The sequence below is a fragment of the Saimiri boliviensis genome, chromosome 14, assembly GCF_048565385.1.
Source record: "Saimiri boliviensis isolate mSaiBol1 chromosome 14, mSaiBol1.pri, whole genome shotgun sequence".
In the NCBI taxonomy this organism is placed as follows: Eukaryota; Metazoa; Chordata; class Mammalia; order Primates; family Cebidae; genus Saimiri; species Saimiri boliviensis.
In genome coordinates this window covers 62,176,260-62,464,617 of record NC_133462.1, presented here as the reverse complement: position 1 = coordinate 62,464,617, position 288,358 = coordinate 62,176,260, and the positions used below count along the sequence as shown (strand labels likewise).

At 37.8% G+C, this 288,358-nt stretch overlaps 3 protein-coding genes and 1 pseudogene across 10 annotated transcripts; 1 reads left to right on the top strand and 3 right to left on the bottom strand.

Moving 5' to 3' along the window:
* Positions 1–9,818: 9,818 nt before the first annotated feature.
* Positions 9,819–23,310, bottom strand: SERTAD4 (SERTA domain containing 4). Of its 2 annotated transcripts, none has more exons than XM_039463483.2 (4): positions 22,896–23,310; positions 17,806–17,997; positions 16,345–16,460; positions 9,819–14,412 (listed from the first exon to the last, which is right to left on the bottom strand). In XM_039463483.2, exons 2-4 carry the CDS (start codon positions 17,978–17,980, stop codon positions 13,633–13,635), a joined length of 1,071 nt encoding a protein of 356 aa, XP_039319417.1. In that variant the 5' UTR covers positions 17,981–17,997; positions 22,896–23,310; the 3' UTR covers positions 9,819–13,632. The 2 variants fall into 2 exon arrangements, with proteins under 2 accessions (XP_039319417.1, XP_074241232.1); XM_074385131.1 differs by lacking the exon at positions 22,896–23,310 and adding an exon at positions 18,465–18,721.
* On the top strand, positions 21,443–24,456 carry LOC101037063 (uncharacterized). The gene is made up of 3 exons (XM_074385715.1): positions 21,443–21,529; positions 21,971–22,282; positions 24,142–24,456. Exons 1-3 carry the CDS (start codon positions 21,443–21,445, stop codon positions 24,142–24,144), a joined length of 402 nt encoding a protein of 133 aa, XP_074241816.1. The 3' UTR covers positions 24,145–24,456.
* A 30,907-nt stretch (positions 24,457–55,363) lies between these two features.
* Positions 55,364–55,968, bottom strand: LOC101037389 (large ribosomal subunit protein eL18 pseudogene; annotated as a pseudogene).
* Positions 55,969–76,489: 20,521 nt separating this feature from the next.
* SYT14 (synaptotagmin 14) lies at positions 76,490–254,194 on the bottom strand. 7 transcript variants are annotated; one of them, XM_039463485.2, is made up of 9 exons: positions 254,010–254,194; positions 239,869–239,916; positions 197,718–197,882; positions 190,901–191,116; positions 128,684–128,955; positions 122,605–123,054; positions 86,243–86,432; positions 83,223–83,279; positions 76,490–81,976 (listed from the first exon to the last, which is right to left on the bottom strand). In XM_039463485.2, exons 1-9 carry the CDS (start codon positions 254,020–254,022, stop codon positions 81,663–81,665), a joined length of 1,725 nt encoding a protein of 574 aa, XP_039319419.2. In that variant the 5' UTR covers positions 254,023–254,194; the 3' UTR covers positions 76,490–81,662. The 7 variants fall into 7 exon arrangements, with proteins under 7 accessions (XP_039319419.2, XP_039319420.2, XP_074241229.1 ...); XM_039463486.2 differs by lacking the exon at positions 83,223–83,279 and having other exon boundaries at positions 254,010–254,073; XM_074385128.1 differs by lacking the exons at positions 239,869–239,916; positions 254,010–254,194 and adding an exon at positions 239,369–239,803.
* Positions 254,195–288,358: the final 34,164 nt, after the last annotated feature.

Genomic DNA, 288,358 nt, shown 5'->3' with positions numbered 1-288,358 from the left:
AGGCTGGTCTCAAACTCCCAACCTCAGGTGATCCCCCTGCTTCAGCCTCCTAAAGTGCTGGGATTACAGGCATGAGCCACTGCGCCCGGCCTACCAAGCTGCATTTTTAAGGACAGGCAAGAATTCTTGGTGTTATGGTAGGATTTACTGGAAAGCCCTTATAAACTGTTAGATTCCTGCCAGAATGGGTTATTTATAGGGAGGCCTACTGAGGATGGAGATCGGGAAACTTAAAAGAAGAAGGCAAGGATCTAACTCCTGTCCACTGTCTTTCTTGTGTAGAATTCTGACACTAGACACTTACAGTAAGTATGTGCCCATAAAACACTATCCCATGGACCCAAGGGAAGAGTCCCTTCCTAGGATTTGGAAGGGGCCCTGGAGAGAAGAAATAGGGGTGGGAACTGAGGCACTAGAACACCTATCGATAAGTGTGATGGAAGTTCAGATAGCCAGAGAATCCCTTTGACTGGGTGCTCTCTTTTTCAGGAGGACTTGTTCATACATCAACAAATTGTCCCCCTAAACTATTCTCCAGATCAACAAAGACAAGGATCCCAGAGGTATTTGTATTGTGTGCTTGGCATTATGTAAAGTGACTTACATACACCATCCCAATAACTTAGGTATGGGTATTGTCAGACTCATTTTGCTCATGAAGAAACCAGAGCTTAGAGAAGTCTTAATCAAGGTCAAAGAGTTATAGGAAGCCAGGATTATAACTAAGCTCTCTGATTCCAAAGCCCATGTTTAATTTCTACTTTATAGTGCCTTCAAACAACAACAACAACAACAACAAAACTCCCCCAAAACTATGATTCTGGTTGAAAAGTAATTCTAGAGACGAAGGATATAAATTACATTTTATGTGTCACAAAACAGACCTGTAGTAGCCCTGAGAGGCTTCACACAAAATGTAAACCTTGGATTGGCCTTGAGGGCAAGTTAGTCTTTGTATAAGTGGGGGCATGGAGAGGTTATCCCGGGTTAAGGGAAAAGCAGGAGTGAAGGCTGGGAGGTGGAAAGCTGCAGGTCAGCAGGAGAGGACATTGAGAGGAGAGACGCTGCTGGAGCAGAAGTTTCCCCCCAGGGAGCAGAAGGTGGGGCTGGGCATGTAGCCTGGGCTGAGGTCTGGAGGGTATTGAAAGTCAAACCTGGGAGGTTAAGTGCCTGTTTGCCTGGTGATTTTGGATGCTCAGCTACAGAATGGACAGAGAGGAAACGCTTGGGAATTTAGGGAGAGCTCTGGGCAGGGCTGAGGTTGTGGACTTCATCTCCATGGACCTTTATCTCCCCAGCTGCAAGAAGGGTAGGTGAGCCTGGGTGCTCAGAAGCCTGGGCCCCTCTGGACCTTGGCGATACTAAGGCACCTGGTTGATCTAGGTTATGGCTGTCAGGTGCAATGATAGCACCTTCTTTTTCAATGTAAAGATAACTAGAGGGAGGGAATTGACTCATTGTGTGAAAGCAGCAGGAGGAGTGCAGGTGACTCTGAGACTCCAGTTGGAGGATGTGGACAGAGTATCCCTCCCTGCAGTTGGTCCCCAGCACTGCCGGAGGCCACACCCAAATCTAGGAGCTCCAGTCCACCCACTAGGCACTGGCATTCGGCACACCTGGCTTGGAGACAGGGTCTCCCCAGCTGCTCCCTGCCCCCTCTGCAGAAAAGCTGAGACTTTCCCCATTTCTCCTGCCTCTTGTTTCTCTAATTTTATGATTGTATGAAAATAAGCTTCCCAAATTGCTTTTAATTAGCTTTAATAAGACAGCCTTTTGCTAATTAAAACGATTATTAAGAAACCATTTATTGAGAATGAACAGTTGTTAGAACCTAAGAATTCTGAACTCTTGGTAATAACAGCAGCCACCACCAGCCCCGTCAGGCCGCAGAAACTCAGACTGATAGTGCTTAGGCTAGGGGCCCAGGGTTTGCAACTTCTCCCTCTGTCCAGGGCACCTTGTGGGCAGATGCTGCCTGAAAGCCCATAGTTGTTCCTTTCCCCGGCACTGAGGTTCTCACCGTAGAAAGTGTCCCCGGTAAGTAAGCGCTGACGGGTTTGCCTGTTAAAGGGTCTCGTGCAGCCAGAGTAAAGCTGGGCAGGCAGTCAGGAGGCTGTGAAACTTCCAGTCACTTCACCTCCCTGGACCTTTATCTCCCGGGCTGTGAGAAGAGTGGGTGGGCCTGGATGGCCTCAGAAGCTCGGTGATGCTAAGGCTCCGGATGGAGCCTGCACTCGTGGAAATGCACACCTCTGGGTAATGGGGGAGTCTGGGGCTAGCAGAGCCCGGAGCTCATTTCATCCTCCTCTCCTCCCTCTCCGGGAGGGCTGCTCAGGCAGCTGAGGCAAGAGACTCCTGTCGCGAAGCCGTCGAGGAGACTCAGAGACTCTGGGCTCTCACTAGGAGCAAGCAGGAGCGGTGCAGCTAGGCGAAGCCCAGGCGCGGGGCCCGGAGCGCGGAGGTGCAGCTCCCAGGTTCCCAGATCCCTGGGTCCCCCGGTCTCCAACCGCAGCTCTCTCTCCCGCCCCGCTCCACCCTGCCCCGGGCTGCGCAGCTGCTGACAGCTCCTGGGTGACGGCGAACGGCTTGTGCTGTCACATTTCCTTCCTGTAGGGAGAGGGTGGGGAGCTGGAGTCTAGAGGGGCCCGGGTGGGGCGGGAGACGACCCAGGTGGAAGGCAGTGCAGAAGGTTGCTGCAGTGAAGATGCCCAAGATGCCCCCGGCGTTTTCTAGCGACGTCGTCTAGGCCGTATCTGCCTTCTGGAGTCGGGGATCCCGCGGCACCCTGTCCCCGCCTCCCCCGCAGTCCTCCCAGAGTTTTTCCAGGGACCCGGTCAGCTCGAGGTCTTGGCAGCACTTGAAAAGCAGCGGTGGTTTTTGATTTAGTTGTTTAGCTGTTTAATTTTTACTTTTCAATGTTACAGTTGAAAGAACGTGGACTTTGCAGTCCCGCAGCCCTGGACTCCAATTCGGTGGGCCGAACATTTAGCTTTGTGACCTTTTGTGACGCTCAACCGAGCTTCGTTTCCCGACAGCTTTTTTCCCACGGGGCTGCTGTGAGGCTTAGATGCAATAATGGAGGTGAAGTTGCCCAGTCGGAAGCCTAAGACCCAGTGTTAGTTTCGAGGGAATGTGCACTTGACCTCAACCAGGGAAGGCGAAGGATAAGCTTCGAGGCCCTAAACCCAAGGCACAGCCGGCCCCGGTCTCCTTGGTGCTCGCTGGGGTCCAGGGTCGGCGGCAAGGGCTGGGGATGGTGGGGGTGGGGGTGGCGTGCCCGGCGGTTCCCAGCCCTGCAGCAGATCGGAATCCACGCGGACGTTTGAAGAAACATCCGCTAGGGGCCTCAGCAGAGTCCGATTCTTCGTGAGCCTCTGGGGTAGGGCTCAGGCCTAAGGGTTTTGTAAAAGCTCCCTAAGGGGGCTCCGAGGTGCAGTCAGGATTGAAAACTGGTGATTGAAAAAGGACTGCGGTCTCGGGAAAGAAAGAGGCCTTCCTGGGGTGGGGGGGAGGGAGGGAAGAGGGCTGGCGGGTCCCCACCCGTGTGCCGGCGACCCCTTCACACCCGCATTCTCACGCCCAGGGACACGGCTGCACGCACGCCCGGACACTCTCACGGGCACCCACACTCAGCCGAACACACCCACCCACGCCCATTCACGCGGTCCCGGACACACCCACACCCACTGCATTCTCCCGGCGAGTCCTGCGGCCGGAACCCGGGCAGAGCGCGCCTGCTGGGGACCGGACCCCGCGGCTCCGAGGGTCTCAGGCCAGACGGCCCGAGCACGCTGCAGCCGCTAACAGCTCCGCTCCGAGCCCCGGGCTCTCGGCAGAGCCCCCGCCGGGCCGCGCCGCGCTCGCTCCGGCTCTTTGTTATGCTAATTCCCCTTCCCAGCTGGTGCCAGCTGCCTGCACAATGAGCGCCCGGAGCCCTTGCCAGCCCTCGCCAGCCAGGGAGTGGGGGCAGGGAGGGGGGGGCACCTCACCCTGCGGCCGCCCCCCTCCCCATCCCCTCGCTGTCCCAGCTTGGCCCAGCCTGGCCGGGTGCTGAGCTGCCCAATAAGCAGCCTTCCCCCGTCCTCCCCTCCCCCACGCTTGCAGGGCCGCGCCCCCTGGGGCCTGCAGGGCATCCTCTGATTCATTCCAGTCGCCCGGGCTGCCCGCCCTCCAGGTGCCAGGGCTTGATGAAAAGTAAAAGGCTCCTCGGCGGCTCGAGAGCTGTGAGGATGAAAGGGGAGCAGCCGCCTCCCAGACCACACAGCTAATCCTCCCATAAACCTCGAGCAAATAAGGGGAGAGGAAGAACAGGCCGGCTACAGATGTGGAGTGCAGCCTCCGGGGATCCCCAAATTAAAACTCGTGCAGGGGAAACCCTTGGACCACAACCAAATGACACTAATTAGGTTATGGGACCAAAATCTTGGCTGATATTTAAAACAAACAAACAAACAAAAAAAAAAAAACAGTTGTCACAGCTTCAAGAACTGTCTTCATAAAAAGAAGGGGGAAAGTCCGTTATTTTATTACGCATAAGCATGAGAGAAGAGGCTTCGCGGGTCTCCTGCCTGCATGGTGTAGGCAGGCTGGTTTCTTGAAGAAGAGGACAGTCGTGTGCCAGGGGAAGCCGCGTTGTGCCTGGCTGGCTCCGGGTATGTGGAGCTAATCGGCTAACGGAGGCGGGGCGGGAGCACTCCAGGGGGAGGGGCAGAGGAACTGCAGTGAGGATGGAGGAGCATGGCCTATCTGGAGGAATGCATATTTCAGAAGACAATAGATTAGCCGCCATATGCAGAAAACAGTCATTCCGGACAGGAAAACTCAGAGATGTATTCTTAAAGAAAGATTTTCAGAAGCAGTTTCTCAGTTTCACTGGGAGAGAAAAAAGGCATTCTGGGGAAGGAAAGGAAAGGGTGACATGCAGAAAACTCAAGTGAAAATATTCAGAAAGATTCCTATTGTTAGAATCAGGAATTGTTAGACTCAGAAGAGAGGGCCAGACAGGAACAATCTTTTAGATTGTTTGAGTCCAGGCTCATCATTTGACAAATGGAAAATCAAGATCCAGAGAAGTGAAGGGGCTTGTTCATGGTTAGACAGCTAGTGGGTGGCAGACTTGGGCAAGAATCTGTCTCCTAACTTCTAATCTAGTTCTCACCACTAAGTTGGTTATAATCTTGCAGTGAAGAAACAGCAGTCATTTGACTAGAAATCAATACAATAGACTGACTCTAAGCAAATAAAGAATTAGGATTACTTTTCCTCTTCTTCTTCTTTTTTTTTTTTTTTTTTTTTTTTGAGACAGTCTTGCTCTGTCACCCAGGCTATAGTGCAGTGGCGCAGTCTCAGCTCACTGCAATCTCCACCTCCGGAGTTCAAGCGATTCTTGTGCCTCAGCCTCCAGAGTGGCTGGGACTGCAAGTTCACTGCAATCTCCACCTCCCAGGTTCAAGTGATCCTCCCTCCTCAGCTTCCTAAAGTGCTGAGATTAAGGTGTGATCCATCATGCCTGGCCTAACAGGAAATTTTAGAAAGATTGAGTCAAGCTTTGTTGGATCTATAATAAGAATAAAAGTTAGAAGTCAACTAATTCTTACAAATCCATCCCAGGATTCTTCCTAGTATATATTTCTTTATTCATCCCTTAAAACACCCACATGGATAAATGGTCCCAGGTTTTCTTTAAGAGTTCTTTCTTTTCAGGGACCAATATCATCTCCAGATAGAGATGTCTCTTGTGCATTAAGTCATCTTGTCTAAAACCAGCTAGGTCAAGATTGTGCTGGTTGACAATTATAGTTGATCATCCTCACTGGTTAAAATCCTACTAATTGGAAAATTAAAATATCTACTCCAGCTGCTGGGTTTCCAAACTCTGAGAAGACAAAGGTTTAGAGACGGCCAGCCTACACCTCCCTGGGCAGGCTGAGGTGTCCTGGCTTCCCACTGCCTCTCTCAGCTGGCTCAAATGGCAACTATTGTTGCCAATCATGAGATCCTAGCCCAGTCAGATAGGTGGGGAGCCTTTTGCAAAGAAGTCCTGGGACCCCCATGATACAACACTGCATTTGCTCTCATTACACTCTGGTGCCCATTTCTCATTCTCAAGCCATATGGTTCAGTTCTGTTCTCATTTCAGAACCTACCCGTCAGCGAGTCTCACTGCAAGTGAGCCTCATGTATGGAAAAATATAAACTCTTCAAAAATTGAGAGATGGAATGTAATTTTGTAAATGGAATTCTGTTTTGAAATTGTCAGTTGCTTTCTGAGTTTAATGGCAAAACAGAAGGGATAAGAGTTTGAAATAGGGGTAACCGGCCGGGCGCGGTGGCTCAAGCTTGTAATCCCAGCACTTTGGGAGGCCGAGGCGGGTGGATCACAAGGTCGAGAGATCGAGACCATCCTGGTCAACATGGTGAAACCCTGTCTCTACTAAAAATACAAAAAATTAGCTGGGCATGGTGGCACGTGCCTGTAATCCCAGCTACTCAGGAGGCTGAGGCAGGAGAATTGCCTGAACCCAGGAGGCGGAGGTTGTGGTGAGCCGAGATCGCGCCATTGCACTCCAGCCTGGGTAACAAGAGCGACTCCGTCTCAAAAAAAAAAAAAAAAAAAATAGGGGTAACCAACCTCTAGTTGTCCTTTTAAGTGGAAACTGTATCTCAGTTCTTTTATAAGAGGCCCTGTTCTTGGTTATGGTTATCCAGAAAATTCTGCTTTGGTCTCCAAAATTATCAGGAGCACAAGGAATAGCATTTAGTCTAAATTATCTCCCGTGCCCCACCCCACCCCCTTGTTTTTGGAGATGGAGTCTCACTTCCTCATCCAGGCTGGAGTGTAGTGGCTCAATCTCAGCTGACTGCAACCTCTGCCTCCCAGGTTCAAGCAATTCTCCTGCCTTGGCCTCCCAAATAGCTGGGATTAAAGGCACCTCCCACCACACCTGGCTACCTTTTGTATTTTTAGTGGACAAGGAGTTTTACCATGTTGACCAGGCCAGTCTTGAACTCTTGACCTCAAGTGATCTATCCACCTCAGCCTCCCAAGGGGCTGGGATTACCGGCAGGCATGAGCCACCCAGCCCGTCCCCACTTTTTTTTCCCTAAATCAATACTGTACTTTCTCTAAGTAAACTCTTTTCTTAAACTAAGTTTAAGAAAAGCATTCGATACAGTAACTAAATAAACTTGAACTCTGGCAAATCCTGAAGATGAGTCAGAGGTTAGCGGTTTTTAATCTTTCCATTTGTAAGGGACACCTCTTATTCCTTTCACATAGCCAATGTTCTGAAAGATTCTGTCTGAGAAACAAATCGCATGTATTAAGGATAATGGCTTCGTTTTCCCTATCAGAGTTTCTTCTCCATTTCTGATAGCCTGGAGCTGATTTAATTCCAGCCAAAGGTAAGGAAATTTGATGTGGGGTTGGCCTGTGCAACCACTTTCAGAAAATTTTATGATTTGCAATAAGGTATTTTAAATACTAAACATACCTCAAGGACACCAATGACTACTTTCATAGCTAATGGCTCTGGGACCCCAGGTTTCATACCTGTTTAACTTCAAGCTTGCTGTACAGAACCAAAGAGGCTGAATCCTTTCCACCAAAAGGAGGATCTGGCACTGTTGGGTTCTACCTGCAGGGCATTCAAGGACGTCTTGGAGGCTCAATCATTGCAAACCCATAATGTACACCCAGGCAATACTGAGTCATTTCTCTGATATTAAAACCTTTCATCCTGACAAACTTATGAGGTGAATAATGTGTGCTACTCTATTCTACAGACGAGTAAACCAAGGAACTAGGCGGTAAAGTGGCTTGTTGGCCGAGGCCAAGGTTGCACAGCTACCCTGGCAGAGCTGAGATTTTCATCCGGGCAGTCTAACTCCAAACCCCCTACTCTTAACCCTCTGCTGTACTCTGGTCTTGTGAGAAACCCACAACCTCTGTGCCTAAACTGAACAGGAGAGAGATTCCTTGAGCTAATGACTATCCCCATTCACAAAGACAGTTTGGTGGTTTTATTGAAAAACATAGCATCTAAGGACGTGGAAAACAAGGAAAACCCCTCCCAGTTCCAGAAAAGGCAGACAAGCCATTTCTCTCTTCCTGCAAAAAAAGTTAAAAAAAAATCCTTCAGTCCCTGAAATGTTTTTTCCTAAAGAGGTTTGACAAAGAAACAAAAAAGTCTGTCTTCTTTCCTCTGCAGTCTTTAGACTTTTCCTTAAAGAGAGTGGATTCACTCCACAGTGTACAGGGGCACCGTATTTCTCAGACTGCCTTCACTGGACTCGATCAGAGATCAACCCCCCAACCTTTTGCCAAAATCACTGGCATAGCCTGTCATTCTCTCTTTTCCTTATTGTGCACACAGGGGTGTTGTGAGTTTTGAAAATGGTATAGATGTCTGAGTGCTATGCCAAGTGTATTTCAGAGAGATCTACTCATCCCTTGATTGAGAAGACACCAGGGTCTTACCACGTCTGAGCTTAGTTCATTGCAGGCATCTTAGAAGGTATCTGAAGAAAACCACTGTGTCTAGAAGCATCAAACACGGGTTCATGTGTGTGCTGACCAGAGGAGGCAGTGGAGAATCACATGCTTGATGCCTGGACTCAGCTGCTTCCACTGAAAGATCTGGATAGAGGCAATGCCTGCCGAAGACCAGGCTGCTCTGGGCAGCATGAGACTGTAGGGTTAGGACTGTAGGGTGCCTAAGGTACTTTCCCCGAAAGTTCTGATATTTGTCTATTGTTCTGGAGACCTTGGCAGAAACCAAGATCATAACTTATATCTCTGCAAGTTCTTTCATAGGCAGGTCCTCCCCAAAGGGGTTGAGAAATATGAGAAATTTCTATCTGTGGCCAGGTGCAGCTCCCAGCACTTTGAGAGGCAGAGGTAGGGGGATCACGAGGTCAGGAGTTTGAGATCAGCCTGGCCAACATAGTGAAACCTCATCTCTACTAAAAATACAAATAATTACCAGGTGTGGTGGCAGGCACCTGTGCTCCCAGCTACTTGGGAGGCTGAGGCAGGAGACTTGCTTGAACCCAGAAGGCAGAGGTTGCAGCGAGCCAAGAATTCACCACTGCACTCCAGCCTGGGTGACACAGCAAGACTCCATCTCAAAAAAAAAAAAGAAATTTCATGAGAACAACTTATACATCTCCATACCTTCTATCAGTTTTATTATGGTCAAAAACAGGTGTTTCCACACTATGAATAAGTAGTTTGCATTTTCAAAATTAACAAATTGTATCAACAACAAGGAAAAAAAAACCAACCACAGACAGCCCACCAGAGGATTGTTTACCAAAGAAGATGAAGCTCACGGTGATGGTTTGCAAACACCACCAGACTAGCTTGTGTAAATTCCCTTCGTTTAGTCATCGTTCTTCAGCCTGTCACAGATACTGAAGGGAAATGCAGAAACAGGAAATTACAGACTATTTTAAACAGCATGTTTTATTAAACTCACTTGCTGATGCACTTTATGGCAGGATACGAGATTCAAGTGTTCATAACTTGCATCTTTGCAAGTGCTTTTCCTAAGTGAGTTCTCACAGCTAAAATATGGCATGTACCCAGGGCTGGGAAATAATCTCCAAGCTAGTAACTGTTTCACCCCAGGCCACGTAGCTATAGCACATACAACTGAAACGTTTTACCCATGTCAAGAGAATATACCTTGCTTAGGCACTATAGCTAAGAAACCAACATAGGCATCTTGTAGTAACTTAAAAGATCCTTAACGCATTTATTTTAAACCACAGAATCAAAACACAGCAATCTTAAAGATGAATCACTACAAACCATACATTGTCTCTTCTTTTATTATTTAAATACTGGTATCATTCTTCCCTTCATGGGACAGTTCTGCATCTAGTTTAAACCATCATTACTAATGCCATGCTGAATCCTTGTCTCTGAAAAGATCTGGTAAAATTGGCAGGGATGTGGTAAACTTAACTACAAATGAAATGACTTCAAATTTAAGGGGCTGTCAGAAAGATGAAATTTAACAACTAATTATTTCCAAAAACGTTTCCTGCTCACAATTTGTTAGAAGGATATAAAAGCCTAGCTGCATCACAGAAGAATCCTTATATCCTTGTCTTATACTTGTTTCGAAGTTGATGTCTCTTAGTGACCATGTCTTCTGCAAGTTGTCCTCTGCTCTCCTCCTGATACACAGAAAGGAAGTCACTAAGTGGAGCTGTAATACAAGTTCATAATTGGAGGGATGGGTAGCCATGTCTTGATGGAGTTAACTATGAGCTCTAAAAAGAAATACTTCCATTCACCTCCTGCACCGTTTAACAAAGTAGCATGTGAAATATTCTAAATTTCTGTTGTCTTAATAAAAGATCATGCCAAAGATGTTTTATCCCAAATTTCAATTCATTGCCAGATAGTGGCGTCTGCTGGTTTTGAATTTTTCTCTCTTCCTCCATGTCCTGTCCCTGCAATCCTGTCCCTAGGACCCCTAGAAAGTGAGGTTTAGAATAATAGGATTTGGAGTGGAAAGATGATGTTGAGACTTTTGCCCCTTGAAAATTTCTTTGCCAGACCACCTTCTATAATCTGCCATTTTTAGAAAGGCAGGATCAGAGACAAAGGTTAATGATTTCATTAATGATACGCACCCAGATGCCTAGGGGAATAGCAATTAAAGGCACTCTTGGGGAGCAAGACCACTTTCTTAAATGAAGACTTCCCTTCAATTTATCTTTTAATAGTCTTGATTCTGTCATATCAGGTTTTCCTTAAAGCAGAGCACAGCAATGAGAGAAGGTGCTGCTTCCAGGCGGGTAGACAGTAGTGTGGGTGGAGGATGTCTTAGCTTTTCCAGGTTGCTCAAGATAAAACTATAAAATCCGGTTAAGAGATTTAACTTACTATGAAGGGTGTCCTGGCCACTCTAGGAAAATCTAATGGAATATCTCATGCATAGAAGACAATGTTGGGTACATAAGAGGTGAACACAGGAAGTCCTGGCACTCTCACCTGCTAACAAGAGAATTTTTGTATTTTGGATGGGTGTTTACAAATGATTTTTTGGTGAACATTTTTTTGCCATGGTAGAAATATCCTGGTAACAAAAACTTGACAACTAAAAAGAACAGATTTTTATGCTGCTGAATTCAAAGGTACCAACCACCTATCCTGCAGAGAAGTGATTCTCGTGGGTTCTACTGAGCAGGTGCAGGCGCTCACAGCTCAGGTGAATGCCGCTGAGAATCACCAACTTTGTCATTTTACGGTTTTGGCCCTCAAGAAAAACACTATCTAGTAATGCTGGGGGCTTTTAAAAAGCGGAAGGATAAGTCCTTTCATTCATATTTAAATCTCCATGAGATATTACACTTGCAATAAGAATGCTATATTTGACAAATTAATTATCTTTCAACTAGCTTTCCCCTTAATCAAGTATTAGCTTTTAAGAATATTAATACAGAATTGTATAGAATGCTACTAGGAATAATCTGTAGCTATTATAACCATTTACATATGGGTCATCCTTACAATTTGACATTTCATAATGGAGTCAGCTAAGATTCAATATTTACGGCTTCATGTTTTACATTTTTTTTCAGAGACACTTCAGAAAGAAAATTTTCACATTTTTAAAGATATAACCTTATTTATCACCACAGCATCTATTAACATTGTGCTTCTGAATCAACAGAAACTTAAACTTACAAACTGGGATCATTCTAAAACACCTCTCAGATTGGCATTTTAAAATACTCTTTTAGAAAACTCCTGTGTGGCCACTATCCACTAGCGTTTCTAGATGTTTTGAGTTTTTTAAAGGAGAGAGAATAATGGAAAAGAGAAACATAGCCAATAGCCATTAAACTTTAAAAAAACTTAATGAATTTTTATCATTTTAATAAATATATATCAAGAAAACGTCACTTTATTACAACACATTCATATACAAGCATCTATTATCTAAGTTTTGAACATCAAATGTTTATCAAATATTGAAAATAAAGGACAAAACATTACTAGACTATTAGCTATGACGCAAGAAAATGTTTTAAAAATTGGTCCTTGTGGACAATTGTCCAAATGATCCGACTCATACACTGTATGAATGAGACCTATATTTAATATTAATAGCAATAATAAAAAAAAAAGCTTTATCTTGGAGAAACTGGGAGGGCTCACTTATTTCCTCCATTTGGCATTTGGTTTCTGTGAAGTATTGTTTAAAGAGGCCCAAGTCAATTAGTAAACTTGGAAAGTGGAATACAGTTTAGCAGGAAGAGTTGGCTGGAGTGGAAGGAAGGATGGCAGGAGGGCCACTCTGAACACTTTTCAAATGTACAAATTAAAGATATTATTTGGAACATGTAGACCAAATACATAGTAATGATTATAGATTAAATCCCATTTCTCCAAAATAACTTTCCAAAAACTAAAGTCTTTACATTCTTTAAGATAAACCTTATTGATCACCACGTCATTTATTAACATTGTGCTTCTTAATCAACAGCAAAGTTCATACATAAAAACCCACATGCTTTTATAATCTAAACGAGTGAAATGATGCAAAACAGAGAAAAGTATAATGCATGCCACTGGTTCGTGAACTTCATTGGACAAGAAAATAAAACACAACAACCCAAAACCCAGAAAACCCAAACCCCAGCAACAGACAGTTGCCAGAGAAAAGCTGGAGCAGCCAGTGCTGCTTGCTAACAGCTTTCTCATTTCCTCCATCCCTACTGAAAAAAATGCCAAATCCAAAAGCAATTGGGCATCAAAAATAAAGGAAGAATAGAGATGTCGAATCAAAAGTTGAACACAATAGTTCAAAGTTAAGTTTCCAAACCATATTGATCCACCCTGTGTTGTTGTTTTTTTTCTCCTGTTTGTTAAATCCCTGCTGTAACTCTGATTTATCCTTAATTTTCACATTGGCAAAAATTAAGATAAGGTAAGGCACCAAAATTCGCCCTGTATAACACCTCTCTAAAAGCCTCATCGCCCATCACAGGCAAGCTAGGAACTTGCAGGGACTTCCCTCTCTGTGTAAGACTGCTGATTGCCGCCCCTAGACAGGTGTGTTTCGTTATGTTACATCCTATTTTCATCTGTCACACAAGACTGTTAGGTACAAATACTTAACAGCACCATGAAGCCATTTCATCTAGCTCCCTGTCTTCAGTCTTTTATTTTAAAAAAATATTGTATCATATAGAAGCAGTTAACTTTGCTGGTTATATTGATTTGCTTACCAAGTAACCCCCTAATTAATTGGCAAACATGTTGAAATTTCTTAGCTAGTGACAGGCTCCTTGGGGGGCAATGGAAATATTGCAAGGGCACGTTGTCCCCTAATATAATCTACTGATCTTCTCTGTAAGAAAACTATGATATACTTTTAAGCATTAAGTTCAACTGTTTTCTTGGTAAAAATCGCCACATTTATCAGGAAGCTCGTTGTTGCCTACTATACAGATGTTTTATGCAATCCGCTCTCCAGGCATTAAAACGACATGGCATGTTCATGGCATAATTTTATCAGTTGTACAAAACTACAAAATCCATTCAAAATAAAATTCATGAGCGCTAACTGATCATGCTGTGCATGCTTCAAAGTTCGGTGAGAAGATGGCTCATATTTTACTTCCTTTGCTGCAGCACAGTTTGTTACTTGGTGGTGAAGCCTCCTTTTTCCTTAAGGACTTCTTCCAAGATTCATTTACATTGTTTCTTTCATTATATCCGGTCTCAAAATAATCGTAAAATTGGCCCTTGCACTCAAAAGCAAGGTCATTTCCCACAGGTTCATGGCTGAGGGGGCCACCATCTCTGTTGGTGTCATTATTTGCTTTCTCATCATTTAATTTGGCCTTTTCCTGAACGCCAAGTGATCTGACATTAGTGACAAAGATTTCGTTGGCAGGTATCTGGCCATCACTCTTGTAAACAGATGCACTGCCTACATCAAAATCCACCTGGTGGGAGCAACTTGGTAAAGGCAAAGAGGGAGAGGAAGAGGAGGAGGAGGAGGAGGAAGAGGTGCAGGGAGAGGAGGCAGCAGTGGAGGCACTTCCAACATTAGCATTGACAGAAAGGGGTAAATTTAGGTAGTGGCCACCACATTCTTGGTAAAAGCAGCAGGCATGAAACTTTTCACATTCCTCTTTGGCCATCCGTGGTCGTTTTCGGTAAGGGCAGTCTTGAGCCATAAACCACTCTTGGGCAGAGGTGCCATTGAAAGAGCAGGCAGGGAAGCACCAGTTATTCTGCATGATAATCTCTCCATGGATCCTTTTCATCAAATTGTTTATAAGGACAGATCTTCGGAGATACACTTCAGGATCATCGATAAACTTTAGCTTTTCTAAGGACATATAAAGGATGTGGGCTCGTTCCTCAAAAACTGAGATGGTCTACAAACCAAAGGGAAAAAAAAAGAAAGAAAAGGAAGAGAGACAGTTCAGAAAATGGACTATATAAAAATATCATCACAGCACACTTCTTTCTTGGCACTGTCTGGGCCTGGGCATGTTGCCATCTTGTTCCCCAGGGTTCATTTAGAGAGCCTGTCCCCAGTTCTGCCGATGTTCCCTTTCCTCACTTGGCTGGAGCACCTACCCACTTCCTGACTCGATGGGGTGGTCAAGCACTAGCGAGTCAAATCACAGTGCAGACCTCAGGAGGGACAGGTCAGGTGGTTGATCTATTATGTCCCAGTAAGGAAGATGCTAAAACACAAAACTAATCTAAGCTATTAGAAATCAGGAGAGCAGGCACTTTCGGAGTTGGGGTGAGTAGGGTGAGGGGCAGCGCTAGAAGCAGGCACAAGGAGGATTCTGGTTGCTGGTTATGTTTTGGTTCTTGACCTGGATGTAAGTTACATGAGCATGTTCACCTCATGAAATTCATCAAGCTGTACTATGATACTTGTACTTTTTTATGTGTGTGTACACAAATACACACACACACACAGGACATCAATACATGTTTCTAAAATGATGCCAAGATGCAAGTCATAACGAATATACTTCAAACCCAGGTCTAGCCATCAAGAAGCATGATATTTGGCTTTTAATGCTGTCCCCCTTTTAATTCTTTGGGTTTCATATTTGCAATTATCCTTGCCTGATACAAGGACAACAATAATTAATGAGGCTCAGACCCTGACAGAATCTGTCAGTTGAAGGACCAAAGTGGCTTCCTTGTGGAGCTGAGCGGGAGACAAGATGGGGAGAGGAAATGAGAGGACTCGCTCCTGAGCTGCGCGACACTATCACTATGTGATGGTTGGTGCAAATCCAGTAGCAACTGGGAAACTGCTATAAGCACAACACAGAAACTAAAAATGAAATAAACGGCGTGTGTCCTGAGGACCAGTTATTCCAGGTCGCCAAAAATATAAACTGGCAGCGTAACCTGAGGAGCTGTGGACTGAACCAGCTCAGACTGACCAAAGGCAGGGACTCCACCTGCAGGGAAAAGCCCAGTGCCTACCAATGCATTCTGCCGTCATTCTAGGAGCAAGGTAAAAGCAATCTAAAGGATGAGGTGACAGAGGGGGACGGCAAGAGGAGACAGAGAGGAAGATGAATTGAAAATTCTCTCTGCATTTCAGACAACTATGGTCTGGGGTTATACCCGCCTCAATTAAATCAGCAGATAGTTATTGAAGGAAAGTAGTTACTTAAAGAGAAAAGAAGTGATATTTCAAAAGTTTAGTGCCCAATTTCATAATTCTATGGAATATCTTCATTTGTTATTATTATTTTTTACTCTACCTACAGAAAAGTTAGCTTTGGTCTTTTCTTGGAATCAAGTCTGTGTTTCAACAAACTTATATGTAACCAACGTCCAATGTCGTGCATATTTCTACTTGTATGCACACATTCAAGGATGGTGAGTCTACCCATAAGAAGTCGGGAAAAGCCCTGCGTAACCACCCCTACGTGGACACACATGGATGTAGCATTGGCTGCAGGAGCCAGAACTCAGACTGGGGAGAACACGACAGGAAAGAACAAGTGCATTCCCAGACACAAAAGTGCGGAAGAACCATAACCCGAAATGCAACCTGAGAAATATTAAAGCATACGTTAAAAAAAAATTTCTTGGATTACATAATTTTGATATTTCTGGGTAGGAGAGCTCTTGCCAGCTTTTTCTTCAAGTACTTGTGAAAAATAACACAGGACCCAAAAAAGTGACAACAATTAATGAGGCTCCACTGAGAAGTGGCTCATTTTCATTGCTTGGGTGAAACAATTTAATTTCTGGAAGTGGATCAAGCAACTGTTACTAAGTATCTTAAATTCTTAATAAAAATAATGACTATTAAAAAAACATACTTTATGGCTACAGCTGCTGAGTGGTGGGTGAAAATCCTCTTCTTCCACATACTTCCTCTTAAAGTATGTGATCTTGGATGTTGTTATAGGATTTGAAATTCCCCTGTAATGTGATCCTGTGGTAATAAATCAGATATGACAAATGACATGCGGTTTGCCAGAGGTTCTCCAAACAAAATACTTTCGTTTCCTTTCCTTCTAGAGGATAACTTGGCTACATATTTGTCTGTACATGTGGTGATTAAAAATAAACATTTGTCTTAATAGTTGCTATCATATGGAATCCTATGACCCAGGCTAGGAAAAGATTTCTAGGCAATTATAGAGGAAAATGACATATTTTAGCATTTACTAAATACACAGAATATTAATTTTATGCAAAAGAAAACTGCAACATTCATAAAGGGGAGGAGTGTAATTACTCTAAAATATATTAGTATTTATTTAATTGGTTTAATTAAATCCATGATAACATAGCACCACTGTTCAAATGTATACATTTTTAACCACGGATAACCAAACAACTTTAAAACATTATTTGCTTTAGGTTAGTAAACAAATGGTTATCTGCACATTGGAATTATAATATTCATTTTTTCAAAATACAAAATTCAAATTTTTAAATTTTGATTTAAAATTTTGAGTAACTAATGTTCTTTTCATTCTCCAAGATGTAGTGTGTCAACCATGAAGACCACAGCTTTCAATCTTTTTTAGCAAAACAAACTGCACTGAGTACTTGCTTTATATTTTAGTTTCTTTTAAAAAATAGGTAGTACTCCACAGAAATCCAGAGGAACTTAAACCATAAGAAGAAAGAATCAGGAAGAACATATTTTTATTTTCTTGGCTTTAATTTTTTTCCCTACAGTCCCAAAGCCAATTGTGTCCTTAACCCATTTATGCCAGAGGTTGCAATTTTTTGTGTGTGAAACGTCTGACTTTGGTGATGACCTTAAGTAGTAGGGTATAAATAACTCCCTCAAGCTTAGCGTTCCAATAATGGAACACTGGGCATAAATGGGTTAATAAAGAGGCACATAGCTGCTGGCCCAAAGTGCAGATTCCTTGGTGTCATTGTTGAGCCCACCAGAGCTTTCATAGTTGTGAGAGAACCATCGGCTTCCACAGGGTGGAAAACCAAAACCCAGACTCAGAGTTTCAATATCAGTTTGGCCCTCTTAGTAGTATAGACACATGACTTACACGCAAGCAGCACCACGGGTAGACACAGGTTTAAATGCAATTTAAATAGCGCCTCTGGTCCTCTCTCTGGAGCTCTGGACTCACTTATGAGAGGCACACAGGCAGCCCGGGAAGTCCTTGGAGCTTTAGCTCTCCTGGCTCAGAAGGGCACCCCAGACACCATTTCCTGTCCACCAGGCTGGCGGCAGAGGGCAGCGAGGGGCCGGGGCGGGGCGGGGGGCGGGGGGGGGGCGGAGCGGAAATCAAGGGCAATACCTGCCAGCGGGGGACCAGCTCCCCGGTCTCCCTGCAAAGGAGCCTGTGCTGGCCCTGGGGGGCTTGGGCCTCCGTAGCTGTCAGCCTCCCATAGCGTTTGGTACCCAGCAATTTCAGCAGCTCCTTCCGAGACAATGGGCTCGCAGAATCTATTCATGGACAGAACCAGAGTCATCTCTGACAGCCTCAGATCTGAAAAGAAAAAAAAAGAATGAAGAAAACAGCCCTAATCAAGAGCCAGCCAAGGGAGGGCCTTGGCATCTTCATTTCTTTGCTTTGGGAAACTTTTACTTCTTGCCCCTCCCCTTCACCCTGAAACATTTTATTATTTTTTCAAAGAAAACCTCGGCAAACTCTCTTGCTGCTATTAGCTCAGCCTCTGTGTTCAGCAATCTGCATTTCATGGGTGGATCTTTAAAATCCCATTTCTTATTGTTCTCAGATTCCCCTCAGCCCTCTTTTAGACAGCTGCTTTGCCTCCCAAACACATTTTCCTTCTGACCTTCCAAAGAAAATGTACCGCTAAGAAGCCAAAACCCTTGCGCTTCCTTTCTATTAATAAGGCAAAATCAATTTTCTAGTCAATCCCCCAGGAGCCTCCTTTGATGAAATCCACTAATCAATCAAAAGAAAAGGGCAGGGGAAGCAGAAATCTCCACCGTAATTCCGACTGATGCTCTGAGGTTCGGTCTGTTCCGCTGCCCCCTGCACCCTCCTCCTCTCGTTTCCGCAGGGTAGTTCCTCTACAACATGCTGGGGCTCCCTCCACTTTCTTCTCCCAAAGCAAAGCAGACAGAGAGACACTTGGTAGTTGTTTCCACCAGCCCTGATCGGCCTGAACTGGATCTGCCTCCAGTCAAAACACTGCGAGATGAAGACAGAAAATTGGCTCCAGTTTCAAGCCCTGAGTTGCAGTCCCACAGGAGCCAAGCACAACATCAACGGAGCAGGCAGAATATTAAACAGGAGCCAGGCTCTGGGGCCAGAGGCAGCCAGCAACTCTTTACACTGCAAAGCCCAGACACAGAGCAGGAACTTTCCAAGAGGCAACACATCACTGCCCTTCTCTCCAGTTCAAGCCCTTCGCTCCCTTGGGCCTGCAGGGAGATGGGAGCCTCTCTGCTCTGTTAGGCTTCCTGGGCCCCTCCATAGCTCAGGCAGTGAGGTCACTTTCATGGGGGCTCTGTGACTTCACTTGGTCCTATGCAGGTCTCAAGGTAGGGTCAAGAGTAAGTTCAAGGGAGAAGAGAGTCTGATAGGAAAGTAAAAAGACCTAGGGCCATAGACCAGTGGTGACAGTAGCGCAGCCTCAGTGCCTTGTTAACTGCCAATCCCTTTAAGAGACCCAAGCCCCCACTATCCCACTTTGTGGTTTCAAGAACTGTCACACAAGTGATGTCAAGCTCGCTTTCTGAAGATTGATTGTCTTTCGAATATAATCTAAGGGCCCAATTCTTGCTTTCTTTTCCAAATTATACAGCTGCTAATGTTTTTGGGAAACAGTGAATCTATCACTGTCTCATGGGAGACTATTATCACCTACATGATATAACAAGGGTCCACTTCCAAGAAAGAGGAAACACAGCAGGATAAGGCGAAATAGCATCATTAAAGTGACAATGTCCTTCTGACTAAAAGATGAGCTCCTGGCAGAGATGACTCTACCTTTCACCCAGTCTTCTCTCTGAGGTCTCAAATTCTGTCCCGACCACACTGACTAATGAAGTAAGACCTTCTGACAGACAGGGAAGGTGTACAGGTCAGTGGAGAGAATTAGACTCAACTGATTTGGGCTGCTAAACCACCTCCCCCTTCTCTTTTAAGATGCCCTCCAAGGAGACATCAGTAAGGACTTATTAGAAAACCTTTTACAAGTGGGGAAAAGAAAGGTTCAATTAAATCTTTATAAAGAAATGATGGGACATGTCATTTATTTTTCTCTTTGAGTCATCAACAAAGCAACTTAGCCTACATCGATTTAACAAATTAAGCTCTTCCGTCTATCGTCACTTCTCAAACTCCACATCCAAGTAGGGTATCAAACTTCATGATGATTTATTCCCTGGAAGGCTCTCATGAAATGGTCCAGTTTCTTAACCTATTCTAAGAGACAATCATATCAGGAAATGCTGTTGCCAAGAGCACATGAATTGTAGCTTTTCAAGAGTAAGCAGCCCTTTCTTACTGAGAGAATCAATATTTTCTAGCTTGAAAATCTAACACTTTCGTGTTAGATCATGGAAATAAGATCCAAGCCTTTTGCCTATGCAGAATTTTATTTCATGTAAACAAAAGCAGGTTAACAAACTCATGCCCCTTAAGAAAGAAAAGCATTTGCAGCAATTACTTTTGTTTAATAGGACATTATATGGGCCCTGTGCTGTTTTATGTTCTTCAGAGTTTGTTTATATTTTAATAACTTTTTGGTAGTAGATTTTTTGGTTGCTGAGGATTTCAGTGTTTCTATTAGTATTATTTCCACCATATGAGATCCTTTTATGCATTTGAACTTGAAACATGGCATAACAGTTTTTATCTTGGCTATTTTTTTTCTACAATATCTCAATTTTAATATCTAATTATCTAATGTTAGAAAGTTTTTCTTTTTTAAATTGAGAACTGTCACACACAAAATCCTAAACTAGAGAGACTGAGTTCTGCAAGTGATTTATGTAAATCTGAATAAATCATGAATGAGTTGGGATTATTTGGAAGCAGGGAAGAGATTTTGCAATTGAGTCTTCCTAGTCTATTTAGAACTTACACTAGCTGTTAACAGATTAAGAAGGCAAATTCAATGTTCACGAAAAATTGGACCGTGCAGCGGTAAGCACAAATGCTTAACATGAATCTTTCTTCATATTACATGTAGAGATCTAAACTGTCATAATTCTCTGTATGATGAGATTTACATTATAATTCTGCTACTGACGTCAGCCATTCAAGTCCACAAATTCATGTTCTATTAATATTAAATAAAGACAAAGATATACATTATGGCAAAATTTATTTTCTATGATCGGAGGTGATGGATTCAACACGCAGGTGTCAGAGTGTGTTTTGTCTCTGCATGGGTTTAAAAGATGAAAAAAAAAAAAAAAAAAAAAAAAAAGCCCTAACCCCTCATTCTCAGGCTCCTGCATGTCTGTTCTGTCACCCAGGTGGATGTAGTGGAATGACACGTCCAGCCTCCCCAGAAGACTGAGGGCTAGAATGTCAAGCTTTTCTGGCAAATGTTCATACTAAAGTTACCAGACATTTCTATACAATTTGGTTTTTCCAGATGAGTTGGGCTTGTTCTTTCCTCGAAGCAATTATGATGCTAACAGGAGGTGCTGACACACAAAACAGGGTACCTATGAAATCAGCGGCACTTTGACTCTAACAAGGGGCTCCAGGCCATTCTTTGCCCACCTCTTCTTCCATCTGTCATTGAAAATTAGACACCATTTGATTAAGATCATTATAGCAGTTAGCGGTCTGATTCCAATACTGGAAAGCAGGGAATTACAGGGCTATTTCCACCCCCGATCCATGCTGCCAGCCTTAAATGGCATCAAGCCCCTGACCTCCACATTGTCCTAAAGTGATCTCAACAGCTTCTCCAGCTCCTGGTGGTAGTAGTGGAAGGGCCTAGATGGGCGAGCAAAATCCTTCAACCCTTCTACACAGACAGATGTCGCTTTTCTGCCGGTCCCTGCAGTACACCTGTCTGCCCTGGAAAGTACATTTCTCAGCTGCAGCCCCGCGAGGCCAAGAGCTTGAAGCTGGGTCTTATGGTTGGGGCTGCAGGTGCTGGGCCTAAGGAGCATGAAGAGGTGCCCAAGGTTGGGGGAGCGGTCCGAGGTTTGGAGGGCAGACCTCTTGAAGGCAGACGGCAGCCACCAACCACATCCTGGCTCCCGCACAGACACACCCCCGGGGGGTCGGTGCCGTAGCCCCCAGCCCCTCCTGGGGTAGCCAGCAGCGCCCGCCGGCCGCCAGCCACAGGAGAAAGTAAACACCCCAAGTGTCCGGGAACAAAGGCAAGTTGTCTTCCTACGGTGCCGGAGCCGTGTGCCTCTTCTGAAGAATAAGAGCTATTATTATTCTTTATGTCTTATCCTTTTTTTTTTTTTTTTTTTTTTTCAGCCAAGTTTCCTTCTAAGGGAAATAAACACCAAAGGTAGGATTCCAAGGAAATGACTCACGGCGGCTGGCAGGGCTCTGGCGGGGCTGGCCCGGGCCCCCGCGCTCCAGCCCGCAGCAGATGCCGGCCCGGCCCTCCCTCTCTCGCCGGCCAAGCAGGCTGGAAGCCCGTGGCTGCGGAAGCGCCCTGCGCCCGTGGGACCTGGCGGCGAGGACGCCTCTTGCCTGCTTCTGCGGCCGCAGCCGGGCACTCGGAAAGTTGCTAGGGCCGAAGAGGCGGGAGGGGAAGAAGGGCGGAGAGAAGCGGAGGCGTGGACCAGGCGGGCAGCAGCCTCAGCCCGCCGGGGAGGTGAGCTGAGGACAGAGGAGCCGCCGCCGCCCGCAGCGCGGCTCGGCTGCCGGGGAGGAGGGTGCGGGGGCGGAGGTGGCGGGGGACAGAAGGTGTCAGCTACTGCATCAATTCCTTTTTCTTGCAAACGCGCGCTCCTGACATCCACAATCCTTCCATTCCCACCTGCCAAGCGCCGCGGCGTCCGGACCTGGGGGCACCCCTCCTACTGACCCCGGTTCCCGAGAATGAGGGACTAAGCGGCCACCGAGGACCCTGAGGTCTCACCAGAGTGCTGACCCCACCCGCCCCTGGAGTTGTCTCGGTGCGCGCGGGTGGCAGCCCGAGCAGCCCTAGAGGAGGCGGCGGTTCCCGCCCTGGTGAAGGCGCCGCGGCGCAAGCCAGCCCTGGGAAAAGCCCGCGCCGCCTCCGCGCCCAGCTGTGCTTTGGCCCCCACGCCGCCCCGGCCCCGCTGCGAGTCCACTCGGTGACTTCGGCGCAGCCCTGGTGCCGGGAGAGCGCGCGGGAGGCCGCGTGGGTGCCCGTCTGCGCGGGCAGGAGCCCCGGGGGACCCTCGCCTTCCACCCGGCTCGGCCCTCCCGCCCCCGCGGCCCGCGCCCAGCCCGGCTCTTACCGCGGGGTCAGCGGGAGGCGGCGGCCGCAGCGCTCGAGCTGCTGCTGGTCCGCTCTGGGCTGGGCGCCAGCCCGGCCGCCGGTGCACACTCGCGCAGGTCCCGGTCCCGGCCCGGCGGCCCGCTCGGCGGTGACCGCGGTTGTGCGGCGGGCGACGGTCCCGGCAGGTCCCGCCGCCGCGACTGGGGCGCTGCGCCGCCGTCGCTGCAGACGGTTATGGTAATGAGCGGCTCTGTCTAGCGAGGAGCGTGTGAAACCCGTCAATCCTGTTTGCCATTTCCCCGTGGATTTCCGAGCAGAGGTTCTGCAGGATGCCCCCAGGGTGAGAGAGGGAACATGACAAGCGCGCGCGCTCTTCCTCCCTCCCTCTGCTCCCGCCGCCGCCGCCGCTCCTCAGGCTGCACACGGGGCGCCTTTCCCGCACCCCCACCCCAGCCCGCCCCCTGCCTCCTTCCCTCCTTCCCGCCCTCCCTCCTCCTTCTCCTCCCCTCCCCTCCCGGTGCCCGGGGACACGCGGGCCCAGCTCCAGCCCGCAGCCCAGACCCCACGCGCTCTCGGGCTCCCGCCCTAACCCTGGGGGCTCCGCTCCAGCGGAATAATATATTCACTCCGCAACCTTCCGAGATGTCTTGTCTTTTTAAATTTGGTTTAGTTTTGTTGTTGTTGTGTGTGCGTGTGATTAAAAAAACAAAACAAAACAAAACAAAAAACTGTGCCTTTCCCACCCTTTGCAAAAGACTTTCTTCTCCTTTGCCACAGCAAACGGAGATGAGAAACAGATGTCTTTGCAGGACCAAACAGTTATTCTCCCCTCGCCGCCCGCCCCCGCCTGAGCTTCGTACGTACAAAAAAAAGCAACCATGGTCCTGCTACAACTTGAATTGGCAACTCTTTCTGGGTGGGGAGCCTCCAGGGAAAACCTCCAGGAAATAAAAAGTAATACAAGAGGTTGTCCTTGCTCAAGAGAATGTAATTTAAGCCTTGGAATCAGAATACTTTGCAAATAGCAATTTTCTCCTATAATGGGCTCAGAGTTTGTTTTTAAAAAACATTAATTCATAACTTCTGTCTAGGGACCCCTCTATAGTCGAGATAGGTCATTTCAGGTGTAATGAAGGCAGAGGCTTGGAAGCCATAGACCTAATAAAATCGGGAGAAGGCACCTGCACAAAAGTGTTACAAAGACTATAATGTTTGTTTACTGCCACTATGCCAGATGTGCTAAATATAACACTTCTTTAAAACAGTGATCCTCCAACTGTGAAAAACCAAACCTCTGGCTGCCTGACTCCCTAGGAATCAAGAAGCCGCACAGACTGAAAATCAAGGGAGGAAGGAACAAGATCAAGGATGAGGATTAGCATCTGCAAATTGAACTCTATCTAATTTGCATGTTTATTTCTTAGAATTGTAATTAAATTTGTGTAATAAATGTTTCCATTTCATTTGTACACTTAAAACTTGGGTGACTGACATGCAGTTAAGTGAAATTCCTTTTTTTTTTTTTAAGCAAATGTAGTTTATTCAATAAAGCAGCAAACCAATATTAAACATAATTAGAATAATCTGTTTTAAAGGTGTTTTTGTTGAACTTTGTACATTACAGACTCTCAGAGGTTTTTAAGGGTATTAGGAAGCTGAGAGATGGCAATTATGCTGAAAACAGACAAACCCAACAGCCTACCAGGAGCATTACTTCATTTTTTCCAGAAGACATTCCAGGGTTGGATGCCTAAAATTGGGAATTGGGCATCCATCTTGGCTTTATTCTGAACCATATTAAATTTCATTGGCTCACATCCATGATGTTGACCATTATGATGTTAATTTAAGAATTGTAAAGATGCCATTTTGTGCAGTCAATGGAAGTTGCATGTCCAGGTTAAGGGTAGAATATAATTTTCATTTGGGTGGGAGAGGAGGGTCAGGAAAGGCACAAGGGCATTTAAAGCAGTGCACGTACTTAGAAATCCAAATCAGTATCTAAAACTGGTTATTGTCAAACTCAAATAAAGAACTAAATGTGAGGGCTTGAAGGCATGGCTTATTATGGCTTTTATCTCCCTATATTAAAGTTTTATAGCATTTAAAGGACTATGGGGAAATCCCCACGTACACTTGGCTGTGTCAAAATACATAAAACCAAAAGGAGCAAATTAAGCATAAAATTGAGAAATAACATGAGACTAAGTATCAGCATGGGTGCACTGGCATCTTTGGAGCAGTGGCTCTGAGAAATGAGCCTTCTGGGAAACTGGCATTGCCCTTGGGTCGAAAAGACTCTTGGATTTAATGTTACAACAAAATGATATCACAAGTATCAAGTCATTGTACTTCACAGCATCCTTGCAGTTCTGGATGTGAACTAGACCCTGTCCTCGCCACATACATTAGGTTAGCATGTTTTACTGACAGCTTTCTCTGCCCTGCTTTTAATCCCAAGCTTAATGTTTTCTGAGATCCAATGCCCAACTGTTGACAACATGAGCCTGTATCTACAAGTACAAAAGGCAGTCAAATGTCTATGTAATGAGAAACCTTATTACAAATTTAAGGTGAGTCTGTGGTAGCTACGACATGAAAAAAAGTAACTATAAATCAATAGTGAAATATTAGGAATGAGTAAATGTTATTTATAATGAGGTACAATATTCAATTGAGAACTATGATGTCATCATTTCGGGGGCTCTGTGTGTGTGTGTGTGTGTGTGTGTGTGTGTGTGTGTGAGACATTCCAAATAGAAGTTTGATTATAAAATTTAAAATACTTTGAGCTGCAAATTTACTGAAGGAAGTGTTTATTTTCCTTCAGTTAACAAAGAGACTTCCAGACTTAAAATTGCTGAAACCCATTTCACAAAACCTTTTTGTGGTTTGTCTGATAGGGAGATTTCACAAGTAAAATTTGGCTTATTCAGATTGTTGTGGACACAGTGCCCATTTGGATTAATTGAAAGTTTGAATTACTGGCTTAAAAACATAGACCATTTTTGGCCGGACATGGTGGCTCATGCCTGTAATCCCAGCACTTTGGGAGGACGAGGTGGGCAGATCACCTAAGATCAGGAGTTCAAGACTAGCCTGACTAACATGGTGAAACACCGTCTCTACTAAAAATAAAAAAATTAGCCGGGTGTGGTGGCGGACACCTCTATTCCCAGCTACTTAGGAGGCTGAGGCAGGATAATCATTTGAACCCAGGAGCTAGAGGTTGCAGTGAGCAGAGATTGTGCCACTGCACACCAGCCTGGGTGCAACAGAGCAAGACTCCATCTCAAAAACAAATAAAAGACCACATTTTTGTGACAAGATGAAGCATCTGTACCCAATCTCTTCAATTCCTCTTCTATTCTCAAACCTTTTCCTCTGAGGTTTTCTTATCCCATCACTCCATTGAACTGTTCTTGTCAATGTCACCAATGACCTCCAGGTTGTTAAATCCAAAGGCCATTTTGCATCTATCTAACTTGACGTGTAAGCAGCATTTGCCCCAGCTGCCCACCCCCTCCTCCCTCAAACATCTGTATCTGGGCTCCTGGGACAACACACCCACCTGGTTTGCCTCCTGCCTCACTGGTGGTTCCTTCTCAGCCTCCTTTGCTGGTTCCCCCTCTCCTCTAAGACCTCTGGATGTTGGGGTGCCTCAAGCTCAGTCCTTGCACCTTGGCTCTTCTCTATGGCCCTCTCTTGTGAACTCATCTAGTCTCTTGCCTTCAAATACTGTCTATATTCTGATGACTCCCAAATTCATATCTCTAGCCCAGACTCTCTCCTGACTTCCAGACTACATGTAGATGTCTCATAAGTATCACACGCTTTATAGATCCAAAACTCAACCCCTAATTATTTCTGCTTTCCCAACTTATGCCACCTTTAATAGTCTCCATTAATAAACGGTAGTATTTTTCTAGTTGTGCTGACAAAAATCCTTCAAGTCATCTTTGACTTTTTTTCTTCATCTCCTCTATCTAATACATCAGAAAGTCCTAGAGACACTACCTTTAAAATTTTTCTTGATGTTGATCACCTCTCATCATCTCTACCACCACCATTCTGGTCCACACTTTCATCATCATCTTCTGCCCAGGATCTTACAGTGGCCTGCTAACTGGTCTCCCTGCTTATTGCTTTGGTCCTCTCTCCAGTTCAAACCCAGGTCAACAGCAATAGCGTCAATTTTTGCCAAAGCTATTCCTGGAGCTCCCCATTCCAAAGTAAAAGCCATGTTTTTGCCATAGCCTACGAAGACTAGAAGTCTCTCTTTATTTCTCTGATCTCACTCTGCCTCCAACCACTCCAGCCACTCTGACCTCCTCTCTGTTTCTCTAACCACCAGCCTTGCTTTCCTCGGAACATTTGCACTGGCTCTGTCCTCTTCCTGTGGAGCTCTTTTCCTCAGGTGGCTGCACAGACACATGTTCACGTCTTCCACATCCCTGCTCAACTATCATCTTCTTCATAAGCCCTGACCACTATGATTGAAATTCTCACATTTCACCTTTATAGCCTGCTTGATTTTCATCTAGAGGATAAAACAAAGATCAGTTTCTAATCTTTTATGCATGTTTTCAATTTATCATGTCTCTTCTTCCACTAGAAAGTAAGGTCCATACGGGCAGGGACTTCTGTCTTTTTCGTTAGCCCCCATCACTTCAGCACCTAGCCCAGTGCAAGTGCTTGGCGTATTGAAAGCACACAATAAATATGTAAGGATTGATTGAACAACTGACTGATAGTTTCACAGATATTTAGAACCCAAACAAGACTAAAATAGTGCTAGTCTAAACTAGTGTATGTAGAATGGTGAAACAGGCAGTTAGTTTTATTACCTCATTTGCCTCCCAGAATCCTCTGGCCTAGAGCTGCCATCTTCCCCGCAGCCTTCCAGGACCTGAAGATACTACCAAGATTCCTGGGACGCAGTGGTTTCATGTTGCCCTCCCTACCTGAAAGTCCCTAGTACTAGATTTTATCCAAGTGGATGCTGGTGCTCTGGACCAGCCTGCCTTGCCCCCAACACCGATTTTCATCATTGCCAAGACGCTTGTGCTAAGCCACAGTCTTATGCAAGATTACAAAGTGTGTAAAGTTGCTCTCCAGGAGCCTGTGATATAATTTCTTGGCATAGCCACCCTTTCAGAACTCCTCCACTTTTTTTCTTATCCTCCTTCAAAAGTCATTCAGAAGCACTTCAATAATTATGTGCATTTTATACACGAGAATTGATCTAGGTACTGCAGTTGAGGTAGAAATTAATAAGACACTGTTCCTGGACTTAACGGTTTGTCAACATAGTGAGTAGCATAAGACACTCGTAGACATGATGGTACTATTTAGGAAGTCAGGGCACAGCGGACGCCATGGGAGTTCCACGGTGAGACGATCACATCCAGCTGGGAGAGCCAGAAAGACTTCGTGAAGAAAGTAAAACTGAAGTTGATCTTGAAGATAGGTAGCTCTCAATGGGTGGAAATGGGGAATGAGTGAAATGTGGAGGAAAGAATTTGAGGAAAGGCACGTAGCCTGGAAAGCAACAGAATCTTTGAGGGGAGTGAGTGTTCTGGTTTTACTAGTGGGTATGTGAAAGTAGAAGTGTATCATAATACAGTGTATCTTAACATTGTGTATGATAATACGGTGTAGGATATTACATAATACAGTGTATCATAGTATATACTGAACAGCAAGATGAGTTTGGTCTGAATTTAATAAGCAATGGGGAACATTTGAGTTTTCATACTGGACGGTGATACGGTCGAAGCTGAGCTTTAGGAAGAGGGATGTCAGTGGGGAGTGGTGCTGGGAATTGTGAGTAAGAAGCTCTTTTGGGAGTCTAGGGAGGAAAACTGCAGGTCTGCATGAGACAGGGGCTTCTGAATGAGAGCCGCTTCAATGTGAGGTATCACTGAGTTGGAATCTTCAGGATATAATCACTGACTGTGGGGAAGAGAAGAAAGATGTCTGGGACGCTACTACTTGAGTGATATTACTACTACTGTGTGGCTGAGTAAACCTGTAGCAAATGAAAAGCAGATATGAAGGGAATAGCATGTGTTGGTTCCGGGCATTTTGAGTATGAAGTGTAGATGGGGATGTCCACTAGTTAGCTGACTATTCCAGTCTAGGTGTGGACACCATATGAGAGCAAATCACAGAAGTTTATGATTATTTCGATAAACATTAAGGTTTAAGTCTTAGGACTTAATAATTATTGAAGACATTTCAGAGAATTAAACAGTAAAGGGTTTAGATTAGCATCTTGAAGAATCTGATAAAGACATTTGTTCAGAGATGCAAAAAATAACATGGGCTTCATGTGTGACCTCTTTCAGGAATATCCATATTTAATAGTATACAAAAACCCTTTTGGCTAAAACTTAAAATAAAATATTTGGGATGGGATGGTGGAGTTTGGGTAGCAGGCAGTCTCTTCTAATTGCCCTGATATCATGACACAGACGCAGTCATGTAGTGAGTGGGCTTTCTCATGTGGCTGAATTTACTTATTTACCATCACAGGTGGAAAGTGATTTGATATTTCATAGGTAATCCTGCAATAATTCCTGAAAAGATGTAAATCATTGATAATGAGCTTGGAGTGTTATCTCTCTCCGGGATATTTGTATTTTAATAGGCATCTCATAATGCTACAAAAACTTTAATCAAAGCAATTAATAACTAATGACATGATTTCAGATGTAATACAAGCTAATGAGTATTATTTCTGAATGAAAATTATCATATATATGTATATATGTATATGGAGAGAGAGAGAGAGAGAGAAGCTTGCTCAAGGTACTATTTTGGAAAACCTATATCAGTAAATAGGTAGGAAAGGTTTACAGTAAACATATCAATCCTTTTTTAATTAAAAAAAAAAATTAGAGTTAGGGTGTCACTGTTGCCCAGGCTGGAGTCCCATAGAGTGATCACAACCCATTGCCGCCTTGAACTCCTGGGCTTAAGTGATTTTCCCACCTCAGTTTCCCAAGTAGCTGGGACTACACACACACACAGCATCACTCCTGGCTATTTTTTAATTTTTGGTAGAGATGGAGGTCTTGCTTTATTTCTCAGGCTGGTCTCAAACTCCTGGATTCCAGTGATCCTCCAGCTCCCAAAGTGCTGGTCCAAAGTGCTGGGATTACAGGTATGAGCCACCACACCTGACCCATACCAATTATTTGTAAAAAGACTTTATTCTAACATCATTGGTAACTTTCAATTACAGATTTTCAGTTCAAATACATTTAATGCTATTAATATTATATCAGCTAAAAAAGTATGATAACCTGCCGGGCACAGTGGCTCACGCCGGTAATCCCAATACTTTGGGAGGCCAAGGCAGGTGGATTGCTTCAGCCCAGGACTTCAAGACCAAACTGGGCAACATAGTGAGACCCCGTCTCTATATTAAGAACAATAATAATCATAATAATAAAAATGAGTGTGGTAACCATGTGCACATCAACCTCAATATTCATCCCAAGTCTTCAGGGAGAAGATGGGTCCTAAGTTAGGGATGAAATTTGGTTGGGACCTAGATAACCAGAGGGGAGAAGGAAGGGAACCTTCTTGGAGGTTAAGGGATAACATCCATGAGCTCCACAAGTGAAAGAACAGAATGTGCCAGGCATGAGGGCACTGGATGAGTTAAAGCCAACTTTAAAAATAGTCATATGAGAGAAGATGACAGTGTTATTGGAGGGAAAGCACAGAAGGTGGAAGGAAGTTATTTAAGTAAAAGATGGTGAAAGAGTGTGTGGGGTATGTGTGTATATTAGAGGTGGGACAGTTCAAACTTTTTGCACAATGAAATGAGATAGTAAGTAAATAAGAAAAATGGTGACACGGATATCTTCTGGGAATACTACCATTCTTTGTTCCCCTTTCCTTCTCTTCTTCCAAGGAGAATGTTCCTCATTTATCCTCTTCCTACCTTTGGCAGTAAAGGTCTGTACAGTTTTTTCTTGACCAGAAATCTAAATACATGGGTCTGCATGGTGCCAGAGCACAAATTCAGAAATATGAATGACTGAAGAAGGAGTGAAGTATTTCATCCAAAATCTGAAGGTAGATTTTGGTAAGGACTGGGAGAGGCTGTGTGGGGCTGTGTGAGGACCCCCACAGCTGGAAAATAGCATGTACCCCAGCTTACACCTAAATATAACTCTGGCCATGCAACAGGAGGAGCTTCCAAAAATCATATACATGTCATCCTATTTAAAAAAAAGATATAAGTGGCTGGGCATGGTGGCTCACACCTGTAATCCCAGTATTTTGGGAGGCCAAGGCAGGCAGATCATGAGGTCAAGAGATCGACACTATCCTGACCAACATGGTGAAACTCCATCTCTACTAAAAATACTAAAATTAGCTGAGTGTAGTGGCACACACCTGTAGTCCCTCCTACTCGGGAGGCTAAGACAGGAGAATCACTTGAACCTGGGAGGTGGACATTGCAGTGAGCCGAGATCACACCACTGCACTCCAGCCTGGTGACAGAGCGAGACTCTGACTAAAAAAAAAAAAAAAAAAAAAAAAAAAAAAAAAAAAAAAAAAAGATATAAGATGTGTTAGTCTGTTTGTGTTGCTATGAAAGGATACCTGTGGCTGGTAATTTATGAAGAAGAGAGGTTTATTTGGTTCACGGGTTCTGCAAGCTGTATAAGAATTGTGCATCTGCTTCTGGTGAGAGCCTCAGGGAGCTTACAATCATGGTGAAAGGCAAAGGAGGAGCCTGTATCACATAGAGAGAAAGGAAACAAGAGAGAGGAGAGAGGTGACAGGCTCTTTTTAAAAATTAGCTCTCATATGAACTCATGGAATGAGAACTCACTCATTACCACGAGGATGGCGCCAAGCCATTCATGGGGAATTTGCCCCACTCCCAACACTAGGAATCACATTTCAACTTAAGATTCAGAGGGGACATATCAAACCATATCATAAGCCAAAGAAAATGACATCCAAAAAACTGGCAGTCGGTACAGAAACTGAAGCTACTAATAATCTGATTTCAAGCCTCCTTGCCTTCTCGATTTGCCCCTTCTGCACATTGTTATAAAACAGATATAAAACATTTTATGAGGCTTAATATTCATTCATGGGATATATTTGTGATACTGTGATGTTATCACAATCAAGAAGCATTTATTAAGTGAGTAATAGTCACACCAGCACATAGATAATTAATCCAACATAATTTTCTTAGGAGCTGGAGGATTTGCAGATATTGGCAGGATTTTTTTAAGCTCGTCGTTCACCTTATTCTTTTAATTTTTAATTCGTTTTTAGAGACAGGGTCTCACTCTGTCACCTGGGCTGGAATGTAGTGGTGGGATCGTAGTTCATTGTAACCTTAAACTCCTGGCCTCAAGTGATCCTGCCCCCTTAGACTCCCAAAGAATTGGGATTACAGACATGAGCCACTGCACCTGGCCCCTTCACTTTATGCATATGGCATTTCTGAAAGTCTTTTCATCTTAATGTACAGCTAGTCTATTTTGTTTTTAGCATTTTTTAAATACTAAAGCCTCAAAGGAAAGTTTTGGTAACTGACAAGGGCAAGAATATATTCCAATTAAGTAAAAATATGAGTTATGTAAGAAAGTATAGAGGAGATTTAAGTGTGGCCCTAATTACATGTATTAAATAGCATTAAATTTATTTTAGATAGTATGCTTTTTCTTGACTAAAATAATTATTACTAGGTTTAAGTGAAATGTGTGTACTTGTCACAAGCATTGATTTTCCTAGGTCAAACATTTTACAGTAGGGAACTAGGATATGTAAACCAGAATTATGAAAGCATAAATTTCTAATTAGGATGAAAACAAGGGAAACTCAGCATTTGCTCATCATTCTTCCCATTTGTAAGCATTAGCTTTGACTTGATTTAGAGTTCTTTGATACAACATCCATGTATAGAATGCAAGGAGAGTAAACTGACTGTATCAATAACTAGTGTCAGGAGAGAGGAACTAAGGAATCATATTCTGGCCGAGAAATACCTGGAGACAAATTAATTTTTGAGCATTTCATTTTATATTACTACTTTCTGTGTGGGATAAAATGTGTAGGCATATCAAAGTTCAAAGCAAAAACTGCTTATACCATCAGAAAGATGTATTTATTTTCAACAATGTAAAGGGAAAAGCAATTTGTGGGGGGGGAGAGGGAGAGAGAGAAACAGAGAGAGAAAGAGAGAAAGACAACCTGCAGCAGACATCACCTGAGTGGGAAATTACACATCGTGCACACACAGGCAAGCTCTGCACACACATGCACAGAATTCATCTCTGACAATTTAATTGTTTAATGGTAGGACTAACAAGGAATCCTTTCTAAAGTAATGGCATATAAAGGCTTCCTAGTGAAGTTAATATTCCTGCTGCATTTGATGGGTGTTTCCCATTTGTACAGTTCTGCCTTACCAGACTCTGGTGTTTGATGGTGGGGAGACAGGAGGGGCGGTGGTGTCTGTATTCAATAGCAGAATCTGGAGAATGCCTTAGCCTGTGACCTTAGCCATTAAAGCAATAAATCCGAGGCCACGATTGGCACCAGAGCAATCGCTCACATTGGTTGTAATGTCTTGGCTTGCACTCCTAGGATCTGGGCTTCCTGAACTGGAGCACAAAGTCCTTGCTTGCATCACTGTCTGTTTTCTCTTAGTTCACTAGAATTGGGGTTTGGCAGCCATTTGTGCTGAGGCTGCAGGACTTCAGTTTGACCAACCTTCTAGATAATGACATGCATGGTGCCTCTGATGCTACGGTTTACATTTTCATCCTGAGCTGAAGTGTCTTATCACAGTTGCTTATGCTTCACCTTGTTCATGTCTGTGTTTTCATTGAATCAAATAACTAAGAATCACTATCTCAAAAAACAAAGTTCTCAGAGCCTAATGTGTTCTCATTTTGTATTTTCCATGCTAAAATAAATGTATTTTACATTTTTTACTCAGGTTACCAGGCTTTGGGGGAAAAAGTTTCATTGCCTACATCAGAGAAACCCAGTGGACGTGGTTTGACCACAAGAGAAAGTTGCTTTGCTCGGGAGCACGGTTTTCCTTGGGTTGTGGAATGACTCCTGCCATGCTGTGTTGGCTCAGCTCGCAGAAGCACTATCTGTGTCTTTCAGTCTAGGAAAAGGCTTAGTAGGCAGAGTGGAAAATGACAGACTATTTTTAACACAAGCTTTCTATCCTACAGTTCTGGGTCTTACTTCTATTATCATTACTTATTCATAGACTTTCATTCCCAAATGTCATTACCCTTTACAGTAATAGGATCAGAAAAGCAACCACTTAAAACAAAACAAACAAACGCAGGAATCCAAATCCTGTACACAGAAACATTTTCTCCACTCTTGTCAGCTCTCTGCCCCACCCTGACTACCTGGGGGAGAAATGGTTCTTACCGGTCGCTAAGAAACTCAGCTGCTTCAGAAATGCCAGTGTAACAAAAGGGCTTGGCCGTGGGGAATGATGTGAAGGCACCAACTGCTAAGAGAGCTGGGAGGAGGTAATGAAATCCGAGAACAAACAAGACAGAAAGTAGAGAGTGCAGGAAGCTGGGAAGCAGAAAGAAAACTAAGGAGAAAGATCCACAATGTGTATTCCTTCTGCAGAAAGCCCTTCTAAAACACACTCCATTTCATTTACAGTGCCATATTAACTATTATGACACTGTGCAATATAATGATTGCAGTGTCATATAATTATTTCCTGTTTAATAACAATAGCTACATGGTATTGAAGACCTACTATGTGCCAGATGCTTTCGATATGTTATTTGATTTGCACAACTTTTAATAATGGGTACAATTATCCCCATGTTATAACTAAGGAGACTGAGGCTTAGAAAGGCATTACTGACTTGTATAAAGTGGCATGTCTTCATTCAGTGGACCTGGAAAGTAAATTTAAACCTTATGGGTCCAAAAACTGTGTTTATAACCCACTGATTCCCACTGTGTTACATTGCTTTTTAAAAAAATTATTTGTATCTTCACTCATACACCATCTTGTTCCAGAAATGATTTAAGATGGTATAAGTGGCTTAGAGTTCCACAGATATCTAAGCAGCTTGCATATCGTTCCAACACTCTACATTGCATATTTGTTGATTGATTGAATCATTTGTCAAGAGTTCAGAATTCTTTTGCAGTGGCACAATCACAGCTCACTGCAGCCTTGACCTTCTGGGCTCAGGTGATTCTCCCACCACAGCCTCCTGGGTAGCTGAGACTACAGTTGCATGCCACCACACCTGGCTAAATTTTGTATTTTTTGTAAAGACAGGGTTTCACTATGTTGCCCATTCTGGTCTTAAACTCCTGGGCTCAAGTGATTCACCCACCTCAGCCTCCCAAAGTGTTAGAATTACAGGCGTGAACCACCACGCTCAGCCCCTTTCTATCTTTAAAAATAGGCCTACCACAAACTCATCTGTGCAGGATGGCTTGGGTACAGAGACAAGAGGCTGGACCAACTAAACTGTCACAATCTCTTCTAGACCTGTGATTCTGTAAAGGACGAGGTTATCATGTGTAGTGAGAATTCTTTTCTCTTTAGCAGTTAATTATAGAAATGCAAAAGCTGAATTGGCAGGGGTCCCAGACAGACACTACCTCAGTCACTTGATCATCAACAGTGATAACTTAAGGTCATCATCCATAGTGACAACTCAAGTTGAGAGCTTATACCCTTGATATGAGGTCTTGAAAATGGAACTTTACTTCTGCGATAGTCCTTTCCAAACCGGTAACTTCAGTCTCATCATGACAAAAATATCACACAAATCCCAATTGAGAGACATTCTCTAAAATACTTGACCAGTCCTCCTTCAGACAGTCAAGATCAACAAAACCAAGGAAAATCTGAGAAACTGTCACAGTCAAGAGAAGTCTAAGAGTCTACAGAGGCAGGACAACTGTAATGTGGCATCCCTGGGACAGAAAGAAGACATTCAGCAAAAACTAAAAAATCTGAATGAAGTATGGACTTTAATCATAATGTATAAATATTAGTTCCTTAATTGTAACAAATGTACCATACTAATGTTAAGATATTAATAATAAGGGAAATTAACTGTAGGGGGTACAAGGACCCTCTGTATTATCTTCTCAATTTTTCTGTAAATTTAAAACTATTCTAAAAACATAAAGTCTATACAAATGTTCTGGCACACACACACAAAAGGGAATGGGTCAAGATTACTGACAGAATCAGGGGAGTAGCAAGATGTGAGATACATGTTCCTGTCTTGAAGCCCAATCCAATCAAGATGAATAGTTTTTTCTTGAATTAATGCAATTTTGTTTCTCACTGATGTCTGGATTTTTATGACTAGTATTTGAATATCAGAAGATAGAACCAAGTTGCTGAGGAAGTGTCCACTCAATTCCTGGTTCCCAGAAGGTACTTGTTGAATGAATGAATGTCATTGCAATATTACTTATAGAGCTTTCCTGACCTGGGATGCATATCACTCAGATTAGGTTTTAGACCTTTCGTGGCACCCCTCTGTCCTTACACCTAGTTCAATGTTGAGCTGCCCCAAGATCTTAGTCTCATTCACCAGAACCCAACAACTGGTTAAATAATTATCTCAGCCGGGGGCAGGGGCTCACACCTGTAATCCCAGCATTTTGGGAGACTGAGGCAGGGGGATCACCTGAGGCCAGAAGCTCAAGACCAGCCTGGCCAACATGGCGAAACCCTGTCTCTACTAAAAATACAAAAATTAATTGGGCATGGTGGCACACACCTGCAACCCCAGCTACTCTGGAGGCTGAGGCAGGAGAATCGCTTGAACCTGGGAGGCTGAGGCTGCAATAAGCCAAGATCACACCACTGTACTCCAGCCTGGGCAACAGAGTGAGACTCTCGCTCAAAAAAATTAATCAGTTAATTAAATAAATAATTATCTCAATTAAAAACTCTAATGCCACATCCTGTTTGGATTAATGTGTATTGGTAACTCCCAATGTCTTATATGTAGCAATATCAGTGACTTTGTTACCAACAGAAATCACAGATATGTGCACATCACAATTGTTGTGAATATCTTGACTTATTGTTTACACCCAACACTACATTGAAATTATGACACTTACTAGATTTGCTACTGTATCTTGATATTTAATATGTTATTAAAGATGCACATGTACTACAGTGTCAGAAATTTTAAAATATTTTGATGGTTGTATTTTAATTTAATTGGTTTTCTTTGTAATCCTATGGTGTTTTAGAAATACATTACAACATCTTTCTAAGAAGGTGTCCAAATGATTCCACCAATTCCTAAGGAGGTTCATGGCACATAAAAGGCTAAAAACCCCTTAAGTACAGCCTGGGCAACAAAATCAGACCCCATGTCTACAAAAAATTTATTTAAAAAAATTAGCCAGGAGTGGTGCTGTGTACCTATAGTCCCAGCTACTTGGGAGGCTGAGGTGGGAGATCACTTGAGCCCAGAAGGCGGAGGCTGCAATGAATTTTGATAGCACCACTGCACTCCCTGTCTCAAAAAAAAAAGAAAAGAGAAAGAAAAAGAAAAGAAAAGAAAAGAACCTTGAAATACCCTGAACTAGGAGGCATGAGCTCTAAATTTCTTAATCTCCATCAAATTCCTTGATGGTGACATCTCACCAGTGTCAACCCTGTAAGTGTAAGAAATCACTGTTATTATATTTGTTACATTTTCCCATTAAAAATGACTTTTTACCAGAGTTTTAAATGCAGTGCATTGCTAAGAATATTTCTCACTCAATGATTTAGACCATGCTTACATGAGCAAAGTGAAGTGGAAAATCAAGCCAATTCTCTGGATAATAATTCATGCTAATAGGTTCCTACATTTGCCTGCAACATCCAGATAATCAAAGAAAATGTGTTTTTAACTTGAATTATCAGCATAGCTATATCACGATTCTCAACTCTACTGTGAATGCATAAAGTGCCAGAATTGAAGTCCTTAGTAAGATGAAGAACAACAGGACTTTTTCAGGTCCTTGTGCTAGAGATACTCCCATGTGCACATTGAAATAGGATGCATCTTCTGGAGACATTGTGGTTAATTGTGCAAGATACATACACACCATTGATTAAAACATCTGTGTTAGGTAAAAATTTTCAATTCTATTTGTTTTCACAGATCCCTAAACCAATTGAACTTTTGTGTAATACGTAGGATTTAGGACAGTGTTGTCTAGTTCAGACTCTCAGTAGTTTGCCAGCAGAGAACAATTTAGTTTTTGTTCTTTTTCTTATTTTTTTTGAGACAGTCTCACTCTGTTGCCCAGGTTGGTGTGCAGTGGCATGATCTGAACTCACTGCAATCTCTGCTTCTCGAATTCAAGCTATTCTCATGGCTCAGCCTCCCGAGGAGCTGCGATCACAGGTGAGCACTATCACGCCTGGCTGATTTCTGCATTTTTAGTAGAGGTGAGGTTTCGCCATGTTAGCCAGGCTGTTCTCAAACTCCTGGCCTCAAGTAAGCTGCCTGCCTCAGCCTCCCAAAGTGCTGTAATGACAGGCGTAAGCCACCATGCCCTGCTGCAAGGAAGGTTTTAAATGGAAAGACAGGTTCACTCTTGCCTTACAGTGTATAGATTCTGAGCAATGTATACACAAACTATGTGCATTCACTGATCTTTTAAGAAAACGTACAAACCAAATACAAACTGAAAGGACTTGAATTAGTTAGAAAATCAAATAAGGAAGGCAACTGGAAAGTCTTAGTCTGATCCTTTCCACCCTCTGATGGAAAACTAAATTTATTTATTCAGTCTAAAGAAATCAATAATCACATTTTCTTTCTCTGTTATCTCCCCCAACAACTTTTATTCACAACGATACAAACGTAGCTCAAAAAATTTTTAATTCAATTGATGATATAAATATGTGGAGAAGATATAATGTAAGTATATTGACTCTTTGGATAATATTTACAACAAAAAGAAAATCTGGGGACCAGACTACCACTTAATAGAGAAAGCACATTATGCTGGGCACGGTGGCTTGCACTGTAATCCCAGTACTTTGGGAAGCTGAGTCAGGTTGATCAAGGGGTTAGGAGTTCAAGACCAGCCTGGCCAAGATGGTGAAATCCTGTCTCTACTAAAAGTACAAAACTTAGCCACGTGTGGTGGCAGGCGCCTGTAATCCCAGCTACTCAGGAGGCTGAGACAGAGAATTGCTTGAACCCGGGAGGCGAAAGTTGCAGTAAGCAGAGATCGCACCACTGCATTCCAGCCTGGATGACAGAGAAAGACTCTGTCTCAACAAAAAAAAAAAAAAAAAAAAAAGAAAAGAAAAGAAAAGAAAAAAGAAAGAGCCCATTAAACATCATATTAGTTGTCTGGAGTTGCTATAATGAGATACCACAGACTGGGTGGCTTAAATAACAGAAATGTATTGTTAATCGTAGTTCTGGAGGCTAGAAACCTGAGATAGAGGTGTTGTCAGGGTTGATTTCTTCTGAGGGCTCTGAGGAAGAGTTTGTTCCTTACCATTCTCTTAGTTTCTGGTGGTTGGCAGGCAATCCTTGGTGTTACTTGGCTTGTAGAAGCACCATCCCCATCTCTACTTTCATCTTTGCCTTCATCTTCCTATGGCATTGTCTGTGTGTGTGTGTACCAATTTTCCCTTTTTGTAAAGAACACTAGTATTACTGAATTAGCGTCCATCCTAATGACTTCATCTTAACTAATTATATCGACCATGAACTTATTTCAAGGTTGCATTCTGAGATACTGGGGGTTGAGACTTTAACATATAAATATTGGGAGAACACAATTCAACCCATAATACATAAATGAATTTTTCCATATATATTTCAAGAACCAAATTAGAAGGTAATATGCCTGTGAAAAGCTATAGGGAATTGCATTTCTTGTGAGGAAACAATATCTGAAAAGCTCTGATGTCAGTGTAACTATTAACTTAGCAGCAAAATTAATCCAAATTTTTTTCTTTCCCTTTAAAGTTCCACTGTCCTCCATAACATAGATATGCTTTATTTTATTTTATTTTATATATTTTTGAGACAGGGGCTCACTCTATTGCCCAGGCTGGAGTGCTGTGGCTCCATCACAGCTCACTGAAGCCCGGACCTCCCCAGGCTCAAACAATCCTCCCACCTTAGCCTCTGGAGTAACAGGGACTACAGGCATGCACCACCACTCCCAGTGAATTTTGAGGGTTTTTGTTTGTTTGTTTTTTGTAGAGACAGGATTTCACCATGTTGGCCAGGCTGATCTTGAACTCCTGGGCTCAAGCTATCCACCCACCTCAACTTCCCAAAATGCTGGATTACAGGTGTGCACCACAGCACCTGGCCTGATAAGACATGAAAAGAAGCTTTCCATGATTCCCCTTGGCTAAAGTTAACTCTGTCCTCTAGAGATGGGCTGTGGTCACACTGTCATTTCTCACTCCCTCTGGCACACTGCGGTTTTACTCCTCATATAATTTGGGGAGAGCATCCTTGTTGCCAAAGACTTTATGCTCCTGAAAATATGTCCAAAGCAGAGAAGTATGTTTTAGGACCAATCTTTAATTGAAATAAATGGAAGAAATGCATTTAACCCAGACCTAAGTTCCAATGCAAACTTAAGAAATAAATTATCTTCTTATTTTTCCTCAATTTTTATTAAAGATATCCATAGGCATAGTTTAAAAATGTTTAAATGCTATAATTCTTCTAATAAACGAACAATTTCCATCATGCTTCACTTTACCCTCAATTCCTGCTATCCAGAAACCACCACTTAGGACACATTTTGGTCTTTCTCTTGGTACTCACCTTCATATTTTTAAATAACATTTTTGCAATGTTACTTTCTTATATTTTAACATGTTGGTTATCATCTGTTATTCTCTTCCTGCTAGGTAAGATGAGGCTTCAGTTCTCCTGTACCTCCCGATTCTTCTATTCTCACTTCATCTTCCTAATATAGTTGTACCATAATTTTTGATCAGTTGAATATTCATTGAATTTTTAACACCATGTAAATATTTTCATAACTAGACATGTAGTGAACTACAATTTTTTTATAAAACTTTTTTTCCTCTTGGATTAATAATTGTCTGTTACTTGTTCACTTAAATTTCTATGTATCTATCATTAATTCACTGACAGAGTGTAAAACTACTTTCAATGTGTTCAAACATACAGTCTCTTTTCTTTTCTTCCTCTTTTATTTCTCCTCCTCTTTTTTTCCCCTCCTCCTCTTCCTACTCCATTTCTTCCTTCTACACACACACACACACACACACACACACACACACACACACAGTCTCTTGAGCCATCCCTTCTGGAGTTATCTATTTTCTTGCTCTAGTCAGAGATACTGGTTGCTCACTAGTCCTGCTGCATCCCCTGTCATCCTGGATGTTCCATTGTCAACATCCTGGAATTCACTTTACCTTGTTCTTGGGCTCTCTTGTTTCTTGGATCTCATATATTATTCTTTTCTAGTTTACTTCCTTTTGGTGGATCATATTTTTGAGTCACTTTCCAGAGAAAGGCACAGAGGAAGTAGATTTTCTGATACTCTGTGTGCCAGTTATTAATTTATTGCATCTCAGCTCTCTCGTGCTTCTTTATGATATTGGAGCTGGCCCCTATAATTTCTCCTTTGCCAGCTGGAGCAATGTTAGGCTTTTGTCAATAGAGGGCCCTAAAAAAAATTCCAAGGCATGGCAGATAAAAGTGTTTCTCTTCCAAGTTATCGTGAGCAGCTGCCAACAGATGTGCAGAGGGCTCCCTGGCACTTGCCTTCAAACAAGTTTCTCCACTCAACTTCCAGTAAGTTCCTCCAGCTCTCCAGCAGGCAACTTCTCATGAGCCAGCTGTAGCTTATGCTAGTGGGTAGGCTCCTGCAAACCAAGGAGCATTTGACTTTTTTTTTTTTTTTTTTTTTTTTTTTTTTTTGACAGCATCTCGCTCTGTTGCCAGACTGGAGTGCAGTGGCGTGATCTCGGCTTACTGCAAACTTTGCCTCCGGGATTCAAGCGATTCTCCTGCCTCAGCCTCCCGAGTACTCAGTCTCTTGAGTGGCTGGGACTACAGGTGCACGCCACCATGCCCAGGTAATTTTTGTATTTTTAGTAGAGATGGGGTTTTACCCTGTTGACCAGGATGGTCTCAATCTCTGGACCTGTCTCCCTTGATCTCCCAAAGTGCTGGGATTACAGGCGTGAGCCACCGTGCCTGGCTGAGACTTTGGGTACAGGACGCTGTTCTATCCTGAATGAGGTGATAGTTATGACTGTATGTGTTGAAACTCATAGTATTTTACACCAGAAATGATGAATTCTACTATGTGTAAGTTACACCTCAATGAGCCTGAAAGAAAAGCCAACAGGGCCACTTTTTACATTAGCACTTACAACATAATAACATAAGCTAACCTAAAAATATGAAGAAAGTTTCCCTTTCTTTGACTAATTATTAAGGATTCAATATGAGAAAAGGCAGGTTACCAAATTTAGCTTGTATAGAATACGCTCAAAATTGTGGAGTGTTCCTTTAGCACAAATCTAAATAAAGCATTTCAGGTCATATTTATAGGCATGCTCACATTTTTACCTCTCTAATATAGCTGTTAAGAATATGATATCTTTTCAGTTTTCACTTCAACTACGAGCATTTTTCATTTAAATTTTCTGGTGTGCATACAATATAAATTCTGTTGCCTCACATTACACCTTTTGTTGTTTCTGACTGCAGCACTTGCAAATCATGTTTAATTTTGTTTGCCCAGAATAATGATGAAATGCTAAAAAATGTATGTTCTATTCACACTTCACACCCTTATAGTAACAGAAGAGTCTTAATGCACTTCTGTCCTCTGAGGTAGCTTGTGGTAAAACAGGAGAAACATTATGAATAATTAAAAATATGATATTTACTGCAGGAGAAAGATAAATCTTTGAAAAATCTCTGCTGGCAGAAAGCTTCACAATCAGGTACCATATCCTTACAAATAAATTGCCAGTCTTTTCAGGTGTCAAGGGATTTCACAGTCAGATGTTAATGAGATAAAGATGCTCAACTTGATCATGAAGGGCGGGAAGAATGAAGTCTGAGTTGCTTCTTGTTAATTCTCATCATTCTTCATTGTTAGCTAACAAGTAGGTAGCAGATGGCAGCACTGTGCCAAATGTACAGCTATAAAAGGGCAGATCCTGGACTGAAGAACTTATTCTGAAAACTTTGATTTCAAAATAATCAGACTTTAGGCAATTAACTGAGTTTCTCCTCATCATAAAGACAGATCTCCATGTCTTTTTTGTAATTGGCCATTTGACCTATTTTTGTTTTATATATTATTACAGAAAAACTTCTCTATTCTCTAAGTGAGGAATTAAGGTCAATTAAAAAAAAAATAGAAGAAGAAGTGGTCTGTTAGTTAGTCTGTCCAATCAATGGATATGATGGTTGGCTGGATTCAGTAAATCTGGGTTCCAGCTCCACTGTGACATTAACTAGTGTGACTCTGGATAAGTCCACCTGCCTAGGGCCTCAGTTTTCTTATGTGTACAAAGATGCATTTGAATTCGATAATCACTAAAATCAACTATAGCTCTAAAACCATTGTTGATTCTTAATGCACCATCAATTTTTAAATTACTTGAAAACAATGTCTAAACCTGTATTACATATAATTAAATCCTTGGTAATTCAGAATGCATTTCAAAACACTGCATACTTTATAGAGTCATTACTGTGAACAGCCTAGCAAAGTTCTAGTTAAATAGAAGTTTCAGGCTAATGGAATCCTCATTAGATTCACTTTTACAAGTGTTTTTCACAAATATAAAATTCTAATTGTAATGAAAAATTTGCCTTCATTTTACAAAATAAAGCCCAATTCAGTAATTAACCAGGAAAGAAAGGATATAACTCACTTCAACATGGGTTGAGGTGGTTCACACAGAGCATTCTGACATTGTCAACCAGCCCAGATTCTTTCATATGAAATGCAGACTATCAACTGGAATTTATTTTTAAAAATTGGAAAAGAGAGGGTATTTGAGTACAAGGGTGCAATCTCAGCTCACTGCAACCTCCGCCTCTCAGGTTCGAGCAATTCTCCTGCCTTAGCCTCCAGAGTGGCTGCAGCTACAGGTATGCACAACCATGCCCTGCTAATTTTTGTATTTTTGTGTAGAGACAGGGTTTTGCCGCGTTGCCCAGGCTGGGCTCGAACTCCTGGACTCAAGTAATTCGTGTACTTTGGCTTCCCAAAGTGCTGGGATTACAGGTGTGAGCCACTGTGGGCAGCCCTCAGACTTTTAATATGGTCAATTGATTTAGAAGCCAACAAATTAATAATAATAATAATAATAATAATAAAGTGAATACAGTTAACCTCCTTTTGTTAACTGAAATTTGTGCAATTTGGATAAGTACCAAGTTTATATTTCCTTCCTTCATGTCTTCCTTTATCTCAGCCTTTCTTCCCTCAAACATTTATTGAGTGATTATTACACCAGACTCTGTAATCTCCTGACATTAAAAAACATATCGAACTCTGCCATTAAGGAGGGTCACAATCTATGAGGCAAAACTTTATCAAAAATGGGCCAGGCATAGTGGTTCGCACTTGTAATCTCAGCACTTTGAGAAGCCAAAGGATCTCTTGAGGCCAGGAGTTTGAGACCAGCCTAGGCAACATAGGGAGACCTCAACTCTACAAAAAATAAAAAAGTAATTAGCCAGGCATGGTGGCTCATGCCTGTAGTCTTAGCTACTTGAGAGGTTGAGGCTGGAAGATCCCTTGAGCCTGGGAGGTCAAGGCTACAGTGAGCGGTGAGTGCACCGCTGCCCTCCAGCCTAAGCAGTAGAGCAAGATTTTGATAAAAAAATCGCAATAAGGTAACAATTTAGTGATAAAGATGTATACAAATGTTACTAGAGGAGAATTTACTTACCTTGACGCTGTCTCTCTCACACACACGTTTGTGCAAAATGATAATTCCATATCAAATTTCAAATAAAACCTTTGAACCATTCTTAAGCATTTCTGAAGCACTAGGTTTACATATAAATAGCATCATAATTCATTTGTTATTGAAAGCAGGTATAAGAATTTATACTTTAAAAAATCCCTATGCTTTTATACTTGTCATTAGTAGGAGAAATGGGAAAGAAGCAAAACCACATCTAAAGACTATTTTAGATAGAATGGTCATCTGGTATTGGTGAAAATGAAGAGAGGAGGCATTTTTCACATATCCTGGCTAGGAGTAGAAATTGGTGCAATCTTTCTGGAGGGCATTATAGCATGATTTGTCAGAAGGCTTAAAGATGTACATACTTAGATCTAGCAAATTTAAATATTAAAGAAAAAGGCAGAGGAAGAAAAATTCAGCTTTGAGTGCATACACATTCAGGACTGTTATGTCTTTTGGGTGAATTGACCCTTTTATTGTAATATCCTGATTTATTCCCAAGCACTGTGAACAGTAATATTCTGAAAGTCAGTTAATGGATGGATACAAATAAATGAAACACCTGTGATAAGAAGTGGAAGTCTAGAAAATACATTCATTAACTTCCTGTTGGACGCAGTTTATTGGATTCTGCCTGAGCCTGAGCGGGTACATGTCAGTGATAACCTGTATTTGTAGAAATTGCTTTCTATTGTTAATAGTCTGAGATGCATGATATCTAATTAGGCATGAAACAAACAACACTAACCTTTACACATTTTTCATAATCATATTAGGGGTTTATTGCCATATAAGTTGTTTATGTAAAATCTATATGATTTATTACATAATCCCGTTAGATACATTTTATTGTTTTCCTGTGGTTTTGTGCTTTGCCTTAATATTATGTTTGAGCACCCCTTGGAGTTTATATTAGAGCATTTAAAACTCATCAGTACTAAATAACCAAGCAGCATGTTTAATACAAGAGAGAAACAAAGCTACATTGGTGTCTTTAGATCGTCTTTCTTACCTGATTATCTGGATATTCTGATGAGAATTAATTGAGCTCAAGGTTGTGCTGACACCTTGTGTCTAAATATATTTGAGAGAAATTTTGCAAAGTTGAAAGTATTCAAACATGAAACCAAATGTGTAGCTCTATGTAATGCACCATTCCTATGGTTTAAATGCTTTTCTTGATTAAACTCAATCACCCATTTCACTTTCCATTTGCTCCCATACTATGTGCTATTGTTTAGTGTTGCATTATTAAAAAATATTTATGTTCGAAGCCAGGCGCGGTGGCTCACGCCTGTAATCCCAGCACTCTAGGAGGCCGAGGCGGGTGGATCACGAGGTTGAGAGATCGAGACCATCCTGGTCAACATGGTGAAACCCCATCTCTACTAAAAATACAAAAAAATTAGCTGGGCATGTTGGCGCGTGCCTGTAATCCCAGCTACTCAGGAGGCTGAGGCAGGAGAATTGCCTGAACCCAGGAGACGGAGGTTGTGGTGAGCCGAGATCGCACCATTGCACTCCAGCCTGGGTAACAAGAGCGAAACTCCGTCTCAAAAAAAAAAAAAAAAAAAAAAAAAAAAAAAATATATATATATATATATATATATATATATATATATATATGTTCCATTGGGTACGGTGGCTCACACCTATAATCCCAGCACTTTGGGAGGACAAGGTGGGTAGATCACCTGAGGTCAGGAGTTTGAGACCAGCCTGGCCAACATGATAAAACACCATCTCTACTAAAAATACAAAAATTAGCCAGGCATGGTGGTGGGCACCTGTAATCCCAGTTACTTGGGCAGCTGATGCAGGAGAATCACTTGAACCCAAGAGGCAGAAGTTGCAGTGAGCCAAGATCATGCCACTGCACTCCAACCTAGGAGACAGAGTGAGATTTTATTTCAAAAACAACAATAACAACAATAAATTATGTTCCAATTAATGTAAGTATATTATAAAATCAATATCCCATCATCTTAGTAAGAATATCTCTTTAAAACAAAAAGTATTATATTTTTTTTTTTTTTTTGAGATGGAGTTTCAAAAAACACTTGTTGCCCAGGCTGGAGTACAATGGTGTGATCTTGGCTCACCGCAACCTCCACCTCTCGGGTTCAAGTGGTTCTCCTGCCTCAGCCTCCTGAGTAGCTGGGATTACAGGCATGTGCCACCATGCCCAGCTAATTTTATAGTTTTAGTAGAGATGGGTTTCTCCATGTTGGTCAGGCTGGTCTCGAACTCCTGACCTCAGGTGATTCACCCAACTCATCCTCTCAAAGTGCTGGGATTACAGGCATGAGCCACCACGCCTGGCCAGGAAATAACCATTTTAAATGTTTATCTGTTGGTTTAGAAACTCATTGAAAGTAGAAACCACATGTTTTATTGTAATTATGTATAAAGTTTTATATGTACATAGTTACTTCCATAAAAAGGATTTTTTTTTTTTTTTTTTTTTTTTTTTTGAGATGGAGTTTCGCTCTTGTTACCCAGGCTGGAGTGCAATAGCGCGATCTTGGCTCACCGCAACCTCTGCCTCCTGGGCTCAGGCAATTCTCCTGCCTCAGCCTCCTAAGTAGCTGGGATTACAGGCATGTGCCACCATGCCCAGCTAGTTTTTTGTATTTTTAGTAGAGACGGGGTTTCACCATGTTGACCAGGATGGTCTCGATCTCTCGACCTCGTGATCCACCTGCCTCGGCCTCCCAAAGTGCTGGGATTACAGGCTTGAGCCACCGTGCCCGGCCTTAAAAAGGATTTTTAAAAAACCTAATATTTACTGAACATTTGCTATATGCCAGATGCTTGTCACTGTATTTTACAAACTTTATCCTATACTAAACAAGATTCATAACACAGAACCATCATGTGCAGGTTCCACTCATCAGTCTTCTGTCAGGCACCAGAACCTGCATGTACCTTTCTGCCACATTTTGAGCCAGCCCAGAAGAATCAAAGAGAACTGACCCATCTCTGTTTGAAGTCATTGACACTGCCTAAATCTTCAATGAGGACTCTGTTCTCTAAATATTCTTGAAAAAAAATATATATATACACACACAGAGAGACAGACAGACACACACACACAGAGACACACACACACATATGTACATATATAGCTACATACTTACATAGATACATACATAGATACATATATACAGATAAATACATATATGTATGTGTGTGTATCTGCAACTTGTACTTTTCTGTATGTAGAGGGAGAATGCCTGGGTCCTTCTGGAAGTTCAACTTTACATCTATTACCCACTTGATGCCCTCTTTCAAGATCATTGGTTGTTGGCTGAATTCAGTAGAGCTCTGTCAATGTTGTTGTGTCACTGAATTCATTGATCACATGGTCATCAATAGCTCATGTGATGAAAGCTAGAATACTCTCTGTTTTGTTATAATGAGACAGTTTTCTACAGCAAAGTATCTTGTGCTCTGAATAATAAGTCTTTAATGATACAGATCTTTTAGTTCATAATGACATAGACACATTTGCCCCAAGATGGGATCAAGCATCAAAGAAAATTGGTTTGGGATGAATTCCTTTGCCAGCTGTAGGATACAGTAGTGCTTCCATTAAACTTTAGGTCTTGGTGCTGAGTCTGGCTTGTGGGTTCAGGCAAAACTCTATTAGTCAAATGCAGAAAACAGAACCTACTGTTGCTATTGAATGCTTAAAAAAAACTGAAGGAAGAAATTCTAAGCTAGTTTAGGAATGACTACCAAATTTACTACAAACTTGTGGCCATTGGACTTCCAGCCTCTGCATGGTCAAGAGATTGTAGAATCAGGAATCTTTTGTGCTACATCTTCTGACTGTAGAATCACTCTGAATTGTGACAAAAAGCTACCAACCAAATGGCAATGCTGCCTGTATTCGCTTTCTGTTGCTATTTACTGTGGTCTGAATGTTTTCCATTTCTTTAAAATTTACACATTGAAACATCATCCTCAATGTGATAGTATGAGAAAGCTTCTGGGAGGTGATTCACTCATGAAGGTTCTCCTGGCATGAATGGGACTAGTGCCCTTATAATAGAGACCCCAGAGAGCTAGTTGGCCTCTTCTACCATGTAAGGATGCAGTGAGAAGGTACCAACCTTGAGGAAGCAGGCCCTCACCAGACATCTCCAGTACCTTGATCTTGGATTTCCCAGTCTCCAGAACCATGAGAAATAAATGTCTGTTATCTAGGCTAAGATATTTTGTTATAGCACCTTGAACAGACTAAGACACTATGTACCAAAGTATCACAAACTTAATGGCTTAAAACAACACCCATTTGTTTTCTTACAGTCCTGTAAATCAGAAGTCAAGGCACAGCTGAACTGAGTTCTCCACTCAGGGTCTCGCCAGGCTGAAATCAAGGTGTCATCTGGGACAATAATCTCATCTGAGGCTCAAGGTCTCTTCCAAGCTCACTGGCTGATGGCAAGAGTTCAGCTCCTTGAAGTTGCAGGGCTGAGGTTCCTGCTCGATTGCTGACTCTTAAGCTGAGCTGTTCTCAGCTCTAGAGGCTGCCTGCCGTTCCCTGCCACAAGGCAGTTTGTTCCTTCAACGTCAGCAGGAGAGTGTCTCTCTCACTTCTTTTAGGGACTCGCCTGATTATCACGTCAGGCTCATGCAAGATAATATCCATTACTTGAAGGCAACTGAAGGACTTCAATTACTTCTGCAAAATGCTCCATAGCAGCACCTAGATTGGTGTCTTATTCAATAACTGGGATACAGTGTGTACACCAGAGAGAGGGGATCTTAGAGGTGATCTTAGAATTCTGCCTACCACTGCATAGCACTAAAATAGCACACAACTATTTTAGACGCCAACTGTAGATCCTCTGTCTCTGCAGTATTGTAGACCAGAAAAGGGGAGGCCCCATGCCTTGTCTCTCCACTTACGAAACTTGGTTCACACCTCTAAACCCAACTGCAAGAGAATGGAGGAAAAGCTTTTAGCTTTCTAACCTCTGCAGTGAGAAAATGAAGCTGAAATGGATGTGGAGGAAACCAATTCTTGCTGTCTACAATATCCCTTATGATCAATTTAAGATGGTTGCAAACTCTTTGCTACTTCTCTCATGAAGAGATGAAGTCGAATTTTACTCCCTTTGAATCTGGGCTGGCTATGGTAACTTGCCTGACAAACAGAATGTGGCAGAAGTGACAGTCTAGGACTTCTGAAGCTAGATCATAAGAAGCCTTGCAGCGTCTGCACAGGCCCCTGGTTATACTCATTCTTGGAGCCCTGAGCTACCGATCTAATGTAGACCACACTGTAAAAACCCTCAATATAGCTCATTTCCTGTTCAAACACCCAGTCATTTGAGTCATAACAGCTGAGGCCCCAGACAATGCAGGGCAGAGGCGAACCATCTCCATTGTTCAGTGCCTAAATTCCAGACCCATGGATTTATGAGCAAAAAAAAAAAAAAAAAAAAAAAAAAAAAAAAATGTCGTTTTGAGTAGTTATTTATATAGCATAGATAACTGGAACAGAATTTGGTGCCAAGAGTGAGTGCTACCTTAAGAAAATTTAAAACATATGATATTAGTTTGGTGACTAGGTAGCAGGTGGACACTGGGCCTGAAAAAGACTATTTGTGGCCGGGTGATGTGGCTCATGCCTGTAATCCCAGCACTTTGGGAGACTAAGGAGGGTGGATCACCTGAGGTCAGGAGTTCGAGACCAGCCTGACCAACATGGAAAAACCCTGCCTCTACTAAAAATACAAAATTAGCTGGGTGTGGCAACTCATGCCTGTAATTCCAGCTACTCAGGAGGCTGAGGCAGGAGAATTGCTTGAACCTGGGAGGTGAAGGTTGTGGTGAGCCAAAATTGGACCATTGCACTCGAGCCTGGCCAAAAAGAGCAAACTCTGTCTCAGAAAAAAAGAAAGAAAGAAAGAAAGACTATTTGTGAAATTTGTAATGGCCTTATAAGTGACACTTTGGAGTGTAGTGAGGAAATCCAAGGCTGGAAGAAAGGGCATGTGAGATGTGTCCTAGTGGAACAGTTAGTCAAACTGTTGCTTGGAGTCATGTGGGAAAGAAAGGTCTTGAGGTTCTTGCTAAATAGATTTTCAGGCAGAATGCTGAAACTGTTATTTGTTTTTTCTAATAATTTTATTATTTCTACAATAAAATATGAGAAGTGAGGAAAAAATTAAGCTGGAACTCTTTATTTATTTATTTATTTTTAGAACTTATAGGACATATTAAGAAGGCCCAATTTGTTGCATTTGAAAATAAAAGTCCCCCTCCCACCCCCCATCTCTTTCAACAAAATATTGTCAGAGTAAGAATTGGCTTCAGAGCAAAGGAACTATTGATATGGGTCTGGTTGGGTTTCATAAATACAGACTAGTGGCTGCCACAAACCTTTGATTCTGTCCTCCCTTTTTTGAATGGCTGTGTTGAAAGCAATTACTCTATCCCTGTGTTACTGTTGGATATTGGGTTTATAGGCAAGGCAGACCACTTGCATCTTCATTTCATGGTCTTCAGATCAAGAGGAACCATCCTTAAGGAACTACATCAAGGATCCTCATCGCGATTTACATAAGGAGATGCTGGCCTTTGGACTAACACTGAAATGGGATGAGACTTTTGGGAACCTTGGGAGGGGGTAGGCATATTTTGCATTTGGGATGAATGTAAATGATTGGTGGGCAGAGGACACTGGAAGGAAGGACAAACACAGGAAGACCGAAGATGGCTGCAGATTTGTTGCTATTCCTCCCCCCAGTAGGTGGAGTCTAACTTTCTTTCCCTTGAATCCGGCTGGTCTTAATGACGCATTTGGCCAATAGGATGTGGCAGAAGTGATGTTCTGAATTTCTGAGGCTAGGTCATAAGAAGCTTGGAGCTTTCACCCAGGCCTCACAGAGAACTCACTCTTAGAGCTCTGACTGCCATGCAAGATGTCTGACAATGGTAAGGCTGCCATGTGTTGAGGATGTTCAAGCTAGCCATGTAGGGAGGCTGTGTGTAAGAGAGAGGGCTTTGGGTGGCTGGATAGCTTCAGGTGTTCCAGCACTGAAGTACTGGGACTATCCCATCTGAGACCCCCAATATCATGGAGTGTAGAAGAGCTGTTCTTATCTCACCTATCTCAATTCCTGACTCACAGATTAATAAGCAAAATAAATTATTGTTTTTGTTTCAAGCCACTAAATTTGGGAGTGTTTATTATTTATCAATAAATAATTCAATCATCCCTCTTCCTTCTTAGGGACCTTGTTGCCGTATCCTGGTATTCAGCATCAGACTTGGTTTGATCCTATTCCAGTTCATCAGAAATGTTATTTTGTTAAACCTCACTGGATGCTAGAATTATAGTCTTCCCCTCCTTCTATTAAAGGGGGTCTCTTTAGCCCATTTGCAAATCAGTAGATGTAAAGTGATACAACGGAAGTTAAGCTGACTGAACCTACACTTTAGTATCTCTGAACTTCGTCTCAGACCAAAGAAGATTCTAGCAATGCCAAGGGTAAAGAGAAGTTCCTGCCCAAATAAAATATCTTGTTATACAAATATATTTGATGAACACGTGAATTACTGAAGCAACTTTTAAACAATAGTAAATGCATAATAAATATTTGGGGCTGTAATAAACATTAAAGCCACACAACAGTTTTTAGACTTCCCAGGGCCACACATTCGTTCAAAGCCCGAAGATGTTTGAGAGTAGATCTGGAACCTTACATTTCTAGCTGACATCAGTATTTCTAGGTGACGTTAGTATTTTCTTCTGAAATAGCCCCAAGCATAGGCTATTTCAGAAGAAACATGCAGAGTGGTATTTTAAGAGGAAGGAACCAGGAAGGGTGTTTCTGCAATGTTGAGAAAAACTGATACATAGATCCAGTTATGAGTTACTCAGTGGGCCATAAGGATAAAGCTAGTTGATATTTGGGGTGCCTTAGAATGCATCTGTGAGGATAAGGCCTGAAAAATATGTATTTGTACTATGCCTCCCTCCCCAGATAATTCCTAAGCATATGAAAGTTTGAGAACCACTGATATGAGAACAGAGAAGCATGAGTCTTTTTCCTTCTCTCAATTCATCCCTTAACTTTCCAAATGCTATTTGAGACATTTCACTCTGTTTATGTCAACAACAAAATCAAATTCAAAGAGAGAATCAGAAACAGCTTTATTGCGAACAAAGCCTGGGTATAGTGACAATGAGAAGGCAATGATGACTATCCACTAATGGGTTTCAAGACTAAAAACCCTGTATTATTATCCAAATTATAGTTTTGTCTTCTCTGTACCTCAAGACCTAGGCACATTTCTCTCATTTCTATTACACCCGGCATTACTTTAATTAGGATTTTATTTTCATACCATGAACTCCCATTTGACATCTTGAAATATAGCTCTGTGACTCATGTATTATTTCACCCAAAGGTTTTTATGAAATATGCATTTTCACTTAATATTAATATTGCTGCATTCAGAGCTCCAATCAATCCAATTTGGCAGGCATTTTATTTCAATACTACCATATGGAGCAATTTCTCCTTCAAGACATTTCACTCTGTGGCTGTCAAAAAAAGACCCATTTAGAACAAAATCAAAATCAAGAGGGAATCAGCAATAACTTTATTGGGAAAAAAAATGATTGTGTTTTTAGTGGGAACAAGAAGGCCAGATGGCCATTCATTCATGGATTCCAAGAAAAAAAAAGACTAAAAAGCTTTGAATAATATGAATAATCAAGTCTATTTTCACCTTTTAAGATTTCCTATGGACTACTGATAATTTAAACACTGTGAAATAATGTTTCTTAACTAGAAAATGTTCCCAACAACAAAATAGAGTCAACCAAAATTCAATGACAAGAGAAGACCATTTGACTTTGAAGAATAGGTTAATGTTTAAAACTAGAAGGGAAGGTCAGGCATGGTGGCTTATGCCTGTAATCCCAGCACTTTGGGAGGTTGAGGTGGGTGGATTACTGTGGTCAGGAGTTGGAGACCAGCCTGGCCAACATGGCGAAACTCTGCCTCCACTAAAAATACAAAAAATAGCCAGATACGGTGGCCCATGCCTGTAATCCCAGCTACTTGGGAAGCTGAGGCAAAAGAATCACTTGAACCCAGGAGGCAAAGGTTGCAGTGAACTGAGATTGTGCCATTGCACTCCAGCCTTGAGACTCCGTCTCAACAATAGAATGAGACTCTGTCTCAAAAACAAAAAACAACCAAACAAAAAAAATGAGATAAAACTAGGAGGGGAGGGTGAGGATGCTTCACATAATAGAATTAGGAAGAAATTCTTCTGCCATTTTTTTTCTTTAAAATCATACTTAAGCTATTTTCTAAAAAAAAAGTATAAACCTTTCGATGATTATATTTGCAAATCCAGTATTCAAAATGTTGTGTGTTTCCTTCCTTCTGCAATCGCGGTAGAGTGACACTGGATGGCGGTGAGGCCTTGAGAATAGCCACATGGTCCCCGCTGAAGGCTGTCATTCTAGGCATGTTTATTTGACATGCAACTGTGCTATTTTTTCTTTTAATATCTATTTTAAAAGTTGAACCTGTGTTACTGACATGATCTAAAATGTTATACCTGTATACTAAGCATGTAAAAAGACATCCAAGTAAAACCTGCTAATTTATCACTAATTCATAACTCATCACTTACAAATCAACTTTGAGTGGGAAGTTTTTTAGTGACTCACTCTCATTCTCTTATGTTGATGTCAAAAGCCTGATTCAGGCTGAGTACAGTGCTCCAGAATATTTGCAAGCTGCCTGGACATTTACCTCCCTGTGCTCAGTTTTCTTTTATAGCCAGTGTGCCATGATCTCTTAGCAAATCAGATTATTCATCTCCAACTGGTCCCAACCAATGAGATTAAATGATTATCACTGATATTTCCATGTTTTATTTATTTATTTGTTTATTTATTTATTTATTTGTTTGTTTTGCCTTTCCCCCTATAAATGGCAAGGGGCAGGGGAGTGACAAGAATATATACATATTCAGTGATTGATGGTTTATTTAAAGTTAAAATGTTTCAAAAGAAGCATCTTTCTATATCTGTGGACTATTCCTGATACAATTGGGTGTATCAAATATCAATGCAGGAAGGATTATATATTAAATATTTCTCAGGGATTTTCTTTCTTTCTTTCTTTCTTTTTATTTTTGAGACAGCTCTCACTATGTCACCCAGGCTGGAATGCAGTGGTGTGATCCTGGATCACTGCCATCTCAATATCTGGGTTCCAGTGATCCTCTCATCTCAGCCTCCTGAGTAGCTGGGACCACAGGCACAAGCCATCACACCGGCTAATTTTTGTATTTTTGGTAGAGATGGGGTTTTCCCATGTTTTCCAGGTTGGTCTTGAACTCCTGAGTTCAAGCGATCTGCCTACCTCGGCCTCCCAAAGTGCTGGGATTGCAGGTGTGAGCCACGACACATGGCCTAGGGTTTTCTTTTTTCTTTCTTTCTTTTTTCTCTCTTCGCATCCAAAATCTTTTTATTAAGAAGGTAGGATCCAGGGTGAGTTTTTGTAGCCTCGGCTGGCCCGTCGGCCCCTGGCGCGCTCGAACTCCCGGCCCTTGGAGCGAACGGAGGGTTTGGTGTGGCTGTGCGGGGTTCCTGGGGCCTTGCTGAAATGCCGGGACACCTCTTGGCCCTTTCCAGGACCGGAGAGCAGGACGGTCCCGCAGCCCTTGGGGGAGTCCAGGGCCAGCTGGTCGAAAGTGAGCATCTGGCCCCCCGCCTTGAGGACACGGCTGCGGGCCCGGCCGGTCACACGCAGCGCACACGCCTTCAGTGTAGGCACCTCCTGAACCCGCACGTCATCCGTGATGGTCCCCACGACCACGGCCGTTTGGTTTTCCCGGCCAGGAAGCTTCATCTTCCGATCATCTGGGAAAGGGACGGAGGTGGCCGGTTGGTGCGACTCATAAACAACCTCTTCAGCGCAACGTGGTTAAATGTGGAGTTGGTTCGCCTGGCCAGAAACCGGTACAGCTTGACCAACAGCCTCAGGTAGATATCCTGGCTCTTGGGCTCCTTGCGCTGAACCTTTCAGTCCTTGTGACGGATGCCAACTCCCATGATGGCGCCTCCTGCTCCCTCAGGTCCGGAAAAGCGGCCTAGGGTTTTCTTAAAAGTCCGTGTCAATTCTGGTCTCCTTTGGATACAGGGTTTAGCAAAAGAGATCCTTAGGACTAACTTTTAAAAGACAACTTGAAATAATTATGCATATAATTGGATTGTTATATGCTCTTGAGTTATTTATATTCACAAAAATATATGTAGGAGTTAATTTTCTTCATAGAAGTGTGCTGGTGGGAAAACAAGAATCAGGCATGCTAATAATGAATGATACCAAGGGCCTCGTAATATTTTTATAAGATTGTTCAGGTGTTGAAGAGCTTGAGAAATTAGTTATCTCTTGCCAGTCAAATTTAATTCTCCTCAATAGTGATAATCTAATCATTGTAGTTTACAGTCTGAGTAGACAATGCAGTTCAATTACACGTATAAACTGTGTTAAAAGACTGATAACTAGAATTGCATATAGATTAAAACAGTACTTACAATGATGATGGTTTTGTTCAAAATATTTTAAAAACTCTTTTGGAATTGAACTCCATGCATTCTCAATATCTCAATCATGGCACCTTAAAAATGGGTTTGATCATCAGAAATATAAAATATCATTTGGAATCTAGACTTATGAGTAAGATACAGGTTAAAACTAAGTAATAGCAAAAGGACTATGGCAGATTTCGTTTCTTAAAGACAGCCACCACCTCATATCACATCTCCTATGTTCCCTCTACTTGTGGCTAGGAAGATCTTTGTGACTGTGTCAATCAACCAAGAATGGAGGAAGTGACACTTTTGAGACTTATGTGGCTGTGTCATAGATGCCACACACTTCTGTCTTATTCTCTTGAGATGCTTGTTCCTGGAATCCAGCCACTGTACTGCAAGAAAACTAACCAGGACATTTCATGCCTCAGTGTCCCAGTTGACAGCCTTTGTCAACCCCAGACAGGTAAGTGAGCCTTCAGATGATTTCAGAGTCTACCTGTGGAGTAATTTCCAGTCTGTGAGTTGTTTCAGTTGATGCTGCATTGAGCAGAGATGAGGTGTCTCTGTCAAGCTCTGCCCAATTGCAGATTCATGAGTAAAATAAATGACTGTTGGTTTTTTAAGCCACTAAGTGTAAGGTGATTTGTTACTTAGCAATAGAGAACTGGAACAGATATTGGTACCTGGAGATGGGGTGCTGTCAAAACAAAAAGCCTAAGACACGTGGCGTTGGCTTTCGGATTGGATAGTAGGCACGGTTGGAAGGGCCTCGAGGAGATAAAGTGTTAGCAGAGGCTTAAAGGACCTTGAGGAGGCTATCAGTGAGGACTGAAGAGAAAGTCAGAAGTCAGAAAGACTTAAAGTGATACTAAAATTTTTTTTTGTTTGAGAGAGGGTCTCACTCTGTTGCCCAGGCTGGAGTGCAGTGGTACAACCACGGTTCACTGTAGCCTTGGCCTCCCAGGCTTAAGCAAGTAGCTGAGACTATAGGCACATGTCACCAGGACCAGCTCATTATAAAAATACTTTTTTTTTTTTTAAATAGAGATGGGGTCTCACCATTGTCAAGGCTGATCTTGAATTCTTGGGCTCAAGCCATCCTCATGTAGATCTTTAAATGCCTCATTGTTTATCAGGGAAGATCTGGCCATAAGGTGGTATTTTATATACCTTTTCAGGTAGACAGAAGTCCTTCTAAGGATCTTAAGGAAATGCCTGACAGATCTTCCCTGCTAAACAATGGGGCATTTAAAGATCTTGAAAGGGTTGTCCCATGGCAGTCTCATAGATATTTCTAGGTAAAGTAGGGCTTCGCTTGAAGAGATTTGTGGGTATGACTTTTCTCTAATATAGTAGATTGGAGATTAATACACACAAAGCTCACAAGGTTTAAAGAAAAAGTGCATTGCCTGGACTGAAGGGAACAAAGACAGTACAAGAAGAAAAGAGTTCATTGGGCCCCCAAACTTCTACAGGCAGAAAGTAGTCTAATACAATGTATTAGTTGCAAACATGAGCTACATTTTATCAAAAGGAAGAAATCCCAGAGCATGAACATCTTTTTGAGCAGTAAGGTTTACAGTGGTTATCCTTGTCCTGTTCCTCTGTTATCTGTTGGGTATGTGTCAAGTATGTAACTTCTCTCTTTGGTTCACAACTCCTCAGAATGCTAGTGAAGGAACTGAATGCAGGAGCTGCTCCCAAGGAGTCTCATCCATATTCAGACCTAATTGACATGAAGAGATCCTGGACTGTGTGTTAATGCCATAATGGTAAGAGACTTAGGGCTCTTGGAAGAGAGCATTGAGTGTATTCTGCATGTGGGAGAGATGTGAACTCTTGTGGCCAGAAGGGAGACTACGGCAGATAGCATTATCCAAAGATGGCCACCACAACATGTGTTATCCCATGTGTTCTTAGAATGTGACATTGTTATCCCCTCACCAACTCGTGGAGTCTCTGCTCTGTACCTTTGAACCTGGATAGAACTCTGTGACTGTGTTGGCCAATAGAGTACGAAGAAAGTAATACTTCTAAAGATAGGTCATAAAAATGCCACCTGCAATTGCCTTGCTCTCTTGAGATGCTTATTCTTTGAGCCCAGCTTCCAGGCCTTGAGGAATCCAAGCAGCCATGTGCATAGGCTCCAGCTAAGGTTCCAGCTGACAGCCAGCCTCAGTCACCAGGTATATAAGTGAATCTTAAGATAATTCTGGCCTCTGACCATCAAGTCACCTTCAGGCTTTCTGTCACCCTGGGGGTGCCATGCGGAACAGAGAAAATCTGCCCCTGCTATGCCATGCACCAAGTGCTAATTCATGAGCGAAAAAGGTGACTGTCAGTTTTTCAAAGCCACTTAGTTTGGGTGGTTTGTGGTGCAGCAATAGAAATCTGGGACAAGGAGAATGGAAAACAAATTGTGGTATACACATAAGATAGAACTCGGCCACATAAAAGAATGAAGTATTGGTAAATGCAACACATGGTGAATCTGAAGATCCTATGATTAGCAAAAGAAACTGAGAACACAGTGCACATGGTATGTTTCTATTTATTTGAAGTTCTAGGGCAAGCAAAGTTAATCTAAATGAATACATTGACCTATGATTGCCTTTGGGTACAAATGACAAGAAATAATACAAGGAAACATTCTTGGTAGATGAAAATGGTCTATATAGAGGTGTGGGTTACAAAGGTGCATCCATTTATTAAAATTGTGCAGGCAACATCTGTGCATTTCAATGTAAGGTATATAAAAGCATACAAAATCTACCTTAAAACTTTTAAAAAGTAATAAAAATTAAGGGGGCATGAGGAGTGCATGAAGCTATAGATCATATAAGAATGACAAAATGTTGGTTAACGACTCAAGCTGGATGAGTAGTACATGAAAGTTGATTATTCTATTCTGTTTATTTTGTAGATGTTTAAAATTTCCCATAATAAAAACTTTAAAAAGATAAAAGTACTGATTTTTGTCAAAAATCAGTTTTGACTATAAATCATTGGGGTGTTTTTCTTACATGACTGCTAGATGGGCTCTGAAAATAATACCAAAAGACGATGTTTCCAGAATGTTTTAATTAGGCAGTACTGTTTAATTAGATGAATAGCATACCACGGTTTTTCAGACCACCAAAGTACAACACTCATTGTTATGTACAAATATTTGTTTCTAAAATCAGTTTTATTATTTGATATGTTTCAAGCTTTTACTTTAAGCAGCACATACATTTTTCATTATTTATTTAGTAGTTACTCTTCATCCAACATTTGTGAAACATCTGTGGTAGAAACTAGTTACAAAAACAAAAACATGAAACAAAAACAAAAAACAAAGAAAAAGAACTAGTTCCCAATAATGATTTAATTGGCAGAGGAATAACAGCAACTAGAGTAAGCATAACATTCATTATGGTGGCTGTTTACATTCTATTTATTTATTTGAAATCTCTTCTAATTACTTTATAATAGTCCTTGTTAATGAGTGGTAGGAGTGTTGGAGTCTTCTATGCCATCATCCCATTGGGTTTAGTATTACCTAAATGATTTTTTAAATGTTCATCTACATAACATATATTGATTAAACTATATGCCATCAGCATAGAACAAATCCCATTTAGCTAGACTCCAACCGATTTGAAATTTGATGAACTCTAAATCCATACCTTTCATTCAGGTTTTTCTTCTGAGCTTTGGACCTGCATACGCAACAATCTATTGGAAATCTTTGGGATATCACCACTGGCAAACTGATTCAGTATTTCTGCCTTCAGAAAGGCTCGCCCTATTCTTCCTCTCTTAGCAGACAGCAACATCCTCTATCCAACAGCCCAAGCCAGAAATAGTATCTTCCTAGACATCTCCCTTTCTTTAATCCCCCACATCTAGTCAGTCACCAAGAGTCTTCTTATTTGTTGTTGTTGAGATAGAGTCTTGTTCTGTGGCCCTGGCTGGAGTTCAATGGCTCGATCTCAGCTCACTGCAGCCTCTGCCTCCTGGGTTCAAGCAATCCTCTTGCCTCGGCCTCCCAAGAAGCTGGGACTACATGCGTGAGCCACCACGCCTGGCTAATTTTTGTATTTTTAGTACAGACATGGTTTCACCATGTTGGCCAGGCTGGTCTCGAACTCCTGATCTCAAGTGATCTGTCTGCTTTGGCCTTCTCAAAGTGCTGGGATTACAGATGCGAGCCACCCTGCCCAGGCTTCTTGACCATTTTTTCTGTCTCCTTTTCTACATTCCGTCTGCTACTACCTTAGTTTGAGCCCTCAAATATTTCTCACCTAGATGACTGCAATGGCCTATTTATAGGCCATATGCTTCCAGTTTTTCTTCTTGCTCCAACCTATCTTCCAAATTGCTACAGGAATGGTCTAAATAAAATGAAAATCTCATCATGTTACTATCTGGCTTAAAACTCTTTAGGGGTTCTCTATTGTCTACTGATAAATGTGAGATTCTTTGCAAGGCAAACAAAGCCCCCCTCTGCTCTGTTCTCTCCCTGTGTCTACAGCGTTATCTTTCAAGCTACTGTCCTCACTTCCTATGCTCCTGCCATGACTACGGTACTCATCAAGAAGCACTCCGCCTTGTATCTCCATTCCTGTGTTCAGGTGCTATTTCCCTCATCCCAGTTCCCTAGAAAATATGTACAGCACTGGTTTTTCTACACTGCATTCAGGTATTAAATTCTTGTTGAATCCTTTCTGATGCAACCCCCTACCCCAAAGAAGAATCAACCCCATGACATTGTGGGCCCTGGGCCATTTGCAAAGTTCTATCATTGCACATTTATAATTTTTTTTTTTGCCTTGTTTTGTTTTCGGGTCTGTCTTCCACTACCCAATCACATGCTTCATTTGGGAAAGAACTAATTCTCATTGGTATTTATATCTCCTGCCTCAGCCTCCCAGTAGCTAGGACTACCCGCGTGCGCCACCATGCCAGGTTTTTTGTATTTTTAGTAGAGATGGGTTTTCACCGAGTTAGCCAGGATGGTTCCTGATCTCATGATCCACCTGCCCTGCCTCCAAAAGTGCTGGGATTACTAATCCACCTGCCTCAGCCTCCCAAAGTGCTGGGATTACAGGTGTGAGTCACCGTACCCGGCTGTTGCCTGCTTTTTTACTGCACACGTAGCAACAAAGAAGAGAAGAGGGAACCTTCATGTTGAATATACCTGGCTTCCAGGTATCCCTTTTCTATTGTCACAGCTGCCGGTATTTACCCATGCAAGTTTTTAGCTTGCTTATCTATGCTTGCAGCTTGATTTTCAGGCTGCTTTTTGTTAGAAAAGAAATGACTTGGGGGGCTGCTTTTTATGAAAAGGAAACCTTACCAAGGACTCTCTTACCCTACCTGCTTAAATAATTTTTCTAGCTCCTGTATCTCTATCAGTGAGTATATTCCCAAAGGAAAATGAATTGTTCTACCAAAAAGACGTGCAGCCAGGCGCAGTCGCTCACGCCTGTAATCCCAGCACTTTGGGAAGCCAAAGCAGGTGGATCATTTCAGATTAGGAGTTTGAGACTAGTCTGGCCAACATGGTGAAACCACATCTCTACTCAAATTACAAAAAATCTAGCTGGGCATGGTGGCGTTCGCCTGTAGTCACAGCTACTTGTGAGGCTGAGGCAGGAGAATCGTTTGAACTCAGAAAGCAAAGGTTGCAGTGAGCTGAGATCGTGCCACTGCACTCCAGCCTGGGTCACATAGTGAGTCTGTCTAGAAAAACAAAACAAAACAAAACAAAAAAAAAACACCTCTTTTTCTCTTGTTTCCTAAGGTAGAAACTTAGATGATTGACTTTAGGTCTTCCTTCATTTCTTTTTTAAAAGTTATTTTCTTTTTTACTTTTTTCTTTCTTATGGTTTCATTCTAATAGGTACATTTAAAGCTGTAAATTTCCCTCTGAACATGGCTTTCACTGCATTCCACAAATTTTCATAAGTTGCATTTTTCTTTATCATTTGTTCAAATATTTTTCCATTTCTCCTGAGACTTCCTTTTTGACCTATGTGTTATTTAGAAGCACGTTATTATTTAATTTCCAATTCAAAAAAAGGTAGTTTTTTCAGTCTGCTTAGCTTTTTCTTAAGGATGTAAGTGACAATATCCAATATCATAACATGTTGAAGTTGAAACCAGAGGTCCTTAAAAGGTTTTTAACCAAACTTGAGCCTTGTAAACCAAAAATAAAATTTGAAGGTCCCCATACAACCATCTGAATGAGCTCCCTCCTTGGCCAGGGCATCCTAAAATTTAACCTGAAAGATGGGTTCAGACCATGACAGGAAGTGGGGGTCAGGCACGCCTTATTATACCACTCCGGTATTAACATAAACACAGACCTTAAGTCTGATAAGAAGCATTTACAGTCTGTCTATTCTCTCTAAAGCCTGCTACTTGGAGGCTTCACCTCCATGATCAAACCTAGGTCTCCACCATCCCTAACATAATCCAGACATTCCTTTCCATAGATAATAACTCTTTCAACCAATTGCCAATCAGAATATGTTTAAAGGTACCTATGACCTGAAGCCCTCCACCCACCCCTGCCTCTGCCCTTCTAGTTGTCCCACCCTTCCAGATTGAACCAATGGGAATCTGACATGTATTGATTGATGTATTATGTCTCCCTAAAATGTATAAAAGCAAGCTGTACCCCGACCACCTTGGGCACATGTTGTCAGGACTTCCTGCGGCTGTGTTATGGGCACATAAACCTTAACCGTGGCAAAATAAACTTTCCAAAGTGATTGAGATTTGCCTCAGATACTTTTTGGTTTACAAACCTATTTTCTCATCTGAAAATATTACTTTGCTCAGCATGGAGTTATGAGTTTTAAATGGGTTGACCAAGGTGAGTTATCTAACACTTAATAAGTGTTCATGTAGTTTTATTTTCATCTTTTCATGATTAGTGAAAGGACACTCGTTATCTTTGGCATAGTCACTTCATATGCTTGGGGGCCTTATTAAATCAACCATCATTTTTCTTTTCTTTTTTTTGAGACGGAGTTTCGCTCTCGTTACCCAGGCTGGAGTGCAATGGCGCGATCTCGGCTCACCACAACCTCCGCCTCCTGGGTTCAGGCAATTCTCCTGCCTCAGCCTCCTGAGTAGCTGGGATTACAGGCATGTGCCACCATGCCCAGCTAATTTTTTGTATTTTTAGTAGAGACGGGGTTTCACCATGTTGACCAGGATGGTCTCGATCTCTCGACCTCGTGATCCACCCGCCTAGGCCTCCCAAAGTGCTGGGATTACAGGCGTGAGCCACAGCGCCCGGCCATTTTTCTAAATAATATTAATATCTTTAATACATTTTATTTTCCAAATTTTAAATTCTCTAAATCCTTTTTTTTTTTTTTTTTTGAAACAGTCTTACTTTGTCACCAGGCTGGAGTGCAGTGGCACGATCTAGGCTCACTGCAACCTCCACCTCCCAGCTTCAAGTGATTCTCATGCCTCAGCCTCCTGAATAGCTAGGATTACAGATGCCTGCCACCATACCCAGCTAACTTTTGTATTTTTAGTAGAGATGGGGTTTCACCATGTTAGCCAGACTGGTCTCAAACTCCTGATCTCAGGTGATCCACCTGCCTTGACCTCCCTAAGTGCTGGGATTAGAGGGTGAGCCACCACACCCAACAGAATATAAGTATTTTTTTATATTGCAACACCAAACAGAGCAAGACTCTGTTTCAAAAACAAAAAAAGAAAAAGAAAAAGCAGGCAACATGGCTCTGGCCAGGTAGAGACCCTATCTGCATAATGAAAGAATAGGGTGGGGTGACCAGCTTCTTCATGCATTCTGTAAATGGCACACCTGGTCCAGCCAGTCTTTGGGCTCTATGTAAATCAGACACAGACTTCTCAAGCTCACCTATAAAACCCCGTGCATTTCACCATGGAACCGGAAGACCCACTCAGGAACCCCTCCCAGTCTGCAGAGAGAGAGCTCTTCTCTTTTCTCTTTTCTCTCACTGATTAAACATCCGCTCTTAAACTCACTTCTTGTGTGTCCACGTCCTTGATTTCCTTGAGGTGAGACGACAAACCTCGGGTATTTATCCCAGAAGAACGATGCAGCTTTAACGGGATTGCTAGGTCAAATGATAGTTCTATTTTTTGGTGTTTGAGAAATCTCCAAACTGCTTTTATAGGGGCTGAACTAATTTACATTCCCACTCTTAGATATAGTGGACCTCAAGTTTCTCTTCAAAGAATTAGTATGTCAGTATGTTCAGCTCTCTTATTTTTTAATTCTCTATTTTAAAGTTTAACTTCCTTGTAGTTTCAGTAAACAACTTTTTCCACTGGTTCTAATCAGTGGTTCACAACTGATCCCCCGGCCCCCCGGCTCCATCCTGACTCATGCCAGTCACCTGCTCCAGTCAACTGCTCTGGTCACCTTCTTTGACCTAGTCACCCCTGGCAACCTGCTCTGACCTGACCGTAACGGTCCTTCCCACCAAACCACCCACCTGCCACTCCAGCTCCAACGCCTGCTCTCTTTAAAATAGCCAATTGGGATTGGTCTAGCTGTGGGTCTAACCCTAGCCAATAGGGGAAGGACACAGCAGTAGGGACGACCCCTGTGAGGCATAAGTACCCTCCCCCTCCTTGTCCAGGTGTGCACTTGCCATTGTTCCATCTGTGAGCTGCACCCTTCTATAGAAGTAAATTGTCTTGCTAAGGAAATTTATATTTGAGTGTTACTTCTTTGATGGCATTGAAAATTCTGCTTATAACACCACCAACAGCGTGTTAACGTTCCCTTTTCTCCACAGCCTCGCCAGCATCTGTTACTTTTTGACTTTTTAATAACACTATATATTTTCTATCAGTTGTAACGGCCTGGAGCTGACAATATGCCAGTAGCAATAAGTATAACTAGTGCCCAGATATTGATTTTTGAAGCTATTTCCCAAGAACAGGAACCAGACCTTCCTTCTTGGATGGCTAACTCTAAGACTGGGGCTGGAAATATGAAAATGAGCCAGGCTTGCAGCATCTCAAATATACGACCAGAAAGAAAGTTCGAGGAAAAAAATGAAAATAATCTACCATGAAGGTATATGAAAAGGACACAGGAGCCAAATAAAAGAGCTCCCAATGACCAAAGTTGAAATAATTTGAACAAAATAAATACAGTAGCCTTGGATTATAACCCAAAGTATAAAATATCCATGAGTCCATACTGATAGAAATAAGTGATTGAATGAATAAATGGGGAGAAAAGATAAATCTCCTGTGCAGAATTCCAAATAATTTATGTACACACCCCACCCTCATGAAGAGGGAGCATAATTTCTTAAGTGTAGATACCTAGTGACTTCCAAAGAGTACATCATACACAGGGGAAGAAAGAGTAACTTTACAGTGGAGAAACTTGTCAAACACTCCCTTAACCAGGTGATCAAGCTCAACATTAATGGTGATATATCATACTGACAGTATGTATGATTCCCTATGATTTGTGAAAAATGGCACTTTACCTCTGCAATCTTCCTGCCAAAAACCCAGTGTAAACATGAGGAAAACATCAGACAAATCCCAATTAAGGGACAGTCTACACAATACCTGTCCAGTCCTTCTGAAAACTGTCGAGGTCATCAAAAACAAGGAGTGTTTGAGAAACTGTCACTCACGAGAAGCCTAAGGAGACATAAACAAATGCAGTGTAAGATCCTAAACAGGATCCTGGGACAGCAAAAGGGCGTTAGATAAGCCAGGAGAGGGGACTAAGAAAATCTGATTAATCCAGGGATTTCAGTTATTTACAATGAAGCAATATTGGATTATTAGTTGTACAAAGTGTACCAATGTAAGATGTTACTAATGGAGGAACTGGGTACAGAGTGTTTGGTAACTCTCTGTAGTATCATCTGAAGTTTTCTGTAAATCTAAAAGTGTTCTAAAATGAAGTTTATTGGGAAAAAAAGCTTGGTGTTAGCTTAGTATTGTTTTCCTATTAACAGTTATAGCTATGTCAGAAATAGAGGTTTTTTAAATAATCAATTAATGAACCAGAAATCACAGAGGACACTGGGTTTCATAAATCAGTTTCTTTTTGTTGAACAAGTAGTCTTTTCATCTCAGGTATTATTGAATATATTTCTAATATATATTTGTATATTTTTTCTTGTCTTAGCAAATAATGCACCTTAAATGTAATCTAACCTTTCTTGGTTGATTCTACTTGGCTGCCTAAAAAGACACCCCCAAAAACAACCCTGAAGCCCCCTCAAACTTCCCAGTGTCCCAAACTCCATCAGAAATAAAGATTCATTAATATTAATTCATTTTATGCCTTCGATATTGCTCAGGCACTGGGAACACAGTTGAGAAAAGTTTCTGCCATTGGGGAACGTATACTCTAGTGAGAGGATGTCAGCTCTTGATTCCTGTGACTTGGGCATTCCAGTCCTTTGGATGACTCCTCATTGAATTGGTCATCAATTCTCAGAACACTTCCTTTACAATGTCTCTCCCACTCATCTCATTAAAGAAAAAAAATTTGCTGTTCACATGATCTAGGTTACTAGTATTACCTTATATCTAGTCACTTACGATTTTAAACATCTGAATTAAAAAAAAAATAGCTTCCAGCCGGGTGCAGTGGCTCACACCTGTAATCCTAGTACTTTGAGAGGCTGAGGTGGGCAGATCACCTGAGGTCAGGAGTCCAAGGCCAGCCTGGCTAACATGGCCAAACCCCATCTCTACTAAAAATTCAAAAATTAGCTGGACATGGTGGTGGGTGCCTGTAATCCCAGCTACTTGGGAGACTGAGGCAGGAGAATTGCTTGAACCTGGGAGGCAGAGGTTGCAGTGAGGCAACATCACGTCACTGCACTCCAGCCTGGGCGGCAGAGTAAGACTCCGTCTCAATTAAAGAAAAAAAAAAAGAGTTTCCAATGGCTCTCTTTCTGATTCTTATCCCCTATTTAACTACCCTTCTACTCTAAACCTTATGGGGTTAAGTATACAAATCTCTACCTGGATTCAAGGATTTTGACAATCTGGTTTTCATTTGTCCCTCATGAGATTTCTGGTGTCCTTGCCTTAACTCTGATTCACTGCTTGATTTCTTCCTCTCTTTACCCTACTAATATATTCCTCCAACATTCTTACTGCTTCAGTTATGTCTCTAGGTTTGATTCTCAGGTTTTAGGTGTTCCTCTGGCTTTTCACCTATCACTTCATTCCATCCTTTGGATCACAGTTAAACTCATTTCTTGTAGTTTAATGAAGCTGGAGAGTTACGCATTTTTAATCTCTCTAAAAGCCTTACCATCCATTCCTAAAATAACTCCTCCCAGTACTGTTGGCAGGCAGTGTTTTGGAGACTTACCTTATTCTTTGTTTTTTGCCCCCCCACGATGAGATGTTAGACCTTGCTTTTTGGGATATCGTTTGATACCTTTGTTTTTTTTGCTACAGTGCTACCTAGATTTTCCTCAGTTGCTATGAGTCTACCTATTATTGTATGGTAGTGCTGCAGGAATAAAATAGACCTCAAATGAATAACAGCTCAAGTACACAACAGAAGTTTTTCTTTCTCATGTAACACTCTGCATAAGATATTACCGGTTGATGGGTAGATGACCTTCAAGTGGTGAATGAAGGACCCAGGCTCCTTTCATCTGTGACTTTCACCATCACTTAGCATACTTGCCATCTTCTGTAACCAGCTAATGGATGGGGAGAAAGACTATGGAGGTAATGGGCCTAGAAATGGTACATATCACTCCCATTCACATTCCAGTTGGCTAGGACTCAGTCACATAGCCACAGATACTTGCAAGAGAGGCTGGGAAATGTAGCCTAGTGTGTGTCCAGGAAGAGAACAAAGCTTTAGTTACTCAGCTTACTTTCTCCCTAAGGAAGATCACCTCAAGTACCATCCAATTATTGCAGTCTTCTCCATGTCCTCTGTCTCTGGTGATACACGCTCCTTTCCATCAAGTCCAGTGACCTGGGAAGTTAAAGATATCTTCCCCACCCCGCCCCACCAACTTCCACCAAGTACACAATGCAGAGCAGGAAGAAGATAACTGACATTAAAATTTCCGTTTGAAAAAGGGAAGAATGAGAATCTACAGCAGTCATTGATTCACAGCAGTGAAACCCTTGCTCCCAATTCTCTCAGTAGAGGCAGTTTTTAAACGTTTCTTTTTGTTTCCTGTTTTGTAGAGACAGGGTCTTACTCTGTCACTCATGCTGGAGTGCAAGAGTGCAGTGATACGATCATAGCTCACTGCAGCTTTGAACTCCTGGGTTCAAGTCATCCCCCTACTTTAACCTGAGTAGCTGGGACTACCCACGTACGCCATCTTGCCCAGCTTATTTATTTATTTATTGGTAGAGGTTGGGTCTCCCTATGTTGCCCAAGCTGGTCTCTAACTCCTGGCATCCCTCTTCTCCATCCAGCCTCCCAGAGTGCTGGGATTTTAGGTGTGAGCCACCATGCCTGGCCTACAGGCAGTTTTTTATTTGACTCCACCTATTTTCTAAGAGGAACTCACTTATTCATTATTCTCAGTGGTCCCCTGCTCTGACTTCTGAGAAGTCAGAAGACTGTAACATGTAACACGCTATGGTCTCATTTGAAGTAGGTATTGAGAACTGTTTCCTTCCTGGAAGCCACACAACTCTCATACCTTGCTTCGTGAGGATAAAAGTTTGCTTGGAGTCCCTCTGAAACGGGAGGCAACACAAACAATTCTGATCTTTGCCATGAGGTTGAGTTCTCATGTTTAGTTGAGCAATCTCCACGGGCTTTTCTTATTCAATACTTTTTTCAATTTCCTAATACTTGGGGTCCAGAAGCAGTAGACTTTTTCAACCCAAGGCACCTCCTCTCAGAACTCTTTTCCATTCCCTTCAATCTCTGTGAAATCCATGTAACTCCTGCCTGAGTTTACTGCTTTCTCATGAAACATTTTAGCAAGGAACTCTCAAACACACCGCTCCTCTGGCTCTTTCCATCCATTTCCCCTGAACTACAGTTTCAGTAATCACACGGACCACCTTTAGTATACAGGAAACGGTTTATCCATGCTTTGCCACTTCGAAATACAGCTACAGGCTTCCCGGCTGCTATATTTATTTCCTCACCATTGGTTGCTGGACTGCTAAGCTGATGTAAAATATTTTAGGTTTTCATTCTCACAGAACCCCACGGAAAGATATCGTTTTTTTAGTTTTGGTTGTTTGCAGTAACAGATGTACTCCAAAATATGCAATGGCTCAAACAGAATATAAGATTTTCCCTTATTTATGCTGTCATTTTGAGGCATACATACCTGATTGTCAGTTTTCTGTGAAGTGACTCAGTGACCCAGAATCTCTCCAAGTTGGGGCATTCCCGAAAGCTTTCAGTTTTCTCAGTATCCCAACCAGTGGAAAGTGAAAGAAGGCAGGAAGAAGGCACATTTGATTTTTTTTTTTTTTTTTTTTTTTTTAAGACAGGAACTCCCTCTATTGCCTAGGCTGGATCATGCCAATGGCACGATCTCAGCTCATTAGTACCTCTACATCATGAGTTCAAGTGATCCTCCTATTTCAGTCTCCGACATAACTGAGGTTACAGGCATGTGCCACCATGCCTGGCCACATTTGATTCTTAAAAAGCCTCCTAGGTTGGGCGTGGTGGCTCACACCTGTAATCCCAGCATTTTGGAAGGCCAAGGCAGGCACATAGCTTGAGCCCAAGAGTTCAGGACCAGCTTGGACACCATAGTGAGACCCTGTCTCTACAAAAAATAAAAATATTAGCCAAGCATGGTGGTATACTCCAGTAGTCCCAGCTATTGGAGAGGCTGAGGTAGGAGGATTGCTTGAATTTGGGATGTTGAAGCTGCAGTGAGCTGTGATCATGCCACTGCACCCCAGCCTGGGCAAAAGAGCAAGACCCTGTCTCAAAAAAAAAAAAAAAAAAAGTACCATCTAGAAATTGGTACACATCATCTTTGGTCACACTCAATTGGCAAGAACTCAGTCACATGGCCATGCCTAATTTCAGGGGAAGGTAAGAAATGTAAGCTAGCCATATGACCAAGAAAAAGAGAAAAACATGGGTTTTGGTGAAGAATTGGCTGTTTCTACCACATATTATAAGTATTGTTTGGACGGTTTTCCTTTAGATACATTTTCTTTATGCTGAGTAGATGCTTTCATTTTTTTCTCTTATTAATCAATATAAGTTTATGAGATCCTTACACAATTTGTCCCAATTTATTTGGCATTTAATTTCATGGAAACATGTAGTGTGTTATATTTTTGATTCATTATAAATTACTAATAAAATATTCCATATATACCTCTACTGAGACCATTTATTTTAAAATTGGGAATGACTTTATTTTCAAATGGGAAACATCATGGAATATTTGATAATCTATGGAAAGAAAAGCTGACTTAAATATTATTTTGCATATCGGAGATCAAAGGAGTTATAATCAATTTGCAATTAAAATATAATCTTTGGTGAGGTTTTGGCTTAAAAAAAGTGAAAAACAACAAAAAACATATCTTAAGTATAGTAACCTATAATAACTACTAAATCAATTTATAACAATAGAAAATGATAATGATTTGTTAGCCAGAATGCAGATATACCAATTTTCTGCTGGGATTTCTCTTCATATTAATTGTAATTCTCTAAAAGACAATAAGCCATGACCCAAATGAAAAGAATTTTTTCAAAGTATTAAATAATAAATTATCCCTAAGATATTACTTATAATTCAGAAAATTTTGTCAACACTCAAGGAAATCCGTTACTTTTGCTTCTTTAACCTTAAATGTCTTAAGAGAAGCCCAAAATGTTTGAGAGCGGGTGAATAATCCAGCAGTTAGTACTGGGAAAGGATACAAACTCCTTACATTGTAGTTTGGAGATTACATTATTAACCCATTTATTCTGAGCAGAAGTGTTTCATGTTTTCATTATATTTCAGTAGAGACAACTTTACAAAAACAAAAAAGAAAAAGCTCAACCAGGCCAATTGGGCACTGGTGTTCCCCTCTTTAAAAATGTTAACTAAAAAAGGTTCTGGATAATTTATGGAACTAAGGATTCAAAGACAATCAGAGATTAGATGATGTAGCAATTTTAATTTCTGTCAGTTTTAGAGCACCAAATGTTTAAATTCTTTTTCATATGCAAAATAGTACTTGTGAAGTCTGTTGTTATAAATCTTTGTTGCTGGAAGTAAAATGGACACGGTAATGAGATATAAAAAATATCTAAACTCAAGGTCTTTGGGAAATAATACAACTATCTAACAAAAGAGAATTAAAAATCAACAAGCTACTATTGCCAAAGAGAAAATTATTTTGCTAAACAAGATAGCAATACTGATGTGAATAACAACAAATTCACATTAAATGAAAGAATAAGCTAGGTAACAGTTCATATTCCAGCTGAAAATAGACCATTTTAAAGCTACTTAGTTTAATTTGTGATTTATATGAACTTTAAAGGATATTATTTTTAAATGTCTGAATTTGTAAGTCTATTTTCTTTGGAAGCCAGGTTTGACTTACAATTAAATACTATGACCCAAACATTTCGAGAGCAATATTTTATAGCACATTTAGATGAGATCCCTTTCAAACCCAAGATCTGAAAAACATTTACATATATCCATTCAATATTTCCTTATGTAACTGACACTATTTTATTTTGTGTAACAGTCATGTTAACATTTATTTGTCAATGACAAGAATTAGGACTGATGCTTATGCATCATTATCAATGAAGTCAGATGTTTAGCCATTCCACGTGAGTACTAAAATGTGAACAGATTTCTTACATAAAGGTGAAGAAAGGTAACTTTTAACCCACACAAAATTTATTCTCTGGAAAATTAAGTTGCCATTAAAATCTCATTGGAATAATAATTTTAACATTTTTTTACACTGTTTTCACAGAGGTCGGCAATTTCTGTGTGTAATACAATTATACAAAAGGAAAAAGGCACCGAGACAATCGGTGTATAGATAGTAGAAAAGTCGATATGAGAATAAAATGCAACACACAGCACATTCTCAATAACATGAAAATGATTAGATATATGCTCACTCTATAAAACAGACTGCTTCACACACACATCTGTTTATATTTTTGACCAAAAATGTAAATAAATGTGACAATAATACCACACTGTTGATAACCACACAGACACTTGTTTATATTAATAAGATCCATTAACAGTTTAGAGTCACTAGCAAATATGCTGGAGACAATTCAAGACCAAAGAAAAGGTTAATCCGCAATGTATTTCCTCAGTTGTTTGATAAGTGTTTTGCTCATGGAGCATTTAAATTTTATCACATGGTTATATCCATTATTAGAAAAATAAGTAAGAAAGCTCTGTAGAAACTATATTATTAAGGAAGCTTCTTGCCTGAAGAAAAACAAAAGAAGGAGGAAGAAAGGAAGAAAAGAAAGAAGGAAGAAAGAAGAAAAAGGGAATATTGAATACAAGATTCCACTAATTGAGCTTTTCCATAAAAATTTCATTATTTTGAGAAATAAAATACAATGCAAGCGTACTGATCAGTGAGGAATCTCATGAGTTTTAGAATAGATCCCAACATTTATCAAGATCCTTAAAACTCATATAACTATTCTTCCTCAAGACTAATTTAACTGAAAACATATTTATACACTTTCTTGTTTCAAAATTCTAGTAAAAATCTAGCCAAAGTTTAGCCGTCTCTTCCAAACAGCTTTAAAGATTCCTCAAAATTGTTGCCACTATATTATTTTCACCACAAAAACAAAAGCAATCTCAATAAAATTATGCAAAAACATAAAAAATCAATTAATTCCATAATGCAAGCTACTCCTGGAATTTTTCACTTGATAATCTTAAAATAATATTTATAACATCAAAATGCTGTTGGAAGTATCACCATTAATTTCTAGCTGTGTTTCAAACAACTGTTTAAATGTGCTTAAATATTAAGAGAGTCAGTTTATGTGCAACAGCTACTCTGGTCTCCCCTCACACAACAAATGTCACATAATTACAGAATACTATAAATATTCTCAATATTTTCCCAAGAAGACTTCACAAAACCAAAACAAGCATGATTCCTCCCTTTTCCTCCTCCCCACTCTCCACACTAAACAAACAAACAAACAAACAAACAAAACTCCAAACAAAAAAGCCCCCAAACCTCTTTCGACTCTATAGTATTTACTTCAGTTTTCTATTTTTTGAAATTGCCTGGTTAAAGCAACATGTGAAATTTTAAAAACCAGGTCTTTGAAAGAAGCCTTCTCGCAAAATTTAAAATAAAAAGAATGTGCAAGCTAGAGGGAGAAGGGATGAGACTGAAATGGGAGAATACGACATCATGATCTCAGATCCTCACTTCCACAAATTGGAATTGCAATGACATTGGGTACTGAAGCAGCCGTCCTATTTCAGGGTTCTAGGATACTGATCCTCTATGGGCCTTCTCTCCTACTGGTGCTTATGAATTACTTCCATCCACATTAATGGGGTTATGAACAGGAATCACTACAAGGATCAACCCCTGAGGTAAATGGTTTGATCGTAACTGAAAATTAAACCATCAGGAGGAGGTTAGCATACTTAGAAACTGACAGATGAAGTGACATTAAGAGGTTCACAATCATCCACTTTCAACCAGATGTGAATGGCAAAGAGAAGCAGTAAGTCTTAGAGATAAGGAAAAGTTCCTATTTTCTCATTAAACAAAATAGTCATATTTAATATGAACTGCCAGCCATATCTGAATACACAAATTTTGAAAAATTATTTTTTTCAGTATATAAGAGTATTATATTTTATCTATTAATTCATTTTAAACACACTGTCAGGTCAGAGATCACGTTAATGTAATAAACAGAAAGATGTTAAGGTTTTTCTTTTTAAAATAGTGTTGAATGAATACTTAAAAGAGAAACTCAAATGTCTAACAGTACAAACTGGATTTACTGATAATCAGAATAATAAAGAAGAGGGTTGAAGAAGGATCCTAATACGACAATTTATAGGACAGATTATGACAGTGACAGAAATAATGTCAAACATCTTGCACAATTATTGCCACAGCAATGACTTGGTTCTTATAATTAATTAGAAATTTTCAGTTATAAGCTGTTGAATTTTACAACAAAATGATGCCAAACTTTTGTTAGATTAATAACCAGTTTCCTTCCTGCTCCCAGCCCATACAACATAATTTTAGGGTACTTCACACTATTCAAGCATACAACCACCACCACCACCGAAACAGCAACAACAAACATGCTATGATTAGAGTATTATACTTTGCTCCTTCTGTAGTACCCAAGAAAGCCTCTCTGGTCCTGCCTAGTGTCCAGTCCAGGCAGTTAAGAGAAAAAAGTCAGGGTATCACTTTTTGGTAGATATTATTCAGCTTTGGTGAACTAACTCTGGTATCTGGTTTGAGTATATAATAAGAGTGGGAATAAAGGCAGGGAGGAAGAAAGAGGAAATATTTTTTTAAAGGCACATACTAGTCTAAACAGGGAGAGAAAAGAGCAATATTTTTACATTCATTTTTTGATGATAAACTATTAATTCCAGCCTATCAAGCTGTATTACCTTAAGATTATATTAACCAGGCCTCAAGCTATCACCTGATCAAACACAGTGATCCATCAGCAGTCACAAAACAGCCTAATTCCAGGACAACATTGTTTCACATATTCAAATAAGCTCATTTTTCAGTGGGTAATTACAGATCTCTGTGGGGGAAAAGAAAACTTCAAAATGTAAAATGTGTTCATACAAAATACTACATCAGAGAAGGAAATATGGCTACATTTGGAATGAGGGGAAATGGAAACTCAGATGTACCTTATTCACAGCATTTAATCTGAGAGAAAGAGAAGGTCCTGAGGCTGCTGCATTAACTTGCTATTTGAAATAAAGGATCCTAAGAACAAAACAACCAAGGAACTAGTTTGGAGCAGCAGTCACAGAAACGCTGCTGTTAGGGAAGAATCCGGGACACAGTTCATCTGATGAGTATAATGACAATGAAGCCATTTAGATGACGATAAAGGGAAGCAGGAAATCTTACTGTATACAAGAATGCAAAAATGCCAGCACCTATGGCTGCTACTATACATTTGCTCAAAGGTCAGTCTTATTTCATTGACGATACTGATAGGGAAATTACTAAATACCTCCCCAGACACTCTTCGCTTTTAATCTAGCATTCTAAAGGTAACTTAGAATATTTAAACAATGGAATTTTCAGAAATCATAAAATCAACGTATTTATTATAGCAAGAAACACTTTGAAAAATGTATGTTGAATGTGAATGTACAGAAACTCATTATTAAATATTAATTTCTTTCATTAAATATTTTCCAAGCATGAGGAAAAGATCAGTAACATTAATCCTCGTTTTCATCTCTCTTACTATCACTATCACACTTAAAAGGTCTGATCTACAGGCACTGAAACATTTCATGAATAATGCTATGTAATACACTTAATTTCTGTATCAGCAGATCTCAGACAGAATTTCCTGGAGAGCTTAATAAAATGGAGATTATTGAGGTCCCTTCCAGACCAAATGAAGTAGAATCTCTGGAGGTAGAGTTTTGGAATACAAGTTAAATTTTCCTCCCTTCCTTCCCTTCTCCTTCTTTCCTTCCGTTCTTCTACTTTTCCTTCCTCTCTCCCTCCTTCCTTCCTTCTTTTCTACAAGGGCTCGCTCTGTCACCCAGGCTGGCGTGCAGTGGCGCTTTCTTGGATCAATGCAACCTTGACTTCTCAGGCTCCAGTGATTCTCCTACCTAAGCCTCCTGAGTAGCTGGGACCACTGGCACCACCACATTCAGCTAATTTTTTAAATTTCTGGTAGAGATGGGTTTTGCTATGTTGCCCAGGCTGGTCTTAAACTCTTGAGCTCAAGTAATCCACCTACCTCAGCCTCCCAAAGTGTTGGGATTACAGGTGTAAGCCACCACGCCTGGCCCAAGTTAAAATTTCAAAATAATTCTTAAGGATATTACAGTTTAGAAACCATTATTTTATATTTTGTTCTTGGAAAGAACATGTGTCCTCAAGTTTGATGGGAATCTAACGTGTATTTGTTCTTTAAGACCCAACTTAGGGGTTATCTTTTCCAGGAAGATTTTTTTGAATTCCACGTTGCATTCTTCTATTAAATCCCACAGTACTCTATGCATGCCTCTATCTTAATGCTTCATTATACTAGACTGAAATTATCCCATTCTGTGGCTATCTTCCTACCTTAGAATGTAGTCCCATGAGGGCAAAGACTTTGATCAATTTATTATCTCTGCATCTGCAGCACTTGGAACAACAACACACGGCATATATCTGGTACTCTTAAATACATATTAACTAAAGGAATAAATAAATCCATGCATAACACAAGATTCATAAAAACTAAGACTCATATAATAGTGTGACTGATTTCTTCCATAAGGAATTTAGTTCGATATTTATTGTCTGCCTACTACGAGCAAAAGGGTACAGAAAGATACTAACAAGGCACTGAGTACTTACCTGGGGGAGAGAGACATATGGTAATAAGAAAACTAGCTATGATTCCTGACAAACCTTAATGAAATTGAGAATAAAAGAAACATAAATAAATTGCAATAAGAGGACAGAAGACAAATCTTTTGTCTTACCACTGATACTAGTGAGATACGGGCTAGACACATAGGTTATGCCCTTCATAGAGTAGTAAGGGGGTCACGTAATAACTAAAACACCTTGGATTCCCAAAATTGGTTAAAGAGCAGAACAAACTGATTAATATAGTTTCACGATGTAAGCATAGGCTAACCTGGCAGAATAAATCAATTCCAAATCTTTGAAAATCAAAGTCATCTACAAAATGACACAAAAGTACCACCATTTGTGTCCTGAGAAGAAGAAAAAATTCTGATCTTCTTTTCTCTTTTCCCAGCTGTTTTGCCCCCCTAGTTCTGCCATTCAATCAAGGTGAGTGGGATTATTAATAAATATAATGTCCTAAGTAGTTTTTTTTTTTTTTCAAGCAGGGAGGCAAATGCAACATGCATAGATAGCATGGGTTTTAGAATAATTTACACCTGAGTTCCAACCCCAGTTCTACTACTTACTTATTGAATGACCTTGGTAAAGTTCCCTTAACCTCTTCACGCTGTAGTTTCTTTATCAATAAAATGTTGATAATATTACTTACCTCATGACATTGTTTTGAGAATCAAGCAAATAAATTACTGTGCTAGATCTTAGTAAATTATAGCTGTTACCATCACTGTGGAGGGCAGAGACGATGTTTTAAAATTAACCTTAGTAATGCTTTGCAGCATGCTTAAACTTGTATTCAATATTAAGTTTGGTTGGTTATAATACCAACAGCTACCTTCAATGTAGGTCAGAGATGAACTGGGGACAGTGAATGGGAAAAAAAATTGGAAATAAAAACTATCAATGTGAAATAATATAGTGACAACTGGAACAACTATATACATAATATAGCATATGTCAATGTGAAAAATCTCTATGAATTGTCTAGTCTATGTAAAATGGCAATTTTATGCAAATGAATTTGTGTCTTTTCTATCCATATCTGGATAGGGATCTTGAAAAATATTTGTTGGTGACTACTCTCCTTGCTCCATCGAAAATTTACATGTTCAGATAGCCTACTTTTTCTTTCATTGGAAAGACTATGGTATCATTCAGTCTCTCCACTCATCTTCATATTGACAAACACTCTCAATTCTTTCCCCTTTTTCCCCTACTGATACTACCTTACTTTGCAGTTATTATGTTTCTGGTTCAGTTGATAAGTGAAATAAAAATGATGATGGTATCAGGCAAATGACTTAACATACAGCCCTGGGCCTCTTCACTAGGTTGATGAAACTGCCTTACCAGTCCCTACAGTTTAGATGTTTTCTCATTGGGTTTTCTTTTTTAAAATTGTGGTCCAATTCATTATTCTTGTTAGCAAATACAATATTGACAATTCACTAAATGCACAGTAAGATAATATGCAAATATATTTCAAACAAAATGTGGATTGTACCAAAAACACAAGAATATAGAAGAAAGCTTCTGAAAGATAAGACAATATTATACTAAACAAATTCTTTACTTATTTGACATACATTTTTGTTTCCTGGGCAGCAATAACTATCTTTTGCAGCTCATTTGGGAGACAAATAAAGCCCATAATTCCAGGTTCAGAGGCTCCCATAAATGGCAGTCAATTGCCATATTGGGACTATATCATTTTATTAGAAAACTTGGGGAATTTTAACGGAACTATATGAAAGTGGGCTGTCTTTTTCAAGTTTCTGAGCCAACATCAGCTCCCTACCAGTGTGTCCCTATTTACTATAATTACTGAGATAGAAGACTTTGCTGTTAAGCTTTCATGCAAATTCAAGCACACAAAAAAGCAGCAGCACTGTCCTGTACATTAGATTCAGTAGACTGAAGTGGGTCCTCTGAGCCTTACTTAATCCTTTTCTAAAAGAACAGACACATTTTTGGGAGTAATTACTATAAGTTGTGTCAATCTACAAAAACAAATGTATATTTTGGTGTGTATGAAGAACAGCAGCAGAAAGCACCCCAAACCAAATATAATATCTGGTAAATATTCTATTCACAGAGGAGAAAAATAATCATAAACTTTGAAATGTTTTTCCATTCAGTTATCTGAAAAAGCCAGGGCACCTTTACCTTTACAAATGAATACACCTATACATATTTATGTTGCATGTATGTAGGTGCATGTGTGTATACAGTTACACACCCATATAGAGAATTTAGACTCTTTGAGGACTTGGCAGCTGAGGTGGAGGTAGGGTCTTTTCTGAAATACTAAAAAATTGTTGATTAATTTTTAGCCTATGAAGGATTTGATACTTATACCAGATAATTCCCTATGGATATATCAAATCACACACACAATTCTGGGCATAGTCTGAAAAAAGGTAGATTTAACAAATAACAATTAGTTGAGTCTTTTTCTCACTAAGAGTGAAAGCACCAAGCTGGTCTTACTAACGTGTTTCACTAAGCTCTGTAACAGTTACAAATAAGACTGGTAACTTTTTATTAGGCAGGTAACAGTTGTTAGCAATGGAGTCAGTTCTTTCAAAGGCAAAAAAGATCACTGTAGCTTCAAATGCCTAAGTCCAATTTCTCAGTAAAATCTATATCCCCTCTTCAAGTCTTTCCACACTGTTGCTGAAAACACTTAAATGAGATTATTTTGCCATTTGATTCAGGTTCTAACTCTTACTTGTTTATTTAAAAAATCCTGGTAAAAGCTCGTTGATGTAACAACAAAAGATGGACTTTTCCCTTTAATGCAGCCCTATAACATACATTCTTAAACCTCATGTCATTCAATATAGCATTTGTATTTTTTCTTATAATTCATGTGTATGAATGCATAGAGCTGCCATTTTTTAAACTAAAAAAGATAGGAGTTCATGGTCTTTTTGGAGTTCTTTTAAGGCCTTTCAGTACAGCCAAGCTGAGTAATATCTATGCATTGTTTTGTTATTATGGTAATAAGTTCTAGTTTACAATAATATATAGTACTTAGTTGGGACTAGGAGCAATGATATACTGCTTTTTAGTAACTGGTAAATAGTATGTTTTTGTCTATATTAACTAGAAATGAGAAGGAGAAAAAAGAAACTATTTTTAATATATATAAAACATTAATAAAGTATATGCATAAAATGACAGGTAAGAAGCAAAATTAAAAAGAAAACAGCTTATAATATTCCTGATTAGAGTTCCTAAATATACAAACAAATGAAAGTGCCTTGCCATTAAAAAAATTAGCACATGATACAAGTTTTACATACTTCAGAGGAAATAAAGATCTTGCGACACTGTTCTGAGGAATCTTTACATTTATAAAAATCGAAGGCTTAATTTTGCAAATACAACTTGCAAGCTGTATGAGCAAATTCAACTTACATGAAAGGCACAAGATGACATCACGTTGAAGAACTTTTATCTGTAAATTTCATAAAGTCTAGTCACAAGTTATTAGAAACGTCATAAGGAATCTCAGAACTGTTTTAACATGATGTTCCGATTCAAACTGAGAACTGGATAGTCTTTACATCACAAATACAAGTTGAAGTAAGAGTGAAGATTTAGAGAAAGAACAGTTTCTGATTTTGGATGCTACCTGCTTTACGCAGTGTCGGTTACTAAATACTCAGAGCAGAAAATTAAAATTGAACTGTTTTCCATTTTCAACAGCTTACCTATTGTATTTTCAGTTTGTAAAAAAAGTATTTTCAAACTTACTGCAATTTTGAAGAGTCAATCACTGAAAGATATTTTAAAGTAAAGTCCTGCTCTATTAGCTTCCTACATTGGAATACAAGAATACAGGAAGTGCTTTCAACAGAAAGTTACGTAGTTCTACAGTACAACCTGTCTAAAAGACTTGCAAGGGACCAGTACAGTGACTTGGTCTCTTTGGATCAGGCAAAAGCAGAGGCAAATGAAAAATGAACTTTTAAAAAAATAATGTATTAAAAACATTCCTGTATGAAAATGAATACTTGTTTGCACTTAGATTTAGTGCTGAGAGGATCTGAGGCACAATGAAACTAAGTGCACAAAGGGAACATGTCTGAAATAAAGCAATTTTCAATGTGACTGAAACCCTTCACCATTACATATGACGTATGATAGAGTTGGAGAACTACTTTTTCATATTAAAGAACATTACAATCACCAGGGACTGGCCAGTCAAACTATGTTTTATAAATAATATGTAGGATGATTTTAAAATCGTATTGCAACTAAAATTCTGGTTTTTAAAATCACTTACAATTTTGATTTTTCATAAACTTACTGGCTCTTGCAAAATTAAAATTAACTTCAAATCAAAAACACCTTGTTAAATTTCCAGAGGACTGTTAGTTTAGCAATGATAATGTATGTTTCTCAGTTTCCCAAACAAGCTCTACCGGATACATATATTTTCTTCATTTATGTCAGTATTAGATATTCTTTCCATAGAACTTAAAGCATTTTGGTAGAAGGTTGAATATGATTCTTCATAGAACAGCTCTTCTAATGGTGACTTGGTAGAAACAGTAATGTTGTAACTGGAAATATGCTGCCTTGGATGGTGACTGCTTGCTTAATTCTATTCATCACGACTCTAGCAACGCATGCCATCTACATACTTGCTGTCCCTTTGACTCTTTCATTTCAATCCAGTGATTGAGTTCTTCTTCTCCAGAGCTGTTTAGACCTAGAGAAATCCAGCCTATCATCTCTTTTCTTTTCATGCTGCGTTTGTTATACACAGACAGTATGAGTGTCACATCAGAAAGCTGAAACAGGGCCACTTGAAAAACAAAAGTTTCCTTGTATACTGGATTTGGCTGCCCTCTGCGGATGGATGTCTTGCATTTGGACATCTCCTGACCCATGGAATTCAGGAGAGTTAACTTAACATATGTATCTAAAGAAGAAAAAAACAACGTATCACAAATATCATCTGAAACAAACTCAAAACGATTTTCTTATAGGCTAAGAAAATTAAGTATACTTTAAAAGGATATGGTGTATACCATGTTTAATGAAAATTCAACCAATTCCATTTTGATGTAGATGCTTATGTGACAAACACAGAAAATGCTAAGTAGGCCAATAATATTTTGAGAGTAATAATATCTTAACCTTACTATTTCTATGTAATAGTTAGAATTTAAAGGTATACCTCATAATCCTTCCTCTACCCTCCCACCCCATCCTTGACCTCCCACTACCCTCCCCTGCCCATTACCATTCCCATTTAGCTTCACTAAGCAGAACATCATAGCATTAATAAACACTTAGCAAGCTCAATTAGCCACAACACTGTAAAGCATTCCACTGTTTTCAGAGAATAAGAATAAACAAACAAATAGAAATGAAGGCAAATGGTGAAGAGGAAAAGAGGAAGACAAGAATGCAAAGATGACATCAAAACAGCTTAGGATGAAATGTCAAAAAAAATCTCTGCATGGATGTGGTTTTTAAATATACTTTTAAAACATTAAAGGGCAAAAATGAAGCCAAATGCATTAAGGGTTCAAAGTTTAGCAAACCAAGTAAAACTTTCTCCTGGTTTCATGCAAGAGTACATTTAATGTGCTTTCAGGATAGTTAAAATACTACAGGATTGTTTTTTGGCACAAATTTAATGTAAAATTTTAAGAATGATATCTTAACTATTTTTATGAATTACAAAAAAATTGATGTGATGTTTAGTGTACAAAGTGAAACATAACAGTTCATTGCCTGATTCTTTGGGAGACAAATCTTCTCTTTATAAGACTGTGTTTTCAAGTTTTTTAGACTCATGCAAATGATCTTCAGCATGTTGATCCATCATGTGTACTTCATATCAAAATTTCAATTAATTTTAAAGAAAATTGCAATATTTATCATGAAATATCTATTTCTATTGTATGAATCAAAGCACAAATGAATGAAAAAATAAAAATTTTTATTTAAAAAAGTTTTGCTTATTTCATATATGCTCTGAATACCATCATCCATAATCAGAGATAAATTCTAAGTTAGTTTTATTTAAAGTACCACAGATAATAAATGTGCATTGTTTTGGAAACCAACATGGTGGACAGCTTCACTGCTGGCAAGTTTTAGGGTATTTTGGTTTTGCATGAAAAGACAACATCCAATTAGCCTCTACAGGAACTCACCTCGGATTATATAAACCTGTCCACCTATCAAGTGTTTTAGACAACAGAACAGTCCATCTGACAACAGGGGGTGGAAAGCAGTAAAAGAAATAATGACCAGATGTCAATCGTTGGGTGAAAGAGGGTCAAAGGTTAGAATTAAAGAGGAAACACTGTTCACTGGAGTGGAAGAACACAAAACTTTAGCATTTTAATTCAGATAGAGGACTGAACAAAAGGGATGTTGGGTAAATTTCATGGGATGAGAATTTTTAAGGTTATTGTGTAATCTTAAACAAAAATTACACTTTTTAAAAGGGGGACATCTTTTTAATGATATTCTCTTGGTCTAAAGCACATTGAACATAGAATCATGCATATTATCAGACAAAGACTAAATAAGAGTATTTATAAGAACCATCAGAATAATTATGCTTATTATTATTGCTAAATTTAAAGCTTAACCATTTAATTTTCAAAGACTTTTATTACTCCCAATATATAAAAATTAATTATGCAAAACATAATAGGGCTAATTAAATTTTTGCTTTTAAATATTGCTCTTTCTTTGGAAAAATGAGGATTATTCAGTCTATAACATAGTTCAAAGCTTAGAACCTAGGTATTTATGTGGGGCTATAATCTTTATACTGTTTCGGATAAACTGATAAAACTGTTTTACCTTTTACTTTATGAATATTCCACTTTCACAAAATTACTTTAAATGTTGACTTCTACTTACTTGCTAGTTACCTCCCACCTAACACCAAGAATTACCTTTATACTGAAGATCTAATGGTAAAATAATGGCAACTGCTGTAACCTACTCTGTAACCTGAAACATTGACTCCATGTTGTGGATGCTAATCTTTTGTCATCTGTTTATTATCCAACCCTGTACTTGGCCACACCTCCCTTCATTTTAGCTGTGATTCATGTTGCTCTATCAGAGCAACACTAAGGATAGAAAAGCAAACATACCACTTCATTATATTTTTTAGCATCTCCAGCTAAATATTTGCCAAAAAAAGTGTAGTAAATTATTAGCTAAAGCACAAGTGGTAAACTGATACCTGGGGGCTCAATGTGACCCTGAACCATGTTCTATTTATCCCGCACAGTGCTGACAATCTGAATCTGAGTGTCTTACGGCAGGGTGTGCCCTCTCATATTTGTCTCAGGCCTCATCATCTCCCCATCTTTGAGTTTTACTCATTATCTCCCAGGCCTTCTAAGTTTGCATTTTAAGTCTATACTAATAAAGATCAAGTCACACTACCAAATCTGTTTATTCTAGAATTGTTTCTTTTCTCCCATTCAATTTCTCCTTCTGAAATGAGAAGGGGGACAATAATAATAATTACATCCCTCTTTTATGCACCTTTGTCTGATCTGAGTCTCACAATTACCCTGTGAGAGACATGACCTTAATTTTTATCTATAAAGAAACAGACTTAGGGGAGTGAGGTCATCTGTCCAAGGGTAGAAATACTAATTTAAGCCTTCAGATTTTTAATTCAGAGACAGATACCTTCTATGATATATATATATGTTTCCAAATAATATTGGAAAGCTTGCTTCTTACATATATCATAGAAGGTATCTATATTTTAATAACTTTTTACTTCTTACGTATATCATAGAAGGTATCTATATTTTAATAACTTTTTACTTCTTGCATATATCATTGAAGGTATCTATATTTTAATAACTTTTTACTTCCATTGAATAATTTTTGTGACAATTAGAAATAAAGTTAATTTATTTTAAGGGTAAAAAAAGCTACCCTTCCTTTATTTTTTAATTTTAATTAATTATTCTTATAATTATTTAAGACAGGGTCTTGCTCTGTCATCCAGGCTGGAGTGCGGTGGTGCAATCTCGGCTCACTGCAGCCTTGACCTCCTGGGCTCAAGTGATCCTTCCACCTCATCCTCCTGAGTAGCTGAGACTACAGGCTCAAGCCACCATGCCTGGCTAATTTTTTTTTTTTTTTTTTTTTTTTTTGAGAGAATGAGTCTGTTTTCCAGGCTGGTCTCGAAATCCTGGGCTCAAGTGATCCTCTAGCCTCAGCCTCCTAAATGCTGAAATTACAGGTGTGAGGTACTGTGCCTGGCCCTCTCCTATAATAATTACTTGCTATTTGGAATAAAATACTGCATTAAGCAAGTCTGTAACAATTCTTTAAGAAAATTTAAGGTGGTGTTATTATTTCAGATTTATTTTCAATTTTTAGTTTAGGACAATAACAGCTTTAATTTTAGATAAGTATAAAGAAGCTGCCACTTTTCCAGTTTACCTCTTACTTTACCAACATTTTAGAAGTATATTGGGTGACAATTTCACTACTCTCCCATAACCTACCCTGGCCCTGCTAAACTTGGAGAGAGATCTGGAGAGAGAACAGTAACAGGCATAACACGCATACAGTCAGGGCAGAGGTATACCATCTAGCTTTCCCTTCTTAGCATCCAGGGCAAACAGCAAACTGTTCCTTATTCTGTTTGTCCTGGTAAAAGCAAAGCTCATTCCATCTAAGAAAAGTCTCTGCTGGCAGTACTGCGTTATAATTTTAAAGGAGAAAAAAATGTAAAGTAACAGTTTCTTCTTAAATTGTTAAAGGAGAATGAGGGGAAAATACAGAAGTAAATAAAATAGTTCATAGTACTGCATGCAGACAGAAAACACATTAAACTTCAGTTAACAACAATAGCTATACAATTCCTGTTCATATTTGTGAACATTACTCACTTTTGAAGGCCCTATAACCTTGTCTGGCATTAAAAGTTAATGGCTATGATGGAGATAATTTATTCCGCAGACACTATGAAGAATTAAAAGTCTGTCACCTTACAATCAATACTTTGAATTTCAAATTTTTCTACTTCCCAAATGACTGGAAATAGAAAACATGAAACAGATTAGCTGATGATTACACCATTTCATTTTGATTGGTTAAGACTAAACGATGGGATTGAAGTGCCTAACACTGAGTCCCAAAGTGCAGAAAACATTAGAATAAAAAAATTTGTTTCACTCACTGGGTGGTCTGTTTGCTGCCAAATTTTTGAAGTGGCTACCTTTTATCACTTCTGCTGATAGTCTTCCAGTTGTGGCATTATAAAGCAGGCCAATGAGAATTTCTGGAACTGAGCCGTGTTCAAGAGACTGACATGAGGATGTACTTTCACTACACGACACTTCTGACACGCTCACTTGGGAGTCACAGCCCTATAATCAATAATAAAACTTTTATAGTATTTTGCAAGAGAGATATATTAAGAGAGATACTGTTATGCCATGATTATTTGGATTAGGTACGTAAATCACAATAAAGATGAGTTGTAAACCAAACCAAACACCAGATTAGAATTATTGTCCTCAGCATATTTCAGTCCCTGGATTTTTTTTCATTATATCAAAGTCAAAGGAGTAATAGGAAATGAGAAGATTTCATAACTTCGTGCATATTTATATGTAAATCAGAGAAATAAATTTCTTAAACTTATAGATGTTAATAAACTATTTTCTGAATATGAAAAAATTATTGTTTAAAGACTATCAACCTTAAAATGCTAACAAAGATTTAGACTCAATAATTCATCAAATGTCCTAACTGTGCCTTTAAATAAACAAAATTACCTGCTATTTATAAGCCAACATCTAAAACACAGAGATACAGAAAAGTTGAAAAATATATCACATAAAAAATAATCAAGTAAGTTGATGTAGATGCATTAGTATCAGTCAGGGTCAGCTTTAAGGCAATAATCACTACTAGAGATGAAGAAGTGTACTGAATAATGATAAAACATTGAAATCACTAAAAAGTAAAAGAATCCCAAATTTGGACGCATTTGGTAACATGGACTCAAAATAGAGAAAGCAAAAATGGCCAGAACTAAAAGAGACATCCATAATCACTGGAGACGTAAGTACATTTCCCTCAATAACCAACCACATTCAGTAACTGGCCTAATGGATAGACAAATCAGTACTCTAAGGATGTAGAAGATTGGAATATCACAATAAGCAAAATTGACCTAATGATCATATGCAGAACATTATACCTAATAACTACAAAATATAATTTTCCCAAGCACAGAGTAGAATTTTTAAAAAATTCAGGCAAATAATTTCAAATGAGGAAAATTATTCATTATGCTTTTTGATCGATTAGAAATCCAAATTCTGTTCTAGAGGAGAATCAAATATATCTTTTGGAAATTAAAGATATGCTTTTAGTAACCCACAGATAACTAAATGATATTTTAAAAAGTGATTTAAAAGGACTAATAGAATGAATAAACTTCTGGAGAGTCCAATCAAGAAAAAAAGAAGGCACAAATAACAATTATCAGGAATGAAAACGGAGACATTACTACATATTTTACAGACCATGAAAAAATGAGAGGATAGGATGAACAACTTTCTTTTTATAAATTTTACATTTGGAAGAAATATACCAGCGCTCTCCAACCTTTTTGGCACCAGCAACCAGTTTCCCGGAAGACAATTTTCCCATGGACAAGGTGTAGAGGAGACTGTAATGCTGTCACTGATCTGACAGGAGGCCGAGCTCAGGCGGTAAGGTTCACTAGCTCACTGCTGCTCACCTCCTGCTGTTCAGCCCCCATTCCTAAGAGCACAGGGACTGGTACTGGTCTGCGGCCTGGGGGTTGGGGGCCTCTGAAATAGATGTCTTTCTAGAAAGTTATTGCGAACCAAAAGAGACACTGGAAGACTGTTCAGAAAGTCTTACTAAAGAAATTGAATTTGTAATTAAAAGCCTTTCCAAATATACACACAAAACAAAAATAAGAAACTCTGGCCCAGATGGCTTCACTAATGAATTCTAATTAATAATGTTAGTCTTGCACAAACTCTTTCACATAGTAGAGAAAAAGAAACCACTCTTCAACTTCAAGAATTTTGCAAAACATTAAAACCAAAATTTAACAAGGGCATTATAAAAAAGAAAAATTACAAGATTTTCTCATTCATGAATCTAGATTAAAAAATCCTAAATATGCTATTAGCAAATGAAATCTAGCAATGTGCAAAATCATAATTAACAGCAAAAAATGTTAGTTTCCCCTTCGAAATTGCCAACTGACTACTTTTAGTCAACACTGTACTGGAGATACCAGCTAGTGAAGATCCTAGCCTTACTAAAGACAACAGAATGAAATAAAAAGTATAATGATTTGAAAGCAAACTAGATTAAAAAAAAAAGTCCTTATGTTCAGATTACATAATTATGCACACAGGAACAAATCTACAGATGAACTGCAGTTGTATACAGACGTAAAATTTAGAAATCCATACATTACTATATATCAGAAGCAAACAAAATAAAATTTATTACAATAGCATTTATTATGGCATTTAAATATAAAATACCTAGAAATAAATAAATAATATGCAAGGCCTCTATACAGAAAACTATGAACAGCACTGAGAGAAATAAAAAACTACTATATAAACTGTTTACTGTATTAGAAAGCTCAATTTTGTAACATTCTCTCCAAATTGATCTATAGATAAAATTCAATTCTAATAAAAATATCAGCAGGTTTCTTTGAATTGTTTGACTTCATTAGTAATCAGGGGAGTGGGAATGCAAACTATGAGGTAATACTACACCAAAATACCAAATATGGTGAGAACAAAGCACTGGGAACTGTCACAGTTCTCTTGTGGAAATGTGAAGAGATGCATTTTTTTTTTTTTTTTAACACAGATGGAGTCTTGCTTTGTCTCCCAGGCTGGAGCAATGGCACGATCCAGCTCTCTGCAACCTCCACCTGCTGGGTTCAAGCAATTCTCCTACCTCAGCCTCCCAAGTAGTTGGTACTATAAGTGTATGCCACCATATGCGGCTAATTTTTTGTATTTTAGTGGAGATGGGGCTTCACCATGTTGCCCAGGTTGGTATCAAACTCCTGAGTTCAGGCAATCCGCCCCCATCAGCCTCCCAAGTGCTAAGATTAAAGGCTTGAGCCACTGTGCCTGGCCCCAATTTTTTAAATGTTATAAATACACATACCCTATGATCTGGCAATTCCACTTCTTCACATATACCCACCAGAAATACGTGCGATGGGCCAGACGTGTGGCTCACGCCTGTCATCCCAGCACTTTGGGAGGCCAAGGTGGTCGGATCATGAGGTCAAGAGATCGAGACCATCCTGGCCAACACGGTGAAACCCCATCTCTACTAAAAATACAAAAATTAGCCGGGCATGGTGGCGTAGTCCCACCTACTCAGGAGGCTGTGGCAGAAAAACTGCTTGAATCTGGGAGGTGGAAGCTGCAGTGGGCCCAGATTGTGCCACTGCACTCCAGCCTGACGATAGAGCAAGACTCCATCTCAAAAAAAAAAAAAAAAAAAAGAAATACGTGCAATGTTGATCAAGAAACATATGAAAGAATGTCCACAGCAGCATTATTCATATGGGATACAAACAATAGAATGGACAAAAAAATTGTACTGAGTTCACACAATAGAATACTATACAGCAATGAAACCCAGTTATAACTATATTTACAAATATCATTTTGAGTAAAACATATTGGGCCCAAAAGGATACCTAGCTGCATAATTATTCCATTTATATAAAGTAACAAAAACAAAAACAAAACAAAAATCCAAAAACCCCAAAATCAAAACTTCAAACCAGGCAGAATAAACCATTATGTTCCCAATGTATTAATAGGTGGTAAAATTATAAAGAAAAGCAAAAAAAGTAATTAACATGAAGTAAAAATTGTGGCTAACTCTGGAGGTGGGAGAGACCAGTGATTGGGAAGGCAGGATGGGAGTTTCTGGGGTTACTGAGACAACATTTCATTTCGTGACCTGGATGGTAATTACATGGGTTTTGTTTTATGATAAATGGGTTGTACATTTGCATTTTTTACCGTTTTCTAGTATGTGTTGGGTTTCTCAAGAAAGAAGATTTAAGACAAGAATTGCATGATACAAAGACACATAATACACTAACATACAATGATAAAAATAAATATCCAGAACTTTCTTTGAAGATTCCCAAAGAGATCCATTCCATGAATTAAAAAGGAAAGAAAAGAAAAAAAAAAAAAGACTCACACTATTCCCTATAACAATGTAGTTAAAAATTTTTTAAAAATGTTTTATAAGAATCTTGGAGTTTAAAACCTACTACTGGCTGTAGAATTAGTGAAGGAGAATTAATACATACCTGGGACCTGAACTAACTTGTTGGACTAATATTTAGAAGGCTAAAATCTCACATTTTTAACTCTAGACTACAGAATGGAAGGCAACAGGAATATACATTTTATATTCTTAAATCATGGGTACACAAAACACATAGTTTGGTATGTTTTCATGACAGTTGGAGAAGAAAACAATTTTAGTAAGTTTCAATTAGGATATATCATCACTTATGAAAACAGTGTCAAAAACATGCTTGAGCACATTTGGTGCATTTGTTACATTAGGCTATTATACTAGCAGCATCTGTTAGAATATTGTGAAATACTTTTTCACAATATAGTATTTTTCGCATTAACCTACTGTCAGATAATAAGATGTGAACCTAATAGTTGCTCATCAACACAGAAGTCATACTGCCACTTTTGAGAAACAAATCGATACCCAAAGAAAGCAATGGAGAGGCCTTTCTCAAACCTAAGGAAAACACTCCCCACATCACTGCTGAGAAAATCATTATCTTCAAGCCTAACAAAAAAGCAAGAGCATTAAGATCCTTGTTGAGCACGTTGTTTTAGTAAGCCCTGCTGAAATATAGTGGTGTTTAAATAACACAGGAAAGTATTCTCTAGAAGAGTTCATTATGAATTTATGCCCTACAAAAAGTGCTAATCTCATGTCCCTTCCATTGACATTAGTGTAACTGTCCAGTCAACATGGGTAGAATTGTGGCAGTCTAAGGAGATCACTCATACAAGAAAAGCAGGAAAAAAATAGCTATGTAAACAGAATCACTGTAGGTTAAAAAAAAAAAAAAAAATTAGTGGCACGAGCCTGTAATTTCAGCTACTTGGGAGGCCGAGAGGGGGGAATCACTTGATCCCAGGAGTTCTAGACCAGCCTGGGTAACATAGCTAGATCTGTCTCAAAAACAAACAACCTCAAATTAAATACTGATACTATCTGCCCAAATTGCATCTTTCCTCAGACTATTCCTCAGGGCACGCTGCTCCATTCAGTGTACATTCAGGAATCTCCATCTACTCCCTCTCTAGACCTCATCATTAATTTATAACTGGGGCTTGCCTAGGTAGCAGTAGCTGCAGGTGATTAAGGCAAAGTCAAACAAATTCCAATCATAACTAGGTTTAAAGGAACAGTCCCACAGCCTCCCCAAAGTAAAACTTCTTCCCATCTTGCATAATATTTTACTTCTTTTTATACTTCCCCTCCTTCCCCGGGTCTTCTGCCTAGGGTGAAGGATTACAAGTAATTCTGTGCAAGTAAATGTAATTTTTAAAGGAATGAATGTACTCTGTATGTTTACCATAACCAGAATTAGTGGTTAAGATAGCCATTACATTTCCTTAATAATGTGAATACGTTAAAATCAGATGCAAGCTTGTAAATACATAGAGAAAAACCATATGATTAAAAATACAATATAATTCTCACAAGTAAGCATACTGGGCTTTGTATTAATATTACATTGCTTCCAACTTACTTGTAACTACTTATACTCAATATTTTTTAAGGTGAAACCACTGAACTATACAACGATAATTATCATAATTGAATTACCTATTGAATAGTATCTGTGGAACTTAATTCTCACTGTGTCTGGAAGACAGCATTCAGTTTTACATTTTATTTATATGTGAAATGCTTCCATTATACTTTTCTGAAAATGGGGTGATCACAGAGGGTGCTGAAGTTAAAACAAGGGAAGTCACCTGCTGCAAAATCAGAGCTGCCACTAATGGTGGGCTTCATTTCCAGCAGCAAGGCTCCCTCCTCAGGGCCTTTTCCTAGCCCCAGGGAACTAGGTAAGGAGGAGATCACCACATAACCCACTCAACTGAGTCATCTGTCCCTGCTTTTTCCCTCTGGGTCTTCGGTGAGGACAGTTATCCACGCTACTGGGGAGCAAGCAGGTGATCTTGCTGCTATTGCTCCAATTCTAAGTACCCTGCACAGGCTCTTGTTGGGTTTGATGGGCAGTTATTAGCCTTGCAGGAGCCAAGGAAGATGAAAAGACGGTTCAGTGAAACAGGATTTTACCACACTCCTGGAGCACAGGTTACATAAGGAGGGGCTACAATAACACTCAGGTTACATGAGGGGCTACAATAAAAGCAGAGAATGTTCACTTTTTCTTTCATAAGCCCTATATATTAACACTAAAAATGAACACATCTGATAAGATTTCAGATAGAAGAAAAATGAATCATAGAACATCCATATAAATAACCATAATAACAAGATATTTTATATCATCAGCATTTGACCATGGCATCATGTGGAAATGGTCATAAAAATTCCTGCTATGATCCACCGTGTGCAGTGGCTCATGCTTGTAATCCCAGAACTTTGGGAGGCTAAGGCAAGTGGATCACTTGAGGTCAGACATTCGAGACAAGCCTGGCCAACATGGGGAAACACCATCTCTACTAAAAATACAAAAATTAGCCAGCCATGGTGGCAGGCACCTGTAATCCCAGCTACTTGGGAGGCTGAGGCAGGAGAACTGCTTGAACCTGGGAGGCAGAGGTTGCAGGGAGCCGAGATGCGTCATGCCATTGTACTCTAGCCTGGGCAACATCGCCATACTCCATCTCAAACAAACAAACAAACAAAAACCTCAAAAAAACTTTCCTATGATCAAAATATATGTGCGTATATGTATATATACCTATGCACTTTTTTGCTGTATGCAATATAAACATATTTAATTAGTATTTCTGCCTATAGGCTTATAAATGAGATTGTTTATAAAGTTTACAAATTTCTTTCTCATGCTCTCCTGAAATAATACCTATTTGAAGAATATATATGTATAAATATAGGCATATGTGTATATTTTTTGCTGAATTATTTTAAAATGCTTAATTTAGGGTTTCTGCATATATGTTTATAAATGAGATTGGTTTATAATTTTCTCATGTTATTCTTGTCTAGTTGGTGTCAAAATTATATAAGCCTTGAAAGAGAAGTTGGGTACCTTTCATTTTCTGAAATAGCTTATGTAACACAGAAGTTATTTGTTCACTGAAATTGGGTAAAACTTGCTTCTGAAACTCGATCATCTTTTTTTCCTCTTTCTTTCTTTTAAGGGGACTCTTTGGCTACTGGTTGAATTTCTTTATGATAATCAGTCTTTTCATGTTTTCTACTATTCCTAAATCACTTTTTAGACATGCGTATGTTTCAAGAAAATTGCTCATTTTATTTGTTTTCAAATTTATTTTCCTAAAGTCATTCTCTTATAACTTTGAGATTTCCATTGAATTGGTTGTTATGCCCTCCTTTTAATTTGACATACTTTTCTTTCTTTCTTGTTCAGCATCTCCAGGAGTATTGTATATTTCATTAGTAATTTCAAAGAACAAGATTTTATGTTAGACCTCTTTACAATTTTTCTTTAACTTCTATTCTGTTTTCCTTTTCTAACTTTTTGAGTTGAAGAATGCTGACAGCTGATCAATTTGCATCATTCTTATGTACTTAGAAATATATTTAAGGCTAGATATTTCCTTACAATACTGATAGGGCTGAAACCCACAAATTTAAGTATTTTCATTTGTGTTTGTGGCTAAATATTTTCAATTTTAATTATGCTTTATTCTCTAGTGAAAATGAAATTTTCGCTAGAGAAAATGAAAGGTAATATTTGAAATACATAGGATTCCAAATCCTGGAATCCTTATTAAAGAATACGCTTAACATTCTTATTTCAACCTCCAAAACTTTTTCATAGTTTTATTCACTCATTTTTCATGACTTTTTCATTCTAGAAGTTCAATATCGTCATTATTTAAATCAACCTCTTTTCCCACATTGTCTTATCCGTTTTTTGTAATTTCTATTGCTTATTTTATCTCTTTATTCTTTTAAAGAACATTTATTTTATAATCTCTTTGACAGAGCCCTACTAGTTCTAGAGCTGCCAAGACATCTTTCTCTTGGGTCTGCTGTCATTCATGGTGGACCAATTCTTCCTGCCTATACTTTTTAAAATGTGAGTTCATCTTCAATAGAAATTATTTTTCTGTGGGAAATGTATTGCCTAAGTGTGGCTTCTTGAACAAAGTAGGATTTAAGGAAAGAAGTAGTGGAGATACTATACTGGCAGAAAACCAACAGTATCCATTATACTCTAGTATCTATAATGTTCACATTTTAATAGTTTTTAGAAACACTCATATTCATCTCATAATCCTAATTTATTTGTAACCCAGCTTCAGGCCAGTTGCAAAAAATTATAAAGAGACCTCACACTGTTTTTTCTTTTTCTTTCTTTCTTTCTTTTTTTTTTGAGACCAAGTCTTACCCTATTGCCCAGGCTGGAGTGCAGCTCACTGCAACCTTCGCCTTGTGTGTTCAAGTGATTCTTGTGCCTCAGCCTCCAGACTGTCTGGGACTACAGGCACGAATCACCACGCCTGGCTAATTTTTGTATTTTTAGTAGAGATGGGGTTTTATCATGTTGGCCAGGCTGGTCTCAAACTCCTGACCTCAGGTGATCTGCCCACCTTAGCCTCCCAAAGTGCTGGAATTACAGATGTGAGCCACTATGCCCAGCCATACTGTTTTTTAATTTTGTTTTATTTTACTGAAGCAAACAGAATACAATAGAAATAAAATTGTTACTTAGAGACTCACCAGTAGAGAGGTGTATTGAATGTCTGTTCTGCACAGGCACTGGACAAGGGAATGGATGAACTGATTTCAAGGCAGACTATGATAAACTGCCTTTAGAGATTTTATGGGAGAAAATGTGTGGATGTGTTTAACTCTGGGTAACAGAAACAATATTCCTGAGATATCTGAAGTTGGTACTAAAAGGATTTCAGAAGGCATAGGGAAGGGCATTTCATACAAAGAAATTAAGAGCTAAGCCCCAAAAGTGGGTATCATGTTTGGTAAATGTAAACTCATCTGCAGTGTTATGTGTACATGGGGAGGAGGTGGAAAATGTAGATGGAAAGAAAGGTTGAAACCAAATTTTCCTTAACCAGCACTGTATGAGCATTTCTGTTAGAGACTTTCTGTCCTAAAACTGTTGCTTTGTCTTTCTCACTAGACTCCTTGAAGGGAGAACTTTTGTTTTATTCATCTTTGTATGTCCTCAAATTAGTACAGTCCCTATCACTCAGCAGTCACTTAATAAATATTGCTGAATTAAAATAATGAATCATGAAAGACATGAAATGTGGTAAGAAAAGTTGGACCTATTCTACAAGTAGTAGAAGCAAGCGAGGCATTTTGAACTGGGGAGTAACATGCTCAGATATATGTCTTCAAAAAATAATATAAGGCCAAATATACTGCATAACTGAGTGCTTGGATCACAAGTTACTTAGCTGTGCTAGTGAAGTGATGGATAAGTCTTTACTTGAGATAAGATTTGGAGTCTGTCTTTGAGCACATTTTACGTCCCGAGCAAAAAACTGCATTTTTTTACCCTGTAGCAAAACGTAGACTTTTATCTGTTTTATTATAATCTATCTTAGTGATCTAGATACATGTTATAGTTGGAGTAATCATATAAGATTTTTCTAACCTAGGAGCTTTAGCACATATTAAGAACTATACATTTTGCTTCAAAATTAATGTAGCTGACTTCCTTGATTTCTTACTAGTCTATCACATTTCTGAAAATTTCAAAAGCCTTCTTTCTATGAGATATCTGAGTCACTGCTGACACATAGTGGGCTGCTAAATAGTAAAGACTCTGTATCCCAGAAATACTCTCACATTTACACCTGGGGGAAGTGTGAGCTTTTTAAATTGGTCACTCAGCAGACAGAGTGCTAGAATCAGTTATTCCCATGCAAGTTGATATATCCAATTATGTTAAATGTTCCCTTTAATGAATTTACCTTAAATGAGATGACTTGAATCTATGCTTTTAATATAAATGTTTTTATTATTGGAAAACTACATAGAAGGCCAATTAAAATATTAATATAACAGTCCCAAATGATTTCTAAATGTCTTCTATGTTTTGGATTATAATTATCCATAAACTATTGGTTTTCCAACTTTGGTTAGTGAAATCTATTGATTTTCATGTTTAAAATATAATTTTAGCTATTTAAAAACTAAAATAAAAACAATACAAGTACATGAATGAGTAATAAAATAGGGGTGATATCGTGAACTCATAAGGAAAGAAAACTTTGGAGCCAGATTTATAGGGATCTGTCAGTTACAGGACTGTGACTTTAGTCAGGTATTTAGCGTCTCCACACTTCAGTTATCTAAGAGGTGGAATAACTATGTCTGCTTCCTTAGTAGTTATACCACTTGTTAACATATTAGAGAACACTGATGCATTTATTTGTACTGCATATAAATTTAATATATTATTGTTTGTATCTTGGACTAAAGATTTGCCTGTCATTTCTGTTTAATTGAGAATGTCTGAAGTTTACAGAGCAAGCTGTCAAAAAAAGTTATCATTTGTAACTCCTCATCTATGTGAATCAGAATTTTCTCTAAAATGTATAATTAAAACAAAAGAAACACGTTGCACTGGATTTTAGAGCTGCAGCAAAATGAAAATGTATTAGCAGCAATTGTAGATGCCTGTGTTTTGGAGTAAGACTGTTGAGTTTATGAATAAGCTCTAACTTTTTGCCATCTCTGTGACCTTGGACGTTTTAAAAGTTCATTGAGACTTAATGTCCTCATATGTAAAAATAATACAGTAATAGTACCCTCTAGAAAATTTTATTCTCAATTTTTTATTCATCAAAACAACCCTATCATTTTCAACATTAGATGTTACAAGTAAACATTATAAAAATAAGATTTCTGTTAGTTAAAATATCACTTTTCTTTGCTTATATGAGTTATAAATAATATTTGATTTGAAATAATGGGTTTGAATGCTTGAAAAGCTTGAAAAGCCTTGAACTACACTATCTTTATATACTATTTCTGAATGGTCATTCAAATGACCAAATTTTAAACATTGTTAGATTGTGCTGCCCCCTACCGACCCAGTTTCTCCAAAATATTTTGAGTCATCAGTTAAGTCAAAACTTACAGTATTATAGTTAAGTAATTCTCCAGTAGGCTGCGGGACAGTAATAATACAGATGATAAAATATTGAATGAAGCTTTCAATAATTTATGACATTTATCAAGATATTAAAGTATAAACAATAAACGGTGGTAGCAAATGAATATAATATATTTCCAACTGTGTAGATATCCAATTCCAAGTAACTACTATAATTGCTACTGTTTACAGTGCTGCTGACACCCGGTGAAAAATTAGCAAAATATATACATTTTTGGCTAAATTAAATGTTCAGTAATTACTTCCAGGATTCTTTCACTGAATTAATAGCAACTTGATCTTTATTTCCCTACATTAGAATGGCATTTGTTTTTTGGCTAGCTGCCATGTTTGAAAATTACACTTTTCATGCATTACCTTTTCCACCTTTTGGGCATCTTCTCTTTCATAATCTCACAAGACAAACCAGAAATACACTGGTGATTTTTCCTCCAGAGAGCATCTCAAAATAGGCTCTTCCTTACTATTACAACTCCTTTAATAGAGTGTTATTATCTAATAGTGCAAAAAGTACTTCACAAATCAAAAAAGCTAGGAGCAGTTCTACCTGTTGCTAGTCCTAAGCCTTGGAAGTAACTGACCTACTGAAAGTCTCATTTTTCTCCATTATAAAGCAGAAATTCATGTTCATGTTCACTCAAGTGATAAGATTACAAGAGCGAAAACGTGTTTTAAAAAAAGATCACTATAACTTATTTCTATAATGCAATTTCATCTTAGTTATCTTTTCCACATTCTGATGTTTCTTGTACACCGTTATCTGTGTAGTTTGCCGTGGATGCATACAGCGGGAATGGGGGAGGCAGGGGTGCAGAGAGCAGGCACAGGACAGGTCTCCTATGCTCAATCAGGTCATCTTCCATGTCAGCTCAAACTGTTACTTACTTTTAAATCTTTGAACTCTTGGCCTTGTATCTCTCTTCTGATAATCTCAGTTTTCTTTAACTGGATGGCCATTTTGGATCAGCTCACCACACTGCAGTTCACCAATCTCCATGCCAGCATATGAACATCAGACACTGGTAAGCTAGATTTCCATACACCTGGCTTTGGAGGTGAGACACCTCTACTCAAAAACACTTAAGGGCAGAATGGTGAAGTAAGAACCTCTGAAAGTCTGCTCTTCTATAAAAGCAACATAAACACTAGCAAACATTGTCAAAATAAATTTTTTCAGAACTCTGAACTAACTCAAGGCATGCAACACTCCAAGGAGCATTTATTCAAGAAAAACCGCTGAATACTGTGGGAATGACAAGGTTTGTAGCATTTTAAATGTACCATCTTCCCATTAGCCTCTCCCCAGTTTCCTAGCAGTGCTGAAAGCCAACACTCGCAACTATGAAATCTAGCAGCCTCACAGATGCTGGAGGAGGATGAATGGGTTTGGAGTGCCCAGGAGCCCCATCTTTAGAGAAATGACATTACTTGACTTGTCTCACAGTTCTGTGAAAAGTTCCATTCTCAGGCTTTGCCTTGATTTTACTTGGCTCAGAGATTGATCTCTGTGAACAGAATAGCAACAGCTGTATCCTTAGAACATTTGTTGAAACAATTAGTGGCAATTGTTTAACACTGCAGCCACTAAGAAGCAGTACCAGTTCCGGCTAATCAAAAAAAATAAGAGGAACATCTAGGGAATGAGAAGTTCTAACACATTTCTGGAAATCCAGCAGTCCATGCACACGTGCATGGCTATGTGCATGTCATGAAGAAAACTTGAGAAGGTCCTAGTCTCTTACCTCTAGCTGATCTTGTTGCTCCATGCACGCAGAAAGTGAGACACAATTGTAAACTGACTCTTGGAGCACTGAAGGCATGGCTCAATACACACAGAGCTCCTCAGCAAAGACTTAATGAAATCTCTGTCCAGTTATTAGCTGACCACTAATGTTAACCGACATGCATATGACAATAATACAGACTTTACAATATTAATCCAAGAAAGTCATCAAAGAGGAATGACAACAACAAGCAGCAACAACAAACTGTGGGGGCAACCATTCTAGGAGAATGTCTTTGTCAAGGCATTCAGATTGGAAATGAAGAATTAAAGCTACCTCTATTCAGATGACATGATCTCCTGTGCAGGAAATCCTAACATACATACACACACACAATAACTAGCAGAACTAATGAATATGTTCAGCAAAGATTTAGGATTTGTGATCAATATATGAAAATCAATTTTATTTCTTTATACTAGCAATCAACGATAAGAAGGCAAAATGAAAAAAAAATTCCATTCACAATAGCATCAACATGAATAGAATACTTAGGAATACATTTAATGAAACTGTAAAACTTGTATTATATTGAAAGTTATAAAACATTTTTGAAAGAAATCAAAGATGTTCTAAATAAATGAAAAGACATCTCATGCTAATGGACTGGATCCTCCCCTTCTTTCTTACCACTGTTAAGAGGAGGCATCCCTTGTATTTCAGACCAATTTCTCCATTTGCTGTCTGGATCCTATTTTCTACAGCCTTCTTGTCTCACATCCTAAATATCATTCTTCGATGAGTATGTCTCAGCAATATTTAAATATGTTTAAGTCTCACTCATATTTTAAAAATTCATTTTGAATCCCAAACTACCTATGGCCAAGGAAAGAAGTGCTGGAAAGAATCAGGCAGAACAATCCCCAGAACTCACATAGGCCTGGGAACAATTCACATTCTGAACAAAGTGTAGAAAATGTAATATACGGAGCACTGAGTTAAGTACTTAGAAGGAAACTGCCTGAGTAGTGGGGCCAAATTAACCCTAGAATAAAGCATGTCTAGTTTTCCGTAGCAAAACTTAAAAGCAAGCCTCAAAAGGAGCAAACTGCTTTCAAGTAGCCTGATTGCATCCAAGAACAAAGCTCAAAAGTATGAGAAAACAAAATAATTTAGCACCCAGTAATGTAAAATCCACAATATCTGGGATCCATTAAAAATTATCAAGCACACAAAGAAGGAAAATAAAATCCACATTAAGGGAAAAAGTCATCAGTAAAAACTGATCCAGAAATAAAACAGATGATACAGACATGGACCTTAAAACAGCTATTATAAATATGTTCCATGTAGAAGAAAACATGGACTTGTTAAGAAGAGACAGAGACTACATAAAATAGACCCAAATTTAACTTACGGAGACTGAAAAATATATCTGAGATGAAAAATACACTGGACTGGATTATCAACACAGACATTACACAGAAAAAGATCAATGAATCCAAAGACATAGCAATAGAAGATCCAAAATCAAACCAGAGAGGAGAAAAAAAAAAATAAAAAAGACAGGGAAACCCGGTTTGGTGGCTCATGCCTGTAATCCAGCACTCTGGAAGGGTGAGGCCGGTGGACCACTTGAGGCCAGGAGTTTGAGACCAGTTTGGCCAACATGGCAAAACCCTGTCTCTACTAAAAATACAAAAAATTAGCCAGGTGTGGTGGCACATGCCTGTAATCCTAGATACTTCGGAGGCTGAGGCAGGAGAATCACTTGAACCTGGGAGGCGGAGGTTGTAGTGAGCTGAGATTGTGCCACTGTACTCCAGCCTGGGTGACAGAGTGAGACTCTATTTCGCAAAAAAAAAAAAAAAAAAAGAAAGAAAAGAAAAGGCGATGGGGAGTGGGGGAATTAAGAACAGAGCATCAGTGAGTTTTTGGACAACTTCAAAGGGTCTCATATATATATGTGTAATTAGAATTTCAGAACGGGGTTATGTGGCCAGAACTAATATTTGAAGAAGTGCTGGCAAAAGGTTTCCTTCAATTAAAACTACAAATCCAAACCTCTGAGCTCAGTGAACCCCAATCAACAAGATGAGATATATATGATGAAATTATGGCTCCTAGCTTTATCAACCATTTGTACAGTGGTACTGTAAAATGATTTAGGAAATGGAGGAGGAGGAAAAGCATGTTTAGGGGTAGGGGCAGAAAGGAGTTCAATATTGTACACACTGAGCTTAAGGACTAAAATTATCAAGCTTTAAAGGTATACTACATGTGAAAGCACTCTAACCAGTTGAAGAGTTTTACAAATGATTTAAGTATGTGTTCAACTAAGGCAAGAAACTCAGGGATCTATTTATAATATTAATGATAATGCTAAGCTTAAAACTGTAAAACATAGATACAGATGTTCAAATAAATAGGAATAAGGCATAGTCAAGAGTAAGAAAATCAAAACAGGGTGCAGTGGCTCACACCTGTAATCCCAGCACTTTGGGAGGCTGAAGCGAGTGGATTGCTTGAGCCCATGAGTTCAAGATCCGCTCTGGCAACATAGCAAGACTCCTGTCTCTACAAAAACAAAAAAACAAAACTATTAAAAATTAGCTGGATGTGGCAGCATGCACTTGTGGTCTCAGCTACTCAGGAGGCTGAGGTGTGAGAATTGCTTAGCCTTGGAGTTTGAGGCTGCAATGAGCCATGATTGCACCACTGTCCTCCAGCCTGGGTGACAGAGCAAGACCTTGTCTCAAAACAAATAAGCAGCAGTAGCAACAACAACAACAAAAACCTAACCAATCAAATTGCTGTAACTACGTGTCAAGCTTGTTTGAATAATGTTGTAACCCTGCCAAGAGCTCCTCTGTCTCTCCCTATAGAAATGAGACCTTAACTTCCCTACTTGGGAATGCCAACTCCATTCCTATGGAGTTGGTGTTTTTGGCTGGTCCATCCTCACACTTTATACTTGAATAAGCTCTTGAAAAAAACAAAGAGTAAAGAAGATAATCAGATATAAGTCAGGTATCTTTTGGGCTAGGTTCTCAAAAATAAGCAATTAGACAGTTGCCAAAAAACATCAAAATTAGCACTCAGCTCTAGGAGTCTTACAAATTTTTATTTGCCTATATCTTGCACAAGAAGCAAAAAGAATATTTTAGAAAATACAGAGGTTTTGATCTGTCACTTCACTTGGGAATGCATAAGTGAATATATTAATAAAATATGGAAGGCAAGATAAAACACTAACTAATACTCAGATCCACCATTACTGGTACCACTATCGGCTGACTCCAGCTACTCAGTCAGATTTATGCATTTACTGGCATACTCAGCTATCAAATGAAATAAACCTACTTGCTATGTAATGTCTATTAACTCATTTCTTATTATACTTTCAATAAATATGAAGAGCAAGATATGAATCTGAGGACTTCTCCAGTGAAAACAGCTTCTGGTGTAAATTTGAGGTTTATTGTCACAAAAAGCTGCACCCACTCTAGGAATAATAAAAGCTGAAGAATCTATATTCCAGTGGAACAGAGTAAAAGTAACCATTGTCTCCCAAACTGATTCTGATTCTCCAGAAAACCTGACCTGAGGGCAACTGCTAAGATGCTTCACTAGAAATTTATGCGCACTTTCAGAAAGTTCTCCTCCTAGAAAGAGGTATAACTGCAATATTAGTACTGTAACATAAAAGAACTGCATGTCTGTTAATTAAGAGAAGGTACCACCTTTTAAAGTTAGTTATCCTCCAGCTGGCTTACAGAAAGGTCTTCTGGCCATTGTAGGGGCAAAAAGAGATCAGAGTAAGATATAATAAATTCAGAGAATGGTATATAGATTTACAAAAGCTCCTAGCCAAAGTGTGGGAATGAAGTCAATTTTACAGGGCTTTAGAAAAAAATCTCAGAAACAAGTAAGAGGTATAGGTAGATCTGTAACAGTGGGGAAGATTCACAATGATCAGATTTAAGGCAGCTACAATGGAATCCAGAAGAGGCCAGGGACTTATCAGTACCACGGATAGCTCCCACACAGTTTCTCTGTCTTTAATCCCAGAAAGCCAAAAATTATATCCAGTTGCAATACTCTGTACTTGGAGGCCATTTATAGATATCTTGAAAAGGGAAACATCTGAATTATCTGCGACACAGACTATGGCCACATCTGATCATTATTATTAGGGGTGTGTGTGTGTGTGTGTCTGTGTGTGTGTGTGTGTGTGTGTGTGTGTGTGTGTCTGTGTCTGTGTGTATTATACATATATAAAATCATCATCGTCTTAGACTTAACCGAAGGACTGTCGAGGGGTCATTAACTTACAAAAACCAATAAAGGGTGATGAAATAATCTGTACAACAAACCCCCATGACACAAGTTTACCTATATAACAAACCTGCACATGTGCCCTGAACTTAAAATAAAAGTTAGAAAAAAAATCAATTATGTCCAAGCAAGGTGAGGAGGGCATCCTCACAGAAGAGTGGCACACCAGCAGGGTCAAGAGGATGTCCATGCCAGGGTGGGAAGAAAGATATGAAGTGGTGACTTGGCATGGGGAGAGAACCCAGATGGGCAGCCTGGTGGTGGCCATCAGATCCTGAGCAGGATAAGGAGAGCATTTCCACAGAGTGATGACCTTGCCTGGGGTGTAGAGCCTTGGTGTGGTAAAGAAGACATTTCACTGAAGGCAACACACGGTGACACAGAATGGGATGTCTGAGCCCTTTGTAGGGTGAGGAGGGCATCCATTCAAAGGCATGGGCCAGTGCAGCTGTCAGGTCTCAAGTAGGGTAAGGAGAGTGTTTCCATAGAAGAGTGGTCTAGTGTGGGATGTCAGAGCCCAAGTATGGTAACTAAGGCTGGTGTCCCGCATCGGGGCAGCCTGGTATAAGGCTTCAAATCCTGTGCAGGGTGAAGAGAGCCTTTAACTGATGTCAGAGGCCAAACACAACCAGGACTTCATGCAGGGGAGAAAACAAACAGAGGGAGTTAGAACCTGACTTTGGGAATGGGTACATTTATATGGATGAAGAAATAGCTGCAACAGAACATTGGCTACATTCAATGAGATTGATCAAATGAGTTAGTACATTAAGGATAACAGAAGCCATGCTTCTCACTATGGAAGAAGGTAGCTACAAATATAAAAAGGGAGAAAATTAGTATGAATCCTGTGGTGCTGAACTGAAATTGGCAGTCTCAATATGAATGCATGGCTTTCAATATATAGGCATAGAAATAAACATAAATGTAAATATATGTATGCATGTATATATATATATAAATATATATATATATAAATAGAATAATGATAAAAAACAGAAGGATAATATTCCATAAGTCTTGCCTCTATGAAAAGGTGGCATAAGCCATTAAAGATATTTAGTATGGTATATAACATTCTAGTGTACAATTAAGACTTCAACAATTTGTATTTTCTTTCATATTTTATAACAAGTTCTACACATATTAAGACTATCCATAAAAAAGGGAGAAAATTTTTAAAAATTATTCCTGCAAGATGATCACAGGTACAAAATGGATTATGAAAACAAATAAACTGTCAACTACCACTAAAAGGAAATCAGATTAAACTATTCTTACCAAAAAAGTGGGTAAAAGGTGGTAGTCATAGTGGGGATGATAGAAGTAACAGTAGTGATGATGATGATGATGATGATGATGATGATGATGATATTGACACAACTAATATTTACTGATTATTTGCAAAGTCCCAGGAACTGTGCTAAACTACTTCATATGAATTAAAATCTTAAACACACTCTCACTTAGAAGTTAGGACAATGATGATTTCAGTTTAAATTTATGAATACCTGAGTTTCAAATTTCCTTTCTTATTTTTAAATTGGTAATAACAATTCTCTTATACCACAAAATAGACTGAAGATTAGTTCAGATTCAAATTTCAAATGTTATGAATAAGTTACTGACAAATATAATAGCAAAGTATGATTCATATGTTCATTAAAATAGGAATACAGAAGGTTATTTCTGAGAGACCAACTTCATCGTGAATTCTCTAGCTACCTGAGTTATTACATATGATGTTATTACTGTTGTTTTTGTATATATCCTCATAGAGCATTAAAAGCATTTCCCGGGAAATGAAATGATAATAACTACAGAAAAAGCAATGGTTTTTATTTCACTTTGTCATGATGTGTTATTTTGGAACAAATCTTTTAATGTTATCTTCATTCCTGCTGTCATTTTACACTGTGAATTTCAGGACAGTCCAGGTGGTCCAGGTGGGACTACATATCATAATGGCCTTGTGGATAATTAATGGACCACTTGGCATATTTTTCTAAATCAGTGTTCCTAAAAGACTGAAGCTCAGGAAATGATGAATTTGTCAGTTTCTTAAAAATTTAGTTCTAATGTCTTCAGTGCCACAATAAACTGTTTAAATAAATGGAATCCAAAGAAAAATATAATCTATAATATTCTAGGTTACATACAATGAACACTGGTTAAAAAAAAGAATATGTTTTTTCTCATGGTCATGACTTTAATTCCTCTTAAAATGTTTTTTCTCTCAACATATGCTAAGCTTCTAACAAATCAAAGATAAATAATTTTAATATTTTACAGTATATATGAAATGTAAAATTTTGAAAGAAGCCAAAGGCAATGAAATGGTTAACATTTAATAGTGTGTATAACTTCTACTTTCCATTCAGACCTATTTCAAACTACTCAATAAAATTCAATTCTACAAATATTTTTCATAAAATTATTCATATTAAAGGTTTAGCTGGTTGTAGTTTGAGCAGTTTTGGAAAAATCAGTTTTAAAATAGTTTTCTGAATGATGTGGTTTGTTTCATGTTACGTCTTTGGTCAGAACCAACAGATACTTCAGAACTTGACAGTGACTCATTGCAGTCCTGGGGCTATCCAGAAAGTAAGAGTGAAGAAAAAGATATGAAAGTAAGAAAGATTCTATAGGGCAATGGCAATTGATACTGTAGAGTCTCTTGTAGAGCTTTTAAAAGATACATATACTCAGGCCCCACAAATCTAAGTGGGAGCCTGAACATCTTTACTTTCAAGATTCCCCAACTCATTCTAGTGTAATCAAGATTGAGAATCACAGTTTACAAGGCTTACTTAGCTCATAGCCAATTAAGCATAACAGAAAGGCACTGATTATGTGAAACAAAGACCTGAAGTTTTTTAAAGGCAATGTGCAGAAAATTCTACCTAATTCTGATGTAGCATCAAACAAATTAGAAAAGGATTTCATTTACAATATACCCAATCACTGAAGCCTTAGTGAACATTATTATCAAGAAATTTAAATAAACATCATATTAGACATTAGCTGATTATCTCCCTAGCATCCATTCATCACTTCCTTTTAGTGGTGGTACCATGAACTAAACTCCTTTCTAACTCTCATCTAGTGTGATCTGGAAGGTGATCTACCACCCAGGTCCAGGGCATAAGCTAATCACTGCAGCCCATCTCTGTAGCCACTGTGATTGGTTGTGGATTGGGCACATAACTCAGTGAGACACAAGGAGTTTCAAGAGGGCCACTATGTGAAACCTGATTATACAGTGGATACATGGAAAGTCAGGGTCAGGGAAGAGAGCAGAAAGATAAGCCAGCACCTTGGTAATATTATTTCAGTGATGCCTGAAGAAAGGCCTGCTCTCCAGATCTTTATCATTGTTGAAGCCATTTTGAGTTGGTGTGCATTCACTTGAAACTGACAGAATCTTAACTGATGCAAATAACTATTCAATGTAATATCTGGCTCTTTATGATTAAATGACGGTAGGGGGATTTCTAAAAAGAAAACTTTTCTTCATATTTCAACTATAATTGCATTTATACTACTTTATAATTCTACTCCTGAAGCTATTTCTTGGATACCTAATGAAGACACATTACTAAATATCTGAAAAGGAGATCAAAGGCAGTAAAAGATGGAAAGATCTGATGAAACACACACACACAAAAAAAAAACAGACAAAAATACATCCTCAGAACTTATTCCAAAATATATACTTCAACTCACTCATATCCACAATGTTCTTTGGGAAAACGATTTATATCAGTGGCTCTGATATTTTAGTGTATGCTACCATCACTTGGGCAATTTGTTTAGAACAGATTCCTAGGCTGCTTTCCAGTGATTCTGATTTAGTGGATCTAGTGTTGAGTCCCCAAAATAGATACTGTTCATATTCCACAAGATTCTGATGCAAATGGTTGGTAGAGCTTACTCAGAAATTCTGCAGGACAGAAGAGGGTAGTGGATCTGTTTCAGAACAAACACTTCAGCTTTTAATTTTGCATTTTAAATACTGATTTTTCAAGCATGGCATTTCTAATGTAATATAAAAGGTACAAAATATTTTCCAAAAGTAAATAAGCCCAATATCTCATTAAAAGAAGATAAAGGGGAGGCTGGGCCTGGTGGCTCATGCCTGTAATCCCAGCACTTTGGGAGGCCAAAGCGGCAGATCACAAGGTCAAGATATCAAGACCATCCTGGCCAACAGGGTGGAAATCCATCTCTACTAAACATACAAAAATTAGCTGGGTGTGGTGGCGCAGGCCTGTAGTCCCAGTTACTCAGGAGGCAGAAGCAGGGGAATCACTTGAACCCAGGAGGCAGAGGTTGCAGTGAGCCGAGATCACACTTCTGCACTCCAGCCTGGTGACAGAGCAAGGCTCCATCTCAAAAAAATATATATGAATGGAAAAAGAAATATTTTATATGAGTTGTAAACTCATTTACAATATAAGATAGCTCTTCATTAGTGAAGAACTACATCTGTAAATCTACTTTTATTTTTTGAGACAGGGTCTCACTCTGTCACTCACGCTAGAGTACAGTGGTGCAACCATGGCTCACTGCAGCCTCAATCTCCCAGCCTCAAACAATCCTCCCACCTCAGCCTCCCTAGCAGCTGGAACCACAGGCATGATGCCCAACTAATTTTTTAAAACAGTTTTTATAGAGACGGTGTCCCTGTGTTGCCCAGGTTGGTCTTGAACTTCTGGCCTCAAGTGATCTTTCTGCCTCAGCCTTCTAAAGTACTGAGATTACAGCATGGGCCACCACACCTGGCCTTATAAATCTACCTTGAAAATAATTAATAGTCATACATCTAATCATCTATTTTTTTTTTTTTTGAGATGGAGTTTCGCTCTTTCTGCCCATGCCGGAGTGCAATGGAGTGATCTTGGTCACGATCTGCAACCTCTGCCTCCTGGGTTCAAATAATTCTCCCATCTCAGCCTCCCAAGTAGCTAGGATTACAGGCACCTGCCCCCAACACCCAGCTAATTTTTGGTATTTTTAGTAGAGACGAGGTTTCACCATGTTGGTCAGGCTGGTCTCGAACTCCAGACCTGAGATGTTCCACCCACCTCGGCCTCTCAAAGTGCTGGGATCACAGGAGTGAGCCACCGTGCCCTGTTCTGATCATCCAATTTTAAAAATAAAATATTACGTACTTGGAAAGAGAGGAGAAACTTAAAGAAGAAACTATTCATTTTAGGTACAGTTTTCAAAAAAGATAGTATAATATAAAAGCATAAATTTGAAGACTGTTACCAAAATCCCTGGTTATAAGCCACAGTGAACACTGGTAGTTGCCCACTCAACAGCCACTGCCAGCCTCTTTATTTCTTGTTGTAAGGGCTCCCCTCCTACTTTAGAGACTAAAAATGCCAGCACTTGAATTTCCAGTCTTTCTGGCAGAGACCACGGGTATGTAACCAAATTCTAACCAATGGACTCTAAGAGGAAGTTTGCTGAGGGCATCTGCTGTAGCCATCACTAACAGCCATACTTAAAATGTCACCTCCTCTGCCAAAGTCCTCAATGGAGGGTCTCCTTATCAACTCCCTGAGGATCTCCACTTCTACAATGCTCAAGCCACTGCCCCAGGAGTGAGGGTAAGAATGTGAAATATACCTACCTTATTATCCAATGAAAATAAAGTTGGTACTTAAGTTTTCCTAGACTCTTTAGCGCTTTTACAATACCTAGCCTTAGTTCAAACGTCCAAACACTGTCGACATGCTGACTTGCAAAAGAACTTTGAACTTACGAGTATGGGACTGCAACACATTCATTAGGTAGGTTATGACAGGCAGTATAGCGTAGCACAGACTGTCTAGATATACATTTACCTGTGAAAGCACATTTTGCCATTTTTCCCATTTTAAATATCTAAGCCCCTGCCTACTCAACAGCCACAGAACCCCATCCACTAAGGAACATAACAATATCAACAGCCTCTACTTCTCTATAGGTCACTCACACAATTCAGTAAACCGTTAAATTGATTAGAGCCATGAAATTTTAGGATTGTTAATGAGTTAACATATTTCATGATACATTCTAGGGTACGGAATCATAAAAGATTCAGAGGAAAATGGTGAGAAACATCCAAAAGGACCAAAATTTAAAAAGAAATGGCAAGGATCCACAAAGAGAGAATCCAGCACTTTTTCATAAAATTATTTTGGTCATAATATATTTTCAGCAGCATACCAGTACTGATGATGAAAAGAGCACTTTTAGTCTCATTTCTGGATCTACTTTACATTATATTTTTGTCCTAAAAATCACAATCTTGACATTTCAGGGATTCTGAAAGATTTTTATATCTAATGAAAAACAAACTACATGGGAATAAAGACACGTTCCTACTTTAAACTTGCTTCTATCAGCAATCTCAGACAAATCTAACCCCCTTTCAGGTCAAATTTAGTGTTATAAAGATACATTCATCAAGTACAGAATAGCTAAAAGAACAGACTGTGGAGACAGATGAATTTAAATCCTCCCTCTGCCTCTTACTAAGCATGTGAACTTTGGACAATTCAGTTAACCTTTCTATACCGGTTTTTGTTTTTTTTTCAGCCATAAATTAAGGATAATAGTACCTATTTTGGGATAAATGTGTTAATATACATCACGTTTAAATGTTTAAAACTGCATCCAGTACATGGAAGCACTATTCAAGTTGAAGAAAGTGAGTGGATGTTGCCTTTCTTCAACTCTTTCTACTAATGTAAATATTCTGAGATATTATATGTAAAAAAAACATTTTAACTAAATCAAAACCTGTTTATGACTGGTGGTGTTTTAGGATAGCATGGACTGCCTAGATATAAATTTTGAAATCTGAAAACTTCTTATTCTATCATTAATACTAAACTTCTACTGTGAACTACATCAGTCAGGATTCAGTGAAGGAAACAGAAATCACTTTGGGTATTCTAAGAAAGAGATTTAACTCAGAAAATTAGGTGCTTACAAAATTGTTAGAAGAGCTGGGGTAGCAAGGTTCAGGATAGACCTGCAGAAGTGACCCCTAGAGCACAGAAAACCTGGTCCACCAAAGGAGCTACTATGTAGTGAGAAGGTGGGAAGATATGAGTTAAAGAATGTATTATTTTAGCTTGATCGAGAGATCAGGAAGTATTTACAGACCATGCAATTACCTTTAGTGTACATGAAGCTGTAGGCTAGCTGCTATACACCATGGAATACCATGCAGCCCTAAAACAGAATAAAATACATTCTTTGCAGCAGCACGGATGCGGCTGGAGGTCATTATCCTAAGTGAATTAGCGCAGAAACAGAAAATCAAATCCACACGTTCTCACTTAGAAATGGGAACTAAATAATGGGTACACACAGACGTAAAGATGGAAACAACAGACTCTGGGAATTTCAAAAGTGGGGAGGGTGGGATGGGGTAAGGATTGAGAAACTACTCATTGGGTACGATGCTCACTATTTGGATGATGGGTTCAACAGAAGCTCAAACTCCAGCATTATGCAATGTATCCTTGTAACAAACATGGACACCTACCCCTTGAATCTAAAAAACAGAAAAAGAATGTTACTGGAGGAGGAAAAACATCTTTCCTTGAACTTGCCTGCCTGAAGCAATAAGAAAATGGCCTCTGCCTTCACTTTAACCTTGCAAATCACGCACATTCATGTTTAATTGCTGGAACCTGATTAGCACCCGGAACGCTACTAAATCTCAAATATATTTCTCTTTAAGTACAGGAAAAAAAACTAGAAAGGGTTGCAAATATTTGTATTTTGCCAAGCAATAAAATGTAACACAGTGACTTTGGGATAGTCAAAGTCACGAAAGTACAGTTTTGTAATCTGTAAAATAGGGATTAAATAGTGATGTCCTACCCATAATAATGTTGTGCTTAGGATTTAAAGATATTAGACATAGAAAACACTTAATATAGTGAAAATAACATTTCCTTGCCATTTTGAAGCCTTAGCTTAACTGTCTTGTAGCATGTAGGTTTGCAGCTGAAAAGTTTGATGCCCTTCTAATCTTTGTAATATGTATGTCACCTGGAAGTCTTTTAGGATTTTTCTTTTACCCCTGGTGTTCTAAAATTTCAAAATGATGTGTCTAGGTCTGGACTTTCTCATTTGTTGTTCAGGTCCCTTCAGAGACGTGCTCTTCAGCGTTGGCACATTGCCTTGTATTTTTAACACAACCTCCTCCCCTCTGTTTTCTTTCTTTATGAATCACCTGTTAGTCATATTTAAAACCTCCTGGATTATCTAAGTCTCTAATCCTTTTTTAAATCTTTCCATCTGTTTCTTTTCTACTCTATTTTCCTTTTTAGTTCCTGGAGGTTTTTTTTTTTTTTTTTTTTTTTTAACTTCTGTCTTCTAATTAATGGGTTAGCAAACTTTTTCTGTAATGGTCCGGATAGTAAATTTTTTTGGCTTCATGAACATATGATCTCTGTCATAACTACTCACTCTGCTGTTGAAGCATGAAAGCAGCCATAGAAAATATGCAAACAAATAGGCAGGGCAGGGTATCAGTATAACTTTCTTTACAAAAACAGTTGGAAAGCCATAGTTTATCAATCTCATTACTGACCCTTCTACTATTTGCTTTGTTTTGGCAATCATACTTGTAATTTACAAGAGCCCCTTTTTTCTATGACTGTTCCTTTTTCTGAGCATTTTTCTTTTCAAAAAAAATTTATGTCTTCTCAGATCTTTCTGAAAACACTAATTAAAATTAGTTTTTAGTTTTCTTGTCATCTTTGCATTACAGACTCCTTCTGTTGCATAATTTTATTTTCTATTTATCCTGGATTTTCTTTCCTGGTGGAGGCTTTCCCTTACTATCTCCTCAGCCATGATTGCCTGTTTATATTTAAGAATACATTCCCAAAAAACTCTACACATCTAAATGCAGTTTGTTCACTGACAGGCAGAAGCGTGATTAGATGGAGATAAGGCAATTTCCCTGGGGACTCCTAAATGTCAGTATGGGATGATATTTGCTTGGAATCTTGAGCTTTTCCAGACAAGAAACTTAACGATATTTACTGCCCAAGGGCTAGACACAAGTGTGACACCATTCTTCATGCTGGATGGAGATACAACTATACATCTCACAGGATTTTAGTGATTCTCTTGCTTTTAATCCCCAGACTCATGCTAACCCATGCTGTACCTGGTGGTATTCACGGTTCTGTGATCAGAACCTCCTTCTATGTGCACTTTATGCTTGGTTATCTCCGTTCTTTCTAATCAGTCTGTTACCAGCCTCTATCCACAATGTCTTCCTGAAGGTGGTATCTCCCATCTGCTGATGCCCTCTTTCCAGCTATTTGGACCTTATGGGTATAAACATGAATATATATATATGTATTTATTTTTGTAAACTATGATACTATCATTTCAGTGGAGATTACAGGAAGAATAAATAATTACACGTGCCTAATCTACTACCTTTCACTATAAACTTAAACCCTTTCTTACATTTTCTTCTGGCAGTGCCAGTCTAGGCCAACTTGTTTAACACATACTACGACTTGTCATATATTTAAGTTTTTCAAGTTCAATAATATTTTTATAAATTAAGCACCTGGATTCAGAAACTGTGGTAACTGGACAAAGTTTAGGATTTAGAAAAGGCTTTGTTATGCAAATCTGTTATTTAAGTAAGATGTAAAAGAGAATGTTATCTCAAGAGAGCAAATTCATGTAATATAAAAGCAAAATTTTATTTACAAACTACGGATATGCAAATCATAATGTGAATATACAGATTATATTAATCTTAGAATTCACGGTATGGAATACCGTTTACAGTTATTCACTGCCCCTCACTGTTGATACCAGGCTTGGCCATAAGACTTGCTTTTAGATCAGAAGTAAGCAAACTACAGGCTGTAAACTAAATGTGGCATGTGGTCTGTTTTTTTTTTTTTTTTTTTTTTTTTGTACAGCCAGCATGCTAAGAAAGGTTTTACATTTTTAAAAAGAATTGTAAAAAAAAAATATATGCGACAGAGACCATATGTGAAATTTTAAAAAGTGAACTCTCTGGCACTTTACAGGAAAAGTTTGCCAACCCCTGCTTTAGAAAATGAAATGTGAATGGAAGTGGCATGTGTCAATTTTGGGCAAAAGCGTTAAGAGACAAGAATTAGCTTGCTATGCTCTCTGCCATGACAACCAACAAAGTTTCAGAAAGAACCTGCCCAATCAGTCTGGATCTTAGAGTGAAGAAAACATAGAACAGAGCTGTAATTGACCCACAAGGAACATTTAGCATAACTAAGAAAAAAACCTTTGTTGTGGACATTTATAAGTTTCAGGATTTGTTACCTCAGAATAGCCTACTTTAAGCTGCCTGATACACATCAATGTAATATGAGTTACCACATAGGCCTGAAAATAATAAAACCGCATTTACTTAAAGAATGTTTGTAATTCAGTCTTTTTAATAATTACTCAAAATACATTTCTAAGAAGTTATGTCTCAAAAACATTTGAGGGTTGCACTATATTTAGTTTCTGAAAACAGTTATTACTAGCTACGTCTGTTGTTGCCAGAATAGTACTTTTAGCCTCTTCTTTTCCAGCTTGGTATGTTCCTTCTGATCTGGAAACCTGAAAAAATACAGTGCAATAATTTTTTACTTGCAGACTAGTATCTAAGATTACCACCAAATTAGAACATTAAATATATTCTCATACATGGATAAGATCAAATAAAAATAGCATTTATCAAGTTCCCACTCTTTGCCAGATGCTGTTCTAAGGACCCTACATGGACTGTCTCTTTTAATTCTCACAAAACTTGTATGAGGTAGCTGTTATCATTACAATCTCTTTTTTTCTACAAATGAAGAAAATGAGGCACAGAGAGGCTGAATCTTCACCTAAGGACATACAGTTGGGATGGAGTGGGATGCCCCAACTTTATACCAACCCTCCTAAATGCAAACATAAACTTGGCCTTGAATATCTAACAATTTTGGCATTAAGATGGCAGATTTCTATCTAGTAATTCTTTAATATTTTGTGACAAATCACAAATGAGCTGGTATAAAAATTCTTCATAACTTGAACACAGCTTAAGGGACAGTGCTAAGTTTCATTTCAGGGAGAAATATATTACTGAAAGTAAATTGGCTAACATAAAAACTGTATTTCTAATATGCTGTTTTCCACAAACTAAAATGTATCTTATTATATATATATATATATATATATATATATATATATATATATATATAAAACTTTTATCATACAAATTATAGTAATGTGCCACTTAATGACACAGATACATTCTGAGAAATGCACTGTTAGGCAATTCTGTCATTGTGAGAATATCATAGAGTGTTCTTATACAAACCTAGATGGTATAGCCTATTGCTCCTAGGTTACAAATCTATATAGCATGTTACTGTACTGAACATTGTGGGCAACTATTACACAATGGCAAGTATTTGTGTATCTAAGCATATCTAAACATATGAAAGGTGTAACAGCTACTTGGGAGGCTGATGAGCCCAGGAGGTAAAGGCTGCAATGAACCTTGATTGTGCCACTGCACTCCAGCCTAACAGAGTAACCCGATATCAAACAAAACAAAACAAAACAAAACAAAACAAAACAAAACAAAAGACCAAAAAATATACAGTAAAAAGACTGTGTCATAATCTTCTGGGATCACCATCAATTATGTGATTTGTTGTTGACTGAAATGTTATGTGTGGTGTATGACTGTATATAATTTGATTATAATATCAGGTAATTCCAAAATATAACAAAACTATTTGTACCAAACTTAAGTTTTCAGTTTCTATTAGTTCTATCAGCTTTTTCTACTAGCAAAATAACGTAATTTAGTACCATTCTAATGATTGGTTGCTCCAAAAGTGACTAGCTATAAAAAGGACATGGTAAATAGCTAAGAGATACAGGAAAACAATTCTAAGAGATACAGGAAAGAAAACAATATACACCTTTTGTAAGATCAGAGAATATCTTTATAAAAATGGTATAATTACTCAAATTAAATTAATGACACCTGTTTTATCTCAAAGAGAAGCAACTAATATTTATAGTTAGTTCAAAGGTTTTCACATACTTTACCTCATTTAAACTTCACAACCTTGTGAAGTTCCCAGGTAAGCTGGCACTACTATCTCAATTCTAACGTGTGTACTATGGAGAATTAGCCTTTTTATGAGAACATCTTTGCATAATCAACACCTAAAAATGTATATTTTACTCTAACAGGAGCTCCTGGAATATGAACACATGGTACTTGCAGGAGCATGTTCATTTTCAATAACAGAAATTTAAATCTATTTGCTTAAAATAAACATCAGGAAATTTATATACTGGTCTATCATGAACAATAACTTTATGACCAGAATTATCCTTTTTCCTGCATAAAATTAAATGTAACTTTCAAATAGAAATTTTTGTGACTCATTACAAGTCTCTACCAAGTCCATTGCACAAATGTGACTATGAAACTGGAAACCTGCTAATAAACAATTTCATTCAATTTAAAATGTTTAAAATTAAGTTCCTGTGTCCCAGGGCTGCATTCAGTATTTCTTAAGTTCTCTTCCATTATAAGAACATAAATACATACCTCTTTTCGAAATTAAATCTCAAGTTTTCTAGAGAGAAAAACACTTTTGCAACCAGTTTTCTTTAAATTCTCAGTATCTGCCTAAACTGGCACTACTTTGGAAAAGCAGCATTAAACCCTGTCCGGTTTCCATGGGAGGAACCCAGTGGGAGGTAATTTAATCACAGGGGCAGTTACACTCACACTGTTCTCATGATAGTGAGTGAGTTCTCTCAAGCCCTGATGGTTTCATAAGAAGCTTTCCCCTCTTTTGCTTGGCACTTCTCCTTGTTGCTGCCATGTGAAGAAGGCATGTTTGCTTCCCCTTCTGCCATGATTGTACATTTCCTTAGGCCTTGCCAGTCCTGTGGCACTCTGAGTCAATTAAACCTCTTTCCTTTATAAACTACCTAGTCTTGGGCATCTTGAGAACAAACTAATACAAGGGGTAACCAACATCCAATGACTGACTGATGGGGGTATAAAGGTCTGGCCATCTCAGCCAAATGGGGACAACTCTGAAGGACAATTTTAGTTCCAGAGTTCCCTGCGGCTTAACTAAGACTCATTGGGCACGCACTGGAGCTTGACTTCTCTCTGCCGAATCCTGCTTCCATCCCCTCTCTTTTACAAGTATGAATCTCAAGAGCACTCCTTAACAAACATTTTGCACACTAAACTCCCTTTGAGAGTCTGCTTCCCAGGTAATCCAGTCTATAACACATAGGAGCCATAGATTCTTTCAGAAGAAGGCAACTTTGTTAGTCAATTCCCTGCTGAGTTAGGCCATTCTTATGTTGCTATAAAGACATACCTGGGCACTTTATAAAGAAAAGAGTTTTAATTGGCTCACAGTTCTGCAAGCTGCACAAGCATAGTGCAGCAATCTGCTCAGCTTCTGGGGAGGTTACTGGGAGCTTTACTCTCAGCAGAAGGCAAAATGAAATCAGGCATGTTACATGAAGAGAGCAAGGGTGAGAGAGGGAGAGGGGGAGATGCCACACACCTTTAAACCATCAGATCACATGATAAATAATTCACTACCGTGAGGACAGAAGCAAAAGGATAGTGCTAAACCATGAGTAAGAAACCTGCCCCCAGGATCCAATCACCTCCCACCAGGCCCCACCTCCAACATTGGGGATTATATTTCAACATGTTCCACATGAGATTTGGAGGGCACATCTAAACTATATCACCTGCTTCATCTGATTCTCGACCACAGGGGTTTATACACTCCTTAGTCAGAAGAGCAAACGTTTTTGGGTTATACTATAGTAACAAAGAACTCCAAATTCTCAGTAGCTTAATTCGACAATGGTTTACTTCTTGCTTATACAACATAATCAATTTTGGATTGGCAATAGACGCTTCCTTTAAAGCTCAAAGAGGTTCCATTTCCACACAAGCTTCCATGATAGTGAAAGCATTATTCTGATTCTTAAAGGTTATGCACAGAAGATAAAAGCAAGTCACCTGGCCATACCTAAGTTCAACAGTGTTAATGTATGCTGCTTCTGCAGAGAGGAGCAACAGACCTTACAAAAGCAGGCTATGTGCCAGAGTTGACTCACAAGTCATAGTTTGCAAACTCTAGTCAAAAGCAATGATTCACAAACTTTAACGTGTATCAGAATCATGTACAGTGCTTGGTAAAATATAGATTTGCTGGGCCCTACCCTCAGAGTTTTTTAATTCAGAAAGTTTCAGAGAGGGACTGAGAATCTGGACTTCTATGAAGTTCCTATGTGATGTGATGTTGGTGGTCCAGGAATCATACTTTGAGAACCACTTGTCTACAGAAGAAAAACTTAACAGGTATGCCTGCAGCTCATCTGCCAATGTAGAGAAACTTATTTCAAGATGAAACACACCACAGCTTTGTCAAGTATCAGTTTTCCTAAATGGCAACTCCCCAAAAACCATACAAATTATTTAAAGTAAACCAAGGACTTAATAAAGATTCCTCTATTCTGAGAATTGTCCAATGTATGGGTACCCTCACTATTATTATTGCTAGCCACTCTGAAAAGATCAGGCTAATTAAGTACTGTTTGTACAGGAAGGTTTGTGTGGATGTTTGTGAGAGAAAGAATAAAGTTTCATCATCAATCAATTTAATAATATTAACAAATCTAATATGCTAAAATTAGAAATAAAACCAGGATGAGGAAAAAGGGAAAGGCCATTTTATGCAACTGTTACAGAGAGTAACACAGTACAAAAAACGCAAGTGAAGAAAGTAATTGGGGTTATACACTGAGAAACAGTGCCATATGAACAAAGCTGAGTATATAAGAAAAGTTCAAATTACGACAGGGATATACCATGGTAGGAAGGGTAACTGACATTCTAGCTATTGTGTTTGGCATAAGACAGGACTAAAGCAAGCAAACAGTAAACCATATGGCTATTTCCGGGTTCTTATTTGAAAATACCAGAAGCTAACTCTGACCCATAAAGTGAAACGGTAATTTATTAAAGGAATGGGGATGAATAAAGAATCAAGTTAATGGTTAAGCTTCTCAAGAATAAAGTCTACAAGCCATACTACAGAATTGGTCAGGGGAGGAAAACCTGCTGCTGTTCTCACTGGATTCTCTTGTGCCAAGAGCTTTTCTCTATTGCAACTGTTAGCGGCCCAGCACCAATACCATTGCTGCATCAGCAGAGCTATTTTTCAACAGTTACTATTGCCTCTGAACACCAGATACCTCCACCATCAACTCCACAGAAACATAATCTGAGTGCAGTGCCTGCTTCTTTGTTCAGTCTGTATTGAGGTTTTCTGAAAACGAATATGAGTGGCAGAGTCTACGTCACACAGTTCATGCCATACCTACCAGTGAAACTGGGAAAGTCAATTTTATGGCTTACCTTAGGGAGGTAGACATAGTTATTCCCAGATAGTTACTGAAAAGGTGGAAGAGTGAGAAAACATAATACATATCTGCCACAAAATGTTGTATCAAGCATACAAAACTCATCTAAATTTCACCACTTTCTGTTCCCACCTAACTCCTTTTCCAATATATTTTAACATAAATAGAGAATATCAGAGATGGATACACCTTTCCAGATTCCATTTCACTAATGAGAAACCTGATGCCCAAAATGATCAGATGATTTACTTAAGTTTACATGGCTACTTAGTAGAAAGAAATTATGCTTTTTCAACTCTTAGCATATTTTCTATCATGCAATGATCAAGAAGGCACACTTCAAACTGTATCTTAAATGTTAAACTTTACTCTTATTCTCAGGAAAACTACCTGTTTAGTCCTCAGAAAATCATTTTGGTAACATTGGTCTTTTTTTTTTCTCTCAATCAGTTCCTGCAAAACTAGCTATCAAACTAAATTTTATATGCAAAATTTTATTTTTCTATTATCTATTTTTTAAAAAAACTGTAAGCTTAAATGTGTTTTAATTGCAGTTTGCAAATTCTTTGGCTGGATTAAAACTTTTCCTTGCCAAAAGGCTAATATTCTTGCAACAACAAAAATGACAACAATAATAAGTAATTATTCAAAAGCTACTAGAAGGCCAGGCATGGTGCCTCATCCCTGTAACCTCAGCATTTTGGGAGACTGATGTGGAAGAATCGCTTCATGCCAGGAATTCAAGACCAGCCTGGACTAAATAGCAAGATCCCATCTCTTAAAAAATAATTAGCCAGGCCTGGTGGTGTGCACCTGTAGTCCTATTTGAGAAGCTGAGATGGGACTGCTTAAGCCCAGGAGTTTCAGGCTGCAGTGAGCCATGATTGCGCAACTACAACCTAGCCTGGGTGACCCTGACTTTTCCCAGAGTGACAACCAGACTCTGGGAAAAGAAAAGCAACTAGAACAAATGTTTCATTATGAATATATCTCTTACAGATATATTATTACACTTACAAAAATTAGAGCCAGACTCACCCAAGTAAACTATAATCACAAGATCTCCCCACAAAGTTAATGTTAAAACTTAAGCAAAGAGAACATTAATACTATAGTACGGATAGAATACATACTTTCTATTGGCATTATATTTTAATGACTAAACAACTGATAGCACAGAAGCCAAAAGCAAGTAATGAGATTTTGAGAAGGTGGAAAGAGAAGGAAAGCAAGAAAGAGGAACAATTACATACAGGGTACTGAATTTGAGAAGCAAATCAACACAGAAAAACATTCTCAAAAAGCAGAAGATGGACAGTTTTATTCAAATATAAATGTTTTATCTTTAGAGGGGAAAAACAGGCACTGGGGCCTATCAGAGGGTGGTGGGTGGGAGAAGACAGAGGATCAGGAAAATTATTAGGTACTGGAATTAATACCTGGGTGATAAAATAATCTGTAAAGCAAACCCCCATGACACAAGTCTACTTATATAATAAACCTGCACATGTGTAAACCTGAACTTAAAATGAAAGTTTTTAAAAAAAGTTATGTCTTAAAAGCTATTTATTTAGCATTTTTTCCTTTTTTGAAAACACTCCTCAAAAATGTATTGCACTGGTTGGCAGAAAAAGATTACAGAATCAATGACTATAAGCTAACACACATAATGTAGGTCCATTAAAAACTGCTTAGTTTGAACAGAGATAAAACAGTATTATTTTCTTTGGCTTCATTTTGTGAAATGAATAAAATGAAAACAGAATTGGGAACAGATAAATTACATACCTCTTGATGACACAGTCTTTCTCTTCTAATTTAAATGAATTATTTCTATATAAGGGCGTATTTTCCACAGAATAACTAGTGATCACTCAGACCAAATAATGAAAAAGTTTAGAAATCATATTAATAACTGTAGATTATTCAATTTTATGAAAAATTTGTTCTTTTCCCCCTGAAATATTGCCTGTACTTTCTTTTTTTCTTTCCTCTTATAAGCTGCTATTATTTTAAAATAATACTTATTTAAAATTACTTAAAACTTAAATTGTTCTAAAATAATTACCATTTTGGTATTTCTCCAAAAGGGTAATTTTGAAAATTTAGAAGGATAACAAGTTTTCAATTTTCCCAATAGAGATTAAGTCTTGTCCTATAAACCCATATGATTATACCATATTTACCATCATTTTGTACTTAAAAACATTGAAATCACTTAGTTAAGCTGGTATGGTATGACTGTGTATGAAGGTCCTACAAGATAAAAAGTTGCCTGGTGTAAATGCAGTAAGACCCTAAACTACTTGGACTGAAGCTTACACATTTAAAAGCTTTAAACAACCCTAAAATACTATACTTTTGTTTTAAAATATAAATCTATTCTAAAATCCGTATATTTTAAAAATGCTTTTTATTCAATACAACAGAGAAGAATATAAACCATAATGCACATTTATAGCATATCACAGATTTTTTATCATAATCTAAATAACTATGTGGCATAATGTATCTTCCTAGTTTAAATAAACAGTGCAGACATTTCTCTCCTGTGATTTGCAATGCCTTGTGGGAACTTAGTTAAAAATATGAAGAGAGAGAGAGTGATTTATATGTGATTATCATCTGGAGGACAAAAAGAGAAAAGAGAGAACTAGCTCAAAGTACTAAGCTTAAGGGTTCTCCCGAAATACTTCAAAATCTTTGTTTAAAAAGGGTTGAAAGTCGGCCTGGGGCAGAGGCTCACACCTGTAATCTCAGCACTTTGGGAGGCTGAGGTGGGCGGATCACAAGGTCAGGAGTTCAAGACCAGCCTGGCAAACATGGTGAAACCCCATCTCTACTAAAAATACAAAAAATTAGCCGGGCATGGTGGCATGTGTCTGTAATCCCACCTTCTTGGGAGGCTGAGGCAGGAGAATTGTTTAAACCCAGGGAGACAGAGGTTCTATTGAGTGGAGATTGCGCCATTACACTCCAGCCTGAACGATAGAGCAAGATTCTAGCTCCACAAAAAAAAAAAAAAAAAAAAGGTAAACAGTCTAATGAGGCCAGATTTTTTTTTTTTTTTTTGTAACTTTAAAGTAATTTCACAGAAGTTCTGGAAATATATCCAGTCATGACCTAGGTAGCAGTGCATATTCTGTAAGAGCAAATCCTTTCTGCACTACAGCAAATAAAATATGGGGCTAATCCTTCTTAATGTATCACCTACTTTTAACCTGGAAAAAAAAATACTATAAGGGGTTTGGATGACTTCATAATCAAATATTTAATAAATGTTCAACAACAACAACAAAAAATGTAAAACCCTGGGCCAAAACTCTGCGAATGATAAAATAAAAGACACAAATCACAAATTATCTTCAAGGGTAACTTTTATAGGTAAGAAAAAGCTATCTATGTATCCAGGACTTAGAAATTTTTGTAAAGGCATGATTACTAAGTAAAAATATAGACTGACAAACTTGTTGTGTTGACTAAAGATTTTAAAAGTTATGCATACTATAAACCATGAACATAAATTCTATTCAGGCCATTTGATGAGATACTCACAGAATGATTGTAAGAAGGTTCCAATATCACAGGCAATGACATTTTCCCTTGAAGATTCAATTTTGTTAAATAAAAAATCTTTTCCCCCACAATCTTTTCTTTTTTCATGCGATGTACACCATACAGTCTAAACCGAACTGCATAATTTCCAATCATCTCAGATTCAACATGATTAAATTTAAATGTTTCTGTGAAGACAGGGCATGGTCCTCTCTGGATGCTGGTTTTTGCTCTCTGTTTCTTTATAGGTAGAAGAACAAGGTGTACTTGCCATGAGTTGCCACCTGTCCTGTTATACGTTGGGATGTCTGTGACAGCTGTCACTGTTACCAGAAGCTTCTGTTCTTGTGAGTCATAGTCAAAAGTCACATCCAGTGTGCCATATTTAGCTTCTGGCTCAGGATCAAAAGGTTTAGGAAGCTGTGAAGATGATCCCTGAGCTGACATATCCTAAGAAAAGAAAATTTAAATGTTAGAGTTTTAACTCAATTATTTAACCTAGCATGTAAATAAATACTTGGTATTTCTTTAGGAGGTGAAAGCAATTCTGCCACTAAGAAAGTAATACGATAATAATTAACAGTCAACTACAACCAAAAGCTACCCTACAGGGCCAGGTTTATATAAGCAGTAAGTTAAATTAAAAACTTATGATAATAAAGACATATTTAGAATTTAATATTCACCATCACAATTTTGAGAAAGTGTATGTTTTTATAAATGAGAATTTAAAATATATCCTTTAGTGGGTATATCTGCTCCTTTTGTAGAAAACAACTACATTTTACTTTCAATTTTATAAACAATGCCACTGACAGCACAGTATCAGGCTGCAGAGAAAGGAAACATAAATACAAGTATAATGCTATTGAAAAATTTGGTTCCATTTTCAGAGTTTGTTCTAAAACACCCCCATCTGTAATAAAATATAAAGATATTTTGACTTAAATCAATGGAAATGTGAAATACAAAAATACAAATAAAAGGCCTCAAAATGTTAGCAGTCAAATATTTATTCTACATAACACAGGTTTACTTCAATTTCTAACCAAAATTAAAAACATACTATTTTCTAACATTAATGACGATTGAAAATGGCAGAATACACATCACAAAAGTCCAAGAAAGGCTGAAATGGTACATTTAATTATGAAATTAAAAGAAATTATAACCATTTTTCCTATGATTGTCTCAAATTCCTGCCAGTCTATCTATCTAGAATATAACAGGAATTTTAGCTAGTTACTGACAATATCAAACCTAGGTCTCTAACCTTTCAATTATACCACTTTGCCTCTTTAAGTATTTTAATAAATCTCAAATAATTCTCATTTTAAATGTGGACCAATTTAATAAACTTTTAAAATTTTCTGAACTTTGAGTGGCACCGAATACTACTGAATCCCAGTCTTCTCTTCTTCCATTTACTAAAAACAAACAAAAACCTTCCTGAGTGTTAGCTAGAAACACTACCTACAAGATTTGGGAAGCCAAGGCAGGCAGATCACTTGAGGTCAGGAGTTCAAGACCAGCCTGGCCAACATGGTGAAACCCAATCTCTACTAAAAATACAAAAATTAACTAGGTATGGGTAGCAGGTGCCTGTAGTCCCAGCTACTCAGGTGGATGAGGCAGGAGAATCGCTTGAGCCAGGGAGGCAGAGGTCTTAGTGAGCCAAGATTGTGCCAGTGCACTCTGGCCTCGATGACAGTGAGACTCTGTTTAAAAAGAATGCTATCCACAAGAGACTACTTCAGTACCTCTATTACAGTTCATATGACTACATGACTCAGCTTTGGCCAACGGGAGGCAAACATGATTTATGTGTGAAACATCTAGATCAGATTTATGTAAGAAATTACTTGCCCTCCACTCTCTGTCTCACTCTTCCACAAGCAGATATACAAATAGGATGTGTGGGTCAGCTTAGACCATGTAGACTAGGACAGTACCCCAAGGGAAGGCAGAGCAACAGAAGAGAAGGAACGGGGTCCCTGAATAATCTCATAGAGTAAAGCTCCCTGCTCTCTCTGGACTGTTGTTAAATAAAAGAGAAATAAATTTCTGTGTTCTTCAGCCATTGTATTTAGTGGGGGCTGAGGAGTCTTTTTGTTGTGGCAGCTTAATATGTACTGTAACTATTGTACCTACTATGTGCCAGGGCCTATTTTAGGTCAGGAGAGTGCTACTTTCTGCAAAGAGAACCAAAAAGACATGAATCCCTATTTTTTTTCCCCCCCCGACACAGGATCTTGCTTTGTCAACCAGGCTGGAGTACAGTGGCACAATCACGGCTCACTGCAGCCTTGACCTCCTGCTTCAGCTTCCTGAGTAGCTGGGATCACAGGCACATACCACCACACCTGGATAAATTTTTATATTTTTAGTAGAGACAAGGTCTTGCTATGTCGCCCAGGCTGGTCTCAAACTCTTGGATTCAAGCAATCCTCCTACCTCTATCTTCCCAAAGTGCTGGGATTACAGGTGTGAGCCACCATGGCCAGTAGTCCTTGGTCTTAGAAATCTTACATGCTAGTTGGTATAATGTATGGGAGGAAAGAAAAACAACAGAAGAACAATATTTGCAGAGAAGGAATAAATCCCCATAGGAGAATTCAGTTTTTAATGTAGTAGGAGAAAATCAAAACAAACATATTCTTTTTTTTTTTTTTTTTGAGACGGAGTTTCGCTCTTGTTACCCAGGCTGGAGTGCAATGGTGCGATCTCGGCTCACCGCAACCTCCGCCTCCTGGGTTCAGGCAATTCTCCTGCCTCAGCTTCCTGAGTAGCTGGGATTACAGGCATGCGCCACCATGCCCAGCTAATTTTTGTAGAGACGGGGTTTCACTATGTTGACCAGGATGGTCTCGATCTCTTGACCTCGTGATCCACCCGCCTTGGCCTCCCAAAGTGCTGGAATTACAGGCTTGAGCCACCGCGCCCGGCCAACAAACATATTCTTATTCTGTTAAAAAAAATTTACAATTTAGAGCAAAATGTTTTAATGTATACTACTTCATAATTGGTAACTGAAAATTATTAGTTATATAATCTTTGGTATTGCAATTAAATATTTTCTAAAACAGTATCATGACAGCTAAGATTTTCAAGCAATAAAAATGTTTATCAGGTCCTAGACAGCTATTTTTGAATTTTGTTTCTCTTGATGTTTCCCTCATTGTTTTTTTTTTCCCCAAACATTCCAACAATTCTTGTGAAACCCAGTGTTGAAAGGGTAGAACCTTTACAGATAAAAGATATTATTTGCATTCTGAATATAGGCAATAAGCAACAGTCCTTCCTTTCAAGGCATCTGGATCAGTTTTTAAAAAACCTTTAGATAGCAATAGGTCATCAAAAGTGTTTATAAAACTCCTTCCCATGGAATTCTTCTGAACCTTCTCTCCTCTCTCAGTTTAATCATGTATGTGGATAGGCTCTAAGATAGCTACAGCCTGGATTAAACCAAGAGAAAAGTGAGAATTTTCTGTCTGACATATAATATCTATTACAAGGATGTAAAATAAACTTGAAAAAACACAAAAGTGAATTTTATATTAGCATAGGCTATAAGCATTCATATATAAATATTTATGTAATGTGCATTAGCTATACTGTTTGAGTATATTCAGTGCTGTTAGAGAAGACACAAAAATAAACAGGATGGAGGAAATTCCAAATAAGTGGTTACAGACAGCAAGTCAGCAGCTTCTGAAATATGGGCAAAACTCACAGTATGTGTTAACTATAGATAGTGGGCAAAGAAGCAGCTTGTGAGACACAGGCAGAATTCTTAAGATATTAAATATAAACAGTTAATAACTTACAACATATGCCAAAGATAGACAGATTTAATAAAAAATACGATAAATCAAATGAGTGTTACCTATAGAAAGGGATGAAACACACAAGCCATGATCATGTAGCCTCTGCGCTAATAGCTCTGTCATCCATGTGCTCTACTTAAGAAATGCATATAAAACCTACAACTGCCTAGTAGGCTAACTGACAAGTTTCAGTGGTGGCCAGGTGTATAACTATATCTTTCCCACAAACAAGTGCGTGCTGTCGGCTCTTGGTACCCTTGTTCAAATCTCAACTCTGGTCCTTGTTACATCATAAATAGGAATGCTGATGGAAAAGAGACAGTGGACAGGATATATGGGCACTGCAAAAACCAGGACTCACATGGTGTGGTCCTGCTACCTCTACACACTTGCAGCTTATCTGTGTGTTAACTGATTTCATCTAGCTCCTCTTACTTCTTGCTTTGTATGTAAAACGCACACACACACACACATACACACTCTCTCTCTCACACACACACACTCACATACACACACATAATTTGAACATCTTACTTTGGTCTTTAGTCCTCTGAGAGAGTTTGCCTGGTGATGTTTGGAGGGTACCACTGAATCAAAGTAATTTCTCATACAACATTTTAGATGAAAAAACTCAATACAATATAGTTGTTAAGAGCACTGTTTTGGCAGTCAGACAGACCTGGGTTTGAACTATTGTTCCACTATGTAAGAGCTTCTTGTACTTGGTCAAATTGCTTAGCTCTCTGACTTTTAATGTTTTCATTTATAAAATGGAAATAACTTACTAAAGATGTGGTTGTTAGAATTAAATGAGCAGACTACATAAAGCTCATAGCAAAATTCCTGAAAAAAGTGGTGACAGGTATTATTGTTGTTGTTAATCCCACAGTCCAGACTTCACTGTTAACTTGTAGGCTATACATATAGTTTACAAAGCTACAAAATGGCTGTTTCAAATTTATTTAGGTAATGGAACATAAAAAAACATCCATCATGGAAAATCATAAAATAATAATATATTAAACTGTATCAATGTACAATTTTCTTCTGGGTCAGATACTGCAATACTAGAAATACTAAAAAAGCAGTAACAGATACAAAGTATTTTTAGCAATTATAGAAGAAAAACCTAAAATTAAGGAAATTCTATCCATAGCTTAATTGCTCTGGGTCTTAGGAAACTACAGCTATTATTTAATTTTGGCAGCAGATCTGAGAATTCATCTGGTGAGAATACAGACATATTTCAGTATTACTAAATGTTGTCTGGAAAAAAAGGTGTAAAAACTTGCAAGAACTTGCAATCTAAAACTTTTAAGTAGGCTGGGTGCAGAGGCTTATGCCTATAAACCCAGCACTTTGAGAGTCTCAGGCAGGAGGACTGCTGGAGCCCAGGAATTTGAGACTAGCCTGGGCAACATAGTGAGACTTTGTCTCTACAAAAAAAATTTAAAAATATGTGGGTGTGGTGGTGCACACCTGTAGTCTCAGTTACTTGGGAAGCTGAGGTGGGAGGAAGCTGCAGTGAGCTGTGACAGAGTGGACTCTGTCTCAAAACAAAAACAAAAAAACCCGAAAGTAAATCTAAAAACAAATACTAATTTATAAAACCTCTAGATTGCCTTTATAGTTTTCATCATGATATAAACATTAAAACAAATTCTTTTTCAAATACGATAATACTTCAAAACTGCCACAAAATTATCTTTGTTGTCACTTCCACATTTTTGCTCCAAAACAGTAAGTAAACTTAAAATTCAACCAAACAACATGAAGCCATGGATTCAAATTTCATTAATAAAGCTGATCATCATTTATTCTTTGTATTTTCTATGATATAAAAATACAACAAGGTTATTTTGAAAGGTTTGCGAAACACTAAGTAACTTCTCAATAGCAAAAAAAAATCCAAAATAAAATAAAAATAATACAAATAGTAACCTCAAGATAAAATAAGTAGGTAAATTATTCTAGAATGTTTTATATAAAGTTGTTTTTTTTTTTAAATCTTAAGTACCCATCCTCCTTTGGTGGTGGGGCTTGGGGTTGGAGAGTGGGGGCAGTTGAAGACTAGCTGGGACATTCCTGATAAGTTTGTTGGATAAAGATCAGACTAAAAATGGATACTGGTACCATAAGTCACAAAGGAACAAGATATTGATAAAATCAATTCTTCTTACCAAGATGAGAAGCACAGGATTATTAGCCTCCAAATAACACTTATTTTCAAACTTCTATGTGCTTTTACTTACTTCAGGGCTCAGGACTGCAGTGCTGTCACTTGGAACATCTTCTTCATATCCTTTATTATGATAACCTTCTATTTCATGACCTGTGCTTCCTTCACTTGGGCACTTGTTATATGAGCATCTTGGACTGTTGCTGCAGTGGGAAAATTCACATTTACTGTCCCCAATTTCTGAGGGTGTACATGACAGATGGGGAGAACCACTGTCATCCTGATATGGTGGTGGCTGCAATTCATCCAGCGGGGGTGTTCTTCTCATTCTCTGAATGCAGTTTCCTGATAATGATGAAGAATCTGGTCACTGTTTCCAATTAGCCTCAACATGCAGTACAGTCTACAATAATTTTAAGTAACTTTTGAAAATTGGATTAAAAAACTGATGGCAACATAACTATTAGATTTACTAATGACTTTTCTTTTTCCCTAGTTCAGAGGCACAAATAAAATAATCTGGTTTCCCATGCCTCTCCTCCTGCATAATAAGATTAGGAAAAATAAAAGTCATATATGAAGAAAGATCCTGTTACATACCATAAAAATGAAGAGTAATAAGTATTAGTTAAATAGCTTATTTATTTGTCTCTCTCAAAACAATCCTGATGTATACATACTTCATCTATTACCCTGTGATCTGTGGCCACCCTAGGGTCAAAGCAATATAAATATGGTTGGGAAAAACAAACATAAAACCTGTTTGATCTTAACCTATGTTTAGTAAGAACTCACCTATGTTCTTCAGTTACTGAGATGAACTTAAACTAGCATACTGCTAGCAGTGTCAGAAACGTTTTTCTACATTGGTCCTGGATCCAGAATCCTAAAATGAGGCGCACTGTGAATCAGACCCAATCCCTGTTTGCTAACATCCATCAACCAGCAAAGATTGGAGGCTGTGTTCTGTCTCATCTCCATTATAAGAGTATTCTATCCCACCCTACAACTGTGGCTGTATTCTTTGTAAAGTATGACTCCATCTTGTTTATAGCAGGCATCTCCACCTCTAGCATTTAATGTGAAACCACATTTTCTTTCACTGTTAAATTATCCTTTTAATTTTTACCTCAATGATTTATCTCAGTGGCTCAGAATAAACATATCTGTGAAAAAGGACAGAGTTAGGGGCAGCAGTGAAATAAGGAAATAGAGTCCAGTACATAACTTAAGAACACCTAAGTCTTTGTAGATAAGTCCTGAATGCAATACTAAACATCAAATTTAAACACTGCTCATTTTTTTTTCTTTTAATGAACTGGGCATCTCTTTTCTCAAAAGGGACCCTGGAAACAGTAGTTTGTATTATCATTGTTATGGAGTTCAGTTCAAATATTCAATAGTTCCTCTGTTCTTCCTAAGATAAAAAGGTACGTAAGAACTATAAGCCTCATTTAAAAATAACCACAATAATTAGTTCAAATGAAAAACAATAATTTGCACAAACTTGGCACAAATTTACATATTTGCTCAGAGTCCCTAATTTTGGCAAAAAAGAAAAACAATGTCTTAGTGAGTCTAATGGTATAACCATAGAGTCATCTCTCAGTACATGTGGGGAACTGGTCCTAACTCTACCATTCCCTCTCAAATAGCAAAATCCAAAAATACTCAAGTACGTATTATAAAATGGTGTAGTATTTACATATAACCTAAGTATATCCTCTCTCATACTTTAAATCATCTCTGTATTACTTATAATATCTAACACAACATGAACACTATGTGAATGTTGTTAAACTGTACTGTTTGGGGAATAATAAGAAAAAGTCTGTACATGTTGAGTACAGATGCAACTATCCATTTTTTTTTCAAATATTTTCCATCTGAGGTTGAATTCACAGATGCAGAACCCACAGACACGGAGGGCTGGCTGTACTAACTTTAGTTTATAACATAAGCAAAAAGTAAAAAAGTGACTGAATTAATATAGTTGAAGTTAAATTCGAGAAGACAGATTAGACATGTTGCAAGTCGCAGCCAAAAAAACCCACAGAATTCCAGAATGGTAAAAAGACAAGTGGTTTTAAGCAGTTAATTAGCTTGATCCATTTATGTGGGGTAGGTGAGTGTGTGTGGCTGGCACTGCTGGCAGACTGACTTGACTCCACCCATCACCTCTTTCTCTCCTATGCAGCATTCCAATTAGGAGTACCCAATGAGATCTACGCAGATTTCAGAGTGGACCTTCCAGGAAAGTTTTGTTTTCCTGATGAAAGCAGGCACACTCTACAGGCAAGTCCCTTTGTCCCTTTGTCTTTCCCCTGCCTCCTGTTTGGAGGAGTAGCAGCTACCTTGTGACCATTCAGTGACAAGCATAAGAATGAAAGCTAGGAAGGCAGAAGTAGGAAAATGAAAAGCCCGGGTACCTGAAACATCACCAAGTAGCTACCTCCAAACTTGATGCCCGAGACAAATCCCTTTTTGTTAAAGAAAAAAAAAAAAAGTTGGATTTTCTGTTTCCAAATATATTCTCAACGGATATAGTTTTTCAGTCATTCAACTGACATCCTCTACTCCTTTAAAAGTGCATGTTTAATTAGCCATTGAATTAAAGGGTAATACCTAAATACTGTAACATGAAGTCAATTAAACATTCTTCAATGTAAGCGGTTTTGGGAGTCAGCACACCATCTACTCCTTTACCTTTTTTTTTTTTTTTTTTTTTTTTTTTGAGATAGAGTCTCACTCTGTCACCCAGGCTGGAGTGCAGTGGTGCGATCTTGGCTCACTGCAACCTCCACCTCTGGGGTTCAAGCGATTCTCTTGCCTCAGCCTCCTGAGTAGCTGGGATTACAGGCACCCACCACCACGCCTGGCTCATGTTTTGTATTTTTTAGTACAGACAGGATTTCACCATGTTGGCCAGGCTGGTGACGATCTCCTGACCTCGGGTGACCCCCTGCCTCAGCCTCCCAGAGTACTGGGATTACAGGCTTGAGCCACTGTGCCCCGCCTACCTTTTTTCTTAGAAGAGAGGTGATCTTTCCTAGAAGTCTTGAGCATAGTGCCTCACAGATCTCACTGCACAGAACTGGGTCACATGTCTATTCCTAAACTCATCACTGGTAGAAGAAATGGGATGGCCATAATTGGCTGAAATTAATCAGAAGCCATCAAAATTTGAAGCTGGGGAGGGGCCAGCTTCACTGTTCATATCTATATGGAAAAGAGTAGATGCCTAAACAATGTGGGATCCAGGAGGGAGGATGAAAGAGAATATTGGTTACAAAATGAACATGATAAAGTCCTTGCCTTCCCCATCCTTTAATTTGGCAATTCCATCTCAGTTTTTTCTTTTCTTTTCTTTTTGGAGAGATGGTGTAACTCTGTTATCCAGGTTGGAATGTAATGGTGCAATCATGGCTCATTGTAGTCTTGACCTCCCAGGCTCAAGTGATCCTAACTCCTCAGCCTCCTAAGTAGCTGGAACTATAGGCATGTGCCACCATGTCTGGCTAATTCTAAAAACTGTTTGTAGAGACAGGGTTGCCCAGGCTGATCCTAAACTCCTAGGTTCAAGCAATCCGCCTGCCTCGGCACCCCAAGATGTTGGAATTATAGGTGTAAGGCACTGTGCCAGGCCTGTTTTCTTGATTTTTTTTTCTCTCTGTGGTTATTTTTTTCCTCAATATAATAATCCTTTTCTGAGCTTCATTTTGATACGCCAGTGCAGTGTAATTTCTGGTAATAACGTTACGCCTTATTTCCTTTGGCTTACTTTTTTATATTAGGTCCCTGCCTAGCGGTGGGCCAACTAGTCTATTTTCACAGCTGAACACCAGACATCTGGTGCTTGTTTAGATTCTCTTGCTCCAGAGACCAAGGCACAAGTTACACAAAAACGGGCCTGTGATATTTAAAGATGTTAAGTAGGCTCAATGGGTAGACTTCACTACTGTTTTCTAGATTTGAGAGAAACAACATTAAAGCTGTGAATATATATAATTTATTTTAGCCACACCATATCCTCCAAGTTTTGAAAATAGTAATGCCACACTTTTATCTTTACTTTTCACTTTATTTTTGCATTTTATTTTTTAAAGTGAAGAACACACAAATGTAGGTGGAATAAAAATTTCATTAAAAAATACAGTTATGAAGATCCCTCCTTTTTATATGTTTGCAATCTCTTTTTATTCTACATAGTGTACTGTTGGCTCAAATATAATTGATATGAAAAAATTTTTAAATAATTGTTTTATAAACTAACAAAATTTATATTATTAAATTACACTGTAAACAACCTTAAGAAGAAACTTCTAGAAGAACTATCAGACACCACGTGATGATGCCCTCCCGTTACTTTAGTTCTTGCTTTACTACCTGATTTCATGCCTCTATTTTTACATGAATCATAGATCTATAAAAGGATTTAGGCATGGATATATTTTAAGCATTTTAATTTACCATCTGCATATTGCATAGTACCTACAAAACAAGATGAAGTATTTTCCTACTGTAGAAAAAATAGCATGTGTGCACACACAGAATATGACCTGTGTTTCTTAGCTTTCACAACAGTGGTAAGAATCACAGCTCTAAAAAAAAATGGTGTATATTCAACAACTGCAGAATTAATTTTTTTCAAGTGCCTGTGGAAATCTACCACAACTGATTATATGCTGGGCAATAAGTTAAGGCTCAATACATTTCACAAATTGGAAGCAGGAAGAGGATGTTTTCTAAATGAGGCAGGAGAGTAAATTCTAAAGGCAGGGAAGCTAAGGCTGTCTTCCTAGAAATGAATCAAAAGGAAAACCCCACCTCTTCACACCCAAGTAACAAAAGGATCAGAGGCTACTCTCTTTGCACTGTGTGGCAGATGAAAAATGGGAAGTACCTCTGATTGGTTCTCTCCACAATCAGACTGGTGAGGGGCCAAGCCTTCATGTGTAACTCTGTAACTTCACTTCAGCCTCTGATTGGTCGCCTCCTCCAGCCAATCGGACTGATTGCAGGCCAGTTCTTCATTTACGTAGGATGTAGCCAAATAACCAATGGGAAACCTCTAGGTATTTAAACCCCAGAAAATTCTGTAGCCAGTGCTCTTGGGCTGCTCTGTGGAGTGTACTTTCATTTCAATAAATCCATGTTTTTGTTGCTTCATTATTTCTTTGCTTTGTTTGTGCATTTTGTATAATTCTTTGTTCAAAACGCCAAGAATCTGGGGGACTCATAGTCAAGACTATCCACTGGTAACATGACCATTACAGAATTAAACTAGAAATCTGAAACAAAAATATAACTAGAAAATACATAGAAATCTAGACAAAAATAACTAGAGATTAAAATATATTTCAAAATAATCCATGGATCAAATAATAAATCACAATATAAATTAGAAACATCCCGAAGAGAATGATAATGAAAATAATTTACCCAAGTATTTGTAGAATGTGGCTAATCTGTGCTTAGAAGGAAATTTATAAGTCTGAGCATATAATATTGGGGGGGAGGCTGAAAAACAATGGTCTAAGATCCTACTTCGAGAAGTAAACAAAAATGGCAAATTAAATCCAAAGAAAGTAGAAGAAATGAAATAATAAAGAGCAGAAATTAAAAACCAATCATATAACAGAAAACATCAAAATAAAATTCACTGAAAACATAAATAAAATTGATAAACTACTGGAAGAGATTAGTCTGGAAAAAAAAGAGAGATTATATAAACTCTTAATACTGGGAATAAAAAGAGGACATCATTTTAAATCTCAGACATTAAAAAGACAGCAATTTCCCCTTTCTTCTTTTCTTTCTGAAAATTTCAGCCCTAAAGTCACTGAGTGGGGCAGAGGAAGGCAGAAGGCTGCACTGATGGTGGAAAAGGAAGCCGCAGTGGTCCAGAGCCACATGTCAGAGCCCAAATGGGAAGATGTCCGGCCCAGTTTGCTGTCTTGGGGCCTGAGCCCCAGTGAGATGACAGAAGGGTGTCCATGTCCATACTAGAGCATGGAGTCAGTCAAGCATAGAGTGTCAGAACCCAAGGGCAGGTGAGAAGGGTCTTCAATTCAGAAAGTGGACAGACTGAGGTGTAAAGTAGGGTAAAGAGAGCATGCAAACATGGGGGCAGTCCTACAGAGCATGCTGAAGCCCAAGCAGGTGAGAAAGGCCCATTGAGGGGAGTCATAGCCTTGGCTATGGAAGGAAGCTCCCCATGGGAGAGCAGCCTGGCCTGGGGCAACAGAGCCCAAGCAAGATAAAGAGTGTTTTCACACTGAGGAAGAGAGCAACTGCATCAGAGCCATAAATCCAGGTGACTGGGGTGAGCTGTAAAAACCCAGGAGGGTGAGGAGGGTGCCACACACAGGGGTATCTGGTGAAGGATATCAGAGCATGGGCAAGTAAGGTGTGCATGTGCACAGACAGGTGGCCTATCAGGAAACTACAGCCTAAGCAGGACGGACAGGGTGTCCAGTGTGACAGTGGCCTAGAGTGTGGCAAAGTGGGGTGAAGAAGGCAACTATGTGGAGATGGGGGAGTCCTGGACCATGGTGCTAAAACTCAAGCAAAAGGTCAGGGCCTAGATAGGACCATGAGGGCATCCAACATGGGGCTCAGGTATCACAGCCAACACACGGATGGTCGTGAGGACACCCACAAGTAGGAAGGACAGAATGAGATATCAGAACCTAAACAGAGTGACGGGGCCATGGGTGCAGACAGAAGGATATGTGTGCATACTGACCAAATAATAAATATATTAAGGTTAATGGCAGCCAGGTCTCTTACTGATGGACAAGGGAATTTTACAAATATGGAAAAGGAAAACACTAAAACAAATTCTGTGATATTGGATTGAGATTGGACAATACATGTGAACTCATAGTTTAAAAATATATAGATAGAAGTAAATATAGTACAAACGAGCATATATCTGCACATACATCCATACATAAATATCCTAGCTTTGCTGAGAAGGTTTGTGAACACTACCACCTCAATAGCAAGTGCTGGGTCCACCAAGTGCCTGGGTCTTGGCTTCTAAATATCTTATCCACTAAAAGGAACTAGGACTCTTTGAAGAAATGGCTAATTCCGGGGTGAGGCCAGGCAAAGTACTTGATGAGCCTAGAAAAACTTGGGTACTGAAAGTAAGGAGATGTTCAAAGACTGATGGGGATATGTCAAAAGGGCAAAGAAGTCAGCTTGACGGTCCTCCCACTGACTGCTAATAGTTTGAGCTCAAAATAAATAATTACAGTAACTGATTATTGCTCATTTAAGAAATGAAAACCATGAGGTCATGAAGATATAAATAAATGAAAATTTTTTTGAGGAATAGGATATGTATATAGTTACACAGTATCTCCCACAAAATACTTTTTTAATTATAAGGGTAACTTTATATTGGAGAAGCCGGGTAGAGACCACCTTAAACTAGACATTGAAGTGAACATTATGAAGAATGGTGCAAATTAAAATTGTGCCCCACTTGATAAAATGCAATGAAGAATCTCTCTCATAAAATAGATAACATACCTCTACAAAATAACTCCACAATCTGTCAAAATGAACCCATGAAGAAAAAGAAAATTATAACATCTTTAATCTATTACAGAAATTGAATTCATATTTTAAAACCTACCTAATAAAGAAAATTCCAGGCTCTGAGTGCTTCACTGGTGAATTTGTTATTTAAAGAAGGGAATTAAAAAATACCAATTTTACACAAATTTTTTTCAGATGATACAAAAAAGAGGGACTACTTATTTTATGAGGCTATAATAACCTTGACATCAGGACCTGAAAAGTATCTTACAAGAAAGAAAAAGTATCAACCAATCTCTCTTGTGAACATAGATCCAAAAAATCTATACAAAATACTAGCAAGTCTAACCCAGAGTTATACAAACAGGATACCATATTACCATATTATAATCAACTTGGAACGCAGTTATTCCATACATGCAAGTGGATGTAACATTTAGGAATGAATCAATCTAATTTATTGCACTGAAAGAACAAATATAAAAATATGATAATTGTAAAAGACTTACTAAAAGCACTTGATAAAACTCATTATCCATTCATTATAAAATCTCTGAGCACACAAGGAACAGAAGGCAACTTCCCTTTTCTCCTAAAGGGTATCTATGTAAGTCCTAAAGCAAACATCATATTTAATAGTGCAATGTTGAAAGTTTTACCTCTGAGATTGAGAATGACAAGGATCCCTGTTATTACCACTTCTATTCAACCATGTTAAAGGTTCCAGCCAGTGCAATAAGGCAAGAAAAAGAAGATGTAAAATAATAGGAATGAGAAAAATAATTGTCATTACTTTCAGAAGATAAATGTTTTGTATAAAACCCAAAATAATTTATAGATAATCTATTAAGGATTGGTAAATAAATTTAGCAAGGGCACTGGCTATGTGATCAATATTTTTTTAAAAATGAATTTCTACACACAATGAACAATTAGCAAAAATTTTTTAAATCTCAGATAATAGCATCAGATAACATCACTTAAGAATAATGCTAAGATATGACCTTGCTATTTTTTTTCTAGCACTTGGGTTTGTAATTAAAATGTATATTCTTAGCATTGGTGGAATCCAAACTTTGGCATTCTAGGCAGTGCCTATATGGTATAGGAAGGGACAGCTGAAAACCAACAGAGCTTCCTCTCTCCAGTAACACGGCATCTCAAAAAAAAGAGGAGAGACTAGTCTACCATCGGCAATTAGAGAATAGCAGGTTTGATAAATGCTTTCACTAGTTTGGCTACTGCAAAAATCAATAGGCTTGAAAAATGATGGCAGATTATCATAAACTTAATTAGAAGATGACTTCAGCTACAGTTGCCACTCCAGATGGAGTCTCCGTATCGAGCAAATTAAGACAGCCTTGGTATCCGATATGTAGCTTTAACGTACAAATACTCTTTTCCTTTATATTAATCCAGATAGAACAAAAGTTAACAGGTTGTCTTACCCTGGCAAGGACAGGAATACATCTACCATCCTGCTTTAGGGAAATAAAGAATTTTTGTTCTATATCATGATCTGCTCTGCAGAAACCTTGGCTGCCTCAATATTCCATACTTCTTTTACTTAATCCTGCTCTGATGACAGCAAGCTGTTATGACTAGGAGAGTAGAAGAGTTGATAGATGAAGTGCCTTGGTAAGATACACGTGAGACAGAATCAATAGGTAAATCCTCAAAAATACAGAGGCTTGCCATGTCAATAATGTTCCCCAAGGATTCAGGAATATAATAATATTCCTCCCGAAGTCAAAGAGAATTTAATATTCCTTATCTTTCCAACTAAGGAGACAAAAAGCTTTGTTGGCCTCTTTACACTGTGAAAGCAGCACATTCCACATTTTAATACATAGTTCTTATCCATTTATAAGGTAAACTAAAAAGCTAATATTTTGAGCAGCATTCAGAGCAAGTCTCTCTGGACGATTGAGGATACGGTAGAGAAAGCTCTACACCTGACCTTTGAGACCCAGCAAACCAAGTGGTGCTAAAATGTCTATTGCAGGTAATGACGCCTAAAAGTATCATTGGGAAGCCCTGATGGTAAAATTGCAGTGGAAGCCAATAGATTTTTAAAAATTATCTTCTAGGCCAGGCATGGTGGCTCATGTCTGCAGTCTCAACACTTTGGGAGGCTGAGATGGGAGGACTGCTTGAGACCAGGAGTTCCAGACCAGCCTGGGCAACATAGTGAGATTCTGTCTCTATAAAAAATTAAAAATTTGGCCAGGTGCAGTGGCTCACACTGGCAATTCCAGAACTTTGGGAAGCCAAGGTGGGCTGAGAGCTTGAGCCCAGGAGTTTGAGGTTGGCCTGGGCAACATGGCAAAAGTTCATCTCTACAAAAAAATACAAAAATTAGCCAGGTGTGGTGGCATGTGTCTATGGTCCCAGCTATTCAGGAGGCTGAGGTAGGAGAATCCCTTGAGCCCAGGAGGTCAAGGTAGCAGTGAGCCATGATCACATCACTGCACTCCAGTCTATGCCCCAGAGTGAGACCCTGTCTCAAGAAAAAAAACTCAAAAATTGGCTGAGTGTTGTAGCACATACCTGTAATTGCAGCTACTGAAGAGAGTCATTTGAGCCCAAAAGTTTGAGACAGCCCTGTAACTGTGCCACTATACTACCGCTTGAGCCATAGAGCATGACCCTGTTACAAAATAAATACATAAAGAATCTTCTTTTGCACCTTCAGATACATTTTATTAGAAAACAAAGTTCAGATTATTTTTGTGCCATGCCTTGAAAGTCTAATCTTTGATTAGTCTATTTTCCTGATGGTTTGAAATAATCCATTACTAAGTTGGGCATGGTGGTTCGTGCCTGTAATCCTGGCACTTTGGGAGGCCAAGGTGGGTGGATCACTTGAGGTCAGGAGTTTGTGATCAGCCTGGCCAACATGGTGAAGTCCTATCTCTACTAAAAATACAAAAATAAAACAAACAAACAAACAAAAAAAACAGAAATTAGCTGGACATGGTGGTGCATGCCTCCAATCCTACCTACTTGGGAAGCTAAAGTGGGAGGATTGCTTGAACCCAGGAGGCAGAGGTTCCAGTGAGCCAAGATCATGCTACTGCACTCTAGCCTGGGTAACAGAGCAAGAATCCATCTCAAAAAAAAAAAAAAAAAAAAAAAAAGGAAAAAAAAAGAACCCATTTACTCAAACCAGACTCTATGTATAGCTACCAACTTTCTGCCAGTACAATCTCATTCAGTACATCTATTTTTCTAGTGAAAAATCAATTCACTGCCTCTCATTTCTTGACCCTTAGAGCTCTAAAACAAGACTATACTCACATCAACAAGTAAAGTGAAAAGCATTTCTGTTTTGAGAAATGGTTCTTGGTATACTATTAGTATCAAACAGAGGCTATCTGGAAGACCAAGAAATACCAAGTAGCAATGTGGTCCAACCTGCCCAGTATGAAACAGATAATATGCGATCCCTCAGCTGTAAGTTGAGGATATCCAGCTGCAATTCATCTTTAAGGAAAGTTGGCATATATTGGATGATAATTATCAGACTAAGTAGGCTCTAACGGATACGTAGGTATTACAGTTATGCCTGTTTTCTCTTGCTTACCTATACTCATAGCCTCATGGAGAATATATTATGACTAGCTAACTGAATAAAACAAATTACATCTAGTGATATACCAACACCAAAAGATCCAAAATGTTCTGGTATTTTGGTACCTTTCAGAGGTGGCCATGAAAGATAAAAGAGAAGCAAAACCTCAGTGGACAGAATTCCTGGGAATTCAACTTTGTTTAGAATAAGGGTTGGTCTCAATCATTGCCTAGCTGCCAATGGTTTGGCTCAATGTATGGACTTGGGAGGAGAAAGACGAGAAGACTGGTATCACCTAGAATGGCTCTATGAATTGAAAACATTGACATTTCCAATACAACTTAAAACATAAGTATGTGCCAAATATCATGATTTCTAAAAATTTAACCCCATATATTCCAAGTTTAATTCTTTCTCTGATAGAAAACACTCCTAAATATTCTAACAACTACCTTTACTCAACTGCTTTGCTTTGCTCCTTAAAGTGACTTCCTGCTGCTGTCAAACAGCAACTGTAAATCTTAACATTTAACACTAACTTTTCTCTTTACAAACAGCATCAAGGAATTTCCACAATTGAGCTCAGCATGACTTGTTTTTTACACGTGAATCTCTACTTCCTATGCTTAATCATACTCATCTTTAATCAAGACTTTCTAGATGTTTCATTATCATATGCTTGTCAGGTTTTAATTCAAACTCCCTACAAACTGTGGTGCTACTATGATCATAGGATTACTGTGATACTGTTTATTCTGTTTTGTGAAGTGCTCTGGAACTAGGTGTAACTAAGTACAGGTTAATATAGTTGCTAGTCAATGATGCTCACGAGGCTGAGGCTACAGTTTTCTCTCTCCAGTTGTGTTTATTCTATATCATATTAAAAACTACAGACATATCATGTTTTATTGTGCTTTACTTTATTGTGCCTTAAAGATACTGGAGTTAAACTGAAGGTCTGTGGCAACCCTACATCAATCAAGTCTACTGGTGTCATTTTCCCAACAGTATGTGCTCATTTTGTTAGCACTTTTAGCAATAAAGTATTCATTAAGGTATGTAAATTGTTTTTGGCATAATGCTATTGCACACTTAATATACTACAGTAGTGTGTAAACATAACTATTACACGTACTAGGAAACCAAAAATATCATGTGTCTTACTTTACTGCAATATTTACTTTATTGCAATAATTCAGAACTGAACCTGCAATATCTCCGAGGTATGCCTGTGCATCCTTAACTATATCCAGAAGCAGACTTAGCCTTGCTCAGGTTCCAGGGACGAAATGTTTTGTTCTTATCATGTAGTATTGGAGTTCTTCAGAGCTGGTTCTATACTCTTTAAAGGTCTACACATTACTTTCAAGACAATATCCTGAATGTTTTTTAGCATGTACTAAGTCTCAGATATCCAGCTCCTGCTCCAGTTTTATTTCTCAGCCGTCCCCTTCTCAGAATACTTACACCCCTCAAGTGAATCACAGGAAAATACTGGTAATTTCCTCAATGCACTTTGATCTTTTATGCTGGCTGTGGTACTGTATATGCCTTCCCTTGGCCTGTGATATCCTTCACTTCCTCCTCCTTTTTACTTAGGTAAGTTCACATATTGTTCTGCAAGAATCAGCTTAGTTGTTACCTCTTTGAAGAATTTCAAAGATTCACTCTCTCCTATCCTTCCCAGTTGCATTTGTCACCCATCCCCAAACATAACTACCCTCTCCCCAAACACATACACCTATGCATGCATGTTGGGCTAAGTGGTCCTAAGTACTTACTTCTAAAGCACACATTGCTTCCATCATTTACAATGTATTTACTACGTTAACATTTAACATCAACTTTTCTATCTTTATCTGTTTAGATGTTCTAAATGTGAGCTCCCTGAAAGACCAGGAACTGTCTCTTTTATCTTTGTACCTGCAGTGCCCAGCAACTTGCTTGAAACGCAATTGTTAAATCACAATTATTAAACAGCTGGTTGAATAAAGGGCAAAATAATTTTTGCAGAGGTATTCAATGTGACCCAACCATGACTGGCAGGGCAGCAAAACCTCCGGGTTTCCCCCATGTCATGAACTCACACTATATTTTTTGTTGTTAACTTTAGGAAATTAAAGAGTATGGTATCAAGAGATGGGACTAACTATTCAAAGTTATAAACTCTTCTAATAGAAACATGTCACAGAAATACCTGGCTGTTAGAAAAAAAGCCAAGAAAATAATTAATTTAAAAAATTTCCTTCTAATCTGACTACATAACATTGTGAATCTAAATTATGATTCTAAAAATGACAAGATCTCTTTTAGGGGACACTGGAGGGTGTTTTATTCACAAAATTGCTAAACAATTAAATGAAACGACATGTGTTCCTGCTAAAAGGCTGGTTTGGTTTAAAATACACAGAGTAGATATTTCAAATTCACTGCATTTGAAATATACATGTTCTAGCAGATATTTCAAATTCATTGCTTTAAATTCACTGAATTATCCTAAATAATGCAGCAATTTTTGAGGAGAAAATTAAAAAGATAGTTGGCATTCCTCGGAAAAACTCATAACTAGATAAATCTAGAATTAAATTTATCTATATATTTACCAACTTTAAAATAATATGAGGACAACTCAGTATCAACAATGATCAGAATTTCTTCTTTGTTCAACTATACTAAAACTAAAAGACTCTTGATAAATAATTCCCTATTAAATTTTGAAAGGAAGATTGTCCAAAATTACAATTTTAATCTCAATCAGTATTTTTGGAGACTGCCGGATTGCATTTTGGTTTTCCCTTTTTGCACTGCAGCCTCAAAACTGTCTCGAAGTAACAAGCTGGGGCCCCCATAGGTATTTCCTCATTGCTTTGCTTTCTCTCATGGATCATATCCCTGCCCTACCCACTATCCAATGACTCAAAATAGTTGATTCTTACATTTTTTTCCTAGTGTTCTAGTTATTTACGTCAGGAAAGCAAGTCCTTTAGCAGTTACTCCTTCATAGGCTGAGGTAGAGATTCCAGCTCTTCTAATCATAAACAAAATAGGAATAAGCTAGATCAGGCATTCTTAACTTGGACAATGTCACTCCCAAATGAGCTGCAATTGGTTCTTGGAGTGACGACAAAAATATCTTCACTATTAAAATGTTTTATGGGTTACCAAAACATAACCCTATCTGACAAAAATGTATTCCTTCGTATGTATCATTTGTTAGACAGAAAAATTTTTAAGACTTAGGGGGTACATGTGCAGGTTTGTCACAAGGATATATTGTGTGATGCCAAGGTTTGGGCTTCTACTGAACCCATCACGCAAATGGTGAACACAGTACCCTATTATATAGAAATCAAATTCAAATTAACTTAATATAGTTATTTAAATTAAATGGAAATGATCTCTGTAGGGGAGCAATAATGAAAAAAGGTTGAGAAACACTGATCTAGATGGTTTTACAAGTCATCTACTCAGGCTTAAAAAAATAGTAATTAAAAAAATTGTTATAATACTATAGCTTTAAAGGACTCATACATGCTGGGCACAGAAGCTCACATCTGTAATCCCAGCACTTAGAGGCCAAGGTGGGCTGACTGCTCGACCTCATGAGTTCAAGACTAGCCTGGGAAACACGGCAAAACCCTGTTTCCACAAAAAGATAGAAAAAAAAAAATAGCAAGGCATGGTGGCACACAACCCTGTAGTCCCAGTTATTGGGGAAGCTGAGGTAGAAGAATCACTTGAGCCTGGGAAGTCGAGGCTACAGTGAGCCATGATAATGTCACTGCACTCCAGCCTAGGTGACAGAGTGAGATCCTGTCTCAAAAAAAAATTCATACATGTATCATATTATTCACAGATGGTCAACGAAAATTTTTTCTGACAAGCTATCTAACTGCTTGATATTTCTAGAGTACACAGTAGGGTAACGTGTTTTCACATCCCTTTTGTCCTTCGATGTATACTTCATTGGTTCCATTTATTGGTTCAATTTATTATCATTAAAGATTCAATTAAGCCAAGTATCTCAATAAAATTCTCCTACTTGTGTCTGAGATTCTAAGTGGAGAAAATGGCTCTTACTATTCCCAAAGTCTACAGAGTAATAGCTCAATGAATAAATGAAATACCAAATCTGTGTTAGTTGAAGGCAACATAAAACCAGTAAGATAGAATGCTGCCATCAAAAAGTTTAAAGTTACTTGCTTGAAGGGATAAACCTATGGGAAAGAAAATTATATGAAACATAATACTTAAGATTTAAAAAACACATCCATCATGTAGGTACTGTTTAACACAAATTTAAGTCCCTTATTAATAGCAAAGATATATATTTGGTAACAGAAAATCTGTTGATATGGAAGTGGGACAAGGAAGTGCTAGGAAGGGAAGGGTGTGTTCCTGGCAAGGGCTCCATCCCCAGGCCTATACCCATGGACCTAGTTAAGAATGGGCACCCCGTTTTTGCGCCCAATGTCAATGTTGTATTTCCCAAAACCACCCTAGCCCTCCATGACCACATCCTGTACCTATAAAAACCCCCTAGACCCTAGCAGGCAGGCACACAAGTGGCTGGATGTCAAGAATAAGACATCAGCAGAAGAAGACACAGATGGCTGGACAGCAAGAGGACACTGAGACGAGCAAGCTGGTGGGCAGCACACCTGCAGAAGAGCACACGACAGACACCTGCAGCCAACAGGCCAAAAAGGGGCAGGATGAGGTGGAGTTTGAATGGGGCAGTCGGAGAAGAGCCCGGCCGCTGAGCAGTCTGACTCCAGGGAAAAACCATTTCCCTTCTGGGTACTCCATCTGCTGAGAGCTACTTCTGCTCAATAAAACCTTATACTCATTCTCCAAGCCCATATGTGATTCGATTCTTCCAGTACACTAAGGCAAGAACTCTGGGATACAGCAAGCCCTCTGACCTTGCCATAAGGCATGGGTCTAATCGAGCTGACACAAGCCGCCTATGGATGGCTAAACTAAAAGAGCACCCTGTGACATAAGCCGACTGGGGCTTCAGTTGTAAACACTCATCCCTAGACACTGCCATGGGGTAGGAGACCCACAGCCTGCCTGTCTGTATGACTCCATAGAGGTTTGATCGCATGTCCTGCAAGGGAGGACAAGGGAACCCTTCCTGTTTCACTATTACAGAGAGTTTGAAAAACATGTATTGCTTTCTGGAGGACATTTTCTTCTGATAGTTAAGAATTTATAGAATTGGGAGCATAGTCACCTGAGAACATCCTAACAGAAATGTTTTAAAGAGTGAAGTATACCTCTTCCAACATTATTTACAAACAATGTAAATTTTAGGGCAGCAGTTGGCTGACAAAGAATGCTTATATTTGTATCAATACCTTATGCTCATATAGTAATTTGTGATCTACACAGTACTTAACTGGAGCTAAGAATGTGGGCTTTGGTATTAGACTACCTGGTTCTAATTCTGCCTCTTCCATTCACTAGCTGTGTGACTGCGGACAACCTATTTACATCTCTGATGCCTTTATTTGCTCATCTGTAAATCAGGAATTGTGACAGCATCAACCTTACTGTAATTTTTTAAGATTAATTCAGTTAATGTTTTAAGTGCTTTGCACAGTGCTTCATAGTGTTGGAGCATTAATCAATACAATAACCCCCTGAGGTAGGTGAGGCTCAGAAAGGATAATTAGATCTGTATTTCTCAGTTTTTATTTAGTGTTCTTGAGAAAAGGCCACAGAACTTCTAAATTTGTTTTCAGATTAATTTTGGACACAAGTCTACTCTGTTAAACTGTACAAAAGGTTATGTTTTTACATCCGAGTTTTTATTAAACTCAATCAATAATTTGAAATAATAAATTTCATCTTTATTTGTTATCTTGGTATACCAAATAAAAATTGTGATAGTATAAGCAAATAACATACTGTAATTGATACCATACCAAATATCTGATTTTAGATTCAGCTTAAGGCCTGTTGAATGTGTATATATAGAGAGGGTACATTTTTTGCCATGTAAAAATTGGTGATCAGTTTTTATATTTGTTTTATGAAATAGAAAAGAATCAATCATTTTAGAAAGACCAAAACAAAACAAAACAAAACATAACTCCATTCTGGCCTGTAAAATATACATGGTTTTATATTGGGTGATGTTAACAGTATAGCTTGTTGGGAGTATATATCAATAAAGGCAAGAATGAGAACTAATTAGCTTTTACTTGTGACATAAAATTGGGGATGTGATATCAATTCTTTGAAGATAAAACAATACAGAAGTTTCATCCCCATTTTGTGTTAAAAGACTTCAGGCATTCTGAGGATGTTTTACTTTTTCATTTTTATAATACCAAGTAACCAGACACTTCAGAAATAGATGGTTGAAATAGTAGCAATTTAGGATTATGAAGCAGTTAAGTGCCTCACAATGTTGATGTAATACAGCAATTATAGACCTTTGTAATTCAGCTAAAATGCTTTGTTTTCTTGTTATTCATATTGAAACTACACAATAAGAATACCTCCTTATTTTCAAAGAAAAGGGCTTAAATTTTTAAAAATCTTTGCATTAATGTTTTGACCATTGTTATGAACTTGCCATTGAAATTTATTATTTTGTAACTAAAAATAAAATGAAATACTAAGGGGGGAAAGGTTGTATAATGTTAGAATTCTGATTAGCAATCACAGCTGCACCAGAATTAGTTTCTATAGCAACAGGAAGAAATAATGTGTTGAATTGCAATGCAATGCAATACAAGATTTTTTTTAAAAAAACAGATTGCAATTCAAAAGGAAATCTTTAAAGAATTTTGTCTTAAAAGAGTTATTAATCTTTTATCCATCATAATTCTCTAATAGAACATACTTAATTATTCTTGTCTACTTTTCCAGAATCCTGTTTTAGCTAATTTAAATTTAGTATGTCCCAAAAAAGGCTGAAAATTTAATATACCTGAACAATAAGAATTTTAGCTACTGTATCATTTACATTTTAAAACAAAAATGCATGGAATCACATTCTGTACGTTGTATAGATAGAAAGTAAATCTCAGGGGTAGTTCAGCACCCACAAGGAAAAGTCTTACGAAGTGCTTTTCTGAATAAAATGTGTTGTAGAACTAAGATTTAAAATGATAAGCAAATACTATTCCCTTTTGTGAATGTGTACTCCTGTACTCCCATGTCCAAACTGTGATTAAGAAACCGCACTACTATGAGTATTTGGAGTGTACATCTCTCTTACTTTAGTAGGAAAAAAAGATGATAGTATGGGCTATTAAATGCTGCCCATACTATTTCTAACAGTGAAAAATATTTCACTGCATCCTCTCCAGTTCTAGCTATTTTTGGCAACTAATTAAAAGCAAATGCCTGAACCTTTTATGTATTTTGCCCTTATAATGAGATCTATTACTGTGGCTCACTCTGTGCCTCTGAGTTCCAAAGTATCTTTGGAGTTACCATGGATACCAGTGACAAGTATTCTCCCATAACCGTTCTATGTGTCTCATAAAACAGAAGAAAACTGACATGGCAGGAATCAAGCCATCAAGACACTACAAATCTCTAATTGTTTATATCACTGTTCACACTTTTTAAAAACAGTATATATAAATCTCTTTAATTAAACAAACTAGCTAACCAGCTAATTATTTTTAAAACTCTGAATAGGCATCAAATTATTGGATAAAAAATGGGTTATTTTTAAAGTTATAAACATTAAAATAAGCCAATATGACAATCTATCAGTGATTCAAAATAAAACCTGATGCCAAACATAAAGTAGAGTTTTGAGTTCTTCCATTATAAAAACTTCTAATTATATGAAAGACAGTATATCATAGGAACATTCATATTATATAGCCCATAACAAAAAATTTCAGAAGAGGTCATTTATGAGAACATGCAGACTGTTCAAGGTTAAGTGCTGACTTGTAACAAAAACATCATTGCAAGATGGAATAGAAGCTTTGTTATCTGTAAAAATTATTTGGATTATGTCAAAAATCATCTCATTCTACCTATACTTTCTTCTTTCCTAGTGTAGCAATCAAATGTTTCTTCACTATTTAATATTTTTACTACATATGAGATCTTTTTAAAATATTAGGAATTGAATATCAAACTCAGCTCCTACAAAAAATATTTTTCAACAACTCATTTTGTGACTTATCCTTTTAAAAATAGTATAAATATGTATGAAGCAGTTAGGCAGACTTCTTGTCAGAGATATGCAATTTTATTTTTTAAGACAAATGTACCCACATAAATCATAAGTTTCAGTCACTTCACGTGACATAACAATTCACAGGTATGATATTATTAAAAGTGGCTAGGCATGTCCTTTCAGTGAATGTTTATTTATTTTAAATTTTATGATTACGATATGTATTACAATGTAGAAATACATACTACTCCTTCTACAAGTTCTTATGACTTAAGAAATCATATAGAGTGAATAAACATAAATATTCTTATTATCTAATACATAAATATACTACTTACTAAAAGAAAGCTCTTTAATTTATAAACAGCACATATACTATACAAATTCAGTCTGATGTAGTGAATTTCACACAGAGGTTCCAATTCAACACTCATAATGCCTCAATTCTTCCATCTGTAGAAGGGGAAGGCATCTTCTGTAGTTTTGGAAAGATTATGAAAGGTTTCTAAATAGAAACCATAAACATAGTTTAAAAAATGGGACTACTAGGCTTATATGAGAATTAGCTGAAGAGAAAATATTATAATACATGTCTGAAATTTTTATCAAGACTCACAGGAAATGTTTAGTATTTGCTTTTCCCCATCACAAAGGACTGTAGCAAAAGCGTAGGCCAAAATAAAAAACCCAATTATACTCAACCATCTTTGTTGAATTGAGCTGACTAGCAGAGAAAATGTATCCATCTAAATCAGCTTCTCTCATGATTACTACTGGATACAATAACATGTTCTGTTAAGAGTGGTTTGGGGAAAAGCAGATGGACCCCATACTAAAAAGAACTCAGCTGACGTCAGTGTGCCTCTTCTGTGCCCACATACAACAAAGTGCAAGCCACTTAAAACTCCAAGTGCACCTGTCTTTCCCAGGAAATGGTAAACAACAGGCATTTATTTTAGTACCTATTTTGTGCCAAGCATTATGCAAGTTACTAAACTCCATAGACCTTCAGAAGTAAACCTGATTTGTCAAGCAGGGAAACGGAAAATCAATAAAGAACATTGAACAGGGAGAGGAGAAACCTGAGTTTGAACCCATGGTCTGCTACTAAAAAGCAAAGTGAGTATTTAAACTCTCTGGGCTTTTGCCTATAAACTAAAGAAAACGAGCCAGATCACTAAGATCTTTGTAATTTTAACTAAAATGAATCCATAACATTTAACAGCTCCATTTTGAAAGCGGAATAAAACAAGGGATTAATTTTCTAAAAGTGAAAATTGCTATTGCTGCAATGGATTATAAAAGGGAACTAGAGAATCTCCTTTCTTGAAAGTCTAGTTACTCTAACAGAGACCTTTTCATATTTGAGACCCAGGCCTTCTTGCAAGACTGCATAAGCCCTCAAGATCCTTAAGTATATGGTGACAGCACGAAGGAGATGGAGAGTGGGGCACAGGAAGTTGCATGTGAAGGTTAAAACATGAAAAGAATGAAAACATTTTTCCTCCTCAGGATAAAATGTTTATGCTAAGTGATGTTTAAGTGACCACTATATTTTGCAGACATTTTACATTAATATGCTAGGATCTCATTATTAAACTCAACTTTAATGTAAATAATGTTTTGCTCCAATGTTTCTAAATTCCTAAAGCTGTTCATAATGTGATCCTTCCTGGGGATATTTCTAGAGACATGCCATCAAATGTAGAAACCATCAAAAATTTTTGCACACTATATCATGTTCCTAAAAGTCACATCATGACAAAGGTACAAAAAAAAAAAAAAAAAAAAGGCATAACAGAGGAAAAAGAAAAGCACAGAAAAGTGGGGTAAGTATAATTCAAATAAGAGAATAATTATAATAAGTACTGCAATAAATATATAGAAAGTAAATGTTTATGATATATACTTACAACTAAGAATAAAGACAGATTGAATATTAAAGCATAAAAAAGATATACTTGACAAATACCAATTTTTAAAAGCTGTGTGAATTTATTATAGCAAATAAAATAGTTTTTGAGCCCTTTCTGAAAAGACATAAATGTAAATGTATAAAGAAGGTTATTACCACAGAATGATATATGGGACAATTCACCAGAAAGATGATTTTGTAAACATTTAAATTCCTTATAATATAAGGTTAAAATAATTAAAGAAAAACAGAAAGAATTCCAAGGAAAAAAACTGACAAAAATCTATAATCATAGTGGAAGATATTACATATTTCTCCAACTGATTAAAAGGCAAAGCAGAAAGAATATTTAGGAAGGATACAGCACATGAGTTGAACTCAGTAAGCTTAACTGAAAGACATTCCCAGAAACTTACAACTAAGAATTAGAGAATGTGTACTCTTTTGATGGATACAATAGACATTGATCCTCCTGACACACACACATGAATACAGCAGCCACATAAAGCAAGTCTTAACAAATTGCAAACATTGGTATTGCATAGATTTTGATAGCTGATCACAATGCACTTAACTTAGAACTCAGAAACAAGAGCTTAAGTATTTGGAATTTAAAATTCAAACCCAGCAACTGAAAAAAATCATAATAAGAATTAGAAGCATTATAAAAACAAACAAAAATAAAGACATTGCATGTTAAAATGTGTTGTATATAATTAAAATTGTATTTTTTAAGAAATGTATAGTCTTAAATCCATGTTAGAAACCTGAAAAGTCTGAAAATCAATGAAGTAAGCATCCAGCTCAAGAAGTTAAAGTACAAATCTAAACAAACAAACAAAACCAGAAAAAATAAAGTAGAATAAAATTTTTAAAAAACCAATTCTATAGGGAGGATTAACAAAACTAAAACATTTCCTTGAAAGAATTGAAGAATTTTTTTTTAAACTCAGAATTAAGTAAAGAAAAGAATGCTATTGACAACTTTATAATCATAATTCTGAAAATGTATGCAATAAAAAATTTTTGGAAAAATATAATTTACCAAAACTGACTCATGAAGAAATAGAGAATCAATGACACCTACAACATTTAAGTATTAAATCAGTAAAAATTTATCTACAAAAGAACTCATAAGATACAAGTGATTTCATAAGTTGATTCTACCAAAGAGAACAGATACTTTTAATCTTATATTATGGTCTAGAGAAATGAAAAAGAGGAAATAATCTAAAACTTGCTTTATAATTTTTGTAAAATCTTAATCCTAAAACTCAAAGATAGCAAGAGAAGAAAGTGTGTGTGTGTGTGTGTGTGTGTGTGTGTGTGTGTGTGTGTAGGACATATAATTTATATTTTATATATATATATGTCACACTATGTTTTGGAAAGCTCCTTTAGGGAAAGGGAACACGAGAGGTAATCAAAACACAGCGTGACAAATGAGCTTTTATTTCAGGAACACAAGGTTAGTTTAGCAAAGGGATATTTTTTAATGTAATTCACAACATGAACAGATTAAAATATAAAATCCATGTGATTTCCAAAGATTAGAAAGAGAAAATAATAAAATTAGGCATCAATTAATGATTATATATAGTTTTAGCAAACTAGGAACAAAAGGGAATTTCCTTAATTCAATAAGTGATCTCTTCCAAATAACCAGAGAAAACATCATAAAAGGCAAACATTAGAAGCATTCTCTTTAAAACAGAAACAAGAGGCACATTCACTGTTATTAAACATTGTGTAAAAGTTCCTAGCCAAAGCTAGAGATGAATTATTACAATTTATTAGAAATAATGAACAAGATTGCTGAGTAAGATACCTTTCCTAATAATTTGCCTGTAAAATCTCTTTCCTCTTCTGGAGAGACAACCATATCATTTCCAAGCAATGCCTGTTTTATTTCTTCCTTTTCAATCTTTACAACTCACATTTCTGTATTATCAGCTTTTCCTAGGAACTCCACAAAAATGTGGGATACCACTTATCAGACTGCCAAAAATGCAAAAATCTAGCCAATGTAAGCAATGATGAGGACATAAAAGATCAGTAAGAAAAGGCTGTTAATGGGAGGGTAAATTTTTAAAATATGTATAAGATGCATGCATAAATGCCAAATTCTATAATATGGTGATATATAAAGAGAGGTCTTCAAATCTATGTAATGTTTCATATCCTAAGAAAAGTTATTAGAATATAGTAATATGAAGTTCTAACACGTGATACAATATGAATAACCTATTAAAACATCTGAAAACTGAAAAACATGGTTGAAATAAATTAAAGAAGACAAACAACTGGACAAACATCTCATGTTCATGAATTAGAAGACTTAATATTAAGATGGCAATATTCTCCAAACTGATCTATAGATTCAACACAGTCTCCGTAAGAATCTCAGAGGAATTCTTTGTAAAAACTGTCAAGTTGATTCTAAAATCCATATGGAATTGCAAGGATATCCAGAATAGCTATAACAATAAAGAAAAAGAAGACTACAGTAGGAAGACTCACACTTTATGACTTCAAGCTTAGTAAAAGTAACTGTAATCAAGAGAGTGTGGTACTGGTAAGAGGACAGACATGTCGATAACTGACATACACTTGACTGTCCAGAAATAAAACCATATGCATATGGTCAACTGACAAGGGTGCCAAGACCATTCAATGTGGAAAGAACAGTCTTCAACAAATGGTGCTGAGGTGAGTGGTTATTTACATGCAAAAGAATGAAGACCCTTATTTTATACTATATATAGAAATTAACTCAAAATTAAATACCTAAATATAAGAGCTTAAACTATAAAACTCTTAAAAGAAAATGGAAAATTATTTATGACACCAGATTGGGGAATTATTTCTTGGATATAACAAAACACAGGCAAAAGGAACAGGAGATAAATTGAAATTCATCAAACACCTTTCATTGAGCACTGTATTAGTCCACTTTATGCTGCTAATAAAGACATACCTGAGACGAGGAATTTACAAAGGAAAGAGATTTAACTAACTCACAGTTCAGCATGGCTGAGGAGGCCTCAGGAAACTCACAATCATGGTGGAAGGGGGAAGCAAACATGTTTTTCTTCACATGGCAGCAGCAAGGAGAAGTGCTGAGCAAAAGGGAGAAAAGCTTCTTATAAAACCATCAGCTCTCATGCGAACACACTATCACAAGAACAGCATGAGGCTAACCACCCCCATTATTAAATTACCTCCCACTAAGTTCCTCCCATGACACATGGGGATTACAGAAACTACAATTCAAGATGAGATTTGGGTGGGGACACAGCCAAACCATATCAAGCACTTTTGTGCATCAAAGTACACCACCAAGACAGTGAAAAGATAGCCCACAGAATAGAAGAAAATATCAAACAACTCAAAACAATCCAATTCAAAAATGGGCAAAGGACTTAAATATACACCTCCCAGAATAAGAGAAACAAATGGCTAGTAAGCACATGAAAAGACACCAACACCATTAGTCATTAAGGAAATGAAAATCAAAACCACAATGAGATACTAATTTATACTCACTAGAATGGCTACCATTAAAAACAAAACTAAGAAAAAAATAAATATTGGCAAGTATGTGGAGGAATTGGAACCCTCATGCATTGCTGGTAGAATGTAAAAGGGTTTAGCCACTGTAGAAAACAGTTTGGCACTTCTGAAGAAACTTAAACACAGAATTAGTATGTGACCCAGTTCTTCTATTCCTAGGTATACACCCAAAATAACTAGAAGCAGCAACTCAATCAGACACTTGCACACTTGCACACCAATAATAGCAGTATTATTCACAATAGCCACAAGGTGGAAGCAACTCAAGAATCCATCAGAGGATGAATGGATAGGCAAAATGTGGTAAATACATACAGCAGAATATTATTCAGCCACCAAAAGAAATGAAGTTCTGGTACCTAGTATAATTTGAATGAACCTTGAAGACTTTATGCTAAGTGAAATAAACCAAACACAGAAGGACAAATATTGTATGATTCCATTTACATGAGTTATTTGTAACATGGTGGAAGGGGGAAGCAAACAGAACATAAAATAGTGGTTACTAAGACTAAGGGGAAGAGGGAATGAGGTGCTATTTTTTAGCTTAGCTTAAGGAACCTACAGTCCTCCGCTCTACCAACTGAGCTATCAGACGACACATGGAGTTATTTTTTAATAGACAGAGTTTCTATTTGGGATGATGAAAAAGTTCTGGAAATAGATCATGATGATGGTTGCACAACATTGTGAATGTACTTAGTGTCAAAGACCTGCACACTTAAAAATGGTTAAGGTGGTAAATTTTATTTTTACATATTTTACCACAATTGAAAGAAACATACAACAGATTTTATAAGAATGAAATTCTGATACATGCCATAACATGAATGAACTTTGAAAACTTTATGCTAGGTAAAATAAGCCAGACACAAAAAGGCATATATTATATGATTTAAGTTGTATGAGGTCCCACTTATATGGGATAAATTGTATGCTATGTATATAATTTTACCACAATAAAAAATTAAATAGAAAAATTCACTAGCGTGAGAGAATGAAAAATCAGCTTTCAAGTGATTTGGAGAAACGGATCATGAAAATATGAAAGCACTGTGAACTAGGCTTTTAAAGAGATTTATAAGGAACAGAACTAGGGTGTTAGAGTAATTCAAAAGATTAGAAGGCTGTTATATCTCAAGTTGATTTTTTAAAAAATACTAAACAAAAAAAAATTAAGATCAGAGGGAGGATACTCTTCATATAGGGAGACCCAGGAGTGTTTAAGAATAGAAGGTGAATTATGGAGAAAAAAGAAGTCCATCACACAATAAAAAAGAATAAGTGATTGTTAATAAACAATTCCAACTGTGGACAAATGAAGAAAGCAGTTAAGGCATAAGAGAAGTATCTGACCTCTAGAATACAACAATGAAATAATGAATAAAAATGAAAGAATATTTTGAAATGGAAAGGAGGGGCATCCAAAAACGTGACAATGGTAATTAAAATCTGCATTAAAAGTAATCAAGAAACACTCAACATAAATTCAATGTGATCTCATTCAAAATAGGACCAGAATTATTCTGAAGTTCAGCTGAAAAAATTATTGTGTAAGAATAACCATTAAAGATTTGACAGGGAATATGACGTTACGGCATTAGACACTGTAATACAGAAATTAATTGGAACACAATAAAGTTCAGAAAAAGATACAAAAATAAATATAGGATAAAAGCAGTATTTCAAATCACTGATTAAAAAACTAGGTTTTCCAGCAAATAACATAGTGATAAACAGCAGCAATTTGGAAAATAATAATGCTAGATCTCCACTTCCGTTCTTTCAACAAAAATCAAAGCTAGATCAAAGATTTATAGGTAAAAGATGAAGCCATAAAAATACTAGAAGAAAACATCAAAATTTTCCAAATCTCAAAAGAGGAAAGGTCTTTCTGAACATGACACATAATTCAGAAGCCAGAAATGAAAAAAAAAAAAAATCTAAGACAACATAAAAATTTTGGGTCAGCAAAATCACCATCAATGATACAAAAAGAAAAAAACTAGAAAAAATATTACATGCAACAAAGGCTAATATTCTTAATATCCATGAGTTACTATGAATCAAGAAGAAAAACACCATCGACACAAAAGAAAAATGGTTCAAATTTACTAACAGACACAAATAAATATATGAATGCATACATACATCATATATAATACAAACACATAAACTGTAAAAACTAAAACATTTCATATTACACTTTAGAACTAGCAATTAAAGAAAAAGTATGATGTTAGGAAAATATGTATAGTTGGAAATGTAAATTAAAATATAAGTCAAAGATACAGACTGTAGTTAGAATTAACTGTTTTCTACCAATTTGAAACAGGAGTGAAAGGGTTCAGAATTTCTTGAGAACAGAATGTCAAATTTCATTTGTAAACTACAACATTTAGTTGTACCCACTGCAATTCTAGAATTCAAAATGGATGTGTTGATGGCAAAGTGGTATAACTAGCATCAAATGTTCCTGCCTATTTATTGAAAAATATGTTAGAAACAGCATGGCTGAGCAATCAACTAATAATCTGTGAAAGGTAATCCGTATTCATTTGTACATTATTGCGCTTGTTTTCAAAAACTTCAGCAAATTAGAAAAAAAATCATTGACCTAGTACACTTATCAGACAGTATCTTTTATACTTGTAGAATACAAAACAAGTTATTATATTTGCAGTCAACCATTTACAGAGATCATCCCTGTACATTTTTACACTGTAAGAATCAAACTTCCAAATAAGCACTTGGTTATTAGTTCTATTTTTAACCTGCCACTCATATACTGTGATGTACTTAAAATTCAGAACATGTTTACATTATCTATCCAGCAGGCTAATGCAACTGCACACCAGACAGTCATGCATAATTCAAATCAATATCCTCAGGCTTGGAACTCTAAGTCAAAGCTGCCTTTAAAAAAGCTAGGGTGTGACTTTAACATGAATAAAGTATATCTAATTTTTCTTTTTATGTGACAAATTGATACTTTCTGCAATGGAATGCCAAAAATGCAAAGCCGCTGTATAATAGATCTTTACACTATTGAAAAAAGAGATAATTGAAAAAATAAGGCAACTATAGTAGTCTTAGAAAATTAACTTTAAATACTGAAAGAGACAATGCTAAGTAAGATTCAAATAGCAAAGATCACAATATAACAATAGATGATATGAACTTTAGCCAACAAATAACATGTACATAAAATTACAAAATCAAACCTCCAAGTTATATTGTTAATTGGGAATTATTTAATACTTAAATTCAGATTACTATTTTCGTATCAGCAAAGTTAGTTTCTTTTAAATTTCTCAAAGATAAACTCCACTACTAAATTTCTATAACTAGTAATGTATCTAGAAGTGACCCACATGACTCATATGTGGAAAAGCTCAAGTCTATCAAACTTAAATTGAGGTTTCTTAGTTAAGCATGTCAAGACATAGCATTGAATATCCATTATACCAGACTCTAGTTTCTGTCACCTTTACTGTGGATATTTGCTTTTAAAAGAATACAGAAAAAAAAGATCACTGAGTCTTAATCTACAAACATCTATTTTTGAGGCTACTAAAAACATAAATATTTACCAATAAATTGAAATGTAACACATAATTGATTAGCCTCTGGATTAAGATTCTCATAAGCAAAAATAAATGCATATATTTTGATAATTTGTCTTCCCAGAAGCTTCAAATTTGACTCATCATTTAAAGAAACCCTCCAGATATGAACATCATTGCTCGTGCAACCCAACTCAATTATGAAAATTTCATATTAGTCCTATTCAATATTATAGACATACCAAACATAATATCCTCCACAATGACAGTCCATTAATGTCAAGGTGTAGTAATACGAAGGATGAAATTAATGGGATAGAGAAAAAGGATTCAATGGTATCTGAGATAATGAAAAAAAGATTAAATGGCAGGCCTTTGGGAAATACAGTAAAGGCAGGGAGGTCCTTTCAGTGAAGACAGAGAATCTAGTTCAGGTACACAAAACATATCTTTTCAGTTTTCCTGTAGAGATAAAAAACTTAAATAAATTTTCAGATCACAGAGTGGATAAATCAAAGATGTCTTAATTGATTAAGACCTGAATTTAATTAGGAGTTTATAGATAATATTGTTGACCAAATCTATTCACTAAGTATTCCATAAGAAAATAGCAGAAAAACATGTTTTATAGCAATTAAACTACCAATTAAAGCTGGAGAAAATGATGCACAGAAATTCAAAATCATAATAGCAACAGCAAATGAAAAATTGCCCTAAAAAAGGAAGTCTGATCTCACTCAGCAATAATAGCAGCATGGCCCATGGAGTAAATACATATCTTTTTCTTTCCATAGAGGGCTGTTTCCCTTTAAATATTTGTAGTTTTGGCCCACAAGTACAACCACTGAACATTTTAAACCTCTATAAACGTAAAAAAGTTATTGGCTCAGCGTTTTCTCCCTTTATTTACAAACCTACTTTGGAATATTTGTAATACAGCACCAAAGTTAAAAGCACATAGCATTCTCACATTAATCTTGATATAGAGACAAATGGTAAGTTTTAGAAAAGTAGCTACACAAAATAACTAAAAGATTACAGAATATAAACTGCATACATAGTTTATTTTTTGAAAGTAACTTTACACATTATACTGGAAATCATAAAAGCAATAAAATGCAATTTTAGTACCTCTACTTAGGAACATAGAACTCAGAATGTGAGAAGTGGAATGAACCCTAGATCATACTGCCTAACATGCAAAAGGCAATGAGAGCCTGTGACATGCCTAAAGTGACAGTTTATAGAAAGAGTAAGATCAGAAACCATGTTTGCCATTTATAAGTCTCCTGAGTACAGACCTATACAGCCATACCCATTGGCTCTAACTACTTCTAAGTGAGCTTAAGAAAAAACAAATGAGGCCGCATACAATTTCAACAGTGAAACAGATGTAGGAAGGACCAACAGTAGACTAGAGATGACATGCAGATACCTCTCATACAACGGAATTAGATGGCATCCATATCCTTCAACTTCCCACCTCCCAGTTCCCACCCCGACTTCCTCATTCCACACCCACTGTAGATATACTTGTATCCACTGATTTATATGGGAGGGCGAGAGGTCTTCAGAGAACATATCTTAAATTAAGACTATATACAAACATGTCTTGCAAATTAGAGGGTAGAGTGAACGTGACAATCCAAATTTCTGAGAAGTGCAATGAGACTCTTGATATTCACAATCAGAAAAGGAGTTATCTTTCACAGAAAGCTCTATTAAGTTACTGAGCCTGAGGTCAGAGAAGAGTATGGACTGCAAGCGCAATGTGGTGGCTGATAAATTATTTTATCCTGCCAATTCTGGTAATGCAGTCACACCCTGGGAAAAAAACATGCAGTACGTGAACTGAAAGAACAGTTTCTTTACATCCTAGGGCCCACAACTCTGACAGTAATTATTTTAGTTCCCACCATTTGGGAATTAATGTAATCCTATTCACGTCTAATTTTTCCTATTCAGGTTGGATAAGAGAATTTATCAACTCTTAGCCACCAAATTCATTCTCAAATTAGTATGGGAGTTTAGCATGGGAAATTCCCATACTTATTCCCATATTAAATTCCCAAATTATGATATACTATATATGTTTATATGTACTATATATATTATAAATATACTAAAGCTGAGTCCAATTGATTTAAATTAAGCAGTTTATTAAATAGCCTTAACTCAGCAGAGTATAACATGAAGCAGACTAATTTTTATTCTAATCCTTATGTTTTAATTGTATGATAGTGAATTTCCCTTATCCTGCCCTTAATTTGATCTTAAGGCAGAGTTCATTCATTACCAGTCACTTTCTGTTTGCAAAGAATCTCAAGCTAGTAGAATTTAAAACTCCATTCCCAGGTCTAACTTAATTTTCTCTCTATACCTAAGTTTCTAACTTGTAAAACAGAGTTAATAATAGTTCATAGTTCACAGTGCTGTCAAAACATTAAATAAGGTAATATAAGTAAAAGGCTTAAAACAGTGCCTGTTACATAGCAAGCTCTATATATGTATTTGCTTTTATTACTCCCTCCCTCTGATGCCAGCTAAGCTTCTGTTCATGGAACTTTGAGTGGGTGACAAAGTGAGGTCTGCACTTCTAATCCTCCTTACTCCAGCACCCTGAGTGACTTCGTTCTGGAACATCGTTCCCTCTCTTCTACCTCTAATTACTCTGGTGTGTAGAGGTGAGAAACAGGAATAGCAGAAATTGCTGAGATTGCCTTACTGGCTGCATGTAAGTAGTAGTAAGGTACCCTAAACCTCACTCTAGCTCTGGTTGGCTGTGGTAGCTTTTGCTGATATGGTGGTTTCTTTATAACCTATGCACATAATTCATTTGGTTGGTATTCAGCTTCATCTCAGCCTCTCCAGTCATGGAGGAACTTCTCAGAGTATGGAAGCCAAGCCTTCCTTCCCCTGTGGTCAGCAGTCCATGCTCCTAATCCTCTAATTAGGTAGCACGTTCCTGGTTTGCTGGTTGCTGATTAGCCCCAAAACTCTTAACTCCTCCTCTACTTTGCATGCTCCTTCAAAGGAAGCCTCAAAAATATCTCCATGTTCTCCAAAAATCTCAAGTGCCCACTGAGAAAGGCGATGAGGTAGAAGAGCTGTAACCATAGTACCTCCCAACTTTCAAACTCCAACTCTCTTTCTCCCCCTACCCCATCTCCTGTTTATTTGATATGGGGTGGGAGTTGGAGCAGGGCAGCTAGATTGATATTAGGGAGTAATAAAACCAGTTTGGACTACCTCATAATAAAAATACATGGAGAAGTCTCTGATCCAGAATGTCAATGGCGGTTAGCTCAAGCTAACAGATGAGAGAGTGAGGAGATGGAGTACTATTATCTTCTCATTCCAGCTTTCAGTCCCTAGTCACCAATTTCAGAATAAAAGCCTCAAGAAAAGTCCCATTAAACATTCTGATACAAATATCATAGGGACAATCTTTCTTATATGTCACTATAATCTGTGGTAGGTATAGACCGAAATGCACAACCTAATTAAATGCCTAAGTAAGAACACACAGGGAGAGAAAGTTTATGTATTCTATATATTCTGAGGGATGGTCCTGTTTACTCTCAAATAGTCACAAGAAATCTGCATATGGAAGGAGTATTCTGTTGTCAGGCTATGGGGAAGTAGGAGCACAGCTAACTGTCAAACATGAAGGATTTATTATTCCATTTTACGGGCAAGTCAAGATCAATGCAAAATGAAAGAGATCATAAAGAATCAAACTCAAGAAGTCCAAATATATAAATCAATAACAAAATCAAAGGCTCATGGTAATAAGGGCAAGAGAGGTTTTAATTTAAAAAATCAAGTTCATAACTTTGTTTCAATTAAATTTAAAAATTATTGATGTATTAAATTTGTACCCAGCAAGCACTATGTGAGATACTGAGAACTCACACCAAAGTGAAGTGAAACAAGTTATTGTACATAACAAAAAAACACCCAAAGCAACTGACATCTATAGAAATTCTGAAAATAAGATTAATCTGTGAGAGTGTAGGCAAGAAAACTTCATGGCAGTTGTTGGCCTTAACGTTGGCCTTGAAATGCAATGCTAAACAGGCTGAAAGAGGGTGCAATGTTTCAAACTGGGGTACAATATCAACAAAGGTACAAAGTCAGGCACGATGCATGATGACCAAATTACCTCTGCAGGAAATTGGCCAACTATAGAGTGTTTTAAACAATGGGGAGAACAAGGAAAGGTTAATTTAGATATTTATACTACCTCATGTTTGGGTTTGTCTCCAATCTTGTGATTTCAATTATCAATATCAACTGAGGTCGGGCATGGTGGATCATGCCTATAATCCCCACACTTTGGGAGGCCGAGGAGAGGAGACCACTTGAGGTCAGGAGTTCCAGATCAGCCTGGACAACATGGCAAAACCCCGTCTCTACTAAAAGTACAAAAATTAGCTGGGTGTGGTGGTAAGTGCCTGTAATCCCAGCTACTTAGGAAGCTGAGGCAGGAGAACTGCTTGAGCCTGGGAGGTGGAGGTTGCAGCGTGCCAAGATCCCAGCTACTGTACTCCAGCCTGGGTGACAGAGTGAGACTCAGTCTCAAAGTAGTAGTAATAATAATAACAATAATAATAATAATAATATCAACTGGAGGCTTTCAAAAAAACTTTTTAGTTATAGAACCTTCTGTTCAAATAAAATCTAATCTATTTAAAACAATAAAAGAAGAAATAAAGAGCTCGAGCTCTGTCTCCTCATTCTTATTCCCTGATCTTCATTTTATCTTACTCCTGGAATAAACCCCTACCAAGGATCCACATAACCCCTTGATGAAAAACAGGGTGCAAACTGTTGTGGAATTTTTTTTGATGGGGGGCTGAGATCTCGATTACCTTTTATTTGGTTCAATGTTCATCTAGTTGCATGCCCTATAGGTTCCTTCATCCAGTTTCACAGAGAGCTCTTGAGAGACAACAGCTCCATAAGGATAAGTGTTGGAAATAATTTAGGTGAGTGCAGCTTTTATAATACAATGTCACTGAATGTACTTTAAAGAACATAAACTTATAAAAGTAAGTTTCATATTAGGTGCTAATTTATGTCAATTTTTAAAGTAAATTTAAAATAAACAAACTTTGCCTCTCGATGTATAATTACAGAGTTTTAAATCTAAAATGAGGATTATTCTTAGGCAAAATAGCAGTTTTTAAAAACAGCATCAAAAATCTTATTTACAAGATGTTTCTATTCTTTAAGAAGTAAGACACTTGCTTAGAAGAGATTTCTAAACAGTTAAAGATAAACTGGAGACAGTAACTGAGAACTCACTTTGACTTAAATTTTAGTTGATATTTAACCAATAACTATAAGAAATTAACTTTTTATATGGTAGACAATACTTTTCACTATTATTATTATTTTTTAAGAGACAGGGTTAAGTTATGAGTTCCACTGCAGCAGACTTAAAGGTAACTGCCCAGCAGCTCTGCAGGGAACAACAGAGCTCCCAGCACAGCACTTGAGCTCCTGTAAGGGACAGACTGTCTCAAGCAGCTCCCCAACCCCCGTATACCCAAAAAGACACCTCATAAAGGAGAGCTCAGGCTGATATTTGGCAGGTACCCTTCTGGGACAAAGATAACAGAAGAAGAAACCGGCAGCAACCCTTACTGTTCTGCAGCCCCGACGGGCAATTCCCAGGCAAGCAGGGTGTAGAGTGGACCTCCAGCAGTCCTACAGCAGAGGGGCTTGACTATTGGAAGGAAAACTAAGAAACAGAAAGAAATAACTTTATCATCAACAAAAAGGACATCCACTCAGAGACCCCATCCAAAAGTCACCAACTACAAAGAACACAGGTAGATAAAGCCACTAAGATGGAAAGAAACCAGTGCAAAAAGGATGAAAAATCCCAAAAACCAGAACGCTTCTTCTCCTCCAAAGGATCACAACTCCTCACCAGCTTGGGATCAAAGATGAATGGAGAATGAATCTGATGAATTGACAGAAACAGGCTTCAGAAGGTGGGTAATAACAAATTTCTCAGAGCTAAAAGAACATGTGCTAACCCAATGCAAAAAAAACTAAGAACCTAGAAAAAAGGTTAGATGAGATGCTAACTAGAAGAATCAGCTTAGAGAAGAATATAAACAACTTGATGGAGGTGAAAAACACAACATGAGAACTTCACGAAGCATATACAAGTTTCAATAGAGAAACTGACCAAGTAGAAGAAAGGATATCAGTGATTGAAGATCAACTCAATGAAATAAAACGAGAAGGCAAGAACAGAGAAAAAAGAGTGAAAAGAAATGAACAAAGCCTCCAAGAAATACGGGATTGTGTGAAAAGACCTAACCTACATTATTAGGTATACCTGAATGTGACAGAGAGAATGGATCCAAGCTGGAAAACACTCTTCAGGATACTATCCAGGAGAACTTCCCCAATCTAGCAACCTAGAACACCATTCAAGTCCAGGAAATACAGAGGACACCAGAAAGATATTCCTCAAGAAAAGCAACCCCAAGGCACGTAATAGTCAGATTCACCAGAGTTGAAATGAAGGAAAAAATGTCAAGGGCAGCCAGAGAGAAAGGTAGGGTTACCTGCAAAGGGAAGCCCATCAGATACAGTGGATCTCTAAGCAGAAACTACAAGCCAGAAGAGATTGGGGGTCAATAATCAACATCCTTAAAAAAAAGAACTTTCTTTTTTTTTTGCAGTCTTTTTTTTTTATTATTGCATTTTAGGTTTTGGGGTACATGTGAAGAACATGCAAGATTGTTGCATAGGTACACACATGGCAGTGTGGTTTGCTGCCTTCCGTCCCCTCACCTGTATCTGTCATTTCTCCCCATGCTATCTCTTCCCACCTCCCCACCCCCCCGTCCCTCCTCCATTTCCCCCCAACTTTCAACATAGAATTTCACATCCAGCAAAACTAAGCTTTATAAGCAAAGGAGAAAGAAAATCCTTTATGGACAAGCAATTGCTGCGAGATTTCGTCACCACCAGGCCTGCCTTACGAGAGCTCTTGAAAGAAGCACTAAACAAGGAAAGGAACAACCACTCCAAAGTACCAGCCACTCCAAAAGTGTACCAAATCATAAAAACCATTGACACAATGAAAAAAATGCATCAACTAATGGGCAAAACATCCAGCTAGCATCCAAATTGCAGGATGAAATTCACACATAACAATATTAACCTTAAATATAAATGGGTTAAATGCCCCAATCAAAAGACACAGGCTGGAAAATGGGATAAAAAGTCAAGACCCATCAGTGTGCTGTATTGAGAAAACTCATCTCACATGCAAGGACACACACAGGCTCAAAATAAAGGGATGGAGGAAGATTTATCAAGTAAATGGAGAGCAAAAAAAAAGCAGGAGTTGCAATCCTAGCCTCTGGTAAGATGGATTTTAAGCCAACAAAGATCAAAAGAGACAAAGAAGGGCATTACATAATGGTAAAAGGACCAATGCATCAAGAAGAGCTAACGATCCTAAATATATATGCATCCAATACAGGAACACCCAGGTACATAAACCAAGTTCTTAACAACCTACAGAGACTTAGACTCCCACACAGTAATAGTGGGAGACTTTAACACTACACTGTCAGTATTAGACAGATCAACGAGACAGAAAATTAACAAGGATATCCAGGACTTGAACTCAGATCTGCACCAAGCGGACCTAACAGACAGAAATCTCCACCCCAAATCCACAGAATATATATTCTTCTCAGCATCACATTGCACCTACTCTAAAATTGACCACGTAAATCACTCCTCAGCAAATGCAAAAGAACGGAAATCATAACAAACAGTCTCTCAGACCACAGAGCAATCAAATTAGAACTCAGAATTAAGAAACTCAGAATGGAACAACTTCATGGAAACTGAACAACTGGCTCCTGAATGTCGACTGGATAAACAATGAAACGAAGGCAGAAATAAAGATGTTCTTTGAAACCGACAAGAACGAAGACACAACATACCAGAACCTCTGGGACACATTTAAAGCAGTATCTAGAGGGAAATTTATAGCAGTAAATACCCACATGAGAAGCTAGGAAAGATCTAAAATCGACACTCTATTAATAAAATTGAAAGAGCTAGAGGAGCAAGATAAAAAAAACTCCAACACTAGCTGAAGATAAGAAATAACTAAGATCACAGCAGAACTGAAGGAGATAGAGACACAAAAAAATCAATAAATCCAGGAGCTGGTTTTTTGAAAAGATCAACAAAATAAGACAGAACGCTAGCCAGATTAATAAAAAAGAAAAGGGAGAAGAATCAAATAGATGCAATAAAAAAGATAAAAGGGATATCACTACTGATTCCACAGCAATTCAAACAACCATCAGAGATTACTATAAACAAACCTATGCACATAAACAAGTAACCCTGGAAGAAATGGATAAATTCCTGGACATTTGCACCCTCCCAAGCCTAAACCAGAAAGAACTCAAAACCCTGAATAGACCAGTAACAAGGACTGAAGTTGAGACAGCAATTAATAGACTACCAACCAAAAAAAGTCCAGGTCCAGACGGGTTCACAGCCAAATTCTACCAGATGTACAAAGAGGAGCTGGTACCATTCCTTCTGAAACTATTCCAAACAATACAAAAAGAGGGAATCCTTCCCAAATCATTTTATGAGACCAACATCATCCTGATACCAAAACCTGGCAGAGACCCAATGAAAAAAGAAAACTTCAGGCCAATATCCACGATGAACATAGATGTAAAAATCTTCCATAAAATACTGCAAACTGATTGCAACAGCATATCAAAAAGTTTATCCATCACAATCAAGTAAGCTTCATTCCAGGGATGCAAGGCTGGTTCAACATATGGAAGTCTATAAACATAATCCACCACAAAAACACAACCAAAGACAAAAACCACATGAAAATCTCAACAGTTGCAGAGAAGGCCTTTGATAAAATTCATCAGGCTTTCATACTAAAAACTCTCAATCAACTAGGTATCAAAGGAATGTATCTCAAAACAATAAAAGCTATTTATGACAAACCTACAGCCAATATCATACCAAATGGGCAAAAACTGGATTCCCTTTGAAATACAGCACTAGACAAGGATGCCCTCTCTCACCACTCCTATTCAATATAGTATTGGAAGTTCTAGCCAGAGCAATTAGGCAAGAAAAAAAAAATAAAGGGTATTCAATTAGGAAAGGAGGAAGTCAAATTGTTTCTACTTGCAGATGACATGATTTTATATTTAGAAGATCCTACCATCTCAGCCCCAAATCTCCTAAAACTGACAAGCAAATTCAGCAAAGTCTCAGGATACAAAATCAATGTGCAAAAATCACAAGCATTTCTATACACCAATAACAGACTAACAGAGAGCCAAATCATGAGCAAATTCCCATTCACAATTGCTACAAAGAGAATAAAATACCTAGGTATACAACTAACAAAGAATGTAAAGGACCTCTTCAAGGAGAACTACAAACCACTGCTCAAGGAAATAAGAGAGGACACAAACAGATGGAGAAACATTTCATGCTCATAGTTAGGAAGAATCAGTATTGTGAAAATGGCCATACTGCCCAAAGTAATTTATAGATTCAACACTATCCCCATCAAGCTACCAATGACCTTCTTCACAGAACTGGAAAAAAACACCTTAAACTTCATATGGAACCAAAAGAGAGCCTGCGTAACCAAAACAATCTTAAGCAAAAAGAACAAAGCCGGAGGCAACATGCTACCTGATTTCAAACCATACCCATGGCTACAGTAATCAAACAAACATGGTACTAGTACCAAAACAGAGATATAGACCAACGGAACAGAACAGAGATCTCAAGAGGCAACATCTACAACTATCTGATCTTTGACAAACCTGACAAAAATAAACAATGGGGAAAGGATTCCCTGTTTAATAAATGTTGTTGGGAAAACTGGCTAGCCATGTGCAGAAAGCAGAAACTGGACGCCTTCCTAACACCTTACACTAAAATTAACTCCAGATGAATTAAAGACTTAATTTAAACACAGGACCTAACACCATAAAAACCCTAGAAGAAAACCTAGACAAAACCATTCAGGATATAGGCATAGGCAAGGACTTCATGACTAAGACACCAAAAGCATTGGCAACAAGCCACAATAGACAAATGGGACCTAATTAACCTCCAGAGCTTCTGCACAGCAAAAGAAACAATCATTAGTGTGAACCAGCAACCAACAGAATGGAAAAAAATTCTTGCAATCTACCCATCTGACAAAGGGCTAATATCCAGACTCTACAAAGAACTAAAACAGCTTTACAAGAAAAAAACAAACAAACCCATCCAAAAGTAGGCAAAGGATATGAACACTTTTCAAAAGAAGACATATATGAGGCCAACAAACATATGAAAAAATGCTCATCATTACTGATTATCAGAGAAATGCAAATCAAAACCACATTAAGATACTACCTCACGCCAGTTAAAATAGTGATCACGAAAAAACCAGGAGACAACAGACGCTGGAGAGGATGCAGAGAATCAGGAACACTTTTACGCTGTTGGTGGGAGTGTAAACTAGTTTAACCATTGTGGAAGACAGTGTGGTGCTTCTTTAAGGACCTAGAAATTGAAATTTCATTTGACCCAGCAACCACATTACTGGGTTTATAGCCAAAGGATTATAAATCATTCCATTATAAAGACACATGCATAGGTATGTTCACTGCCGCACTGTTTACAACAGCAAAGACCGGGAACCAACCCAAATGCCCATTGAGGATAGACTGGACAAGGAAAATGTAGCACATATACAACATGGAATACTATGCAGCCATAAAAAATGATGATTTTTGTGTCCTTTGTAGGGACATGGATGAATATGGAAACTATCATTCTCAGCAAACTGACACAAGAACAGAAAATCAAAGACTGCATGTTCTCACTCACAGGCGGGTGTTGAACAATAAGAACACATGGACACAGGGAGGGGAGTATCACACTCTGGGGTCTATTGTGGGGGCCAAGGGAGGGACAGTGGAGGGGGTTGGGGAGGGATAACATGGGGAGAAATGCCAGATGTAGGTGAGGGGGGGATGGAGGCAGCAAGCCACACTGCCATGTGTACCTATGTAATAATCCTGCATCATCTGCACATGTACTCCAGAACCTAAAGTACAATTAAAAAAAAAAAAAAAAGACAGGGTTAGAGCTTAGTAGAACAATCACAGCTCACCACAGCCTTGTGCTCCTAGGCTTAAGTGATCCTCCTGCCTTAGCCTCCTAAGTAACTGGGAATACAAGTGCATGCCACCACACCCAGCTAATTTTATTTTCCCTTCATATAGAATACCATATATGTGTGTGTATGTGTGTATATGTTTTTTTTCTTCTGCATTTTTCTTTTGTTACTTTTTGGAAACCACTCCATATGAATTCTTAGAAATCTCCTTCCTTCCTTTTTTTTTTTTTTTTTTTAACATCTGCTGGTTATACTTTTGAATAAGTACCTAGCTTGTATTCCACCAGTATCCCATGTACATGAGAAATACCTACCTTTCAGACTACTTTTTATAGAATATTACATTCAAATTCTTTTAAAGAGTAATTAGCCTCATAAATATGTTACTTTGTTTACATTTAATATGACTGAGACTGCTAATCAAATCTTAGTTGTTTTAAAAAGATGGTTGGATTTCTTGTCTGCTATTTATGTTAACTTTTTCTTTTTGACCCTTTTTTGCATATGTATAGTCAAATTTCTTGGTTTATATCCTGAACTGAAATCAATCAGGAACACTGTTGTCAAACAGATTGTTAACAATAACTTGTTAAATTATTTTCAAGCTCTCGGTTAAGTTACTCTTTAAAAGCTATTTATTTGGATATAGAAACAAAAAAGCCTTACTATGGAAGAAAAGAATATCCTTAGTGATGAAAAGATACTATGATCCTAAAATAAGAACAATTACTTTAAGTAAGAAACTATCAGAGACTAACAAACAACTCTTGATATTTTAAAATGTAATAGCAGAAAGTTACAGTATGGGAGGAAACTACGATATTTGATATCAAACTAATAATCTTGCCAGCAACAAAGGAGAAAATGGAAGGAGCTATGAAATAAATGATTCATTTATTTTTCACATCTTAAGAAATGAATACTCAAACTGAAAGGGTCCACCAAGTGCCTGGCATCAACAATGAAAGGCACAGTGTTACAAAATTTCCCAATTCAGAGAAAATAATAATATAATTAAAACCTTCAGAGAAAATAAAGTATCTAAAAATAAATGAGAACCAAATAGTATAGGGGCCTTTCACCATGATTGTGAGGCCTCCCCACCCACATGAAACTGTTAAGTTCAATAAGCCTCTTTCTTCTGTAAATTGCCCAGTCTTGGGTATGTCTTTATCAGTGGTATAAAAATGGACTAATATAATAAATTGCTACCAGCAGAGTGGGACGCTGCTGAAAAGATAACTGAAAATGTGGAAGCAACGCGTTAAAACTGGTAACAGGCAGAGTTTCGAACAGTTTGGAGGGCTCAGAAGAAGACAGGAAAATGTGAGACAGTTTGGAACTCCCTAGAGACTTGTTGAATGGCTTTGCCCAAAATGCTAATAGTGATGTGGACAATAAGATACAGGCTGAGGTGGTCTCCAATGGAGATGAGGAACTTGTTGGGAACTGGAGCAAAGGTGACTCTTGTTATGTTTTATCAGAGACTGGCAGCATTTTGCCTCTGCCCTAGAGATCTGTGGAAATTTGAACTTGAGAGAGATGGTTTAGGGCAGGCGTCCCCAAACTTTTCACACAGGGGGCCAGTTCACAGGCCATGGCTTCAGAGGGTGCAAGCCCAAGCCTTGACAGCTTCCATGTGATGTTAAGCCTGTGGGTGCACAAAAGTCAAGAATTGGTGTTTGGGCAGGAACAGAAAACCAAACACCACATGTTCTCACTCATAAGTGGGAGTAGATAAATGAGGACACACCGAGGCCTGACAGCGGGTGGTGGGCAATGGGAGGGATAGCATTAGGAGAAATACCTAATGTAGATGACGAGTTGATGGTTGCAGCAAACCACCATGGCACATATATACCTATATAACAAACCTACACTTTTTGTACACATTATCTCAGAACTTAAAGTATTTAATTTTTTAAAAAAAGAAGAGAAAAAACATCAGAATCCACCTAAAAGATTAAAAAAAAGAAGAAGAATTGGTGTTTGGTAACCTCCACCCAGATTTCCAAAGAGGTATGGAAGTGCCTGGATGTCCAGGCAGAAGGTTGCCACAGAGTGGGACTCTCATGGAGAACCTCTGCTAGGGCAGTACAGAAGGAAAATATGGGGTTGCAGCCCCCATGCAGAGTCCCTACTGCGGCTCCGTCTAGTGGAGCTGTAAGAAAAGAGCTACCATCCTCCACACCCCATAATGGTAGATCCACCAACAGCTTGCACAGTGTGCCTGGAAAGCCACAGACATTCAACACCTGTCTGTGAAAGAAGCTTGGAAGGAGGCTGCAGAGCCACAGGGGTGGAGCTGCCCAAGACCATGGGAACCCACCTCTTACATCAGCATGATCCAGATGTGAGACATGGAGTCCAAGGAGATCATTTTGGGGCTTTAAGATTTGACTGCCCTGCTGGATTACAAACTTGCATGGGGTCTGTAGGCCCTTTGTTTTGGCCAATTTCTCCCATTTGGAAAAGCTGTATTTATCCAATGCCTGTACCCTCATTGTATCTAGGAAGTAACTAACTTGCTTGATTTTACAGGCTCATAGGCAGATGGGACTTGCCTTGTGTCAGATGAGATGCTTAACTGTAGACTTTTGAGTTAATGCTGAAATGAGTTAAGACTTTGGGGGACTGATTGGTTTTGAAATGTGAGGACATGAGATTTGCGAGGGGCCAGGGGCGAAATGATATGGTTTGGCTGTGTTCTCACCCAAATCTCATCTTGAATTGTAACTCCCACAATTCCCATGTGTTGTGGGAGGAACTTGGTGGGAGGTGATTCAATTATGGGGGCACATCTTTCCTGCACCATTCTCATGATAGTGAATGAATCTCACTCATGAGATTTGATGGTTTTTAAAAGGGGACTTTCCCTACACCAGCTCTCTTCTTTTGTCTGCCACCACATGAGATGCGCCTTTTACCTTCTGCCACGGTTGTGAGGCCTCCCCAGCCATGTGCAGCTGTAAGTCCAGTAAACCACTTTCTTTTGTAAATTGCCAAGTCTTAGGTATATCTTTATCAGAGGTGTGAAAATGGACTAATACAGAAACACATACAGATCAAAAAGATGTAGGAGTCAATTTGAATAAACAACTGATAGCCCAATTTGAGACAATTTGGAGATCCAAATAAAAAATGACAGGAGTGGATAACACTGAATAGAAAAAGAATCCATGAGTACTAATACTAAAGAAATCATCAATGACTGTTAAAATCACTAGATATCGGGGAACAGGATATTCACAAATAGTCTCAAAATACCAATCCATTAATCATTTACTCCTAAAAAAGTAGAAAAAGGTCTTCCACAATGGAGCAATCTAGTGGACACCACATCACTTAAACAAGCAAAGTTAGTAGCATCAATAATATCTGAGATTATATGGTCCCTAATGTAACTCACTGAAGACATTTCACTGATATAGTATTCCTGCTAAAAATCAACCTGAAAAAAATCAGACATCTTTTTTTATTCATATTTTGCATAATACCTAACTTGGATTCCCAATTCTTGAGCTATAGTCAACCTATGTTTGCCAATTACAGTATCTTAAAAACGTCTGTAGTCGTCTCAGGATATTTCATCAGAAATGCATTGAAAATATTATCTACATTAAATTCTTCAAATTAGGATATACAGGAAAAGGATAAATAATGAAGAAAAAAACTATACCTAAGCAACAGAAAAATCGAATTTTTTTTTTTATTTTTTGGCTACATTAACTCAATAAACATTTATGGCTACCTTTCTATGTGGCATACTCTTTGACAAGTTCTAGACAAATAAGGATGAGTAAGGCAAAGTACCTGCCACTTTTATCCTTTTCATAAAAACTTCTAATCATAAATCTAATGATAAAGTAACATTTACCTAAATTCTGGTTTCAAAGGACTATATAATGGTGTGTCTAACTTAATTAGAATAATTACTTAACTATACCAATAAATATGATAAAGACACAGTAATATAAAGTAAATTAATTAATAGAATTAAAAACAGGGAATCTGGAATCAGACTGGTTTGATTCCTGGGTTCATCACTTAGTAGTCATATGATGTTAATGTAATTTTACAGTTTCCTGTTTTGTAGAATGAGGATGATAACAATACTGAACTCTGGAGATATGATGAAGATTAAACATGTTAATGTACACAAAGATTTTAGAATACTTACAAGCAACCACACAAAGACTTGTAAGTGAATGTTCATAGCAGTATTACTCCTAATAGTAAAACACTGGAAATGCCCTACATGTTCATCAGTGGATAAATGAATAGACAATATGTAGTATATTTATACAATGAAGTACTATTCAGTATTAAAAAGTCCATGCTATGTCAACAGTTGAACTTGAAAAATAGGATGCTAAGTGAAAGACGCCAGACACAAGAGACTTCCTATTGAATGATCCCGATTATAGTAAATGTCCAGAATAGGAGAATTTATAGAAAGCAGATGATGGCCTGCTTGATACTGAAGGTGAGAGTAGGGATTAACTGTAAACAGGCATGAGAGATCTGAATGGCTACTGAAAATGTTCTAAAAATAACTTATGGTAATAGTTAGGCCATTCAGTAAAGTTAGGCCATTCAGTAAAAAATCACTGACTTGTAAACTTGAAATGAGTAATATTTGCTTGCCTGTTTTCTATTTGAGACTGAGACTTGCTTTCTCACTCAGGCTGGAGTGCAGTGATGTGATCTTGGCTCACTGCAAGTTCTAAGTCCCGGGTTCAACCGATTCTCCTGCCTCAGCCTCTCGAGTAGCTGGGGTTACAGGCGCCCACCATTACATTTAGCTAATTTTTGTACTTTACTTAGTAGAGACAGGGTCTCACCTAAATGTTGGCCAGGCTGGTCTCGAACTCCTGACCTCAAGAGATCCTCCCGCCTCACCCTTCCAAAGTGCTGGGATTATAGGTGTGAGCAACCGTGCCCAGCCATGAGTAAATTTTAAAGAAAAAAAATGCAATTTTTAAATTACTTAGTGAAAAATGTGTTCAATGTGTTAGCAATGATTCAGATAAATTAATTTTCTTTGTATTATGTGATTTATATATCAAATATAATCAAGTACAAAACTAATATATTTTCCAAGGTCAAACAGAACATAAAATTGTTAAATTTCTGAGAATTAATAAAAATATATAACTTCCTGAAGATTTAGAAGTTCTAAAGTGACATATTATAACTAGAATAGAAATATAAATTTTCCCTACTTAAAAATACTAACATTTTACTGATTTGTTACTAATATTTCATTTGATTTTATATAGTCTATTTATTACTGATAAATATCCTCCAAAATGCTACCTCCAAATGTTATTCTAAACGCATGTACAGGAAGATAAGCTGCATTTTCATTTGGTTAAAGTCCTTTTATTAATATAACTATACTATGTATTCAGAGATAAGAAATGGCTAGAGGAGGCTTTTTTCAATGCCTTCATCTTATAGGAAAGAGTATTCCTTCAAAACTGCTGGTAGCATTATTCTGTATTTAAAGTTCATTTTATCTGAGTGCAAAAACAATAACAAAAAAAAAAGTCTTCCCTTGAAGTATACTAAACTTATAAATTTTTTAGTATGTTTACACTGATGAATTAACTTCTACATTTTTCTCTAAAACAGAAACTTTCAATCAAATGTGTATAGCACTGAATGAGTCTATTAAATCTAAATACATGGAAAATGTATAAATATTCTGAAAGTAGGAGATATGTTATTATTGAAGAGAATCATGACATGATTTGGATGTTTGTCCCCCTCAAATCTCATATTGAAAAGTGATTCCCAGTGTTGGAGGTGGGGCCTGGTGCCAGGCGACTGGATCACGGGGGCAGATCCTTTATGAATGGTTTAGCACCATCCCCTTGACAATAAAAGTCTAGGACGTCCCCTCCAACTCACACTTGCTCCCATTCTCACCATGTGATATGCCTGCCCCCACTTCACGTTCCATCATAAGTAAAAGCTCCCTAAGGCCTCAGCAGAAGCTGAGCAGATGTTGGTGCCATGCTTACACACAGCCTGCAGAACTGTGAGTCAACTGAACTATTTCTTTAAAAATTACCTAGTCTCAGGCATTACTTTATAGGAATATAAAAAGAGTCTAATAGAAATCATTTTTCTGGAGAAATCTTTAGAGATACTGTTATCCTTGGAAGAAAAACGTGTAAGGAGCAAGATATCTGTAATATCAAGACTATAAAGATCCAGAAAGAGCATATCTATCACATTTTCTGGCAGAAGCACCCTAATAAGTTTTGACGCTGAAATAAGATTGCTATGGCTTTGATTCATTAAAAGACTGTTTTGAGTAAGCTTTCCACAAAAGGAAAGATGCCAGCAGTGGCTTAAAATGGAGTAAAAAATTGAAGTGAAATTTCTAGAGATTTCAAAACATTATCTAAACTTATTATGAGCTCCGGGTAGTAAAACACAAGGGTCTCCACATTGATTTTTGTATTAGTAAAACAAAATAAAACAAAACCAATGTGAACTAGAATTTTAAGCCAAAGAAAATAAAAATATGCGAAAAATGGAAGGTGTATCACGCAATCCAGGAAATGATTTAAAAACTAGACCTCAAAAAGTGCTAAAGTGCTGGAACTAAGACTTCTCCAGGGATCCAAAAGTAGATGTTTATTAGATACCTTCTATTTACAGCACTGGCACCAATCAGCCCACTACAGCTGTGGAGATAAGGTCATGAAATACAGACGTAACTGCTGGGGCCCACTGCTAGAATTTAGAAATAGTTCCTAAAGAATGGGGAACTGCTTTAAGTTGAAAAACCAATACAAAAGTATATTTTAAATGATTTTGGAAAAAATATATTCCATGCCCATATTGTAGAAATTCACTTTCTCAATATTATCCTAATAAAAAATCTGGAATAGTCTGTGAAACAGATTTAACTGCAGTGTAGCATATAATAAAAATAGGGTACCTGGTTTTAAATATCATATATACAGTCATAATTCCCGAATTCCTATCTCCAGACCAGACCTTTCCTCTGAGTAACCAAGCTCACAGTGAACTGCCAACTTCATACCCAACTTCATTTGTGAGCATCTCAAAATCCTAACATGCCCAGAAAATACTTATTCCTACCCTAGATTTTCTCATACTATGTTTGTTGTTCAAACAAAAACCCAGGAATCTATCCTGGATTTCTCAATTTCTGTCAGCCCCCATATTGCATCCAAGCTTGTTAATTCTGGTTCCAAAATATATTTCAAATCCTTACTTCTATCTCCACTGTTACCACGGCAGTAGAGACAACTATATGTCATTCGGATTACTACAACAACATCTTCCAATTAACCCAACTTCTACTTATTTTTTTTTTACAGCCATAAACATATATTTTAGTTTTTTAAATAAAATGAATATTCCAAACATTTTTAGAAAGTTAGAACTAGAGAGCTGGAGTAGAGATATGTCTATCTGGTAGGCTTTCATTAGAAGACTAAGATTTTCTATTAGAAATTGGAATGGAAACTAGGCTGTTTATATAGTTACCTACTGAAGTCTTTTTCCTTTAATGGAAAGGTATCATTTCTGTACACACCACATGTAGCTTCATGCTTTGTATTGGGTTAAATCCTTTGATAGCAAAATAAAAGAAATGAATTGAAAAAGGTTCTACAATCTGCCCCTGCAGAGAGTCAAATCATAAGTGAACTCCCATTCACAATTGCTACAAAGAGAATAAAACACCTAGGAATATAACTTACAAGGGATGTGAAGGACCTCTTTAAGGAGAACTACAAACCACTGCTCAAGGAAATAAGAGAGAACACAAACGAATGGAAAAACATTCCACACACATGGATGGGAAGAATCAGTATCATGAAAATGACTACATTATCCAAATTAATTTATAGATTCAATGTTATCCTCATCAAGCTACCACTGACTTCCTTCACAGAATCAGAAAAAAATAACTACTTTAAATTTCATATGGACCAAAAAAGAGCCCATATAGCCAGACAATCCTAAGCAAAAAGAACAAAGCTGGAGGCATGATGCTACCTGACTTCATACTATACTACAAAGCTACAGTAACTAAAACAGCATGGTACTTGTACCAAAACAGATATATAGACCAATGGAACAGAACAGAGACCTCAGAAATCACACCACACATCTCCAACCATCTGATCTTTGACAAACCTGACAAAAACAAGCAATGGGGAAAGGACTCTCTATCTATTTAATAAATGGTGCCGGGAAAACTGGCTAGCCATATGCAGAAAACTGAAACTGGACCACTTCCTTACATCTTATGGAAAAATTATAAAGACACATGCACACGTATGTTCATTGCTGCACTGTTTACAATAGCAAAGACCTGGAACCAACCCAAATGCCCATCGATGACAGAATAGATGAGGAAAATGTGGCACATATACACCATGGAATACTTTGCAGCCATTAAAAATGATGAGTTTGTGGATTTCCATTCCTTTGCTATATGCAGAAGAATAAAACTGGGCCCCTATATCTCACCATACACAAAAATTATCTCAAGATGGATTATAGACTTACATACAAGTCTGGAAACTTTAAAAATTCTATAAGGAAATCTAGGAAAAACTCTGGACATTGGACTAGACAAAGAATTCATGACTAAGACATCAAAAGCAAACACAACAGAAACAAAAATAGACAAATGGAACTATATAACCTAAAAGGCATCTGCACAGCAAAAAGAGTCAACACAGTCAACAAACAACTTGAAGAAAGGGAGACAATATTTGCAAACTGATAGAGGAGTAATAATACCCAGAATCTGTGAGGAATGCAAGCCAAACTCCTCAAATAGCCCTATTAAAAAGTGGGCAAAGGAGGCCCAGCGTGGTGGCTCACGACTATAATCCCAGCACTCTGGGAGGCCGAGGCGGGTGGATCATGAGGTCAAGAGATCAAGACCATCCTGGTCAACATGGTGAAACCCCATCTCTACTAAAAATACAAAAATTAGCTGGGCATGGTGGCGCACGCCTGTAGTCCCAGTTACTCTGGAGGCTGAGGCAGGAGAATTGCTTGCGGAGGTTGCAGTGAGCCAAGATTGCGCCATTGCACTCCAGCCTGGGTAACAAGAGTGAAACTCTGTCTCAAAAAAAAAAAAAAAAAAAAAAAAGTTGGCAAAGGAAATGAACAGATATTTTGCAAAAGAAGGCATACATTTCACAAATGGCCAACAAGCATATGACACCAGTCAGAATGGCTATTACTAATAAATCAAAAAATAGCATGTTGGTAAGGATGTGGAGAAAAGGGATTGCTTATATACTGGTGGTGAGAATGTAAATTAGTAAAGCCTCTAAGGAAAACAGTATGGACGTTTCTGAAAGAACTAAAAGTAGATCTACCATTTGATCAAGCAATCTCAGTACTGGAGTATATACCTAATAGAAAAGAAATCATTATATCAAAGAAGATACCTGCATTTATATGTTTATCACAGCATTATTCACAGTAGCAAAATATGGAAATCAATCAGCATTCATCAACAGAGGACTGAATGAAGAAAATGTGGTTTACACATACCATAAAAAATGAAATCATGTCTTTTTCAACAACATGGATAGAACTGGAGGCCATTATCTTAAGTGAAATATCTCAGAAACATAAAGTCTATACTGCATGCTCCCACTTATAAGTGGGAGGTAGATAATATCTACATGCAGACAGAGTGGAATAATAGAAACTGAAGATTCAGAAAAGTGAAAGGGAAGATGGAGGGAGTGAGGGATGAGAATTACCTGAGTAGAATGTACCCTATCTGGGTAATGATTACACTAAAAGCCACTATGCAATATATCTTTGCAACAACACTGTACTTGTGCCCCTTACATCTATTAAAAATATATATATGTATATGTATGTATATATATATATTTTATAAATTTTAACTTCTGATTTTTCTATAATGAACATCTGCTACTTACACAATAAAAATAAACAGCAATGGCGCCGGGCGCGGTGGCTCAAGCCTGTAATCCCAGCACTTTGGGAGGCCGAGGCGGGTGGATCACGAGGTCGAGAGATCGAGACCATCCTGGTCAACATGGTGAAACCCCGTCTCTACTAAAAGTGCAAAAAATTAGCTGGGCATGGTGGCGCGTGCCTGTAATCCCAGCTACTCAGGAGGCTGAGGCAGGAGAATTGCCTGAGCCCAGGAGGCGGAGGTTGCGGTGAGCCGAGATCGCGCCATTGCACTCCAGCCTGGGTAACAAGGGCGAAACTCCGTCTCAAAAAAAAAAATAAATAAATAAACAGCAATGAAGATTTACTTGGGTGTAACAGTTGTACAAAATTTTTTTCTCACATTATGTTATCTAAGTTATTTCAGTGGAGGAGTTTGGTGCATTAGCACTGAGGGCAGATACTGTGTATTTAAATTTTGGTCCTGCCATACACTTACTATTAACCTTAGACCTAAGTTTCTTAACCTCATTGTGTTTCAGTTTCCTCATCTTCAAAATATGGACCCTAACAGAACTTGTCTCTTACAGTTATGAAGATTAAATGAGTTAATTTACGTAAAATGTTTATAATAGTGTTTACCATATAGCCATTCATAAATTATAGCTATTGTTGTTTGCAGAACTATACTGTTTATTAATGTACTAAAAATACAGATTTTTCAGACTTCCAAATATTGTAATCTATCATCTTTAAAAAGCTGTTCGCTATGAAATTATAAAAAATATTAAGGGTATATTCTTTGAGAAACAAGTAAAAAAGTTTAAGGGTGTAAATCTTTTCCTTATAAAATGTTATGCTTTATAAATTTATACTTAATTAAAGAAGCATTTTCAAAGTTACCAATGACCAAAATTCCATGACATTTTTCAATTACCTACTAAAATCAAAGCACAATGACTAAAAGATTGGTTAAATCATAAAAAGCCAAAGCTTTTTTCATAACTATCTGGATAGTAAATAACTGTCTTACTAAGACTCAAAATCCATTAAATGATCTTACTTTTGGTGGATAGCATTTCAACAACTCAGACTTAAATGTAATCTGATTTTCTAGGAAAATCTTTACCCTTTTGGGTACCTATCAAGCAAAATGAGAGAGATATTCTAAGGCATCAAAACACCTCTTATATTCTCAAGGTAATTTTTGACTCACACATCAGAGATTTCAATGTAATTTATTTTCTCAATGGTAGGAAATCTCAAAAAGAGAGCTCTACATTAAGATTGCTTAGATGAAGGATTTTTCAGAAGTGTACATTAAAATAAACAGAACCTCAATTCCATTTTATCCCAAAATAATGATAGTCAGTTAATATTTACCTCTTTAAAAAGGTTCTGTAATTATTTAACATGAATGATGCCAGAGAAACATATTACCATAACGTATAATGTATATACTTCTATATTTAACTCTCACAGTCTATCCCCCTTGTCCAATAAAAGTCTGCATTAAGTCAGGTCTCTTTTCTTTTTGCTTCTCAAAACTGAAACCATGATTCATATCTGCCCCAAGAGGGGACAGACAGGACATGTGCTTCCGACATTATCATCTGAACATTTCAGTGTATGTTTTCACTATTATAACTGACTTCTACTTTTTTTGTCTCCCCTAATTCTCATTCTAGTTTGTACTACAGCAGTAACTGGAAAGAAAGGCTAATTGATTGATCCCATTCCATATTAAAAGTCAGTTTTAAGCAAAAAAAAAAATTGAAAATGAAGTAATTTTGGGAGTACTATGAACAAATTTAGAGAATACATAAATAAATAGTGCAAATGTACACATAAGCTTCCATCACAAACAATTAGCAGAATGGAAAACATAAAAGAGCAAACTAGGAGAACAATACAGCCAAATTAATCAGTTTCTAATTATTGCCTTCATATTAAATGTTTAAATAAAAAACCAACAGCACTGACATATTCTTCTGTTCAAGTATTTATTTGTATCTATTAATATTTACACTCTACTTCTCAATGGTGGTTTTTGTTAACTGGGTACTAGAGTCAGAATCACTTTTATGAAAAACTAAAGTGGGTCTGAGGAGTTGATATACAAGTATGATTTCACATGGTTTCATACTCTAACTCAAGCTAGGTTTTCCTCTGCTCCCCCTTTTTTACTTCCATTTTTAGAAAGGAAATAAATAACTTGGAACCTTCCAGTGGTAAAGAATCCTTCCACTGGTAAAAGAGGAAAACATAAGATTTGAGAATAAGAGATATTTGGTGTGGGATAAACCTGATAAAGTGCTTAGGGCAATCTAAAGGTAAAAGATGGTGATGAAAAGGTAATAAAAGAGACAAAAGTAGTAAGAACTGGTATAAAACACTGCTCACTTAACTGTTTCTCCTAAGGCTGTGGAAGCAACCGGTATGCTACTGAAATTCAACTGCATTGATGCCATTCTGTTATGTCAGTACCATACAAAAATAGATCTGAGTTAGAGGTAAATGATGGCAGTGTACTTAAGCTTTCTTAATCTAGCATCTTCAGTTAATTCCAATGACATTCTTCTCTGGGAAAAGGAAAGACCACATGAGAAGAGAAAAAAGAAAGACACTTAACTCTGCCATGGTATTTAAATGCTCCACCAGGTATTACTTTCCTGTTCTACTTCTGGGCATAGTCATTCTCTGCTAGTTGCCCCCCCTAAATCCTGAAGGTGCTAAAGTACACAGTAGTCCATAACGAAAGGGAAAGAATAAATTTCTCTCCTTTTTGTTACTTTCTTTTAGAAAGAATCCCAAAACAACAATAGGTGGGCATTACAGGATTTATTAAAACAGCTTTTTCAGGTCTTACAATGGCCCCCTTGCTCTCCACAGAACTCAGGCATGAATCAGGTAAAAGTTTTAACAGGAAAATAATCCGAGAAACAGAAACCAATCTCTGTCACCACTGACCACACAGATATTAAAGGATCACAAAGGAATATTATGAACAACTTTCTGCCCACAAATTTGATAAGCTAGGTGAAATAAACCAATTCCTTAAAACACACAATCTTCTAAAACTCACACAAGAAAAACAGACAATCTGAATAGGAATATATATTTAAAATTAAATCAATTATTAAAAACTTTCCAAAACAGAAATTTTGGATTCACTGGTAAATTCTACCAAGTATTTATGGGAGAAATTACACCAATTCTGTACAGTCTCTTTCAGAAGATAGAAGCAGAGTGAATATTTCCTAACTCATCCTATGAGGCCAGCATCACCCTAACACCAAAGACATTACAAGAAAAGAAAACTACAGACCTGTATCTCCCATGAAGAAAGATTCAAAAATCCAAATAAATCATTAGCAAATCAAGTCCAATAATTAATAAAAACCACAACCAAGTTTCCAGGTATGCCAGGGTGGTTCAACATTTGAAAATTAATGAATGCAATCCATCACATATGGATGAAGAAAAATCATATGATACTATCAACACATGCAGATAGCAAGCTATATTTAAAACTGCCCCATCCTGGGCAACATGGAAAAAACCCCATCTCTACCAAAAAAAAAAAAAAAAAAAAGATAGCATGGTGATATATGCCTGTAGTCCTAGTTACTCAGGAGACGGAGGTGGAAGGATCACTTGAACCTACGAGGTCAAGGCTGCAGTGAGCCATCACTGTGCCACTGCACTCCAGCCTAGGCAACAGAATAAGAACCTGTCTCAACAAAGCAAAACAAAAGAAAACAAAACCAAAAACTGCCTTCCCATACTCATTAGAGTTTTATTACTGAGCCAAGTTCACCACGTCTGGTTTCTACACCTCTCTCAAGAAACTGTTCTTGTGAGTGATCTTCTCTCAAACTCTCCTCCCTGTCCAACAGTCATGCACAGACATGCCTGAATCCCAACAACAGAGAAAGTTAAACTTTCCTAAAACACTCCTCAGCTCATCATACTCAATGATAAAAGACTAAAACCTTATCCTCTAAGATCCAGAAAAAGCCAAGCATGCCTACTTTCACTACTTCTCCTCAACATAGTACTGAAAGTCCTAGCCACAGCAATTAGGCAAGAAAATGAAATAAAAGACATCCAAAGTGAAAAGGAAAAAGTAAAATTATCTCTGCTCACAGGTTATATGATCTTCTATGTAGAAAATCCTAAAGATTCCACCATAGAAAAAAACTAAACAATTAGCTAGAACTAATAAACAAATCAGACCAGGTACAGTGGCTCACACCTGTAATCCTAGCACTTTGGGAGGTGGACCACTTGAGGTCAGGAATTCAAGACCAAACTGGCTAACATGGTGAAACCCTATCACTAGCAAAAATACAAAGATTAACTGGATGGACATGGGCATGGTGACAGGAAACTGTAACCCCAGTTATTGGGAGGCTGAGACAGGAAAATCACTTGAACCCAGGAGGTGGAGGTTGCAGTGAGCTGAGATCACGCCACTGTACTCCAGCCTGGGCAATGAAGTGAGACTCCATCAAAAAACAAAGAAACCCTAAAAACCTAATAAACAAATCCAGCAAAGTAGCAGAATAGAAAGTCAACACTAAAAATATCAGCTACATCTCTTTACACTACAATGAACAAACTGAAAAGGAAATTTCTAAGAAACAATCCCATTTGCAATTACAAATAAAATACTTAGGAATAAACTAAGGAGGTGAAAGACTTGTACAGTGAAAACTGTAAAACATTTCCAAAAGAAATAAAGATATAAATGAAAAAACAGACTATGTTCACGGTTTAGAAAACTTGATATTGTTAAGATGCCAATAATACCCAAAGTGATCTCAGATTAAATGCCATCTCCACAAAACTGCAATGATGTTTCTTGCAGAAATAGAAAAACATTCTAAAATTCACATGGACTCTCAAAGACATCCCAATTCTGAAAAAGAGAAACATAGCTGGAGGACTCAAACTTCTTGATTTCAAAATGTACTATAAAGCTACGTAATCAAAACACTGTTGTACTGGCGAAAGACAAACATATTGACCAATGGAATGAAACAGAGAGTCCTGAAATAAACCCCGGCATATACGGTCAAATGATTTTTGACAGGGAGCCAAGACCATGCAATGTAGAAGAACCTTTTCAACAAATGTTCTGAGAAAACTGGAAATCCAAATGTAAAAGAATGAAACTGAACCCCTGCCTAATTTCATAAATAAAAATAACTCAAAATGGACCACATCATAACTATAAGACTTAAAACTACAGAATTCTTACAAGAAAACATAGGGAAAGAGCTTCACAACATTGCATTTGGCAGATTTCTTGGATATGACACCAAAGGCACAGACAACAACAAAAAACAGACAAGACGGACTTAATGAAAATTAAAAATTTTGTCTATCAAAAGATATTATCGACAAAGTAAAAAATGCCAGCCCAGAATGGGAAAAAATATTTCCAAACTGTATATCTGATAAGAGATTAATATCTAGAACATACAGAGGATTCCTAAAACTCAAAACCAACCAGCAAACAACCCAATTCCCAAATTGGCAAAAGAGTTGGATATTTCTCCAAAAAAGATACACAAACAACCAATAAGCACATGAAAAGATGTTCAGTATCACTACTAATTAGGGAGATGCAAATCAAAACTACAGTAATATATCACCTCATACCTATTAGAATGGCTATTATTTTGAAAAAACAGACAATAATAAGTATTGGTTAGGAGGCTAAGAAATTGGAACCTTTGTATGCTACTGGAGGAAATGTAAAATAGTATAGACACTGTGGAAAACAGTATGGCCATTCCTCAAAAAATGAAAAACAGAATTACTGTAGAACTACCAATTTCATTTCTGGGTCCATTCTCAAAAGACCTGAAAGAAGAGTTTCAAAAAGGTATTTGTACACCCATGTGCATAGCAGCATTACTCACAACAGCTAAAACAGAAGCAATACAAATGTCCACCAGTGGATGAATGGTTAAGCAAAATATGGCACATGCACAAAACAGAGTATTATTCATCTTTTAAAAGGATGAATATTCTGATACATGCTGTAACATGGATGAAACTGAGGACATTATGCTAATTGAAATAAGTTGGTCACAAAAAGACAAATAGGGTATGATTCCATTTTTATGAGGTACTTAAGAGTAGTTAAAATCACAGAGACAAAAAGTAGAATGGTAGCTGCCAGGGTTGGGGGAAGGGGGAATGGAAAGTTGCTTAAATGGGTATGCAGTTCATTCAGCTCTGCAAGAGAAAAAGAGTTCTAGAGATGGAGAGTGGTGACGGTGCACAACGACAGGACTGCAGAGTATTGAGCTGTACACTTAAAAATGGTTAAGATGATACATTTTATGTTATGTGTATTTTACCACAATTTTAAAATCGAAGGGAAAAAAGTAAAAAAATTCTGATACATGCTACAACATGGATGAATCTAGATGACATCATGCTGACTGAAATAAGTGAGACAAAAAAGGACAAACACTATGATTCCATTTATATGAGCTACCTAGAGTAGTCAAATCCATAGAGACAGAAAGTAGAATATTGGTTATCAGAGGCTGAGATGGGAGAATGAAGTGTTATTTTTTAATGGGAACAGAGTTTCCGTTTAGGATGACAAAAAAAAATCCTAGAGATGGAATAGTGGTTACAGTTGTACAACAATGTGAATATACTTAATGACACTGAACTGTGCGTTTAAGCATTGTTAAAATGGTAAGTTTTGTGCTGTATATATTGTATCACAATAAGGAAGAAAGTGAGAAAACTAAATAGTGCAGATGTGAAAAATAAAATTCTACACTATCAGGAGGAATTAATCCCGTCACATAAAAAGATCTCCAAAACACCAAAGATGCAGTGAAGAGAGTCAAGATTATTTCCCCTTCAAATTGGCCATATTTAAAAATATACACACGATAAAGAATTCCTTAGAGGAGAGATGTTCATAAATAAAAATCTGAAATTGAGAAAAAAGTTTACCAAAAATCTAAATAAACCATGTATGGTTGACCTTTGACCAGGAGTTTGAACTGTGAGAGTCTAGTTATAAACAGATTTTCATCTATCTCTGGCACCCGAGACTGCAAAATTAACCCCTCTTCTTCCTCCTCAGCCTACTCAACATGAAGTCAAAAATGAAGACATTTTTGATAATCCATGTCCACTTAATGAACAATAAATATATTTTCTTTTCCTTCCAGTTTTTTTTTTTTTTTTTTTTTTTAGGAATAGGGTCTCACTCTGTTGCCTAGGCTGGAGTGTGGCGACATGATCATAGTTCACTGTAACCTCAAACTACTGGGCTTAAGTGGCTTCCTGACGTGGCCTCCTGAGTAATTAAGATTACAGGCATGGGCCACCATGCTCGGCTAGTTTTTAAAAATTTTTTGTAGAGACAAAACGGGCATGAGCCACTGCTTGCAGTCCCCTTATAATTTTCTTAATAACATTTTTTTTCTAGCTTACTCTACTGTAATAATATAGCATATAACACAAACAGCATTAAAAATATGCATTACTTAACTATATTATCAGTAAGGATTCCAGTCAACAGCTTGTTATCGGTAGTTTTTTTGAAAACTAAAGTTTTAGTTAAAATGGACTTAAATATAAACGAATAATCTATTATTCTTAAATATTAAATTATTATAAAAGTAAAATATGAATAAAAGGAATAAATAAATATATTTTGGTAGTCCTAATTTTAAGATAACATCTAAGTTAATATGGTATAGCTATAACAGAAAGAAAATGACAGGGGTGGGTGAGTGTGTGTGTGTGTGTGTGTGTGTGTGTGTGTATAAGCTATATACCTTAAGACATAAGTGATGTTGAAAATTATTTTTCAATGGTGTTTTATATTAACTTGCTCCCAAAATAAATAATGTAAATTTAATAACACAGCTTTCCATAATACATAAATATAGCTATGTAATCTCTATGGTAAACTAATAATAAAAACTAATAAATAACAAAAGATATTCTAGCAATTTTATACTGAACTTGATCTTCATATAGAATCATCTTTAATAAGCTTCTCTTATCTAATATAAAAATAGAAAGTGCTAATTAGTGTGAATGAAATTTCAGAGATTGGTCTAGCTCATCAATTAAACGAGATATCCATGAACCATATTTGATACTGACCTTTTTAAAATAGAAGAGGTTTATCAGAAGATGCCCTTAAGTCTAAGCACAACACAGTAAAAGTAAATTAAAATTGTGAACAAAAGGATTTGATAAACTGTTTCATTTTCTACAAAAATTTCTTACAGATATTATCCCTTTTGTAGTTCCAAAAAAAAAAAAATAGATTAATATGGCCACCTAGAGGAGAAAACATGATCAACAAATATGCCATCATATTTTCTTACTTTTTCTAGAATATGTGTATATCAAATTTATAACATACAACCTGCTCTAAAGGACCAACTGAAGGGGTTCATCTTGTATGAAAGAGACTTAGGGAGAATAACAAAGTAGCAGTGATGACCTCATGCAAGCCAAAAAACATTAATTTTGCTGTTAACCTGACAAGCATAGTTTTTGTCTTGTAGTGTGATTTTGGGTTAAAAAAAAAAATCAACTTAAAGTCACTTCAATTCTGTAGAATCTTACCTACCACAATACATGGCAATGAAAATTAAACATGACGGCATGACAGAAACAGAGTGAGGCACACAGCATAAACTTAATAAATGGCAGTCCTCACTACCTGATAAAAGTTCTCTTGCACTGGCCTCTCCTAATCCCTCTTCAGGTCCTATCTTATCTTCTCTACTCCTGCAGATTTGTTTTCAAAATTGGCTGTTCCAAAGCTTTTCAACTAGAATTACTTAGGGTGTTGAGAAATGGACTAAAGGTTCCTTACTAGTATTGAGATAAATACTATGCCATGTAAAAAATGTGGTTTTTTTTTCCTTCTATCTTGTGATTCCCTTTAGTTAACTCACATTAGTCAAGTCTAACCTTTATAAACTTGTGTGAGGTCAAATGCGGACTGAAGGGTCAGAGCAGTAAGAAGTGTAACTTATTCTGTTCATCTCTTTGCTTGTGTGTCATTTATTTTCTACCCACATAGGAAAATGAATGAAGTCTTACCAAAAGAACTGTACCCAGCAGTTCTCTTATGTGAGTGATCAGTCACCAAGTAGAAGTTTCTGCAGAGGCAGCTATGCCAAGGAGCAACCACCAGGTGGAGATGCAAATCCCCGTCCTTCCCAAATATATACCACAGGAGAGTATCAGTGGGCGGGAGGGAGGAGGTGAACAGCTGGGTTACAAACAAAACCCCTCAACTACCTCTCTGACTCTCAAAGTTGATAAGGACAGAGTAAGTGGTAAGAAAGTGTAGGCAGCAAATGTACACTTCCTTACCACTTATCCTCTCCTTAACAACATTCAATATGACCTCATTACTCCCCTAAAACTTCAATTGAAAACGAGTGATCAACTTCCACTGGACAAAGGGGTTTAATCTGAATTACCACCCTCCCCAACCACTCTACCTTCCTTCGTCTTCTAAAACTTTTCTTCCATGGCTGATAAAATAAAACATTCTCCTAATTCTCCTCTTTATCTCTTTTACTGTTTCTTCGATTCTTCACATGACACCCTTAATTCTCCTGTCAAAGGAAGTTATTTTCTGACGTTTTCTCTCTACACCTTCTCCTTCATCAATTTAATTCATGTTCGTAGTTTCTATTCTCTAAGCATATATGATCTGAAAACTTCTCCCTCAAACGCATTCAGGATTACAAGCTTGATAGCCATTTCCAACTGCTTAAATATTCTGCCTCATCAGATACGTAAAATCACTTACCATATCTCTTACCCAGTGCTCATTTCCAACCAAACACAAGTCCCTCTCTGGATTTCATATTAATGACTTCATCATTCTCCTCATCACACATGATGGAAATCAGTCATCTCTGATGCCTCCTTTCTTTTTCCAAATATTCCAAACACATTCAGTTTCTAAACCCAGTAAGTTCTGCCTCAATAATCTCTCTCGTATCCTCCTATATTTCTATTGCTACTACTGTAATTTAGACTTTTATCATTTTCACATATACCACCCCAAAGATCTCCTCAACTAGTATCTTTTCTGATAATCTGCTTGCTGCTAAATTAATCTTTCTAAAGCACAACCCTGATTACAGTTCCTTAGTGAAAAAACTCTTCAGCAAATTCTCACTGGCGAACAAATAAAATCCTACATTTCTAGTCAGAAGGCACTTCAGGCCTTAGACCTCACCTCTCTTTTCAATTTTATCTCCTATTCCCTCAGAGGTATGTGTATAGACGCACCTATGTTGGAGTCAAGTGGATTTCTCTCCATCCCTGAAATACTCTTTAAATTTTATCATACTCTCATGCTTAAAAACCTTCAAAAGGGCTCTACATTTCTTATAAGACAATATTCAAACTCCTGAGCAGGCATTCAGTCCTATTACTTGCCCTGTTTTCAAACAAAATTCAAAAGTTAGAGGCACTGAAATACATTTTCTTTTGGATTCATGATTGCATGAAAGCCCTATTCCATGCTTGTTGAAATAATTCTCGTTCACATCCAGTTCACCTAGATCCCATTAGACTTCAGATTCCTACCTCCCCAAATCAAAATCACCTCCAACTCGGTATTTCTTTTTTCATTTTCTTTTTTTTTTAAAAAGTTTTGTCTTCTTTTTTCCTTCTCGATATTTCTACTGAACTTTGCTCATGTGACTAACAGACCTCTCACCATATTATACTACAAACATACTCACTGATTTTCCTCCTCCAGTTTACAGGCTTTTTGAGAGAAACAAGTTTATGATCTTCATATCCACAGTATCTAGCAGTGTGTGACACATAAAAAGGGTTCATGAAAGCTTTTCATGTTTACGAAATAAATAAATCTAATCTCAGAATGCCTAAAATTAGTCTACTCTGAGTGTTTGATGAAATAATTTAGGGCGGAAATGTGTAAAAAAGTACAGAATAGGTCCTAAAATATAAGAATAAAATACAATGAGAAGGTGATTCTGGGACACTGGACCACTTGCAGAGGTTAGGGTAAGAACAGCACAAGCACCTAGGCTGTACCTCTCTTCTCACTGCTCTCTCCATAGGCTATAAAGTCATGCTAGACTAACAGAACTACACAGAAGTAATCAAGACAGCAGAGGGGTGTAGGGTGAGAGGAAAGAGGAATGAATAGAAAATAAATCCTAAATGTACCTGCAGAAAGGAAATGCACACTCAGGGCTTACTCATGGTCATCACTGTTTTCACTACCCTTATAATCAACTACATTTACTGATCGCTTACCTATTAGCTATCAGACACTGTGCTAAAAACTGTACCACATTTATCATTTAATTTTCATGGCAACCCTACCAGTTCAGTATTATTCATATTTTTCAGAAAATGAAAGAAATCTAAAAACAACGAACTATATTACCAAAGGTTTCACAGTTAATACATTAAGAGACATGGCCAGAATGTTAACAAGGACCAGATCTCAAAACCCATTCTCTTCCTCCTCTACTATTCATGTACCAAAGGTATATATAACTTGGGGACTGGTTTTACTGCTTTGCATTATTTAATTAACTTAGGAAGCACACGTCTTGTTTTCCTTAGTACTAAAATATATTTTTGAGGGTAAAATACATGTTGACTATTTATTTCTTCCCTTGCATCTCATAATCACCATATAGTAGTCACTCAGTATTTGATTAATTTGTTATTTTATCTGTGTATCAGCAGACATGAGGTGCATTAATCTTTAGTTGGCATGAAGCCAAATACAGTAATAGATGATTTAGCCCCTTTGACAACTGTACATGCTGGGATAAGACTTTAAGTCATCAATAGTAATAGGCCCCCAAAAATTAGTCAGAGCTACAAAATCGAGGATAGCTTTTGTTTCTGTATAATGATAAAAATGATATATAGGATGTATTATTCTTTTCCTCATATCTGGGTATAAACATAATAATCATGATGAGTAGCCACACATTCTGTTAAGCAAATGAATAATTTATTTAAATGTAGAAATATGCCTTAATTAATGGCAAAAACATGTCTCATTTATGTCACAGAAAGATATAAAAACATGTGTAAGTGGACTGACATCTACACAGGTTGAGTTCAAAGGTCAATTTCAGCACATACAACAAAATCAATTAAGAGACAAATAATTCTTGAAATTACTAAAATCCCTGAAAATCCCTTAAATTCCCTTTAAAGCATAATATAATATAGACCAGCTCTCAATAAATTCATCTCAGACAGTTTTCCCTTCCGCACAAAACAGATTACCATTTCTTCCACTGTGTGCCATGTGCAACATTTGGCTGGTGTTTAGGGGCCATATTGAATGAAACAGCATACATTTACACACTGGAATCATATTCAACACCGTGGGAGACTTAAACTCTATCAGTTCCTATAACAGGTATAGAGAAACTGATTCCATCTGAGAGAACAGCAGATTCACATCTTCCATATCATGCTTGTTAAGCATATGTTCACTGTGAAATGAGAGCTCCAATTATCACATTACGTAAATTATTTGGTGTTTTGCTTTGGGGTGTTTTGGTATTGGTTTGATTTTTGGCCTGAGCCCAAAGATATTAATTTGAATAAATCACATTCCCAGAAATATGACTCTACTGTGTGTGCTCTCTTGTTTATGCTGCAGCCACAGATTCTTAGAATTTCAGGCACAGGTAATCAAATACTATAGTGTGTCATGTAAAAAAAATAAAACAACCCATCTTACCTTCATCTATTGATGCTTCACTACTGTAGCCATCATACTCTGCAGACAGAGGACTGTATTTCTGCCGTGTTTCCCAAGCATAGTTCTTTTGTCTAGAATCTGCCATTGGTAGTCTGGAATTGTGTGTTCTGGATAAGGCCTCATGATATTTACCCAGTGCTTCATCTTCACTCTCAGAGGACGAACCATGCTCATCTTTGCCCATGTAGGAATTATCTATTTGGAATAACATGAAGAAGAAACAGTAATTTAAAAAAATTTCCCTCCCATCACCTGGCCCTGCTGGGCCCATCAAATGATAATGTTAACACAATAAAGTATGGAAAATTTGCTGAAGTTATATATATATAAACACATGTATATATATATATGTGTGTGTGTGTGTGTGTGTATACGTATATATGTATATATACACACACACAAATACACACACACACACACACACACACAAAATCTGAATTTTCAGATTTAGAGAAATAAAATTTTTTCACATAAGCAGCTCAAGCTTTAGATTTTTATGTTTTAACAGTAAAAGATCAGTTTGTACATTCTATTATATAAATAATGTTGTTACTCAAAGGGATTTTTCAACCACGTTACATATAAAGGAAATTATAATACTTGCCATTTTACATTTTTTAAAGGATAAGTAACACACAAATGAAGTTCTAAGTATTGCCAGTACATATGGATCTGGTTCAAATAATTCATGTTAAAAGACACATTTCTGGTTCTTGTTTTGGCCAAAATTATCAAAACTGACAATGCTCAGTGCTAGCAGTAAAATACAGCAATGAACAGATATACATTATTGGTGAAATCATAACTGATGTTACTTTCCTAGAGAGCAATTTGGCAAAACATATTAAACTTTTAAATCTGCATAATCTGATCCTTTTCCAGGAATTTACCAATTCTATTTCTAAAAATTCAGCCTAATAAATTAACAGATGAATAAAGATATATTTTTGAGACAATTCACTGTACTGTATTTAATGGCAAAAGAGATAATTTAAATATCCATCAGTGGGCTTTGTTTAAATAAATTACGATATATCTATTCAATGATATACTATGCAGTCATTTAAATTGAGGATGTGAATGTAAAAGAACTCTCAGGGAAAGAATAACTACTATATCATGTTATGAGAAAAAAGGAGGTGAAAAAGTAGAAGTTATAATTATATTCCCATTTGAAAAATATACATGCACACACATGTGGCATGTACACGCACACAATGCAGTGTAGGTATGCACAGACAAAAATATCTAGAAGGATATACACCAAACTGTTAACACTTACTGCTTGTGAAAGGTAGAATTCTAGGAAAATTTTACTTAAATATATTTAACTTTCAAACAAAACTTTCAGAGTATAAATCTTATATTGTTCTAAAAAGCACTAGTTAGTACCAGTTTTAAAAAAAGGTAAACATTTTGAAACTATACAAAGGTATAATTTCCTTAGAATTATTAAACAGGTGAAGAGTGCAGTAGTTAAAATTCATTAGTTCAGTCTGGTTATTTTTCTCTTTATAGTCAGTTAAGATCACCTGTAGCAAAAAATCAAGGTCGAAATTTGAGTGAGAGTTACAGAACAAGTAATTTTATAAATACAGAATAGAAACTAATTGTTTAGAGTTAGAAGGAGCTTAGATGTCATCTAGTCTAGTCCCAGCTTTTAAATTAGTAAAATAAATCCACAAAACGGTAACACTATCACCAAATGTCACATATTGTGACAGTGTTTGCCCAGTATGTAGCCAACAGTCACATGTGGCTATTTAAACTAATTAAAAGTAAACAGAAATTAAAGCCCAGTTCCCCATGCTATTAGCCACATTTGAAGTGCTCAACAGCCACATGTGTCTAATGGTTACTGTATGGAACAATGCAGGTATGTAAAACGTTTCTGTTGTTGCAGAAAATACTATTAGAAAACACTGAGATGACAGAGCTATAAGGCCTCTGACTCCCAGTGCTGAGCTGCTACCACTTCGTTGGATACCATGGTGGGGATCTTAAAGCAAGAGAGGGTTCTGAGTCTCTTGAGGAGGGTAACTAGTCTGCAGTCAAACTTCGCCTATTGAAAAACATTACCTAAAGTAACCTGCAATTAGAAATAGAGAAGAAAACCCTTCCTCCTTTTTCTATAACTTATAAAGCCTATGTCAGAACCTAGAATACCAGGTACCAGTAATATTATAGTTCAGCTAAATGAAGGGTTAATCTATGGGTCAAACAACTTTTGAAATGATTTTGGGAACATTGCCTGTGTAAGTTTAGTACTGACTGTATTGTGGAATATGTGAGAAATATTTGGTTTCTTTAGGTGTTAGCATGCTTCTTAATGAAAACAAATTTAAAAAATTAAAAACCCTACATGCTACTTGTAATGTATTAATTACTAGTGTCTATTCTACCATTCATTCTGAATAAAATAATATGTAAACCATTGTATATTATTTTCACATTTTTGCTACTTTAAGCAACAAGGCTACCAGAACTAAACCAGGCCTACCAAAGATCACTAAATCTGACAATAAAAGAAAAAAAAAAAAACTGCTAGAAAAACAGATTCCAAAACGGATACATTTCAAAAACTGACATTTAAAGTCAGCGCATCTATCTTGGATTAGCCTCTCCTATATCACTGTAAAACCATTCATATAATTGATAAACAACTGATCCCTATTATGTATGTAGTCATAGCAGAACTGAAAAATTCTCCTTGTTACTGCTACTTGGCTTTTTGTTATTTTATGAGAGTATGACTTTATAGAAAAATTCCAGATGTGTATTTTATAAACAAAAGCCAGTGTACTTTTGGCCTCATGATCAAATCAGCAATAAATGGATGTGACTAAGAGATTACCAGAAGTAATTATTAGCAGCATGAGTGGCTAGCAATGTTTTGAAAATTATCACAAGTACTGTGATTGAAAACTATAAATGCTTAATTAGAATCCTAATTCTATAAAGAGAACTCATGAATAATAATAAATTATTCATGTATACTTATTGTAAATAGGGCAGTAATATAAAAATTTTAATGTATGGGCAAAATGAATAAAAATGTATCCTGAACCATGTTATTGAATAAAATAACATCTATTGCTCTCCAGGAAAAAATTAAACATTTGATATAAATTCTTACTAGGATAGATGCAAAGAGCAATATTGTATAAGGGGCTTCAGAGTTAGTTATATAAAAATTTCAAAGCAACTACAGCACATCAAATAAACTCCAAATAAAGCCTGTAAGAAAACCATGAAGTTTCTGGTTATAAACTAAATGGACATTAACGAAAACTAGGGCGGCTGAAAAACTGGCCAAATAATGCAGGGATGGGGCAATACTTAGTGGTTCAAACAACGTGAATGCTCTTGAAATGATTTTAGAAAAAATACTGAATGACTTTTAAAATGTCTCCCAGTAAAAGGATTCAAGAACATCTTAAATTTAGACACATGAATAGGAAAGCTGAGAAATTTGGATGATGTTTTAATAATTTTAAAAATCAAGAGAAAATTTAACCACTCACACCAACATTAAGAGACCTCACCTTTTTCTGGTATTATATTAAAATATTTTTCATTTTTAGTCTTTGCTGTTCCTTTCTTGGCAGAAATGGCCCCAGCTTTCTTTGGGTTTATGTCTTCTTTCACTTTGCAGTATTTCTTTGAATTTATTTGTTCTTCAATTTTCCCAGATAACTTATCTTTAGAATTAGTTGATGGTGCTAGACGTATGTCTTCTTTTATAACGGATTTCTGTGTCATATGCCTATTGCTTGTCAAAATATCTTTTAAAGAACATTCATTTCCTGAACACTCATTCCCTTTGGATGCTTTACTTTTAAGACATTTTTTAGCTTTCTTTAAATGCTCTGAATGCCCTAAATCAGGAAGATGCTTGTATTTATTGAAATGCCCCACATTCTCTTGATCTCTTCCCAAAAATACATGTTGAGATTTAGTATATTCTTCCTTTTTACGATTATCTGTACTAACGTATTTCTTTTGCTCATACAGTTTGTTTACTCCATTGGCATTCTTCTGATTTCCTTTCATTTCTTGGTATCCTACCTCTTTTAAATCATTCTTACCATTATTGGAAATTCCTAGTCCAATTGTTTTACATCTGCCTGTACTTTCAAGTTCTTGACAAGGAGATCCAGCCCTTGTATTCTGTTTGATAACTGATATCCCACCATTATTCATGCAGCCTTTCAAAGAAGAATCGCCAGTTTTACCAGTGTCTTGATACTCTGATAGAGTCTGCTGCCTATCATTAACATGTTTAAATACTCTTTCTTCATGTATTCCTTGATCTTGCTTTTGTGAAACTGAAGTATTACAAGTATTTATTTGCTTTGCTCTGTGCTCTAAACTGGATTGAGTTTTCTGACAATTAGTGTTTTGGGAGACTTCTGTTAACCCGGCATTTTTTTGTTTAGAAGTGTCTACAGTTTCTTCTGCTGCAGAGCTTTCCTCTTCTGGGCGAAAGCCACTTATCATACTTGTTACCTGCTCAGCAACTGAGTCAGTTAAAGCATAGCTGACCTCCCCAACAGCAGTGGTCAAATCATCTACAGCACTACTGATTGTGTCTACCAGAGAGGACATTGAAGGCAGATTCTGTTGGAAATTTCTGAAAAATGCCATTTTCTAATTCCTTGTTCCTAAAAGGTGCAATAACGGAATTTTCTCTTCTCAAAATATCAACCACTTTGGAACTTGAATTTAACATTTACTTAAATGTTACTATTCATCGGCTCAATATTAGCAATTCACATTATAGCTCTTAATCTTTCTGTAAATACATTATGCATTGAAAGAAATATGTTGAAGACTCTTCCGAAACAATAAAAAAATCAAACCATTTGGTTTAAACGTAATGACATTTTTCCCACTCCACAGCTATTATAACAGCAGCAAGACAATATTTTTCCCTCAAACACTATTGAGTTTTTATTCTATACCTGAAAGAAGAAGCATAAGAAGGATTTTTATTATTTACTTTTAGTTGCTTATTAATAATCTATGTAAGGGAACTACCCTATCTTATTAATAAACTACCAGTATCATTTCAAATTAAGAAAAATATTAAAGAAAAATATCTAAACAATTTTGCATAGTGGTAAGAATAGGGGAGAGGAGGTATGGACATCTGATGAGTGGCTACTATATGTAAGGCACTGTAATTGACACATTTTATCCTACTTGATCTTATAGTGATTCTAGGAGATAAATATTATTGTTCCTTTTTAATAAGTGACAGAAAAACAAGATTCAGTATAATAAAGGTCCCTGAGACATTTTCAAGGGATCTTCAAGGTCAAGACTAGTCCTACAATAACAGCAAGGGGGTATTTAACTTTTTCATTCTCATTGGCTCACAAGTGAATACAGTAGTTATCCAGAGGCTACACGACAGATTGAATGCAGAAGCAGAAATGAGAATCCAGCTGTCTTCCATTATGCCAGTCAGTCATTAAAAAGATATGCAAAAAGTGTAAAACAAAATCACTCTTCTCACCATTTTTCCCTATTTTCTTTTTGCTTTGAAAAATAGTTTTTTTAAAAAATTTAAACGTTATTTATATTAACGTTGATTTTTTAAAAAATAAATTAATAAATAACATTTTTAAATTTTCACAGTTTTGACTTTAATATGGTACATATCAATAGATATAATCCACATAAACAAAAAGTTCTTTGGGAGTACTCAATAAAATTTAAAAACATAAAGGTATCATTAAACAAAAGGAAAACCAGAAATGCTAAACCAGAGAATTACCAATGGCTGCCAAAAAGATACTTTTAGCCAGTTCTTTAAATGATCAAAAAGTAGGCCTGGAGTGGATTATGAGAAACATTAACCTTGACCAAATTAAAACTGTATAAAATACTATTTAGTTTCTTAATGCAAAAGTCACAGAATATAATTCAATAACTAACAGATTCTTATAAGTAATGGGCTATTGCTTTTTAAGTTATCAGATATAAGAGAAAAGCATATCTCCAACACAGGTACATAGATAAGAAAAGCAAGATTTCTCAGCTATTGTTCATCACATTCTTCTAAATTAACACTTTGCTATTATAATTTCCAATTTGTTCCTACTATCATTTTTTTTTATAAGCCAGTGTTTAGAAACAGGAAATTGTAAAAACTCTTGTAGTAATTTAAAAAGAAAAGAAAAGAAAAGCAACTCCAAGGAAAAGATTTCCATAAGAGAACGGTATTCATCTTTCCTAGTACCTAGTAACACTGTAAAATATGGTGCTAAGGGAGAGAATGGAATATTATTTTTTATAATCAGAACTGATATATATAAATTAAGTTACTAAGTAAAACCACCTCCTCCAAACAATAAAATTATCCGTTAGCTGAAAATTAAACAGCGGGTAAAGAAAAAAGGTGAATACTTTCAAAAGTGTTCTAGGGATGTGGGGGGAAAAGCTCTCTAAAGAGCCACTTGGACAATGGAAGTATGCTACATGAAGCAACAAGATACTTCCTCCTTCCTCAAGCATATCTGCACATATTATAGGCTCAAAAGCATATTTTAAATATAAAAAATTAAAATGTCATTTTGTGGTAGCAGACAATTCACCTGTACGTAATAGCACTTCATGAACAACAGAAGGATATGGGAACATAATTTAATTAACAGTAGATCTTTTACAGAATAATAGCTCAAATATTAGTTAATTATATGTCACAATCAACCTTTTTATTGTATATATTAAAATAAGTAAAATAAACAGATTAAAAAAAAAACAACAGAAGCAGATATATGATACTTACAAATTGTATCTTGTGAATTCTTCCTTGTACTGTATTCTGAACCAAGATCTGGAAACCCGCCAACATTTTCAAAACAGAACTTCTTATTAATATAGAGAAAAAGGAGCAGCATCAAGATAATAAACACCCCAACAGCTGACAAAAATCCAACTGCCTCTGGAGATACTAGAGAAAAAAAAGTCACAGCTGTAAGCATTTATTTTTCTTTAAGCTACAAATAAGAAGGAAACGCCCAACCATAAGTTAGCTTACTACCTTATTTGAATTTTCTTTGTCATAGTTTAAAAATAGTTTCGTTTATAAGAAAAACAAACTGCAAAGTTTCATGACAGTTGTTCAATTCATTCGGCAGCATTCATTCAAATTTTCTAAGTTTCCTTATAAATCTGTAGAAAGAATCTCGAAATAAAGGCAAAAGTCAGCCAGGCTCAGTGGCTCATATTTCTAATCCCAACACTGTGGGAGGCCAAAAGGGAAGGATCTCTTGAAGCCAGGAGTTCGAGACCAGCCTTGCCAACAGCGTGAAACCCCATCTCTACTAAAAATACAAAAATTAGCCTGGCATAGTGACACATGCCTGTAATTCCCAGCTACTCAGGTGGCTAAGGCATGAGAATTGCTTGATCCTGGGAGACAGAGGCTGCAGTGAGCAGAGATTGTACCGCTACATTCCAGCCTGGGCACCAGAACAAAACTCTGTCTTAAAAAAAAAACAAAACAAAAAAAAACAGGAGTCATCATATGTTTAATCCATTGAAGAGTACTGCAAAATTTTGAAAATAATTAGAAAAAAGGCTGGGCGCGGTGGCTCATGCCTGTAATCCCAGCACTTTGGTAGGACGAGGTGAGTGGATCACTTGAGATCAAGAGCTCAAGACCAGCCTGGCCAACAAGGAGAAACCCTGTCTCAACTGAAAATACAAAAATTAGCCAGGCGTGGTGGTGAGCACCTGTAATCCCTTCTACTGGGGAGGCTGAGGCAGGAGAATCACTTAAACCCAAGAGGCAGAGGTTGTAGTGAGTCAAGATCACACCACTGCACTCCAGCCTGGGTGACAGAGTGAGACTCTGTCTCAACAACAGCAACAAAAAGGGTGAGGTATGGTGGCTAACACCTGTAATCCCAGCACTCTGGGAGACAGGGTGGGTGGATCACCTGAGGTCAGGAGATGGAGACCAGCCTGACCAACCGTCTCTACTAAAAATAAAAAAAATAGCCAGGTGTAGTGGTGGCACTTGTAATCCCAGCTACTCCGGAGGCTGAGGCAGAAGAATCGCTTGAACCTGGGAGAGGGAGGTTACGGTGAGCTGAGATCGAACCATTGTACTCCAGCCTTGGCAACAAGAGCAAAACTCCATGCAGAATTAGAAAAAAGTTATATCCCATGCACGGATATATTACTTAACAAAATTTATGAGACTACATATCATTATTTGTATGTCTAAAAGCTTCAAGGGCTCTTTCTTAGTAAATAAATTTTGTACTCCCTGATGTGGCAGGCTGTACAGCCTGTCTTTTCAATATTATACTTCAGTCAAATGCTGTACCCACTCTCAGAATACACAATATTCAATACCACATTTCTTACTGATCCTCTTCCCCTTGCCTGGAATGACCAACTCCTCTCTGTTTTATCCTACTCATTCACTCAACCAACTTACATATTTGTAGCACCAACACACACCAGGCATTGTTAAACAAATAGTTTCTGTGTTACTTGAAAAATCTGGTGAAGACAGTTACAACAGAGTGTAGTAAAGGCAATATAGTGTAATAAAGGCTATAATCGAGAAAGAACAGGGACTATGAGAACCACAGAAATACTTATTCCAGTGCTGAAAGATCAAGAAAGCTTTTCTGGAAGTTATGGACTCTATGGTTATATTTCAAGAGTTAGTAAGAAATAACATCTGCAAAGGCCCAGAGACAGAAGATCAAGCTATATTCCAAAAACTGAATGAAATCCTGTTATGATAAGCTACTAGATTTTCAAGAGAACTTGGTCTAAAGAGAATATATGAAATCACCTACAGAGGTTTCATACAGCAGGAAAAGACAAAAGACAGCTTCTCCAGTCCTTGGCAATCTTTCTTGCCTTTCAACTTTTTTATTACTTGTCACTCTATCAGTCATTTGAAGTTAAACAGAAACTAAGTTTTTGTATCCTCAATGCCTTACAGATAATATTCAAGTATTAGCTGAGAATAAATTCTAAGCTTCAAATACCCCATAAAGATCCCTGTATAATCTACTCTTCTTCTTCCATCACTCAAACAGCAATTCAAATATTATTTTCTCCAAGATTATTTCTTTAATCAGAGAGAAATTGCAATTGGTATCCTAACTCATTTATTAAAAATTAAGTCACCGACTGGTCAATGATAAGTGCTTTGATTTCCTTTTCCATTATTTATAAAAGCAAGGTATACCAGGTATAGAATTGAATAAGACACTATGTCTTTTCAAAGCTGGGTCAATGATATTGCAGAAGAAGATGAAGCAGATAGAGATATTGTAAGGCAGGGGCAATGGGAGTGAGAGGATGAGGCAGCAGGAATGGTAGGAATGCTAGCTGGATATCGGGCTTGTGCTGAGGAACAGACATTGTTACTAGAATCAAGAAATTATAGCCAGATATGTTAGCCTTGCCTGTCTTGTCCTCAGACTGAAGCACAGCCAGGGAAGAAAACTATTTTAATAAAAGCTAAGGTATATGACATAAAAACAATGTTATGCATCAAGCCTGGGATATAGAGTAAAAATGAAAACAATAATTATCATCGGCATTTCAGATAGCCAGGAAAATCAGAAGCAGGACAGAGTCTGGTGTGAAGAGGCAAAAAAGAGGAGTACTTCAATATTACACTGTAATAATAAATATATATAAAAGTTCCCCTTTTAGTCCAGGCTCAAAACACTCACACATTTAATGCCTTAAGTGGCTACATAGGATTAGGATATCATGCAGACTGATTTTCCATTTGTTGAAAAACTAAATGACAAGAGAAAATGTAGCTCATGTCACTTAAGAATGGTAGTTACTGCTAACAAAGATAGCAACAAAACCATATAGCACATACTATATACCAACCACTGTTTTAAGCACTTTACATATATTAATTCATTTAATATTCACAATGATCCTATTATCATTCCCATTGTAAACTGAGACAAAGAAATATTAAATTTTGTATCCAGATAGTAAGTGGAAGAATCAGGATTAAAACCCTGTCTGGATGCATGGATGAATGAATGAATGAATGAATGAATGAATGAATGAATACATGTGTGTTCAGGAAAGATCAAGAATATATCAGAGGAGCTGTGACGGGAGATGAAAGCAAGGTCCAAACTGTCAAAGAAACTTGAATATCATCCTCAAAATTTTCTATTTGGGGAGTAACATGATTACAAGTTTGCCTTGTAGAACTATATTAGTTAAAACAGCTAGAAAACTGAAATATGGTAGCAGATCAACAAGGGTAAAGTATCTTCAGTTCTTAAACTAAGTAGTAGCAGTAGTAACAGAGAAAGGTGAAATCTAGTCTTTGTTCAAAGAAAATTGATAATGATCCAGTTATGTAAATGTAGAGGATAAGAAAGAAAAAGAGTTGAGGTTAATTCTAAAGTTTCTAGTTTGAGTGGCTGGGTAAATAGTAATGCACTAACCAAAATGAAAAATACAAGAAGAAAGGCATTTGGATTAGAGCATGGAAAGAGGGAAACAGAAGAAGTATGACAGATAATTTAAAAATTTAATGGTCAGGACAATTTTGTGATAAGTACTATAATATTAACTTGGCCTTTAGATTAGTAAACGGAAGCCCAGAGAATAATTAAGTTGTCCAAGATCACAAATCTGTGAAGTGGTAGAACCTGGACTTGAATCCAGACACTTTAACTCCAGAATCCATGATCTTAAACACCAAGGAATATTGCTCCTTGTATGCCAACCTGCATATAAAAGATAAGAAAAAGCTCTGTGACCAAAGTAACATCGTTTACTATATATATTATGAGAAAATATTTTATTTATAGCTCTCATGTATGTTAAAAATAGCAAGTTATTTTTAACATACATGAGATGTATGTTATTTATATGTTATATAAATATTTATATGTTAAAATATTTATATGTTAAAAAATTTTAAAAAATAACAAGTGATTTCAACTTCCTCAAAATAAATACACAAATTTTCAAACTGGAATCTAATTTTTTCTGTTCAAGATACTATTCAAAATATTTAAAAATTAATTTTAGAATTAAGTTAAAAAACCAAAATACATCCTTATATGCCACATTTGAAAAGCTAATAAAACAAATAACAAATTTAAAAGCTAAAGGTACTCTATAGAAAATAAGCTTGACATTCATTAGTAGTACTCAATAAAGAATATAATTGCTCTCTGTGAGCTATATAATCCTCTATATGAATTTGATTATTTGTGTTATGTATACTGAACTGGCTTTGGTAGTTATCTTTATATTTAGAAATAAATATATGTGTTTACAAAAAAATAAACTTTACAAATACCAAATTTTTTAAAATTTATGCTTCAGTTAACAGTGGTAAAATTCATTGTAATTTCACAGATGAGTTGGTCATTTAAAAAATGGTAAAATTATAGTCTTATTAAAGTCAAAGCAAGAGCAAATCCATTTCAACTTTGAAAGTATTGCAGAATTCACTTAAATTCTACATTATATTTTGTTATGAAAGAACATTTTCTAGCTAAGAAAATGTTTTTCTAAGAAAAATACTAGGATATACATGAAATAATTCAGTTTAAAGAGGATATTTATCTACTAAACCAACACATTTTCAATTTTTATTTACCTGTACCACAATAATACTCTAAATAATATTTTTATCAAAAATTATAATTTCTAAAATAAATTTTACAAGACTATTCATTATATTTTAAATGCAAAGTTAAACAAAAAGTACCTATGTTTCATCTAATTATTTTTTTAAAAAGATAAAAAGCAACAACTTACAATTTGCATTGTAAGGGATGTATTGCTGATTTGTCTTGCTGGGCTTGAAACACTAATCCTCTAACTCCATGTCATGGAATCTTTAATAATTCATTTAATAGATGCAATTCTATCTCTTGACCAAAATGTGAACTGTCAAAGTCAACTTTCATTGAAAAAGAGAAACCTGTTTTATATTTAATTACCTCTAAATAATTTTCTTGTATTTTAATTAGAAAAATGCTATATTTATTTTGCTCTGGGTTTGGATATAAAATAGAGAAACACTCATAATTCTAAGAGATAATAGGAAAATAGAAGATTAATATGTTTCAGTTTCCTTTTGTAACACTTCAGTTAGTTCACAAATAAAATTTCCCTCAAATTTTTATACTACATTATAAATGATGCAAAACTGGAAAGGATATATGTAAATCAAAAAACAGTGTAACAATGCTGTTAACTCTGGATTTTATAAAAACCAATCACTACAAAGAGCATTTACTGATAAAAGTAATACAATTAACTGGTAAGTAACTTAAAGGGACAATAGGAGAAGGTGCAGGTGGCAGTGATGGGAAACACTGTCTAAGATCTTAGGGGGAAAAAATGCCCTCTGAGAGAAAGTTACCTACCTGGCTAGGTTGATAAAAGAGATGCCACCCAACCTGTTTTACATTTCAAGCCATGAATAGATTGAACTTGTATTTTCCTCTAGGTACAATGCAATAAATTGAAATTTCATTTGAATATCATAACAAAAAACCCTAAATGAATCCTGAGAAATCAGGAAAAAAAAAAAAAAAGAAAACCCAAACACTTATCAAGTATGGAAAATCAAATACATAATATATTTAAACCACATACTTCTTACTCAGACTTAATAATACTTAATGTACTGTATATATTTAAACCAAATTATTAATATAAAAACTCTGTCAAACCATCTCTTGCAGAGATTTTTCTTCAAGGACAATCTTGATTGAGGCTTTAGAATTATGATTCCAGTTAAGTTTAGACTAAGAAAAACTTATTTTCCTGACAAATCTCCCCATAGCAAAGCACAGTCATTCTTTTGAACAACAAATTAGGGCTGACTACCTCAAATTTTTTCATTACCTATTCAATGTGCATGAATTTCTTCAAAATTATCTAAACGAGAAATGGCATGGGCAATATCTAAGGTCACTGCTTCCTTTCCTTCATATTTTCAATGGATTTTTGTTCTTTCTTTTCAATAAGAGCTAACTACTATGAGTAACGATTTTGAATTCAACACCAACTACAGGAGAATATTCTGGTTAAGGCCAATCTATGATCCCAAGCACAGTTTTAAATATGCTTATTTCAGGATTTAGTTGAAACCCATCACAATTCTGATAAATACAAAGCAGTTTCATTCAAATCTCTCAGAGAGACACCACCTTCCTCTTAAATTTTAATATTAGGCTACCTGGTTCTCCTTTTGAAGTGATCAAAGCATTGTCTGCTCACTCTAAAACCATCTTTCCCCTACCAAGCCCGATCCATTCTGAAGAGAAGTAGCTTTTGCTAAAAACATTGAATGGTTCAAGGCATATAGATTTACTGTGTATGAACATACATATAGGCAACCAAAGGCTCATCTAACCTTACCAGCCTATCATGTTTTCTTATCCACTAAACGAGTCCAGCATACTTCAGTTAGTGATGACAAGAGCTCAATATCCTGTGCTCCCACCTGAATCTAGCAATTGGAATGTTCTACTCGCATTCCCAACACATATCGAATAAAAAATGTGTAGCTCCATTTGCAAAGTGATATCATTTTACCTTTTTTTGTTGACATAATATCTGTATCAGATATAGTAACAGCAAAAATACTTGAAATTTTAAAGAAAAACGACTCTAAAAGTTTGGCAAAGAAGATGCAATCCTTTAAGTTCAGCTGCTGATAGAGTTGCTGAGTAACCTCTAAACTCAGCAACTCAGTGTTGGAGCAGAATCACGTGAGAAACAGTTTGAGCCTTTGTCCTTAGAGGTTGAAATACAAATTTTAAGTAATTAAAGTAGGAGCTACTTTCAATAAGTAAGGTGTTATTGATGTAAACCAAACAGACTACGATGTAAACCAGACTCCATCTTAGATGTGAGCCTGACAGACTATCTTAGCCTCTCCCTCCCTGCCATTCTCTCCATTGGGTGCAGAGCTGGGTCATGCTGTACCCAGGACTTCATAACTGTTGTAACCACATCCTGCTTGGCAGGTCCCCTAGCTATTGTGAATACCCCTGCTTGGTAATCAGCAACTATGGGAACCTACTGCCTCCTGGTTACCAGCTTCCTCTTCTAACTTGCTTGTTCTGCTTCTGTAAAATTCCACTTCAGCTAGACTCCCCTTCCCTACTCTCCTAGAATAGGTATAAAAGGAAATCACATCCCCTAGTCAGGGCTGAGAGATTTTTGAGTGTGAGCTGCCTCTCAGTCACCAGCAATAAAAGACTCTCAATTGAAACTCAAGAGTGTGGCACTTTTCTTCTAACTCACTCAGTGCTACAAGGGTCACCAGCAACCAAATCAACATTAACTGAAGAAAAAATCTGTCAGTCAAAAGGAGAAAAGGTAGACAATGAAATGATGAAATTAAGAGATATAAAATATGGTGGTATACCATGACACATCTTTCAGTGGTGTCCGTTTTAGTTAGGTATTTTGGGAGATATATAAACCTGTGTTACTTAATACCTTTACCAATGACCTGAATGAAGGAATTGAGAATATCTTCATTAACTTTGTAGAAGGTCCTAGGAACACTAGGTAGAGCATGATTGCTAATTCTCTGAATGAAAGATAAATATACTAGGGACCTCAATATATTAAAGAAATAACACATCAAAACAAAATGAAGTTCAATATGGATAATTTCAAGGTTACTACTCCATTAGGAGCCAAACACTAATAAACATCAATGACAATGTTGGCTCAGTAAAATATGCCAGGAAAAAAATTAAAATAATATAATACAAGTCAAATAGAAAGCAGTGTAATGTTTCTATGTGGTGAAAACTAATCATTCTATTATGCTATCTGATTCTCATTAAAGCAATTATGGTCTCCAATTTCAAAGTAAAATTGAGAACACCTAGTAAAGAATACATTTGGAGACTTTCACAGTAAGGAATAAATCAAAAAGCAGAAGAAGACAAACAGAATTTGTAAAAAAATCAAATCAAATCAAATCAAATAAAAAGCATTTGCGAATAGAATTAAATTTATATGAGAAAAAAGTATTAAAGACACCAGTATTGTAAGGATTTGGCAATATTTAATGAATTTTAGAAGGGAAACTGGTTTCCTAATCCTGCTACAGAGTATAATGCAATGGCTTAAAGAGAGCAAGTTAAGAAGCATTGCCAGCAAGTGACTGGTCAGCAAGCTGCTTTCCAGAACAGTATTATCTTTGATGCATTTATCATTGTCTACTGCCTTATCCTCATTTTTAGAAGACCAAAAACTTGTCTTTTTTCAGGGCCTAGAGGGCCTATGTGAGGATAAAAATGAACAGATGTAAAGAATCTAGCTTTTAGATCCCGTTACACAGTAGCCAAATAAATTCAAATGGGAGCGGATATGTGAACAACTTAAAATTTACACTGGAGAAAACTCCATTAGAATAACAGAAATGTTAACAGAATATCAAATCAGGACACACACATCTTCCTGGTATTAGAGTACCTGAAAAGCTGAAACAGTAATTAAAAGGTTTCTTGGCAGGCACAAAATGAAAACTAAAGGGAGAAAACTCTACCAGATACCAAGAATTATTTTAAAAGTATAATAATTAAAACCAGATGATATTGGCACAGGAATAGATAATAGACCAAAAGGCCAGACACAGACACTTGCACACATGAATTCTGATATAGGCCAACTTGGCTGCAGAGCAGTGGGTGAGTGGGGGGTCATGTTTTCAATACATTGTGCTTGGAAAATTGAGAATATAAGGGGAAAACGAATTTATATACAAATCTATTCTAGATAGATTATAGATCTAAATATGAAATGCTTTAGCCAATCAATCTTGTAGAAAAAAAATACAAATACTTTTTTTCATGATCCCAAGGTAAAGGATTTCTTACCAAACAAGACATAAAATGCATAAATCACAAAAGAGAATATTGATAAATTTTATTACATTCAAATTTAAAATTTCTAATCATCAAAAGGTATTATATAATGAGTAGGCAAATCAAGTAATATATTTTATGGAATAATATGTTTGCAACATGTATCAGGAAGAAAAGGCTCATATCTAAACATATAAGAAATGCATAAAAACCATTTTTTTTTGAGACAGAGTCCCACCACAACACCCAGGCTGGAGTGCAATGGTGCGATCTTGGCGCACTGCAACCTCTGACTCCCAGGTTTAAGCAATTCTCCTGCCTCAGCCTCCCGAGTAGCTGCGATCACAGGGGCCACCACCATAACTGGCTAATTTTTTTATTTTTAGTAGAGATGGGGTTTCACCATGTTGGTCAGGCTGGTTTCGAACTCCTGACCTCAGGTGATCCACCCACCTCGGCCTCCCAAAGTGTTGGGATTACAGGCATGAGCCACTGCACATGGCCAAAAACATTTTTTTAAGACAGCATTAAAAAAAAAAAAAAAAAAAAAAAAAAAGGGCAAAGTCCTGATCAGGATTATCACAAAGGATAAAATTTAAATGGCCAATAAATGTATGAAAAAGTATTCACCTTTGTTATGCATCAGAAAACTTCAAATTACATCACAATGCAATATCACTATTCCAGAATGGCCGAAATTTAGATCTTGTAATATGAAGTGGAGCAACTGGAAATCTTTCAGATGATAAAAATCTGAGGCTCAACAGTGGAGAAAAAATCAGGGGTATAGTCATACATTAGAAAATTATGTAGCCATAAAAATGAATGAATAATAGTTACATGTAAAAAAAACAACCTTGGAAATATGAGGTTAAAAGAAGCAAGGCAGAAGGGGCAAGATTCCAATATAAAGTTCAAAACAGGCAAAACTAGTATTTCAAGGATGAGTACTTAGGTGGTAAACTTCAAGAAAAAAAAAAACTTAATGTCCATAAAAGCAGGCAGAAAAGGGATAGTACTCGAGGAGAGTGCTCGGGGCTTTTGAAGAAATGGCAGCATTCTACTTCGCTCCCTGGGTTCTAGTTACACAGGTGCTTGCTTTTAAATATTACTCTTCGTTTCAAAATTTAAAAAGAACTAAGAAACTGGTCAGTTCTTATGGGCAATTTATCTTGGTTATGGTGATACCTGGTAAATCATTCCAGTCTGCAAGAGCTGCTATCTGAATGAGCCACTTATAATCTTCTCCCTCTCAGTCTAATCTTATCATAGTATCCAGAATTAGTCCTTCAAATGTAAATCAGAACTGACTGTCCTCTGGTCAAAATCTTCCAATGGCTCTTCATTTCCTGCATGATCTGGCTCTCTATGGCTACTGTGACCTCATTTCCTACCACTTTCCTACTAGTTCATTCCACAGTCTGCCTTGATGTTTCTCAAATATTAGCCAGGTTCTTTTCCCCTGGATGTTCTCCCTCTGCTTTGATGGCGTTTTCCATTACATAGCTGATTCTTTCACCTCCTTCTAATCTTTTACCTTCTTAATGAGAACAACTCTGTCAACTCTATTTTAAAATGCAACTGATTAACAGCCATACCTCACCTTTTCCCTGGTTTATTTTTTGTATTGCTTATCTTCTAAAATACCAAATAATGTATAACTTTTTAAATCATTTGTTATCTGTCTTCCTGTACTAGCATGTATGCTTCAACAAGGCAGGAAGCCAGCTGACCCTCAAATCTATGAAATGTTTATTTTTATTTGTCACTGATAGGAGGATAGATTGCTAGGCAATAATTATGAATATAAATGTAATTTAAAATTATTAATATAAAATATAAATACTAAAACCCAAATCCAGAAATATATGGAGAAATACCACAAGACAAAGTTAGATTTATCCCCACTATGCAAAAATAATGTAACATTAGAAAATAAATTCATAGAATTCACCACCCTTTCAACAGAGGCAAAAAAAAAAATTAAGAAATCTCAACAGCAACCTATAATTTAATAAAGAAGAAAAAAACAGTAAATTTGAGTTGGAAGGTAACTTTATTAGCCTGATAAAAGAAATCAACCAAAATAATACAGCAAACAAAATTCATGAGAATATATTACAATTCAAAAGTATTCACTTTAAAATCAGGAACACAGCAAAGCTGCTTGCTTTATTTCAAGCACTGAAGTCGAGGTTGTAGGTTGCCCTGGATTCAAAACAACATTCAATTTCTAGACTCTATGAGCCTCAGTAAAAACAAGAGTACTTTATTATTCTAACAATAAAACTTCATTCTTTAGAGGTTAATGAAAAACATAATTCAGTCTTAATATGTTTTTAATCACAAAAGGATAAAAACTATGAGGCACGCACAAAACAAGTCTTAAAATGAAGGCATAAAATAGTCCTAAAGAAATTTACGATAAACCCACAGCCAATACCATACTGAATGGGCAAAAACTGGAAGCATTCCCTTTGAAATCTGGCGATAGACAAGGATACCCTCTCTCACCACTCCTATTCAATACAGTACTGGAAGTTCTAGCCAGAGCAATCAGGCAAGAAAAATAAAGGGTATTCAATTAGGAAAGGAGGAAGTCAAATTGTCTCTATTTGCAGACGACATGATTGTATATTTAGAAGACCCCATTGTCTCAGCACAAAATCTCCTGAAACTGATAAGCAACTTCAGCAAAGTCTCAGGATACAAAATCAATGTGCAAAAATCATAAGCATTCCTATACACCAATAACAGACTTAAAGAGAGTCAAATCAAGAATGATCTGCCATTCACAATTGCTACAAAGAGAATAAAATACCAAGGAATACAACTAACAAAGGATATAAAGGACCTCTTCAAGGAGAACTACAAACCACTGCTCAAGGAAATAAGAGAGGACACAAACAGATGAAAAACATTCCATGCTCATGGTTAGGAAGAATCAGTATTGTGAAAATGGCCATACTGCCCAAAGTAATTTATACATTCAACGCTATCCCCATCAAGCTACCAATGACCATCTTTACAGAACTGGAAGAAACCACCTTAAACTTCATACAGAACCAAAAGAGAGCCTGCATAGCCAAGTCAATTCTAAGCAAAAAGAACAAAGCATGAGGCATCACACTACCTGACTTCAAACTGTACTAGAAGGCTACAGTAATCAAACCAGCATGGTACTGGTACCAAAACAGAGATATAGACCAACAGAACAGAACAGAGGTAATGCCACACATCTACAACCATCTGATCTTTGACAAACCTGACAAAAACAAGCAATGGGGAAAGGATTTCCTGTTTAATAAATGGTGTTGGGAAAACTGGCTAGCAGTGTGCAGAAAGCAGAAACTAGACCCCTTTCTGATACCTTACACTAAAATTAACTCCAGATGTATTAAAGACTTAAACATAAGACGTAACACCATCAAAACCCTAAAAGAAAACCTAGGCAAAACTATTCAGGACATAGGCATAGGTAAGGACTTCGTGACTAAAACACCAAAAGCATTGGCAACAAAAGCCAAAACAGACAAATGGGACCTAATTAATCTTTAGAGCTTCTGCACAGCAAAAGAAACAATCACTAGAGTGAACCAGCAACCAACAGAATGGGAAAAAATTTTTGCAATCTACCCATCTGACAAAGGGCTAATATCCAGAATCTACAAAGAACTAAAACAACTTTACAAGAAACAAACAAACAAACACATCCAAAAGTAGGCGAAGGATATGAACAGGCACTTTTCAAAAGAAGACATATATGAGGCCAAAAAACATATGAAAAAATGCTCATCATCACTGGTCATTAGAGAAATGCAAATCAAAACTACATTGAGATACCGTCTCACGCCAGTTAGAATAGTGATCACTAAAATATTTGGAGACAACAGATGCTGGAGAGGATGTGGAGAAATAGGAACACTTTTACACTGTTGGTGGAAGTGTAAATTAGTTCAGTCATTGTGGAAGACAGTGTGGCGATTCCTCAAGGACCTAGAAATAGAAATTCCATTTGACCCAGCAATCCCATTACGGGGTATATATCCAAAGGATTATAAATCATTCTGTTATAAGGACACATGCACAGGAATGTTCACTGCAGCACTGTTTACAACAGGAAAGACTTGGAACCAACCCAAATGCCCATCGATGATAGACTGGACAGGGAAAATGTGGCACATATACACCATGGAATACTATGCAGCCATAAAAAACAATGAGTTCGTGTCCTTTGTAGGGACATGGATGAACCTGGAAACCATGATTCTCAGCAAACTGACACAAGAACAGAAAATCAAACACTGCATGGTCTCGCTGATAGGCAGGTGTTGAACAATGAGAACACATGGACACCGGTAGGGGAGCATCACACACTGAAGTCTGTCGGGGGAACTAGGGGAGGGACAGCGGTGGGTGGCAAGTTGGGAGGGATCATGTCGGGAGAAATGCCAGATATAGGTGATGAGGAGGAAGGCAGCAAACCACATTGCCATGTATGTACCTATGCAACAATCCTGTACGTTCTTCATATGTACCCCAAAACCTAAAACACGATAAAAAAAAAAGAAAGAAAAAGGAGGACATAATAAAAAGAAAAGCATCAATAAATTAAATTGGATAAAAGCAACAGAAGTATCTAAGAACATTCTCTCTCTCTCTCTCTCTCTCTCTCTCTCTCTCTCTCTGTGCGTGTGTGTGTTTGAGGACAAAGGACTAAAATAAGAAGAACATACTTTAGCAAGCCTAATAAAAATTACAACAAAACCAACATTAATTCAAGGCCTATTCTGCATCATGCACTATTCCATGTATTTTACATATATAAGTTCATTCAAGTTTCACTACAAGTCTGTTACCCTTGCAGAAAAGAAAACCAAAACGTGATGAAATAATTTGTCCAAATTCACAAAGCTGTAAGTGGCAGAGTCAAGATTCAACTGTCTGGATTAATGCGATACTTCAAAATACAGAATACTGTACATGACAAAAAGGGAGATAACCATAAATACAGACATATACAATTTTAAAGCATTACTTTATATACCACAGCAAAAATGTGTTTGTATACATTTGCAAGTATCTATAAAATAAGAATAATAATAGCTATTTTGACTGGTGTAGGCAGTATCTCCCTATGGTTTTAATTTGCATTTCTCTTATGATTAGTCATGTTGAGCATTTTTTCATATGCTTCTTAGCCATTTGTATATCTTCCTTTGCAAAATGTTCATTTCCTTTGTTCACTTTTTAATGGGGTTATTTGAGGGGTTTTGGTTTGTGTTCCTTGTAGATTCTCAACATTGGACTTTATCAGATGCATGGCTGGCTAACATTTTCTCTCATTCTGCAGGCTGTCTGTTCACTGTGTTCATTATTTCTTTTGCTGTGCAGAAGCTTTTTAGTTTATGTAGTCCCATTTATCTACTTTTGTTTTTGTTGCATTTGCTTTTGAAGGTCCTAGTCATGAATTCCTGGTCTAGGCCAATGTCTGGAGAAGTTATTCCTAGATTTTCCTCTACAATTTTTGTAGTTTCAGGTCCTACATTTAAGTCTTTAATCCATCTTCAGTTATTTTTTGTATAGGGTGAGAGTTATGAGTCTAGTTTCATTCTGCTTATGGCAATCCAATTTTCCTAGCACAACTTCTTGAATAGGGTGTCCTTTCCCCAGTGTATGATTTTGTTGACTTTGTCAAAGATCAGTTTGCTGTAAGTACGTGGCTTTATTTCTGAGTTCTCTATTTATTCCACTAACCTGTGACTATTTTCACACCATGCTGTTTTGGTTGCTAATACTTTGCAGTATAATTTGAAGTCAGGTAAACTGATACCTCCAACTTTGTTTCTTTTTTTTTTTTTTTTTGAGACGGAGTTTTGCTCTTGTTACCCAGGCTGGAGTGCAATGGCGTGATCTTGGCTCACCACAACCTCCGCCTCCTGGGTTCAGGCAATTCTCCTGCCTCAGCCTCCTGAGTAGCTGGAATTACAGGCATGCACCACCATGCCCAGATATTTTTTTGTATTTTTAGTAGAGACAAGATTTCACCATGTTGACCAGGATGGTCTCGATCTCTTGACCTCATGATCCACCCACCTCGGCCTCCCAAAGTGCTGGGATTACAAGCGTGAGCCACCGCGCCCGGCTACTTTATTCTTAATAACACCAATTTGACAAAGATTTTTTAACCAGGAAATGACAAGAATGTGAGAGAAACAATTATTACTCTGCATCTACTAATTTTTTTTTAATTTTATGAGTATATAGTAAGTATATATGTATGGGGTACATTAGCTATTGTGATACAGGCATACAATGTGTAATAATCATATCAGGGTAAAAGGCATACTGCTAAATAACAAGTATTATTATATGACAAGAAAAAGCAACAAAATTTATTTCATTAAAACAAGAAACATACATATAAGAAATATTCCTTTATCCTTAAACATGAAATTTAGGACAACCGCCAAACTGACATCTGAGGAACACTAGGTCAACACAATATTTTTTTTTAAAGGAGGTGGGGGGGTTCTATGATGACATGTATTTAGGAAATACTGTGCTAAATAAAGTTGAAAAGTTTTTCAGTGCAGGACTTCTAGAGCCATCAATCTGCTAATTTTCTAAACTTAGCCATCTCCACCACAGCCTGTGAGTGGCTCTAGGGAAGCCCTAACACCTAGAATAGCACTTAAAAATCACCAATCTAATACAATATCCTAACATTTTTGATATATTTTGTAAAACATACAAAAAGAGATGGAAGGTGGAGGGAAAATGAATTCTGTTTACAATAAAGCTGAGGTACTATAAGGCATAATTTATAATTACATATTGGGTCAAGTTTGAGGGAATGAGAAGTAAAAGATAGCAAACTGGAGGTTTGTAACTTTAACTTAAAATTTATTTATATGCTAATTTTATATTGAATATACTTTAAACTGTGCTAACTGCAAGTATGGCTTTACATGTGATGAAAAGTCTGACCAATATATAGTTGAATTTTTAAAACCATAGATTAAAATGAAAATACACGTAGAGTTTAAATAAAAACTGCACCTTAGACATTTAAAGTGACAATAATTTCACTGTAAAATTTCATATATACACACTAGGCAAAGCATTGAAGCATTTACTAACTATATTTTCATATTAGCCATTAGATGGCACCATATATCTACTGGTTAACATAACTAGACTAAACTAATTGTCCCTACATGCTCAAAAATACAAAATATAACTTTTATGTAAATATAATACATACTATCTTTTATCATTGTTAACTTTAAATTTTAAAGTGAAGAAAGATGATATAAGCAACTACATTTATATAACCTCTTCTGGAATGTTAAAGCTTAATAAGTAATCTCATTCAGAAATAAAATGGAGTGTTCTAAGACAATGATTCAAAGGTTAAAGAGCAGTCAGATAGAGAATGCCTCTCCTTAAGCTAAATAGAAAACTAATTCTCCACCTTAATAAATTTTGTTTTTACTTCATTGTATTCATAAACCTACGTTGTCCAATTTCCAATTCTTCTAAATAATCAAATTTCTGTCTCCTCTTCATTAAACTTCATCATATCTTGTTTTCTAATGCAGAACTCTCAGTTCCTGTGTAATTTCCCAGTCTCTCCTGAAATTGCTGCTTTTTATACAGTCTATTTAAATGCCAAAAATGACCCCATTCTAATAATCACATTTTCTGCTTCCAGTTAAGGTAGAATAACAAGGATCAGATTTATCTCACCACCTGAAAATACGAAAATAACAGACAGCATGTATGAAACAATGGCACTCAAAACACTGAGGATGAGCATAAGTGATCATTCAGAGGAAGAAAAAAAATGAGATGATCTGTATGGTTATGATTTTCCAAGCTTACTACCTGGATAAAGAGTACAGTAAGCTCACTGTACAGTCAGGTGCTGCTGAGTTGAGGAGATAAACCTAAGAGTATGAAGAAGCCAAGAGTGCTAAAGTTCATGTGGATGAGTCCAAGATAATAAAAAGCTGTGTAGACAAAGAACTTAGATACCTGCACTGAATCACTCGTAGCATACAGTTCAGCACCTCTTAGCACATACATGTAAGGAAACATCAGAGGCTGGGGGAAAAAAAACTGCCTAAGAGGATTAGAGGGAAGAGATGCCAAATCTTACACAGAGCACAAAATAGGGACTATTCTCAAGATCCAGAATTTTGAAATCTCAAACCTTATGAGCCACTGATTAGACTGATGCATGAAGGATTTTGCTTCAGAAAATTAATCTTAAACTAAACGCAGGTTTTGCCCCCTCCTAACAAAGGTGAAAAGCAAGACTGAAAGGAATAAACTGTTCTCAGGTAATTTAACCTATCTCAGAATAAAGCTCAAGAACTAATCACAATTAGATCTAACACTCAACAAGGGAAACTTCACAGTGTTTGGCATCCAATAAAGAAATTATTAGGCATGCAAAGAAGCAAAAAGAAAAAAATCCAGGAGAAAAAGTAATCAATCAAAACTGACCCAGAAAATTGATAAAACTGGAAGACAGAGAGATTAACATTATTATATATTCCACGGGTTTGAAGAACCAGAGGAAAGATTGTGGCAAGAAGAGACATGGAACTTTTCTTAAAAGTCTAAATCAAACTTCCAAACATGAAAACTAAAATGTCTTAGATAAAAATACACTGAAAGAGAATGACAGCAGATCAGATATCACAAAAGAAACTGTTAATGAATCTGAAGACATATCAACAGAAAGCATAAACACAAGAACAAAAAGACAAAAAAAAATAAGCAAATAATCAGTAAATTGTGGGACAACTTCAAGTAGACAAATACATGTGTAATTAAAGTCCACACAAAAGAGATGAGAAAAGGAGAAATCAAGAAGACATTTGAAGAAGTAGTGGTCAAAACTATTCCAAATTTAATAGAAACTATAACCAAAAGCAGCTCACTAAACTCAAAGTACAAGAAAAATGAAGAAAACTACACAGAGGAACATTACATTCAAATGGATTAAAGTTATAAAGATAAGAACAGAAGTAGTCAGAAAAATTACACATTATGTACAAAAGAAAAGAGGTAAGGCTGACAAGAGATTCATCAGAAATAATAAAATCTAGAACAAGTGGCACACTATCTTTAAAATATTGAAAGAATAAAAGCTGCTTATCTAGAAGTCCTTGTCAGTTAAATGATCTTTGAAAAACGAAAGGTGAAATTTTGTAAAACAAAACACAACACAACTTTGAGTCATATAAAAGGATACAGTTTGGATTATCTGTCTCCACCCAAATCTCATACTGGAATGTAATTACCAATGTTGGAGGTGGGACCTAGTGGTAGGTGTTTGGATGCAGGGTGGTGGGGAGGATTCCTCAAGGCTTGGTGCTGTCCTTGCAATAGTGAGTACTCACAAAATCTGATTAAGTGTGTAGCACCTCCCCCTCACCCTCTCTTGCTGCTGTTTTCACCACGTGAAGTGCCTGCTCCCATTTCATTTCCCCCTGTTAGTAAAAGCTTGCTGAGGCCTCTCTAGAAGCTGAACAGATGCCAGCACCATGCTTGTACAGGCTACAAAACTACAAGCCAATTAAACCTCTTTATAAATTATCCAGTCTCAGTTATTTCTTTATAGCAACACAAGAATGGCCTAATACAGAAAAATGGTATCAAAGAGTGGAGCTCTGCTATAAAGATACCTGAAAACATGAACACAACTTTGGAAGTGGGTAACAGGCAGAGGTTAGAATAGTCTGGAGGGCTCAGAAGAAGACAGGAAGATAAGGGAAAGTTTGGAACTTCTTAGAGATGAGTTAAATGATTGTGACCAAAATGCTGACAGTGATATGGACAATGAACGCCAGGCTGCTGAGGTCTCAGATGGAAATGACGAACATACTGGGAACTGGGGCAAAGGTAACTCATTATGCCTCTTGGCTGCACTGTGTTCATTTCCTAGGGATCTGTGTAAGTTTAAAAATCAAAGAAATAATTTAGGGTATCTGGCAGAAGAAATTTCTAAAATGCATTCAAGATGTGGCCTGGCTGCTTCTAACAGCCTATGCTCAGATGCGGGAACAAAGAAATGGCTAAAGTTGAAACTTATGTTTAAAAAGAAAGCAGAGCATTAAAGTTTGGAAAATTTGCAGCCTGGCCATGCAGTAGAAAAGAAAAGCCCAATTTCAGGGGAAGAATTCAGGCAGGCTACAGAGTAACCACTTCCTAGGCAAATATGCAAAATTCAAAAGGAGCCAAGTACTAATACCCAATACTATGGGACAAAGGTCTCAGAGACATTTCAGAGACCTTCACAGATCACAAATCCATCACAGCCCTTCCAATCACAGATCTGGAAGCCTAGGAGAACTGAATGGTTTTGTGGGCCAGGCCTAGGGTTCTGCCGCCCTGCACAGCCTTGGGAAATTGCTTCTTGTATCCTGGCCACTCTGGCTCCAGCCTCAGCTCAAAGAGGCCCAGGTATACCCTGGGCCGCTACTTCAGAGGGTGCAAGCTGTAAGCCTTGGAGGTTTCCACATACTGTTAAGCCTGTAGGCACACAGGGTACAAGAATGGTGGAGGCTTGGCAGCCTCTGTCTAGATTTCAAAGATGTTTGGAAAAGCCTGAGTGTCCATGAAGAAGACTGCTGCAGGGATGAAGGCCTCACAGAGAACCTCTACTACAGCAGTGCAGAGGAAACATGTGAAGATGGAGGCCCCACACAGAGTCCCCACTGGTACACTCCTAGTAGAGCTGTGGGAAGAGGGCCACTGTCCTCCAGACTCCAGAGTGGTAGATCTACCAGGAGATTTCACTCTGCACCTGCAAAAGCCACAAGCACTCAACTCCATCCTGGAAGACCAGCTGTGGGGGCTGACTCCCTACAAAGCCACAGGGGAAGAGCTGTCAAAGGCTTTGGGAGCATACCCCCCTGAAGCAGTGTGCCATGGATATAGAACATGGAGTCAAAGAAGAGACTATTTTGGACTTTTAAAATTTAATGACTGCCCTTCTGGGTTTTGAACTCACATGGAGTCTGTAGCCCCTTCCTTTTGGCCTATTTCTCCCTTTTGGAATAGAAATGCTTACTCAATGTCTCTACCCACACTATATCTTGGGAGTAAATAACTTTTTTGATTTTATAGGCTCCTAGACAGAAGGCAATTGCCTTGTCACAGATGAGAGTCTGGACTTTTAATGTTGGAACAAGTTAAAACTTTGGGGGACTATTGGAATGTCCTGATTATACTTCGCAACACAAGGAGGACAGGAGATTTGGTATAGCCAGGGGTGGAAATTACACAGTTTGTGTATCTGTCCCCATCCAAATCTCATGTTAAGATGGAATTCCCTATGTTGGAGGTGGAGCCTGGTGGGAGGTGTTTAGGTATTGGGGGCAGATCTCTCATGGCTTACTGCTCTTACAAAATAGTGAATACTCACAAGATCTGGTGTTTAAGTGTGTGGTACCTCCCCCACTGACTCACTCTTGCTCCTGCTCTTGCCATGTGAAGTGCCTGCTCCCATGCTTTCTTCCAACATGAGTAAAAGCTCCCTGAGGCCTCTCTAGAAACTGAGTAAATACCAGTACCATGCTTATACAGCCCGCAGAACTGTGAGCCAACTACAAGAAATTACCCAGTCTTAGGTATTTATTGCAACACAAGAATGGACTAATACACAAATGTTGAAAAACAACATTGCCAGCAAATCTGCTGTAAGAAATATTAAAGTTTTTGAAACAGAAAAGAAAATGACACAAGATGGAAACCCAGATATACAACATAAAGGATACAGTGCATTAAAAATAGATTTCATCTTATTATTTAAATATTTTTTAAAGATGAGAGAGTGACATCATAGAAAATGAGGGAATAGGAAGCTTTAAGGGTACGTACCTCTACTGAAACAACCATTAAACAGGAAAAAATTGTCAGAATCAACTATTTCAAAACTCTGGAACCTTACTGGGCAATTATAGCAACTAGGAATGTGCTTGCTGAAGGGAGAGACTGCTGAAACTCAGTAAGAGAACAGTATGCACAAAACAGCTACCATCCTTCATCATTCAGCCCACCTTGGCAATGGGAACATCAATCAACTCATATTACTGGACTAGCTAGCTGGTGCTAAAATCAGCAGTAAGGACCCTGACTTCCAAAAATTGGTGGTTATGCATTTTGGCCATTTTGGCATTTCCCCAGCCTTTGTTTTGGCTGCCTCAGGCTGTCGTGGCTTTGCCAGTAGTGGCTATTTCAGGAAGGCACACACATCTTCGGTTGGTTTTTTTGATCCAGACATTTAGGAAAACCTTTGAGAGACCCTTGTCTGACCAAGGATATGATGAAAAAGAAACATGTCTGACCATATACAAGAAGGAATAAAGAGTTTTCAAAAATAATCTGGGGAGTTCTCATTTTTGCTTAGGAGGTTACAGCACCTACTAAGCAAAAATGAGAACTCCCTGAGGAGTAGGACAATCTCATTTCTACTTACTACAACAGAGTATCGAAAATGTTCAGTTTTCAACAAAAAGTTACAAAGCCTTCAAAGAAACAAGAAAGGATGGCCCATTCTCAAGATAAAAGAATTTCACAGAAACTATCTCTGAGGAAAACCCCAAATTAGAATTACTAGTTAAGGATGTTAAACGAACTGTCCTAAATATGATTAATAAGCTAAAATAAACCAGGGACAAAAAAAAGAAAATCGGGAGAACAATGTATGAACAGGGAGTGTCAATAAAGGGAGAGAAATTATAAAAAGAAACCAAACAGAAATTCTGATGGTGAAAAATACACTAGATTAAATGAAAAGTTTACTAGAGATGTTCAATGACAGATTTGGCTAGGCAAATTAGAGACTCAGTAAACATGAAGATAAAACCATTGGAATGATCCAGTTTGAGGAGCAGGGGGAAAAAAAGAATGCAGAAAAATGAACAGAATTTAAAAGCCTATGGGATAACATCAAACATACCAACATATGTACAATAGGAGTACCAAAAGGAGGAGAGGAAAAAGGCAGAACAATATCAGAAGAAGTAATGGCCAAAAATGACTTTGTAAATGCAATACCGAAGGCACAACCCATGAAAAAAAATAGTTGATAAGTTGGATCTCATTAAATTTAAAACTTCTGCTCTGTAAAATACAACATCAAGAAAATGAGAAGACAAGCTACAGAAGAGAGAAAAATATTTGCAAAAGACATGTTTGATAAAGGACTGTTTCGAAAATATATAAAGAACTCTTAAAACTCAACAATAATTTAAAAAACAGCCTGATGAAAAAATGGGCCAAAGGCCTTAAAAGACACCCCGCCAAAAGCGATAAACATATAGCAAATTAGCATATAAAAAGACACTCCACATCATCTGTCATCAGGAAAATGCAAATTAAGACAACAGAGACACCACTACATACCTATTAGTATGACCAAAATCCAGAATGCTGACAATTCCAAATGCTGATGAGGATGCGGAGCAACAGGAACCCTCATTAACAGCTGCTGTAAATGCAAAATGGCACAGCAACTCCAGAAGACAGTCTGGCTGCTTCTCACAAGGCTAAATACACTCTTACCATGTGATCCAGCAATTACATTCCTTGTATTTAGTGAAAAAAGTTGAAAACTTAGGACCACATAAGAATGTGCACATTGGTGCTTATAGCAGCTTTATTCATAATTGCCAAAACTTGAAAGCAACTAAGATGTCCCTCTGTAGGTGAATGGATAAATAAAACTGTACAACATCCATATAATGGAATATTATTCAGTGTTAAAAATAAATGAGCTATTACACAAAAAAAGAATTTCAAAACTTCAAGACCATTATTTTGAACTAATCCAGTCACACAAAAATAAAGAAAAGGGAATTTTAAAAAAACAGTTTCATGCCTGTAATCTCAACACCTTGGGAGGCTGAGGCAAGTGGATTGCTTCAACTCAGGAACTTGAGACCAGACTAAGCAATATGGAGAAACCTCGTATCAACAAAAATTACCCCACCCATGATGGTACATGCCTGTATTCTTGGCTACTCTGGGGACTCGGGTGGGAGGATCATCTGAGACCAAAAGGTCAAGGCTGCAGTGAGCTGTCATCGTGCCACTGCACTCCAGCTTGGGTGACAGAGTGAGACCCTGCTTCAAAAAAAAACGTTTTTCTTAATAAACAAAGCATTTGAGAAATATGGGATTATGTAAAGTAACCAAACCTATGAATTACTGGCATTCTTGAGAAAGAGACAAAGTAAACAACTTGGAAAATATAACTGAGGGAATAATTCAAGAAGATTTTCCTAATCTTACTAGAGAGGTAGGCATCTAGATATAAGAAGTCCAGGGAACACCTACAAGAGACTATACAAAAGAAGCATTGCCAAGGCATATAGTTACCAGACTGTCCAAGGTCAATGCTAAAGAAAAAATCTTAAAGGCAACTACAGAAAAATGTCAAATCATGCACAAAGAGAACCCTATGAGACTAAGAGCAGGCCTCTCAGCAGAAACATTACAAGGCAGGAGAGACTAAGGGCATATTTTCAGCTTTCTTAAAAAGAAGAAGGTCTGGGTCAGGCATAGTGGCTCACATCTGTAATCCCAACACTTTGAGAAGCTGATGTAAAAGGATTGCTTGAACCCAGTAGTTCGAGACCAGCATGAAAAACACAGCAAGACCTCAATTCTCCAAAAAATAAAAATAAAAAGTTAGGTGTAATGGCACACACCTGCAGTCCCAGTTACTCGGGAGGCTAAGGTGAGAGGACTGCCTGAGCACAGAAGTTTGAGGCTGCAGTGAGCTATCATCCCAACACTGCTCTCTACCTTGGGCAACAGAGTGAGACCCTGCCTCTAAAAAGAAAAAGAAAAAAAAGAAGAAAGGAAAGAAATTTCAACAAAGAATTTCATATTCCACCAAACTAAGTTTCATATGCGAAAAAATAAAATAAAATCTTTTTCCAACCAAGCAAGCAGTAAGAAAATTCATTACCACCAGATTAGCCTTACAAGAGATCTTTAATGGAATTCTAAACATGGAAATGAAAGAACAATACCTGCTACCACAAAAACATAACGTACATAGCCCAAAGACCCTATACAGCTTTCATGAAACAGAAACTACAAAGCAAAAAGCTAACAACTTCATGATATGATTGAAACCTCACATATCAATATTAACCTTGAATATAAATGGTCTCAATGCCCCACTTGAAAGGCACAGAGTTGCAAGTTGCATTAAAAAACAAACAAAAACAAAAACACCAACAAACAAAACCAAGAACCAGCTAACAAGGAAGGTGAAGGACCTCTTCAAGGAGAACTACAAACCACTGCCCAGTGAAATCAGAAATGACACAAACAAATGGAAAAACATTCCATGCTCATGGATAGGAAGAATCAATGTCATGAAAATCCATACTGCCCAAAGTAATTTATAGGTTGAATGCTACTTCCACTAATAACATTGACATTCTTCACATAATTAGAAAAAAAAAACTGTTTTAAAATTCGTATTGACAGAAAAGAGCCAAAAATAGCCAAGACAATCCTAAGTAAAATGAACAAAGTTGGAGGCATCATGCTACAAGACTTCTAACTATACTACAAGGCTACATTAACCAAAACAGCATGGTACTGGTACAAAAACAGACACATAAACCAATGGAACAGAAGAGAAACGCAGAAATAAGACTGCATACCTACAACCATCTTATCTTCAACAAACCTGATAAAAACAAGCAATGGGATAAGGACTGTCTATTTAACAAATGGTACTGGCAGAACTAGCTAGCTATATGCAGAAAAGTGAACTGGACCGCTTCCTTACACCATATACAAAAATTGTCTTGAGATAAAGAATTAAAGGTAAAACCCAAAACTATAAAAACTCTAGAAGAAAATCTAGGCAATACTATTCAGGATATAGGCACTGGCAAAGATTTCATGACAAAAGCGTCAAAAGCAATTGCAACAAAAACAAAAATTGACAAATGGAATCTAACTAAAGAGTTTCTGCACAGTAAAAAAAAAAAAAAGAAAGAAAAAAAAAAACCCTATCCATCAGAAAGAACAGCTTAAAGAACAGGAGAAAATTTTGCAATCTATACATCTGACAAAGGTCTAACACCCAACATCTACAAGGAACTTAAACAAATTTACAAGACAAAAACAACCCCATTAAAAAGTAGGCAAAGACCATGAACAGCCATTTCTCAAAAGAAGATACACATGCAGCCAACACACATATGAAAAAAAGGTCAACATCATCAGAGAAATGTAAATCCAAACCACAATGAGATATCATCTCACAACAGTAAGACTAAAAATTCAGAAAGTACCAGATGCTGGCATGATTGCAGAGAGAAAGGAATGCTTTTACACTGTTAGTAAGAATGTAAGTTAGTTCAACTCCTGAGGAAGACAGTGTGGTGATTCTTCAAAAACCTAGAGGCAGAAATACCATTTGACCCAGCAATCCCCCCATTACTGGGTATATACCCAAATAAATATAAATCATTTTATTATAAAGATACATGCATGCACATGTTCACTGCAGCACTATTCACAATAGCAAAGACATGGAATCAATCTAAACGCCCATCAATGACAGACTAGATAAAGAAAATGTGGTACATATACACCATGGAATACCATGAAGCCATAAAAAGGAACAAGATCATGTCCTTTATAGGGACATGGATGTAGCCGAAGCCATTATCCTCAGCAAACTAACCCAGGAACAGAAAACCAAATGCCACATGTTCTCACTTATACATGGGAGCTGAATGATGAGAACACATGGCATATGGTGTGGAACGACACACACTGGAGCCTGTTGGAGAGTGGGGAGGCAGGAGGAGGGAAAGCATCAAGAAGAATAGCTAATGGATGCTGAGCTTACTACCTAGGTGATTGGATAATCTGTGCAGCAAGCCACCATGGCACACATTTACCTATGTAACAACCTTTAATGTACCCCTGAACTTAAAATAAAAGTTGGAAAAAAAAAAAAGAACCATTCATGTGCTGTCCTCAAGAGACCCATCTCACACATGTACAATATCCACAGGCTCAAAAGAAAGGGTGGGAGAAAGATCTATCACACAAAAGAGCTGGGGTTGCTATTCTTTTATCAGACAAAACATACTTTAAACCAACAACAATTAAAAAACGACAGAGAAATGCATTACATAATGATAAAGCATCCAATTAAACAAGACTTAACTCTCTTGTGGCTCACACCTGTAATCCCAGCACTTTAGGAGGCTGAGGTGAGCAGATCACGAGGTCAGGAGATCAAGACCTTCCTGGCTATGGTGAAACCCTGTCTCTACTAAAATACAAAAAATTAGCCAGGTGTGGTGATGCATGCCTGTAGTCCAGCTACTCAGGAGGCTGAGGCAGAGGAACCTCTTGAACCCACGAGGTGGAGGTTGCAGTGAGATGAGATTGCACCACTGCACTCTAGCCTGGTGACAGAGGAAGACTACGTCTCAAAAAAAAAAAAAAAAAAAGACTTCACTATCCTAAATATATACACAACCAACACAGAAGCACCCAGATTCATAAACCAAATACTTCTAGACCTATGAAAAAATTAAGACAACCACACAATAATAGTAAGGGACTTCAATACCCCATTGACAGCACGGGACAGACAGCATCAAGGCAGAAAACTAGAAAAGAATTTTTGGACTTAAGTTTGACACCTGACCAACTGAACCTAATAACCATCTACAGAATACTGTACCCATCAACCACAGAATACACATTCTTCTCGTTTGCACACAGGACACACTCTAAGATAGGCCACATGCTCAGCCATAGGTAAATCTCAATAAATTTTTTAAAAAACTGAAATCATTCCAATCATACTTTCAGATCACAGTGAAATAAAAACAGAAATCAATACCAAGACGATCTCTCAAAACCACACAATTTCATGGAAATTAAACAATTTGCTACTGAATGACTTTGGGATAAACAATGAAACTAAGGCAGAAATAAAAAAACAAATCTTTAAGTGAAAACAGAGACACAACATACAAAAATCTATGGGATGCAGCAAAGCAGTATTAAGAGGAAAGTTCACAGTGCTATATACCCACCTAAAACAGAAAAATCTTAATGATCTACCATCACACCTAGAACTAGAAAAACAAGAACAAACTAAACTGAAAGCCAGCAGAAAAAAAAAAGAAATAACTAAAAATCAGAGCAGAGCTGAAGGAAACTGAGACCCCAAATCCATACCAAGAATCATTGAAACCAAAAGTTGGTTCTTTGAAACAATAAACAACATGGATAGACCACTAGTTAGATTAACAAAGAAAAAAAGTGAGAAGATCCATATATTACAACCAATTGCATAGAAATACAAAAGATCCTCAGAGACTACTAAGAATATCTCTGTGCACATAAAACAAAGAAACCTAGAGGAAATGGATAAATTCCTGGAAACATACAACCTCCCAAGACTGTCTCAAGAAGAAATTGAAACCCTAAACAGACCAGTATCAGATCCAAAACTGAATCAATAATAAAAACGCTGCCAATCAAAAAAAAAAAAAAAAAAAAATCTGGACCAGACGGATTCACTACCAAATTCTAACAGACACATAAAGAAGAACTGGTGCCAATTCTACTAAAACTATTCCAGAAAAACAAGGAGGAGGAACTCCTCCCTAACTCATTCTACAAACCAGCATCACCCTGATACCAAAACCTGGCAAAAATACAAGAAAAAAAGAAAACTTCAGTCTAATATCCCTGATGAACACAGACACAAAAATCGTCAACAAAATACTAGCAAATCAAATTCAGCAACATATCAAAAAGTTAACTGCCATGATCAAGTAGCCTTCATTCCTGGGATCAACCTTGGTTGATCCAACATACATAAATCAATAAATGTGATTCATTACATAAACCAAGTCAAGAGCAAAAATCATATAATCATCTCAATCAAGACAGAAAAAGCTTTTGATAAAAGCCAATATCCCTTTGTGATTAAAAAAAAACCCTCAAGAAACTAAGCAGCAAACATACCTCAAAATAATCAGAGCCATCTATGACAAACCCATAGTCAACATTATACTGAATGGACAAATGCTGGAAAAATTCCCCTTAAAAACTGGAGTAAGACAAGTATGTCTACTCTCACCACTCTTGCTCAACATAGTAACAGATGTCCTAGCCAGAGCAATCATGCAAGAGAAAGAAATGAAAGGTATCCATATGGGACAGAAGGAAGTCAAACTACCTCTTTTTAATGATGATATGATGCTATACCTAGAAAACCCTAAAGACTCCATGAAAAGACTCCCAGAACTGATAAGTGACTTAAGTAAAGTTTCAAGACACAAAATTAAAGTACAGAAATCAGTAGCACTTCTATACACTAATAATGTTTAAGCTGAGAGCCAAACCAAGAACAATCTGATTCAAAACAGCCACACAGAAAAAGAAATATCTAGGACTACATCTAATCAAGGAGGTGAAAGATCTCCTCAAGGAGAACTACCAAACACTGCTGAAAGAAATCATAAATGATACAAATGAAAAACACCCCATGCTCATGGATTGGAGAGTAAGTATCATTAAAATAGCCATACTGCCCAAAGCAATCTACAGAGTCAATGCTATTCCTACCAAACTACTAATGTCATTCTTCACAAAATTAGGGGAAAAAAACTATCCTAAAGTTCATATGGAACCAAAACAGAGCCCAAACAGTGAAAGCTATCCTAAGCAAAAAGAATAAAGCAGGATGCATCAAATTACCCGACTTTAAATAATAGTATAAAGCTATATTAACCAAAACAGCATGATACTGATACAAAAACAGACACATAGACCAACAGAACAGAATAGGCAACTCAGAAATAAAGCCACATGCCTTCAACCAAGTTAACAAAAACATACACTGGAGAAAGGACACCCTATTCAATAAATGGTGCTGGAAAAACTATATTGCTATATGCAGAATGAAACTGGACCCCATCTCTCACCATATATAAAAATTAACTCAAGATGGACTTAAATATAAACTCTAGAACTATAAAAATTCTAAAAGAAAATCTAGGAAAAAATCCTCTAGACATTGATCTAGGCAAAGAATTCATGACTAAGACCCCCAAAGCAAATGCAACAAAAACAAAAATAGACAAATGGGACTATATAAACTAAAAAGCTTTGGCACAGTAAAAGAAGTAATCAATACTTGTGATATTAGAATGAACAGCCAGTGTGTAGAATAGGAGAAAATATTTGCAAACTATATATCTGACAGAGGTCTAATATCCAGTATCTATAAGGAATAAAAAACTCAACAAACAAAAAACCCCATTAAAAAGTGAGTAAAGATACGAAAAGTCACTTCTCAAAAGAAGACATACAAGCAGCCAACAAACAAAAAATGCTCAATATCACTAATCATCAGAGAAATGAAAATCAAAACCACAATGAGATACCATCTCACACCAGTCAGAATGGCTATTACTAAAAAGTCAAAAATTATCAGATGCTGTTGAGGTTGCACTATTGATGATAATGTAAATTAGCCACTGTGGAAAGCAACTTGAGATTTCTCAAGTAACTTGAAACAGAGCTACCATTCAATGTAGCGATCCCATTACTAGGTATACATCCAAAAGAAAATAAATCATTCTACCAAAAAAGACATATGCACACATATGTTCACCACAGCACTATTCACAATAGCAAAGACATAGAATCAACCTAAATGCCCATCAACAGTGAAATGAATAAATAAAATGTGTCCATAAATGCCATGGAATACTACACAGTCATAAAAAAGAATGAAATAATGTCCTCTACAGCAACATGGATGCGGCTGGAGGCCATTATCCTAAGTGAACTAACACAGAAACAGAAAACCAAATACCATATGTTTTCACTTATAAGTTGGAGCTAAACACTGGGTACACATGGACATAAAGATGGGAAGAAAAGACACTGGGGACTATAAGAGTGGGGAGGAAGAAAGGGGGGCAATGGTTGAAAATCTACCTATTGGGTACTACGCTCACGACCTGGGTGGTAGCATCAATGATACCCTAAACGTCACCATCACACGTAATACCCATTTAACAAACCTACATATGTACCCCCGAATATACAATAAATGTTTAAATTATTTTTTAAAAAAAGGAAATGAGGTATTAAACCATGAAAAGATGTAAATAAACCTTAAATCCATATTACTAAGTGAAGGAACCCCAATCTAAAAAGCCTACATACTGTATGTTTCCAACTATATGACATTCTGGAAAAGAAAAAAAATCTATAGAGACAGTATAAAAATCAGTGGCTGCCAGGGGTTGGGTGGAGGTGGGAAATGGATGAATATGCAGAGCACAGAGGATTTTTAGGATGATGAAAACTACTCCATATGATACTATAATGGTGGATACATGTAATTATACATTTGTTAAAACCCTTACACCATAGAACACCAAGTGTTCGGATGAAACAGGTCAACAAAAACAAGAAAATTTCCCTCTTCCCTACTCTCCTTCCAATGGAAAAGGCCTTAGGAGAGAGAAACCTAAAGAAAATTGGCAATGGGACATTTTGTATAATACCTGGACCTTTATCACAGAAAGTATAATGGATGGTCTACGTGACACCAATTCTGTCAGGACCATGTCAGCAATCCATCTCTATTCCTCGTCTCTCAAGAATTAAAAAAAAAAAAGATTTTCTTTTTTACACATACTCTGGACATCTCAACTACGAAGTCCATTCTGATCACTCCCCTTGAATCAAGGGCTGGGCAGATAAACAACATTCTAGTCTTTCTGTTCTGGTAGCAATAAATGAACTTCTGTTCCATTTCAATGTGATTTATTAAAGAAACCACAACTCAGGCGAATAACACAGATGTGTTAGGAAAAACTGAAACAGACTTTAAATTTCTGAAGTTCGTTCACAGACAACATTCTGTAAATACCTTAAATTACACTCATAAAACTCCAACTAATACAACCATTAGAGAAAGAAAGACGGGAAGAAGAAAACGACACTTTTAGGTGGGTATTTCAGTGAAAGGCAGAACTTAGTGAGGTACAAGACGGGCTCTCACAGTCTTCATCACCCATTTGGTCTCCACTATTATTTGGATTACTCTAGATTCTTGTACTCCTATCACCTCCATAATATACTCTTTCCCCTATCTATTGAACTTCATTCCCCTTCTAAGACCGGGGGTCTGCTTTACTCCTAGTGTATTTGTTAACTTACAGCAGCCTGAATTTGGAATATAAAACTAAAAATAACAAGCATGAGTCAATGCAGTAGGCTCCTTCCCTCTGGGTGCACATAAACCTCTCATTAAGAAGTTCAAAGAAGCTGAGAATGAATCAAAGAAAATATAGCTCCATGATCTCCACCTTCCATTAAATTGAAAATGAAACTGTCATTTTAATTATAGTAGCGAAAGCCCTATTCTCTGCTACTACTAAGTATCTATAAATTCACAACCTAATTGAAATTTTCTGAGCCAGGTTAAAAAAAAAAAAAAAAAAAAGCTTAAAATGTACCCCAACAGGGCAGTTACAAAAATCTATTGGTCTCCTCAATTCAAGAATATCTCTTAACAACAGTGTCTAGAAGTCACTGAACTATATCAAAAGAAATCTACCCTAAGAACCAGAAAAATTAAAAATAGCATAAATAAATTATATTACAACTCTAGATATGTTTTTAAATAATTGAAATTATACACTGAAAAAAGAGCACTTTATTCATTACATACTGTTTAGTCACAAGAAAGAAATTAAGACAATTATAATTTTTACATAATTTTTAGAATTCCACATTTGCATGTTGACCTAATAGGAGAAAAATGTTTTTATTGGATTTGCATAGAAATTGAAGATGGAGGTCTGCTTATATGCCAACACCCAAAGATTTGTGGTCAGAGAATTTTTCATACTAGGAGCCACTTCCTTGTTCAGAGATCAGCAACCTGTTTCCTACAGACATGTGTCATTATTTAAACGAATTATTGAAACATTTTAGAAGGCTAACATTAGTGACTCAGTAGGTAGGTCTCACACATTCAAAATCCTGAATGTCAAACCACTGAAAGAATAAACAATAGAAACTATCAGATCATGACTTCCGGAATTCATACAAATAAAAAAAATATACACCTGATTCATCTCTAAAAAGAGTCTACAAATTCCAAGACTGTCCCTACCTTCTTGAGCAAGATAATAATATGCACATACCAATTTATTGACTACAAAGTGTTTCATACACTTTATTTAACTTGATCCTGATAGAAGTCTTGTGAGATTGGTACAGACAGCCTTAACAATGTCACCATTTTACAGAGGGGGAAACTGAGACTCAAAGAATTTAATTTAGTTACTCAGCCTGCATGAAGCAAATTGGGAAATTTAATCCTTATCTCATTTGAAATCATGTACTCTTTCTACTAAATACTAGCTCTAATAAATAATAGGAAAAAGAAGTTACTTTATTGTTCTTCTACTCTGGATAATTAGAACTTTATAGGCTCAAAAGTCAAGTCTGGTCACTAGGCAAAAATTCTGTACCTATCTTAGCCCCCAAAAAGTCAGAATATAGTTCTACGCCTTTACAAATTCTACGTGAAAAACTGTCACCTACATTTCAGACACTTTTCTACTATGTTCCCAAAAGAAATAAGTAAAATACCACCAAAGAGAGAAGAGCGACGATGCACTTGAGGGGGAAGAGAAAGAACAAATCTGTCTACCCAGAAAAACAGGGGAATCCGAGGGTGTACACAGTAAAATATAAAAACCTAACTGGATTTCCATTTGTGCACAAAGCAACATCAGCCAACTCAAAGGAAAAGGATAACACATGCAGAAACACTCCTTTGATTGCTGTAAGTTTAGAAAAGCAGCACCAAGTTCAGCCTCTCCCCTAGCTCTAGTAACTATAATCTACCTATTGTCTCCAAATTCTCATCTCTCACACCTTGTACTCTCTTTTAAGTGTATTATTGTAACACAGTTGTGTATTAGGATAAGAAAATATCAGAACTGAAAAGATATAGGGTATCTATCGTAGCCCCATAATTTGTAAATATAGCACTACAATGCACATCCTATGTCAACAATCATACAAGGCTTTGCTCTCAGATGAGTTACAATTACTCACTTGAAGAGGTTAATTGATGAGTTTAAGTTATTTTTAGGATCATATTTGAAAGAAATTGTAAAGGCCACCTAGACTAGTGAAGAGCAGCATTCAAAAAACCACAGGTGGCCAACCTAGCTTCAAGACAGTCTTTGATTCAAACCGAGGACTGGAAAGCTGGTTTTTTGCTACTATTTCTCAAGTATGCTCAGATGTTTATCTTTCAGTGGTTTACATAAGTTACTTCCTTTAGTCAAGGAAAAACACTGAAGGTAATAAATTTAAACATTCTATACATTTTCCCAATGGATTCAGTAAAGTCATTTTTATTTTCAATGTTTAAAAAAAGGCATATATTTATTTTTCCTAAATTGAAACAACCAAGTTAACCACTGATAATCTCCTGTTCTCTAACCACTAAGAGACTTTTTTCTGCAATTTCCAAAAACAGATTGTCATTCATACTGGGATATTACATGATGATTTGTGAATACTCAATAAATGCCATAAAGATGGATTTAATATATAAAAATACTAACAGGCCAGGACAATAGAGAGTCCTGTGCCATAAAACTACAAATCATTCTCCAGGTTAATATGACTTGGACAAATTAACATACATAAATATATATATATTTGCCTGCCTCAGACATATCATTATTTTAATTTAGGTTCATAAAGACATAAAAGATCTAAAGTAATAAATATCAAAGGAATAGAATCTTAGGTAATGGAAGTTTTGCATAAAAAGAGGAGCTGGTTAAGAATAAAATACACTATGTAAGCAGATGCTTTAAAACACATATGCCACAAAATTCACCAAAGCGCATAATTCAGTCATAGAGTTGTGCAACCACTATCTAATTTCAGAATATTTTCATCGCTCCCCAGAAAAACCCATATCTATTAGTAGTAACTCCCTATTATTCCCTCCCCCTAGCCCTGGCAACTACTAATCTATGTTCTGTCTCTATGGATTTGTCTATTTTGGATATTTCACATGAATGAAATCCTATTTATATGATATGTGGCTTCTTGTGTGTGGTTTCTTTCACTTAGTATAATGTTTGCAAAGTTCATCAATTTTGTAGCTTGTATCAATAATTCGTTCCTTCCAAAGGATGAATAATATTCCATTGTAGGAATATGCCATATTTTATTTAATCCATTCATCAGTTGACGGATATTTAGGTTGTTTCCACTTTTGGCTATTAAGAATAATGTTGTTAGGCTGCTTGCAGTGGCTTACGCCATAAACCTACCACTTTGGGAAGCTGAGGTGGGTAGACTGCCTGAGCTCAGGAGTTTGAGACCAGCCTGGCCAATATGGCGAAACCCCGTCTCTACTAAAAATAAAAAAAAAATTAGCTGGGCATTGTGGCGCACACCTGTAGTCCCAGCTACTCAGGAGGCTGAGGCATGAGAATCACTTGAAACTGGGAGGTGGAGGTTGCAATGAGCTAAGATCATGCCATTGGACTCCAGCCTGGGCAACAGAGTGAGACAGAGTCACAAAAAAAAAAAAAAGAAAGAAAGAAAGAAAGAGAGAGACAGAGAGAGAGAGAAAGACAATTAAAAAAAAGAATAACCTTTCTATGAGTATTCATCTACAAATTTTTATATAAACATATGCTTTCAATTTTATTGGGTATAAACCTAGGAGCATAATTGCTAGGTTATGTGGTAATGCTATGTTTATTTTTTTTAGGAACTTTGAAACTGTTTTCTAAAGTGGCTGCACCATTTTACATTCCCAGCAAGAGATGGGAGTTCCAATTCCTCCACATCCTCACCAACACTTGTTACTGTCCATTTTTAAGATCATGCTTAGTCAAGCAGTTAGAAGAGGATTACAGAGTATCCTTTTAGTCCTATTTTATTTTCCCCAAGAAGCTGCCAGAGAAATAAAAAGCATAAATAGAAAATATTTAAAAATGATTATTATTTGCAGATGACGTAACTGTCTACAGAGAAAACTCAAAATATCTATGGATATATTTAAATCGTTTAGCAATATGGCTACTAATTTATAAAAGTTAACTGCATTTCTATTAACAGATTTCATTTACTGTAGCAGCAAAAAATAATGAGATATCTAAACATAAATCTAAAAAAACAAGATCATTATAATTTTCAAAATCTTATTGAAAGGTATTAAACAAATTCAAAGATACACCATGTTCAAGAATAAGAAATCTCAGTATTTTAAAGATACCATCTCCACATTGATCTAGAGATTCAATGTAATTCTTATTAAAATTCCAACAAGGCGGCCGGGCGCGGTGGCTCACACCTGTAGTCCCAGCACTTTGGGAGGCCGAGGCAGGTGGATCACGAGGTCAAGAGATCAAGACCATCCTGGCCAACATGGTGAAACCCCGTCTCTACTAAAAATACAAAAAAAAAATAGCTGGGCGTGGTGGCACGCACCTGTAGTCCCAGCTACTCAGGAGGCTGAGGCAGAAGAATTGCTTGAACCAGGGAGGCGGAGGTTGCAGTGAGCCAAGGTCGCGCCACTGCACTCCAGCCTAGCGCCTGGTGATGGAGTGAGACTACGTCTCAAAAAAAAAAAATTCCAAAAAGGCTTTTTAAGGAACTTGACAGGCTGATTCTAAACTTTATATGGAAAAATTAAAGGCCCAGAAGTAGTTATTACATTACTGAAGAAGAAACATAAAAAGGGTTTGTCCAAAAAATAACAAGAATCACAACACTCTAATAATTAAGACAGTAATGTACTGTTAGGGAATAGATTGATTAATGGAACAGAAATAGACCAACTTGATAAAAACTCGACAGAGGTGGCAGAGGTGGCACTGTCGATCAGTGGGAAATGTTTGGAATAGTTAATAAATTGTGCTGGAACTACTACTTAACCATTAAAAAATGAAATTAGGTTCTTAATCATATAAAAAATCAATTTCAGATGGATAAATAACATAAATATGAAAAGCAAGACTAAATCTCTCAAAATAACAAAATTGCTATGATCTTAGCGGTGAGGAAGGATTTCCCCAAAACATCTCAAAAAGCACTACAAAGAGAAAGAAGGGAGGAGGAGGAAAATGAGAAAAGAAAAAAATAGAAAGAAGTTAGACTAGGCCGGGCGCAGTGGCTCATGCCTGTAATCCCAGTACTTTGGGAAGCCGAGGCGGGCAGATCACGAGGTCAAGAGATCAAGACCATCCGGGCCAACATGGTGAAATCCCGTCTCTACTAAAAATACAAAAAAAAAAAATTAGCTGGGCATGGTGGCACGTGCCTGTAGTCCCAGCTACTCAGGAGGCTGAGGCAGGAGAATCGCTTGAACCTGGGAGGCGGAGGTTGCAGTGAGCCCTAGGTGGCGCCACTGCACTCCAGCCTGGTGCCTGGTGATGGAGTGAGACTCTGTCTCAAAAAAAAAAAAAAAAGAAGTTAGACTAAATTAATATTAAAAGCATAGCATAGACACTTCTGAGTACCTAAAAAAAAATGGAATATGCCTAACTCTATGCCTCCCAGTTTTATCTCCCCAAAACAAGAAGGAAAAAGTAAATCTGTAGGCAGGGCATGATGGCTCACACCTGTAATCCCAGCACTTTGGGAGGCCAAGGCGGGCAGATCACCTCAGATCAGGGGTTCAAGACCAGACCGGCAAGTGTACCTATTAAAAATACAAAAATTAGCTGGGCATGGTGGTGCATGCCTGTAATCCCAGCTACTTGGGAGGCTGAGGCAGGAGAATTGCCTGATCTCAGGAGGTGGAGGTTGTAGTGAGCCATGATCATGCCACTGCACTCCAGCCTGGGTGACAAAAGCAAGATTCCATCTCAAAAAAAAAGAAACAAAAATGTAAATCTAATAGAAACTATATCCTCAGAATAATGTGAATACAGAGAATGCTAATACCCCAAAATAAATGTGAGTAAAAACAGAAAACTTATCAAATCACAGGGTACAATCTCTCATGCTCCCACCCAACCCAAACATCATGGAAAGTCTCTGCTGTAAACAAAGGAAAAGAAAAACTACCAGAAAGACAGAAGAGAGAAGACAGGAATGGGAGCTAAAGGTGATCTGTAACTATTCCCAGAAAGTAAAGTCCACGTTAAATCTGAAAATACTAACAACAACAATAACAAAACTGAGTAGATGAGAGCACAGCCTACAGGGAAGGAATTCTGAACGTACATGTGAGTTAATGGGGCAAGCACAACTTAACGGCGTAGTTGGGCAGTCTTTATACACAGCTTCTGTAGGAGGAAAAAAGGGAAAAGGGAAAAGGCCCTTCAGCTATTGGTAGTGAAGGGGAAATGAAACAAAAGGGGATAGGGTCCTAAAAGACAAAAAACAATCACAAAATCAGAGGATTGACAACCCCTTCCCCTCCAAAACAAAAAACAAAAAAACACCTTATTACATCTATCATCTCCCCTTCTACATAGTCTTAAATTTTCTCACTGAAGTCACATCTTTAAGTTACATATCTACCTCTAGAAGAAATTTACCTAGATGATCACCATTAACATACATAAAGTATGTAAGACTACGGCAAGGTGAGCACTTTATAAGGGTAGACTGATAAATGGAACAATACAGGTCACTGTACTTCTCGGGCTCACTGATTCACTAACATTTCTCAGCCTGTTTTGAAGTTATTCTAGATGCAGCCCTGTGACTGAATTATTGACGTGGGAATCTTAAGAAACATACTTTGCTTCCAGGCCTATCCCATAAAAATCTCTTACATACAATCCTCCTTTCCCTTTTTTTCCCCCACACTCCCTGCTTAATGAAAAGAACATACTAACCTCCAAAGCCATGAGCTAAACAGGCCAGATACACAAGCTAACCTGAATCACTGCTGAAACAGTGCTCTGTGGCAACTAGAAATAACTGATTTAAACTTCACAAAAGAAAGAAAGAAACCTCTATCCTGTTTGAGTCATTATTTGTTTGGGGTTTGTTTGGTACAGCAGCTAACAGTACCTTGAGTAACACGATGCGTTGACTAATTATTTCCTAGGGAAGCAGAAAAATCTTTTCTAGGAATATATGATATAGAAGACGTATACTTCAACATAGGGGGAAGGGTGGTAGCAGAAGAAAAATAAGAATGATAGAGAAATTAGAATGGTTCTGAACCATGGTTAACGAGGAGGTGAGATGGGTGCTTACAATTTGAAAGAAGGGATACTTTAAGGTGAAAACTGTATAAAAGAAGAAATAAATTATGATGTAATACGGCTTTACTGCAAACAATACTGATCATAAAAATGCACACTCTGAAAACTCACTTAATCAAAATTGAAAACTATACTAGGGAAATGAGATTTGAAGAAATGCTTGGGAAGGTAATTTGTCTTCTAGTTTCACAGGGCCACAGAGAGAAAGAAATTTTGAACCAGGATGGTTTACACCCAGAGTCTCACCCACACATAATATAAATGATTCAGATAATGAGACTTTTGAACTGATGATATTCAAATAACATTTTGGACTCTGAGTTGATGCTATAATATCTTTGTAGATCCTGGTAAGATACTTTTCTTTATTTGACGTATAATGAGAATCCACAGAAAAATTTCAACCAGCAAAGTAGTTGGCCTGATTTACATTTTTGAAAATCACTAATACTGAAAGGAGATGAAAATGCAAGTAGGGAAACTAGTTAGGAAACTATGACAGTGATCTACGCAAAAGAAGACAGAGAACTAGACTACAGTGACAGCAGCAGGATGAAAAAAAGATGATAAATCGAAAAATATACTTTGCAGGTAGAACTGATGGAACTTACTAATAAATTACATGTGGACAATAAGAGAATGAGAGAAATACAGGATGATTCTTAAGTTAGAAGTTGAGCAACTGGGTAGATAGTGCTATTTATTAGCTGAGATGAAGAAAACTGAGAAAGGTATAGGCTCAGGTAAGAAAATCAAGACTTGCATTTTAGACATGTCAAGTTGTTATTCTAACAGACATCCAGATATAAATATCAAGTAAGTCATTTGATAAAAGAACAGGGAGCTCAGACAGCCAAGAGCTGGATTCATAAATTTGTGTGGCATTTAAAACAACAGAACTAGATAAAACTGAACAGAGGAAAAAGATGGAAAAATGAGTGATCCCAGGACCAAACTCTTGGTACATAACATATTCAAAGGTCTGACAGAGGACAGAATTTAGCAAAAGAGACAGAAACAGCCAAAGAGGTAACAAGAAGTTGTGGCTGAGCGCGGTGGCTCATGCCTGTAATCCCAGCACTTTGGAAGACCAAAGCAGGCAGATCACCTGAGGTCAGGAGTTCAAGGTCAGCTTGGCCAACATGGTGAAACCCTGTCTCTACTAAAGATAAAAAATTAGCCAGGTATGGTGGCACACGCCTGTAGTCCCAGCTACTTGGGAGGCTGAGGCAGGAGAATTGCTTGAACCCGCGAGCTGGAGGTTGCAGTGAGCCGAGATAGCATCACTGTGCTCTAGCCTGGGCAACCGAGTGAGACTTTGTCTCAAAAAAAAAAAAAAAAAAAAGAAGAAGAAGAAGAAGAAGTTGTGATGTCTGGCTGAGCTCAGTGGCTCTCACCAGTAATCCCACCATTTTGGGAGGCCGAGATGGGCAGATCACTTGAGGCCACAAGTTCAAGACCAGGCTGGCCAACATGATGAAATCCCATCTCTACTAAAAATAGAAAAATTAGCCAGGCATGGTGGCGTGCACCTGTAATCCCACCTATTTTTGAGGCTGAAGCATGAGAATAGCTTAAACCCAGGAGGTGGAGATTGCAGTGAGCCAAGATCTCGGCACTGCATTCTAGCCCAGGCAACAGAGAATCTGTCTTTGAAAAAAAAAAAAAAAAAGAGAGAGAGAGAAAAAAGAAAAGGAAGTTTTTATATCAGAGATGTCATTTCATTAGAATCACTGATATTGCTGTAATTATTCTACTTTACATTTTTTTTTTTTTTGAGACAGAGTCTCACTCTGTCACCCACAATGGAGTGCAGTGGCACAATCTCGGCTCACTGCAATCTCTGCCCCCTGGGTTCAAGTGATTCTCCTGCCCCATGATCTACTCTACGGAAGTCTAGCATAAAATGCAAAAGCTTTAGCCCAGAGCATTAATCCCAAAAACATTCAAAAATTTATGAAATATCCACTGTACTGAATGCTAAGGGGATACACAAACAGAGATTCAGACAATTCCATGACATGGCTATGGTGTGAATAAATTTTTTAAATGCAGAATTAAAATTCTATAGATAAATGGAAAAGAGTGAAAAAGCTGGACTAATAAAGAGAAATCTAGGCAAAGCATACTTTGAGAACTACCTGGATAGGAATAGAGACAGCAATAAAGAACAACAACAACAAAAAAGGCCATGATAAAAAAAGATATATTCAGACCATCCTCTATCCTTATCTAATTTTCTCCATTGTAGTGTTCTCTTCCCTTTGTAGCCACAAAAGACCCCCTACACATTTTCATTTTCTTACTTCTAGCTGTCTCTATTCTTGTCTTGATTCTCTTTTCACCTGACCACAGCTTTAACAGCTTTTGATTCCAACTGGTCCGAACTGTGTCTTTTGCTATCCTAACAAATTAAAAGTTTTAAAAAGTTTTAGAGGGACTGGGTAATACTCATAAAATTATTTTAAACATTTTAAATAGTTCTGGGCTTATATATATTGCAGAAGGCCACAAATGTTTATGTAGAGAAATAAAATAATGCATAAATTTGTCTATCCCCTACCTCCATTTTAGGTAAGAAGCACGATCAACAATGGTTATAGCACGAGAATCAATCCTAAATTTGAGATTTCACAAAACTGACTTCAATCTCCTCCTTTGCGGTATCAGAGGAAAGGTATATGGAAAAGCTATACTTTAATAAAGGAAGAAGATTTTAAATGAACAGCAATTGCACACAATGACTCACAGATAAACTAGTATGACCATGTCAATGACGGTCACATAAGTTCACCTAAAAAAGATTAAAAATTATTTCAAGTCTAAAGAAGCTGAGGCTTTTCAGAGCTATCAAAGACTTGCTGAAAATACGCTAACATTTTCCTGCCATGCTTTTCATACCCAGGTATCACAAATAATGACACTGCTCCAAACTTCCTTAGAGTGAAGTCTCTCTACTAGGGATGAGAGGAGTGCTGTTAGTTGGCTAGACTCAGGAGGGCCAAGTGAGTTTTGAAGAGAGATGCAAGAAAAGCAAGTGCCCCAAGTTTAAAAAGAGACAAGGGTGGTAAATTTGGGGGGATTTCTTCCCCTGACCTCCCCAGGAATATCTTTTCTTTATACCATTTCATAGATTTGTGATTATTTATAAGGAGTTGTGGGGACTCCCAAGGTTCTCCTGATTCTTCCAAATCTAGAGAATACCTGATTCTTTGCCTCCCACCTAGTAACTGAATTACCTTTCCTGGGGCCACTTTGTTGAACCACCCAGTTGTCAGGTGGCTCCTTCTAAGGAAGCATAGACAGTTGTTGGTGTCAAAAGATGTTGTGGTCTTTGGATATGTTCCCGATTTGAATTTCAACCAACTCCTCACATCTCTCTGATGGGGTACAGTAATAGAACAGAAGTCAATGGGAGATCAGCATGCACTCAGACTCCAGATTCTGAAAGGGAACAAAAATCAAACCCTCCATTCTTTGCCTCTTCACCATGTCTAATAACCAATATGCTAGAAACCAGGCTTTATCAGACAATCATAACTAAATATAAAGCAACAACTCTCAATAATCACATAAGTAATATACACTTTATAAATGCTTAAGTAGTTAATACAAATATTAATATTTACTAAAATTTACACTTTATAAATACAAATTATCTGCCATCCTTCTAAAATGTATTACACCCTTTGAAAGTATTCATTTAGTATTTAAATATCCATGCAGGGCAACAATTTACCTTTTCTAATACAGATAAGTTCATGTACTCCACAGGTTCTCTCTCCACCTGTTAAAAAAAAAGTTTATTAGCAGTTAAAAACATAGAAAGTAACATGAATTTGACTGCTACAAAGAATCATTTTAAATTAGCACCTAAAAGTGACCTCAGAAAAAGTTTCCCTAATCCTTCTTTTCAGACTTAACTAAATGATATGATAGCCTGATATCAGAATTTTCTGGAACAATCCAGAAATTAGGTCTTAGGAAGCCTCAAAATGAAGACACTTCATTCAAATATGCGATTTTGAATGGCAAGCTTCTGAACAACAGAAATCATATCACCATTTCCCAAGGATCTCTTCACAGCATCTAGAAGGAAACACTGCAAGAGAGGACCCACTTTTGTATCTGAGCCTTAACATATACAAATAAGTTATTGAAAGGTCAATGCTCTAAAGTTACTATTTATATTTTATCATATATATTCATATTATACATTCTTCAGCAAGCCACCATTATAAATTTGTTAAACAAATTTAATAGTATGATAAAAACAAATTTAACTTTAAAAATTACTTTGATTATTCTTTTTTGGAAAGTCTTTTGTAATATTTCTTTTTTAAAAAATCTCTATTTATTGGGTCAAAAACCAAAATTACAGAAAGTGCAGAAATATATAAAACTTCCACGTAATTATCACGAAGTAAGCACCTGAGGTACTACAAACCAAGACAAGAACCTGAACTTGGCTGGTATCCCAGGAGTCCCTTTACGCATCTTCCTAGGCACTACTTTTGAGTCCCAGAAGTACCTAATCTCCTGAGTGCTATCATTACAGCTTGGTTTTGTCTGCTTATAAAATTTATACAAGTGGAGTTGTTAAGTGGGCATTTTTGAGTCCTATTTCTTTCAATATTAGGTTTGTAAGATCAATCTATTTTATTTATAGTTGTGACTCATTCCTTTTCATTTGTGTATAGAATTCCATTCTATATAGGATATATACACATATTCATGCATACATATGCATAAATTTCAGTTCTACTGTTTGTAAACATTTGGATTGACTGGGTTTGCTGTGACTAATTCTGCTATAAACCTTTTTATATAATACATGTCTCTTTGTTTCCCACATGCGTGCCTTGCCTGCCTTTCTTCTAAATGTATTCCTATGAGAAGAACAGCTGGGTTTATGGGTCAAGTGTATGTTTAACTTTAAAAGATAGTGGCAAATGGAATGAATAAAGAAAATATGGTAAATATATGCAGTGGAATACTATCTATTCCAAAAAAAGAAGAAAATTCTGTCATGTGCAACAACAGGGATGAACCTGGAGGACACTATACTAAATGAAATAAGGCAGACATGGAAAGAGAAATACTGCATGATCTCACTTGTATGTGGAATCTAAAAAAGTCAAATTCACAGATGGAGAGTAGAATCATGGTTACCAGAGGTGGGAGGGCAGAAGGGAATCTAGAGAGGCAAGACAGGAAAAGTGGGGATACTGCAAAGGGTACAAAGTTTCACATAGACAAGAAGTTTTAGAGAGCTACTGCATAGCATGGTGACTACGGTTATTAATAATGTGTTGTATATTTCAAAACTGCTGAAAGAGTAGAGCTTAAATGTTCTCACCACAAAAAAGGTGAAATGACTGATATGTTAACTGGCTTGATTTAATCACTCCACAATGTGTACATACATCAAAACATCCCATTGTACCCCATAAATACACACTTTGAATATTCTAAGAGTAATTTTATTTATTAGTTACTACTATATAGATGTATTTCCTTCACTCAGAAGTATGTCACTACTTTAATGTAAGCTGAAAAATATTCTGTAGTGTTCTGTATGTGTATGACCTTATATTATGTTGTGAATTACTTTTAAACTTTGCATAACAAAAATATTAAATAATCACTTTGGTTTATCATGAAAGCTTATTATAAACAGCTCAGTTATAAGTAACAAAAATATCCTACAGCAATAACATAAGAAGTAAAAACTATGATATCCACTAAAAAAGTAGGCCATCTGAGAAGCAAGCTAAGAAACCCAGAAAATAGTATTTCTATCACCAAAGTAGGTTAGATGTTCACTTGACTTTGTTGTAACAATGGCATTGATTCTTTATTATTAAAACTACAGAATAATCACTGATCATCAGGAAGATGGGCTTTGCAGGAAGAAACACCTAACTTAAAGCTACGATTATAAAAGAATTATTTGGCAAAGCCCCAGTGTAAAAAAAAAATAGTGTTAATTGGAATATTACCAGTGACCACAGATCACTTGCTAAAAGGTTAGAATGAAATATACCTACAGACTACAGTTCTTTCAAATTGAGGAGATTCTAGTCCAATGACTGAATAGTTACCAAATTATGACAAAAAAACTATTTTGAGACATTAGAAAGGTCATGTAATAAAAATAACATAATCATAATACATTGAGGCATATGATATTTTGATAGGTTACTTAGAAATATTTATTCTCTGTACACATTAAGGCATATTCTCTAGAAGTTACATGTGTAACTTAGTTTGAGTTACATCGTTAATTCACGTAAAAAGGCTGTACTTTTTAAAGCCTGTAATGAAAACTAAACTCTTCCCCATATTTAATATAAATTGATTAGGTTTTACCACACACACCTAATCTTAACTGTAACAGCATTGTTTTTACAAGGCTTAGTATATACAATAACAATAAAAACTACTATATTCTAAGATATTTCTCAAGACTGCAGAATGACAATGAAAGCTAATTCCCACTTTTAAAAGCATTCGATTTATCTAAATCACATAAAAGAACCTTAGAAATTTTTAGGTTACCCAAATAATCACTACATTTCTAATTTACAGTCAATTAACTGCCACATTTGTCAAAGTACTCATGAAAGTCGCACAAGCAAATAAGACTAGGCACAACATTTTTTTGATATTTGTCCCCTAAATTCTAACCAACAAACAAGACTTCACTGATGTACATGTGGGACTCAAAAGCAATCATTATTCTTATGAAAATGTACAGGAATACTAAGTATACAAAAATTCCAGACAATAAAATAAAATTCAAGAAATCCCTGCTTTTAAAAATACAAAAGAAGAAATATAAAAAAGTCAAATGAATTTATTACATTATTGGAAACCGAAATTCAGTGTTCCTTTTATCCCCAATCCTTCCTAAGACTGGGAGGAGTGTAAGGGAAAAATATGCATTCCCTATGTAAAATGTAAATTTTTAAATGTATATGTCTGTTTGGAAGTCAAAGGCTTAAATACTTTCTCAGTCAGAGACACATTGTACCTTGTACAAATTTTATGTCTTATTTTGTCTTGAAAAGTAAATCTGAAAAGTTTCCAGAAGAAATGTTAAATTTGTAAGCAGGAAGCAAGAAAGACACTGCAGGCATGCCTTGACTTAGGTGTGGGGGTAATCCAAAAAGAGGTGTACTGCTTTTAACAGCGTATTGCACAAGAGGGAATGATTATTTAAAGTAGCCAGTATCTTTGGAAAGAGATGAGTTAATGTTCCACTAAAATAAATAATAACCCCCCGAATGAACTCCTATATAAATACAATTTTCCACACATCAAATTTAATTCAAGAAAATGAAGACTGGGCCACCATAATAGAATGACAGAATATAAGACACGAGAGCTCAGAAATATATTTGTCTAGTTCATTATCATATAGATTAATGGAGGCCCCAAAAGTTAAAGTTGCTCAAGGTCACTAGTTAACTGTCAGGAAAAAAATAGAATATTACATTTAATGAATTTTGGAAAGTAAATACTGATTTTTCTTCATTTTTATGAAAAAAATGAAAGTTATGAAATTGTTTTCCAATCCTTTAAGGTAATTTAAATAGAACTGCATAAAAACTATACTTGGAGATAATACTAGCATTGCACTTGAAATATTCATCTAAGCAACACGGAAAGGAGAAACAGACAGAAAACGACAAGCTTAGTCAAAGTTACCATCTTTTCCCTCAGGCAAACCCATGTAGGAGTATAATGTAAAGTGGCATAATCCTCTACAACTGGCATAAGGGGTGTAAGAGAAAATAGATGTGTGTGGGCACACACGTATGCATGATTATGTGCATGTGTGTTTGTATATGAATGTACACATAAGTGTGAGTATGACTGGAAACGGGAATTTTAAAAATAAACAAGAGGATCATTACAACATATGTCCTTGCCCACGTTTACAGAAGTGAAATGTGTATTACATGGCAGCCCCATTAAAATACATCCAGGTACAGGCATACCTCAGAGATATTAATGGGTATGGCTCCCAACAACTGCAATAAAGTGAATATCACAATGAAGCAAGTCACACAAACTTTCTGGTTTCCCAGTGCATACAAAAGTTAGGTTTACACTAGACTGTAGTCTATTAAGTGTGCAATATCATTGTGTCTTAAAAAAGTGTTATCTTAACTTAAAAATAATTAATTACTAAAAAAAAATTAATGATTGTCTGAGCCTTCAGCAAGTCCTATCTTTTTGCTGGTGAAGGGTTTCGCCTTGATGTTGATGGCTGTGGACCAATCAGGGTGGTGGTTGGTGAAGGTTGGGGTGACTATGGCAATTTCTTAAAATAAAACAATGAAGATTTACCACATCAGTGGACTCTTCCTTTTATGGAAGATTTCCCTGTTGCATGCAATGCTGCTTCACAGCATTTTACCCACAGTAGAACCTGAAAAATTGGAGTCAATCCTCTCAATCCCTACTGCTTCTTTATCGACTAAGTGTATATAATGTTCTAAACCCTTCGTTATTTCAATAATGTTCACAGCATCTTCACCAGTAGATTTCATCTCAAGAAACCACTTTGCTCATCCATAAAAAGCAACTCCTCATCTGTTCAAGTTTTATCATGAGATTGCAGCAGTTCAGTCACATATTCAGGCTCCACATCTAATTTCAGTTCTCTTACTAGCTCCACCTCATCTTTAGTGGCTTCCTCCACTTAAATCTTGAGCCTCTCAGTCATCCATGATAGCTGGAATCAACTTCTTCCAAACTCCTATTAATGTTAATATCTTGGCCTCCTCTAATGAATGACAAATGTTCTTAATGGTATCTAGAATGATTAATCCTTTCCAGAAAGTTTTCAATTTCCTTTGCCAGGTCCATCAAAGGAATCACCATCTATGGTAGCTACAGCCTTACACAACATATTTCCTAAATAATAAAACTTGGAAGTTTTAATTAATCCTTGATCCATCAGCTGCAGAATGGATGCTGCATTTGCAGGCATGAAAACAACATTCATCTGCTTGTACGTCTCCATCAATGCTCTTGGGTGAGCAGATGCACTGTCAATGACCAGTAACATTTTTAAAGGAATCATTTTTCTGAGCAGTAGGACTCAGCAGTGGGCTCAAAATACTCAATAAATCATGCTGTAAACAGATGTTCTGTCATCAGTCTTTGTTGTTCCACTGACAGCATACACAGAGTACATTTGGCATCTTTTTTAAGGCCTCTAAGATTTTCAGAATGGTTAATGGGCAATGGCTTCCACTTAAAGTCACCAGGTGCATCAGCCCCTAACAAGAGTCAGCCTGTCCTTTGAAGCTTTGAAGCCAGGCACTGACTTCTCCTCTCTACCTATGAAACTCTTAGATGGCATCCTCTTCTAATAGAAGGTTGTTTCACCTACAATGAAAATCTGTTGTTTAGTATAGCCACCTTCATCAATGATCTCAGCTAGATCTTACGGATAACCTGCTGCAGCTTCTCCATCAGCACTTGCTGCCTCACCTCACACTTTTATGTTATGAAGATAGCTTCCTTCTAAACCTTATGAACCAACCTCTGCAGGCTTCCAACTTTTCTTCTGCAGCTTCTTCACTTCTCTCAGTCTTCAGAGAATTGAAGAGAGTGAGGGCCTTGCTCTGGATTAGGCTTTGGCTTTAGGGAATGTTGTAGCTGGTTAGATCTCCTATCCAGACCATTCAAACTTCTCCGTATCAGCAATAAGGCTGTTATGCCTTCCTGTCACTCATGTGTTCACTAGAGCAGGTAGCACTGTTAATTGCCTTCAATAACTTTTCCTTGGCATTCACAACTTCACCTACCAGCACAAAAGGCCTAATTTTTAGCCAGTCTCAGCTTTTGATATGCCTTCCTCACTAGGATTAATCATTTCTAGCTTTTGATTTAAAGTGACAGACATGTGACTCTTCTTTTCACTGAGCATTTGTAGGGCTATTAATTATTGTGCCTCAGAGAACAGGGAAGCCTGAGGAAAGGAAAAGAGACTGAGGGAATGACTGTTTGGTGGAACAATCAGAACACACACAACAGTTATCAACTAAGTTTGCCATCTTATACTGGCATGGCTCATAGTGCCCAAAACAATTACAAGAGTAACATCAAAGATCACCAATCACAGATCACCATAACAAATATAGTAACAATGAAAAAGTTTCAAATATTACAAGAATTACCAATACGTGACACAGAGACACAAGGTGAGCACATGCTGTTAAAAAACTGTGCCAACAGATTCATTCAACAGAGTTGCCACAAACCTTCAAACTGTAAAAAATGCAAGTTTGTGAATTTACAATAAAATGAAGCACAATGAGGTTTGCCTGTACATAAAAATGGAATTAAACCCAAAAATTTAGTTCCTTTAAAACGGATCTAAGAGTTCTTTTCAAATTCAACTGTATTTTGTCTACCATGTTTATTCTGACCATTAGCCTAAATCACAATTTACAGGTTCTACTTATTTCTTCTTGGTCAAACACCGAAAGGCTACTTTAGAAATGCCTTAAATTCCATCTCATCTAAAGATTCTTCTCCAGCATATGCATCAGTCAGAGCCTTTAAATGATCACCTAACTTACAACTCTGTTATAGCTAATTCTTATGCAGACACCTATACCATACATCATAGGCATGAAACTATTAATGCTACCAACTTAGACCACAGTCACTAACCTCTAAACATCTTTTAGTTTTGTCCTTACTTAGATCATTCAAGGAATAATACCAGTTTTGGTCACCAGTTAAAAACACAGTGTTGCATAAAGATCATTGCTTCTGAATTGAGTCAGACCTCAATTTTAAAGTCGGCAACACGTAGTACTGTCTTTGTAAACCTTGTGCTTGTCACTTAATCTAATAAGTAAAAATAATAGCTAAAGTAATTTATAAAATGATAATAATAACCTCAGGACAGAAAATAGCTTTCATCTTGTATACTAATTCTGATGGACTGGTAGTATCTGCTGGAGTGAGGGTAGAAGGTAGTGTTGCCAAGGATTCTGAAACCAAGTCCAGGAAAAAAGATGTCTGGCAGGAAAAAAGATGTCTTAATAAAACAGATGTCTACTGCAAACAAGGAGTGGTGCTATTCATGACAAAACTGAATATATGTTGCCTGGCCCATGGCAAGCACCCCAAAAATGTTAATTCCCTTTGCATTCTTCACCAGTAGAATATAAAATTCAAAGAAAACTTACAGTTCAGGCTCTGGAGATGTTTTCTTCTCTTTTACAGTTATCACTGAATTTCAAACATTCTGCCATGTAAATACTCCAAAATAAATGTTAACTTTCTCATACTTCTTAACCTGTCCCCTTTTTTTGAATTTTTTCTTCAAAAAAAAAGGGGGGGGGGGAAAAAACCTTCATGCTTCATGCCTCCAACCCTCTGGGAGTTATCCTCCCAAATTGGAATTCCTTTACTTTTTGCTGTTGTTATGCAATTACTGTACAGTTAAAATAGTCTGAATAAGTCAAATCCTTTCTATACTTTTATAAACTCATTTATCTATGATATTTCTACTAAATAGCCTACACTTTAAGACACATACCACCCCTCCAGCAACACATAATATAAACTAGGTCTCGAATAAACAGTATCTTAGAGCACTTTATAATTTACGAAGCATGCTAACTATGGTATCTCATTTGATCCATATAAGTTCCTATAAATTTATTCAATAGTCTTTTCTAAGAGGTATACATTTTATCTTACAAAATTAAATTTACTCTTCACAAATTAATCCATTTTTCCAACTTTACGCTACTTTTAGTCAGATATGTTTTTGACTACTAGATGCTCATTAACCAAACACAATAAAACCTTAAGTATGTGCTCACAAAAAAAGGTGTTCTAATTAAGTGAATTTTCTAGTTAACGGAGAATAAAACACACCCTTTCTGACTTCTGCACCACATCATGTTTTAAAGCTACTAATATGCATTACTGCATTAAGTTCAGAACACCAAAGATAATTTAATATTCATTAAAACTTCTCTTAATGGCTCAAAATATTACCTTGAATACCAATTCTAATACAGTCTTAAAATATGAAAATAAAAAATTGTTCTGAACACATGTGGCTCTTAAAAATTTGTTCGTAAAATCCTACTAATAACAGCTTCCCGAGTTGTCACTATTTTCTCCTAAAAAGAGGGTAAATCAAGGGTTTGAATTTAATATAATCATTTTACTCAAAAGTTTGAAATGTTTTATTTGTAGTAGTTTGTTCAGTCTTATATTATTCACATTTAAGCACTTTCATATTAGGTGGTAATCGACTAGGATTCAGGGGAAAAAATAAAAGAATAAAGTCAGCTAAACAGAAATAAAATTCATGAAAAAATCTATTATGTTACCACACATATACTCTGTACAAACATAATGTTTTCAAGGAAACTGATAATGCAAACAGTATTACTCAACAAATAACAAATTGTATAAATTAAGGCAGTACATGGTTCTCTCTGCTTTCCCCATTGGCATGCACTGCTGCATTCTCTTTTTTTTTGAGACGGCATCTTGCTGTCACCCAGGCTGGAGGTCAGCGATGCGATCTCAGCTCACTGCAACCTTCGCTTCCCAGGTTCAGGTGATTCTCCTGCCTCAGTCTCCCCAGTAGCTGGGACTACAGGCATGCGTCACCATGCCCAGCTAATTTCTGTATTTTTAGTAGACACAGGTTTCACCATTTTGGCCAGGCTGGTCTCAAACTCCTGACCTCAAGTGACCCACCCACCTCAGCCTCCCAACGTGCACTGCTGCATTCTAATACAATCTTAAAACAACAAAAAATAAAATACAATTATGTCTCTAATGTTCCCTGAGTGTTTCTAATTTTGTTTAGTGAGTTAGAAAAGGAACCTTGAATAAACTATAAATTACTCAAAAGTAAATCTACTGGATTTTTTAATTAAATATTTCAAATAGCTTTTGAAAGTCTAAATTTTGCCTTAGAAATCTTAGAGTCAAAAGAAACCTTAAAGAACATCTCAAAAAAAAAAAAAAAGGAACATCTCAGAATTCTTCTCATTATTTAAAAAATACAATATATGCATGTAGCAAATTATCAGGTTCATTAAAAAAAAGTAAATGCACTATAGACACACACATACACAAATAGACAGATTCTAGCTAGTTTAACCTTATTCTACATTTTTAAAAAATGTTACTCAGAGAAGTAGTTAAAGTTAATATAGTAATGTACCAAGTGTTTATTTTTTACTTCGGCAAAGAAGTTTGCAGAGTCTTCTAATATTCTAATGGAAGAGACAGAAAAATGTGGACTGAATGAAGGAAGGGCAAGAGTTAGATCATTAAAGGCCCACTTTATCCTGAGGTTTTAAGAAATTCAGATTTGCATTTTATAATAACAAAGACAACTAACACTACCTTGGAAAATGAACTGGAAGGAAACTTAACACTGGAAAATAAGAGTACTTAGGAAACTAATGCAAGTCTCTTCATGAGTGATAAGGGCATAAACTAAAGTGAAGACACTAAGCAGCACCAACTGCTTTGAGGTGTAGACTTGGCAAGATTAGTGTTCAAACAGGATGTGGGAAGTGAATGTGAGACAAGGTAGGTGTCCAGGTTTTTAACTCAGATATGTGGTTAATTAAAAATGCCACTCAGATGGTAAATGTGCACAGACCGGGGGGTAAATCTGCATGGAGGCTGAATTTGGTGACTGTGATGACAACTTTGGGACATTCTGAATATCCTTCCCTAAATATTTTGGATTCCTGAGGACACCATGAAGCTATCTGGCCACTATTTGGAAAGACAAGTCAGGAAAATTCTGTGTTAGAAATATGCTTCTCAGCAGTGGCATACTCTATGGTAACAATGTACAGAATTCCATAAAACAATCCAAGAAACTTGGCTTGAGTTCACACAAAATACAGCTGCCTCACCACATCCATAGGTTCAGCATCTATGGATTTAACTAACTGTGCATGGAAAATGTAGTTAGACCTACAGTGGTTGTATGTGCACTGAATACACACAGACTTTTTTCTTGTCATTATTCCCTAAAGAAGTATTTACAAAGCATTCACATTGTACTAGGTATCACAAGTAGACTGGAGATGATTTAAAGTATATGGGAGGGTATGCACAAGTTATATGAAAATATTATGCCATATGATATAAAGAACTTTAGTATCCTCAAATTTTGGTATACGCAGGGGACCTGGAACCAATCTCCCCCATGGTTACCAAGGGACAACTGAATTGAGGTACTACACAAAGTCTAAGGGGACAAAAGCAAATAAGACCTTAACCTCTAGAAATTTACAGATAGGAAAAACAAATTTGTATGTAAGTGATTACAAAACTGTTCAACGTGTGCAATTATGGCAGTGTGTAGAAAGCAGACAATGGCAACACGGTTAAGAATGGAAGCCACTAAAACAGGCGTCCCCAAACTACGGCCCACGGGCCGCATGCGGCCCCCTGAGGCCATTTATCCAGCCCCCCGCCACACTTCAGGAAGGGGCACCTCTTTCATTGGTGGTCAGTGAGAGGAGCACAGTATGTGGCGGCCCTCCAACGGTCTGAGGGACAGTGAACTGGCCCCCTGTGTAAAAAGTTTGGGGACGCCTGCACTAGAACATTAGGTCAGGTAGATGAAGACTGAGAGGAGAAATTTCAAATACAACAAAAAGAGTCAATACTATCAGATTGACAGAGGTCAACACTAGAAAAATTAATATGCTAGATAACAATAACATCACCTCATAGGCTAGGGTACAACAATGATTCCAAACCTGGGATTGCCAGACCACTAAGCCAACAGTAAGGATGTGTAACTACTTTCAATATTTCAAAATGCCTTTTAAAAATTGCACCTTTATGCCTAACTTCTTTACCTCTGACTGGAATTATGTTAGTTCAGTATGATAACTGTATCATCTTATATTTGTCTTTTTTTTTTTTTTTTGCTAGTAGTTACTCATCTGACTGATAAAAGGAGGAAATGAATAATTAGTAGAGAAAAAATCTTGTGTTGTAAAATAGGAGGTTTGCACAGAGAAGGAAATAAAAACAATCCTCAGTATTTAAAAGTCTAGACTCAAAGGCCAAAACATCGAGCCATAGCTAATCAGAGTGTGCTTAACAGATAAAAAAGATCTGTTCAGTTCAAAACGTTAGTTAGCTAAGCAAGGGATTGCAGGAACATGCCTTGAGAGTAGTCTAGGTAAAAGAGACTGTGGTTTTAGTTGATTACAGCCTTGCTCTGAGCCAACATGAAGCTCCAAAAAAGCTATTCTAATATTAAGCTATATTAATAGGATTACACGCAAGTGAAGGAGTGGTATAACAATTTTAATGTATGCTATTCAACAGTGTAACTGGAATGAAATGACCCACTACTATACTCCAAATTTTAAAAGAAACAACTCCAGATCCTCCAAAGGAGGGAAGTGGATATTTTATCTAGAAAACACTCTAGAGCTGTCTTCGAATGGCAGAAGGGATATCATAAATGGAGAGAATAGTGGGATTTTAATTTATTGCTACAGAAAGCAAAACTAGGATGGGTAGACAGACGTTACTGAATGGCAGATATTCGGCCAAATACAAAAATGTTATGAATATGAGAATTACTGCCTAAAAAACAGTGTTAGATTCATCATCATTTAATGTTTTTATACAAAAGAAAGATGATCCATCTCTTAGAATTCACACTACATTGTAATTGCATGTTTAAAATTATCTGTCTCTCCCAATAAAATATGAACTCTTTGAGGGAAGGATTACAGCCTTATTCATCTTTTTGGCCCCATGGAATCTAGCAATGAACATTGTATATGGCTACCGTAGCGAAAAAAAAAAAAAAAAGTCTATTGAATTAATAGGTGAATGAAGAAACTGGATGTTTTAAGAAACACTTCACTGAAAAGATGAGATGCCCTTTTGGGCCCCTAAATCTCTAAGATGTCCTTAGTACAGAGTGGCATGCAGAACTCATTTTACTCCATAACACGGCCTGGGGAGGGTATGCATAATGAATCTACTATGTGATAAGGAGCACAGTTATGCTAATTCGAACTGCCATATTTATCTGAAGTGCTAATATTAATTATAGTTTCTTTGACAAACTAGAAAAGATATACTTCCTAATCTTTGTATTATGAAACCTCAGGCAAATGCTTCAGTATGAATATATGAGAGTACATCAAACACAGAAGAATCTCTAAAATGTCAGGATTTTTAAAAATCTTACTCTTTAAACATATAAGTAGTAGGCAGAGCAAAATGCCATCAGGTGACATGGAAAAGGAATCAGTAACATTTAACTGCCAGAAGAAAGGAAGAACTAAGAAAAAAAATCTGAAAAGATTTTAAGAAATTACAAGTTATGGCATCATATCTGAATGGTATCTAGCTGAAGGATTTTCCTCATGTTCTGCCTAAACCTTTCTACCTTCGCGGCTTCACAAGAAACTCTACCACAAACTAGTTGGGAAAATAAAGTACACAATGCAAATCAGCGGATTTGGTTTCTTGATTTTCAACCTTTGGTAAAAGGATAGTGAGGGAAATAAACATTCAAAGTACTGCTCCAGATAACAGGAATACCACAGATTATTCCCCACCATTTTAACTAAAGTAGACAATTGAAACTGTATGAATGTGTGTCTTGCATATAACAGGTACTCACTCTCTTAAATAAAAAAGATAAACATAAAACACACAGCTAACTCTATTTTGGAGTCCACAAGATCTGACAAAAAGAAGTCCCCAGAGATGCATGCTACCAATGATTGGTCACCTAGAAGGGAAACGCTTTAAAAAGTTTTCTTTAGGAACACACATTCAATTCAGACAAATAACGATAATAGGTACTTTGCATAGCTGTACAGATGAATATGGATACACAGGAAAAATGTACAAATTACTTTCACTGCTTGAGTCAATCTAAAAGACGGGGCCTGTAAGACGTAATCTTTCACATAAATAACCTAGATGTGTGAAATTAATTTTCACAATATTTTCCTTAAAAACAAGGCAAAGCATAGATACTTGGTCCCAGTTACATGTTTCTGGAACAAGAGAAAAATACACTTTAGTTTCAACGACCTTACCTAGGAACTTAATTTTTATTAAGCTGCTTTTTGAAATACGAACATTGTTGGCACTATAACACTTCACAGAATGATATTTGCAGGATTCTAAGAATGTGTGCTTGTTTTAAAGACGTATTTACTTCTTTTCATGGAAAAAAAAACAGTTTTGAGTATGGAGGGGGGGAATAAAACCACTTGAGGAGGACATTAACCTAACCCCAATTTCCTGGACCCCTGCAACAGCAAACAGAAGGGGAACAGAGCGCAGCCCAGCCCAAGTGGGGACAGGGAAGGATTAGGAAGGGGACAAAAAACTGGACTCTCAGTTTGGCAGGAAGGCGGGTATTGCGGAAGGACGGTTTGCCGCGGCGGGGGGCAAGAGAAGAGAGTGCAGCCGGAGCCCACAGTGGCCCTTCGCTCTTCCCAGCCCGTCCCGCGGGGTCTGCAGGGCCGCAGCCCGAGCCCCACTCCGCGCAGGCGGCAGGAGGCGGCGGCCGGGGCACTGCACCTGCCCGCCAGCCCGCTCTGCCCCGCGTGCGGCCGCCGAGAGGCCGGTGAAAGCGCGAAGGCCGGGGCGAGCGAGCCAGCCGAGCCCCGGGTCCCCGCGGCGCCGCTCCGCCCACCCGCCTCCCGAGACGCGGCCGGGACCCCCGCACGTCCTCAGCCGGCTCCAGCCCTCAGGAAGCGGCTCCGTGAGCGCCTCGGCCTGCCGGCGCGCCTCCGAACCCCCCGCCAGCTGGGCGGTCCGCATCCTCGCTCCCAGTCGTCAGCCTCCACTTACCTTCAATCGCCATGATGTGCTTGCCATGGACCGCACCAAGTGGATGGCGGGGGCGGCGGGCGCGAGGGCGGGCGGAGGACGCGCCGAGGCCGCCAGCGAGAGGGGCGGGGCCCGGCCCGGAGTCGCCGGGCTGCGCGGCCGCGAGGGGCGCCGCGGGCGGGGCGAGGGAGGGGCCCTGAGCGCCGCGAGTGCGGGCCGCGGAAGAAATGGAACCTTCCCAGGGCCGCCGCCGCCGCCGCCACCGACGGCACGTGACACCGCCCCGCCCCCACCCCACCCCACCCCACCCCGCCCCGCCGCCCCCACCGCGCCTCGCGCCGGGATTCTAAACAGGTGCCCGGCCCGGAGAGCCATAGGCCGGCGCCCGAGACCCGCCCGAGGCGCGCCGAGCTCGTGTGGGGGCCCGGCCCGAGCTTCCTGACGCCGGGCGCCCTCCAGTTCGCTACTTGCAGTAAACCGAGTCGAGGAAGGAGGCGAGTGGCAAATGATGTGGTCAGGACCATGGACAGGTCTCCTTGTTGAAAAGGATTCCCACCCACTGACATTCTCAGATTTGGTAACAGGGTCTGTTTAGGTTTGGTTTTGTTTCATTTTGTTTTGTTTTGCCCGAATCAGCCACATGTTGTCTCACATCTCCACTGTGAGGTGGAGAGACAGCCAGTTGGCAAAAAGCAAAAAGGAGAGAGGAATCCTGAGCACAGCAGTGGTCTCTCTCTCTTTCACACTCACACACACACACACACACACGCACACACACAAACACAAAAACACACCTGCACGCGCTCGCTTCACTCCATAGCCTGGCTCTTGATAAGCCTTGCTGCCACCCAGAGCTTGGTTTACCTCTTGGAAGTAAGAGTTGGAATTTGTCTACAATTGTAAACGCACATTTGTAGGGGTAAGACAGACATTTTGACAAAGGACCTGGAAAGCATGTCACATGCAGGTTTTTTAAATTTGCAAACCTGTGAGCATTGTGAACAGTCCGAGGTCAACCCTGATCACAGCAATTGGCCGCTTAGATTTTGCTTAAGGTACTTGAACCGCTCAACCATTTACCCAACTCTCAACTTCACTTCGTAATTTGAGGACCTGGACAATCAACAGCATAAACAACGTTGAGAAAAAGGGAGTTTAATGATTTTCCGTCGTGGAGGAAATGCTAATTCCTGGAGCAAAATAGCTATATTAGGGACTGACACAAAGAAAAAAATATTTTACACTTATGTAAGCGAGGTTGGACTGTAAATCTAGAGCAGAAACTGCTTTCCATTGTTTTTATATAACCTCTCCTTCAGTTGCAGTTTATGCTCAATAGTCATTCATCCTTTACCATTTTCATTAGTTCAGTGAATAGCTGTGGAGCTGGCACTGTGCTGAAAACTAGCTACAACCAAGAATTGTTATTGAAGGATCAAATAAAATACTGTTCTACTCAGAAAACATTAAAATGCCAGTAGTTTAGGAAAGCTCCATGAGAGTTTATGATAGACATCCATAGGATTCAGGTAAAATGTTTAGTTAATGACATTTTCCCCAGGCAGCTTCTCTTAAAACAGTCTTGAACTCCAAGACATTGATCTGAACTTGACACCACAGTTCCGAGTTTGTGGTTTCTGGCTAGCTCTGAGTAATCCAATTGTTCAAACTTTTAAAGAATTTCACATTGAAAGCCTGAAAATTTTAATCATCCTTTCCTCACCAATTACACAGCTACTAAATAAATGACCAGATGATGTGAGTTTCCATAACCCAGATTAACATCACTATTATTTGCTCGGGAAACTTATTTGTGTGTGTATTTGTGATGAACTTGAGTTTCAAACTTGTTGAGTACAGGAGTTTAGGCCAAGGCCACTGGGTATTGATGGCCTTTCCCTCTGGATTAGAATGCAGAATTCTCCCTACCAACATTGTCTTAATTAAAAAAGAAAAAAAAAAAAAGAAGAAAAGCTATGTTTCCAAATGCTAGCATTTCATATAGATTCTAGGTTTGCTTAGAAGCCACTTGGAGTCAGATTTTTAATTTTGTGTCTTACATATTCTTATTTCTAAAGTATGTTATGGGTTTGATACTTTTAATTTTAGGGAGTGTCAATTATTTGTAATTTAAATGTTTTACATTTTATTACTTACACATCCTGCCTAATGACAAAAATTGTTTCTAATCTTGATCTTACACCTCCAAAACTATCTTCAGTCTGTATACCTTTATGTACTAGGGAATGCTCAAGAGATTCTTCATTTTCATTTTTCATTCTTCTTCATAAAAAATTATTTGCAAAACAGGTTCCAAACATATAATTCAAGCAATTACCATTATGTATTGTGGAGATAGGAGTTCAGATAGGAAAAGTAGAATAAAAGAAGTCAAGCTGGGCATGGTGGCTCATGCCTATAATCCCAGCACTCTGGGAGGCTGAGGCAGGCTTGAGCCCAGGAGTTCAAGACCAGCCTGCGCAACATGGTGAAACCCCATCTCTACTAAAAATACAAGAAATTATCCAGATATGGTGGCACATGCCTATAGTCCCAGCTACTCAAGAGACAGAGGTGGCAGAATCACCTGAGCGGAAGTCAAGGCTGCAGTGAACAGTGATCACACTAGTGCACTCCAGCTTGGGTGACGGGAGTTAGTCAAACTAATTTCCTGTCTTATGATTATGAAATGGAAATGTTTTTGGTATTTTGAATTTCAAATTAGTTTTTCATAGAGGTGTTATTTTGAATGATAGTTTTGTTTCCAGGATCACAAAGCTGATTACCTAGTGATGTGGCTGAAACATCAGTGGAAAAGCGAGCATGGAAGGTGAATCATGTGGGAAGAACAACTCAAAAGGGAAGTGAAGAGTAATTTCACCTACATTAGTTAAGCAGTTGTCATGTACCACACAAAATAACTAACTACTATTGATAGCAATATCATCTTGATGGGAAAGTACATTCCTAGTTACAAAATTCCCAATATACTTTTAAGAAACAACTCATATTTAAAATTGGACCTTTCCTTTAATTTAAGCTGTTCAATTGAAAAAGACTAAACCACTAAAAGAATGAAAAAAAATACTACCTAGCAATTATATAGTTGAATAAGAAGAGATTTAACAAGTATCTACACACTATATATATATATATATATATATATATATATATATATATATATACATATATTGAAAATTTCGTCGATATTATGTTATTCAGGGATTTTGAGTATTTGAGTAAGGGAGACTTTTTTTTTTCAAACAGGTCTCTCTCATCATCCAGCCTGGAGTGCAGTGGTGTGAAATGATTCACTGCAGCCTCAACCTCCTAAGCTCAAGCAATCCTTCTACCTCAGCATCCTGTGTAGCCAGGACCAGAGGTATGCACCACCACACCTGGCTAACTTTTTTTATTTTTATTTTTTGTAGCTGTAAGTTCCCACTTTGTTACCAAGGTTGGTCTCAAATTTCTGGGCTCAAGTGATCGTCCTGCCTCGGCCTCCCTCATGCTGGGATTATAGGCATGAGCCACTGCACCCAAACTGAGACAGTGCACCCAGCCAACACTTTTAAACTTTAAGCTTTATTACCAGTTGTAATTATCTGAAAAGAGATGGCCGGATTATACAAACCTGGTGAAAAACCAAGTTAAAACTATGAATATTTCTTTTTTTAATGAATCATAGTGCCATGAAAAATTATACTATTAGTTATTGTGATATTTTGTCTTTTTTTCTGGCACTCATGAGGTTAAACAAAATATGGCAAAATATCTTTATAAAATAATATTGTCTTTTTGCAATTATAAATTAGTTTCTGTTTAAAGTAAATATAATTATCAGAGCTTCATTGATGTATATAATTGACTTTGTTTATATTTGTTACATTACAAATTTGCATTATACTTGCCTCTCTAAATCCATACATTCCAACAAGCTGCTCTGTCTTCAATTAATTGTACATTAGTTAATATTTTTTGGGGTTGCAAACGAGAGCAACTCAATTTGAATTAGCTTAAGGAAAATGGAAAGTTAATTATAAAGATATAAGTACAGAAATAAACCCTGGCCTCAGGATCAGCTAGACTTGGAAACTCCAATGCTATCACCATACTTTCTACTTCTTATCTCTGCTTCTGTGCATGTTAGCTTGATTTTGCTTGCTCACCACAGGTTTTGTCAAGGAAACATGACCCTTGAGGGCTATCGAGCTTTATAGCTCACAGTTTGTGCCAGGTTCAAAAAGTCCCCACAAGGTGGAGTATCACTGGCTCAACTCAAATGAAATACTACTCTATTTCATACCAGTCAGGAGGCTAAGTACAAAAATTAGCCCTAGCCTGAGTCAAGTGCATGCCCCTGAACAAAACTTCTGTGGCCAGAGTGGTAGGGTCATGGAAGAATACAGCAGACCCTATGAGACTCATATGGATGAACTGGGGAAGAAGGAAGATAGTTCCCAGAAGGGGGTTGTTGGACAGAAAGAACTTAATTTATGCCTAGTGTTCCACTATTGGAACACTAAGCATGTGGAAGTTATTTACATCCTACTGCTCAAGGTCATTGCCAAGGTCTGATTGCAAAAATTCAAAAATTGCAACCTCAGACATAAATGGGTTAAGTAGTAACACAAAGATACTGTGCTTTCTAGACATCCATCTCATGTCTACCTTCTAACTCTTTTGGAAGCTCTTGCCTCTCATCATACTTCCCTGTGGTTCCCTTAGAGCAGAGCTATCCAAAAGAATTGTCTGCAACAATTAAAACACTCTATATTTGTGCTGTCCAATACTGTGGCCCATAGCCACCTGTGACTACTGAGCACTTGAAACGTAGGAAATGCAACTAAGAATTGAATTTTTAGTTTTATTGAATGTTATTCAATTTAAAGTTTAAAAAGCCATATGTGGCTATTGCCTGCCATATCAAACAGCATATAGCCTTAGAGTGACAGAAATGGCATGGTAGTGTTCAGGCAGGAACTAAGAAACAAGATCATTTAATGAGCACTTGGTGAAATAAACTGTAATGTCTCTAGTGGGAAAAGAACTGCAGCAGTTTCCCATGTTTGGCAATTCTACCTAATGACATGATACTGTAAGAAATATATCCATCATGCTGTGTGGAGGTAGTTAAAGATAACCGGAAATCAGAATAATTGTGTTTTCTCTTCCATTTCCTCCAGCAAATATTTTCCTCAAGAGTTGTCATTTACTCTACTATAGATAGCACAGTTATAACAGGAAAAAACTAACATGAAATATTCTATAATTATTTTTGTTCACTTAGATCAAATGGTGGTTTTTTCCTGCCACCTGAAGCTTTAAAAGTAACACAAGCTCTAACAAAGAAAGAAAGAAGAGAGCAAATAGCGTGGACACTAATTTGTTATTCTGTGCTTTCCTTCCACTGTATCTTCTAAGCCTTTCATGCAGACAGAAGGGCCAACTACACTTTACTTCCTTTTTCTCTGTAAATATGATATTCTTCCTGTATAATCTGAGCTACATATATGTACATATATATATGTATATACATATATATATGTATATATATATATATATATATATATAGAGAGAGAGAGAGAGAGAGAGAGAAAGAGAGAGAGAGAGAGAGAGTCTCACTGTGTTGCCAGGCTGGAGTTCAGTGACACAATCTTGGCTCACTGCAACCGCCACCTCCTGGGTTCAAGTAATTCTCCTGCCTCACCCTACCAAGTAGCTGGGACTCCTGGTGCCTGCCACCTTGACTGGCTAGTTTTTTGTATTTTAGTAGAGACGAGGTTTCACCATGTTGGCCAGGATGGTCTCAATCTCCTGACCTCGTGATTCACTCGCCTCGGCCTCCCAAAGTGCTGGGATTACAGGCATGAGCCACCGCACCTGGCCTATAATTTTCTTATTGCTCAATGAAGTTATTGCTATTGGCCAGCTGTATAGAGCAGTACACAGCGGTTTTTCAAAAGAATGATGATACAGCATGATACTAGCCTGTCAGCTCTTAGGAGTGAACAGAACTTTTAAACATACAGACCAATTTAACAGAAAATGGTCAACAAGTACTTGCTTAGTAGGATACAGGCTACTGTAACTAAGTGTTCTTATTCACAACAAAGAAGTGTATTATTTTGTTGTAAGTAGGAGTACTTGACTATATTTAAAAACTTTTTTCACAGCTGAGTGTTTCCATGATAATGACAAGAGACACTTATATAACGACTTTCACTCAGAGGTCAAAAAGTGTGCCACAAACCTTTGACATGACATAAATATGTTACCCACCAACAAAGGCAGCCACCTATCATGTAGAAAGCAGAACTTTTAGAAGCCCTAAAGAATGTACATATACCCTAAAGAATGTACATATACAGGAATGAAGTTGAATTTTACACCTAAAATAAATTGATAGTCTGAGTTAGCTGAGAAAACGGTCTTTTGCTGCAAAAATGTTATTCACATCTTCTTGGTTTATATAACTGCAAATTTGGACAGGGTAATGATGTGTGGAATAGAGGAAAGGGAGTCAAAGCAGAAAGATAATTTAGGATAATCTGGAAAAGAGATGATTAGGGCATCAGTTAGGAAAAGGAGGTAAAATAATAGACTTGATCAGAGCAGAGAGTCTATGATAAAGTCACTAAGAGCTTTTACTGCTGACATTCCTCAAATACAGAGCTATCAAACATTATTCTTTGTATAAAAGTATGTGCTCAATAAATTTTTGTTAAATGAATAAATTGTAACAGGCTCAGAGTCATGTATCCTTTATAATTGCAGTTCTTAAACTCTGATGCATACATCTACACAAAAATCAGATAAAATAACCATTGATGATTGTGATGAAGAGAAGCTAAAAATGTTATTAAAAACTCTTGATGTAAAATAGTATTTCTCATTATCGTCCTCCCAATCATTGTTTCTTAATACAAAATTTCTCTTTGCTTAAGTATTTACTTACTGTTAGGAAGGAAAGGGAAAATATTTCTAGAGTTTAATGTGGTATAACATGCCATAATCTGACATTTAGAAAGTTTATCAGTGTTTTCTATTGTAAGATGGAGCAATTTACTAAAGGGACATTTTTTTAAGGATTCAGAAAGATAGACTACAAAATCAATTATGTAATGACTTGTATAAGTACAATTTTGAATTGTAAATTATATGTTAAGTCTTGGAAGCAAATTGTGAGACTCCAAGCACAACTGATATTTCAACCGCTATGGTAAAGTTTTCATTTCATGAAGATACTGACCTCTTAAAATACTAAAAAACTGATTAAATAAACACCTGCTAAAAATTATCTAAGTAATCCAGTTTTTGTCCTAAAACTCCATGCATAAATATTTATCTTAGTTTTGTTTGTTTGCTTGTTTGAGACAGAGTCTCACTCTGTTGCCCAGGCTGGAGTGCAGGGGCACGGTCTCAGCTCGCTGCAACCTCCACCTCCTGGGTTCAAGCAATTCTCCTGCCTCAGACCTCCCAAGTAGCTCAGCCTCCAAGTAGCATACACCTTGCTAATTTTGCATTTTTAGCAGAGCTGGGGCTTCACTGTGTTGGCCAGGTTGATCTCAAACTCCTGACCTCAAATGATCTGCCTGCCTCAGCCTCCCAAAGTGCTGGGATTACAGGTGTGAGCCACTGTACCCAACCTTTTTTAGCTTTCAATAGAAAAGATAATATAAAAAATATTGGCCGGGCACAGTGGCTCATACATGTAATTCCAGCACTTTGGGAGGCTGAGGCAGGCAGATCACCCGAAGTTGGAAGCTCAAGATCAGCCTGACCAATATGGTGAAACCTCATCTCCACTTAAAAAAAAAAAAAAAAAAAAAAAAAAAAAAAAAAAATTTGCTAGGTGTGGTGGCACAAGCCTATAGTTCCAGCTACTTGAAAGGCTGAGGCAGGAGAATCGGTTGAACCTGGGAGGTGGAGGTTGCAGTGAGCCGTGCCACTGCACTCCAGCCTGGCGACAGAGTGAGAATCTGTCTCAAAAAAAAAAAAAAAAAAAAAAAAGAAAAAGAAAAAGAAAGAAAAAAGAAAGATGAGATAAAACAATTAGGGTATCTGCTACTTCTACTAGTTTCTGTTCACTGCATCTGATTGTTATAAATTTACAGAGTGGAAATGTACTCCTTTGCTAGATGGTAAACCATGTCTTTTTTCTTCTCCACCCACACTCCTCACCCAACCAAAATATACTTGATTGAGTTTATGTCTATATTACTAATCTTTTTTTTTTTTTTTTTTTTTTTTTTGGAGAGAGTCTCACTCTGTCACCAGGCTGGAGTGCAGTGGCACAATCTCGGCTCACTGCAACCTCCACCTCCCAGGTTCAGGTGATTCTCCTGCCTCAGCCTCCCGAGTAGCTGCTTTACAGGTGAGTGCCACCACGCCCAACTAACTTTTGTATTTTTAGTAGAGACAGCGTTTTACCATGTTGGTTGAAAAAAGAAAAAGAACTAGAAGGGACAAAAGGCAGGTGAATGGGAAATAGGAGAAAAAATTAAAAGTCATCGAAGATCAATTCTGAAAGTCTAGAGTTTAGCTGATAAGAGTTCCAGAGGGAAAGAAGAGAGAACGTGGAGCACAAATAGTTAAAGAAACAATGCAAAACTATTTCTCAGATCTAAAGAAAACCCCTGGACTTTAGATGGAAGGAACCCTGCAAGAGCCAAGCAAGGTAAATGAATGAAAACCCACATTGAGACACATCCCATGGAATTTCAGAACATCAAGAATAATGAAGATTCTTAGAGAAGAGATTTTTAAAAAGAAAAGGAAAGAAGAAAAATTAAAATAAGTTAACTGAAAAAATGAGGTTCAAATTGAGATCAGAGATTTCAGTGACAAAGTAGGTATTAGGAAAAAAGGGAGGGGCCAGTTACAGTGGCTCATGCCTGTAGTCCCAGCACTTTGGGAGGCCGAGACAAGGTGGATCACTTGAGGTCAGGAGTTCAAGACCAGCCTGGCCAATATGGTGAAACCCTGTCTCTACTAAAAATACAAAAATTAGCCAGGGATGGCACACACCTGTAGTCCCAGCTACTTGGGAAGCTGAGGCAGGGGGATGGCTTGAACCCAGGAAGTGGAGGTTCCAATGAGCCGAGATCATACCATCATGCCATTGCACTTCAGCCTGAGCATCTCAGCAAGACTCTGTCTCAAAAAAAAAAAAGATTGGAGCGATGACTGTGGAGTCTTGAAGAAAGAATGATTATGAACTTCAAATTCTATGTCAAGCCTGATTCAATCAGGAATGAGGATAGAGTATGGCATTTCAGGCATTCATAAATTTTTAAAAAATCTACTGTAGTGCACATTTTAAAAAAATTTTTAACTCAATGATATAGCCCAACAAAATAAATCCATGGAAGAAGTTATAGATCTAAGAAACCGTGAAACTAACCTATGAGCCTATGAGTATGATGAAAAGAAATCATAGGATGACAATCAACCTGGAAATCAGCAAATTTAAATTATAAAGGGAAGTCTGAATAAAATGTTCAGAAAGAAAATTGTCATTCAACAACTAATATACAACAATGCTGGAAGATCTTACTCTTATGAAAAAGGCATACATTTTTTTCTCTCAGTAGAAAAAAGAAGGACAATTAGATGCTCTAGGGTGAAAAAGCCATATGGCCCACATATGAAGCAAATTGAATATGACTTGAGTTTGAGTCATTGTTAAAGTTGTTAGAGACAATGTAGTTGACCTTGGCACTTGGAATATTCTCTTTGGAACAGCACTGATTTAGCAACATAGCACTACATTTTCCAATTTAAAACTGTAATCATACAACTTGAAACACAGTAAATAATATTTCTTTAATTATAACATATAGATACTGTTTATTAATTCAAAGATATTATGAAAGGCACAGAATACTTCACAGAACCAAATATAAATGTTATCAATATTGACAATATTGAAATCAGAATACAGCCATCAGAGGCTGAGAAGTAAAGCAGAGGAACGAGGGATGGAGAACAAGGATGGTAATTTCTCTTAGCTTACCTAACGGAGAGTTAAAAGTTACTTTTTAAAATTTGTAGAAAATAAGTGTAAATTTTACTGTATTTTGAAATTGATATAAATGAACAATAGAACACATATATACATACATATATATGAATAATACATATATTCTTTTTTCTTTTTTTTTTTTGAGACAGAGTCTCTGTTGCCCAGGCTGAAGTGTAGCGGTGCGATCTCAGCTCACTGTAACCTCTGCCTCAGCCTCCTGAGTAGCTGGGATTACAGCTGTATGCCACCACACCTGACTAATTTTTGTATTTTTAGTAGAGATGGGGTTTCACCATGTTGCCCAGGCTGTTCTCAAACTCCTGACCTCAAATGATCCACCTGCCTTGGCCTCCCAAAGTGCTGGGATTACAGGCATCAACCACCATGCCTGGCCTATGTATTATTCCACTATATCTTCTATATATACATTCAGAAGAAGAGGAAGGAAGGAGATGAGAAATAGTATATAGTCATCCCTCAATATCCTCAGAAAATTGGTTCCAGGACACTCCTCCCAATTACAAAGTCAATAAATGCTCAAGTTCTTGATATAAAATGGTGGATAATTTGCATATAACCTAAGCACACCCTCCTGTATATTTTAAGTTGTCTCTAGATTACTTATAATATATAGAACAAAGGAAATGCTATGCAAATAGTTCTTATACTGTATTTTTAAAAATTTGTATTATTTCTCATTGTTGTATTGGGTTTTTTCCCTCAAATTTTTAAATTCACAGTTGTTGAATCTGTGGATGCAGAACCCACAGTTACAGAGGACCGATTATATGAGCCAAATTCTTCTTCTTTCATAAGCTGAAGTCAATAGATGTCTAAAAGATAGATTTATATTCTCTCTCTCTCTCTTTTTTATTTTTTTTGACAGAGTCTCACTCTGTCCCCCAGGCTGGAGTGCAGTGACATGATCTTGGCTCACTGCAGCCTCTGCTTCCCAGGTTCCAGCGACTCTCCCGCCTCAGCCTCCCGAGTAGCTGGGATAACAGGCACATGCCACCACACCCAGCTACTTTTTGTACTTTTAGTAGAGATCAGATTTCACCCTGTTGGTCAGACTGGTCTCAAACTCCTGACCTCAGGTAACCTGCCTACTTTGGCCTCCCAAAGTGCAAGGATTATAGGAGTGAACCAACTCGTCTATCCGATATAATTATATTCTTTAATATATATGGCTATCATCACAACAACTAAACACAGAAACTTACAAAAGTTCACTTACATATTCACCCTCCTGGGAATATGCTTGGTATGGGGGAGTCCCAACTGGAAAATATTAATTTTTGTTTTGACATTAAAAATATAGAAATATATTCTGAAAATAGAGTCTAATGGCTTCTCTCCTCCTCTGTGATGCCTCCAAAACCTACCTTCCATCAGAGGTAAGAACTCACATGACATTTGCATTTATGTATGTTATATTTAGAGTGTCTCTTCATAGTTGAATGGGCCCTAAACTGAGCCCTAAATTGGTAACTGTTTCATTCATCTTCCTGGATCTCTTTCACTGAGGAGGCTTAAATGAGGAGTTCCTCAAATAGAATAGGTTTGAGCTAGACAGGGCAAGCCAGTCTGAGGAAGGAAGTATATATTCAACCCACCTTGGCCTGTGCTCTCATTGCCTTTGTTTTCCTGGAAAGGGTTTTACTGTTCTCTCTTAGGGGCCATTCGCTTTTGATTTAGCCTCCTTTTATGTCTGAGGCTTAGTTATATAATCACAGTTGAATTTCTTTATTTTGTCCAAATTTTCTACCTAGCGCTTTTCTATTGGTGCTGGTCAGTGGGAAGTCATTTAATGTGCTGAGCTATATCTCTGCGGATGGAAGAGTCTGGAACCTGGTGATACTTTTAAAGAAAAATTTGGACAATGGCATCAAGGATCCACAAAGCATAGGAGGACCCTGAGCATAAACACCTTACAAACTGTGGACAAAAGTTGGATTTCTACGTATACTTCTCCTATCCCTTTTTACAGTGCTGTCAGGGGAGGCTCTAGGAAAAATCCCAGTCTTATATTCTGAATTCCCTCACCTTGACACACCACATATCAACTATGATTTTTCTCATTGTATATTAAGGGTATACGCTTGTGTGGTCCTTTGTGCAGGGTATGAATATATTCTCTAATGAATATAAATGCAGAATATAAAATCTAAAACTTTGGTTTGTAGTTAAAACATCTAAAACCTGTAACTCACCTGATCTCTGCTCTCAGCTTATCCACAACAATACACCAGAGAGGGGATTGGATAAGAGCTCTGTTCAGAATAGTGCACTATTTGTGCTGTGCTTGCACCACCCAGAAAGTGAGTGCCTCCTTAAGTGTTGCACCCTAGGTTCCTGGCTTACCTCAGCCTTCGTCCTGACCCGGGATTCCTGCCACTTCTAGCTCCCCTGGGTCACAGTAATGGGAGAGGATCCCAGCAGTGGTAAATTTTCCCCCGCTCCCACTGCCAAACCCACAGAGATCCCTCATTAGTGATAATGTATTTGATTAATAAGAAATCATTGGCTGGGCGTGGTGGCTCACACCTGTAACCCCAGCACTTTGGGAGGCCGAGGCAGGTGGATCATGAGGTCAAGAGTTTGAGACCAGCCTGGCCAAGATGGTGAAACCCTGTCTCTACTAAAAATACAAAAATTAGCCAGGTGCAGTGGCGGGAACCTGTAATCCCAGCTACTCCGGAGGCTGAAGCAGGAGAATCACTTGAACCAGGAGGTGGAGGTTGCAGTGAGCCGAGATCATGCCACTGCACTCTAGCTCGGGCAACAGAGCAAGACTCCGTCTCAAAAAAAGAAAAAAAAAGAAATCATCAATAAATCCCTTCAATAAATGAATGAAAGTCGAATAAGGAAAACCTAGACCAGAAGCAGCACAGATGGAATGGACCTGGAGTTTTGATTAAGTTCAATTTGTATATGTAGGGTGTCTACTAAAATTATTAATGGGTTTTAGACTACAATTTTAGATACCTATTATCTATCACAAAGAAAGAAGCAATCCCACTCTTCTCTGCCCTGGTAAGAAAATACCTGGAGTGAATTCAGTGGCAAGATTATTTCTAATTATATTCTACGTGAAAAAGGCTAAAAAGCTGATAAGTTTAGTCCAAAAAAGAAATGACTCAGGGACTCCATGATAATTGTTTTCAAATATTTGAGTGCCTGCCAGATGAAAAGAGATCAGGCTTATCCAGTATGGTCACAACGGTTAGAGCCAAAACCAGTGGGCGGCAGCTGCACAGGAAGAGATCTGTGCTTGTCACAAGCCCCGGTGCCAAGATTATCACTGTCATGAATAGTCTCTCTTGGTTTAGTGTGCATAATAATCAGATTTTTTTAACCACATTAAACCAGATTGTAATCACAACCTACATGCAAGCTCTATTGTAAGAGAATTATGCTAACAGGTGACTCAACAGAAGCATTAGGTGGATAGCAGACTTGGGAAGCTGCCAGCCCTTTCCCCTCGTCCTTACTTGGCATTTTTTATGTTTGTTTGTTGGTTGGTTGGGGTTTTTCCACTCTGTGTTGGTGGAAGCACTTGAGATAGTTGAAGACAATGTTTTCCCAGGTAAGCTTCCTTCTTACCAAACACCCATCCTGGAACCTCTACCAGTCTCTCCCTTCCTCTCTCTCCCACAGACCAACTTTCCAGCAGGTTTCATTTTATCCCAGTCTCCTGCTCTCAAAATCCTAAGGACCACATGATAGTTTTGTCACAGGGCCCATACCTTAGGTTTCTCTCTTTTGCCTCACTCTTCCTCATTTATACTTTAGCTTTAATTTTCAAAGATTCAGCTCTAATCTCCCAAAGGTCCAAGAAGCTAAAATGAAGAGAAATTAATGCTCATATTGAGATTTTCCACCTGAGAGCTAACGATTCTAAGACAAGCTTGAGTTGGAAATGAACATGATGTGCTGGAAAGATGAGGAGATTTTCAAGAATAAAGAAGTAGAACTGAGGAATTGTAAGAGTCATATATTACTGTTGCTGAATGGCAGACTGAGGACCCCAAAAATCTTGTAAAGATTTTAGCAGGAAAGCGATATGTTCAAAGTGACATTCCAGGCAGTAAATTACAAGATGGAATATAGGATTAGTGAAGAAAGTAGAAAATAAAGGCAGGAACTGATTAGGAAATGCCATGGCGGTCCAAGAATAAGACGGTGAAAGCATGGACAATGGGAGCAGCTGTAAGCATGGAAAGGGAGAGTTAGGTGGAGAGGCATGTTAAAAGAATTTTGACAATACTTAGTATACTAGATATTATCTGACCAGAAAAATATATCCCTTCTTTTCCAAAAGTTGCCCCTCTCCCACTCCAGCCATATGATGACGGAGCTGCAGCCATGAGATAGTGAGGTGCAGCCATGAGAATGCCCGTGGTAGGACTCCTACCACAAAGAGCACACTTGAGTAACGGCCTCAGCTGCTGCACTTGGAAATCCATCTCCATGTTTGCACTGAGGCCACATCTCATACAGGTTGCTGTCACCAGTGACTGAGTGTGATAGAGACACCAAGGGAGCTACATTCCAGGAAGACAAGAGACTCCCTTTCAGCAACTTTGCCTCAAGAACTACCTGATAATCTTGCATAACCTTCTATAGACTGCCTAGCAATCCAGACCCAAGCTGTTCTTTTACTTTCACTTGTGGTCAGATTGCATCACGGTCTGATGGCTTCCCAGCCATTTCCACCAACCTCCCTATATATATCCTTTCACACAGATATATAGGTTGTATATGTCTAAATATGTCTAATAAAATCCTCATCCATTTAATCTCTGGCATCTGCCTGTTAGAGGACATGACTGAATGCAACTGCCAGTCCTATTCTTTCTCTCTGTCTCTGTCTTCTGTCTCTTTGTCTCACTCTCTCTCTTTTACACATACATATGCCCCAGTGGTAGCACATGATCCAGGCTGAGCCAATTACCTCGTACAGCATCCATCTACCCATACCGATTGTTCAGAGGAATAGGCACATGACCCAAGTTGGACCATTAAGAACACCTGGTGAGACCGGCTGAATTTAAGCTAGAGGCCAAACTGAGTTTTCTAATTCAGACACCACTGAATGAGTGTGACTTAAGTCTGCTACCAGAACCCCAGCCTTATGGAAAATACCCAGAAAGTATAGCTATCATCCAGGTGAAAATAGAAAGAGTGCATTTTGGTGGCACCACTTTGCTGGTTCCAGTTCCTGAGGTTCCTAAGGCTGCTCTAGTTTCCTGCAGCACTCCCATTCTCCCCCTGTCTTTCTCTGTCTCTCTCTGTCTCTCTCTTTAATTATATGAGGTATCCAGGATCCTTCCAATAAATCCCTTTTTTTTATTAAAGTAGCTTGAGTTTCAAATTCAGTCACTCGAAGCCGAAAGAGTCATAATTAATATACACAGTGACAAAACAGACATAGGATTAAGTAGAGGATAAGAAGCAGTTAGTTCTAATGTTATAGGCATATTAGACCAAAATAATGGTGTTATTCACAAAAATATGGGAATTAGAAATTCCTTATGAGAGATGATTGAATCACGACAGGATATCCAAATGTAATTAGGTTACTGAGGATAATAAAAATTGAAGCCTTAGTGAGAGGTTTCAGGATGAGATACAGACACATAACAGACTTGCTACTTGAAACTAGAATGTAAAATCAGTTTACCAAAATAGTATACTGGGCTCTTGCCATATAATGAGATAATCATTTCTGGTTGTTTTTTTTGAGACAGAGTCTCACTCTGCCGCCCAGGCTGGAGTGCAGTGATGCAATCTTGGCTCACTGCAGCCTCTGCCTCCCAGGCTTCAGTGATTCTCCTGCCTCAGCCTCCTGAGTAGCTGGGATTACACGCATGTGCTACTGTACCTGGTTAATTTTTGTATTTTTAATAGAGATGGGGTTTCTCCAAGTTGGCCAGGCTGGTCTTGACCTCCTGACCTCAGGTGATCCAACCACCTCGGCTTCCCAAAGTGCTGGGATTACGGGCGTGAGCCACCAAGCCCAGCCTTCTGGTATTTTTATTTTGTATTCTTGTACATAAATTAAATGCAATTCCTACCGACATACATATCCTTCATTAAAGTAATTTGCTAATTAGTTCAAATTAATGACATTTTTATTTGTTATAATAAAGGCTAAACAGCATTAAAGTCAAAATAATGGTTAAATCAGTCAAATAATGGTATGGTACTTTAAGTATTTCCTTTTTAAAAAAAAAGCCAAAACTAAGTTACAATTACTTTAAAGAATAATTACATATATATGAGATATATACATAGCATATATATATATACAATAATCTGAATGCAGAACAAGAAAAAATATTCTACAGATGTCTTTACAATTTTTTTAAAACTAGGAAAAGAAAGAAATTGAATGTTAAATCATTCTGAACACTAAGTCAACAATGGATCAAGCTTTCAAATTTTTTCCTCCATGAATCCATTCCTGAGTCATGTGATAATATGTCTTGCATTCGCCTAAAAAATTAAGTCCAGTGTGGCCGGGCACGGTGGCTCAAGCCTGTAGTTCCAGCACTTTGGGAGGCCGAGGCGGGTGGATCACGAGGTCAAGAGATCGAGACCATCCTGGTCAACATGGTGAAACCCCGTCTCTACTAAGAATACAAAAAAAAAAAAAAAAAAAAAGCTGGGCGTGGTGGCGCATGCCTGTAATCCCAGTTACTCAGGAGGTTGAGGCAGGAGAATTGCCTGAACCCGGGAGGCAGAGGTTGCGGTGAGCCGAGATCGCGCCATTGCACTCCAGCCTGGGTAACAAGAGCGAAACTCCGTCTCAAAAAAAAAAAAAAAAAAAAAAAATTAAGTCCAGTGTCATAGTTATAACAGTGATCCATTTGGAAATACAGAGAATTTTAAAATACAACCCATTTTTGAGAGATAAGAAACTTCTTTCCCAGAAAACTGATTAGCCCAGCAGGTGACAAGGTGGCTATAATAATTACGATATTGTGCCATGCCTTCATTGATCTGAATGCTGAATTTGAACTTTTCGCTAAGAACTTTTGGCAGCAACTATATAACCATTGCCAAGAAGAATTTGCTCTGGTGGCCATCCAACCTAGTGAGTTAAGCAAAATATCCCCCAACAGGTTATTAAATACCTAAGTCTTTCTTTTAAATGCCTGTCTTAATGCATTCATGTGTATTCTTGGCTCCTGAAATAAAACCAGATTTTAAAAAAATTATTCTTTTATAACATGGCATTAAAAAGACCTTCTCTATAGCTGTTTCCCAAGGTGTGGTCCTTACTGTGACATTAATACTACCTGAATTTTTTTTTAACACAAATTTCCAGGTTCCATCCCACATCAAATGAATACAAATCTTTGGAAGTAGGGTCTGAGAAATCACATTTTTAAAAAAGCATTTATTTGGATATTGGCAATGAAGGATGCTATGCATGCGTGGGGACAGAGGATCATCTACTCAATATTGCTGTGAACCTAAAGCTTCTGTACAAAATAATGTTTATTTTTATTGCAAATAAATGTATTTTGCACTAAAAAAAAGCATCTCCTCCAAGTGATTTTGTGTAAACCAAAACTTAAGAACGACTCCATAAAGACTGATTTTAAATGCAGAATATTTTTCACCTGTACACAATTTTAAGTTCCAGAATCTAACACATACTGAAAATCTTCAAGTACAAGAAGTATTAAAGAAGTTTCAGGAAGAAACACTAGAAAAACATACCTTACTTTTTGGGATATCTTTCTATTCCATGACAAGTATGCTCTTCTCTGAGAATTACTGTCTCAGATATCAATGGAAAATTTCTGAAACCCATATTTGTGTAGTATGCCTGGTCCCTTGGTCATAATGGATTGGGCCAAGGGTAATAAACACCTAACCCAGAGGGACTAATCACTCCCAGTCAACCTGTTTCTCTCATTTGAACTAAGACACCAAAAGAACATGATGGTTTGGAGGGCTAAGGTTTAAAATAAGATTCACAAACTGTTAACACCAATCTCCCCAGAGCTGCCTTTCCTCTGAACTTATGCCTGAGACAAAAGGAGATATTTCAACAGTGAAATGAGAACAAGATAAAAAAGGAACATTTATAGAACAACAAAAAACAAAGATTTTCAAAATAAAAAATAACATAAATTAAAATGTCAGTAGAAGGGTCAAAAGACACAAGTGAGGACATTTCTCAGAAAGTTGAGCAATGATGAAGATGAAAATATGAAAAACAGGGGCAAAAATGAGGAAACACAGAAGGTCCAATATACAAATAAAAGGAGTTTCAGAAAGAAAAAGAAAAGACATCATCAAAGGACATAAAAATAAATTAGAGAAGAAATCATCAACAAAAAAAAAAATCTAAGAAAACTTCCTATAGCTGAAGAACATGATTTTACAGATTGAAAGGGCCCTCTGAATGTGTAGTACAATTAGTAAAAAGAGGCCTACACTAAGACATGTATCATGACCTTTTAGAATACTAGGGACAGCAAGAAGGTTGAAATCAGACATATTGGATAAATATAGAACAATATGATGCATAATAGTTGATCAGTAAATTGAATTACATTGGCTGTAGATTTCTAAGCAGCAATAATACAAGCTACAAAGCAATAAACTCATGCTTTTAAAATTCTGCAAGAAAATTGTTTCCAACCTAAAAGTCTATATTCTACAAAATTATAAATAAAGTGGAAGGATAGCATAAGAACATATTCAGATATGTATGGTTTCAAAACATGTTACCTTCTATGCACCGTTTCTTAAATATTTTTTTGCAAATGTTTTCACATAATGAGGGAATAAGCACCCCTCCCACACAAAGTATAGGAAACAGGAGCTCTGACATGTACTCTTGACAGAAATATATGCTAACAGAAATTCTTGCAATCCTAGAATGATGGTAAGGAGAACCAGAGAAACACCTCGACACCAAAAATGAAAGTCAGTGAGTTCTATCAGGGACAAGCCAGGAGGCTCCATGAAAGACACTTCTTCATGAAGATGAAATTAATAGAATGTTTGATATTCCTGAACGTCTTGAGATGATATGTAAGTACTGGGGCTTGAAATAATACATTAAAAAAAAAAAACCTAAGAAAATACACACACACACACACACACACCGATGATTAATTTCAGTTTTCATGAAAGGAAATGTTGTCATAGCTTACTACCTGGCTTAGCTCTGAATAACAATCAGTTACCACAATACAGACATTGGATGTTGACCTAATAAAAGTATGATTAAATACTTTGGGGAGTATAAGAATTATGGCAAGTGTGTATGTGTGTGCACATGTAAGTAAGGGAAAGAAAGACAGCTAAATCCTCTTGCATAGTGGAATAAACAATATCTAAAACTGAAAAATTAAGTGGTAACAATACAACCATGTTATTTGAAGATAGGAAGATAAAAGCCAAATTAATTAGGTAAATAAGGGGAAAGGATTGGCTGTTAGGAGAAAGAAAATGGTGAGAGAGGGCCAGGAGGATGCTGTTTTTTTAAATAACAAATCTTACAGAACTATTTTACTTTTTAAGCTTTGTTCACATATAACTGATTTAAAAAAAGAAATTAAAAACAAATCTACTTGCTCAATTCACGGAAATGCATAAACTGGGAAGGTGTTATAGTTGGCATGTTAGTTTGAGCTGCCTTGGAAGCAAATGTCAAAACAGAGTTAGAAGTGCAAGAGATTTACTGAAGCTAACGCCTGTGAAAGAACAGGAAAAAAGGAATGGAAGTAAGTATAGAACCTCACCAGGCGCAATGCCGGTCTGTCCCCTGCAGAGTGAGAAGAGGAAGAAAGGAGGTGAAAGAGCTTCAGACTATGTTGCAACTCTGAGAAAGTTTCAGCCAGTCTGATAGCAAGCTCCAGGGAAAAGATTTCCTGTTGCAAGAATTTCTCCTTGGCCAGGTGCGATGAAGCACGTCTGTAATCCCAGCACTTTGGGGCCCCGAGGCGGGTGGATCACGAGGTCAAGAAATCGAGACCAGCCTGGCCAACATGATGAAAACCCCCTCTCTACTAAAAATACAAAAATTAGCTGGGCGTGGTGGCACGCGCCTGTAGTCCCAGCTGCTCGGGAGGCTGAGGCAGGAGAATCTCTTGAACCTGCGGGGAGGAGGTTGCAGTGAGCCGAAATTGCGCCGCCGCACTCCAGCCCGGCGACAGAGTGAAATTCTATCTAAAAAAGAAAAAAAAGAAAAAGAAAAAGAATTTCTCTTTGTGTATAAATGGCCAAATCCCACTTCCCCCTATTACGCTCAGTCTTTGACTCAGACTCTGCAAGAAGAGAGCATTTCTTGTCTTTAACACTTCAGAATATTATTCAACGCCTCCCTGGCTTATAATAGCCTCTTTCTTGGAAACTTAGAAGATTAGTGGGATTAACTGCAGTACCCATCTCTACAGTTGTTCGTAGGGTTGCAGTGGTACTCATCATCTTCCTCTTCCACTAACCATTCTAATTTTACTTGCTCTAAGCTCTCACTTCTGTTGATCTCATGGGCTTATCTGGTGGTGTCAAACCCTCATTTCTGTGAAGTCTGAGCTCCTGACCCCTTAATCAAGTCAGAGTTGCTGCACTGATTTCTATGCCTCATCACAATTGGTCAAGAGAGTACCAGGAGGCACAGAAAGAGAATCCTTTGCATTCCATAGCTATTACTTTCTCCCCTTATTGTATAACAGCAGCCTTACCTCCACTTGATAACCAAGGTCAATTATGGCTGGCAAGATGGTAACTCTTCTTTCAGCTGACCTCTGGACATAGAGATCCAAAGTGCCCAGGTGGGCTTTAGCTTGTAGATCAGTGGGACCCTGGCACAATTGCTTTTTTGGTGGGGCCTAGAACCTCAAATGCTTCAGAGCCCAGAACTGTGGGCACACAAACCAAAAGGTGCCTCATTGGGTTATTGAAAATGATGGTAAATGAGGCTTTCACGCGTCCACCTCTTGGTCCCAAGCTATACATAGAAACTTGATTCAATGTACATGTATATACAGCATCTTATAGGATGTCATCCCACGCTTGCAAAGTACGTTTCCAAGCTGACACTGTAATTCTGCCTTGAACGAGTCATTCCAATGGTCTGTCAGACCAGCTGCTTCTGGAAGGTATGTACAATCAGTAGCTTCCATGGTTATTTGTCTCTTTGTGCAGCTCCTTCACTGTGAAGTGAGTCTCCTGGCCAGATGGTATACCTGAGGGATTTCATGCCTATGACTCACCTGTTCTATAAGCTCCCTATTAATGGTGCTGACTGAGGCTCTGCAGGTGAAAAAGGCAAATCCATACCTGAAATAAGTTTCTTTTTCTGTGCAAATGGATCACAAGCCCTTCCAGGATGGAAAAGACCCAGTATAGAAAACTTAAAACCAAGTAGCAGTTAGAAAGGCCCTGGTAAGTGAGACTCCATGTTATTGAGTTCATGCATAGACTTCATCTCCGACATCACAATCACTCTGTTCGTGTGCCCATTATACTAGTTTTGGGGTCCCTGATGATCAAGGCTGGGTAGTGCCTACTAGGTTTTTCAGTGCTTCTTCCAGGTTGGATATGTTCCTATAGGTCTGCATATACCATCATAGAAACAGGATGGCTATGATACGACCCTTTAGGTCTCTAGATCAACTTAGTTCCCATGGCCAACAGTCCTCAAAATGCCTTGACCTTATTCTTGCTCTGGTGGATAGTCACCTGAGTAAACAGCTGTAGGTCCCTTTGGGAAAGATCTAGAGAAATCTTTATATTTTTCCTGGGACCTATTCACCTTTTCAGTCAATAGGTCTGGAGTCTGAAAATTGGCTTAGATCCAGTTGTCATAGGAATTGAGCAAGGAATCACAACTTTTTGTTGGGGAAACTGCCCTCAGCCTTCCTTTCACCCATTTTTGCTTTCTTTTGATTCTATGAGGCAGCACTCTAGTTGGTTTCCCATTTATGTTGCTCTTAGGGATGCCACGTTCACCTCATCTCCACAGCTTCCTTGTAGATTAGGTCCCCTTGGCTGTCTCTACAAATTTATCGATCAATATCATAGTTGTTTTGCATTGCTTTCCTGCAGTGAAGGGTCAACGACTGGCCTTTTTGTTTCAGAACCTTGCTATCCCTGTTACTAGTGATGAGCCCAGCTCTGTGACTGCATCTCCTGTAGTCAGCCCTGGCCTACAAAGAAAAGCCAACCTCGATCTTCTTAGCAACGCTGGTGCTTATCAGCGGGTTCCTGACAGTTTGGTAAATGATGTGACTTCTAGGCCCTGCTGTGGAAAATAATCTTCTGATGAGTCTTCTGGCCTTATATAATATATATATTCCAACACGCTCATCTCCCTGACCATTTAAATCCCTTCTGCCACCATCTGCCATGACCACTCAGGCACTTCAACTTCACTTAGTATGAACCATCACTTTCTGCAGGTTTCTGAGAACCACCCCCTTCTTCCACTGAGAAGTGTCCCTGAGTCAATGAACTCTTGCTTATTGCATCTTATTTTCTAGCTTCTTTGATCAAGCACCCTGGCTCCTGCCAGTACATGTTAGCTAATTCTTGCTGCTCCTTTGGGGGTATAATCTCTTTCCTCCCTTTTCAGATGTAGTATGTCCCAGCTGGACATGCTAGGCTTTAATTCTAGTGATTTACCTAGCAGCCAGGAGAGGAAGAGGGAGTAGCTCTTCAGGAGGGCACCTGTTGCCTTGTTTGAGAAAGAACTCTGCCCCATCTTCCCACATAGGGGGCATGCCAGCTTCCAAAAGCTGATACCAGCTGCTTTAGCAGCCCAGGGCACTTTTTAGTTCTCTTTATGAGGTTGTTTTTTTTCCCCTCATAATTTTCTCTAAAATAGCGATATTGTGAAAAGTTCTGCCCGTGAACTTGTTTAATTACAACCTGTACATTTTATAAAAGAAATGATTTAAAACACCATGACAATAAGAAAGAAAGAAATATTTGGGGGTTATGTAATTATAATTGCAAAATACATCATAAAGGTACGTCTTCTGTTGATAAAAGATTTTTTTAATTAACTGAATGCTCTGCTACCTGCTGTTATCATATCCACAGTTGACAAATTAAGATACTATTCTTGAATTAGCGTCTTTATCTTTTTGCCTAAGCAATTCATATCATGATTCCAAGAAAAACAATGAGAGTGTGGCAGTGGCAAGTATTCCCTTGTCTCCTCATTTTGCTAACTTTTTCAGCTCTTCAGCAAATAAGCATGCATGTAAATAGAATACCTTCAAATAAGATGGTTTGCCATGGAAATAATGATTCCAAAACTACCCTACTGTGTAGACACAAGGGATTTTGACAATCTGGTTTTCAAATGTGTGCCGCAGTATTCTAAGACAAGGATAAAATATTAGAGAAGCTTCACATCATACTCATTAGTTCTGCATCCATGATCCCTAAATTCTACTTTGCTTTTTGGTGCAATAGCCCTGCTAATGACACCCAGAATAACTATAGGTCATTATCTCTGTTGGCTGGCATCCTTCCACTGGCATACTCCCTAACCTTCTGTGGGTGTGCTCTGAATTTTTATTTCTGAGCTGACCATGATAGCTATTTTTATTGAACACCTAGCATATGTTACATCACTTAACTCCAACACCACATAGGTATCATTTTACCCGTTAATACTGAAGAGGAAATGGAAGTTTGGAAAAACAAAGTAATGCTTGCTCAAAGTCACTCACCAGGGTTGAAATGAAGGAAAAAATGCTAAGGGCAGCCAGAGAGAAAGATTGGCTTACCCACAAAGGGAAGCCCATCAGACTCACAGCAGATCTCTCAGCAGAAACCCTACAAGCCAGAAGAGAGTGGGGGCCAATATTCCACATCCTTAAAGAAAAGAACTTTCAACCTGGAATTTCATATCCAGCCAAACTAAGCTTCATAAGTGAAGGAGAAATAAAATCCTTTATGAACAAGCAATTGCTGAGAGATTTCGTCACCACCAGGCCTGCCTTACGAGAGCTCCTGAAAGAAGTACTAAACATAGAAAGGAACAACCAGTACCAGCCACTCCAAAAACGTACCAAATGGTAAAGAGTATTGACATAATGAAGAAACTGCAACAACTAATGGGCAAAACAACAAGCTAGGATCAAATTCACACATAACAATATTAACCTTGAATGTAAACAGGCTAAATGCCCCAATCAAAAGACACAGACTGGCAAATTGGATAAAAAGTCAAAACCCATCTGTGTGTTGTATCCAGAAAACCCATCTCATGTGCAAGGACACACATAGGCTCCAAATAAAGGAAGATTTACCAAGTAAACGGAGAGCAAAAAAAAGCAGGAGTTGCAATCCTAGTCTCTGATAAAATGGACTTTAAACCAACAAAAATCAAAAGAGACAAAGAAGGGCATTACAGAATGGTAAAAGGATCAATGCAACAAGAAGAGCTAACGATCCTAAATATATATGCACCCAATACAGGGGCACCCAGATACATAAAGCAAGTCCTTAACGACCTACAAAGAGACTTAGACTCCCAGACAATAATAGTGGGAGCCTTTAACACTCCACTGTCAATATTAGACAGATCAAAACGAGACAGATTAACAAGGATATCCAGAACTTGAACTCAAATAACAAGACAGAGCTCTTGGAAGTTAACTATCTGAAAGCTGTACTTAAAAACTCCATATCAGGATTGGAAGAAAAATAGAAAGATGAATAAAAGGAAAGATAATTTGAAAATCAGTCAGAGGACTCAATTTCTCTCACATAGATACCAGAAAGAAAGAACAGAGAACATGAAGGGGAGAAAATGACCAGAAGAAGATTACAAAGACATTCCCTAGAATTGAAGGATTTATTGTTAGTATTATTTAAAAGGATCACCAAATGGTAGGGGGAAAAAAAACCAGAAGGAAGGAAGGAAATGAAAAGGAAAGGAAAAAAAGATTTTAACATTAAATTTCATGAGAGATTAACGAAACAGCCTAAACTTCTCAAGAGAAATAAAAAGGGTTCACATACAAGGAGTCCAGTATCAGTGTTCTAGTTATCTATCGTTGCTTTATAAAGCCATTTAGTAGCTTAAAATAACAACAATTTATTCAGCTTGTGAATTGGGAGGAGGATTCATTTCCAAATGGTTCACCTACATGGCTGGCAAATTGGTACTAGTTGTCAGGTGCTGGCTCAGCTGGAACTGAGGACCAGATACCTGGATTCTTCTCTTTGTGGGTCTGTTCATGAGCTGCTTTGGGCTTCCTCACAGCATGGCTGTTGTGTTTCCAAACCAAAGTATCCCAAGAGACAGGGAGAAGGAGCTGGCATTTTCCAACATAACTGTCAATTCTGGCACATTATATTAGTCAAGAAATCAAAGAGACCAGATTTAAGGGGAGGAGACAGAGATTCAAGGAATTTGGGGGCCATATTTTAACACTGCCAAGGGTCCCACGTCCATATCTATGAACAGAGAACTCTCATTCATTGTCACATGAGAGATGGTAATATGGTTTGGATGTCTCTTCCTGCCAAATCTCATGTTGAAATGTGATTCCCAGTGTTAGAGATGGGGCTTAGCAGGAGATGATTGGATCATGGGATGGATCCTTCATGAATGGTTTAGCACCATCCTCTTGCTGATAAATGAGTTTTTGCTCATTTAGTTCACATAAGATCTGGTTATTTAAAAGTCTGGGACCTCCCTTCCCATCTTGCTCCCTCTGTTATCATGTGATATGCCTGCTCCCTCTTCACCTTCCACCATGATCATAAGCTTCCTGAGACCCTCACCAGAAGGGAGCAAATGCTGGTGCCATGTTTGTACAGCCTAAAACCATGAGTCAGTTAAGCCTCTTTTCCTTATTACTTACCTGGCCTTCAGATATTTCTTTACAGCAATGCAAAATGGCCTAATACAGATCGTAAGATTCTGATTGATTTACACTAATCAGAACCCTGTATCTGGCAGTGGGGTCAGTTTTCTCCCAGTTACATTGGGGAGGTTAAAAAAAAAATAGGTAAAAGGAGGAGGGAAGAGGGGACTAGTTGCTTTGTAACCAGCAAACACCAGCTCACTAGTTGTTCTTTTGTTTGTTTGTTTTTTAATTCAATTTTCCTACTTCATTGTATGTATAATTCTGGAGTCTCCTGAAATCCATTGTCAATTGAGGAGCAGTTTAAATACACACAAACACACACACACACACACAAATATACACATATGCACATAAAATATTTTCAGAAGTTTTTAACCACAATTCAAGGACTCAGTTACAGTTACCTATATGTACTGGTTAACTAGCTAGCCCTGGTTGCTATGTAGCACGTCAATGAGTACGTATTTAATGTTGTTTGTATATAAATTTAATATTCAGTTGGTTAAAATAGTAAACCCTGCTAATATGTGGTCAGTCTTCTTATTTGCTAGTCTTTGAAAGAGCGGCCTTTCCACACCTTTCAAAACGTCAGGGAAGACATCTGATGGCAGGAAAAGTGCCCCACTGCCCACTCTGCCTCTAACTAAGCTTCTTACTGTAATTCCTTCCTTCCTTCCCCTTGTTCAATATGTCTTCTTTTTTGTGCTATCCAGGAAGTCAAGAAAATGAGAGGTTATTTTGAAGATAAAATGTGAAGAAATGGCAAAGAGGAAAATCAAGAAAATATTAAGTGAGGGCTATTTATGATCCAATTTAAAATGAAAAACTGTCAGGAAGTATAAGCCATGGTATAAATAAGAAGATATAAAATACATCCAAACAAAATGCAGATATAATAAAAATATACAAATGAGATTGTCACAGCACTATCTTAAGTCCTTAAGAAAGACTTCAGCAATATTGTATCAGGCCAAATAAAGCAAGAAGATTCACCTCTATACCTAGGATTTAATTGAGACTTCTTCCTAGTTATTAATTTTAAGTGACATATCAAATATTCCTCATCTCAAAGTTTGTTCAGATAATCAAACTTCTGGTAGGCAGACACTTGGTTGTTATAAATGTTTATCTCCCTAAAACAAAATGTAGTTATAGCTTATAATGATATTAAAAACAAACCAAAAATAGTCCATTTTCTTGAAATATTTCAGGGAGGCTTTATTCATTGCCTGAGGTATAAACCATACTACTAATTGAAGAATATTTTATCTTCTTTATATATTTTTTCTTTCATTAAAAACTAATTGAATATTGTTTCAAAACTGCAGGATATAATTTTAATGGCATTTATGAACACTTAAATTTGTTTGCAGACTAAGAAAATTAGTTCATGAGTAAGCCTTTGAAAGTAGCAACTTCTTAGAATACATAATGTTATGAGAGATGACTATTTTGTGCATTAGCATTTTTAGGGTTTTAATAATTTAAACCAATTCCTTCTCCCCAAAAGTTAATGTTTTATATAATGTGAATTGCAGACAAGTTGAAATTCCATACATCATTTTCCCTTTTATTTATAGAATTACAGGCAGTGGAAAACGAAAATAAGATATGCAGATTTCAAGTACCAAAGCGGCATATGTATTCTGAACTGGCCTCAGGGTAGCAAGGTAATTTGACTTGTTAAAGCTAAAAAGTCGTTGAAAACATAGAGCAATAAAAATATCATGAAAATGCCACTGGGATGTAACTACCACACCCTTTCCACATTAGGCTGTTTTTCAGGAATGACAGTTCAATATTGTTTTTACTTTGCTATGGGTTTATGGAGATGACACTTACTAACTGTTCCTGTAGCAATAGTTTTCTTCTTTGTATTTGCTCTCCACCATTCCAAGCTCAGTTGTGGTGCCCATCGAAATCTCTGCAGACATCACTAATTTGTGATGCTAGATATCACTAATTAAGGTAAGCGTACCAGAAATACTTGGGAAAAGACTGAGGTAGATAGTTACCTGCAGAAGGTTTATTGGGAATAATCTAGGAGAATCACGTGGAAGTAAATGAGGAAAGCCGGGAGACTGGGCAGAGGGAGAAAGTGACTCACAATGAGGAAGCTCCTGAGGCTTCTGTTGATCCCACAGAAATCCTGGAGCCCAAATTAAGGCAAAGGGGTTGGCCTTTATATGCTCTCATTCAGCAGATCATGGGCCATGAGCCGCTGCTGTCTTGGGTGGGGCAGTTCCATGAAACCCAGAGGATGCAGCTGTGGATACCCCTAGACACTAGAAGATGGGTGCTTTGGCCTGAAAGAGACGACCTGGGGAAACAAACAACACAGTATCCTGTATGTTTCACTCCTTGCATCACTCACGTTCACTTGCTTTCTGGAGTAAGTTCCTTCTGGCAACAGCCTCCCCAGTATTGTTAATGAGGTATAAATTTGTTAAGTAAGTACTTGAACAGGTTAAAAAACCAAAAAGAACTCTAAGATATTATGAAGTTAGTATCAAAACACTACCACCCTTAGGGCTGAGGTAACAAAAGGAAGAGGTTCGAATGGCTAAACCCTGGAAGCTGAAGGGAGAGGCTCCGATGAGCCAAAGCTCAGACTTGAAGAGGAGATACTGTTTGGGAGGAGGAGAGCCTGCTGGGGCTGGGACCCACCCCTTGGAAAAGGGGCACCTGCTGGCCAATGCTGCCATCTCTGAGGGAGATGTGATAAAACTGATTCTGTAAGTGTCGGAAAAATGGGAAACTGAATTTAGCTGTGGTACAGAACTGCGGCTGCTGGGATGCAGGTCTGCAGAAGTGATGCTCGCAGGTGCTTGAGTTCGCCCTCCTCCAGCCTTGAGCTCTTCCTCTAGCGCCCCCTATTGGCAGAGCCCAACACCGAGCTAACTGACAGCACCATGTGTTTTGCAGAGTCCCAGCGGAGCATCACAAAGCGAGTATCACAAGAGGGCCTTGAAGCTAAGAGGCAATGACTTAATAACAAGTACAGGGATGTTTAGAATGGGTTAGAGGGAAGATTAGAGAAATGTTTCATTGAGGACACAGGTTTGGGACTCAGTCAGACTCAGGTTAAAATATCTGCTCTTCCACTTACTGGTTGTATAAATTGAGTGATTATCTTAATTTTAATGTCTTTCAGTTTCCTCATCTGTAAAGTGGATTTAACATCTGCCTCATGTGGTTGTTGTGGTAGATAATATCTATGAAAGACCCAGCAGTCGGCTTGGCTCATAGTAGGTGCTCAATAAATGAGTTGCGATTATTGAAGACTGAAGGCAGAGAGACCTATGAAGACATTTTCAGTAGCACAGGCTTAAGCTTTCTGCACTATGAACGATGCTGATGGTAGTAGGAATAAAAACAGCAGGATAGATAGATGTAAGAGGCCTTTTGAAAGAGAGTGTCAAAAGAACTCAATAACTGTATATACACATATGCATACATACACGCATATATATGTTGATTCATATGGGGGATTAAGGAAATGGAGAAATGATCAAATCAGCAATGATGCTTGATTCAAATGGAAATTCTAGTGGCTTTGTGCCAGCCTGAAAAGATAACTCTAATAATCAAAGTACAACGCGTAGAAATAAGGTTGAAGAGGTACGCTGGCCTTGTCCTTGGGGAGGGCCTTGAGTACCATGCTCAGTAATGTGAGTTAGAAGAGCCAGTGAAGGTCTCCACGTAAGAGAGCAATATCCGTAGAAGTGGTTTATTGAAGATTCTTGGGTGGCAATGTGAAATGTGGATCTGAGGCAGAAGGAAGATCAGTTGGGAATGGGTTCAGAGAACAAGGAAAGAAGAAAATCCTGCAATGGAAGAGAGACAGAGCAGGGACCCCTTTTAGGGTCCTGCCTTTCCTCCCCCAACCCAAGCATGGGAATAAAGGAAAATCTTGAGTTTCTTCAAGGGAAATTCCAGGTGTCTAGCTAGCCTTGAGAAGTAAATTAGTAATCTAATAGCTTAAAACAATAGCCAAGAAAGTTAGAGTCACAGATGCTTAGTTCTCTATAGAAACTAAAGATAACATCTTAACATATGTCCCTGAGCTGTTTTTCAGAAACCTAGACCCTTCCCCCGCACCCCACCAAATGGAAAATAGTGTCTGCTGGAATGTAGACTCAGACAGGGGACAACTGAGGACTTAGCTCTGTCGTTCTTTGTTCTAAATATCTTCCTGAGGGGCCTGGAGAAAGTCATGGCCACAGGCTAGAGATTAACATTATTTTCTGCCAACCTCAATGTTTAAACAAAGCTTTGCTTCCTTCACGAATTGCAAACCAGAGAGTCTTTGAATCCACCTGCGACCTGTAAGCCCCTGATTCAAGATATTCCACCTGTTTAAGCCAAACCAATTTATAACCTCTATGTATTAATTCACCATTTTGCTTGTGACTTCTGCTTTCCTGAAATTTATTCCTGCCTTTAAAAAAATCTTGCTTGAGGCAGGGCGCGGCGGCTCACGCCTGTAATCCCAGCACTTTGGGAGGCCCAGGCGGCTGGATCACAAGGTCAAGACCAGCCTGGTCAACATGGTGAAACCCCGTCTCTACTAAAAATACAAAAATTAGCTGGGAATGGTGGCGCACACCTGTAGTCCCAGCTACTCGAGAGGCTGAGGCAGGAGAATTGCTTGAACCCAGGAGGCGGAGGTTGCGGTGAGCCGAGATCGCTCCATTGCACTCCAGCCTGGGTAACAAGAGCGAAACTCCGTCTCAAAAAAAAAAAAAAAGAAAAAAAAGGAAAAAAAATCTTGCTTGAGACTGGGCGCTGTGGCTCATACCTGTAATCCCAGCACTTTGGGAGGCAGAGGTGGAAGTGTCACTTGAGCCCAAGAGTTCCAGACCGGCCTGACCAACATGGTGAAACCCATTTTTTTCTCTACTAAAAATACAAAATTAGCTGGGCGGTAGTGGCACAAGCCTGTAATCCCAGCTACTCTGGAGGCTGAGGCAGGAGAATCACTTGAGCCTGGGAAGCGGGGGTTGCAGTGAGCCGAGATTGTGCTGCTGCACTCCAGCCTGGGAGACAGAGTAAGACTCCATCTCAAAAAAAAAAAAAAAAAAAAAAAAGGCCGGGCGCAGTGGCTCAAACCTGTAATCCCAGCACTTTGGGAGGCCGAGGCGGGTGGATCACAAGGTCGAAAGATCGAGACCAACCTGGTCAACATGGTGAAACCCCGTCTCTACTAAAAATACGAAAAATTAGCTGGGCATGGTGGCGCGTGCCTGTAATCCCAGCTACTCAGGAGGCTGAGGCAGGAGAATTGCCTGAACCCAGGAGGCGGAGGTTGCGGTGAGCCAAGATCACGCCATTGCACTCCAGCCTGGGTAACAAGAGCGAAACTCCGTCTCAAAAAAAAAAAAAAAAAAAAAAAAAAAAAAAAAAAAAAAAAAAAAAAAAAAAACTCCTTGTTTGTAAGCCATCAAGGAGGAGGTCTGGTCTTAAGTATAAGCTGTCAGATTCTACTTGCCTGGGGCCCTGCAAATAAACACCCTCCTTTTTCTGGCTGCAAAACCTTAGAGTGAATGTTTAGCTTAACTGCACAGCGTGAGCAGATCTGTTTGGTTCTGTAACAGAAGTAGGGAGCATCTTCCTTTGAGGCAGACAGGGAAAATTGAAGGATTACTGATAAAGCACAGTGAGTCCAGGGAAGCTGAGAGAGTTCATCTGACTCTCAGTTAGCAGGGAGATGCTAGGGAAGGAACATAAGGTTTCATCTTTCGAAAAGCACTTTGTTTTAAAACTGGCATTGTGGGGAATTTTAATGGTGAGCTGAAGTCAGTACCATTTGCGATTTTTATCCAGCAAGATCTGTAACCTTAACAATTCCATCTAGAGGCATCTGCTTTGAATAAAAAGTGGAAGAAGGCAAAGGGCATTGCTGTGGGACCAGAGGTGATTGCGGGTGGCTTCTCTGCTTGTCTCATGAAAATGCCTCTTTGTTTCTCTTGATCTCTTTTTCCCTTTAAACCACTCTGCGAGAACTGAGATCTGTATTCAACATTCATTCATTTGATTCATAATTATAGAGAACCTAATATATACATTATTCAAGGTGCTGGGGTTAAAGCAATGAGCAAACCACATTAGGGAACAAATTCTACTCTCGTGGAACGTATATTTGTTCCCAATTCCCCAAACGGGGGAAAGAAACAATAGAGAGGTAAATAATAACACTAGACATTGATTAATACTATAGAGAAAGTAGGCCAGGTGCGGTGGCTCACGCCTGTAGTCCCAGCAGTTTAGAAGGTCGAGGTAGGTGGATTGCTTGAGCTCAGAAGTGCAAGACCAGCCTGACCAACATGGCAAAACCCCATCTCTACTAAAAACAGAAAAATTAGCCAGGCATGGTGGCACACACGTTTAGTCCCAGCTACTCAGGAGGCTGAGGCATGAGAATCACTTGAACCCAGAAGCCAGGAAGGGGAGGTTGCAGTGAGCTGAGATCATGCCAGTATACTCCAGCCTGGGCGACAGAGTGGGACCCTGCTTCAAAAAAAAAAAAAAAAAAAAAAAAAAAGGAAAGTAAATCAGGGCAATGGGACAGATGTGGATGAGGCACCACCAAGCCTGTGGTCAGGGAAGACTTTTCTGAGAAGACAACAGCTGAGCTGAGATCAGAGACAAGAAGCCCCAGTGTGTGAAAACCCACGACAAGGCCCTTTTGGGAAGAGGGAACAAGTGTAATGATTCTGAAGTGGGAACAAACTTAGAGTGTTTGAGGAGCAGCAAGAGCCAGTGTGATTGAGTGGCAGTAAGCAACCGGGAAGGGGCAGGAGGTGAGTTTGGAGATGCAGGAAGCAGGAAGATGTGGTAGCCAGGGTGCTGGCTGAGGCAGAAGATGGTATTCTCCTGCAGAGATTTCTCGTGCCCCCAAGGACACTCGCCCTGGGTCTCAGCTTCTTGTTACAAACTGAGAGGCCTGGGCAAGATGATGGGAACTCTGGCCTGCCACAAGAAAGAGAAGTACTTCATGCTGTTTGTTTAAAAGATGAATCTTTAAGGTTTTTGCAGCCTATATTCTGGGCTTCTCGGGGCTCTCTGAAACCTGGCTCCAGGCTCCCTAACAGCAGGTTTCTCTACCCTTGGGATTCTTTAGTTGCCCTGTTTTTTTTTCCCTGTTCCCAAAACACAACAGAACCACAGAGGGGTTGATATTGCAGTTTTGAGTCTGAGAGAAATATAAAGGCAGAATTTCTTCTTCCTCAGGAGACCTCAGTCTTTTCTCTCTCTCTTTTTTTTGTAATTTATTTTTTGAGACAGAGTCTTGCTCTGTCGCCCAGGCTGCAGTGCAGTGGGGCAATGTTGGCTCACTGCAATCTCCACCTCCTGGGTTAAAGTGATTCTCCTGCCTCACCCTCCTGAGTAACTGGGACTACAGACAAGTGCCACCACACCCAGCTTTTTTTTTTTATTATTATTATTTAGAGACAGGGTTTCACTCTGTTGGCCAGGCTGGTCTCAAACTCCTTATCTCAAGTGATCCACCCACTTGGAGTCTTTTAAAATCTTCAACAGATTGGATAAGGCCCACCCACATTATAGAGGGCAATCTGCTTAATCTGCTTAAGTCAAACTTTACTGATCTAAATGTTAATCATATCTAAAAAAAATAACTTCACAGCAACATATAGACTAGTGTTTGCCCAAACAACTGGGTACCACAGCCTAGCTGGGTTGACACATAAAATCAACCATCATGATACACTTGATAGAGTTAACTAACGGGCTCTAATTAGTGATGTACATCCATTCATCAAGCAAACCTGTATTTAATGAGCAACTACTTTGGGCTAGGCTCTGTTCCAAGAGCTGGGCAAATGTCATTGAACAAGATTGATAATGGTTAAGTCTATTTTTTATTCATGTGCCTTGGCTTCTTATAGATCCAGTGTGAACAGTTTTTGGTGTTGTTTGTTTTTATTATTTTGTTTTGTTGGCTGGTATAGAAAAGTTATCATAAGCATAATCACTTTGTAGGTCTACTCATCAAAGCTGTCAGAATAGGATTCTAAAAAAAAAAAAAAAAAAAAGCTTAGATAATTTGCTTAATTGCATTAAAGTACAATTGGCCCTCTATATCTGTGAGGTCTGTATCCGTGGATTCAGTCAACCACAGCTAGAAAATAATTTGGAAAAAGATACTGCATCTGTACTGGACACCTACAGACCATATTCTTTGTGATTATTCCCTAAAAACAACTATTTACCTAGCATTTACATTGTATTAAGTATTATAAGTAGAGTTGATTTAAAGTACACAGGAGAATGTGCATAGATTATAAGCAAATGGAACATTTTTTATCAGGGACTTGAGCATCTGTGGATTTTGCTCTCTGTGGAGGTCCTGAAACCAATCCCCATGAACACCAAGGGACAACTGTATATGACTGATGGAATTATAAAAATGGCCCGTCAAGACGCTTGTCCCTGGTTATTCAAACACCAGTCTA

Excerpts from the sequence above, each read along its gene's own strand:
- SERTAD4 (XM_039463483.2), bottom strand. The coding sequence starts at position 17,980 with ATGACTCTGGTTCTGTCCATGAATAGATTCTGCGAGCCCATTGTCTCG. Across the intron at positions 16,461-17,805 it reads AGCTGGTCCCCCGCTGGCAG|GATCACATTACAGGGGAATT; the intron begins GTATTGCCCTTG and ends TTATTACCACAG. Across the intron at positions 14,413-16,344 it reads TCAGCAGCTGTAGCCATAAA|ACCATCTCAGTTTTTGAGGA; the intron begins GTATGTTTTTTT and ends TTTGGTTTGTAG.
- LOC101037063 (XM_074385715.1), top strand. The coding sequence starts at position 21,443 with ATGGGCGAGCAAAATCCTTCAACCCTTCTACACAGACAGATGTCGCTT. Across the intron at positions 21,530-21,970 it reads ACACCTGTCTGCCCTGGAAA|GTAGGATTCCAAGGAAATGA; the intron begins GTACATTTCTCA and ends TAAACACCAAAG.
- SYT14 (XM_074385125.1), bottom strand. The coding sequence starts at position 195,568 with ATGGCATTTTTCAGAAATTTCCAACAGAATCTGCCTTCAATGTCCTCT. Across the intron at positions 128,956-190,900 it reads TGAAGCATCAATAGATGAAG|GAAACTGCATTCAGAGAATG; the intron begins GTAAGATGGGTT and ends CATCATTATCAG. Across the intron at positions 81,977-83,222 it reads ACAGGTTTATATAATCCGAG|ATACATATGTTAAGTTAACT; the intron begins GTGAGTTCCTGT and ends TTTCTTCTTTAG.